At 42.2% G+C, this 251,249-nt stretch overlaps 1 protein-coding gene across 3 annotated transcripts; it reads right to left on the bottom strand.

Annotated features, from left to right (window-relative positions):
* Positions 1-20,994: 20,994 nt before the first annotated feature.
* On the bottom strand, positions 20,995-196,327 carry RIN2 (Ras and Rab interactor 2). Of its 3 annotated transcripts, none has more exons than XM_073672467.1 (12): positions 196,133-196,327; positions 131,463-131,555; positions 101,159-101,259; positions 74,655-74,841; positions 70,127-70,238; positions 61,715-61,787; positions 50,735-50,826; positions 42,583-43,680; positions 33,411-33,716; positions 32,643-32,774; positions 26,805-26,968; positions 20,995-26,607 (listed from the first exon to the last, which is right to left on the bottom strand). In XM_073672467.1, the coding sequence occupies exons 2-12, from the start codon at positions 131,508-131,510 to the stop codon at positions 26,275-26,277; spliced, it is 2,646 nt and encodes an 881-aa protein (XP_073528568.1). In that variant the 5' UTR covers positions 131,511-131,555; positions 196,133-196,327; the 3' UTR covers positions 20,995-26,274. The 3 variants fall into 3 exon arrangements, with proteins under 3 accessions (XP_073528568.1, XP_073528567.1, XP_073528569.1); XM_073672466.1 differs by lacking the exon at positions 196,133-196,327 and adding an exon at positions 194,033-194,065; XM_073672468.1 differs by lacking the exon at positions 131,463-131,555.
* Between the last annotated feature and the right edge of the window lie 54,922 nt (positions 196,328-251,249).

The following is a 251,249-nucleotide window of genomic DNA, read 5'->3' on the forward strand; positions in this document are numbered from 1 at the left end:
GCTAGCTGTTGTGGAAAATATTGACCCAACCTCGGAGGCCCCCCGAAAAGAATCTCATATGGTGTAAGTTTAGTGAGACCTCTCGGAGTGTTTCTGACTGAATATAAAGCAATGGGCAAAATGTCTGTCCAAGGAAGTCTGACCTCCTGACTGGCTTTCAGTATTTTTTTTTCAAGGTGCCGTTTAGCCTTTCTACTTTACCACTGCTCTGGGGGTGATATGGAGTATGTAAACCTAAATTGGCCCCTACTAATGTCCATAGTTCCTTAGTCAGTGCTGCAATGAATGCGGGTCCTTGGTCACTCTCAATCACCTCTGGGATTCCATATCTGCACACTACCTCAGTCATCAGTCTCTTAACAGTTACTCTGGCAGTCATGTTGGTTACTGGATAGGCTTCAGGCCATCCCGAGAACATGTCAGTCACTACCAGTACATACTCGTACTTCCCTACTTTTGGCATTTGAATATGATCGATTTGAATTCTTTGAAATGGATAGAGTGGTTTAGCCAAATGTTTATGAGTAACTTTCTGAGGCGGTGCTGGATTGCAAGTTGCACACACAAAGCAGGACTTGCAATATTTTTGGGTGACAGTAGAAATTGCAGGTGCCATATAGGTCTTCCAAATCAAGTCATTCATCTGATTCTTGCCTCTATGGGTGATACCGTGTGCCCATTCTGTCACCGAGGGGTACAGATTACGAGGTAGACAGATCTTTTTGTTCTTCCTCCAGACTCCATCTTCATCCTTTTTAGCTCCTGCTTCTTGCCATGACTTCTATTCATCATCCGGTGTCTTGTCTTGATGTAAATGGATAAATTTCATAAGAGGGCTTTGAGGTCCTCCTTCAGTGTCTTGAGACCTGTACACCACTGCTTTCTCTTTCCTAAATGAATCCACAGCATAAGTTTTTGCTGTTTTGTCAGCAAAGAAGTTCCCTCTTGCTTCTAGAGAATCCAATCTCCCGTGAGCTTTGATCTTGATCACCGCAACCTCTGAAGGTAGATCTAGAGCGCCCACAAGTTCTTGTATAGCAGCAGCATGCTTTACAGGAGTTCCACTGGATGTGAGGTATCCTCTGGCTGCCCAGATAACGCTGAAGTCATGAGCAACTCCGAAAGCATATCTTGAATCCGTGTAGATGTTGACCACCTTCTCAGCCGCTTCCTGACAGGCCAGTGTCAAAGCCTTAAGTTCCGCTTCTTGTGCAGACATGTGTGCTGGTAGTGATCCGGCTGAGACGACCTGGTCATGTGTAACCATGGCATATCCCGTATGGAATCTTCCTGTTGCATCTGCAAATCTGGAATCATCGGTGAAGAAAGTCAGGTCAGCATGCGGGAGTGGGTCTTCAGACACATTTCTCTTGGAGGCAGCTTCCTGCATCTGTTCGAGACAATCATGATCCCCTGAGTGTGTAAGGGCATCTTCATTTAGAGCATCAGTATCATCATTCACATCCCCCCTGGAAAGAGGAAGTAGCGTGGACGGGTTGAGGATGGTGCAGCGGACAAGAGTGACATTATCCGGAATCAAGAGGGAACATTGGAGTCTCATATGACGCTGCAGCGACAGATGTTTAGGTTGAGTTTGGTCAAGAGTAGCTTTTATGTCATGTGGAGCCATTAAGAGAACCGGATGTCCTAAAATGATATCAGAAGTTTTGTCCAGAAGCACACGTGCAGCATGAACAGCTCTGAGGCAAGTCGGGGAAGCTTGAGACACCGAGTCCAGGTGGGCAGAGTAATAGCTGATGGGTTTTGTTCTTCCCCCATGTTTCTGTGCTAGGACTCCGGAAGCATGTCCTGCTACTTCACTGACAAACAAGTAAAAAGGTAGTTGATAATTTGGGATTCCAAGAGCTGGTGCAGACTGTATGGCCTGCTTAAGAGCGTAGAAGGCTTCCACGGATTTGGGACGTAGTGGAAAAGCTGACTTCTTGAGGTCATCGTACAATGGTTGCATCAGCTTTGAGGCATCTGGAATCCATTGGCGACAATATGTGATAAGTCCTAAGAAAGCTTGTAATTGCTTAGGTCCTTTTGGTAGAGGAACGGTCTCAATAGCAATTTTCCTTTCACCTGTTAGATGTTTCAGGTATGGAGAGAGACAGTGGCCTAAAAACACAACTTTGGGCTGACACCACTGTATTTTGTTGATGGACACCTTGCAGTTTTGTTGTGCAAGATGAAGGAGAAGACTGAGGCTCGACTCTTCAGCTGTCACCTGATCCGGACAACATAGTAGGAGGTCATCCACATACTGAAGAAGGACAACTTAATGGTTAGTCTCTCTCCACGGCTGTAAGCAAGAGGCAAGGGCCTGAGAGAAATGACTTGGTGAGTTCTGTGCTCCTTGTGGTAAGACCGTCCAGGTGTATTGTGATCCTCTGTAAGTGAAGGCAAACAGATACCAATCTTCTGGATGTAGTGGTACGCTGAAGAAAGCATTGGCCAGATCGATGACAGTGAAACGTTTTGCATCTGATGGTATTTCTGACAACAATGTATGTGGATTGGGCACAATGGGACTTTCTAGTACAGTTGCAGCGTTAACAGCTCGGAGATCTTGAACCATACGGTACTTCGGGGCTTCTCCCTTTAATGTCCTTTTCTTTACTGGAAACAAGGGCGTGTTGCAGGGAGAGTTACATTTGACTAGTGCCCCATTTTCCAGGAGAGCCTTGATTTGAGTGCCTAAAGACTCTTCCTGGGCAGATTTGAGTGGGTATTGGGGCACCCTAGGGAGTTAAGCTCCAGGTTTAAGAATGACCCGTACTGGAGGTACAGCAAGACGTCCAATATCTTCAGGGCCAGTAGACTATAGAGTAGATGGGACATGTGACATCACTTCTGGCGGAACACTTGAGGTGGTGTTAGCAGCTTCGTCCATCATCATGAGCAGAGGTGCGGCTTGAAGTTGACACTCTTCACTCGGATCGAGCGGGTCAGTGATGGTGATGGTGAGACCATCTGATGAATAGGCGATGGTCGCTCTTAACTTTTGAAGAACGTCTGCTCCCAGAAGGTTAGTAGGACAAGTGGGGGGACACCACAAGACGCATAAACACATCTTCGTATGGTCCAACCTGTATTTTGCGGGTGAGCTTGTTAGAAGTAGGCTTGCCATCTACTCCCACGCATGTCACGGCTTCAGAGGATATCAGGTCGGGAAAAGGCAGGTCCTGTAATCTGATAACACTTCTGGCTGCACCGGTGTCCACAAGGAACGGTAAGGGTTTGTCTTGAACGTTGATAGTTACTTTGGCTATTGGACCAGATATAAAAGCCAAAGTAGTGGACACGGGCTTGCCCTTGTCCTATTGGATATTTAGATCCATCAGAGCAGCGGTGTGATTGGTATCTGGATGTATCCGAGCTTGTGGTGGTCGTTCGTAGCATTGGTCATTGCGTTGAGGATAGTTGAATCTGCGATTATCCTCATTGCGGTTTCTGAATCTGCGTCCTTGAAGAGGGGCCCTACAATCCCAACTTTGGTGACCCGGATTACCACAATTGAAACAAACATCTTTGGTACGAGATAATTGAGGTTTCTGGGTTTGGTGTTGCACATCAGTCCATAGAATATGGGTCTTTCTGTTTGAGGTTGTCATAGATTTCTCGAATCCCTTAGCTATCGTTAAGACATCCTTAGGATCCAATGTAGCATATTCAGGTCTAATTGCTTGAAATTGCTTCCTCGGAGCTTCCCGAAGGCCCTCAACAAAAGAGGAACCGAGCAGTGTCCGTTGAACTTTTATTTGGTTACTGAAGCCAAGGTCATTAAACATTTGCGTTAGACGAGCATGAGATCTCTCCACCGATTCCCCTGGTTCTTGCGTGACGTCCTTGAAAGATGTTGACTGATCAGCCAATTTATCCGAGGCCCATGTCTTAAGTTGTTGGCAGAACTGAACACCAGAGTCCCATGTAGTGTCACTGACAAATGAGGCATCATTAAATGCAGTGTCCATAACAGGCCAATATGCATCGCCTACTTTAAGATTTGCCAGGGAAATGAGATCTTGCCATGTGGCTGAGTAATTCCTTTGGATTTGAAGCATGCTTCTATAGAAAGGCATCGGCTGTTTTTCTGGATCTGGGAGTTGGTTCAGCAGAGTAGCAGCTTGCTGGGGTGTAAACTTGACATAAAGGGTGGGCTCCTCAGACGTGGGCGTTGGCACGGTTGGTGGTGGCACCTGAGGCGGGAGTAGAGATGGCACCGGAAGTACAGGTGTAATTACTTGTGTATGAGGAGCAGGAGGAGGTGGTAACAGTCCTGAAATGAGGGGCTCTATTTGGGCAGCTCCTATATCATGGGGTGGAGTCCAGGTGATGCAGGCAGTCTTAAAAGCTTTAACAGTCCTGTCCTCATTACTAATTAACCTGATTTCAGAGAGGCAGAAAATGCTTGGGGGCTACACTTGTTCTTTATAATTCCAACAATCTCCCTTGCACACGCATGAACAGGGAACCCGAAGATGCCAACACCAATGGCAGGAATTGTCAAGGTCTCAATCTGTTCACTAATATTTGCATACTCTAAGATACGAGTTATTGCCGCGCGTAGTTGTCGAGCACTGACATCTGGATGAAGTAGGGATTACAGCGTGTATGATCATTCTGCAAGGAAGATTGCCAGATTTAGTCACCGTTATGTCCCCAACAGCTATCTGACCACGCGACTCAACAATGATTCGACTGTCAGTTTGAATAGTCGCCCCTCCTGCCTCCACTATAGCTCTAGCCACACCTCCGTTGTGCTCTAACCGAGGGTTGGCAGCATTAACAATAGCGTCCGTTTCCATTGTCGTTATGTCACCCTTACCCACCACTAACAAGGGTCCCTCAAGAAGTTCCTTTTCAAAAATGGGTTGCCAACATTCCCTCCCCTTCGTGCTTCCTGTGATGGTGGTGTCCCCTCCCCAGATTGAGCCCCTCCTTGGTTCAGTGGCCACCGTTCCATACAGGTGTGCCCTCGGCTGCGAGAGGGGCTGTGAGGTACTGGGAATAGAGTTAAGTAGACTGCCTGAGAGTGCTGTTGTAGCGGAAGTGTTGGGAGGAGAAGTCGCTGCTTGAAGTAACTCGTGTGGACGTGTGGCTGAGTTGCCAGTGGAAGTGACAGTGGAAAGGGTCGGTGCTGGGGATGATCCAGGTGGGAGAATAGCTGGGCTCACGATGGGAGTGTTAGGTGAAAGGGTCGGTGGCCCACTGGACACCGTTGTGACAGGGAACATGGGTAAAGCCTGTTCACTTCCTGAAGGAGTATAGTACTGGCCATTAGTGGTCATTACTGGGTAAAAAGGATATGGTCTTGTGATGTGTAGCATTTGCCTAGTATGTTCACCACCGAAAGTCGTATGTATATTCCTGGATTGTGCCTCACTCGACTTAGCCAGATCTATGTGAGTTACATGGTGATATGGCTCAGTTTGTATGATCTGAGGCAACGTTCCAAGATGGCCGCCATCGGAGGCAGCACATTTGCCATCCACAAAATGGCCAACGCCAGAAACAGCACATTTGCCATCCACAAAATGGCTGCCACCAGAAACAGCACATTTGCCATCCACAAAATGGCTGCCACCAGAAACAGCACATTTGCCATCCACAAAATGGCTGCCGCCAGAAACGGCACATTTGCCATCCACAAAATGGCTGCCGCCAGAAACAGCACATTTGCCATCCACAAAATGGCTGCCGCCAGAAACAGCACATTTGCCATCCACAAAATGGCTGCCGCCAGAAACAGCACATGTGCCATCCAGAAAATGGCCACCACCAGAAACTGCACATGGCAATGTGCCACCATCACCACCATTATACGGCGGTGGCCGCTCACAGGATACATTTTTGTAATACACATAACTCAAAACTCTGTCCTTTTTCCTTTCCTCTTCTACCCAATTTTCTCTATACAAACTTTCAGAGACTCTTTCCCATGCTCTAGCAGAAGACAACAATCCATTATCTTCTAAAGTACCTTTTCTTTGTTTTAAGACCGTCTTCTACTCCAGGGGCTGTAACCTCCCCCCTTCTGGCATTCCACACAATTTCATAAGCTTTTTACATTGTTTAACGTGACTTTTCCCTTCACGAGTCGCGACTAATGCACACGGGTCTAACTTGCCATCTGAATTTGGCTTAGTGCCAATACGACAAAACTTCATTAATTTCTCCATCTTTCTCTATATAGACCAAGATAAACACAAAACAAACAATAAGACGGGGGAGGATGACTCAAACCTGAGATTCTAATGGAAAACTGAGTCTGCAGCACACACTTTCTATCTGTCTCCCTCCTGCCACGTGGTCCCTGTCTGATTTCCGTATAAATAAATAAAACACCTCGTATTAATCCAATTAACAGGCCCCGCACCGAGTCACTCACTCTAGGCTACGTGCCGAAACTCAATTTACTAGGCTCCGGGCCGAGTCCCTCATTCCAGGCTCCGTGCCGGTACCAATTGCAAAAAGAACTTCGGCACTCCATACATGAAAATATAAGAAATATTGTATCTAGACTAATGTCACTTTGAAAAATGAAGTTTTTTTGCGCATAATTTGGCCAATTTATGTGTGCCCATCAACCACGACAAGGTCACCTTCGTATGATGGGAAACTACGCTACGCTACCACTGGATATGCCACTCTTGGGCTGTAAGCCTGTATGGACAATATGTCTCTGCTTGGGCTTTTAACCTACAATGTATGGGCTGGTAGAGCTAGTTAAAACCACCTGTGACTGAATGGGAGGGACACATGGTCAGAAAAAAGGCTGTCAAACTTCTAATAGTGTGAACACGTACCTGCTGCAATGCTGCAGGAGCGGGATCCCAAAAATGATTAATAGAAAAAAGAGAGGGGTCGCTCACTGGTCTATTCGGGTGCTCTGAAGAAAAAAGTAATCTCAATTGCAAAAAGAACTTCGGCACTCCATACATGAAAATATAAGAAATATTGTATCTAGACTAATGTCACTTTGAAAAATGAAGGTTTTTTGCGCATAATTTGGCCAATTTATGTGTGCCCATCAACCACGACAAGGTCACCTTCGTATGATGGGAAACTACGCTACGCTACCACTGGATATGCCACTCTTGGGCTGTAAGCCTGTATGGACAATATGTCTCTGCTTGGGCTTTTAACCTACAATGTATGGGCTGGTAGAGCTAGTTAAAACCACCTGTGACTGAATGGGAGGGACACATGGTCAGAAAAAAGGCTGTCAAACTTCTAATAGTGTGAACACGTACCTGCTGCAATACTCCAGGAGCGGGATCCCAAAAATGATAATAGAAAAAAGAGAGGGGTCGCTCACTGGTCTATTCGGGTGCTCTGAAGAAAAAAGTAATCTCAATTACAAAAAGAACTTCGGCACTCCATACATGAAAATATAAGAAATATTGTATCTAGACTAATGTCACTTTGAAAAATGAAGGTTTTTTGCGCATAATTTGGCCAATTTATGTGTGCCCATCAACCACGACAAGGTCACCTTCGTATGATGGGAAACTACGCTACGCTACCACTGGATATGCCACTCTTGTGCCAGTACCAGGCCGAGTCAAATCACTCTAGGCCACGCCGAGTCCATCACTCCAGGCTAAGTACCCCTACTTTCTCCACCAGAACGGAAATCGTATCACAGGCGACAAACGTGAACTATACCACAGACAATATCATTTTATTTCTCCAGATACCGCTCAAAAACCCACTTGCTCCCTTTAAATACCAGTCAAACTCCTCTCAACACGACACATAACAGGCAGCAGGCAACTGAGCATGTGACGGTTCTTCCGCAATTAAAATGGCCAGCAGCGGAGAGACCCTTCTGCCGTCTTACAGATACCTATAAAACCGGACACAGTCAGGCAATCTGCACAGGATACCCCGAGGAACACAGGAAAAGACTACAGATTATAAAAATCAGCAGACTTACCGTGTTTGGTTATGGAGGTGATCAGTCTCCTGGCTCGGAGTATTCAGTGCGTCCTGCCGTTCCACTCGCCGGTCCTATAGGTGTAGGGCTCTCCCTCTGCTGGCCCCACGTTGGGAGCCAAAAATATTAGGGTGAACACTTTAATATGTTCACTAGTTGCCTGCTCCTGGCCTAATGGATATGATCAAGTGCATGCAAGAAAGAATAACATCAGACACACACACAGTCGGATGTAAGCTCTCCTTGATCAGCTATGGCACAGCTCCAAGTCTCTTTATTCAACCTGAACATAGACTTATATAAACACTGTATGTGGGCTCAGTTAGCCCAGAATGCGAATAACCAGATGTATTGATTGGTTAGTCCATGTGGGCGTGGCGTGGTCCATGAGGTCATCAGGGGGCGTGATCCATGAGGTCATCAGGGGCATAGTCCATGAGGTCATCAAGGGGCGTGATCCCTGAGGTCATCAGGGGGGCGTAGTCCATGAGGTCATCAGGGGCGTGATCCATGAGGTCATCAGGGGGCGTAGTCCATGAGGTCATCAGGGGGCGTAGTCCATGAGGTCATCAGGGGGCGTAGTCCATGAGGTCATCAGGGGGCGTAGTCCATGAGGTCATCAAGGTGGGTTAGTCTTTCTATAGAATGCAGCTTCCTCCCAGAACAGAGCATGGTGTGATGAAACAGGAAATGGCAGCCATCTTTTGATCTAAACAACCTTATGTATGGTGAAATAATACACATATTACATACATATATAGTGTCAGTGTACAGGTAATACAGGGATCACCAGTGAAATTATACAAATGAGCTCTGTATATAGTGTCAGTGTACAGGTAATACAGTGATCACCAGTCACATTACACACAGGAGCTCTGTATGTAGTGTATAGTGTACAGGTAATACAGTGACTCACCAGTGACATTATACACAGGAGCTCTGTATATAGTGTCCAGGTAATACGGTGACTCACCAGTGACATTATACACAGGAGCTCTGTATATACTGTCAGTGTACAGGTAATACAGGGATCACCAGTGAAATTATACAAAAGAGCTTTGTATATACTGTCAGTGTACAGGTAATACAGTGATCACCAGTGACATTATACACAGGAGCTCTGTATATAGTGTCAGTGTACAGGTAATACAGTGATCACCAGTGACATTATACACAGGAGATCTGTATATAGTGTCAGTGTACAGGTAGTACAGGGATCACCAGTACCATTATACACAGAAGCTCTGTATGTAGTGTCAGTTTACAGCTAATACATTGATCACCAGTGACATGATACACAGGTTTTCAGTATATAGTGTCAGTGTACAGGTAATACAGGGAACAGCAGTGACATTATACACAGGAGCTTTGTATATACTGTATAGTGCTCAGGTAATACAGTGACTCACCAGTGCCATTATACACAGGAGCTCTGTATATAGGGTCAGTGTACAGTGGAATTGTACAGGTAACACACAGACTCACCAGTAATGTCTCTAGTTGAAGATATTCATTTTCGCTTTTCTTCTTCATCCAGCACAGACCGCCATCACTTCTTCCAGCCAGGACTCGTCTTTGCAGAAAATAACACAAGGTTATCTAGAGCATATTCCCCAATTTTTCCCTAACATCTGCATTGTACCAGATGAAGAAAAATGTGAAATAGTGTTGCCCTGCACAGTAACAGGACCTCACCCCCACTGAAAACAGTATCCTCAAAAATAAAATACATCACAGCAGTAATAATATCCCTTAATTAGCCCCTACAGTAATAACACCCCCCACCCTGGCCCCCAGGTGTCATCCATCTTGCCCCAGTGTCATCCATCCTGCCCCAGGTGTCATCCATCCTGCCACATGTGTCACCCATCCTGCCCCATGTGTCATCCATACTGCCCCTGCCCCATGTTGTCATCAATCCTGCCCATGTTATCATCCATCCTGCCCCATGTTGTCATCCATCCTGCCCCATATGTCACCCATCCTGCCCCATGTTGTCATCCATCCTGCCCCATGTGTCATCCATCCTGCACCATGTGTTATCCATCCTGTCCCACGTGTCATCCATCCTGCCCCATGTGTCACCCATCCTGCCCCAGGTGTCATCCATCTGCCACATGTGTTATCCATCCTGCTACATGTGTCTCCCACCCTGCCCCATGTGTCTCCCATCCTAGCCCTATAAGTCAGCTTTAAGTAGTGGATGAGGAAGTGGTCCAGCTGCATCTTCTTCCTCGTCCATTTGAGGCGTGGACACACAACGCATGACAGTGATGTCATACACCGACGACGTGCGCGCCAACATCACCTGCCGGCTTCTGATTGACTGACGGCTGTAAACTGTTGCCGTGCAGTGCAAGAAGCCGGTGGCTTACTGGACAGCAATAGATTTGAAATGAGTGTGCATCTGAGAACACATGCTCATTCTGGGGCCCGGTGAGCAGAAGAGGGGAAACCCAGGCAGAGCCCCCCTCCCTTGCTTCTGTTCACCGGGCCCCATACGCCAGTAAGGGCAGTAATGCTCTGATGGTGGCCTTGACTGCGCCACACCTGTCATCTGACCCAGCGTCTCCCTCAAATTGTTCCCTCCAGGGAACACTCTCGCCATCCTAGCAGGTGCTGTACGATGTTGACTGAATGCATTTTCTATTCCCAATCCCTTACTAGTTGACGGAAAAGAAGAAAAAAAGCCAATTTAAAATCAGGCTGTCATGTACAAGGACAATTGTTTAATCAGGAATAGCTGGGTTACAGTTCAGGAGATCAATCAAAATAAAAAGTAAATCAGGAGAATGGTCCGTAGGTTGGCCAGGTCAGAACAAAGAATACCAATCCAAGAGCACAACAGGGTAGTATCCAAAAACTATACAATAAGTGGCACAGGTGAGAGGATGGAGGGGATTTACATAGAGAGCCTGACTGGTGGGGTCTCAGTAGAAATAGAAAAGCTGGACTACTGTAATGTATAGTTAATTGACTTTCTGTCACCTCCTTGTCAACTTTACCAGTCTGACCATTCTCCTCTTACCTTAATACCATCTTGGCCCAAAAAACTAACGTTGACTTCCCGTTGCATGTAAATTCTAGAGACTTTTGTGTGTGAAATTCCTGCAATACCCGTCTGTCACCAGCAATCACGGTCCATAATCTCAGATCACATCTCTTCCTCATTCTCGCTTGGTCAGCACAACTGATCCTCTTGATTCTTCTGGAAAGGCGTTCTTCTACCTCACGATTATGTGCTTACATGTTTCAGTTACTATGCAGGTTATACGGGTACAGGCAAGTACCAAATGAAATGGTCACTAAATGGCTTTTATAGTATAGCAGGCTCCTAGCCATGAGGTCCTTTCATTAGCTATAAAAGTGGAAGTTGTCTTTTCCAAACAGTGGACAATATAAGGGCCCTCAGATACAGGTCGTGATTCTGCTTCCGTTTTGGAGAGGTATTCCTGATTTCAAGTTCATTCTCAACCATATTGTCCTGATGATATGGAACAGCTCGTTCAGAACACTGAAGGGTTTCTTAAGATCTCATTCACTGTAAGACGCTACTGTTACAAGTGTGGCCACCTCACATTGTCTTTCCAAAGGTTGACACAGAGTCCACCAGTAACGCAGGCAAAACATTGTATGAGATTTCATTCTATCCTACACTAATCCCTCCGAGGTAGAAAAAATAATAATGATGGGATGGGTGGGGTAGGATTTCTCAAACCAGAAAAAAAAGTTCAAAATTACACTAGAAGGTGCTATGGAGGCAGATGCCATCAATTGATAGTTTTAGGGACCTTGTTTTGGTTAGGTTATTTCTAGAAACTTTTTGGAAATATTTGTATATTTTTTAGTTTTAATCCCCAATTTACAATGAAATACATACCAAAACTTTTTTACTGACTTCCTCTAATGTAGATTGCAATAGTTTGTTTTAGGCCATGTTCGTATTTGTTCAGTATTTTACATTACTATTTTTCAATAACAGCCAGGAGTGTGTGAAAAATACAGAAGTGGTGACGTGTTTCTATTATACTTTTCCTCTGATTGTTCCTCTCCTGATTTTGGCTTACAAATACTGATGTAAAATACTGACCAAATACTGAACGTGTGAACATGGCCTTACACTACATATTGCTGCCAACTATAAATCTACAAAATATTCTTACACTTTAGTCACAGCATGACTATGAGTACAAGTAGTCTACAGAGTGAAAACAACAGTGCACTTATAATACTAGCAAACACCATCCAAATAAAAATGTAATTCAATCCAAGTAGATTAGTTAGTAAATAAATTTGCCATGCAGTGCACAAATAAAAGGGCCACACTGTCTTAAAAATTTGTCAATAAAGAATGGACAAAATAGCAACGTACTTTTACAGTAATGAAGCAATAGTATCTTAAAAGTAGTTCCATACGAAGCCCAAAGAATAGAAGTGTTACGCTCGCACCCGGACTGACTGAAATGAGCATGATTAGTGATCCCACTGTACCATGAACCGAGGAGTGCCTGGAGGGGCATAACTAAGTATCAACCCGATCCGACCAAGGTCGCACGGCGGCTCAGTCGACTCCGTGGACCAAGGAGGAACCGAGTAGAGGGACCAGGTGCGACTCCAGGTCAGACCCCGGTCACAGTTGTTGACCCACACCGGGGAATGCAGGAACAGGCAGGTTAGACTGGCATACAGGCAGGTGGGTATTGGCAAGTACGACTGGTATGCAGACTGGTGGGCACTGGCAAGTACGGCTGGTATGCAGACAGGTGGGCACTGGCAAGCACGGCTGGTATGCAGACAGGTGGGCACTGGCAAGCACGGCTGGTATGCAGACAGGTGGGCACTGGCAAGCACGGCTGGTATGCAGACAGGTGGGCACTGGCAAGCACGGCTGGAGTGCAGACCAGGAGGTACTAGCAGGTTGGAGCACAGGCTGGATAGGGTCCAGTACAGACTGGGAGACAGGTACAGAGCCGCAGATGCGGTAGACAAGCAAAGCGAAACCGCCGGAGCGGAGGACAAGGCAGAGCAGAGAGGAACTGCTGGTGCGGTGAGCAAGCAGAGCGGAGCAAAAACCGCAGGTGTGGTGGGCAAGGCAGAGCAGAGCAGAACCGCCGGAGCGGTGGACAAGGCAGAGCAGAGCGGAACCGCCGGAGCAGTGGGCAAGGCAGAGCAGAGAGAAGCCACCGGAGCGGTGGGCAAGGCAGAGCAGAGAGAAGCCGCCGGAGCGGTGGGCAAGGCAGAGCAGAGAGAAACTGCCGATTCGGTGAGCAAGGCAGAGCAGAGTGAAGCTGCCGCAGCGGTGGGTAAGGCAGAGCAGAGGGAAGCCGCCGGAGCAGTGGGCAAGTCAGAGCAGAGAGAAACCGCCGGAGCGGTGGGTAAGGCAGAGCAGAGAGAAACCGCTGGAGCGGTGGGCAAGACAGAGCGGAGCGAAACCACAGGTGCAGTGGACAAGGCAGAGAGGACAGAGCTCTGTTCACATGGAACAGACTGGAAAATACAGGAAGATACGGAGGAAGGGAAAAGCGACAAGCAGAACCAGATACACACAAGGTACTTCCTATGAAGTAGCGAGTGGACACAAAACTCACAAACAGAAGTACAGAGACAACGAGTTGGAGTTAGGTGCAGGTTCAGATACTGCAGGAAAAGGGAAGGCACGGACATAGAGACAAACAGGTAACAGGCTAGGATACAGTTCAGACAGGAACTGCTACTACAATGAGATACAAGAACGAGCCTGGGTATAAAGCCCCCAGAGATGGCGGAAATTGACAGAAGTCAAAGATAACAGGTATGGGTATGCAGCCCCCAGAGATGGCGGAAACAGACAGAAGTCACAGATAACAGGTCTGGGTATGCAGCCCCCAGAGATGGCAGAAACAGACAAGAAGCAGAGATAACAGGACAGGACCTGGCAATACAGCTGCAAAGACAAACTGAGTGAAGGTGTTGCTCAGGCCCCTCCTTCTGGGTGGAGGGGGTTTAAATATCCAGTGACTCACAGCAATAGGCTGGAGATGCATTAGGGGTGCGCCCACAGCAGCTATAAGAATCAGGAAGTAACTGGGCCGCCGCCCTAAGCAGTCAGTCAAGAGACATGCACACAGCATGAACTGGAGCAAGGTTTGCTGGCTGGACTGACAGGTAAGATTGCGGTCTTGCATAGTGGGAGGTGGTGCACTATGCAAGCACGCCTCCAGGGATGTTAAAAGAAGCATACAGCCATCCTTTCCCCAAATAATTACATAATAAGGTGTGCAAATAAAAGTACTTTACTGAGATCAAAGTGGTATTTAACCGCTTCCCGACCGCCCATGGTAGATAAACGTCGGCGCTGCCTGGGCTCTGTGCAGCGCCGACGTTTAAAAACGGTGGGTAGTCCAGCAGCGCTCAGGACCCCGAGGGTCCTGCAAGGGCTGCGGGTGCGGTGCAGAGCGATAGCTCTGACAGGGAACATCATCGGGACCTGATTGGATCAGGTCCCAGTGATGTTAACCCTTTGCTATTTTCTATATGCCGCGATCTATAGTGATCGCGGCATATAGAAGATAGCAAGAGGAGAGGGGGTCGTCTACTTACCTCTCCAACGACCCCTGATACCTTCCAGGACCTGGCGTTGTTATGGCAGCTGGAGGTCACATGACCGCCTCCAGATCTGCCATATATGGTGTCCTGCTAGGCTCAGCCTGCAAGCTGAGTCCAGCAGGAGACACAGTGTGAAACTGTCAGCACTGGTCTCATACAATGTAATATATGTCTATTACATTGGAAGAGATCAGTGATCAGAAAAATAAAAATTAATGTCCCATACAGGGACTAAATAAAACTGTAAAAAAAAAAGTCAAAAAAATGTTTTCAAATTGTTAAAAAAAAAAAATCACAAAATAAATAAAAATAAATAAAATATTAAACCGATAAATCCGTATATTTATGCAAAAACAAAAAAAGTACACATATTTGGTATCGCCGTGTCCAAAACAACCCGAGCTATAAAACTGTCACACTAATTAACTCCTTCTGTGCACACCGTAATAAAAATAAATAAAAAACGGAGCAAAAACTATGCTTTTTCCTCATATCGCCAAACAAAAAGTGGAAAAAATTGCGATCAAAAAGCAAAATGGAAATAGAAATGGTACCTCTGAAAACGTCATCTTGTTCCGCAAAAAAAAGCGGCCATACAGCTTCATCAGCCGAAAAATAAAAAAGTTATAGCGCTCAGAATAAAGTGATGCAAAAAAAATATTTTTTCTATAAAATTGTTTTATTGTGTAAAAGTGCCAAAACATAAAAAAATATACAGTAAGTGTAGTATCCCTGTAAACGTACTGACCCGAAGAATAACGCTGCCTTATCACTTTTACCACATGCAGAACGGCATAAAAAAACCCCTCAAGAAACAATTCCTGAATTGTTGGTTTTTGTTAATTTTACCTCTCAAAAAACGGAATAGAAAGCGATCAAAAAATGTCACATACCCAAAAATGGTACCAATAAAAATGTCAACTCGTCCCGCAAAAAACAAGCCGTCACATGACTTTGTCGGCCGAAATATGGAAAAATTATAGCTCTCAAAATATGGCGATGCAAAAACTAGATTTTGCAAAAAAAAGCGTCTCTTAGTGTGTGACAGCTGTCAATCATAAAAACCCGATATAAATCTGGTATCTCTGTAATCGCACCGACCCGAAGAATAAAGTAATCTCATCACTTATACCGCACGAGGAACGGCGTAAAAAATAAATAAAACCAATTCTTCACCTGCTACTGATTTGTTTATTATGTCTTCCAATGTGCTCACCACACATCTAGATAAGTTCCCTAAGGGGTCTAGTTTACAAAATGATGTCACTTGTGGGGGGTTTCCACTGTTTATGCACATTAGGGGCTCCCCAAATGCGACATGGCGTCCGTTAATTATTCAAACAAATTTTACATTCAAAAAGTCAAATGGCGCTCCTTCCCTTCTGAACCCTGCAGTGTACCCAAATAGTGGTTTTCCTCCACATATGGGGTATCGGTATACTCAAGAGAAATTGCACAGCAAATTTCATGGTGCAATTTCTCCTGTTAACCTTATGATAATGCAAAATTAGGGGATGAAAAACATTTTTTGTGGGAAAAATGTGAAAATTTTATTTTTACGGCTCAATATTATAAACTTCTGTGAAGCACCTGGGGGTGCAAGGTGCTCACCACACATCTAGATAAGTTCCCTAAGGGGTCTAGTTTCCAAAATGGTGTCACTTGTGGGGGGTTTCCACTGTTTAGGCACATCAGGGGCTCCCCAAATGCAACATGGTGTCTGCTAATTATTCAAACAAATTTTACATTCAAAAAGTCTAATGGCGCTCCTTCCCTTCCGAACCCTGCAGTGCGCCCAAACAGTGGTTTTCCCTCACATATGGGGTATCAGCGTGCTCAAGAGAAATTGCACAAAAAAATTTGGGGTCCATTTTTTCCTGTTACCCCTGCGAAAATAAAAAAAATTGGGTCTAAAGTAACATTTTTTCAAAAAAAGTTAAATGTTAATTTTTTTCTTCCACATTCCAAAAATTCCTGTGAAGCACCTGAAGGGTTAATAAAGTTATTGAATGTGGTTTTGAGCACCTTGAGGGGTGCAGTTTTTAGAATGGTGTCACTTTTGGGTATTTTCTGTCATAAAGACCCCTCAAAGTGACTTCAAATATGATGTGGTCCCTAAAAAAATGTTTTTGTAAATTCTGTTGGAAAAATGAGAAATCGCTGGTCAACTTTGAACCCTTATAGCTCCCTAAGAAAAAAAAATTTTGGTTCCAAAATTGTGCTGATGTAAAGTAGAAATGTGGGAAATGTTATTTATTAACTATTTTGTGTGACATATCTCTCTGATTTAAGGGCATGAAAATTCAAAGTTTGAAAATTGCAAAATTTTCAAAATTTTCACCAAATTTCTGATTTTTTCACAAATAAACGCAAGTGATATCAAAGAAATTTTACCACAATCATGAAGTACAATATGTCACGAAAAAACATTCTCAGAATCAGGGGAATCCGTTGAAGCGTTCCAGAGTAATTACTTCATAAAGTGACTGTGGTCAGAATTGAAAAAATTGGCCCGGTCACGAAGGCAAAAACAGGCTCTGGCGCGAAGTGGTTAAAGAAGACCTGTCACCAGGTTGCCCATTTTTACATTATTTTATTTCTGCTGTTTCCGTTTATTGGTTTTTTTTTGGTTTATTTTTTTAAATCTGCCATACAGCTCCAGAGATATGGGCCTTTTAATTCAGTGCTAATATTTATGAGCATGTCTCATGGCAGAAAAGTTTGGCAAAGCAACCTGAAGACACGTCTCCAGAGAATCCTGTGAGCAATGCCATCCTGGTAAAGACAATAAAAATTAACCCTGAATATAAAGGCCCATATCTCTGGAACTGTATGGCGGTATAAAAAAATGGAATACTCAGGGGAGCAGCGGGAATAAAATAAGATGAAAGACTGGCAATGTTTGTCCTGGTGAGAGGTCTTCTTTAATAGATGTAGGACTGATAGCAAGTTTGGCAATAGGCCAGTGCCCCAAGTTTCCAGGGGCTCCCAAATATAGAAGTGCAAACTAGAGCCGCAAAGTATTATTTAGTGGTGTATGGGGGGTATAAGTTGAGAGTTGAATTGTGAAATATGTGGTGTTATCCTATGGGCTCTTAAGTATTATTTTAATCCTGCATATTTATTTGAGCACAATACAGAAATATTTAGTAGGCTTTCTATGGCAATAAAATATTGGCACTATATGGCGATATTATCTGGGATATAAATTACAATAAAAACTATCTGAAATGGCAAACAGAGGGCTTTTACATTACTTGTTGCCTAGAGCCCATTTTTTTATAAAATCCATTTTGCATGTATTTTATAATATAATAGTTTCATGATATCGGTCCAATGAAACGATTACTCTGTGTCTATATTTTTCATGTTGCCATCTTAGAGCAAGACAATCATTTTTTACTTTTAGTAGAATGGAAAGTGTATATAATTCAGTTAGCACTTCTAAAATATGCAAGAAGTTTGTTTTTCCACTGCTGCATTACACTTGCCAACATAAACTATACTAGTGATAAATATTCATTCACCCGTGATAGAGATTTCTAAGAATTCTGGCATAACAGGCGTACAAATACTTGGAGAAACAACATCTGACCTGAATTAGAGTATTGGTAACAGACAAATATATCGGAGAATAGTCACGGCTATAAAGAGCTGGTCTTACTGCAATACTAGATCAGCTGATGGATTAAATGTCCCATGAAAGAAATACCTCATATTTAAAGCAGTTCTGTCAACATATTTCACAATACTAAATGTGTACATTATTTAATAGATCTTTTAGACCAGATGAGACTGGTTTATTTACTTTAAAACATCAATGACAGAATAGCTGGACGATCCTGATATTAAGATTAACATTTTATGAGTTCAGCTAAGGAATGAGAGCGCTCATGAGTCGGTGTATGCAGTCTCCACCCAGCCTGAATGACAGCTGCAGCTTGTACTGAGCAGTGTGAGCACTCAGCAGCAGGGAGGGACACTGAAAAGATGTCAATCAAGGTAAGTGGGCGGAGGCTGAGTTAAACTTTTATAAAGATTACCATTCTGTATGCAGTTTATATTGTGAAATCTGGTGACAAAGTTGCTTTAACAGTTAAAGGGTTATAAAAAAAAAACCCACATTTTCCTCCACCTGCTCGTGATCTCAAGTCTGGGACTCTGGCTCAGTCCCATTCTGAATGAAGCGTAGGTACACAACATGCCCAGCTACTGTGGTTGGCTTCCTTCAGCAGTCCCATAGGCAATCAATGTAACGGAGGTCAACCTTGCGCATCTCCGCTTCATTCTATGGATAGGAGATTGCCGCTGAGCTCAGTGATTGGCTGCAGCAGTGATGTGAGCTGTCGACGTGATGTCACTGCTGCAGCCAAAACACAGTGACCAGAGCAGCTATACTATATTTCTTTGTTATTTGACATTATAGGAATCACTTAGGGTCCACTTTTCTAAAAGTGCTTTTAGATTTTGAGTGGATTTAAATGACTATATTAACGGTCTGTGTGATATCTGTATATATTTTTTTTAAAAAACTAAAACAGAACTAAAGTCAAATCGATCCAATTTTCCAATGGTCTTTCCACTTTTAATAGAGAAGTGTGTTGTGTCTCTGTGGCTATTTCACAATCACTTGTATGTTAATATTGCATCAGGGATCATGTGCTGGTGTGTGGTCACAGAAAAAGGGAATGTTGCCAACCTAAGCGGACACCCCTCTGGTTGTCACAGGATACTAAGAGGAGGTTTTTTATTTTTCATCAAAGCCAATTATTAACTTGTCACAAACCTTTCTCCAAATTAGCCTCAAACTGTAAAAGGTGTGATATACAGTCATGACCGAAAGTGCTGGCACCCTTGAAATTATTGCAGAAAATGAAGTATTTCTCCCAGACAATTATTGCAATTATATATGTTTTGTTAAACACATGTTTATTTCCTTTGTGTGCATTGGAACAACATAAAAAAACTGAGAAAAAAGGCAAATTGGACATAATTTCACACAAAACCCCAAAAATGGGCTGGACAAAATTGTTGACACCTTTCCAAAATTGTGGGTAAACAATTTTATTTCAAGCATGTGATGCTTGTTCAAACTCGCCTGTGGAAGATAACAGGTGTGGGCAATATGAAAATCACACCTGAAACCAGATAAAAAAGGAAGTTGACTCAATCTCTGCATTGAGTGTCTGTGTGTGCCACACTAAGCATGGAGAACAGTAAGAGGATAAGAGAACTGTCTGAGGCCTTGAGAACCAAAATTGTTGAACAATATCAACAATCTCAAGGTTACAAGTCCATCTCCAGAGATCTTGATGTTCCTTTGTCCACGGTGCGCAAGAAGTTTACAACCCATGGCACTGAAGCTAATCTCCTTGGATGTGGACGGCAGAGAAAAATTGATGAAAGGTTGCAACACATGAAAGTCCGGATGGTGGATAAGCAGCCCCAATCAATTTTCAAAGAAATTCAAGTTGTCCTGCAGGCTCAGGGTGCATCAGTGTCAGTGCGAATTATCTGTTGACATTTGAATGAAATTAAATGCTATGACAGAAGACCCGGGAGGACCCCACTGCTGACACAGAGACATAAAAACCTAGACTGCAGTTTGCCAAAATGTACGTGAGTAAGCCAAAATCCTTCTGGGAAAGCATCTTGTGGACAGCAATGAGTACGGATCTAAATCCCATTTAACACCTGTGGAGAGATCTTAAAATTGCTGTTGGGAGAAGGCGCCTTCAAATATAAGTGACCTGGAGTAGTTTGCAAAAGAAGAGTGGTCAAAATTCCAGTTGAGAGGTGTAATTTGCAATTGCAAAAATTAGTTTGGTTGAAAATCTCCATTTTCTGGAACAATTTCAAGGGTGGCAACACTGTACAAGTGGCTGTTCATTGACAAAAAAAGTTATTTTGCAAATAGGATTTCATAAAATTTCCCAGTCAAGTGTAATTATGAAATCTGTTCTGTTCTCATGACATCAGCGCCAGTGCCAAAATCTCTACATCCACATTGTTTTTGATGCACAAGAAGGCATCCCCATACCCAATGACCTGATGAAGGGGGCTGTCTGCCTCATTTCAATATCTATGGCTGCCCACTTCTTTGTAACAGCATAAACAGAGAAAGGAGCTGGTTTAGCTATTAAATGGAGCCAAACTGCTGACACAGAGGGGGAAAACACTCTCCTCAACAACGGAACCAACACTGATGTTATGTAGATGTTGTAGCTGAGGCTCCCATTCATGTCAATGTTTTGGGGGGCCTAGTAATGTGTTAAAAGGGTATTAAACTGTTATACTAAATAAAACTCTATGTATAAATAATGTATTGCAGATATATAGATAGTGATGACATATTGTGGTGCATAATGTGATTGACAGGTACTTGGCCCATCTTTCAATGAAGCCACTCCACCTCTGTGTTTCTAAAGACGCATCCACACAAATGTAAAACATAAGTCCACACATATTATCAAACCACATAACCATTTATTATGTGCAAAATACATACATTTCACAATACAAATAAATCCAGAGAAGACTAATGTACTAAGATGAGCATAAAAGATCACATCGTCTTGTTCCGGAATACAAAATGAAAAAAACGTTTCTTGTATTTTTTTTTTCATTTTAATACACTCTTTGTTCCTTAATTTTTTTTAACCTTTTATTTATTTTAAAAGCAACCTACATAAAATGAAATAACTTTAAATAATTAGTGTTTACTTTCATGAAGTCATATATATAAGTATCTTGTACAACCTAACAGAATCACGGGGTTTGTACCTGCAAACCCTTTTCAAGATTTCTCTCCATAACTCTGCCATTGTCTGGGCCAGCAGACTAGTACAGTACTGTTACATCACAATATTATATCTATCAATGCCATTCACTACATTCTAGTGCTCGTCTCTACTCTCATCTGTCCAGTACATCCGAAAACCTTGTCACTGCTGCCAATAAAGGACTTTGGTTGGGGAGTTAAAGCAGATATATTCAGATTTCTTTCCTCCAAATTTCATTGCTACCGACTATTTGCTGGTGCTGCTTCACTTGAAGAAGTTTCCTAGTTATGGGTGAGGAATATCTTATTTATTATAAAATAAAAATAAAAGCCAATTTCTGAAACACTTTGTGCTTCAATGCCTCCATCTTCAAGATCTATGCTTGCTGTTAGAGAACATAATCATTCTTGTTACAGAAAGCTGCCTCTGATACAATTAACAGTATGTTTTCATTCTTTGACATCAAGCAGCAATCTTGAAAACTATATACTATATACTCAAAGTATACTAGACTGATTTTACTACACAATTACACAAAGCTGGATAACCTCCTATATCTTTAATCCAGTGGTAGATATTCATTTTAGTCTTTTTTTTAGTTCCTAAAACAGCAAGGTATATCTCTATCTATCTATCTATCTATATATATATATATTCCCTTATATATACACATACATATATATATATATATATATATATATATGTATATATATATATAATCTGGGTTTACTCATCTATGGAAATGTTATAATGATGGTTCACATTCTTATTAAACTGTATTAAGTTTTCTGGCTGAAATATCACTTTTTAATACTGAGCCTCCTAATATTACCCTAAAATCAATACAGTATTTATAACTAATGGTGGCTTGTTTCCAGTGGTCAGAGACGGGCCTAGGACTATATCGTTCCATATATTATCACTTTATCTACAATTAAGAGTTAGCCAGACTCGAAAAGCGTCAGATATTTTTTGTGCCCATGCTACTATTTTAATAAAGTTACAATAAAGACATTTTTCCTTTTAATTTGCTTTGTTAGATTGGAAAACTTTTTTTCATCACTTCGAACATATACTATCATACTTGGTTTGGCAGCCTGATATGTCCCATAATCCCAAAAAGTGGAAATTTTTCATAAAGGCAACATAAGTAATGTAGGGTTGTAGCTAGGCAAACTATTATTTCATTTTAGATGGTGTTACTACTTATACAGGACCAGTCACTTGCCATAAATCTGTATTTTTTTTACCTGGGGGTAAATGCTGTTGTTTCCCTGAATCTGGCATTGGTATCTGTTCCTGTGTCTCTGTATTTCTGTGGTATGGCTCCCCCTTCTCTGTAAGTAAATCTAGTCTTATTAACCAGATTAATAACCCTCAAATCTTCTCTATAGGAGTCTTCTTGAGAATCACACCCACCTGGCTAAAAGAAGGGGCCATATCTCAGTAACAGAAAGGCACAGGAAAATACTGCCAGGTTGAGGAGAACAGTGGCATTTATACCAAGTAAAACAATTACATATTTATGCCAAGTGACGAGTCCTCTTCACATGCAGGTTCACCCATTAGTCCAGTCAGCCATACATTACAACTATTGATTGGAATATCTACCCACTTTATGGGGGTGCAGAGGGTTACTAAAGAGGGTCATGGCTTTCTAGAAACAGCATCACTTCATGGACACTGTGTAGTATTGCAGCTCAGCGACACTGACTTATATAATGGCTAGCTGTTATACCAGACAAGCCCCACGGATGAGAATAAAGGCCGCCATACACATTAGACTAATGTTGGCAGAACCTCCTAATATCGACGGTTCAGTGTCTGGAGGCGCCGGATAAATGATTGTCGGGGAAGATGTTGATCGAGCATGTCCAATTTCAGACTGCTGATCGCTTTGTTCACCCGGGATTAAGCCACAATGACTGCCGGTGGCTTTCTCAAAAAGAACACAGGCTGAATGAGCGCTCCTGTGTATGGGACAGACGGCCAAGATGACTGTTGGCCGAATGATCGTCTGAAGCATCGTTGAGTCAATAGCCATCTAATGTGCATGGCTGGCTTAAGGCTAACCTTTTTTTTACAATCTCATAAAACCGAGGGTTTGAAGATCTGGAGCTTTGGAGATAAACTGAGGAAATGCAATTTAGTTTGGGAGCACCTGATGGCATCCATTGGCATGAAAACCAACTCTGCACCTGGCAACTTTACTTATGTTTGTAGGCGCCGTTAATGGCCTTTGATGAAAAAGTGAATGGTTTGGAACAGAATAGCTTATTGTGGGAAGGACAAAGCATGGTATCACTGGGAAGGCAGCAATAATACATATTCAGTTCATAGCTGAGATGATTTACTGTCTTAAAACCGGATTGTCAGCGTTCACCTGCTCAACACCCCATAAGTAAATGAGAAATATGGCATTAACACTTATTTTAGTAAGTTAGTCTTCTTCTAAATGAGCTAATGGAGCAATAGCTCTGACTTCAGCCAAATCAGCTCATATACAACCATCTCTTCATTTACCAGTCGTATTTCACTTGCACGTTACCCCTCTATAAGATCTTCCCGGCAGAAGACGGGCTGCACTCTGTAACAGACTCCTGGCAGCCGAGACACAAGGAAGACACATAACTCACGTACATGAAACCCTTCATACACCTTAATAAAGGGACGCTGCCTGTGACAACTCGTTTATACACCCATTACAACATATAGAAGTGATGCTCTAGAGCCAGCAAGAGATAACATGTTCTTATATATTAAATGTTAACTACACATGCACATTGATCACTTATACCTAAAATACACAGCTTTCCTGAAACTGTCATGAATTTCTAAGAAATATATCTAAATGAAAAACTATAGCACTTTTTTATGATTTTTTTTTATATTAACCTTGTAATCATACTGTGATGCACTGCATCTAACAGTGTAGTCAATCATCGCTGGACAATGAGATACTTCCAGCGATGCTTTAGGCATTTTAGTGTCTACTGTATAAATCTCACTCCACATTAGGTTTCTGCTCATTGGAGTCGTGTTGGGATGTTGCACAATATTACAGTTTTTTTATGCCAGTATCTTAATAGAACACTATAAGTAAAACACATATCCATTCTGTCAGCCTCGTGCAGGGCCTGAGGGTTTCGCAGGGCGTACTTCTGCTTCCTCAGGGGATGCACTGTCCATAACACAGTGTATCAGTGACTGTTACACCTAACGTGACACTGACATCATATGATACCCAGTGATTATAAGTGATGGCAAGGAAACTGATTGTTCTTAAGAATATAATATCTATATAATCTAGTACCAGGGGAAGGGATTCCAGAAGCCCATCTGTTTTAGTAGATGTGACACCTACTTGCGAACTTTACGCTAATGCCAATGGCACTTAAAAATTCATGAAATGTAAAAAGGTTTCCTTCCATGAGTGGTCACAACTCAATAAGGGGAAGATGTCTTCAGGACAGGTTCCTTTAAGATTAAAATATCTGTATAATAGTCTTAAAACCACAGCCACTATTGGGTCTGGAGGATTCTTGTTTCTAGGAACCGGTAACTGCAGGAAGGTTTTTTTTATGGACTAAACAGAAGCCATATGGACACTTTTGGCGGCCTTCATCAGGTAGGCAGACACCTATAGATACAATGGACACATGAACAAGTAGCTTTCCTAGCACATTAAGAACAGCCCAAGACGTTTTTTTGAGCCCTCTTAACTCTGCAGAGTGCCTACGTGGGTTCACGGAGGATGAGGCATATATGGCACAAGCTTTACCAGGCTTTTTAGAAGCATTTAAAGAGTTCAAGGAGTGGGCCCAATGAAACTCACTATTTCTGTGTTTTTAGGGCACCTGTAATACTACCTAATATGAAGGGGCCGGTCCCGAGAACTTGATCCCTCTAAATTAGAGCTTACAACCCTAAACAACCTACCTCACCATTTTCCTATATGCATCATATTCACCATTTATTGAAATATGACACTTAAAAGTATGTGCGATGTGTCAGATTACAATATTAAAATATTTCAGATTTTAATGACGTGAAATAAATGTCTACATACTAACATTAGGATTGCTGCCATGTAATAGTGGTGTGAGATATCCTCTTTGGAAGCCAGAGAAGTGCTTTGAATAATGTGCCATTGGTACTAAAGTGGATGACGCTGAGCGTTTCACCATCCTATCGCCCAGTCGGAGCTGTAACCAGAGCGGCATACATTGGATTGGAAGTCTCGGTATAAACCTTAATAACTAGTACTGCCTAGTGACATCACCAGTGATGCACGGGATCCAATTTACTAGTTCTTATTGACGTCTACATTGGAAAATAGAAGTTAAAATAAGTCACACAGACTATAATAGCTGCTTATAAAACAGGGAGTCACTGTCATAAAAAAATACATAATATATACATCATACAAAAGACTCCACTGCCAGAGTATATTACAAAATAACAGTACAGCTGAGGACACGGCCTTCTTCCTCGGGACATTTACGTGTATGAGAGGAGTTGTTTTGTGTATTTAACGGACAAACCCAAATTCAGTGCCAACTAATTCTTTGAACAAGATCATCCTCTCTCTATTCACCTTTCTCCAAGACTATAAAAAACCCGTTTAATAAAAATGGTAATATATACAGGCACAATGCTTCCGTCATTCCATAGACTATGGCAACATCACATAGAGGAGCCAGTCACTACAGTCTTGAATATTGTCTGGCGCTCAACAAGTCCAACGCTCCAAACTTTTGTCAAAGCCCAATGACATACCCGATCCAGGATACTTGAATATTGAAAATCTACTTCCATCGTGATCTTCACGTGACCACATATTGACTACTAGTATACACTGCCTAAGTGTTCAGTAGCAGACAATGCCCAACGGAGCTAGAGCCCACCTCAATAGGCCTACTCGAGTGCAAATCTAACCGTCGTGGAGCTATCATACAGCTTCTAAAAATCGGCATCATCGTCATCGTCTTCATCATTGTCATAGCTGATGATCCCTTGGAGATCGTTATTGATGCGCTTGTACACAAAATGAAAGACTTGGAGGTTGGGTCGACTGTGCAGCTCGGCTTTGATTTTCTGCGGGTAGGTGTCCTCGCTCAGCTGCTGCCAGGTCTCGTCAATGTAAAGGAAGAGGCCGTAATTTTCTGGATCCTTTACGTTAAACCTCAGGGCACACATCTGGCATAGGTCATCTGTGGTGGTATAGGGCTTAACTATAAGCGTCTTCCCTGTACATCCGCTGTCCACCTCCTGCAGGGCCACCCTCAGGTAGTTCTGTAAAACAGCACATGGATAATGACAATTACAAGAAATAACACTCATAATAAATTAATAATTTGGAATCATTCTTTCTAAAGGCTGATTGGCTTTTATGACTTGGTGGTGGATATGTCAGCATGCTCTGAAACTCTACAAATTATCATTGGTTTACTCTTAAGATACATAGAGGACATGGTCTGCCAGGGTCATACCTGAAAGTCGTCAATGGATGGAATGGTCCTATTTGCAGTCCTCCTCTTGTGCCATTGTTTTAATGTATCTCTGGTCTCAGAATTTAGTAATCGTGCGGCCTGTTCCTCCTGGAAATTCTTTATCAGGGATAGAGCTCCATACGCACTTGTCAGGTAGTAGCCTCCTAGAAGTGAATTGATACAGAAGTCACATTAGAGATGTAAATTCAGTGCCACATTGTCAGGTTGTAAAAAAAAGTCACACTATGTATGTTACAAACTCATAATTAGCTCTTATTTACATGAACCTTTTTAGATAACACTTTACAACTTTTTCTGTTCCCCCGTTTCTAAAGGTTTCCTTCTCCCAACTTGTAATAAAAGTCCCTTGATAAAATCTGGTGAGATCCCCAGTGATCTGCTGTAATCAGTGGGAAAACCTGGCAGCAAATTTTCAATTTCACTGCAGCACCACCACAAGGACAAGCATTGAACATATTCAAATAAAGGGGTTGAATGAGTAATACAAGGCAAGGATGGTCCTCCAGAGTAAGGGCTCATTCAGATGTCAGGGAGTTTTCAAAAAAACAATCCGAGTTTCATCAGTGTTTTTGACCAGAGTGTCAGCAGAGTTTGGTCGGTGTGTCGGATTTTACCATCAGAGTTTGGTCGGTGTGTCGGATTTTACCATCAGAGTTTGGTCGGTGTGTCGGATTTTACCAGCAGAGTTTGGGCGGTGTGTCAGATTTTACCAGCAGAGTTTGGTCGGTGTGTCGGATTTTACCAGCAGAGTTTGGTCGGTGTGTCGGATTTTACCAGCAGAGTTTGGTCAGTGTGTCGGATTTTACCAGCAGAGTTTGGGCGGTGTGTCAGATTTTACCATCAGAGTTTGGGCGGTGTGTCGGATTTTACCAGCAGAGTTTGGTCGGTGTGTCGGATTTTACCATCAGAGTTTGGTCGGTGTGTCGGATTTTACCATCAGAGTTTGGTCGGTGTGTCGGATTTTACCATCAGAGTTTGGTCGGTGTGTCGGATTTTACCATCAGAGTTTGGACGGTGTGTTGGATATTACCATCAGAGTTTGGTCGGTGTGTCGGATTTTACCATCAGAGTTTGCTCGGTGTGTCTGATTTTACCATCAGAGTTTGCTCGGTGTGTCTGATTTTACCATCAGAGTTTGCTCGGAGTGTCTGATTTTACCATCAGAGTTTGGGCGGTGTGTCGGATTTTACCATCAGAGTTTGGCCTGTGTGTTGGATTTTACCATCAGAGTTTGGGTGGTGTGTCGGATTTTACCATCAGAGTTTGCTCGGTGTGTCGGATTTTACCATGAGAGTTTGCTCGGTGTGTCGGATTTTACCATCAGAGTTTGGGCGGTGTGTTGGATTTTACCATCAGAGTTTGGACGGTGTGTTGGATTTTACCATCAGAGTTTGGACGGTGTGTTGGATTTTACCATCAGATTGTGGTCGGTGTGTCGGATTTTACCATCAGAGTTTGGACGGTGTGTCAGATTTTACCATCAGAGTTTGGGCGGTGTGTCGGATTTTACCATCAGAGTTTGGGCGGTGTGTCAGATTTTACCATCAGAGTTTGGTTGGTGTGTCTGATTTTACCATCAGAGTTTGGGTAGAGTTCATCAGTTTTACTCATATGAAAAAAAAAATTGATGGAGGGTTCACAAGATTCTCATATCAGACAGCCTGTGAAAACCAGACTGCACATGAATGGCATCCGAGTGCTCTTGGGATATTTTCATGGATCCATGAACTTGCATTAGGGAGTTTGCCTCAACACTCAGATTAATATTAGACAAGTCTCCGTGATTTTGTGTGGCCGCTTGAACTGATGAAAAAGCCAGACCTGTGTACTACGCCATAGACTATCATAGGTAGGAGTGCTGTCCATGAAAACACATGGATAGTGCTGATACAAGAAAAACTGATACGTGAATGAGCCCTAAAAGACACTCGTGGTAATCACTCTCTACTTCAACCTAGAAAAAAATGCAGATCCTCCTACTTGAACTCCCTGACAAGAGCACTTGAAAATGGGTTTCCTAAACTGGACATCCCCTTTCTTTTCTGAAGTGCAGAGCAGTATGGGATGAAACCATCCAGACCTGTTGTAGTCAAAGCATGTGAAAACATAATAATAATAATAATGATGTAATGTGGAAATAATTTCACCTTTAATATTCCATGATATCATAGGTGGGGCCAGCAAAACTGGTCCTACTAATAAGCTGCACTGCCTACTTTCTACATTGCTGCTGCATTATTGTCACCGAGCTTGTAGGTGTGGAAATCACCATATTGTCATCACCATATTGTCGTCACCAAGTCACATCACCATATTGTCATCACCATATTGTCATCACCATATTGTCGTCACCATGTCACATCACCATATTGTCATCATTATATTGTCATCACCATATTGTCGTCACCATGTCACATCACCATATTGTCATCACCATGTCACCTCACCATATTGTCATCAGCATGTCACCTCACCATATTATCATCACCATGTCCCATCACCATATTGTCATCAGCATGTCACCTCAACATATTGTCATCACCATGTCACCTTACCATACTGTCATCACCATGTCACCTCACCATATTGTCATCACCATGTCCCATCACCATATTGTGATCACCATGTCCCATCACCATATTGTCATCACCATGTCCCATCACTATATTGTAATCACCATGTCACATCACCATATTGTCATCATCATATTGTCGTCACCATGTCACATCACCATGTCCCATTACCATGTTGTCATCAGCATGTCACCTCACCATATTGTCATCACCATGTCCCATCACCATATTGTCATCACCATGTCCCATCACCATACTGTCATCACCATATTGTCGTCACCATGTCACATCACCATGTCCCATTACCATGTTGTCATCAGCATGTCACCTCACCATATTGTCATCACCATGTCCCATCACCATATTGTCATCACCATGTCCCATCACCATACTGTCATCACCATATTGTCGTCACCATGTCACCTCACCATATTATCATCACCATATTGTCATCAGCATGTCACCTCAACATATTGTCATCACCATGTCACCTTACCATACTGTCATCACCATGTCACCTCACCATATTGTCATCACCATGTCCCATCACCATATTGTGATCACCATGTCACATCAACATATTGTCATCACCATATTGTCATCAATATATTATCATCACCATATTGTCGTCACCATGTTACATCACCATGTCCCATCACTATATTGTCATCAGCATGTCACCTCAACATATTGTCATCACCATATTGTCATCACCATGTCACCTCACCATATTGTCATCACCATATTGTCATCACCATGTCCCATCACCATATTGTCATCACCATGTCCCATCACCATATTGTGATCACCATGTCACATCACCATATTGTCATCACCATATTGTCATCAATATATTGTCATCACCATATTGTCGTCACCATGTTACATCACCATGTCCCATCACTATATTGTCATCAGCATGTCACCTCAACATATTGTCATCACCATATTGTCATCACCATGTCACCTCACCATATTGTCATCACCATATTGTCATCACCATGTCCCATCACCATATTGTCATCACCATGTCCCATCACCATATTGTGATCACCATGTCACATCAACATATTGTCATCACCATATTGTCATCAATATATTGTCATCACCATATTGTCGTCACCATGTTACATCACCATGTCCCATCACTATATTGTCATCAGCATGTCACCTCAACATATTGTCATCACCATATTGTCATCAATATATTGTCATCACCATATTGTCGTCACCATGTTACATCACCATGTCCCATAACTATATTGTCATCAGCATGTCCCATCACCATATTGTCATCACCATATTGTCATCACCATGTCCCATCACCATACTGTCATCACCATGTCACCTCACCATATTGTCATCACCATATTGTCATCACCATGTCCCATCACCATATTGTCATCACCATGTCACCTCACCATATTGTCATCACCATATTGTCATCACCATGCCCCATCACCATACTGTCATCACCATATTGTCATCACCATGTCACCTCACCATATTGTCATCACCATATTGTCATCACCACGTCCCATCACCATACTGTCATCACCATGTCCCATCACCATACTGTCATCACCATATTGTCATCACCATGTCACCTCACCATACTGTCATCACCATATTGTCATCACCATGTCACCTCACCATATTGTCATCACCATATTGTCATCACCATGTCCCATCACCATACTGTCATCACCATATTGTCATCACCATGTCCCATCACCATAATGTCATCACCATGTCACCTCACCATATTGTCATCACCATGTCACCTTACCATATTGTCACCACCATATCACCTTACCATAGTCATCACCATGTCCCATCACTATATTGTCTCAGTCTAAGTACTAGGATAGACCATAAATGGTAAAATTCTGAGAAATCATTTCTAAATCTAGTAGGAGATGATACAGCACAGGCATCTTGGGACACATTAATAAAGAAGCTGTTGTCAACAGTTTATCATCGGTGGTAAGGACACATTTTTTTATCACATGTGCCGTATTCATAAGAAAAGTGGTCGTTGTTTTATTCCATATCTTGCTTATTCTGACGTGCTAGATGTTTCCAGATCTGTACATGGGTGTAATGTCACTTTGTTATCTGTAAGTGGCAGGCTATTTTCGCTATGGCTTTGATTAGACGTGTCCAGGAAGCAGGAGGAGGCTCCTCGGTTATCTCAGACATACAGTACAACTCCCTCCGCAGCATGGAACAAGTTACTAGAACCTGACCATAATAACATAGGAATTCTGCAATGGAAAAATCATGTTGTACAAAAATATCACTGGGCAGCGGAAAAACTTGTGCAGCATATTATTCCTCTTCAGAAAACTGGTGAAGACCAATAGTAGTATTATATATTATTATGGCTATTACTAAACCATGTTCTTACATTTCATTTACACATTACACGGCATTTAGAGGTAAAGTGACTTCACTCTTTATAAAGTGCCAGATATAACAGAGACTTCTGCAGAAATGACCGCACGAGAAATACATGTATGCCTTTTAAAGGGGATAAAGAAACTATATTATTATTTTTTTAATAATTAAAATGAGGTACTGATCAATTATATTAATATTTTCTTTTTCACTTTCTAATTTTTCTCTGTATACGCTTATGGGGTGACTGTCATGCCTGAACCACTGTTAACAGCATTTAATGATAAAGTTTACAGCAGCCACATGGACATAGGAAACAATAGACAGGAGATGTTCATTGACTCCTATGGGGGGGTTAGAGAGTAAGTACACCCCTAAGGTGGCGCCCCCTATAGAAAGAATCCAAGTACATAAAGAAAGGAGTATGGATATTGGGCTCTAGTGGGCAGCACGGTGTTCTCCCCGTGTTTGTGTGGGTTTCCTCTGGGTTCTCCAGTTTCCTCCCACACTGCAAAGACATCCTGATAGGGAATTTAGTACGCTGAAAAAAGAGAATGGACAGCACCTCCAAAAACATAGGGAATTTAGATTGTGAGCTCCAGTGAGGATAGTGCTGATAATTTCTTGTGGTGTAATATAATGGCACTATATAAGGAAGCATAATAAATAAATAATCCGACCAGGAATAATAACCAAATGGATTGAATTGGAAACAATTATATAAAAAATAAGTTTAGTTAATCTTTAAGCAGTAGGACATTTTCTGATAACACATTCTCTTTTAAAATATATTGTTCTTAATATTACAGTCATCGTGATTATTCTTTTTCCACCCATACTTTACCTTCTCCATGTAGCAGAGTTGGGTCCAGCAGTTCCATCATATATTCAATTTCAGTGTCAATTTCCAGCATGTCGCACTGAGCGATGACATAAGTCAGAACTGGCAAAAAGTCATCTGCGCCATACATCCTCCCTGCCAGGGACATAGGAACCAACAATTACTACTGATATAAGTGAATACAATGGCAAAAGAGTCGGATCTACAGTTTTACCAAATTATATATATAATATTTAGATTTATTAGTGCCTTCTAACTAGTCCTTCCTGAAAATGTTACTACTAGCCACCTCTATTATAGCAATGTGATCTAGTCCTGTGAAGTTAATTCAACCCTTTCTGACTTCATATTGGACCCTGAGCCTCACCCACACGTCCTTATTATGGCTGCTTTACCACCTCCAAGTTCTGGGCAGCCATATGACAGTACCCATAGAAGTGATGGGGCCGAACTGTACACCTGTTTGCGTCAGATTTCATACATGGTGTGCCCTATAGGATATAGTATCATTAAGGCTCAGTAGAGTCTCTCTGTGGTGACATAGAGTCTCTGCCGAACGCATCATCCTCAGTGCACAAAAACCTTTCTAATAAAACATGCTGCCCTCAGCAACTTAGCTGATGAAACCTGACTGCGGACGACCCGATCAGACCATCAGCCATAAAAAAGGGAAGCAAGGAAATACTAATGTCTGAGGAATTTCCTTCTTGCGCCTGTTTTACTTATCAACCCTACTAACGGGAAATAGGATGCAGTGCGGAAGATCTGTACCTGAGTTATTCTCCATACACGTATAAATGAGCTTGCAGATTCTCAGTAACAGCATCACTTTCTTCTCTGGAGAATACATTTTCTGCATGGTGGACAACTTGAATCGGATCTTTTCCACATCTACCGCCTCTGGCGTAGGGGTCAGAACCCCAAGTTCCTGAGGAGTCCTCCTCCTAACAAGCAAAAGGTTTTCCTTCAGCTGGCTCCAGGATCCGTCTACTGTGCGGAAGTTCTTCAGCATGTTCTCTATGTGACCTTTAAGGGGCTTTAAGATACATTTGTGCATGGCTTTCTCCAGGACGGCATCTGAAAAAGTAATTGGAGCAGGTCAGTGAAAATGACAGAAACAGAGGCAAAACCAACACTGAATATACAGAATCAAGGGAGCCTATGGGAATTACCAAGCAATCATTCAAGATATTGGTGACATCATCTATGTATCTCACTTTTTCGAGATACAATGTCAAAACCATTTGTCTTCCACCTTTATACATGTCCAGCAGCCTAACCAGCTCTGTTATAGCACGATACTCTACTCTCCACAGAAAGTGTCCTAAGTAGCAAAACCTGGTAACGCACCCTCCCTTACATCATCTAACACCATGGCACACCTCCAATATTAACACTCCAGGAGGAATGCTAGGACAGCTGTCATATCGGCCATTGGCAGAGATACCGGCCAGCCTTCTTGTGTATTATTTTTACTTATGGACACAAGCCAGCTTTTGAGTGGAACCCTTTTATTTGCTCTAATATACCGTATACAGACGAGGACTTTTCTAATTGTTATTAAATGGTGTGCTACAAGGCAACAGTGCTAACCACTTAGCCGCCACTATCAACATTTAACCATTGAGCAGCGACTGTCAACCGTTAACCACTGAGCCACCATTGTCAACATTTAACCACTGAAGCACCATTGTCTCAACATTACAGGTGACTCATCTGTGGCTTTAGACAGTGATTACATAAATGCATGATAACAAGGTGTAATGTGACTTCTTCTATTTCACAGAATATTTATGTATCATAGAAGCATTGTTAATAGTCTTGACCCATGGTGCATTGAGTTGACCCCCAGATCGGCACTATGTATAGGTCCAGAGCAATGCTCTGTGCAGTAACAGATCAGCAATACTGAATGATAGTGGCTATGAAAGGCTCAATGCTCTGCATTCCTGGTGAAGCGTGCACTAGTTATCTATGGATATTCCTAAAATAAACCCAGTATTACAATGTGGACAGTTCTGATTTCCCAAGAACTGCTGGTGATAAGTGACCGCATCCAATCCATCAGTTCTACTAATGAGTCAGCCTAAGAAATGCGAGTCCGATTTACACACTGTGGTTTCGCATGTAATTGGTTGTTCAGCTAAATGCGAGATTCATCACTTTGAATGATTTCAATTGGTTGCGGCTCAATGTCTTAGCGCCCACTATGAAGGAAATAGTGTGAATATCTACTGGATGGACTATTTACCTTTTCTTCAAATGATTGCACTGAAATAACAGACAATGAAGCTGATAAAGCACAAAGGTGTAAGTAAGTAATAGGGAGTTGGGTCCAACAATGGATCACTTGAGTATTTTTACAGCTCTATTAACACGATATCTCCATGTTTACATATTACTATGTGGCATTTTTCAACATGTCCGATCCTATTGTTCTCAGGAGATCAGTGGCCACCAGAGATGTCTGGCAGCAGCCGATTCCATCTTCCATATTCAGAAGACATGCATGCTTGGCCGGACCGCTCTTGCATGTGTAGGTGGTAAGGAATGCAGCGGACATCTTTATAAAGTGTATGGCCGGCTTAGTAGACAAATGGAGTCTGAATATTAGATTTAATTAATAGTTACGTTCCTGTCCTTTCAGAAGAAGACATGTATATTTATCACGCCCAGTGACATTCAGGCCCAGTGCCTACTCCCTCTCTGTATATTATACACGAGGAGGAATTACAATATATTGCACAGCAACTGAATAACAATGATGTCACCGAACACTGAGATCCTTCATGGAGCAGCATTAGCATTAAATACACTGTGCAGAAATCCTCTGTCTTTTCACTTTTGTTCTATAACTTCATAAATAATGCTGGCCATTGTGATTTATTTATTCCAACCCGGAATCAGGGATTACAATGCACAAGACAAGGCGAACCACAAAGATCCTGTCCATGCTCTTTCCATCAAGGCTTCTGGTACTGATGAAGGCAAGAATAGGTGAATGTGCGACTGTATTCCTGCTCACAAATGTACCCAAACCAGGATGGAAACCTGACAGACTCCATCATTAGTCAATGGGATCCTTTGCGATTTGTTTGGATCTGTTTGAAAATTGATCTATTCTAGATATCATGGTTCCGATATGTAGGTAAATCTTACATTAGTGTGAAAAGATTATCAGGGACATAGGTCTAAAAGCTGAATTTAGCTAAAGTAAATTTAATTTATCTTGCAGCTGGCCTCCAAAATGAGGGTTAAGTTTTGTGTACAGGCGAAGTTTAGGCCCTGATATACATTAGATATAAGTCGGCCAATCTGCCAATTTAGGTAGCCGATCAGCTGATGTCTATGGGGCCTCCTGACTTCTCTCTGACAGATGATGTTGGGAGAGAGAAGGATCCAGCATGTTGGAACATCAACTGCAAGATGTTCCAAGCGTTCTTGTTTATGGGGTAGAAGCGGTCTGCGAAACAAGCATTTGGCCAACAGCTAACTCATGTGTATGGCCACCTCAACCTCTGTAAAGCTTGATTATATCGATAGCTATATATTTGGCCAACAGCTAACTCATGTGTATGGACACCTCAACCTCCGTAGAGCTTGATTATATCGATAGCCATATAGTTGGCCAACAGCTAACTCATGTGTATGGCCACCTCAACCCCCGTAGAGCTTGATTACATATTTGGCCATATACAATGTAATCAGATACATGTAACTGCAGCACTGAAAATCTTTGATACCGCAGTTTTCACGTAACCCTAACCACACAAGAACGTTCCTGGAAGCTGAATTAGAGGATTACCTCACCTGCAATACCTTAGGAGGACAACGTCAGGGTCTCATGTTATAAATAGTAACTGCAAGGTATTGTGTAGTCGCCTCCAGCTTCTGAAATGCTGACTAGCACAATGGCTTCCTATTAAGCTATTCTCATGCCAAAACCACATGGAGTTTCAAGCATTAGTCACAAGTTTCTGTCTGGATGATTGAGCAATGCCGCTTTGTAATGCCGATACACAGATGATGCGCAGCAGGTTTTAGCAGAAAAGCAAACATTGGATTTGACTCCTGGCTACAGTTAATATTGGATTATATGATCCGATGGGAAGTAACGCAACATATGAACTAATAGGACTGTATACTCTGTTACAGGGGATTCTTTATTTACCACAGTGATATATAACAGATAGCACTGGGCCATACATACTGATAGTGTCCTAATACAACTTCCTGGCTGCAGTGCTAAGTGCCCATTATATAATCCTGGGCCAGTGCCAGATCCACATAGTAACACCAGTGGTCAGACTGGCCACATTCATAACATATCAATTGGCCAAACACTCATTGTCTAGTAGTTTTCTTCCCCGAGCTCCCCCTACACATGCATGCTCGGCTCTCAGTGGGAAGAGGGGAGTATACTGCTGCCAAGCATCTCTGGCGGCAACTGATCAGTAGAATAGTGGATCGGACATGTTAAAATCCAACTGCCCGGTTCTTCTCTACTCCAAAATCTTCTATGGGGGTTTGAAGTCCCCTGTACATATTAGATTGTTGGCTGGTAGTGGCAAAATCAGCAGGTTCGGGCCTTTTATTGATTTGATGTGTATGACCAGCTTTAGTAGTACTGGGACATCCATAGTATCTGCAGCTGCCAATGAGGAGGGTACCACACACGTGGCATCTGCGTGATATATGCGGCATCCATACATTGTATATCATGTTGCTTTATATAGTATTCTATACTATACTGTAGATGCTTATACACCAAAAATATATCATGAAGAAGAGTCAGCAGCGAATCTTAGTAAATCAAAAGGAAACAATATTGTATAAAAAACAGTAGTCACAATACAATCCCTACATGATAGAAAATGTTATGTAAGTCCTATAGTAGGGTGACTTATATACCACAATGGAGGACGTCCCATGCTTAGCGTGCTATGGCCCCAGGACGTAAAAAACCTGTCTGGTTTCTAGGACTCGTGGGTGGATGAATTAGGCAACAATTCAGATAAGAGGCTGACGTGATAAATATGTTTTGTTGACAATGGTTAGGAAAGCATTGACTTTCACAGGAAAAGGTTCTGACACTAAGTAAACACGGTTGGTAATTTTAGCAATGCCCATGGGACACAGACTCACTACAGAGAGCTCCATCTCTATGCAAACACAATATGTATGTGGTGCAATGTAATAATCTCTGGTATCATCACTCAAACAGAATACAGACTACCGTAAATAGTGCAAGTATCCTGGTGACAGAATTTACAATTTCCTGCAGCCTTAAAGGGGGTTGTCTCAAGTGGGTAAAATTACAAAGTTCTTGTAAAAACAAGCAACTTTGCAAATTTACCCCATTCTAGAAATCCTCTCCGTACTCAAAAATGGAAGGATTTCTAATTTTATAGTGTACAGATTGTTGCTTAGGTTATAATGTACAAATTGTTCCTTAGGTTACCGGCCACCTCTGCAGCCCCAGTCTGGCTGGTTACCTAGGCAAGGAGCATGCTCTAGGCCAGGGGTCTCAAACTCGGCTGGGTATATGGGCCGCAAATGGAAAAAATTTTAATTTGGGGGGCCGCATTTTTTGTTCAATGTGACATTTTTAGTGATACCATTTTTTTTTGTATACACCTTTTGAACATTTTTGCCGTGTTTATTTTTTTATAGCTTGGGTCCTTATGGATGTGGCGATAATAAACGTGTACTTTTTTGTGTTTACTTTAGTTTACATATAAAACAGCATTTTTAGTGCCCAATATTTTTTCATGCTTTATTTTTATTTTTTTGATTTTTACAATTTTGTTTCCCCCAATTGGCCACATACAGTAAAATTGTCTTACAATTAGCATCATATAGTAATAATGGCAAACATCTTGTAGTAATGTCCCCATCTTGTACTAATGTGCCCCAACCAGGTCCCCATCCTGTGGCTATGTGCCCCATCCAGGTCCCCATCCTGTGGCAATGTTCCCGATCCAGGTCCCCATCCTGTGGCAATGTTCCCGATCCAGGTCCCCATCCTGTGGCAATGTTCCCGATCCAGGTCCCCATCTTGTGGCAATGTTCCCCATCCTTGCCCCCATCTTGTACTAATGTGCCTCATCCAGGTCCCCATCCTGTGGCTATGTGCCCCATCCAGGTCCCCATCCTGTGGCAATGTTCCCGATCCAGGTCCCCATCTTGTGGCTATGTGCCCCATCCAGGTCCCCATCTTGTAGCTATGTGCCCCATCCAGGTCCCCATCTTGTGGCTATGTGCCCCCATCCAGGTCTCCATCTTGTGGCTATGTGCCCCATCCAGGTCCCCATCTTGTGGCTATGTGCCCCATCCAGGTCCCCATCTTGTGGCTATGTGCCCCATCCAGGTCCCCATCTTGTGGCTATGTGCCCCATCCAGGACCCCATCCTGTGGCTATGTGCCCCATCCAGGTCCCCATTTTGTGGCTATGTGCCCCATCCAGGTCCTCATCTTGTGGCTATGTGCCCCCATCCAGGTCTCCATCTTGTGGCTATGTGCCCCATCCAGGACCCCATCCTGTGGCTATGTTCCCCATCCAGGTCCCCATCCTGTGGCTATGTGCCCCATCCAGGTCCCCATCTTGTGGCTATGTGCCCCATCCAGGACCCCATCCTGTGGCTATGTGCACCATCCAGGTCCCCATCTTGTGGCTATGTGCCCCATCCAGGTCCCCATCTTGAGGCTCTGTGCCCCATCCAGGTCCCCATCTTGTGGCTATGTGCCCCATCCAGGTCCCCATCCTGTGGCTATGTTCCCCATCCAGGTCCCCATCTTGTGGCTATGTGCCCCATCCAGGTCCCCATCTTTTGGCTATGTGCCCCATCCAGGTCCCCATCTTTTGGCTATGTGCCCCATCCAGGTCCCCATCTTTTGGCTATGTGCCCCATCCAGGTCCCCTCTTGTGGCTATGTGCCCCATCCAGGTCCCCTCTTGTGGCTATGTGCCCCATCCAGGTCCCCTCTTGTGGCTATGTGCCCCATCCAGGTCCCCTCTTGTGGCCATGTGCCCCATCCAGGTCCCCTCTTGTGGCTATGTGCCCCATCCAGGTCCCCTCTTGTGGCTATGTGCCCCATCCAGGTCCCCTCTTGTGGCCATGTGCCCCATCCAGGTCCCCTCTTGTGGCTATGTGCCCCCTGTGCTGTTCTTCACACACATAAAAAAAAAAAAGATGATTCTCACCTGTCCTCCGTTCCCTCGGCGGCCTTCCTGCAGATGTGGCCGCAGGCACCACAAAGTCAGACCCCTTGACGATCCCGACCTGGTCCAGGAGGAGCCGCCGACAGCAGCGCTGAATTGACACACAGAGACTGTCTCCTAGCACAGCATTTTCAATGTCAGCCGCCGGCCAATCAGAGGCCAGCAGCTGACATCAGCGTACGGCAATGACGTCATACTCACTGCGCCGACACGCAGATATCAGCTGCTGGCCTCTGATTGGCCAGCGGCTGTCATTGGAAATGCTGTGCTGGGAAACAGTCTCTGTGTGTCAATTCAGCGCTGCTGTCGGCGGCTCCTCCTGGACCAGGTCGGGATCGTCAAGGGGTCTGTGCCTGCGGGCCGCGTGTTTGAGACCCCTGCTCTAGGCTCTACATCCTGCTCGCACCGCTCTGAAGCTGGCCAGATCGCTGGATCTGAACAGATTCAGTCCTCTGGTGCTTCTCCCATGCTGCAGAGGAAAAGTTTCCTGGACAAGTTCGAACCAGCGGCGCTCCCATGACACTAGTCTGAACTGTCTTCAGGAGCACAAAGCAGGAAGCCGGGGGCGGTGCGCTCCTGAAGACTCATCTTGAGAAAACCCCTTAAAAGTTTGTATCTGAGCACTCCTACAGGAAAAGGGTGAGAGGGCAATAATAGCAATAATAATGTACTAAGATTCTTATTTCGTAATCTTCCACTAACTAATATAATTCAAAAGGTGGAGCACTAATTTTAATTTAAGACACATATCTATTTATGACTTGGAACGCTCCCATTACAAGTACAATCACATGTAGAAGATCTGGTACGGGGACGGTCCTAAGCACTTAAACAGGGCTTGGCGAAATTCCTGTGCTTGGTACCTTGAGGAGTGGTGGATACAGTGGAACAGGTCGCTATGTTTTTTTTCTTACAAATTCTGTATACAATGGGTGGCACGTGGAGGTACAGTACGGGCCTATACCAAGCAATGGGCAGTGCCTTATAGAACCATAAGACTACGACCAGCAGAGTACATAAGGTGTTAGGCTGAGGTATCATGAGAGTCACTACCCAAATTTCAGAGTCACGCAAGCAGCATTGGCATTTGTAAAATTGTCCATCTAAACAAGTAGGATCTTTGGCTGGCACACTGTCATCTAAAGCCGAATCTTACAAAAAGTCTACGATTTCCTATGAAAATCCCTCTGCCACCAACAAAAATTACAGAAGTACACAACAACAAAATGTACCATCACACATCATAGACAAAAACTCGGATTTCCAGAAAAAAAAAAAGATTTGATCCTGAAACTTTGCTACAAAGCTTGTGATGCATAAATTTCTATAACTTCAAGGCCAATCCCATCATTCCTTTCCGCTCATGCTCAATGGGATTTTGGCTCATGCTTAGCAATATATCCATATTTATTAGCACATTTCATTTTGTGATTCCTTCCTTATGATCAGTGGAGTAACCTGAAGCTTGTGGGCCCCAATGCAAAATCTCCAATACGCCCCAAACCAACGCAGGTCTTTTACTAATAATAGTCTTTTCATACGGGGTAAAAGGACCTTTTGAGACCCCTATTCTCCAGGGCCTGGGTGCCATGGCAAATCCTGCACCTAATATAGTTCCATCCCTGCTTATTATATACAATGATACCGGCAATGTAAATGAAGACACGTCAACTACTCCATATAAAAGCTACAATAACACACTAGATCGGGAGGCACCAATGGTATCCACCTGTTTATTCCAATCTCACAAGCTTGGGGGGGGGGGGGGGGAGTTCCTTGGCACGTTATATGTATGTAGCATGGCACACAATCCTTCTGGCGTAGGGAGTGTTTTGCAGAAGCACTAAATCTGGCATAAAAGGGGTTAAGTCACATACAGACAAGCGGAAACCAGCAAAAAATAATTTAATTAGTATTGCTGGTGCCAAGCCTGGGAAGGTTTTTTTCTCAGTTTTCATTTCCACTTGAATATGTGAATTGAAAGCAGTGAGTAAATTGGCAAGATACCTCCTGGCAGCATCCAAGGAAAAAGGGGACGAGCTAAGCAGGAGGAATTCCTAAGAGTAGCCAAGGGGTGCTGGTCCTGGCAGACATTAACCTCTTCATTGCAGATCTCTATTGCTTTAGGATTTATATATATATATATATAGATAGATAGATAGATAGATAGATATATCCTAATGCAATAGAGATCTGTAATTAAGAGATTAATGTTTGCCAGGACTACTCTTAGGAATTTCTTCTGCTTAGCCCGTCCCCATATATATGCTCCCATATTAAACCGTCATCATGTTGTAGGTGCAAGATCTTGAATATCTGTGAGATATATCACTTGTGACTGACACAAGTAAGCTATTGATTAAACTCCCAAGACAGATGCATTAGACACGCCGCAAGTGGTTTTTGTTACCGAATCCCTTTCATGTCCCCCCCACCCTCGGCCCCGCGTCCATATTACTTATGCCGTGCCTTTAATGGATAAACAAAAACATGTGAAGAAATATTTCCTAGCATGCATGTAGAATTTGGGTATAATCTGGGCTACATGTTGTGTGACACATTGATTGAATTCACCATATCTGATATGGATCCGTGAGCCTCAGTCCTAAGATGTATGAAGGAATATCAGGAGAGAGTAATTGGTGCCAGAACATGGCCACATTATAGCTTCTTATGCAATACGGACATTGTGTTATATCATGAAATAACTTGTGCTTCTTACCGATTTGATCTTCTGGGATCAGGGATTCAATTGGGGGGTCCAGTTCTGAGCTCTGGGCCAAGTAATTCTTAACTTGTGTCATAAATTGTCGGATGGTGTGCAGCATATCTGTGCTGGAGACGTGGCAGTCCTTATTCTCCTGCAGAAAACTGATGTAATCCTGTACGAGACACCCAAAATACGTACACTTGTCCCGAGACATGGCAACTATTTTCTTAATCATCTTCTTCTCTGGTGTCACCAAGGAACTGAACACTCCGCTCATTTTGCGCAGGTGAGTTTTCACAATTTTGGAGAGTCCCAGAGACGTACCCCTTTTATTTTTGGACTTTACTGGTGGTGCAATGCTCTCCTGATCACTTTCTTCTTCGCAATCCTCCAAGCTGTCACCTTCGTAAAATGCGGGCACTATGCGGTCATACTCATAAGAGTCCGAGGATGACGTTGAGATGCTCATATCACTCAGGCGCTGTATGCGTAAGGTGCCCTGCACAGGTGAATTGCTGATCTGGTTCACATTCATGTTCTGCATTGGTTTCTGGGGTGGAGATTCTTCAGGTTGAGAGTCAAAAGAGGATGTACAGGAGCTGTTAAGTGATGGGATCTGGTCGTTGTTTTGCCACCTGTTAATGGTAGCCTGTTTCTTCAAGCGAGGAGGGGGGATAGGAGCAGAAATCTTAGGAGAGTCCAAGTTCCCGTGCCTTGTATTAATAAGTGTTTCTGGCATGCTTGGCTCTGACTGTACAGCTCTGGACAGCTGAAAGTTTGTGCGACGACTGTTAATGGAAGGGGGTGGGGGCCTGGGAGGTGGTGATCTCGTCCTCTCTAGGCCATTTGCTTCTAGGGTTCTTGTGCTGTCCCTCTTCAAGCTTCCCCCGGAGTCTTGGCTGTGCAATTTTAAGAAGAGAGGATTAATAAAACACAGAGCTCCGTTGGTCTGGCTACATTCCAGTTCTGAGGGCGTTCTGGTGCGGAGAGAATGCACTCCATTTATAAGAGGTAGATGATGTGACTGCCTCTTGACACTGCCTTGAGGGAGAGGCTTCGGAGAAGGTGGAGGATATTTTGGTCTGATGTTTGCAGAAGATTTCCAAAAGTCTTAAAAGAAAAAAAAAACACAAAACAACAATCATTGTGTGAAAGGAACATGTGCAGAAATATGTATCTGGCATTACTTTAGTAGAATCGATAATTTTCACAAGTTTACAAGAAGGTTAATCTAATCTATTACAGACGACACACGATCATCTGGGGGGCACCACAACATCAGCAAGTCAGTCAGTGAGGATTATTCATTATGGCATTTACTTAACACTACAAACTACAGAGAAGAGCTGACATTGATACTGTATAGTATCAGGAGCTGTCACTGGATCATATCATGTAGTATCAGGACTTGTAGGTGGGTCACATTGTGTAGCTTCAGGACCTGTAGAGTATCAGGACCTGTGGTTGGGTCATATTGTGTAGTATCAGTATCTGTTGTTGGGAGTAGGGGCGGACATACCATTGGTGCAACCTTTGCAGCCGCACAGGGGCCCAAGAGGTAACGGGGCCCATTTCCCCATCCAAAGCAGGTGGACTGCAGTTATTGGACTGCAGAAAGCCCATAAATTGTTCTTGCACAGAGGTCCTCTTCTGTCTGTGTCCACCAGTGCTTGGGAAAAATTGTGTAGTATTAGAACCTGTAGTTGGGTCATATTGTGTAGCTTTAGGACCTGTTTTGGGGTCATAATGTGTAGTATCAGAACCTGTTGTTGGGTCACACTGTGTAGTGTCAGGACCTGTTATTGGGTCATATTGTGCAGTATCAGGACCTGTTGTTGGGTCACATTGAGGGGTCCAGCGACCCACTTCAGCCACCGTGACATCATTATCTGCTGGCAGTGAGACTACACACCCCAGCTGGCCCTTCTGCAACATCTGGCGCCTCCCCAGGGGCCCACCACAGGGTTACATTCTGTAGTATCAGGACCTGTGTTAGGTCACATTGTGCAGTATCAGGACCTGTGTTAGGTCACATTGTGCAGTATCAGGACCTGTGTTAGGTCACATTGTGTAGTATCAGGATCTGTTGTTGGGTCACATTGTGTAGTATCAGGATCTGTTGTTGGGTCACATTGTGCAGTAACAGGACCTGTTGTTGGGTCACATTGTGCAGTAACAGGACCTGTTGTTGGGTCACATTGTGCAGTATCAGGACCTGTGTTAGGTCACATTCTGTAGTATCAGGACCTGTGTTAGGTCACATTGTGTAGTATCAGGATCTGTTGTTGGGTCACATTGTGCAGTATCAGGACCTGTGTTAGGTCACATTGTGCAGTATCAGGATCTGTGTTAGGTCACATTGTGTAGTATCAGGACCTGTGTTAGGTCACATTGTGTAGTATCAGGATCTGTTGTTGGGTCACATTGTGTAGTATCAGGATCTGTTGTTGGGTCACATTCTGCAGTATCAGGACCTGTTGTTGGGTCACATTGTGTAGTATCAGGACCTGTGTTAGGTCATATTGTGCAGTATCAGGATCTGTTGTTGGGTCACATTGTGTAGTATCAGGATCTGTTGTTGGGTCACATTCTGCAGTATCAGGACCTGTTGTTGGGTCACATTGTGTAGTATCAGGACCTGTGTTAGGTCACATTGTGTAGTATCAGGATCTGTTGTTGGGTCACATTGTGTAGTATCAGGATCTGTTGTTGGGTCACATTCTGCAGTATCAGGACCTGTTGTTGGGTCACATTGTGTAGTATCAGGACCTGTGTTAGGTCATATTGTGCAGTATCAGGACCTGTTGTTGGGTCACATTGAGGGGTCCAGCGACCCACTTCAGCTACCGTGACATCATTATCTGCTGGCAGTGAGACTACACACCCCAGCTGGCCCTTCTGCAACATCTGGCGCCTCCCCAGGGGCCCACCACAGGGTTACATTCTGTAGTATCAGGACCTGTGTTAGGTCACATTGTGCAGTATCAGGACCTGTTGTTGGGTCACATTGTGCAGTAACAGGACCTGTTGTTGGGTCACATTGTGCAGTATCAGGACCTGTGTTAGGTCACATTGTGCAGTATCAGGACCTGTGTTAGGTCACATTGTGTAGTATCAGGACCTGTTGTTGGGTCACATTGTGTAGTATCAGGACCTGTGTTAGGTCACATTGTGCAGTAACAGGACCTGTTGTTGGGTCACATTGTGCAGTAACAGGACCTGTTGTTGGGTCACATTGTGCAGTATCAGGACCTGTGTTAGGTCACATTGTGTAGTATCAGGACCTGTGTTAGGTCATATTGTGCAGTATCAGGACCTGTTGTTGGGTCACATTGTGCAGTATCAGGACCTGTGTTAGGTCACATTGTGCAGTATCAGGACCTGTGTTAGGTCACATTGTGTAGTATCAGGATCTGTTGTTGGGTCACATTGTGTAGTATCGGGACCTGTGTTAGGTCACATTGTGTAGTATCAGGATCTGTTGTTGGGTCACATTGTGTAGTATCAGGATCTGTTGTTGGGTCACATTGTGCAGTATCAGGACCTGTGTTAGGTCACATTGTGTAGTATCAGGATCTGTTGTTGGGTCACATTGTGTAGTATCAGGATCTGTTGTTGGGTCACATTGTGCAGTATCAGGACCTGTTGTTGGGTCACATTGTGTAGTATCAGATGGACCTGTCATTGGGTCAGTCATGAATATTAAAGAAACAATCCATAATACACGTGATCCTGGTATAGTAGACATACCATTGTGGAGATTCCTATATATTTTACATTTAATAACATTTTTATTTCATCATTTTAATACTTGTGTAGTCATGCAGCTAAGAGCACAGATTTGTGATCGATATTGCTGCAGATTACCTGCAGGACCGCAGGCAAATCCATAATTTCAGATAAGTTTAAAATAAAAAACAAAACACTAAACTTACCTGTTCTGAAACTCTTATATCAAAGCATCCATGGTCCCCACCGGTCTCTGCACCTTCCATGTGACCAGTGCGGTCAATCATAGGCAGCATTGATCACATGTGATGCCCACCATAGCTGGAGGCGGGCATACCGAGATCATCGAGGGACCAGGGAAGAGTAAAATACTTTTTTATTCCAGCAGTGCAACTATTTTAAGCAGTCAAATACGGAAAATAAATCTGCCTCAAACTTTGCACACAATTTGGTGTGTATTACAAGTATGATTTCTCCAGATGTGCTGCAGAATTTTTCTTTTCTTGAACTCCAACATATGTGAATGTACCTAAAGGCAATGGGCCCATATATGACGACAGTATGGCCACGGTGAGATGTTGATGAAGATAAACCTAACAGCTCACATCTGCTGTTCCCAAGAAGGTAAAAAGCAAACAATGTGCAGACAATGGCAATGATGTGAAACCTCATGTCATCTCATAATTAATCCGCATTGCATATGCGCTGCAAACATCTTAGGCAATGTTCACATGCAGCGTTTTTGATGGGTAAAACTAACTTTATTAAACATGTACCGTATACAAAACATACATGTAATCTGCATACAACAAATGCTGCAAAAATGCTGCAAAATGGGCGTTTTGAAGGCAGCGTTTTTACTGTCAGGTTCTGGCTGCAGAAAAAAAACGCAGTAAAAATTTAATTTTCTTTATATTTCACGATGCTGTAGTCCGGAGTCCAGTCCGGTCCTCCATGTTAGCCGGGCAAGGGCAAGCTTGACTTCTGCAACCCACATCCACTGCCCAATAAAATGAGGGCTAGAAAGGTCGAGAGTCTGGTACAGCACGGCATTCTGGAGATATTCTCTAGAATCAATGGTTCTATTAGAGCATACCTCTGTAATGAGGAGTCTGATAAAGCATGGCACATCTGCACTTCTATATGCCTGCAGGTACTATGGGTGCTGGATTATGCCTGCAGGTACTATAGGTGCTGGATTATGCCTGCAGGTACTATGGGTGCTGGATTATGCCTGCAGGTACTATGGGTGCTGGATTATGCCTGCAGGTACTATGGGTGCTGGATTATGCCTGCAGGTACTATGGGTGCTGGATTATGCCTGCAGATACTATGGGTGCTGGATTATGCCTGCAGATACTATGGGTGCTGGATTATGCCTGCAGATACTATGGGTGCTGGACTATGCCTCTGTACATCCAGGAGTTTGTAGAGAGTGCTAATACACTAGTGAGCATAAAACCTTTGATTGCATGTACATCACATTAGCACAATCTACAAATTGCGTATGCCAGGAACTATTGCTGTAGAGTGAATGCATACATACCTGGCCAAGAACAGCTTTTATTAGGACTCGCTCACCCTGGTGTATAATACGGAGGACAATGTGAGAAAATCTCGTGTAGCAATGTTATTCAGTGAGGCAGAGCAGATCTGCAAATCTTTTCTGATGCCGATTCGGCATGAGAAAAAAAAAAAATCGCTGCGTGCTGCAATTGGCACAGTATCTTGCACAGCACACACCATTTCAAGTCAATGAGTGCATGCAAAACATCGGACTGCACTCGGATGTCATCCGATTGCAGTCCAATATACGCTGCGACAGGCAATGGAGAAGATGGAGAGATTAATCTCTCCTTCTTCTCATCGGTGATCTGATTCTTGTGAGAGGATTGGAGCACAGAGCACTGACACTCGACTCACGCTCGCAGCAGAGTTTGAGCCGAATGTCATTAGCATATCGCATCTGATGCTATAAACTAATGTGACCCCGACCTATATAGCATTTCAGGACATTCGTATTGTCCTGGCAGGGAACAGAGAAAAGTATTTTGCAGGGCAAGCAAGGCAAAAGAAAGCTGAAAGCTCCTTTTTTTCCAGCCTCAGCCCAGATCATCAGCTGCTCGGCTCTTCCCCCCTCTCTGTGCCTGTAAACACACAGCTGCATGCGTGTGGATTGCGAGACTAGGAATTTAGCATAGTGCGTGGTCAGAAAGAAAAAAAGACATGCTGTGTGCTTTCATAGATTATAACCATGAGTAACAGGAAACTCTGCGAAGAAATCAAACATATGTCTGGCCTACTTGTAGGAGGCCCAAGACTGATGTAGAAAGGAGGAAAGACGAGAGCACTCTAATGTTTATCACATGCAGGCCAAGTAGGTTGTCAGAAAATCTGCTTTTTGTAAGTTTCTAAAGTTTGCTTCAGTATGGATATATTTCCAGTTACAGAAAAGAAACTAAAAATTATTTGTGCAGGAAGAAAAACAGCATCCCTCGCCATGCTACAATGCTTCTGGAACCCCCCGATTACTTCTAGGGGAGGTATGGACCACTGTTGGCTGCCACATAAGTAGGCATTTTCATCCAGCTATAAATGAGATGGAAATAACCTTTTAAGATCAAATCAAATTAAAGTGTACCAGAAGAATAGAAGGAACAAGGTGAAGAGGAAGACCAGCAACCTGATGGCTTCATACTATCAAGATAATGACGGAGAAGACTGTGGTGGACCTATCTAAGCCTGTGCAAGATCGATCTTCCTACAGATCGTTAATCCATCAAATCTCCATGACTCGAGATCGAGCTGAAGGTCGTTAATAATAAATAATATAATTTTTTTTATTTCAATGTTCTGCCCTATTACAAATTTTGCAGATCGGTGGGGTTCTATGTCCTGAGACTCCCACCGATCACTGATGGGTGTTGTTCAGCACCGCCTATTCAACTGAATGGCTTGGTGCAATAAAACTGATTCCTAGAAGCATACAAGAAAAACAGATGACACGCAGATGGAAAAAATGGACACAAGGACCAAAGATGAATGAAAAATGAATGCACCACACTGATCTAAAATGTTCAGTTTAGAGTTTGTAAAAAAAAAAAAAAGTGTGAATTTGGTTTAACTTGTCTTTTTAAGTGAGCTGCACTACCAGGTACACGACAATGTGTGGCGCTGTGCCTGTGTAAACTTCATACTTGGCATTAATTGAAAAGGCTAAAATACAGTTAGAGGTAGTCTCTGAAAGAAAATGCCATAAAGGTCTGGTGCATTTGGGTTGTCCTGACCCAAGTTCTGCTGGATGAGGTAGCTGACTGAATGGAGATCTGAGAGCAGCTACCTCCATATATAATGAACAAATCAGGATCTGTCTTTCCCACACATAAGCAGACGGAGGTCTCTTAGAGAGGTATTCACATTGGTAGGTCCTGACATCGAGAAACGCCTTACCGCGGCTGTCAGGTACACATGAATTGGCCAATTTATGCGCTAAGATTTCTCATTTATTTACAGCAGTAATGCTATTCATTTTCCATACTTCATATTTACATGCGCTAAAAAAAATTTAAAAAAAAAATTATTTTTCATGTATTTCTATTTTTTACAGCAGTTATGCTCTTCATATTTCATATCTATATACTCAGTGTTACAGTGTGCTACTTTATTTGTTCATTATGAATGGAGATCTGGTCACGTATGTCCTGGACTCTCTACATTCACGTCTAGAAGAGTTACAGAAAGTACCGTTAGATCTAAATATCTTAGTTTTTATGTTTCAGATCTGTTCATTGCATAGGACCCATTAAAGGGGCTCTCCAGGTAAATAAGTTATATCACCTACTCACAGTATGGATGATAACTGGTTTATCGGTGGGGGTCCAACCACCGCGACCCACACTAATCGGCAGAGCAGAATACTTTTATCTCTGTTACAATAGAGCTGCAGTGAACATGCCCGACCATACGAGAATGAATGGGCGTCTGACCTGCCGCTCCATTTTGTAACAGGTATAAAAGTGCCCTGTTGGGGATAAAAAATATCCACATTCTGCCGATCTGTTAGGGTCCCAGCAGGCAGATACCCACTGATTAACAAGTTATCCCACGGATATGTGCTGCTTACAACGGTGATTGTAAAGCAGCTTTAAAAGTAATTTCACTTGGCAGAAAAGTTTTTGCCTGTTCGCTGAGCGATTGGCGGCCTGTAACACACTGTGCGATTATCGGAAAACTCATTCACAGAAATCACGCCCTAAGCTTAGGCATCAAACACATAGCATAGGTACTGTGCAGCGGAGCTAAGGAGTTGTCAAGAACGCCTTGTGTCTCCGTCATGTCCTGTTCGGATAGAGCTATTCTCTCCTATAGCAATGCCTTGACTCGCGCACCACATGGGACCTTACAATGGGGAATAATGATTAATAAATACACTCACCGATCCCCAGTTGAGAAATATCTTCAAGTTCAGCATCTGACTTGGCTTTGGCAATGGCATGAGGCAACTTCAAAGTAAAGGGAAGGACATCCCTGTTGGTAAAGATAAATTAAATGGAGCATTATTACAGATATTTTGCTTTTTTTTTTCAACAGCCACATTACTGATCACGTGTTTATACAGAGTTTACACATGTGAATAGGCATTTAGTAGATGCGCCCAATAGTTGGGCATGAATCTCGTTCACACTAGTGCAGTTTTTTAATGTTTTTGAGAAAGAAAAGAGGAACAGCAGTGTGCAATGTACATACAATGCTGTTCAGTGTTTCTTAAATTGGTTAAGGGCTCTAATTTCTCACAAAAGAAATCCCATACAATACTGTGATAAGCCAGCTAAAGCCTCAACAGGCTGCAAAACACATGACAACTTTTGGGTGGCCACAAATAGACATTTCATGACAGAGTATCGCAAAAAAACATTTTACTTTTCTTTTTTAAGCTGGTTATCTTATGCCACATGCAGAACAAATAAAGAAGGACACATCTGTATAACATGCAGAATATACACAGAAAACCTATTTCATGCACATACTGCCATGCATTATGGTGTAGTACACAGCCACACTACCAGGTAAAGTCATACAATTGTAACGTAGAGCCAACTAGCACCTACATAAGGCTCATAAGGCTATAATTGTGTCCACATATAGATAACGCCTGACTCCTTGACTAAATATCACCGAAGCGCATGCAAATGCTGCACCATAATTGTGCATTGTGTGAACATGGCCAAAACTGTACATAGGTGTCAATGCTCTTTCGATACAGATCTGGATAGAGCGTTATTATGGCTATGGTAATTTAATTTTAAATACTTGTTATTTAGGAAACTTTCATATTTCCAGAGGAAAAAATGAAGTAATAGACTGAATACACTGCAGCAACAAATGAGGAGCAAACAGCGCACCATAACCAAACTGCAAAATCGACTGCAAAATCCGCATGGAAATACCAGCATTTTCAGTGAATTGTTGGGCTTCTTATACAGAATCTGATTTCCCTAGAAAAATAATCCGACATCACGATACAGCGGACTTCAATGCTCCAGTGTCCACATTCAATTAAGAGAGAAATCCATAGCAAAGCCGCAATAAATCCGTGACTAACGCGACACACAGCAGTTTAATTAAAACTTCCACTGAAATACTTCTGGTAACACTTTCCAAGAATGGCTTCTTTATTAAAACCATGATGATCGCTTTAAAACGGAGAAAAGTAAAGATTTATGAGCGTGGAGATTTTGCGCCCATAGAGTGAACGTAGCCTCTTAGCGATCTTTGTAAATGGACAGTAAAGTACATTGCACAGGGTTATGCCAGGCTACACACAGGAGATAGTATAAAAATATAAGATATATCAACATGTGGAATTTAGTAGTTCAATATACTAAATAATGATGTGCGATAAGAAGTTTATCCCTCAGTTATTGGCACGCATTTCGGTAAAGCTTTCATGGCTGCGTTATGTCATTTCTCTATAAACAGTGAGGTCAAGTAAGACAGAGCAAGCGCTGCGTGCTTCCAAAATGCTTTTTATACCTACGGTATCAAGTCCTGCTTATACACAGCATGAAAAGAAAGGTTTATTTGAGGTTACTTAGGATGTGCCGTCCAAAAACAGCATTGTATAGAGCCGCCTGGAAACAGTCCAACAGCTTGAAACAAATGAGCATGAATGAAGAGCTTCTGAGGTCACACTTTACTGTCAGGGAACCTGGTCACAAAGAGGAGCTGTGTTGTTCATACTACTGGGAATATTTAGGATAATGCACTAGATTAAAATGATCTGATCCTGATATCTGTGCATAAGTTATATTTTAGTAGAGAGATATCAGCCTCTATTGCATGTTACACACAAAGGACACGAGACTCACGTCACCTGTAGTATCTAAGCACCCTCCTACCACCAACCTGCCTCCATTCTAGGACATGAAAGTGGTAATTACTAAATTAAAATAAACAAACAGAAAAACTATTTTTAAAGGAATCTAGCCATCTTATACAATTCTTTCACATTACCAAATTTTTCACATTGAACTTGATACGATGTATTACTGGCTGCAGAGCAAAAAAGAAAAGTTTTGCTTTGCTTTTTATTTTGCCTCTCTGTTGCAGAGATATTAGCAATCAAAGTATTTGGCACCAAATGAGTTAACTTTTGTTAAGTCCAAGTGGGTGATATCAGATATTTTTCAGTGGTGGCAGGTACTTCTCCCTGTATGAGCTGCCCAATCATAAGCAGGCAGCAACACATCAGAAAAACAACACACCCCCACAATAGCTTAGATTTCTCAGAGTGTGCATGTAAGGATACAGCTCTGATCTGGTCTAACCTCCTTCTTGATTAGGAAGTGCTGGGAGGGTAGAGCACAGATGACTCACACACATGAGATAAAGTCCGTATGAAGAAAGATACAGCACCGTTGAGTTTAGCTGTGTCACATTACAAGCCCTTCTATCAGCTCCTCCTCTCATAGCATTGTCAGCTCTGTTGTACTTACCCTTCACAAACACTGCCGGTCAGGATCTGTGTCAGTAATCACACTTATTTATGTCTGTTATGCTCTAAAGTTGCTTTGCGCACAAGAGACATAAGTGTGACTCATCTCTGGACAGGCAGTGTGAGGTGAGCAGCAGTACAGCAGGGATGACAGTGGTGTGAGAAGAGGAGAGCTGATAGAAGGGTTTGTAATGTGACACATCTAAACTCAGCTATGCTGCCCCTTCCCCCACAGAGACCCTATTTGCAAGGTGTGAATCTTCTGTGTTTTATAATCATGCAGGAGGTTAGACCAGGAGATCAGGGATGTCTGTCATTATACATCTTACACAATGAGAAACCTAAACTATTGTGGGGGCGTGTTATTTTTCTGCTGTGTTGATGCCTTCTTATGACTGGTTAGAGTCATATAGGGAAAAGAAGTACAAGCCCCAAGTAAAAACTATTTGACAACACCGACTTACCAAAAATTAACTCATTAAGGGCCAAATACTTTGAAAGCTAATATCTCTGCAAAAGATAGGCAAAATAAAAAAAGATGTTTTATTCCACTCTGTAGCCACTATTATATTGTATGTTCAATTCAACGTAAAAAATTTGGTGAAAAGTCTTCTTTAAGAAGGTTTTTCTAATTGTCTAATATCTGAAGCTGGAGGCACTACTTCCCCAAAACACGATCGCGAAGCGTCAATGGGTATGTCAAAACGCCTGGAACTCCCTGATGGTACTCACAGCTGCCATCTTTGTGCTCCTGCCACAGACTTGAGGTCAGCAATATTGGCGCTAGGTCTTCCTTGCCACTGGGTCTTCCAGGGCTTGTGTGACATTGCCCAATCAGTGGCCTCTGATCGGCTGCTGCACTCTTACTTTCCTCAAATGAATGCCAGACAAGCGGAAGAAGTGAGAGTGGAGCAGTCCAATAGCGGTCGCTGATTAGCTGCAAGGCTCACGTGGCATAACAATGCCATGCAAACACCAGCAGACACGATGCCGACATTGCTGAAATTAATCCAGTGCAGGAGGGGAGTATATTTTTTCTTTTACAAGTAGGATTGTTTCATGTAAAAAGAGTTTGTCTAGGTAGTGGACAACCCCATTAGGTATAGCAGTACATAGTTCAAGTGATCAAACAAACCCTAGGAAAAGTAAAAGATAAAGTGAACTTAAGTGAAAATGAAGATAAAGTGAAAATCTGAGAGTAGCATGATGTAGGGTCAGAGGCCTTGATTCCAGTGATGTGTCACTTACTGGGATGCTTACTGCAGATTTGATTAAATCACTGTTTTCTCTGCAGTATATCTAGCAGTTCTCTGAATGCTGAGCTCTGTATAACGCCCACATCACTGATTGGCAGCTTTCTGCCTAAGCACAGTGTACACAGAAAGCTGTCAACCAATGGTGGGAGCATAGGTCAGGAATATATAGGACTGCCTACAGATTTACTAGTCTTCTAGTGATAATCTGCTTATATAACAGTGATTTTATCAAAACTATAGTAACCAGTCCACTAAGTAACACATCGCTGGAATCAGGGGCTCTCCAGCCATTAAGTAAAATAGGTTACATGCATTTTTTGAAAATACGGCAAGTAAAAAACTCACCAAAAACTCATGGTGGGAATGTAACCTTAAGGTTAATGCATTAAAACAAATAAATAAAATAATTATTGCGATAGTGGACTTAGGCATTTTAGATTTCCTATACTTCTGGTTGTATTTACAACTTCCTCTAAGGAACAAATGAAAAAAAAGGTTTGTAATACAAGGTGCAGTGGGTTTACAGTGTGATTCATTGTTCCGTCGGAAGGCTACGCGCCATGACCCGGCTTCCTGGGTGCAGGAAAAGTCCCTTGTGAAGTGGAAACTTGGATCACATATTCACATTTCCACCTCTGATGGCACAAAGGCGTCATTAGCCATCTCTGCCTAATGAACACAAGGGAGCATTGGGTGCAGATGACCCCATGTCACTTCCTTTCATAGGAGCTGATATTGTTACATCCTTCCTTGGTCTACAGCCCAGAGCAGCATTATCCTCATTCAGCTGACCACATGTGCTTGTCACAGCCATTCCTAAACAGCAGATTCCAGTCCAAACTCATAATAAAGCTTTTACTTTACAGTATAAGCCTCAGATTTTTAGCACAGCACATAAAATTAGTAAGAATGAACAATAACAGGAACAGCAGATATTAAATGGAGCATCAGGCAAACATCACAATAAACAGCCAATTCATCAAAATAAGCTCTAACGAGCCATTAACTACTGCGGCCTTTATGTTCCTATTACATGATCTCTCACACTAGATAACACATGGTTCACTAGCACTTTACTGCATTTATCTTTTTGTCTCTTTGAGGTTACATCATAGCTAGGAAACCATTCATAAACATAGATTCCTTCCCATTTCTGTTGACTGCCATTGGAAACACAAAGCACAAATACCCACACTGGACCCCTGCAGCATTCAACTACTTAAAAAGGACCGTTCACAAAATGTTTGATGTTGAATCGGGCACATGGTGTAATAGACGCTGCAGAGCAGAATAATATTATTTTTTTTTATTTCGCCTCTCCATTGTGTAGATATTAGCAATTAACGTATCTGGCACTTTAACAGTTAATATTTTTTAAGACCAAGTGGGTATTACCAGAGAGATTTCACTGGGGGCCTGTACTTCTTCCTCTTTCTGACGCTGACCAATCTTACGCCCCCCACAATAGCTCAGAACAGGCCGCAGACATTGACAACCAGTCAGCTCTCCCCACTGCAGTGTGATGACAGGTGCTGAAGCACAGCAGACCTGAGTGTGATTAACTGAAAGCTTTCAGCTCTCATCTCTGGCAATCAGTTTGGGCAAAGGGGAAGAACAGGAGCCTTCAGTCTCATTACAAACACTTTAGAAAAGGTTTTCTTTTAAAAATAGCACAACATAATAAATATATTGTATTTAATAGGCTACCGAGCATTAAATTAAGGTCTGAGGTGTGAAATGGTGCAAACGCTTGGCTTAGGCAGGTCATACACTTTAGCTAACTTGTTTGACCAACAGCTATTCCACCCACCCCTTTTCTTTCCTTCACACACTCAGTCTCTCAGGTCTTACGGTTTATCTCCTCCGGACGGCTGGTCTTGTTATAGATCCTATATCTTAGTGACTTTTTTGACCACCAGAGGAAGGACTATCTTTTCCTGAAACTGAGGTGTCACACACCACTATGGCCCATGCTACATCTTTTTTTTTTTGAATAATTATAATGCAGCCTATCAAGGTATGCTTTAAAGAGAAGTTATCATCAGAAAATAAACTATTGTTTAAATCAGGTCCTTGTGTCAAATATATTTTTTCAAATACTTTTGGCAATTTTTTTCCATATCACAATCTGTATTAAAAATAAAAAATGAGAAATCTTCCAATTTTCACACTGGCCACTGGGTTATTTTAGACTCTAATTTCCTGCAGTTTCAGGAAAATCACATGTACATTAGCCACAATGATCGGACTCTGACCCTATATTTTGTATTGAAGCATCTAATTAGCATTTGCAAAGGTCATTTTGAGCTGTGAAATTGCACACTGGGATTGGTGGATCCTCTGATGATAAAACTAAATAAGAAATCTATTGCTATGTATTAATATATAGAACATGCACAAAACACTCCTAAAGGGGCTGTCTAATGAGAGGCTACACCTTCAAAAAGAAGCCTCTAGGGCAGGGATGTCAAACTCAAACACACAAAGGGCCAAAATGAAAAACTTGGACAAAGTCCGGGCCAACCAGTATACAGTATAATGGGCCCCACATAGTCCTCCATACAGAATAATGGGCCCCACATAGTCTTCCATACAGAATAATGGGCCCCACTAAGTCCTCCATACAGAATAATGGGCCCCACTAAGTCCTCCATACAGAATAATGACACCACATAGTCCTCCAAACAGAATAATGGGCCCCACATAGTCCTCCATACAGTATAATGGGCCCCACATAGTCCTCCATACAGTATAATGGGCCCCACATAGTCCTCCATACAGAATAATGGGCCCACATAGTCCTCCATACAGTATAATGGCACAACATAGTCCTCCATACAGAATAATGGGTCCACATAGTCCTCTATATAGTATAATGGCACCACATAGTCCTCCATACAGAATAATGACACCACATAGTCCTCCAAACAGAATAATGGGCCCCACATAGTCCTCCATACAGTATAATGGGCCCCACATAGTCCTCCATACAGTATAATGGCACCACATAGTCCTCCATACAGAATAATGGGCCCACATAGTCCTCCATACAGTATAATGGCACAACATAGTCCTCCATACAGAATAATGGGTCCACAAAGTCCTCCATACAGTATAATGGCACCACATAGTCCTCCATACAGAGAAATGGCCACCACATAGTCCGCCATACAGAATAATGGCCACCATGTAGTCCTCCATACAGAATAATGGCCACCACATAGTCCTCCATACAGAATAATGGCACAACATAGTCCTCCATACAGAATAATGGGTCCATAAAGTCCTCCATACAGTATAATGGCACCACATAGTCCTCCATACAGAGAAATGGCCACCACATAGTCCTCCATACAGAATAATGGCCACCATGTAGTCCTCCATACAGAATAATGGCCACCACATAGTCCTCCATACAGAATAATAGCCCCACATAGAGGTGGCTGTTCTGGTGTTGCGTGCCAAATATAACCACCCTGCGGGCCAGATTTGGCCCATGGGCAGAGTTTGACATATATGGTCTAGGAGAATCAGGTGATTGCCCCAAGCTTGTTAACAACGGATGATTTCAATGGAGGAAGCTGCAGCCAGCCACACATTTCCCCTGAAGTGCCTCTAGAGGGGATCTGTGGTATTACATGGTGGCCATTTAGATGCATGACCATCACTGTCCTACAAGAATGGGTCAAGTCCTCCATAACTTGTCTTACAGAGCAGTTCTTCTTGCCACCCTTTTAAATTAGAAATACTACATGTACCATCTTCAAAATGAAAAATAGTTGTCTTCTATACTATTTCCTATAATAAGTAAATGAGAAAAAAAATATTTGTTTGCCATGTACAGTACAGACCAAAAGTTTGGACACACCTTCTCATTTAAAGATTTTTCTGTATTTTTATGACTATGAAAATTGTACATTCACACTGAAGGCATCAAAACTATGAATTAACACATGTGGAATTATGTACTTAACAAAAAAGAGTGAAACAACTGAAAATATGTCTTATATTCTAGGTTCTTCAAAGTAGCCACCTTTTGCTTTGATGACTGCTTTGCACACTCTTGGCATTCTCTTGATGAGCTTCAAGAGGTAGTCACCGGAAATGGTCTTACAACAATCTTGAAGGAGTTCCCAGAGATGCTTAGCACTTGTTGGCCCTTTTGCCTTCACTCTGCGGTCCAGCTCACCCCAAACCATCTCGATTGGGTTCAGGTCTGGTGACTGTGGAGGCCAGGTCATCTGGCGTAGCACCCCATGACTCTCCTTCTTGGTCAAATAGCCCTTACACAGCCTGGAGGTGTGTTTGGGGTCATTGTCCTGTTGAAAAATAAATGATGGTCCAACTAAACGCAAACTGGATGGAATAACATGCTGCTGCAAGATGCTGTGGTAGCCATGCTGGTTCAGTATGCCTTCAATTTTTAATAAATCCCCATCAGTGTCACCAGCAAAGCACCCCCACACCATCACACCTCCTCCTCCATGCTTCACGGTGGGAACCAGGCATGTAGAGTCCATCCGTTCACCTTTTCTGCGTCACACAAAGACACGGTGGTTGGAACCAAAGATCTCAAATTTGGACTCATCAGACCAAAGCACAGATTTCCACTAGTCTAATGTCTATTCCTTGTGTTCTTTAGCCCAAACAAGTCTCTTCTGCTTGTTGCCTGTCCTTAGCAGTGGTTTCCTAGCAGCTATTTTACCATGAAGGCCTGCTGCACAAAGTCTCCTCTTAACAGTTGTTGTAGAGATGTGTCTGCTGCTAAAACTCAGTGTGGCATTGACCTGGTCTCTAATCTGAGCTGCTGTTAACCTGCGATTTCTAAGGCTGGTGACTCGGATAAATTTATCCTCAGAAGCAGAGGTGACTCTTGGTCTTCCTTTCCTGGGGCGGTCCTCATGTGAGCCAGTTTCTTTGTAGCGCTTGATGGTTTTTGCAACTGCACTTGGGGACACTTTCAAAGTTTGCCCAATTTTTCGGACTGACTGACCTTCATTTGTTAAAGTAATGATGGCCACTCGTTTTTCTTTACTTAGAATTTGTATTATGGCAAGAAAAAAGCAGCTAAAAGTCTATTCAGTAGGACTATCAGCTGTGTATCCACCTGACTTCTGCACAACACAACTGATGGTCCCAACTCCATTTATAAGGCAAGAAATCCCACTTATTAAACCTGACAGGGCACACCTGTGAAGTGAAAACCATTTCCGGTGACTACCTCTTGAAGCTCATCAAGAGAATGCCAAGAGTGTGCAAAGCAGTCATCAAAGCAAAAGGTGGCTACTTTGAAGAACCTAGAATATAAGACATATTTTCAGTTGTTTCACAGTTTTTTGTTAAGTATATACAGTTATATGAAAAAGTTTGGGCACCCCTATTCATCTTAAGCTTAATGTTTTATAAAAATTGGTGTTTTTGCAACAGCTATTTCAGTTTGATATATGTAATAACTGTTGGACACAGTAATGTTTCTGTCTTGAAATGAGGTTTATTGTACTAACAGAAAATGTGCAATCTGCATTCAAACAAAATTTGACACCGGCATAAGTATGGGCACCTCACCAGAAAAGTGACATTAATATTTAGTAGATCCTCCTTTTGCAAAAATAACAGCCTCTAGTCGCTTCCTGTAGCTTTTAATGAGTTCCTGGATCCTGGATGAAGGTATTTTTGACCATTCCTCTTTACAAAACAATTCCAGTTCAGTTAAGTTTGATGGTCGCCGAGCATGGACAGCCCTCTTCAAATGATCCCACAGATGTTCAATGATATTCAGGTCTGGGGACTGGGATGGCCATTCCAGAACATTGTAATTGTTCCTCTGTATGAATGCCTGAGTAGATTTGGAGCGGTGTTTTGGATCATTGTCTTGCTGAAAGATCCAGCCCCTGCATAACTTCAACTTTGTCACTGATTCTTGAACATTATTGTCAAGAATCTGCTGATACTGAGAGGAATCCATGCGCCCCTCAACTATAACAAGATTCCCGGTGCCGGCATTGGCCACACAGCCCCAAAGCATGATGGAACCTCCACCAAATTTTACTGTGGGTAGCAAGTGTTTTTCTTGGAATGCTGTGTTTTTTTGCCGCCATGCATAACGCCTTTTTGTATGACCAAACAACTCAATCTTGGTTTCATCAGTCCACAGGACCTTCTTCCAAAAAGAAATTAGCTTCTCCAAATGTGCTTTTGCATACCTCAGCCGACTCTGTTTGTGGCGTGCTTGCAGAAACAGCTTCTTTCGCATCACTCTCCCATACAGCTTCTCCTTGTGCAAAGTGCTTGGATAGTTGACCGATGCACAGTGACACCATCTGCAGCAAGTTGATGCTGCAGCTCTCTGGAGGTGGTCTGAGGATTGTCCTTGACTGATCTCACCATTCTTCTTCTCTGCCTTTCTGATGTTTTTCTTGGCCTGCCACTTCTGGCCTTAACAAGAACTGTCCCTGTGTTCTTCCATTTCCTTACTATGTTCCTCACAGTGGAAACTGACAGGTTAAATCTCTGAGACAGCTTTTTGTATCCTTCCCCTGAACAACTATGTTGAATAATCTTTGTTTTCAGATCATTTGACAGTTGTTTTGAGGAGCCCATGATACCACTCTTCAGATGAGATTCAAACAGGAGAACAACTTGCAGGTGGCCACTGTAAGTAGCTTTTCTCATGATTGCATACACCTGGCTATGAAGTTCAAAGCTCAGTGAGGTTACAAAACAAAAAAAGTGCTTTAGTAAGTCAGTAAAAAGTAGGTAGGAGTATTTAAAACAAGAAAATGATAAGGGTGCCCATATTTATGCACCTGACAAATTTTGTTTGAATGCAGATTGCACATTTTCTGTTAGTACAATAAACCTCATTTCAAGGCAGAAACATTACTGTGTCCAACAGTTATTACATATATCAAACTGAAATAGCTGTTGCAAAAACATCAATTTTTATAAAACATTAAGCTTAAGATTAATAGGGGTGCCCAAACTTTTTCATGTAACTGTAATTCCACATGTGTTAACTCATAGTTTTGATGCCTTCAGTGTGAATGTACAATTTTCATAGTCATGAAAATACAGAAAAATCTTTAAATTAGGTGTGTCCAAACTTTTGGTCTGTACTGTATGTGGGTGTCTTAATATACCATAGGTAGATTCAAATGTATCTTACCTGCTGATGCAGTAAAAAGCGACAAGCCTAAAGACATCCGCAAAGCTGATTCCAGATCCTTCCAAGGAAAAAGCTGGGGAGACAAAAGATAATGGACACCATATAAGACCACAAACAACACGAGGTTAAATCAGATCCTGGTGTTTTTCTGCACAGAGTAAGCAGTAATGTTTTGCAACTATCAAACAAAGCAGTGTTCTTCTAATTGAAAACAACTGTGCCGCGCACATTTCTTTGCCAGCAGAGTAATTCAGCTAAATATAAGGAGCCGGGAATTTATGTCCTTTTTCCTCATTCCTGGAACATTCACTCATCCTTGAAAAATGGGTCAAAACAAATCCGAGTTGCACAATGAAGAAGTTAGAAAACAAAACCAAGGACTCACATGATCCTCAGCTCAGTCTGACTTTGTCCATACTAATGTGGTGCTGGCAGTATTCTGGAGTAGTATTGGGGCCACTTGACACAGGATGTTTACTGGTTTGATCACGGCAGCCAGATGCGCCATACTAGCAAATGGGAGGTTAGGAAATTTGCATTTACACGTCTAAATTTATTCCGCTCTCTTGTGTGGAGACAACTCTATGCTCACATTTCCTCACTTCAATGGCAAAAAAACTTAATCAAAATTATAACAAAAATAGATGCAAAAAGGAAAAATATACAAATATATTCATAAGAATGCTCGTTCCCTGCTCTTTCATCTCAATCGGGTCTGACGGATTTTAGCATACAACATCATCCCCTAATTAGAGATGAACATAAAAGTTCAGGGTTTGAACCGGACAGTTAGTGTCCAGAGCTAAATGCCGAACATGGAGTTTTTGCAGGAAGTGCGCTGCAAAGTTCGGAGTTCTTGGGGAAGTCTGTTGCAAGAAGGGAAACAGAGAGACTTTTTTTTCCAGATCCAAAGTTCGGGTCCCCATTGTTTTCAATGGGGTTCGGGTTCTAGGTCAAGTTCGGGCACATCTTTGATACTCAAACCGAACTTTGGACTAAAGTTCAGGTTGGGTACCAGAACCTGGACATCCATGGGTCCCCTAATCCCTACCCCTAACAAATAGTATTGCTTCTAAAGGCCATACAAAGGGTTTAATTTCAACCATCTATAAATGCCTATTGTCATCCCAACTGGATAGTCACCCTCTTAAAGTTAAAGCTAAATGGGAGGCGGATGCAGGCTCTATATCGGTGGAGCAATGGAGAGAGATTCTAGAACTGTTCCCAAATTGTCTCCCTATAAGGCCCAATGGCTCTCTCAACTATATTTAATCAGAGTGTACAAAACTCCAAGCTTTTTACACAAGGTAGGGTATCACCATGATGCAAAATGCCCTAGATGTGGGATTGATGAGGCACATCCGATGCATATGATGTGAAAATGTAGACAGATAGGCCATTGATAGAAAGGGTGTATGGAGTGAAATTGTTAACAGATCCCCGAATATGCATATTGGGATTATTTGAAGATGAAGTGGATCCCAACTTGCCCCTATTCATAGGTATCTCTTGTATCTTATTTCAAGCACGTAAACTTCTTAACTTCTTGCATTTCACTGGTTAGAAACACAACCTCCAACTATTGGAGAGCTAAAGCGAAAGATAAACAATATAATCTGGTATGAATGGGGAGTCTATCATAAACGTAACTCTATTCGCTAATTTGAAAAGTAATGGAGCAGCACGGTGGCTCAGTGGTTAGCATTGCAGCGCTTGGGTCCTGGGTTCAAATCGCACCAAGGACAACATCTACAAGGAGTTTATATGTTCTCCCTGTGTTTGCGTGGGCTTCCTCTGGGTTCTCCAGGTTTCCTCCCACACTCCAAAGACATACCGATGGAGAATCTAGATTGTGAGCCCCAATGGGGACAGTGCCCATAATGTCTGTAAAGGGCTGTGGAATTAATGGCGCTATATAAGGGAGTAAAATAAATAAATATGGAGTCCTTGGTTGGATACTCAAGGGCGGCCCACAAATCTTCCAATTAGAGACAGAATATTTCTGCTGCTATCCCTTAATTGTTAGTCCTCCTTCTCCCCACTTCGACAAATTTTATACTCCGTTATTCTGGAACTGCTCTGAAAATAAAAATAATCCTCTCTGGAATATTGGAATTTGGGTTTAGGGTGGGTTAGAGATCTGAAGTTGTGATACTTTGTGTATGTGTTATACTATGGAATTATTATGTCATTCATGTTATTTGAAAGATGGAAAATCTGTATTTGGAGTTTTTCAATAAAAATGATTTGATTTTGTAAGCATGCCATCATGCTCGTCTGTTAGTTGAATAGTTTCTACAAATCGTTGTTGATGGCAGCACATCACTATGTGCTAGCAGGGATTGCCTGGTGACTAGTGTTGAGCGAGTATGTTCTGTCCGAGTATGCTCGGGCCGAGCTCCGAGTATTTATAGCTGCTCGGTGATATGGTTGAATCACTCCCGTGTGCATGATTTGCGACTGTTTGACAGCTTTATTACTTGTGAGGAATGTCTATTTCTTACACATTCCTCACATGTAATAAAGCTGTCAAACAGTTGCAAATCATGCACATGGGAGCGATTCAACCATATCACCGAGCAGCTGTAAATACTCGGAGCTCGGCCCGAGCATACTCGGAACAGAACATACTCGCTCAACACTACTGGTGACAATACGCACGCTGTATGGGGACAGAATTAGTAGCCACTGATTGGCTGCAGCAATGACATTGAAAGTGATCTGGAAGAGACAGTCTTCTAGGTCTATTTCTGGAACAATACTGCTGTAGCCATTTGTGGCTGCAGATTGGCTGCAATGCTCACGTTACGTTCCCCAGCTGGAGGGCACGATTCCTGTATATACCCGGGTTTATTTCATTTTAGACCACTATGGGCACATTTTACAAATAAAAGTCAAGTAGCAATCCCTTTTAACAATCGATTTGTCTCTTTATAATTTCTGTCATCCTGTGTGAAAGGGCCTTCATAAAGTTGTGGCCCAAATTTTGGTTTTTACAAAATTTGTTGCTCAAGTTTTTGTAGGCAAATTACATTAAAGAAGCACTCTCATTAACTTTTTTCCCTAAAAATGTGTATGTAATGTGAGTGTGTTAATATAATCGCCTACTCACCGTCTTCTCCGGTATCCAGCGCCGTTCTGCTCCTCTTCTGAGTGATGTCACCACTCTTCAGACTCTTAGTCACACTGCGCTTTGTGCGACTTAGAAGTGACCTTTACATTGTAAGCCTATGAAGTGACAGAACGAGGCTCCATAGCCTCAGACTGTAAAAGAGACTTCTGACTTACCCATAGCGTGAGCTGGATAGTCTGAAAAGCGGTGACGCCACTGAGAAGAGAAGAGGAACGGTGCCGGACACCAAAGAAGTGGTAGGTGAGTATATTAACAAACTGACACTACATTACAGCTACATACACATGTTTAGGGAATAGTGCATCGCAGGGCATCTTTAACTTAAGATTGTTATGAAGAGTGATCAGATGATATGCAAAAAATTGCAGTCATTCCTTGCTATTAAATTAATCACACAAATCTCGTTTACATTGATTTTCAGCCCTGCCAAAAAGTTACCTGCTTATATAATTTCAATGATCTTCTTGTTAGTTCAGGAGAAAGTGTTAACAAATACAAGGCAGAAGATCTCACTCTGCCATGCTGATTGAATTATAAGAGAAGGCTGGTTGCTTTACAAGGGGGGCTGGTGCTAGAAATCATTATCTTCTTTGTTAACCAAGTTAACTCCAAGGAAACACATGCAGTCATCATTGCTTTGCATCAAAAGGGCTTTACAGGAGAGGACATTGCTGCTTGTAAGATTACCCTTAAATCAACAAATTATCAGATCATCAAGAATTTAAAAGAGAGAGGTTCAGTTGCTGTGAAGAAGGCTTCAAAGTGTGAAGAAAATCCAGCAAGTGCAAGAACCGATTACTAATGAGGATTTAGCAACTGTGCAGAGATTGCTCAGGAATGGCAGCAGGCAGGTGTCAGTGCAACTGCATGCAAAGTAAGGCAAAGGCTTTTAGAGATTGCCTTGTGTAAAGAAGGGTGACAAACAAGCCACTTATCTCCACGAAAACATCAAGGACAATCTGAAATTCTGCAGAAGCAAATGGATTTCACTGCAGTAGATTGGAGTAAAGTTATTTTCTATGATAATTGTCTGGAGAAGAACAGGTGAGTGCTACTATGAGTGCTGTGTTAGGCTGTGTGCCCACTATGCGTTTTTCAAGCGTTTTTGATGCAGAATTTCCGCAGCGTAAACGCTTGCAAAACGCTTGGTAATCCGTGCCCCATGATCCCCAATGAAAATCTGCACGTTCTGTGCCCGTGCTGCGGAATTTTCCGCAGCAGATTTTCCTTGCGGAAAAATCTGCAGCATGTCCATTATTTGTGCATTTCTGCATGTGGATTTGAGGTCCCAATGCATTTGAAAAACGCAAGTCAAATCCGCATGTAAAAACGCGTCAAAAACGCATGTAAAATCTGCAAGCGTTTTTGACTGCCAAGAACATGCATAAACGCTGCAGAAATTTTCCGCTTCATTTCTGCATCGTGGGCACATACCCTTAGGCTGTGTGCCCACGTAGCGTTTTTCAAGCGTATATGCTGCGGAATTTCCGCAGCGTAAACGCTTGAAAAACGCATGTATATCCGCACCCCATGGTCCCCAATGGCATTCCGCAATGTCAATGCCCATGCTGCGGATTTTTCCGCAGCGTATATGCTGCGGTCAAAAATCCGCAGCATGTTCATTAATTTTGCGGAAGCGCAGCGGAATCAATGTGCGGATGGTACCCAAGTCTGGATGAGAGGAGACTCTCATCCAGACCTGGGTACCAAAGAACCTGTAAAAAAAAAGAATAAAATAAAGTTTATACTTATCTTCTGATGTTTTCCCTCCGTCGCGCTGTTGTCTGAAGGACCTGCCACGTCATTGAGTCATGTGACCCATCACATGACTCAATGATGTCACCGCAGGTCCTGCACACAACAGCGTGAGCCGCTCAAGACTCCGGACGGGGCAGAGAATGCATCAGAAGGTGAGTATAAAGTTTATTTTTTTATTTTTTACCATTCTGAACAAGTTGTCAAGCACTTTTCCAAGTGATGCTTGGAGAAGTGCTTGATAACCCGCATGCGGAAATGCATGCAAAGACGCCTCACAAACGCTTCTACCTGGCGGGAAAACCGCATGTAATATCCGCATGTGATTTTCCCGCCAGGGAGAAGCGTAAAAAATATGCTTCAGGTCCGCAACGTGGGCACATAGCCTTATACAAGAGTAAAGCATCTGGAGTCCATTTATGTGTTTGGTTGCTTTTCTTTCAGGGGAGTGGGCTCACACATGTCACACATTGCATCTTCATACAGTTATGGAGACAATTTCAAATGCTAGGTATTACAAAGTGCTACCAGATAGTAGTCCAAGGCTTCTCCACCTATTACTTAAGCTGATAAATATTACATATCGTTTCCATAGTCCGTGGGTTGTGCAAAAGTATTGAAGCTGCTTTATGTTGATGGAAAACAAAACCTTATATGATCTCACAAAGTCAGTCTGATAGTTAGAATGCAAACAACAGTAAATCAGTGTGTAGGCGCCATTGTTATTTTACACTATCCATTCATTAGTCAAGCTGGGGCACATAGACCCAAGAATCATAGGTTTACTATGCCAGGTTTAGATATTCGCTAATGACTGTTCAACATTTAGTTGTGTTTGGACAAAACCTAAAAGAGACATCACAGAAAATCTTGTCTGAGGCATGTTCATAGGCGGAAGAACTGTACACAGCATAAAGCGTCTCTGCTAACATCATTTGGTTCAGAGCCAAAAATATGCCAGCCAGTGAAAACTGCACCCAACCTGTAGTAAGTGACACATCGCGGGAATCATAGGTTCAGTCCCTACATTATGCTGCTCTCATATGGGGTAGCAAAAACCTGGCTACAAATTCCCTTTAACCCCATTACGTTCAATGACGGGGATAGCCCGTCAGGGCTGGGTGTCAGTTCCCGAACCAGGACAGGTTATCCCCATCATGCATTTAAACTGTCACTGAGTGTAAACACGCAGTGACCGTTCCGTGCCGACAGCTGTCACAGACAGCTGAGCGGCACGAGAAGGGGTGCAGGGACCCATGCCGGCGGTCCCCGCACCCAGATCGTTGTGATCGGTCAGTCAATCTGACTGACCGATCACAGCATGATCGCGCAGGAAATGCTGAATTATCAGTTTCTCCTGCCCGATCAGAGCAGGAGCTCAGCGCTGCCGGTGGCTGAGCTCCTGCACTAAAAGGCAGGAGCAGTGTCAGTGCCGTCCCTGGCTGTTAACTACCTAAATGCTGCAATTGCTCGCGATCGCAGCATTCAGGAGGCAGGCAGAGGGACGGGAACTCCTTCAGCCTTCAGATCGGTGCCCCCGACCGTTACCGTGGTGACCCGGGGTCGTCATGATGACCCCCGGGTCATCAAGCTACGGAAAGCTTCTGAGACCATCAATCACGTCATTTGGAGATCTAGATGCAAATTGTCTCTTCAGAGAGGAAGAGGACTAGAACTCTAGTGCCACCTACAGGAAGTAGCAATCCTAAGGCTTAGTGCCCACGATGCAGAAATGAAGCAGAAATTTTCCTGAGCATTTCTGCATCTCCTTGGCAGAAAAACGCATGCGTTTTTTACGCGTATTTGCATGTGTATTTGCCATGCGTTTTTCCAATGCATTGTATAGGTAAATACACATGCAGAAACGCACAAGAATTGGTCGAGTAAAATCTGCGCAGAAAAAATACGGACCATGTGCACAGAACTTGTAGAATGTCATAGGAAGTCATGGGATAAGGTATGCAATGCGTTTCTGGAGCGTTTATGCGCTGCAAATACGCACCAAAATACGCACCAAAAACGCATCGTGGGCACACAGCCTAAACGTCAATATTGACCCTTTAACGAGCCTTGTCACATGACTTAGGATATAAGCCAGAACCAAAAAGTCAATTTGCAGACACTGTTTTTCGGGGTACTGCCCCTCGTCAGTGCACAGTGTGCGTTCTGGTTTGGCTGGGTGAGAAGCATCAGACCGGTATCTAAGGGGTAACATTTCCAATGCCAAATGCCATAATTTTCAATGCCTAATCTGCGGTACGGCACAGATCAACCTTTGCCCCTATGTCATCAAGCCTCTCCTCCTGAATCATTCCCCAGCAAAAAATGGAACAGATCATAAGGAAATATTTTCTGCTGGATTTCTACAAATCTGTTTTTTATCTGCAAACTAACACACATTGTGAACAACTCCTTTTTATCATTTCTTGTGTGTATTACCTAGTTTTGCACTTTCAACTGCCTCAGCCATAGTGCAAAAATCTACCATGGCCTTATTTTATGCCTTAGAACTTGCCATGTACAATTCTCCAGCATTTTAAGAGAACCTCTTGGATCATTTTGCCCCACTAAACTGCACCCATTGCTGAATAGGTCATGTAATGTTCATCCCCAACATATTTGTGTAATGCTAAATGTCCAAGTATAACAGTAAAAAACACTTTTAACCTTTAGCCCCTTATTATGTACATCCCTGGCCTCTAGTGATATAGCGCTGTATATTGGCTCAGTCATGCTCCTCTGCCCAGTACTCACAGCCAGCACAGTTTGATTGATGGACTCACGCCACTCTTTGAGGTAATCCCTTGTGCGCTAACAGCCTGCTCCCCATGAGCATTGAAGCTGTGTGTACGGCTTCCAGAACACGTGAAGATCGTAAATAAAGATGGATGTAAGGTGCACATGCCCATAGGGCTAGCTGTCATCACGCAGCCAATGGAAGTCCTCTAAGAGTGGCATAACATCATGGCAATCCAGGTCATCAATAACATTGTGGTGGGAGTAACTACTAGGCGGAGAAGTGTTCCTGAGACAATATCCAACACCACCCACATTACTAAAAGTCAGGGATTTACAGAGAAGGTGACTAAAGATTAAAAGTGTTGTAGTATTTATATATACTCGAGCATATAGCTTTACAGAAATATATTAGGAATGCACATTACATGACTTATACGGCAATGGGGGCAGATTAGTGGGGCAAAATGATGTGACAGGTTCCCTTTAAATGCTGCATTTGTAATACTGAAAGTTTTTCGAAAATCAACCGGTTTTTTATTTCATGATATAGATTAAGTGATATCTTATAACAAGCATTTGGGGTAGATGCTGCTGCAAGTATCTGACCAGCAATATAATACGGCACCAATTTTATATTTCATAGGTTTATATGCTTTTTTTCAGTGTCCTAATTTGTAAAAACTGATGACCCGTAAAAACAAATAAAGAAACGTTCGGATTTAAAAAAAACAACAAAAATCATTAGTAATTGATATTTAGGAGGATAAGGGAAATGTTTCACTTACTGTATGAACTTTCCCTAATCACAAATTCTTGGAACCAAGATCCAAACTCTTCTGGAACCCGAAGTGAAATGACTTTCTTCTGGAGAGCTGAAGACTTACGCACCAAAAAGGTCTGTTAGGGAGCAAATTCAACAAAATAGCGATTTAGGTACGATTACTAATGAACAGATGTCAAACATCTAATATTCTGTATAAGTCTTTAAACTAGTATTGAGAGACCACTACTTCCTTTCTCTGTGATTAATACAGCTCTGGTTCTCCCCATAGTTAAGCGTCCAAGAGGTGGAAAAGATTCAGATAACTATGACATCTTGGAATATGTCGGGTTTAAAGAAGATTTAAAGAGAATCTGTCAGCAGGTTTTTGCTAGGTGTTGCAGACAGCATGAGGAAGGGGTTAAAACACAGATTTCAGTGATGCCTCTCTTATCAAGCTCAGTGGTTTTGTTTGCCTGCAATGCTAATTTTAGCACCAGGAGCTCTTGGATCCAACTCCGCCCCCTCCTTTGATAGGCAGCTCACTGTCTATGGACATTGCATATACAGAGCTTGGTGTGGGCGGGGTTAGTTTTCTCAGCTCTGCTTCATTGCTAAATCTAAATGATCTGATTTTGTGAAAACAACTGCACCCAGTAATCTAAGTGATACATCATTGGATTCAGTTTCTCTTTCCCTACATTATACTGCTCTCAGATGAGGTAGCAAAAACCTGCTGACAGATTCCCTCTAAGGAATGACACATCTGGTGCATGACATAATATTACCAATATGACTGTCAACATACATATTATAAGTTTATACTAAAAATAGCTCACTTTAACATAAGAAATTAATCATCCTAAATTTTGCATCCTCGATATCGGAAATATCACAAACAAATGTCGGGAACACTATGTGGTTCACAACCCCTACTGTGAGGCTAATCATAGAAGCCATGAGCTTTTACCATATGTACTGTACATACTTACCCTTAGGTAACTGAAAAATAAAATATCATTATTTCCTCCATATATAATATTGTAATATTAGTGACTTCAGAGTGGCTTCCGACTGTCACGTAAAGTTGAATGTGGCTCACAAGTTCTAAATATACGGGCATCTCTACTATATCTCATATTCAAAGTTTGGATTCTTCTTTGTACAAGAGTCATCATATTAATATATCAATGCAGAAATACCAGGAAAACACCTACTGATAAAGTTGCTTTTTCCATACAGTCATGTACACTTGTGACTGTTGAGGCTGGAGGAAAGCCAGTCAGCTAACTTGTGTATGCAAGATAAAACATTGTATATACTGCAGTGACTCACCGCTGCCAACATGTCTATTCACTATTGCAATAATTGGCATGGTTTCTCTGTGCCAAGTTATAGCTTAAAACGGATCTCTCTCCAGGTTTTACAGTACAAACTGCATTTACCTCATGAGGCTGATGTATTTACCCTGAAAATCCATGTCAGAATAGTTCTGAAAGTTTAACTCAATCTCTGCTCACCTATATAATAATAATAATCTTTTTATTTATATAGAGCGAACATATTCCGCAACGCTTTACAATTCAGACACTTTTACAGACATTATTGGCACCTAGCCTGATTGACAGATCTACAGTGTCCCTCCTGCTGCTGAGACCTCACACTGCTCAGTACAAGCTGCAGTTGTCAGTCAGGCTGGGCGAGCAGAGACTTGCAGTTATGAGCTATTTAATTCTATAGCTGGAGTCATCCTAATATCAGGATTATATTACCATTCTGATACGGATTTCCACAGTAATTACACCAGCTTCCTCAGGTCTACCAGATCTGTGTAATAATGTGTAGAGCTTGCATTGTGAAATCTGGTGACAGATCGGCTTTAAACCTAAATAAAATCTTCCATCCAAGGATGCTCAGTGTTATGTTGGATAAAGTTACTGTATGTGACATTCAGAGGATCAGGTCCTAAGGTCCTAGTCTTGTAATCATCATAGAGATGAATGGCTTGGATGATTTTTTTTGTCCGGTTTACAGAAAAACAGAGAAATAAAACATTAAAAAAAAAGATTGTTTTATACCTAACCCTTAGGGCGCAGTCAGACAGCTGTATAAATTGGACCGAGGTTGGACTGCAAAGCGCGGACTGGCCGGCAGCTGTCCTGACCAGAGTGTGACAGCTTCATATATTTCTATACAGCTGTCACACTCGGGTTCGGCCAGTCCGAGCACTGCGGTCCGATTTATACGGCCGTCTGACTGCGTCCTTACAGATAAAAGATTTTTCCGTAAGATATATTTTAAGATTTACTTGTGGGAACGGGAACAACTCTGTATATTCTAGATTGTATGAATAATAATGGAGCAAAATTTCTATCAAGAGGGTGGAAATTTCCTTGAGAGAAGAAATGAATGGCAAGAGTCCAGCCCAATCCAGAACGCTCCAAGAGTAACGAGAGCCAAGCTCAATTCTACCCTCGACAGCTCAGCACAATTTCAGCCCACAACATCCAGTAGCCTCAAAGGTTCGACTGAAGTTCACAAACAGAATCACCTATTCTGCAGAGGTCATCAGGACTCTGGGCACATTGGGAAGGTGCAGAGAGCTCCAGGGGGACATTTGCTTTTCTTAAAAATAGTGCAGCCAGCTGATATTGTGTGTGCAGTGCTATAGCTGCAGCTGTCCAGGGCCGGAAATGTCATAAAGTCCATCCAGAGGGAATTCTCACTTTTAATAATGCTCCATTGTATTCCCAAAATTGTTAACATTTGCAAGTAGCAGGTGCTACACAACAGAACTTGGCTATAGGAGGCGACATATATGCTATGCACATGGCGTGTCTGTACAGAAATGGGACATGCGTCAACTGGAACGTACTCCGAAAACTCTCCGGATTCTAGGAGCAGAACACCCCTCTATCCACACTAGATTTTCTGTGCGATTTCAGTTCCATCAGATTCTATATAAAATGGCTATCTTCTCTAATTCTTAAAGAGAACCTTTCACCAAATTTTTCTTGTTGTACTGGACACATGATGTAATAGTGACTGCAAAGAAGAATAAAATATTTTTAGTTTTTCTTTTTAAATTTGCCTGTCCACTATGGAGATATTAGCAATCAAATTATGAGTTAACTAATGAGTTAACTTTTTTAAAAGTACAACTGGGTGTCATCAAATAGTTTTCACTGGGGGCTTGTGCTTCATATCCCTGTAAGATGGTGAGCAATCATAAGCAGGCAGGAACACTTAAAGGAAAGAAGAACACGCTCGCACATAGCTTAAAGCAGGGTTCTCAGTGTGCGAGACAGAATTGTGATTACTGACAGACTCCGTACTCAGGAGAGCTGATGGAAGGGTTTGTAATGTGACACAGCTAAACTCAGCCGTACTGCCCCTCCCCACACAGGAGGTTAGACCATGAGATCAGGGCTGTATCATTAAATCTCACACACTGAGAAACCTGCACTATGCTACGGTGGGGCGTGTTCTTCTTTCCTTTCGAGTGTTGCTGCCTGCTTATGATTGGTCAACATCATACACAGAGAAAAAACACACCCCAGTGAAAACTATCAGATAACACCAGCTTGGACTTATGGAAAATTAACTCATTAAGGGCAAAACACTTTGATTGCTAATATCTCTGCAACGAAGAAGCAAAATAACAAAAAAAAATAATTTTGTTCTGCTCTGCAGCCACTATTACATCCTGTGTCCAGTTCAACACTAAACATTTAGTAAAAGGTCCTCTTTAAGCCCTTAAATGCTTTAGACCAGTCTTGCTCTATTCCTAGCATGTTATCAATACATAAACTAGACTTCTTGTTCCCACTATGAACAAGCTACATTCTGCAGCTCAGACTGGGTTGCCATGCAGCTGCTTGGTATTCCTAGGGGAAGAAGGCCTACACTACACTTACACAGCTTGCTAATACACACTCAAAACCTTCTTCTGCTTTTGCCCCTAGGGGGCCCTATAAGCTCTTTACAGGTCCTTCTGAAGTTAATACTAGTTGTATAAATCCACATGCTGTTTGCACCCCCTAGTGGTGACAGCATGCTTCCAAGAAGTCTATATGTCACTCATACACTTGTCTAGGAAAGCAAGAGAAGTTTGCAATTGATCTCTTTATCAGGCAAATAAAGCTCTTTACAGATATATTATAAGGTTAATCAACTCCCTATTTAATAAAGCAGTACTCTGACGTCCTGAAGTCTATCTAGTCATCAGTCATATGTCACCTTTCTTGGCTGGCAGAGGTGATCAATTTGGTTCTCAGGAGGAAATAGGTCCCATTTTATTTTTTTGCTATGGCCCCTTATGATTTGTAAATAGTTTCCATGCCTTAAATAGACATCATTCTGATATTTCATATACAGTGTTCCAATCATGGGTCTGAATATAGCACAAGATAAGCCATTCCCAGATGAATAAGAAGCCATTTGCAATAATAAATGTGATGATAAATCTCCTCATTGCGTCTCTAATCCAATAAAAGAACAAGAGGTCAATACTATCAGGATGATCAGTAGAATGACCATGAACCTGCACATACCCCCGGAGGCTGATCTTGGAGGACGTCTTGGACCTTGTCATCACTCAGACCAAGCTGAAGCCACACGGGATGAGTATGGAGAAGTTTATCCAAGATGCTGGGCTTGTAGGCCACGCTTTCATACCCTGAGTCGCGAAGAAAAGCTTTCTTTTCGACCAATATGTTCTTCTCCATCTCCTTTTCAATGCTGTGGAAATAAATAGCAACATTCAAGTTTGTCTCTGGGGTTCTTAAAATGACTATTACACCCAGTTTCGTATCACTGACTCCCCATCTAATCTAATCAGGGTGGAGTTTCTATTATACTGTATTTCTGCAGCTCCGGTGGCAGACAGAAAAATGACTTGGCATTGGAGCACATTATGGGGTTTTCTAGACTTGATCCGATGTCAGTTGGTGTTCTAACTTTTTGCCGATGGAGTGCATGCTTTATTCCATCACTTTAGCTGAGTCTTTGACATTAATGTGCACTAATGTGTTGCTGGTTTGTAATGCAGGAGTCGGTGTCTGATTCATCCTGCTGGTGGTTCCGGCAGCACGGTTCATGTCACAGGTTCGTTGTTGTCTGAACAAGTGCACATTCCTAGGCACTGCCAAGATGTGATACGAGTCAGGACCATAAATCGTGGGCGAGTATCCTTAATATAGGGAAAACAATAGGGAGAATTCAGACAAAATGCATATTCAGTCTTGTACCCAAGTTCCCAACCCCTGTGCATAGAGCTTCCTCACAGCTTTGCTTGCAGTAACGTCTCCTGCTGTCTTTCTCCATCTAGTGGACACACAGATCATCTCCCTTGTGGAAATGGGATCATTTTAACTTTGTGTTTTTGCAAGATTTAAACTTTTGCACATTATCCATTTTTACAAGATCACGGTATTTTTGGGCAACTTAACCCATTCATGACACGGCGATTTTCCATTTTTGTGTTTTCGTTTATTGTTCCCCTTCTTCCAGAAGCCATAACTTGTTTTATGTTTTCTTGTTTTAGGGGGGCCAAGTTGCTGTTTTGAATGACATTGTTCACTTTACAGTGAACTGAAAAACAGGAAAACAGTCCAAGTGGGGGTAAAATAGTGAAGAAAAAGCAATTCCACCATTGTTTTTTGGGTGTTTTGACAGCATTTATTATATGGTAAAATGACCTGGCAATATGATTCTTCAGGTCAGTATGGCTATGGTGATACCAAACTTATAAGGTTATTTTTTTTTTATTTAGTGGTAAAAAAAATATGGAAGAACTTTGCAAAAAAAAATGCGGGCTTGTGTCACCATTTTCTAAGACCCATAAATTTCTTTATTTTTAAATAAATGGAGCGGCGTGTGGGATTATTTTGTACACGCAAAGCTGACAATTTTATCAATGCCATTTTGGGGTACATATGTTTTGATCACTTTTTATTGCATTTTTAGTGGAAGTGTGGCAACCAAAACAATTCTGGGGTTTTAATTTTTATTTATTTTTGGCGTATAATTTTATATTTTGATAACTTGGACTTTTATGGACATGACAAATAATACTAAATATGCTGTTTACTATTTTCAACTGACAAAAGGGAGGTGATTTAAATTGTTATTTTTTTTTCAAAACATTTTTATTTTTTAAAACTTTTTTTTATGTATTTATTGTTAAATTCCTTGTAGGGGACTTGAGCCTATGATTATACTACTGTATCTACTGCATTACTGCAGCATATGGTCAAATTGAGGTTGAGCCTCAAAGGAGGATGAACAAAGCAGCAGAGATGGACAGATCGATTTGCAGGACTCCAGTCCATCAGCCACATCAGTAGTCTCTGACCACTAGACAAGAGGCTCACAAATCTCTTATCATCCGAAATCACTGGTGCGACTTTTTATTAGCCGAGCTGGTGCAACATCATCATTGAGGCGCACAGATGAAATCATGCCGGCCGACTAATCAAAAGTCGTTGGGGATCCCGGAAGGTAAGAGATTCCTGAGCCTCCCCTCTAGAGGGCAAGTGATCTGCCCATTTACACATGGTAGCCAGAGTAACCCATCGGCACCCTGCAATTGTGTAGTGGGGAGGCCAATGGGAACCGATGCACTTACGCACCAGCAATCTCCCTCTTTAAATACTTGACTGTAATTGACATGCATTTAAATGGTTACAGAGCACCGATCAAAGGTCCCTCAGACGCTGGCTTTGTAACACAGCTGGCATCTGCCAGATATGGTGCAGGCTCTGTAACTGAGCCTGCTCTATACAAGCCCTATGCCAAGATGTAAATTTATGTTATATGGTTGAAAAGTGATTAATCTGATTTGATAGATTATCTGATAAATAGGCAATCTGCAAATCACTTTCAAACTACCACAACTTAAAAATGATGCTGTTTTTACCCTAAAAAAAAATCACTCTAAAGTAGCAGCTGCTAAAGTTGTGTGCACACGACATCTTTTAGATTTTTCAAGCAAAAGACTCTCCAGGAAACGGTAGAGTCTTTTCGGTTGTCTTTTCGCAATGTCTTTGCTGTCGGCATTTTATTTTTACTTGTACAATATAAAGTTGTGAAGTCTAAGCCGCCTGAAGAAGGGCCAGGTCACTTTTTTATCCGCTTTGCCTCTTTGAAAACGTGAGGCAGTTAAGAGAAACTGCTCCAAAGACAGAACATGTACACAGCAAAATGTTTTTACATTTCAGTATTTATTTAGCTCTTTTTCAGGCGGGTTATGGAATGGACCTGCTTGAAAAAGGAGTAGTTTGCACATATCCCAATGTCTTTTTTTCTGCTCTCCTCTCAAACTCCATACAGGTATAATATAGAGGCAGGCTTTCAGTTTACGGCAGAAACCACTGGCCACTGGCTCGAGCTAGAAATGAAAGAAAAGTAAGGTCCAGCACCTATGGTGCTTGCAGAATGCTGAGTAACCAACCATTCAAAAACAATGGATGACAACTTACAGAACATCAGAACTGGAAGGACAATATTCAGAATGATAAATATGAACTGTATGACTATGTAACAAATATTTAAATCCCTAATAAATATCTAACCTACACTTCAACTTGGTGACACTATGAAAATAAAGCCTGAGGCTGCACTAATGAGATAGTGATGACAGCCTAAGGGCTCGCTCACATGAGCGTATAACACGGCCGAGTGCCATGCGATAAAACATCACATAACACTCGGACCAGTGTTATTCTATGGGGCAGGTCAGATCTGCAATTATTTTCTCATGGCGATTTGGCATAAAAAAACAATTGATTGCATCCGAGAATGGGCTCATACTCACCCATACAAGTCTATGGGTGTAAGTGGAACATCGGATTGCACTCGAATGTCACCCGAGTGCAGTGCGATTCCCGCAGATGTCGGCAATGGAAGCGATGGAGAAATGACTTTCTCCGTCTCCTCCGCAGCTGTGCTGTGATTCTCTGATGTGAGAGGATCGCAGCACAGAGCACTGACACTCTGATCACACTCACAGCAGAGCAGGAGCCGAGTGTCATTAGCATATCGCATCCAATGCTATACACTACTGTGACCCCGGCTTCAGGGTGTCAGCAGCTTTGCCCTCCCCTGATCACTACTGTATAGAGGGTAGTGAGGCGCTGCTGAACATATCCATATGTATTAGCAGTAGTTTTTTAGATAAACAGCTTTTAATAGCTCTAACTGACCTCTAGGCCTTTCTTAAGCAGGCAAGTGTCTGGTGTCTTCCAATCCTATCTCTTTGCATGGGACAGTGGATCATTCAAGAGCCATCAGAAATGTCAATGAAGCCTAGTTTATCAGGGCTGGCCACCAAGACCGGACTAAAGAAATGCCCAGCAGACATTTCTTGGAAATTAATTTTCATGCTGAATGGGAGTTGTTATCTTTCTAAGGTAGGCTGTACTGCCAGCACTCATGGATATGTTCAGAATGTCTCTCTAGTCCCTATACATTGATATGATAGCAGTTTAGGGGGGTCAAAACCGCTTTTAAATGGTCACTGTTAGCGAAAAAAGTTAACAATACAGGCGGACTGTATGAAACCTTGTATTATATCTTGCCAGATAAATATACTTCTTTCTCCACTTACGAGCCACTTCTCTATCCTCTGCATCCTGAATTCCTATTTATTCACTGTGAATAACTGCCATCCGGGAGTAACAGCTCACTAAGGAATCACATTTCAGCTGCCTATTAAACTCAATGAAGAGGAGAGGGGGAGGAACAGAGTTAGGGCTCGCTCACACAAGCGTATACATCGGAGCGTATACAATGTTCTATTGGATAGCACTCGGACCAATGTTATACTACGGGGCAGTGCAGATCTGCTATTTCTTTTCCTCATGCCGATTCAGCATGAATGAATGAAAAAAAAATAGAGTGCTTCGCAAATTGGAGCACGCACACCTTTTCAAGTCTATGCGTTTGTGGAAAACTGCACTCGGATGTCATTAGAGTACAGTCCGATTTATGCGGACACAGACAATGGAGAAGATGGAGAAATTAAGTTCTCCATCTTCTCCATACCTGTGATACGGTTCTCTCATGTGACAGAATCGGATCACAGTAAACTGGCATTCGGCTCAAACTCTGACAGAATTTGAGCAGAGTGTCATTTATATAATCAAACCGATTCTTTCACATAAGAGAATTATCACTCATGTGACCCTGGCCTACGGCGTAGAGAAAAACAGAGAGGCACAGGCACACAGCCCTGTGTTCCTGCATTGTAACAGTGTTTTATATCATCAGAGCTGGATTCTCAGCTACACAGCACAGTACTGATACAGGGAAGGATGCATGTCTGTGCGCTATATATGAGAGACAGAATTAGCAGCTAGTTTCCACCAGTTGCTCTGAAACAACTACAAATTTAGAGATAGAGCATGTAGAGGGGAAAAATAATGAAAAGTGCAGGCTGCAAGTTATATAATTGTCAAAAATTGGGCTAATTTTCATGCAGACACCTTAAATAACAGGGATGCTTTAGGGATGACTTCAATTTACTGTAGTAATAGCTTTTTTGCTACATTGCCATTTTATAAAAATGTGTCCCCTACATATAATCCGTGTGTAAGCAAGATGAAGAAGACGGATAAAATAGCATTTGACTGTATAATCAGTCTGGCCAGGGTTTGTTTCTTCTCTGTTACCATAAAGACACATAGGCCTGCTTAGAAGTTGTAGGAACAAATTGCTAGGAGCACCTGTCTCCTCCTCCATAGAATCTTAAGAGCACCAACTGCCATCTCCTATCTCAGTAATGGGAAAATCTGTATTCACTGAAGATAGATTGTACCCATGAATTCAGAATTTGGAGAATGAATGATCAGTCCGAGAGGAGAAAGAAGCAGATTTCTCTAATAAGATAGGATTACAAAGTTTCTTAATTTCTCATGTACTATTAAAAAATGTAACCATGGTTGCTCTTTAAATTTTAGTATGTTGAAGCTCAGAATCTCTTCTTTTAGATGACGGAAAGCTCTAGGTAGAGTATTTGTGGTGAAGCACCTGTCTAAAGTCAGGGAGCAAGATGGAAACCAAAAGTAAATGGACGAACCTGCTGATATCCTCGGGATCGGCCAACAGCCTAATATTTTGGGGGTTACCCGGCTGTTGCCCGACAGATAACGACTCCTGATTTTCAGGATCTATTTGTTCTATGTCTCTCATAGATAACAAGGGAGCACTCGACCAGGCCGAGCGTTCATGTGCATGGGGGAGAGATAGTGGATCTTTCATCTGACAGCTATCTGATATGTATGGAGGCCAAGAACAAAGGAAACAGTGCATTGGTTTTCTTTTCCCCTCTAACGCCTTTCGGTGACCCCAGGCGTATGACACAATGACTTTTCTTCATGTTATCACCCTCCCACCACAGCCATACCAATAAGTGAGGATATGTGCTCTCTGCAGTCACATTCATAGGAAGAGGTTTCTTTTTTCCTGAATATATCAGAGGTATTGAATGCATTCCCATGTGTGCAAAACATCACAAAATTACTAAAACCAAACTTCCTCATCCCTAATTTGAAGTTTGGATTCAATTCCGTTAGCAGCAGAAAGGATCCGAAAATAGAGCCGGCCATGGCGCCTGCGGCACTGCGAACTCGCGGCGGATTCCCTGTAAGCAGGATATATGTGTTTAGTTTCTTCCACTTCTGTTTCCCATTTGCAGAGTATAGGATATCATAAAAGGTGCACTGCAGTGCCCCGATGGATGTGCAGGAAGATTATATTGACTTTGTCTATAGTATGTAAGCTTTCACTATTAAACATTGAAAAGCAGCCACACCAAGGTACTGTGCAGGAAGGAAACCGGAATATCTGCCATGAAATATTCCAGTTACTCTATTCCCCATCCAGCGCTTTGGAAAAAACCCTTAAATTCAGTACTTAGGCAGACTCCGAAGGTTTATGAAGGCACTTTAAAGATACCAATTAGGAAAGTCCCGCTATTCTGTACTGGCGTGTCCTCATTTACTGACATAGACATTTATATAAGGACTTGTATATAATGACATGTCCTGTACACTGCGTTCTTTGGTGCAGAGCGTCACCATTGTGTGATTAGGATGCTTCCTTTATCCCACAGACCGGCACATCCTGTATAACTTCACATTGCTGCGGACAATTAGAAATATGCAGCTTTGGCGACACAACTTCTGGGGAAAGAATTAGAACATCAGTGAGAATCTGGTAAACACATTAGAATGGAAAGCTCCGCTCTCATGTCATCGCCAGCTGGAGCGACCACACTGAAATGTACGACGACGGCATGCCAGCTTCAAGCTATTGGTGGTTGGCGCTATACGACTGATTTTTCTTAAAGTGGAAGGAGCCCAGCAGCAGTTTAAATATACCTATTATCTGACCTCCATGGAGTATGAAAGACAGAAAGGGTTACTAATGTTTTCCATTACCAGTGTCATTCACTGTAATGCTATACCTGTAGGCAGAGCCAAAACAGAGGTACATGGGGTCCCTACCCTGCCTCCGTCTGCTGTCATTTCATCCTGAGTTGTGCGAAGACTTTTTAGTCCCCTTTAGAAAAATCTCTAAATATATATATATATATATATATATATATATATATATACAGTACAGACCAAAAGTTTGGACACACCTTCTCATTTAAAGATTTTTCTGTATTTTCATGACTATGAAAATTGTACATTCACACTGAAGGCATCAAAACTATGAATTAACACATGTGGAATTATATACTTAACAAAAAAGTGTGAAACAACTGAAAATATGTCTTATATTCTAGGTTCTTCAAAGTAGCCACCTTTTGCTTTGATGACTGCTTTGCACACTCTTGGCATTCTCTTGATGAGCTTCAAGAGGTAGTCACCGGAAATGGTTTTCACTTCACAGGTGTGCCCTGTCAGGTTTAATAAGTGGGGTTTCTTGCCTTATAAATGGGGTTGGGACCATCAGTTGTGTTGTGCAGAAGTCTGGTGGATACACAGCTGATAGTCCTACTGAATAGACTGTTAGAATTTGTATTATGGCAAGAAAAAAGCAGCTAAGTAAAGAAAAACGAGTGGCCATCATTACTTTAAGAAATGACGGTCAGTTAGTCCGAAAAACTGGGCAAACTTTGAAAGTGTCCCCAAGTGCAGTTGCAAAAACCATCAAACGCTACAAAGAAACTTGCCCACATGAGGACCGCCCCAGGAAAGGAAGACCAAGAGTCACCTCTGCTTCTGAGGAAAAGTTTATCCGAGTCACCAGCCTCAGAAATCGCAGGTTAACAGCAGCACAGATTAGAGACCAGGTCAATGCCACACAGAGTTCTAGCAGCAGACACATCTCTTCAACAACTGTTAAGAGGAGACTTTGTGCAGCAGGCCTTCATGGTAAAATAGCTGCTAGGAAACCACTGGTAAGGACAGGCAACAAGCAGAAGAGACTTGTTTGGGCTAAAGAACAGAAGGAATGGACATTAGACCAATGGAAATCTGTGCTTTGGTCTGATGAGTCCAAATTTGAGATCTTTGGTTCCAACCACCGTGTCTTTGTGCGACGCAGAAAAGGTGAACGGATGGACTGTGCATGCCTGGTTCCCACCGTGAAGCCTGGAGGAGGAGGTGTGATGGTGTGGGGGGGGGCTTTGCTGGTGACACTGTTGGGGATTTATTCAAAATTGAAGGCATACTGAACCAGCATGGCTACCACAGCATCTTGCAGCGGCATGCTATTCCATCCGGTTTGCGTTTAGCTGGACCATCATTTATTTTTCAACAGGACAATGACCCCAAACACACCTCCAGGCTGTGTAAGGGCTATTTGACCAAGAAGGAGAGTGATGGGGTGCTACGCCAGATGACCTGGCCTCCACAGTCACCAGACCTGAACCCAATCGAGATGGCTTGGGGTGAGCTGGACCGCAGAGTGAAGGCAAAAGGGCCAACAAGTGCTAAGCATCTCTGGGAACTCCTTCAAGATTGTTGGAAAACCATTTCCAGTGACTACCTCTTGAAGCTCATCAAGAGAATGCCAAGAGTGTGCAAAGCAGTCATCAAAGCAAAAGGTGGCTACTTTGAAGAACCTAGAATATAAGACATATTTTCAGTTGTTTCACTCTTTTTTGTTAAGTATATAATTCCACATGTGTTAATTCATAGTTTTGATGCCTTCAGTGTGAATGTACAATTTTCATAGTCAAGAAAATACAGAAAAATCTTTAAATGAGAAGGTGTGTCCAAACTTTTGGTCTGTACTGTATATATATATCGAAGAATGGGGTTCCCTGACTTCTGGACCAACTGGTGAGAATGAATGGATAGGTTGTCACACTTGTGCTCACCTCCCGCTACTCAAGTTATTAAAGAGGTTGTCCACTACTTTTAGATTGATGCCCTATCCTTAGGATAGGGCATCGATGTCTGATCAGCCAGGGTCCGACACCTGGCACCCCCACCAATCAGCTGTTATCGGTGGAAGTGGCGGCTAGTAGTATTTACTTGCGGAGCTTGGCCGTCTACTTGTAGTGGCCACCGCAGGGTACTGCACATTCATCTCCTATTCAAAGCAATAGGAGGCGGAAGTGCAGTACCCTGCGGCGGCCACTACAAGTAGACGGCCAAGCTCTGGAAGTAAGTACTTCCGGCCGGCAGCCGCGGCCACCGATAACAGCTGATCGGCGGGAGTGCCGGGTGTAGGACCCTGGCTGATCAGACATTGATGCCCTATCCTAAGGATAGGGCATCAATGTAAAAGTAGTAGGCAACCTCTTTAAGAGTTACAGAAACATCAACCCCTCTATGCCTCCTTAAAAGGCAGAGAGAAAAATGAGCCATGTTCTGATATGCAGAAGACCTAGAGAACGCACCACTAGCTATCAAACATTTTTGTGAAAATTTTGCTCATTTCCCTTAATATATAGGGCTGGAAAGGATTATTCCCATTGAACAGGATATCCCACAGGATATGCCAGTCCCACCTTATCAATTTTGGAACTCCTAGACAAGTAAATGGAGAGATCCATTCATGTGCAGCCAACCCTCAATTCCTAGTGGTGAAAAATGGGGCCCTGAGATAGATGCTGTCTCTAGGCCTTGGACCTATCAATCATTTGTGGCATATCCTTTGGACAGTCCATAAAAATCCCGGATGCTTCACTGGTCCATTAGAAATTATGGATGGTTACTTTAATCCTGGGAATAACATGCATCTGTTTCTAAATTAAACAAATATAAAGTTGTTCCCCACAATAACCATATAATATATATGTTATACTAATATATACAGTGATGTCCAAAAATATTTAGATAGTGACACAAGTTTTGGCATTTTAGCTGTTTACCAAAACATATTCAAGATACAGTTATATAATCACTATGGGCTTATACTGCAGACTCCCAGCTTTGAGAGTATTCACATCCTAATTGGAGTCGGGGTTTAGGAATTACAGCTCTTTAATATGCAGCTGCCTCTTTTTCAAGGGACCAAAAGTAATTGGACAATTATATCAAAAGCTCTTTAATGGACTGAATGGGCTATTCCCTCGTTAATACATCATTAATTAAGCAGGTAAAAGGTCTGGAGCAGATTCCAGATGTGGCATTTGCATTTGGAAGTTGTTGCAAACATTCAGGCAAAGGAGCTCTCAATGGAAGAGAAAGAGACCATCATTAGGCTGAAAAAGAAGAAGAAATCTACCATATAGATAGCAGAAGTGTTAGGAGTGGCAAATCAACAGTTTGGTACATTCTGCAAAAAAAAAAAGAGTGCACTGGTGAGCTTAGGAACTTAAAAAGGCCTGGGCGTCCACGGAAGACAACAATGGTGGATGATTGCATAATCCTTCCCATGGTGAAGAAAAACCCCTTCACAACCCTTGCCCACCACATCCGCTGTAAAACATGGTGGAGGCAGTGTGATGGCGTGGGCATTCATGGCTTCCAATGGCGGTGGGTCACTAGTGTTTATTGATGATGTGACTGAAGACAGAAGCAGCCGGATAAATTCTGAAGTATACAGGATGATGCATTTTGTTAAATCTGAGCAAAAAGTAACAAGGCTGATTAGACAACTCTTCACAGTACAGATGGACAATGACCCAAAACATACTGCAAAAGCAACCCAGGAGTTTTTTAAGGCAAAGAAGTGGAATATTCTGCCATCCACCAGATCTCAACCCCATGAAGCATGCCTTTTACATGCTGAAGACAAAACTTAAGGCAGAAAGACCCACAAACAAGCAACAACTGAAGTCAGCTGTAGTAGAAGCCTGGCAAAGCATCACAAAGGAGGAAACCCAGCGTTTGGTGATGTCCATGGTCCCAGACTTCAGCCAGTCATTGCCTGCAAAGGATTCTCTGCAAAGTATTAAAAATGAACATTTTATTTATGATAAAGTTAGTTTATCCAATTACTTTTGAGCCCCTGAAATGAGGAGGCTTTGTAGAAAGATGGCTGCAATTCCTAAACGTTTCACAGGATATTTTTGCTCAACCCCTTTAATTAAACCTGAAAGTCTACACTGCAATTGCATCTCAGATATTACATTTTAAATCCAAAATAGTGACATGCGGAGCTGAAATCACAAATATTCAGTCACTGTCCAAATATTTCTGGACCTAACTGTTTACACCATCATTTAGGCAAGGGACCTGTGATCTACTAGAAACTCTTGTGTCAGCCCCTTCAAAGGCCTCCGATTGTCCTGGGAATACAATGGAAATATGATTAATACATGGTGCTCTGTAATGCTGAACAGTTGCTGCAGAAGCTCTTTTGAGGTCACTAACTGAGAAGAAGTTGCCTGCTCTTTATAAAGAGGTTCTGCAGAAAATGTGTGTGTATTGACACACATGGACTGTATGCTGTATATTACAGTAGATCTAAGCAGGCATTAAAGATAAGAAATGAATACGTAAATGCTTCTCTATTTTATGGCCTTTTAACCCTAACATATCATCAGATTAAAGTGATACAACTAGTGACAGTCTGTCATGAAGCGATCTTCTTTCTGCCTAGACCACACATGTCAAACTCTGGTCCGAGGGCCAAATCTGGCCCGCAGGGTGGTTTTATTTGCCCCGTGACACCAGAACTACCATCCCTATGTGGGTCTATTATTCTGTATGGAGGACAATGTGGGGCCCATTATTCTGTAAGGAGGACTATGTGGGGCCCATTATTCTGTATGGAGCATTATATGGGGTCCATTATTTGGTATGGAGCATTATGTGAGGTCCTTTATACTGTATGAAGGACTATGTGAGGCCATTATTCCGTGTGGATGACTATGTGGGGCCCATAATACTGTATGGAGGACTATGTGGGGCCCATTATTCGGTATGGAGGACTATGTGGGGCCTTTATTCTGTATGGAAGAATATGTGGGGCCCATTTTATACTGGTTAGCCCATGACTTCATCCCAGCTTTTCATTTCGGCCCTCTATGTTTCAGTTTGACATCCTTGGCCTAGACTGAGATAGTTACAGCTACTATAAACTACACGTGTCCTTTTCCCATGTCTGTCTCATCAGCTTCCTATTCCCATTATTTACATATGCAACCACCTAAGTTGCACTTTGTTCTCTTATGTCATAGGAAATCAATAACTAAATTTTTTCCACTTTACACACAGGAAGATGACCCAACAGGCTAAACAAGGCTAAAAAGTGACTGACATTCAGATTTTGAAGTTACTTTAAGATTCCACTTAGAGGCTCCTACATAAATTAGACTAAAGGGCACCCCAGAAAAAGCAGTTGCGAAACGTGTGTGTTTGGTAAATATATGATTCTTTAGCATTTATTTCTTCCATTCTTTGCAGGGCATTACAGCTTCCATCTTGCCACTTTTTTGACATTCAACTTCAGACCACTTTTCTGTTACCTTTCACTTTGATACTTAATCTGTACTTTTTGTGCGGTTTATCTGCATTTTTGAGATTTGAGCCATATACCCATTTTGTATGGGATTCCCTGTTGGCTTTCTCACTAACCAGAGTTTTATGTGTCTATTGTGCTGGATATTTACACATCTCTTAAAGGGAACTTGATTCATGGTGCCCAAACAACAGGCAGCATGAATCTGAGCCTGGCTGCATGACTGCAGTCAGGTATATCTTTCTCTGTAATGCTGTGACATTTCAGAGAAAACATAGTTTGAAGAACACTATAGGGAGAGACCTGACAATTCTGGCGCCACCTCTGGCCGGCTTCTCCATACACTGCTCTAGTTGACTGACAGGTGCCTTCATATGTATATAACGGAGAGCTGGCAATCAACTATAGCAATGCGGGAAGAAGCTGGCTGGGGGCGGCTCTGGACTAGTCCGACTATAGTCCCCAGCTGACTTCTCAACATACCGCTCTAGTTGATTGACAGGTCTTTTCCACGTCTATACATAGAGAGACCCTTGTCAATTAATTCAAGGGGAGTACGAAGCCGCAGCGTTCCAGAGAAAGACATACCTGGCTGCAATCGTGCAGCCTGACTGATTCATGCAGCCTGTGGTTTGGGTGACATGAATCAAGTGACAGGTTCCCTTTAACTTATATTTAATCAAAGTTATAATCTTTTTTTGTTATTTTGGTCCTGCACGTTGCTGATCTGTTCTTGTAGATTTGGATTCCTTATTTTGTCAAAGGTCACTGTCTTTTCTTTTATGTGATCAGTTAGAAGGAAACTAAAAAAATGAAAATATCATCCGATGGTTTATTGTTTTGATATTCTGTTTTTGATTAATCATGGTCTACCAGATGCTGGATTGCCAATGGTGACAACAACGCATAGCAGCCATTAAAATTCCTCTAAATTTTGTCACCCAACTCTGCACAATTGCATTGCTATGTTACATCACCCTGGCTCCCTGCCTCTACTTAGTTCTATGTAATAATATTCAGAGAATTCTGCTTAGCAATTTTCATTGAAGTAGCGTAGAATTTAAAATGTAATGCAATCTGTGCAGTACCAAATGCAACCTTGTGACAGGTGAGGCGCTGTTTTTCTAATTCTAATACAAAGTGGTTAGAAAGTCCAAGGGTCAATAAAGTAAGGCACGGATTCCTAATCTGGGGCTTGGGAGACATGTGGTTTGTGGGTCTGTGGTATGTGGCTTTACACCAGGTCTATGAAGAGCAGGTCTCCAGATGGTGACTTTGGTGACTTTTTGAGTAGCCCCACACAGAAGAGCAGATCAGGATGTACATACTGTATACTGGAAGGGGGGAGATAGGCTGATACCGCCAGTCAGAAGGGTGCGATAGTGTGTTGGGAGTGATTGATGCAAGAAAACCAAATAGGGGAAATGTGGGATCCCTTGAATGTAAGTGTAGTACCTATAAGGGAGGGCTATTAGGGAGGCCTATTAGGGAGTCCTATTAGGGAGTCCTATAAGGGAGTCCTATAAGGGAGTCCTATAAGGGAGGCCTATTAGGGAAGCCCATAAGGGAGGCAGTGTGATTTCTGTGGGTAAGGTTTGGCCATCGTTATACCGGTAGTGGTGGGAACTGGGGATCACTACTATGGGATGGAGGTCTTGATGTGGCCTGTGATCATCTCTCAGCCCTGAATGTGGCTCTGAAAGGTAAGAAAGGCTGGGGACCACTTCAGTATGGCATTCAAGGGCTAAACAGGTGTCATGGGTGTGTCAGAGGTGACAGACAGTCCCTGGCCTGCGTGTATAAATACCTGGTGTGTCTGAGAGGGAGGTGCCGGCGATATTTATTACTACTTGTGAGGCTTTAGCAAGAGCAGTAATTCGTCCTCTCTGGAGCTTGAGGACATGTACGCATTTGTCTGGAGTAGTCTAAAGCTAAACAATTCCCCCCTGTTTGTCTACCCTTGTTGTCTATAGAGTTTAGTGGAGATTGACTAGTGCTCATCTCGCCTCTTCCCTAGCCTTAGCTATATGCCAGGGAAAGACAGGGTGAGGCACGCGTGCAGCAATTGGTGAAGAGCCAATACAAGGATGGTAGTTGACACAGGGTGATGCTAGACCAGACTAGGAGGTCTCCACTTCTCTCTTTCCCTAGAGTCTGGGCTCCTTTTCACTCTTCCCTCTGTGTTGCACTAAGTCTTTCCCACACCTGGCGTGACAACAGAGCAACATACAAGAAGTCAATCCAATATTTCGTACCAGAGTAGTAAGTATACTGTATACAACGTGTGATGGTAGCGCTGGCCGGGTGGCGTGCAGACTACCCATTAACAGCCAGCTGCCGGTGGTGTCTGCTAGAAGAGACTAGCGCAGAAGAAGGGACATATAACAAACCTCTGAGGTTGTATATCCTCTGCATTTGTGTCTGCTCCTGATACATTTACAGGGAGGATATACAAATGTACAATCACATTGGTATACTATGCAGCAAAATACATACATATATATATATATATATATATATATATATATATATATATATATATATATACACAATGCTACATACATCATGGGGCTGCCATGTACTGACAGTCCAACCTATTGTGTAGCAGAAGATAACATGTGTCCCTAAAACATTTAGGCCCCTACTCCTCATTTGTGTGTGTGTGTGTGGGGGGGGGGTTTAAGTCATTTTCCTTTTCTACCTTGTGGTATTAGTTGCCATTTCTGGCACCATTCATCAAAATGGCGCACGTGATTCATAAATTTGTCTCAAAGTCAAAAATCGTTTTTTTTTCTTGTCTTGAGCTGCTTTTGGGACTTTTGCACTCTGAAATACACCAAGGAGGGACTGGCGTAAAACTGCACCAAAATTTGCGACTTTTTGAAAAGTTACAATTGTTGAATCAAGGGAAAACACCTGTAATTGCTAAACTCTGCCACAAAGCGGGGAAAACAAACAAGCGAGCAAATATAAAATAGACTTAAAATAAGGTGCAAAAAAAATAATGAATTGGGTCCAAAAAAAAAAGGCACAAAATTAGACAAAAAACAAATGCAAAGGCAATGATGAATAGGGGCCATAGATTGTGAAGGAGTAAAATATGGAGTACAACAAAGATATTTTGATTTTCAGGTTTGGTTTTCATTGTGTTCGTATCTCAGCTGTTCTTATCATTAGGTCAAGAATTAAAATATTCTGCAGTATTACATAATTGAAAATGAAACCATACTTAAAAGCAAATATCTAAGGCTCCAGGCCCTCCGCACCCTTCCTGTCTCCTCTCTCCTGCTGCTCAGTGTTATAGCAAAGCGGCCAAATCCAGGAAAACAGAACAGTGAATACAATAGGTGTTCATTAATGTGTTATCCCATATCTACTGAATAAAGGCCACATTTCTGAAGTCTGGCCATTTTTGCACCTATATTTTCCAATTTTACAGTCAAGGTTCCCGTGATATTAGTCAGTTAAATGGGCATATTAGGCTTTTCATACAGCAAAAGAAAAGTAGCCTAATGTTAATACCAATTGTTCTCATATTACCGTACATGTACCAACTGCATTACAAGCGGCACGTGAGCCCTAGACAAAGCTCTAGTGAAACATTAGATGGTACCCACTGATATTAGTGAGGGGGCATATACTGTACCGGTGTGCCCGAAGGAACTTCTCACTATACTGTATTATCCAATTCAGCAGGTTTCTTCAGACCGTGCAGCTGGCGTCTTGTGGTCTGTGCTGCAGACTCCGCACAAACTGTAGAAATCTGCTAGAGTAATTGTTTCTTTGGCTCCCAAATTTAGTAAATCTGTACAGTAATGTGAGTGCAGCTCAGTTACCTGTACTAAATATGGAAGCTTGGAAGAAGAATCATCCTCCATCCAGATTTCTACAGTTTGTGCCCAGCACGCAGAATTCACTGGGATAGTGCAGAGGAGATTTCTACCTAGTTGTATATAATATTTATTTTTTACTACAATTTACACTTTAAAATATGTACATTAGGCTTCATGCACACTACCCTCTGTACAGGCATTCATAGAAGCAAGTCTAATCTGTATAGGCATTCAGAGCCATGAGGCTACTCTGTGCAGACATTGATAGCCACATGGCTACTATGTACAGGCATCCAGAACCGCGGGTCTACTCTGTACAGACATTGATAGCCACAGGTCTACTCTGTACAGACATTCAGAGCCGAGGGCTACTCTGTACAGACATTGATAGCCACATGGCTACTATGTACAGGCATCCAGAACCGCGGGTCTACTCTGTACAGACATTGATAGCCACATGGCTACTATGTACAGGCATCCAGAACCGCGGGTCTACTCTGTACAGACATTGATAGCCACATGGCTACTATGTACAGGCATCCAGAACCGCGGGTCTACTCTGTACAGACATTGATAGCCACAGGTCTACTCTGTACAGACATTCAGAGCCGAGGGCTACTCTGTACAGACATTGATAGCCACATGGCTACTATGTACAGGCATCCAGAACCGCGGGTCTACTCTGTACAGACATTGATAGCCACATGGCTACTATGTACAGGCATCCAGAACAGCGGGTCTACTCTGTACAGACATTGATAGCCACAGGTCTACTCTGTACAGACATTCAGAGCCGAGGTCTACTCTGTACAGACATTCAGAGCCGAGGTCTACTCTGTACAGACATTCAGAGCCGAGGTCTACTCTGTACAGACATTCAGAGCCGAGGGCTACTCTGTACAGACATTCAGAGCCGAGGGCTACTCTGTACAGACATTGATAGCCACATAGCTACTATGTACAGCCATTCAGACCCACAGACTACTCTTTACAGCCATTCAGTGCCACGGGGCTACTCTGAACAGGCATTGAAGCCCAATCAGAGCCGGGAGTCTACTCTGTATAGGGATTTAAAGCCACGGGGCTTCTCTGTACATACAGCCCTGGCATATACACGTAGCATTACTGTAAATGTAACATTTTTGAGCAGCGTTTAGCAAACCTCAAACAATAAAAGTTTAATTTATGACCCAAAAGTGAGGTGTGATAAAGAGTAACATGACATATAAAAAAGGTAAGATCTGTGCTTGTGCTTTCCTACATAACAGAAGGTACTTCCGATAGGTAAAGGTCTGGAGGGTGGAACTTCACCTATCACATATCTTGCAGATTTGCCTTAATTGCTTGAGATAAGAGTACCCAGTTCAAATTATATATTGGGACCACATAGATAACAAGCCTATAAACCTGTACTGGTACATAAGTAATTATTTTTTTTACATTTTGGGCAAACCATTTTCTGCTTTGAAATCATTTTGTTTTGCGCTTTGCTGTGAAAAGCTGGAATAACGTTTTCCCTTTAAGGCTCTTTGCACACATTTCTCATACGTGCTCTATGACGGATGCATCACGTACCCATTATTATACATAAGGCCCCTTTTTTGCGGAATGAACGTATGCAAAAAAATAAAACAAAAACGGACACGTCTGTTTTTGATCTATGAGCCATGAAAAACATGGCCAGCTCACTGATGGCATCCTAGTTGCATCCCAGCGCTGTCTGTTTCTCACTGCTAAGAGAAGCTTGGCAAAGATCAGATTTTACTGTATATGAGAAAATTGGATAGTAAAACTGACCAAACACTGATGAAAATCTGATTTGAAAAATTATTCAGTTTTTCACATATAAAAAATAAAACAGATGTGTGAAACCGACTTAAGAGATAAATGGTCTGAAGACTTATCCCCTGAAGTAAACAGGCTAAAATCATATTATCTTCCTTTTCCCCATTCTTCCCTTTTTTTGCTCGAAAACAAATTTGATACCTGATCTAAGGTTAACAAGTGTTTTGGAGTTTTCTAATGTCTAATAAAAAACCCTCTAAAGATATATGATCAGGACAGCTCCCTGTGATGGGAACTCATGTATTTCTTGTAGGACAGTATCACAGTATAAGCTATTCTCTGGTTGGTTAGAGGAGCCGTCCCCCACTTAAAACTTTTTAGAACCTGCTATAAAATAACATTAATTCTGACCTTAGTATCCCCTTAGGGTCTCTAGTTTCCAGCTCTAGTAATGCTGTGTTGACAACATGTGAACACTGCAGCCAATCACTGCAGCAGCTGTACTACATAGGCCACCCCAGTAGCCAGTGATTGGCTGCAGCCGTCACATGTTGTGTTCAGATGACACGTCATGGCTGACACAGAAAGAAAAGAGACTGACAGGAACCAGTGTCAACATGGGAGGTGGGGGACCGCTAAGGTATTTTCTTTATGTGTTATTTATTAGTATATTTAAAAGCTATTATTTGGCATGTATGGCTATATTCACATGTCGCGGAAAATATCCGCTGCAGATCTGGTTAATAAATCCATATTAAATTTGCAATATACATATTACAATGGTAAACTCCTACAAATACCGCACACCATAAAATACTACACTTAATTATCCCAATACACATAAAAACAGCATAATATAGCGGGAACATCAACATAGAAAATTCAGTTACAAACCACATGGATAATTAGTAATGCTCAATGAATAAATGGTTAATCTACACCAGCACAAGTAAGCTATGGAAGGGCAATGTAAAGGAAGAGAAGAATCAAGACAATAAGCAGGGAGTGTAAAAACATCCAAAATACACATTGAAGAGCCAGTAAGCAGAAAAAACAATACAAACTACCAGATCCAATACAACTCCATCAAACAACATGGATAAATGCTGCCACTTGTACACTAAGGTGTGTAGCCTTGCCCAATGTACAAACTGAATACCCAGCAAGCAAAGAAAGCTGCGCACAAAGGTAAATACAGACCACGAGAAGCAGAACAACCCTGGAGTACGTTTCACCTATAGCTTCACCAGGAGGATGCTTAAGGCGAAACGTATGTCAGGGTTGTGCTGCATTTGTAGCTTGTATTTAATTTGAGCACGGCTTTCTATGCTTACTGCCCATTTAATGAATACTGTGGACATTGCTACACTCCCTGCAGTCTGCTGGGTTTTACTTCAAACTGTCCTGACATGCTTTACCTGTGTTAGTGTAGATTAATTAGAAATTCACTGAGTATTACTACTTATCCATGTAGTTTGTAGGTCATGTTTTTTTGTGGATTTGCCCTCCATATTATTATTCACATTTGTTTTTTTATATATGTATTAAGATAATAAAGTATCTATTTTATATTTACTATTGCACGGTGTGCACTATAGGTTGGTGTTTATCACATTAAGTAATAATAATAATATTAAAGGGAATCTGTCAGTAGGATCACCTCTCCCAAGCTGTCTATCTGAAAATGTAGGTCATAGGAAGCTGAATATAATGCTACTTTCATATCTGTGATCAGATGTCTTATTCCAGAGAAATCAACATTTTTCTTATATGTAAATGAGCTGTTCAGATCTATGGGCCGGACATAGATCTCCCTGAGAATCTACCTCCAGAGATTATTGTAAATGAGAGGGGAGTTACCAGTGTGAGACATGTAATGACTGACAGTCTGCTCACACTGGTAACGGTTAAAATAATCCCTGGATGCAGATTCTCAGGGAGATCTCTATCCAGCCCATAGATCTTAACAGCTCATTTACATATTAAGAAAAATGTGGATTTCTCTGGAATAACACATCCGATTGTAGATATCAAGGAATTATTTTATTCAACTTTCTATAAAGTGCGCCCATATAGATGGTTTGGGAGGAGGGTTGATCCCACTGACAGATTCCCTTCAATTAATAATAATAGGTCCAATTTGTTTTAAAATGTGTTACATTTTCTGCCAGTGACAGTGGAGGTGACAATAGTAAGATGAAGGAAAAGGTGCCTTCTTATTGTTGTGCTGACGACTTCTCTGTGTTTGCACATAATATGAAACTCCTGTCATGTTGAAGGGAGTCTGTGAGTCCTAATAGCTGTGCCAGTAACTAGTATGTGTGCCCAGCTAGATCCTGGTACTAGGTAAATAATAATCATTAACAATTAGTCATCAGCGCATTTTCCATGTGCTCAGCTGCCTTTAGTAAATACTCATATTCCCCAAGAGATAACAATTCTGAAGCATTGGTAGAGGAGCTGTGCCATGTGTCGTTCCTCTGTTATCCCTCCTGGAAATATATTAATAAACTGACACTGTGTATTTCCATGGTCAGAATGGTGTATCCCTGCACCATCTTACACTGTCAGCATGGATTCAACATTATCAGATTATCAGATTGTGCAGGGACTCACCACCAACTGATGACACCCAATTAATTAGCAATAAGAAATTAATCAGAATATTAGAGGAAAAGTACAGCGTTATATGTTAATTAAATCAGACATGGATTGGATGGCGACCAGGAACTAAAAAAGGTAATACCCCAATGAGTTGGACGCAGGTACCCACTATAATACTTGCTGGTGCTACTTTGGCGTGACACAGGTTACGAGGCCGGAGATCGTTCCTGTGATACCACGGCATAATGCAGGTACATGGGGTCTTATTGTGATCCCTTTGAGACCTCCAGGTCACAAAATATCTGATGGTTCCATCTTTTTACAACCTGCTTGTCAAAGTCGCGGTACCCAAAGGACACAATAAGACCCCACTCTCCTGCAGTATAGTAGCAGAATAGAGCGATATTTGGCAGTGTGACCCCTGAAGTCACCATGTAGCCCCATCCTAAAAACAAAAATAATTATATAAAAAAAAAATAGGTGGTAAAAACTTTTTTTGTTCGTTTGATTAATTCTACCCACTAGATCAACTTTGATAAGATGTATAGTAACCCTAAAAAATAAGTATGCCCCGCTGGTAATGTTATATAACAGTTTTAGGACAATAGGATTTCTTTTTTACTTTTAGAAAGCAATGACGTCATCTCCTAAAAAAATCAGTGACTGTCGCGTTTCCTACACATTTCTGAAAAAGTAGGACACTATAGTAAGAGGTACGTGATGGGTACGATACAGATAATTTACTCTACTCCTGTCACAACCATAGAGACTACATTCAATCTAGAGAAAAAAAATACAGACAATAATGGCTCCTAAAACTACAGCAGTGATAGAATAATATTTGCCATAATAACATTGCAGGCAGTTATATTAGTGGTGACAGGTCAGTCCTCGCTACTAGGGTACACAGGGTCCATTCCGCCTTCTGATTTTCTCATCTAAAATTAGGAATGGATCTCAGTAGGAACAAAGACAATATTTCCAAACTTTCCAATTGGGAAGATTTTCCTTGCTCTCGTTTCTGGGAACCATTTTTTGGTTGAAGAAACAGGAAAGAGGAATGAATTCCTGTGACGTTAATGAAAAATGGACCTTGGATAAGAATTAGTGACTTCACTAAACATCCGGATGTGATGATAAGGTCATATATGTCATTATATGATGGTGTCTGCTACTGATACTTCTGCTGCGATATAATCGTTTTAAGACATAAATGTAAAGCATTCTTTACCTGACTCATCCATTAACCAAGCTCGGCTGTAATTTAACAAGCTACTAAATTGATCCTGGTAGATGTCATAGGGCCCCCATACACATTAGACTAAAGTCATCTGAACCTGCCGATACTGATGGGTTTGGCAGACGGTCCAATGTGTATGGGGGCACCGGCCAACTGATGGTTGGATGAAGTGTCGGACTGGGGTGCCAAGGGCCCACCAGTAACCATCTCCAGGGCCCCACGTTTCAGCTACATGCAAATGTGACATTATCCTCAATCACAAATTCATATAACAACGAACTGGGTAGATTGTAAATGAATAAGATGCTGCCTTTGTCTACACATAGTGATTCAAGTATATTGTGCCAAGTACTGCTCATATAAGAAGGTGGTGGTCTACTCCTGCACAGGGGCCCACCGGAGGATTCTCCTGTGGGCCAGTCCAAGCCTGGTCGGGAAAGATGTCGATCGCACATGTCCAATTTTGGACTGCATACAGCATTGTTCTCCCAGAGAAAAGCCGCTAGCCGACATGTAAGTCAGTGGATTATCTCCAGGAGAGCACAAGAGCAATCGCTTGGCCAAACGAGCGCGCCTGTGTATGGGAAAGATGTCTGTTGGCAGAATGCTCGGCCAAAGCATTGTTCATTTGACAGCCAACAATCGTTTTTGGCCATCCTAAAGGCCCCCATACATATTAGATAAAAATTGGCTAATCATTTAATGTGTATGGGGACCTCCCAACTATCGGGGAAGATAAGAGATCGCCCAATCCCTTGGTACTGCAGGAAGATAAGCTGCTGTCAGATGAGTCTGGCACAATCTTAAGGTGCCCATACACCTTAGATAATTGTTGAGTGAACGTGCCCATTCAGCCTACACCTATCTTTCCTGGCTCCCTCAAACACATCAATGCTCAGTTCGGCCTAGCGTTCATGTGTTCTCTATCGGGAAAGTGAAGTAAAGGCCCCCATAGACATTAGCTAAAACTTCAGAGAGATCAGCCTGTATGTGGGGTCCTCACATTTTATGGGACAGTCCCAACTCATATGTCGTGGGACACCCCCATACACATTAAGATCTACTATAACCCCTTTCTGCTGTATCCAATCTTCATTTTTGCACTTTAGTATGTCTCTAAGCTTTTTCCAAGATCCATAATGTTTTTACTGCTCAGTCGACATGGCCATATCATACCAGAGCTTGTTTCTTGTGGGACAAGTTGCAGTTTTGAACGATACCGTTCATTGTACAATACAATATAGTGGAAAGCAGGAGAAAGCTCTAAATGCAGTAAAATCGCAAAAATAAAATAAATGGCAATTCGGCCACTGCTTTTATGGCGTTCATTGTGTGGTAAAAACGATCCGACAACAGGTCCCTACGATTACTGAGTTACAAAACTTATATATTTTTTAATTTTAGTGATGGAAAAAAATTTGATCAGAAATATTAAGAAAAACTAAATAAATTTGGTTTGTGTGGCCATTTCCTGAGACCTGTAACTTTATATTTTTCTGACTGGCGATACACGAGAATAGCATTATATGGGTAGAAATGCAGCAGCTGTCGGCTGTACACTATGGCTGACACCCTGCTGAATGAGCCACCATCAGCGTTGGCACCAACCATGGCCATTTAACCCCTTAGATGCTGCTGTCAATAGTGACAACAGCATATAAATGGCTGAGAGGCAGACATATGGGAAATGTTATTTTTCAACTATTTTGTGTGGTATGACGATCTGGATTAAAGGTATAAAAATTCAATGTTTGAAAAATTTTTGTAACATTTTTGTCAAATGTCTGATATTTTGATAAATAAACGCAAAACATATTGACCTAAATTTACTACCAACATAAAATACAACGTGTCATGAAAAAAAAACTATTTCAAAATCACTGGGAAATGTTGAAACATTCCCAAGTTATTGAAACGTAAAGTGACACATGCTAGATTTGAAAAATTTGGCGTGGTCACTAAGGCATTACACCCTCTTCTGGGTGTTGCGAATCGTTAGGTTTTTAAAAGAAATGTTTAAATATTTTTTAAATGTATTTCTTTTTACATTTTACTTTTTTTTTTATACCTGCAGGTATCTGATGTTCTGTATACTCTATGTACACTGCAATACAACTGTACTGCAGTATATACGGTAGCTAAAATCATGGTCTCATATGAAGGCCCCCATCTGTCATCGCAACCCATCAGAACACCGCCATTTCTGTATGCAAAGGAATGGGAGGGTGATGGCGCCCAGGAATGAGATGCCTCTGGGACTACGCCCTTTACATGCCACTGTCAGAGACTGACAGTTGCATTTTAGGGATTACAAGCTGCAAGTGAAGCTCACCTCCACCTGCTGCTGTTACAGGCAGATGCCAGCTGTATAGCACAGCAGGCATCTCCTGGGTATGGTGGGGATTCAGCTCCTGAGCTCGCTTCATATACTTAAACCCAATATGCACTGTATATGAACAGTGGATTTCGTGAAGGGGTTAATCTAACATGTATGGGAACCTTTAAATGACAACTTGATCTTAAATGATAGAGAATGTGATAAATAGGCGACCTGAAAATCCATTTTTAAAAATGATGTTGTCTTACCCCTGAAAAATCACTCCAAAGTGTCAACCAGTAGGTGCTTCCCTGTCTGTTGCCAAGTGTGTTTATTTCTCTATTTCCACTGCTTTCCTGACAAACTCCATACAGGAACAAGATAAAGGCTTTCAGTTCACACCACGTGCATCTTTGCACAACAGTAGGCCCATAGCATGCTGGGAAGTGAGGAAAGGAAGTTCCAGTACCTATAGTGCAGGTAAATACTGATGAAGAGGAACTATTGACTCAAAAAGACTGCATGTCACGCTACAGTGCATTTTGAATGGGGACAGTTCCAGTATATTTTACATTGGTATGTGCACAGATTGGATGAGAGCAGTAAGACTCTGCTTTTCTACCGGTTTGTATATATTTGGAAGTAACTTTTTTATGTATATAAATTGATCATTACTGATCTTTCCACCACAAGATATATTGTATGGTATATTAACAGTATTTAATATTATAAAATAAAGTAAGACCACACATAGGGGAGCAATTCACAAATTACCATAATTTCTAAAACTGCCGTAGATATGAGATTAACTTCAGGCAAAATGTGCTATATTCAACCAGCTGAAATCTCCTATCTATGACCTGCGTCAGGTCAATAACCAACACTGCAGGTCAGTGAGTATACAGTCATAAGGAGACAGTTACACATCCATTAGTTAACGGGTAATGTCTTGTGTAATACAATAAATTCTGTCAAGTCAAACGTTTCTGAAACTGAAATGTTACGAAATAGCAGCACACAACTGGGGAGTGGAATCTGTAAACTCACTTCATTTTATTCACATTTTTCACTTTTTGAACATATATTGGTAGAATTATTATAAGATAAGGGAATATGATGTGGTGATACTATGGACTCCGGTGTAACCCTGTACAGGTGTCAGAGATGCTAAAAGTGCATTATACATAGGCATTGGGAAATCAGCTCAAAAGGAAGAAAGTTCTCATCTTAAGATATCATACACACATCTACAAAAGGAAAAAAAACTAACCAAAGAGAAAAAAAATTGAATATTTGACTAAATCAGTAAACTATATATATTTAAATATATATATATGTATCTAGACGTACAGTATCTAGATGTATATACTATATATAGTTTATAGATTTAGTAAAATATTATATATATATATATATACACACACACACTAACATATATATATGTGATGTATTATCAGCCTTACCGCTTGGTCATAAAGCATATTTTATATATATATATATATATATATATATATATATATATATATATATATATATATATATATATATATATATAAATATATATATATCTATATAGATAGATAGATATCTGTCTATCTATATAGATATATAAATCTATAAAAAATATGCCTTGCCTTTCCACCTGTTTTATGTCCTCACATGATTTCACTCCAGTCCTCTCCTGGTGTATTTCTGAGTATGCCAAAAATTTTGGTGCTTCTTTGTGACTATTGGCGCCAAAAGTTACAAAACAAAAGTTACAAAAACATGACAGAAAAAAAGGCCATTTTTGACTTTGCGACAAATTCATGAATCAATGTGTATCATTTTGATGAATTTGGTGCCAAAAACACACAAGACAAAAAAGGAAAGTGACTTGAAACAAAAATGCAAATGTCGAATCGAGAGCCATAATCTTTATCAGTAGAGAGGTAGCTATATAGTTTGTGTGTGTGTATATAAAATAAATATATTGTATATATGCCCACTGACTAAGTAGGAAACACGTCGTTATATATATATTGTGCTGTGTGTGTGTGTGTATATATATATATATATATATATATATACATACACATACAAACATACACATATACATATATATATATATATAAAATGATTTTCTACTTAGTCGTACGGCATATCTATAGGGGAACACGTGCATATACACATATATACTTGATGTCTATGTATCAGTGTGTATCTGTTATTCCCACTGGGGTCAGGTTCTAATAGGAATGGGCATGTGTGCTGCGTACAACACTATGGTATATGTTGGGGTGATAGAAAGCTATTGGTAGATATTACAGTGTAGCTCGCTTCTCAGCAGAGATCACTGACCACTAACACCAGTCAAGTGTAAAAGCAAATGACAAATCCTCGGACTGGCGCAGTCCTGTACATCCTCACCTCAAGCACTCGATCAGCTCCTCTTCATGACGGACGCTGAATTCAGTCTGAACCATCTCCTGTTTCAATTCCCCGATCTCTGTGGCAATGGTGTCAATGAGCTGAGGAAGGACAAAACACTGACGTGAGTAGGTTGGAGAGGCGTGCACTCGCACTCAGGCAGGTTTGGTCACTTCATTGTGGAGAGGCAGTCGTGATTGTATCCCGCACGCCCTGAACTTCCCCAAATACACCAGAAGCTGAATCAGAGGACAGGAGCTACTCCATAGCATACGGCATACACGCTGCCTCTCCCCTCAGCTAACAGCTAAATATATGACCAGTACTGTAATGAAACACAGTACAAAGGCAGAAATGTCCGCTCAGCAGGAAATGACCAGACCTGCCAACACCACGGCATTATTGTGCATTATTATTATTGAAGGCATATAGACACTAAGAACAAATGAGGACAACAAATGATCAAAGTAATTCGCTTGCAAAAATTTTTGTTCACAATTTAGAAAATTTGAGGAAATTGTCAGATTCTTCCAATATTTTATTACCAAGGACTGGGAAATTGGTCTTGTATGACCTCTGGCCAAATAAAAAAAAAAAACAACAACTCACTTAAACCAGATTCACAAGTGTGTTTTAAGCTATGTCCCCACAATGAGCTTTTGGTGAGTTCTTGATGTTGCAGATTTTCTGCACCCATTAAGGTTACTTGCAGTTTTTTGCAATTATGCAGCGTAAAAAAAACTCACCAAACGCATAGTGGGAACATAGCCTTACAGTCTGAGTACAGACCGTAATGTACGGACTCACTGCGGGTCTCCTGACACTGTGTTCTGAACTCACACCATCAAACCGGGATGTGTGAAACCAGCCTTAAAGGGGTTTTCCCACGAACAAAGTGCAATGCCTAAGAAATAGACATTCCTCACATGTATTAAAGCTGTCAAACAGTTGCAAATCATGAGCACGGAGCGACTCAAACATAACACCTGAGCACGCTGAAGATCCTGGGAAAACACCCGAACATGAGCGTAGATCTCGAGTAACGAGCATGCTCGCTCATCACTACTGCTAATTTGTCTTAGATGTGGTCTGTGTGTGGAGGGTGAAAGACCTTGATTATGTGACTCAGTCTTTGCAGTCTTTGGGTTCTTAAGAGATATTAAAAAAAAAACGTGTTTTTTTCCTGCTTTTTTTTTTTTAGAAATAGCAATATACTTGTTTACAGTCCATTTCTGGTATAGCAGCTTAGTCAGTATAAAGTAGACGTCAGAGACTGGAGAAAATTTGGATAAAGGTAAAGATGTAAAATAACCAAATAAGGAAATCCACAGTCATGGCCTGCAGCCCAAAAAATAAAGACTGTCGGGGAGCAGCGGAGAGATGATACTGGAGTATTTTCTACCTTTACCTTAATTTTGTCTGCTCTCAAACAGCCCCTTTAAGTGAATGAGGCACAGCTGTAGTAGCAGATACAGTCCAAGGACAAGTGTGGAGCTGTTTTTAGAAAAAACAGCAGACCTGGCAAACAAACCCCTTACCCAATGATAAGCAATATCAAGTACCCCGATTTCTGCAATACTTATTATTATTTATTATTATAGCGTTATTTATTCCATGGCACTTTACATGTGAAAAAGGGGTATACATACATGAACTATTACAAAGATCTTTAACAAAGCGTGATGACGACTGGTACAGGAGGAGCGAGGACCCTGCCCGCGAGGGCTCACAATCTACAAGGGATGGGTGAAGATACAGTAGGTAAGGGTAGTGCTGGTCGTGCTTCGGTATGGTGGACTGAGGGTTACTATAGGTTGTAGGCTTGTCGGAAGAGGTGGGTCTTCAGGTTCTTTTTGAAAGTTTCCATGGTAGGAGAGAATCTGATGTGTTGGGGCAGAGAGTTCCAGAGTAGAGGGGATGCACTGGACAAATCTTGTATGCGATTGTGGGAAGAGGAGATAAGAGGGGAGTAGAGTAGGAGGTATTGTGAGGATCGGAGGTTGCGTGCAGGTAAGTACCGGGAGACTAGGTCACAGATGTATGGAGGAGACAGGTTGTGGTTAGCTTTGTATGCCATGGTTAGGGTTTTGAACTGATGTCTCTGGGCGATGGGGAGTCAGTGAAGGGATTGACAGAGAGGAGAGGCCAGGGAATAGCGGTGGGACAGGTGGATTAGTCGGGCAGCAGAGTTTAGGATAGATTGGAGGGGTGCGAGAGTGTTAGAAGGGAGGCCACAGAGCAGGAGGTTGCAGTAGTCGAGGCGGGAGATGATGAGGGCGTGCACTAGTGTTTTTGCAGATTCGTGGTTGATGAATATGCGGATCCAGGAGATATTTTTGAGTTGGAGTCGGCAGGACGTGGAAAGGGCTTGGATATGTGGTTTGAAGGAGAGATTAGAGTCCAGGGTTACTTAGTAAACCAACAGTTTTTCTATTTTTGTCATCATGCTAAGAAACGGCCAGACCAACAAGAATTATTCCGGAGTTATTATAATGATCTTGAGAAATAGCAAAATACCATTTCAAGGTCAAATAGACCGTAGCAATGTAATTATTAACCTGTACCATAAACAGTGACTACAGCGCATACACACAGCTGCATCATCTACGCTAGAGCATGAGCATCACAGAGTGAGCGTCTGTGCTATTCCATGTACAGGCTTTATTATACCGGTTACACAAGGCACCTCGAGCTACTGCAAATAGAAAGTAAACAAGAAGCAACACAAGAAAGTAATAAGTAACAATTGTATCTAATAAACTGAAGCTCGTAACATAATGTAACAATCGTCCAATACAGAAAACAATAATAATTCAATGAACAATAACTTTGAAGCCCAAGAATAAACTAATAAAACTAAGTTTCTACCTGTTTGCCCATTGGGAAAAATGACTACTATTTTTAACATTTTACGACTTAGGAAGTTGCAATAATGATTTAAAAATGTAGCTTTTTTTCCTATCCAGAAAGAGTGTCACTCCTGTTCATAGATTGTTAGGTTTTACATGGCAGCCACTTTCACCTAAATAGGGATGGGCTGCAATACAAAATGCCACCTGTAAAGAAGAGGGTCGCTGTTGAAAACTGCAATGAACTAACTCACAAGTTTCATTTGTTATGTGCAGTAATATTTCATCTGTAGCAGATAGACACTTCTTACCCTTATGTTTATATATAACATGAACCATGAACTGATGAACACAGATTAGAGCTTCCTGAATTTTGGTAATGTTTTCTCGTTCCCTTTTCCAAGGTAATTTCCTGATGAGATATCTAGAAAGTATGAATGAGTTCACAGGAAAACATTTACAACCCCTCTTTCACCTCTTTCACAGAGAAAAGTCCTATAAATGTGTTACATAAGTGAACCGGTCATAGTATTTCTAGTCGTAGTAAAGGTAACTGTTCTAATGCTGCTCACAGCGCCACCCCCAGGCTATTACTAGGTACTGCTTCATGATAACTGTCTAGGTGGCACAGGATGATTGTAACAGGATCATACAGGATTCTCTAAGCTTGACGCTGGTTAGACTGGTATGCAGAGAGTCCTGAAGCAGGATTTTCAGGTTGTGCCCCCCCAGAATAGTCATGGTTCGGTGGCAGTAGCATTGATGGAGCAGTGTTGTGGGCAGGAATGGAGCCAAGGGTCATCATCAGGAGATCAGTCAGGATGCGACAAGCCTGAGAACAACACGACAGCTTTAGCGAGTGTTAGAGCCAGAGAAAGAACCAGTTAGACATCCAAGAGATAAAGCAGAAGGTCAAGCTCAAGGCCAAAGCTAGGATCAGGATCAACACTTCAGCACAGGACCTTCAGGCATAAGAGGATGAACCTCGAACATAAGGCAAAGCATGGCAGATCAATGCACCTACGATCTAAGATGCCAGGACGATTCGCCTATAAAATGGCAGAGAAATTCACCTTTAAGTAAGCTATCAGACGTAACATTATCTTTGGACTCCAGATGTCTTAACAATTAGACATTACAGAGAATGCACAGCCGCTGGTCTACTAGCATGGCCATAGGAAAAGCAGAAACTGGAAGAGGAGATGCCACCAGAAGCCACGGCCACTGGCCTGAACGTGGCACAAAACTAGGAAAAATGAATAACAAGGTTGAAGGCTGTTTTGGGTAATTTTGTGAACGATTTGAAAATCTGTCCGGATATCTTGCAAGAAATGTTATTACCCGTAATGAATGCTAGATTAGTGATGACGGGTTGTTGAAATAAGGAATCTTCTCATTGCTAGATTTGGCACAAACAAGTAACTTATGAATCTCAGTGTCTCTTTTTCTGTCTCTGGAGCAACGTAACAGGATAATGGGATAAACTAGATAAATTTGCAGCCTTATTAACTATGTAAATCACTGGAGAAAGTCTGTGTAATTCTGCAAACAATGATGGATGATTTCAGCTCTGAAGCCTTCAGAATTTTAAATGTTGCTTTCTATAGTGCAAGCTCAGAATTAATACAAAATACTTAAAGAAACCCTCCCACAAAGGTTTCTTTTTCTCTAAACCCATGTGTACCGTATGTACAGTAGTGCACTCTCAGTGTGTTAATGTTACTCAGCTACCGCCAGCCGTCTTCTCCGGTATCCAGAGCCGTTCTGCTCCTCTTCTCAGTGATGTCACCACTCTTCAGACTTTCCGAGTCACACTGCGCTTTGTGTGACCCAGAAGTGACTTTTACAATGTAAGTCTATGGAGCGTCAGAACGAGCAAGGATAGAATTAGATGGAGAGTCTGAAGAGCGGTGACGTCACTCAGAAGAGGAGTGAAATGTCGCTGGACTCCGGAGAAGTCGGCGGTAGGGGAGTATATTAACACACACTATTAAACATACACAGATTTAAAGAAAAAAAAAGTTCTTCGGAGGGCTTTTTTAAAACAATGTATTTGTAAAGTTACTCAACTTTTAATATTTGCTAAAAAGTATTGATCTGCTTCAAAAGAAAGTGGGATGGTTTCCCAAGAAACACTCCCATGAAGTTAGACTTACGGTATCTGGCTGAGCACAGCATTTATCTTTTGTGCCATATTTTTTTGTCACTTAGGATTTTCCATGATGTGATGCTCCCTATTTTTATGTCACGAGTGTCTTTCCCATGGAGTGTGATTTGCTGTGTGGCCTTCATCATTCTTCAACCAAAACTCCTACTTCTAAGAGAAGTCCAATCTTCCACTACAGCCTTATATGATCACTTTCTTGCTACTCTTATAAACCATTCTGAGACATGGCGGAGTTCTGCTTTACATCCTTCCTGCTGCTTCCTGCTACTGTACAGATAAGTCTTTGGAAACAATCCAAATGACAAAAAAAAGAACATAATAAAAGTGGAGGACTCAGCTCTGCTGCGTTCTTAAAATAATGAACGGATACAAAAACAAAAGTTGCCAAAATAAATTCTAAAGGAAACAGATTTCAAAATGTACTTGTCAAGAAGAAGAAAAGCTACTTCCATATTTAGCCTCTGGCCGAATGACACCAATATTAAGGAAGAAATGCTATAATATAAAGTACATAATAGAATGGATTGAACACTTTAGGGCTTGTGCAAACGATCGTATAAACTGGATGAGTGCTATCAGTCATTCTGATGGACAGGACTCGTCCACATGTTATTCAATGAAGCCGTGCACATGTACAATCCAATTTTTTCTTCAGACTGAGTGGCCAGAGGAAAAAAAATCACAGCATGCATGATTTGTCTCTGATAATCGGATTGTACTTAGCCATTCAAGTCTATGGGTCTGTGGAAAACATCAGACAGCACTGGGATGACATCTGAGTATGGACCGATTTTCATAGACAGACTGATTAGAGAAGATGGAGAAACTTTTTTTTTTAATCCTTCACATCCCAGAAAATGGGGTCCCATTCTGATCAAACTTTGACCAAAGTGTGACTATACGTAATCGGACCGATTTTCTTGGATAAGAGAAAAATGGAAGTGTGACCCTAGCCTTAGACTAAGGCATATTTAACATTTGGAACTAACAAGAAATATATAATCCCACATATCTATTACCTTTTTTCTCTCATATATTAAAGGGAACCTTCCACGAGAGGAAGTGAGTTCTCCTTCAATGGAAGTCTTCAAACAGAGGCTGGACAGACATCTATCTGAGATGGTTTAGTGAGTTCTGCATTGAGCAGGGGGTTGGACACGATGACCCTGGAGGCACCTTACACCTCTAACATTCCATCCTTCTAACAGGTCTTTTGACTCCAAAGTAACTTCATCACAGTAAAGTACCTGTAATGATGATTACCTCCAAATTGTTATATTATATGTCTGTGTCTTCATTATCTCGCAATCCATATGCAAATTCTTATGCAAATGAGCTTGCAAGTGCAGGGGCTCGACCTGCACTTACAGCTCTCTGTCCTCCCTCTCTCTTTCTCCTCCTGGCACCGGCCTCCTGCCAGTGATTGACAGGTCATTTTTTTCCATGACCTGCTCCCACGGCCAACATCTCACATAGGCACTGTCATTTCTAGAAGGTAGTGTATGCGCATTAATGTCCTAATGACATTGTAAAAGCCGTGCTATCCATCTACAGATGTGCTACCCCTAGAAATGAGTGTGCCTGCACATGATATTAGGTGGGGAAGCAGGTCACAGAGAAGAGTAACTTGTCAGTCACTGCCAGAAGGCCGACGCTGGGAGGAGAAAGAGGGAGAGAGCCATAGAGCGGTTAGTGCAGGCCAAGCCCTCGCGAGTTCATTTGCATTAGAATTCGCCAATGGATTACGTGTTAACAGAGACACGGACTTACAATATAAAAGTATGGAGGTAATCTTCATTACAGATACTTTACTGTGATGACGTCACTTTGGGGTCTAAAATCCTGCTGACAGGTTCCCTTTAAATTGTGGAAAGGGGGTCAGGAGATTCCCATATGTATAAGATCATAATCCAATCTTATGGGATAGACTGACCTTTATCTAACCCATATGGCCAGCTTTATAATTAATATTATGAACGTGTAGCAAAGACCAGCTCACCACTAGTATATTGTAGACTTTCAGGTTGCTCGGACATCTGCCTAAGGCTACAGACTTTCCTATCCCAAACATAGAAAAAGTCCATGTAAAACTGTTTGATCGCACATTCACAAGAATTTTGCAGTGTAAATGGACGCAAGTGCTCCCTTTCCATTTATAAAAGTAGTTCATGCTGGATAATAAATCTGGTTCATCTGAATAATGTCTAAGTTTGCACTCGTATTGGCTTACTTTGCGTCAAAAATTTCTGACAACAAGCTTTTTTTTTATTAGTTAATTGGCTTCCCATGAAAGTGACTGCAATGTGTTTATATATAGGAGTGTAAATCCCCACAGACAGGGTCACGTGTGATTGCAATCTGTGTGGAATATGTCGGAAATAGATAAAAACAGGAAATAGATACTTAAATGAACAAGTAGCGTCCAGCTTCATGTTTCTGGGGACAGATCACATGCTCACATTATTCACTGCAGCACTCTAACATCTCGGTTTCTGATACATACAATCAGGGCTGTGGAGTCGGTAAGCCAAACCTCCGACTCCGACTCCAACTCCGACTCCTCAATTTCCATGACACTGACTCCAACTCCACGACTCCGACTCGTCAATTTCCATGACACTGACTCCAACTCCACGACTCCGACTCCCTCATATATTGCTCATGTTTAAGTGATAAATTTACTGTAGCACAGATTCATCTCAGCTAAAAGTCTAGACCCTTAGATCAGGAATAGGACAGACATTTATAAGACATTTCATAACTTTCCTAAATTCTTATGAAAAATATATTCCCCACAAACTGCATTGAACAACTGTACCCAATTTATTATATATTTTAGGAGTTGGAGTCGGTCCATTTTATACAGACTCCGATTCCACCAAAATGGGCTCCGACTCCGACTCCACGACTCAGACTCCACAGCCCTGCATACAATGGAAAAAGTTTGGCAGCCTGCACTTATCACCTATAAGGCGTATTCTTATTGGACTACGATGTTTAGACTTTATAGCCTCTAGTATCCTGTTTGCCAACGGCAGTGGTCCCCAACCTTTCTAAACCCAAAGAGGAACATTCAGCTGTGACAGATAGTTGCGAGCCCCATCATGAGCCCTCTGGGTAGTGACATCCACTTCTCCCACCCTCCCCTAGTAGTTGCACCCAGAGCCCCTCATTACCAGGATAGTAATAGCCAAAGCTTTCCCCCAGAAAGCACACTAAGACCCTGTACCGTTCTGCCTTATAAGCAGGATACATACACCCAGGTGTTCCCACCTCACTCCCATTCGGTATTTTCACATCAAGAACTCCCACTACATTATTGCATCCAGCTTCAAGCACTCGACTAACCAGCACTACTATCTCTCCACCCCTATGGCCAGTGTATGGGCATCCAGATCTGGATTTCAGTAGGGGCTACTCAAAGAGTCACCATCTGAATCCTGTTCTCGGGATTGTTGGCGGTTCCAGCACAGATCAGCTAGTTATCACCTACCTATGACTAGATGATAACTTCTAAGGATGGGAATAACCATTTAATACAATAAATTGCTTTATTTTTTTGGGAGGCAATGTGACTTTTATTCAAAATTACCCCGTTTTGAATATTGCACTTTTTGAGGTCAAGTGAAGATGTAAATCACCCTTTAATATATCATCAATGTTAAAGGGCAATTCCCATCTCCAAGATCCTATCCCAATATGTAGTAGGTGTAATAATAATAATTAATAATATTAGCAAATACCTCCAATTAGAAATGTAGTATAAATGCTCTGATTCGCTATGTCGCTTACCCCAAGTTCAGGGCATTGCAGTAGCTTAGGTATCCATGGTTACAACCACTAACAGCTAACTAACTGTCACTATATGAGTGGTCGTAACCATGGATATTTAACCTACTGCAATGCCTGCACAGGGGGTAAGTGACATAGTGAATCAGAAGAACTATACTACATTTCTAATTGGAGGAAATATTATTTTTTATTACACCTACTACATATTGGGATAGGATCTTGGAGATAGGAATACCCCTTTAACGTAGTTGTCTCGGGTGGACAATAATTCCCTATGTTAAAGGTCCCCTGGTAACATGCTTGATAATAGGAAAGAGAAAGGGCGGTGATGGGTGTTCATTAAACTGTGGCAATTGAAATCAATAGGTCATCCACATAATGCAGAGCTTAGTCTGGACCACCATAGGAAGAGATGATCTATTTAGTGGCGCTCTGTTATAGTAAAATAAAAGGGGCCTCAACAGGATAAATGAACACAGGTTATCAAAAGCACCCAGCCCTTTAAAATCAATGGTAACTGAAGTCAGTCTTCATATAGGTCAATTTTTTAGGAAGTGTAACAAATCTGAATTTAGACACTGAATTACACAACCGGCTGTATCTCCTGGCAGTCTGAAGTTCATGCTGCATTGATGTCCGCGATATATTCTCTTTGCTTTATCCTCGATAATGTTCTTGGTTTAATTAAATATAAAGGGGTTGTCACACAATAAAAATTCTCATTTCTATGTTAAACTATGAAAAAACATTAACCTTTAAAGTAGAAATAGTACAAAATGCACCTGTGTCTAGATAATGCTGTTACATACTGGGCATAGGGTCTCCCAGTGTTCTTGTGCTTGCCTCTCAGTCCATTTCATGGGTCCAATGCCGATGAGAAGAAGCTGCTTTTAGTTTAATTAATGACTTTTACTATCTGGTTGCACCATAACAGGAATAGTGCACCAGAAGGTACAACAACTCTTTCACCAAATTTTTTCATGTTGAACTGGACTTATGATGTAATAGTGGTTGCAGAGCAGAATACAACTTTTTTTTTACTTTGCATTTCCACTGCAGAAGTATTAGCAATCAAATACTTGGCACCTAATGAGTTAACTTTAGTTAAGTCCAAGTGGGTGTTATTAGATAGTTTTCACCGGGGGCGTGTACTTCTGCCTCCTGTATAATGCTGACCAGTCATAAGCAGGCAGCAACATAGACGTGTAGAAGGACCTATGATAATGTCATCAAGGTCACAAGATCTGATTGGGTCCTGCCAGCTCTAGTGCACAGCCTAAATAAGCATGAAAGAAATATTACACAGCACAGAAGTGTGGAAATATTGGAAATAGTAACTGGAGTTATAAGCTCCACACTTCTTTGCTTCAGTGCATATTTAGGCTGCACACTCCATCTGGCAGAACCTGTGGACTCATGTCATGTGACCCTGATGACATCATCACATGTACTTCTGCACTTCTATGTTGCTGACTGCCTATGATTGGTCAGCATCATACAGAGAGAAGAAGCACACGCCCCCAATGAGAACTCTGATAGCTTCAGTTAAGTCCAAATGGGTGTTAACTCATTAGGTGCCAAATATTTGATTGCTAATATCTTCACAACGGAGAGGCAAAATAAAAAAAATAAAGTTTTATTCTGTTCTGCAACCACTATTATATTGTGTGTTCTTTTCAACATTAACAATTTGGTCCTCTTTTAGTCATTGTTCTGAAAAAGAACCACAAGAACACCAGGTGGCACTATTTCAAGTATGTAACAGAAGTATCGAAACACAATGACATTTTTAATGATTGCAATTAAAAAAAAAATGTGTGATGAAACGGAAATATCAAATTAAATAACAGAACTGGGCCAATAAAAATAATAATACAGATAAATTATTAAATAACTAATTGCTTCCTGGAAATTTCCCTGAAATACCCACTGTTGATACAAGAAGCCAAGTTTACACAAGTGAACAGAATGAAAGTCTTTGTGCGATGTTGAGTCTGGCATGTTGTTTGTCTTGTTTTGCTACCTTTATATCCTCCTTGTAATGCATAAATGAAAAGTAAATTACATCATGTTATGTAACTGTGTGCCTGATGCACTTTCTTTGCTAAATACAGATACCAAATTTCCAAGGGAAAATTTTCAGCAGTGGGCAATTCCCTGATCTCGCGATGCAAGAAAATTGAGAAGACTGTTCCCTAAGCTTTAGACATTCTCTTTCCTCATGCCCAAGGTTCTGTGTGCTTAATGTTTATGGCCTTTGTTTAACATATAAACCTAGAATAAATTATGTCCCCAATAGGGATTATTAGGACCTTCATCTACCGTATTTTTCGGACTATAAGACGCACCAGACCATAAGACGCACCTAGGTTTTAGAGGAGGAAAATAAAAAAAAATGTAAGCAAAAAATGTGGTCATGATGCACTTTTAAGGGGGAGGGGGTCTTCTGCTGACACTGGTATAGGGGTAATGTCCCCCAATTCTGACAATATCCCCCATCCTGGTATATATGCCCCTTCCTTCCTTTTATACGTGGTCCCCATCCCCATCCTGGTATGCCTGGCATCCCTCCATCCTGGTATGCATGGAACCCCTCCATCCTGGTATGCATGGCACCCCTCATCCCTATCCTGGTATGCATGGCACCCCTCATCCCTATCCTCGTATTCATGGCACCCCTCATCCCTGTCCTGGTATGCATGGCACCCCTCATCCCTATCCTGCTATGCATGGCACAGCAATCCCCATCCTGGTATGCATGGCACAGCAATCCCCATCCTGGTATGCATGGCACCCCTCATCCCTATCCTGATATGCATGGCACCCCTCATCCCTGTCCTGGTATGCATGGCACCCCTCATCCCTGTCCTGGGATGCATGGCACCCCTCATCCCTGTCCTGGTATGCATGGCACCCCTTATCCCTGTCCTGGTATGCATGGCACCCCTAATCCCTATCCTGGTATGCATGGTACCCCTCATCCTTATCCTGGTATGCATGGTCCCCCTAATCCCTATCCTGGTATGCATGGTCCCCCTAATCCCCATCATGCTGCACATAAATAAAAAATAAACACTCCTACTCACCTCTCTTCTCTCTCCTCCAGCACTGCATCCTGTCTGCCCACACTGATCTCTACATGTGAGCCACGTATGACGTCACTGCCATGCGCGGCTCACAAGGAGAGATCAGCTGCCGGAAATCACTGCTCCCCACGCCGGGACTGTGTGCGCGGGGAGCAGTGACTTCACTCTCCTTCATAGTCGGCACACAGCGTAGCCGCGCTGCGGCTTCTGCTGCTGCCGGCTATCTCGTGTGCCCGCTTATTAAAGGGCATGAATATTCACCCCCTCCCCACACCCATGGGCGTGGAGAGAGGTTGAATATTCATGCCCTTTAACAGTGGGCACAGGCGATTCCGGCAGCAGCAGGAGCGGCAGCGCGGCTACACTGTGTGCCGCTATTAAGGAGCATGAATATTCAGTGCTCCCCACGCCCCATGGGCATGGGAAGCAGTGAATATTCATTTTCTTTAGCAGCGGGGACAGTGTAGGCTGCAGCGGGCGGCTGCTGCCTCCTGTGCCCCGCTCCTCCACCGCTACCGCTCCCCCCACACTCCACATATATACACCCTCCCCCAACATTCGGACTATAAGACGCACCCCCCATTTTCCTCCAAAATTTTGGAGGAAAAAAGTGCGTCTTATAGTCCGAAAAATATGGTATATGTCAGAGATAAAATCTGCAATACTGTGCTCCACCACTGGGAGCACTAACATATCTGCGCCTTACAAGTCTAATTCCACAAAAGTTGGCATGCTGTGTAAAAAGTAAAGAAAACGAAACAAGAATGCAATAATTTGGCAATCTCTTATTGCCATATTTTATTCACAACAAAATATAGAACACAGATCAGAAGTGGAAAGTCAGACATTTTTCCATTTCATTTGAAGAAATAAACTCATTTAGAAATTAATGGCAGACACACATCTAAAAAAATGTTGCAGCTGAGCCATGTCTACCATTGTGTTGCATCCCCGCTTCTTTTTACAACAGTCTGTAAATGTGTGGGAAATGAGGATACCAATAACTCGAGTCTTGGGAAATGACTGTTGTCCCATTCTTGTCTGATGTAGGATTCTAGCTCCTCAACAATCCTGGGACTTTATCAGATTTTTTGTTTTTTATTGGTGAAAGTTCTGGACTGCAGGCAACCAGTTCATAACCTGAACTCTTCTCCTGTGAAGCCATGCTGTTGTGATGGATGTAGTATGTGGTTTAGCATTGTCTTGCTGAAATATGCAATGTATTCCCAGAAATAGATGTCTGGATGGGAGCATATGATGTTCTAAAAACTTTATATAATGTTCAGCATTGACAATGCTTTTCAAGACGTGTAATCTGCCCATGCCATAGGCACTAATGCAGCCCCATACTATCGGAGATGCAGATTTTTGAATTGTGCGCTGATAACAAGCTGGATGGTCCTCTCCTCTTGAGTCTGCAGTACACGAAGTTTGTGATTTCCATAAAGAATTTCAAATTTTGATTCATCTGATCAGAACAGCTTTCCATTTTATCCAGATAAGACTGAGATTTGGCCCAGAGAGAACAGAAGAGTTTCTGGATTGTGAGGATATATGGCTTATTCTTTACATGATAGAGCTTTAAAGGAGGTGTCCACTGCTTGGACAACCCCTTCTTGATCAAAATGTTTTGACCCGATAATATAAAGAAGCTTATAATCACCTTCCATGCCGGCGCCGTTCCCACGGTGTCAGCACTCGTGGTCCCGGGGCTCCAGTTGTGATACGTGACGCCGGCGCCCAATCAGCGCTGGCGTCACTGTCTCCGCCTTCAGACAATTCAAACATGAAGAGGAAGTCCTGGCTGCAGCTGCTCTCGGACTTCCTGTTCATTCTCAATTCGAGAGGAGGAGGGGACAGTGCTGATTGGGCGCTGGTGTTACATGTCACAAGAACCGCACGGGAGCCCCGGGGAGAACAAGTGCGACACCGCGGGAACGGCGCCAGCATGGGAGGTGAGTATGTGCTTCATTATTTTATGGGGGCCAAGCGAGGGGTATGAACAGGGGTTGTCCAAGTAGTGCACAACTTCTTTAACTTGCATTTGTGGATTGCATGGCGAATTGTGTTCACAGATAATAATTTCTGGAAGCTTTCCTGAGCCATGCTTGTTTTTAGTGCAGTGCGGCTTGAGGACCCTTAGATCACGAGCATCTAATATTGAGTATGATCCTTGTTCTTTGTGCACATGAATTTATCCAGAATCTCTGTATCTTTTGATGAGATGTATTTTAAATGATGAGACATTAAAAATCTTTGCAATTATATGCAGCGGAAAATTTTACTGATATTATTACACAATTTGAAGACGCAGTTATTCACAGATTGGTGAATCTCTGACCATCTTTGCTTCTGAGAGACTCTGCCTCTCTAAACATGCTCTTTTTATACAGTCATGTGGCTTAATTGAAAACTGACTCTGGCTGTTTTTCATTAGTACCACTTACTTTTCCAACCTGACTTGACTTTTTTTTTTTTTTAGATATGTTGCGGCCACCAATTTATAAACAAATAATTTTTTTCAAATGAAATGGAAAAATGTCTTCTGATCTGTGTTCTGGCTATGACTATAAGAGATTTCCAAATCGTCACATTCTTGTTTTCTTTACATTTTACACAGCATCCCAAGTTTTTTATACAGGGGCTTCTGTCTGATTGCTGTGATGCCATTTTCCTGGTGATTTTAGTAAACCAGAAGCAAATGGTTGTCAGCTATAAGGATGAAAATTGTGTTTGACATTGTTTTATCCCTTGGTGTGTTAGTTTTCAACATTGCTGGACCAAATGCTTTGCATATTTTGTCATGGATTAGCCTAAATTTTTTTATTTTTTTGTGTTTTTAGGTTAAAACATTAAAACATGGCAAGGACATAGCCAAATTTATCACCAGATGTCAGGAATCTTATTATTCGGAGAGTGAAGTCAGGTAAAAGCGAAAAGGAGGTAGCTAGGGAATTCACCTGTTCTCAGAGTCAAGTGTCACGTATATTAAAGAAAGAAAAAGAAGGTTATGGAACAGCTGACAAACCTAGAAGTGGACGACCATGGAAAACTTCCTCCAGAGTTGATCACTTTATTAAGAAAAAGTCAGTATCTAATGTCCATAAAAGCCCTGTACAGATTTTGCACGAAATGAACAAAGAATATGGGGTCAAAGTGAGTCGTCAAACTGTGGTGCGACGACCAAGAGCAGAAGGGTTGAATGCACGAGTTCCAGTCAAGAAGCCTTTCATCTCTGCAAAGAACCGGAAGGTCCGACTTCAGTTTGCCAAAGAACACAGCAATGGAAAGAGACAGATTGGTCTAAGGTGTTGTGGTAGGAAGAATTCAAGTTCAATCTGTTTGGTAGTGATGGCAAACACTATATACACTGTGTGCAGAATTATTAGGCAAGTTGTATTTTAGAGGATTATTTTTATTATTGATCAACAACTATGTTCTCAATCAACCCAAAAGACTCATAAATATCCAAGCTTAATATTTTTGGAACTTGGAGTGGTTTTTTTTTAGATTTGGCTATCTTAGGAGGATATCTGTTTGTGCAGGTAACTATTACTGTGCAGAATTATTAGGCAACTTAATAAAAACCAAATATAATCCCATCTCACTTGTTTATTTTCACCAGGTAAACCAATATCAGTGCACAAAATTTAGAAATAAACATTTGTGACATGCAAAAACAAAGACCAAAAAAATTAGTGATCAGTATAGCCACCTTTCTATATGATGACACATAACAGCCTTCCATCCATAGATTCTGTCAGTTGCTTGATCTGTTTTCGATCAACATTGTGTGCAGCAGCCACCACAGCCTCCCAGACACTGTTCCCAGAGGTGTACTGTTTTCCCTCCCTGTAGATCTCACATTTTATGATGGACCACAGGTTCTCTATGGGGTTCAGATCAGGTGAACAAGGAGGCCATGTCATTATTTTTTCTTCTTTTAGACCTTTACTGGCCAGCCACGCTGTGGAGTAGTTGGATGCATGTGATGGAGCATTGTCCTGCATGAAAATCATGTTTTCCTTGAAAGATACCGACTTCTTCCTGTACCACTGCTTGAAGAAGTTGTCTTCCAGAAACTGGCAGTAGGTCTGGGAGTTGAGCTTCACTCCATCCTCAACCCGAAAAAGGTCCCACAAGTTCATCTTTGATGATACCAGCCCATACCAGTACCCCACCTCCACCTTGCTGGCGTCTGAATCGGAGTGGAGCTCTCTGCCCTTTACTGATCCAGCCTCTGGCCCATCCATCTGGCCCATCAAGAGTCACTCTCATTTCATCAGTCTATAAAACCTTTGAAAAATCAGTCTCAAGATATTTCTTGGCCCATTCTTGACGTTTTATCTTATGTTTCTTGTTCAAAGGGGGTCGTTTTTCAGCCTTCCTTACCTTAGCCATGTCCCTGAGTATCGCACACCTTGTGCTTTTTGATACTCCAGTAACGTTGCAGCTCTGAAATATGGCAAAACTGGTGGCGAATGGCATCTTGGCAGCTTCACGCTGGATTTCCCTCAATTCATGGGCAGTTATTTTGCGCCTTTTTTGGCCAACACGCTTCTTGCGACCCTGTTGGCTATTTGCCATGAAACGCTTGATTGTTCGGTGATCACGCTTCAAAAGTTTGGAAATTTCAAGACTGCTGCATCCTTCTGCAAGACATCTCACAATTTTGGACTTTTCAGAGCCCGTCAAATCTCTCTTCTGACCCATTTTGCCAAAGGAAAGAAAGTTGCCTAATAATTAAGCACACCTTATATAGGGTGTTGATGTCATTAGTCAACACCCCTCCTCATTACAGAGATGCACATCACCAGATTTACTTAATTGGTAGTTAGCTCTCAAGACTATGCAGCTTGGAGTAGGACAACATGTATAAAAAGTATCAAAGTGATCAAAATACGCATTTGCCTAATAATTCTGCACACAGTGTATACTGCCCAATTGGAAAACGTAATGATGTAAGGTATCAAACACCTACAGTGAAACATGGTGGTGGTAATGACATGGTTTGGGGCTTCTTTTCTGCATCTGCCATTGGCCTTCTGCATAGAATTGATGGAAATATGAATGCTACCATGCACAAGGATATACTGGAGAATGTAATGCTGCCACATGGTAAAACCAAAGTAGGCAGGGGATGGAAATTCCAGCAAGACAATGATCCTAAGCACACATCCAATTTAGTCAAAAATTGGTTAGCAAAGAAAAATGTTCGCCTGTTGCAATGGCCAAGCCAATCACCTGATTTACACCCTATAGAGCACCTTTGGGATGAGTTAGGGCGATAAGTTGGGGCCCGTACCCATAACAATAAAGATGAATTGTTTGCAGATTTGCAAATGGAATGGAGCAAGATCCCTCAAGATGTCTTGAATACCTTAGTGGCTTCAATGCCCCGTCAGTGTGGTGCAGTAATTAGAGCAAGAGATTATGCTACAAAATACTAAGTTATGGCATTGTAACCAATGAATTACTCTCTATGTTGTGATCAATAAATAGTATATGCAAAACTTCTGGCAGACAGTTTTCTTTAATTAAGTGGCCATACCTATATTCAAAAGCATGTTGGTTAAAATTCAAGACAACCTGTCTACTCCAGAAACACTGCTTACATGCAAATATAGTGGTAATCTGCAGATAAATAAAATTTAAATCCTGTTTATCTGGCTAACTAGAGTAGCAGCTACAAGGAGAAAATGAAGTTTTTTTCTCCCTGCAGCCGCTAACTTCCAGTCATCGGGGCGGTGCAGGGAGCTGTAACTGTCACACAATGAGCACTGTTATCACTCCCCCTGAAGCTTGATTATCCTCCTTTTCAGCAGGGTATGTGAGCAGAGGAGTTCACCTTTATAAAAATGTAAACATTTTTTAGGATCATAACATATAATAATAGCTAGTAGAAGAAACTTTTCCTGCATTTCACTACAATATAAATCTGCACTTCTTCCAGACCTCCAGAGTTTGCCATCCCGTTTTACCCAGTTAGTTTTCCTTTAATAAGAGATAATTACCAGTCTGGGCACAGGATGGATTAGAAGAGTCTCTGATCTTGATATGAGCAGGCAACACATGGAGAGCCGAACATAAGCACCCCCTGTGCACAGCGCTGTCCTTAGATGATCTGATGGACTTCGAGGCAACGCCTGAAGTATTTCTCTTCATCTCCCTAACACTGAAACTGAGAAACCTTCAAGAAAAATGCTTGTGAATTGAAATGTTGTAAGTAATCCTACAGGAGTTGATTAGATAAAATCTGGTTTTAGTCAAGGAAATAGGCCTGAGCTGCAATACCAGACATGGCCTATGGGTCACAGTGGCATTGATTCTGGAAAAAAAAAATTAAGAAATTGTGACTATCTCCATTTCACATGAATCTTTATAGAAGTAGAGCCCAGCAAAAAGCTGCCCAGACTTGGAGCTTCAAAATAAGACGCCAGTGGTAGGTGGCACGTGTAGGACATTACCCAGAGAATCTCATTATCTCTACCTGCGTGTCTTCATCCCATAGCGATTCCTCGTACCATATGTTCCCTACGCACTGTGTATCCTGATACCCATCATAGCGCCCAGGACCACGCGATTACGCTCGCCTACTCCATATCACTATCACCCAACTGAGGACACTTCCACGTTACTGAACAATCTGTGTTTTGATGAAGGCCCATGCCTTGGGACCGAAACATCACTGAATTGTTGTTTAGATTGCCTAATAAAAATTCTGCTATACATTTTGGAGTGTCAAGTATCTCCTGTTTTACCCATCTATCATAGCCAGCAGTAATATTTTCACATTTCGGATACAGTACCCCTACTGTTGGATCAGACCTGATTGACTCACTTCTCAGGCACATCAGCTTTTGGCACTCATGATCCTGTCGCCAGTTCACCAGTTCTCCTTCTTTGGACAGTTTTGGTAGGTATTAATCCCTGCATATGAGGAACATCCCAAAAGACTTATCATTATGGAGATGCTCTGACACAGTTCTCCAGCCATCAAACTTTGGTCCTTGGGCAAAGTGGCTCAGATCCTCATGCAATGATATTTTTTCAGCTTCAGACACATCAATTTCAAGAACTGACTGTTCACTTGTTGCCCATTCACAGGTGCCATTGTAACTTGATGTGACATGCAGAAGTAGTGCTTTTGCAGAGTGTGACATGCAGAAGTAGTGCTGGTGCTTTAAAAGCATCCAGCAACTAGAGGGGTTAACACAGTCACAGGAGAAGGGGAGTGTTTTATTAGAGCCCCAGGGAGATTGTGGGGAAGTTGTTTACTGTCTGGCTGGAGCTGAAGAGAAAGGTGGTGTGTGGATTCTGTATCTCACAGAAGCGTCCCTGCAAGTGAAAAGGATTCAAGTCAGGAGTGAAGCTAACCACAGGTCAAGTAGAGTTCCTGAACTAGCGGTGCAGAGTATTGTCAGGCAGAAAGATAAGGACTGGAAGAAATGGTGTCACAGGGATCATCTCCCTCAGCAAAGCCCCCCCCTCGCCTCCATCTCACTGTGCTGTAAAGAATGCTGTGGTCATTAATGTGCCTTTGCATTAGAACTGTGCTGTCCTATACTACTGGGAAGACTGTGAACTGCTGTGCTGCTAAGGAAACTGTACTGTTTGTCACTGGAGACTGTTGCGCATAAGATTTAACTTACACTGACTGTGCGGCTTCTTATTAAATGCTACTGTTCTACCGTTTATGAGGACTCTTGTCAAGTGTGTCTGGTCAGCAAGTGAAACAACCTATGTGTGTGCCTGAGGGTCAATACCCCTGTGAGCCTGAGAGAAGCTGCAGCACATAGTCTATGGTCGCCCTTAGTAACGGTACCCCTTGGATTCCAAAGAATTCATGTAACCTGTCTCGCCCCTATCTGAACCTAGCGGCGTGCGTGTAACATTGATTATAAATATTATTTACTTTACCTGTCAGTGGTGACAATATTAGGGCAGATTAAGATTGATTATATATAATGATACATAGGTGCTTTTTACTTAAATGATTATACTGATTAGATGATAATATATATTTATATCCGAAATACTTCCAATCTGTGCCTGATACCATCATCATTCAATACCTAAATAATAACAATCACCTTCTACACATGATGGCATCTTGTAGAACTTGTTAGCCTTTCAGGAACGGCACATTGTCATCTACATTCTAAGTTTCTTCTCTCTGAACTCTGGGGATCTCTGTCTCTACATACCAGCAGACGCTCACTAAGTGGATGTCCTCTTCCTCTACTAAAAATGACATCAGCTCTACAGTCAGAATGAAAAAGCTCGGAGACATAAGAATTTCCCAGTTGGAAGTAACTTTGCATAATGGATGTGGTTATGTGGTTGCTACAAATAATATATGGGTAATTAGCACTGGAAACGTGATTAAAATCTGTGGTCAAATAAACAGGGAGCAAAATCATTTTTGAGTTATGATTGTTTTGCTAAATTATATATAAAAGTTACAAAAGGATTATAATCTGATGACAAGGGGGAATAGTAACTCTGTCCCATTTATTATTTATGCCATATTTATTATATATTATTAGGTGTTAAGCTCGCGCCCGGACTGAATGGCGTGAGCGTACTTAGTGATCCCACTGGACCATGAACCGAGGAGTGCCTGGAGGGGCGTAACTAAGTATCAACCCGATCCGACCAAGGTCGCACGGCGGCTTAGTCGACTCCGTGGACCAAGGAGGAACCGAGCAGAGGGACCAGGTGCGACTCCAGGTCAGACCCCGGTCACAGTTGTTGACCCACACCAGGGAATGCAGGAACAGGCAGGTTAGACTGGCATACAGGCAGGTGGGTATTGGCAAGTACGGCTGGTATGCAGACAGGTGAGTACTGGCAAGTACGGCTGGTATGCAGACAGTTGGGCACTGGCAAGCACGGCTGGTATGCAGACAGGTGGGCACTGGCAAGCACAGCTGGTATGCAGACAGGTGGGCACTGGCAAGCACGGCTGGTATGCAGACAGGTGGGCACTGGCAAGCACGGCTGGAGTGCAGACCGGGAGGTACTAGCAGGTTGGAGCGCAGGCTGGATAGGGTCCAGTACAGACTGGGAGACAGGTACAGAGCCGCAGATGCGGTAGACAAGCACAGTAAAGCAAAACCGCCGGAGCGGAGGACAAGGCAGAGCAGAGAGGAACTGCTGGTGCGGTGAGCAAGCAGACCGAAGTGAAAACTGCAGGTGCGGTGGGCAAGGCAGAGCAGAGCGGAACCGCCAGAGCGGTGGACAAGGCAGAGCAGAGCGGAACCGCCGGAGCGGTGGGCAAGCAGAGCAGAGAGAAGCCGCCGGAGAGGTGGGCAAGGCAGAGCAGAGAGAAGCCGCCGGAGCGGTGGGCAAGGCAGAGCAGAGAGAAACCGCCGGAGCGGTGAGCAAGGCAGAGCAGAGAGAAGCCGCTGGAGCGGTGGGCAAGGCAGAGCAGAGAGAAGCCGCCGGAGCGGTGGGCAAGGCAGAGCAGAGAGAAACCGCTGGTGCAGTGAGCAAGGCAGAGTAGAGAGAAGCTGCCGGAGCGGTGGGCAAGATAGAGCGGAGCGAAACCGCAGGTGCGGTGGACAAGGCAGAGAGGACAGGGCGCTGTTCACATGGAACAGACTGGAAAATACAGGAAGATACAGAGGAAGGGAAAAGGGACAAGCAGAACCAGATGCACACAAGGTACTTCCTATGGAGTAGCGAGTGGACACAAAACTCACAAACAGAAGTACAGAGACAACGAGTTGGAGTTAGGTGGAGGTTCAGATACTGCAGGAAAAGGGAAGGTACAGACATAGAGACAAACAGGTAACAGGCTAGGATACAGTTCAGACAGGAACTACTACTGCAAGAGATACAAGAACGAGCCTGGGAATACAGTCCCCAGAGAGGCGGAAAGAGACTAGAAGTCAGAGATAACAGGTCTGGGAATGCAGCCCCCAGAGTGGCGGAAACAGACTAGAAGTCAGAGATAACAGGACAGAACCTGGCAATACAGTTGCAAAGACAAACTGAGTGAAGGTGTTTCTCAGGCACCTCCTACTGGGTGGAGGGGGTTAAAATATCCAGTGACTCACAGCAATAGGCTGGACATGCATTAGGGGTGCGCCCACAGCAGCTATAAGAATCAGGAAGTAACTGGGCTGCCGCCCTAAGCAGTCAGTCAAGAGAAATGCACATAGCATGAACTGGAGCAGGGATTGCAGACTGGACTGACAGGTAAGATTGCGGTCTTGCATAGTGGGAGGTGGTGAACTATGCAAGCACGCCGCCAGGGATGTAACATTAGGGTCCTGGCTTTATGAGTCAGCACGTAGAAACACTGTGTGCTTTGGAGGATTCAACCCATTTGTATTCCTTGAATGGCCGCCATGTAATACTACATATCCCCTGCAGAAGCCATGGCAGGAGAAACATCTAGCTGTTTCCAGCTTTCACTAGCTCTCTGCAGAGGGTGAAAGTAGCAGACACGGGGAATTAGATGATCAGCCAAATTTTGACAAGGGTTGTCCAACACTCTTTTTTTTTCATCTAAAACCATTGAGGGCTAAAAAATAATTGGCTGCAGCAGGCACAGCCCTCTGCGCTAAAAGAAGAAGCGGTCTACTTGGGCAGGGTCCTAAACCCCGCCCATGTATACCGCTTCCTCTTTTAGCGCAGAGGGCTGTGACTGCTGCAGCCAATCATTTTTTAGCCCACAATGGGTTTAGATGTAAGAGCAGTTGGGAAAAAAGTAGATAAGTATATACTTTTTATAAATTTTTAGACAATCTTGGATCCAGTTTTAAAAAAAAATGTAGAAATGTACTTGGGGCATACATATTAAGTCACCGGATATCACAGTAAAAACTGAATACATTATAAAATAGATTGGTTGGGCCTGATGAGGCTTGTGGACTTCCTTTGAAAATCCACGTAGAATCTACTGTATGATGCTTTCTATAAGTTTTCTTGTTTGATATTGAATGAGAAATGTATGGGTGCAGCTTTAGCTGGACACTTAAAATGCTCATTTTAATAGCAAGATTATAAAGCCATCTCACAAGGATTTACAAAGTAAGTACGCTAGCCCCATCAGGGACGAGAGAACTATTTAGCAAGATGGGCCGTTCTGTACTGCTGTACTGTGTAACCTGGAGACAGATTTTTTTTAAATATATTTTAGTAATATTCCTTCCACTCAACTCAAAAATCATCCCTAAGCCTCCTGCATTCGCTTCACTTTGTCCCCCTTGTTTTACACTTTTGCTTGTTCATTTGGCTTTGTGTAATCACTAGCGTTGAGCGAGTATGTTCTGTTCCGAGTATGCTCGGCCGAGCTCCGAGTATTTATACAGTGCCTACAAGTAGTATTCAACCCCCTGCAGATTTAGCTGGTTGACACATGCGGAATTAACTTGGCATTGTGACATTTGTACTGTAGATCAGCCTGGAAGTGGGAAATGCACTGCAGCAAATTTTTTTATTTATTTTTTTTTAAACGTTAAAAGTTAATTCAGAGTGTCATTTATTATTCAACCCCTTAAACCACAAGAATTCTGTTTGGTCCCCCAAAAGTATTAAGAAGTAGTTCAGGCACCAAGAATAATGAGCTTCACATGTGTGGATTAAAGATCTCTTTTGCCAGCCTTTTCTGACTATTTAAGACCCTCCCCAAACTTGTGAACAGCACTCAGACATGGTCAACATGGGAAAGACAAGGGAGCATTGCAAGGCCATCAGAGACAAGATCGTGGAGGGTCACAAGGCTGGCAAGGTGTACAAAACCCTTTCCAAGGAGTTGGGCCTACCTGTCTCCACTGTTGGGAGCATCATCCGTAAGTGGAAGGCTTATGGAACTACTGTTAGCCTTCCACGGCCAGGACAGCCTTTGAAAGTGTCCTCTCGTGCCGAGGCCAGGCTTGTTCGAAGAGTCAAGGCTAACCCAAGGACAACAAGGAAGGAGCTCCGGGAAGATCTCATGGCAGTGGGGACATTGGTTTCAGTCAATACCATAAGTAACGTACTCCACCGCAATGGTCTCCGTTCCAGACGAGCCCGTAAGGTACCTTTACTTTCAAAGCGTCATGTCAAGGCTCGTCTACAGTTTGCTCATGATCACTTGGAGGACTCTGAGACAGACTGGTTCAAGGTTCTATGGTCTGATGAGACCAAGATCGAGATCTTTGGTGCCAACCACACACGTGACGTTTGGAGACTGGATGGCACTGCATACGACCCCAAGAATACCATCCCTACAGTCAAGCATGGTGGTGGCAGCATCATGCTGTGGGGCTGTTTCTCTGCCAAGGGGCCTGGCCATCTGGTCCGCATCCATGGGAAGATGGATAGCACGGCCTACCTGGAGATTTTGGCCAAGAACCTCCGCTCCTCCATCAAGGATCTTAAGATGGGTCGTAATTTCATCTTCCAACAAGACAATGACCCAAAGCACACAGCCAAGAAAACCAAGGCCTGGTTCAAGAGGGAAAAAGTCAAGGTGTTGGAGTGGCCTAGTCAGTCTCCTGACCTTAACCCAATTGAAAACTTGTGGAAGGAGCTCAAGAATAACGTCCACATGAGACACCCAAAGAACCTAGATAACTTGGAGAAGATCTGCATGGAGGAGTGGGCCAAGATAACTCCACAGACCTGTGCTGGCCTGATCAGGTCTTATAAAAGACGATTATTAGCTGTAATTGCAAACAAGGGTTATTCCACAAAATATTAAACATAGGGGTTGTATAATAATTGACCCACACTTTTATGTTTAAAATTTAATAAAATTCAACTGAGCAACATAACTTTTTGGTTTGTAAGATTTATGCTTCTGTTCATAAAACCTACTCTCGTTTGCAGTTTGAAGGCTCTAACTTATTTACATCTTATCAAACCAGCTAAATCTGCAGGGGGTTGAATACTACTTGTAGGCACTGTAGCTGCTCGGTGATATGGTTGAATCGCTCCCGTGTGCATGATTTGCAACTGTTTAACAGCTTTATTACATGTGAGGAATGTGTAAGAAATAGACATTCCTCCCATGTAATAAAGCTGTCAAACAGTCGCAAATCATGCACACGGGAGCGATTCAACCACATCACCGAGCAGCTGTAAATACTTGGAGCTCGGCCCGAGCATACTCGGCGAAGGGTTAATAGAACATACTCGCTCAACACTAGTAATCACCCAACCTATATTAGTATTTTAAGAACATAAATACAAAAAGCCATATACACAATAAGACCAAAAAATTCTTATTCACGAATTGTGCAAAACTCAGAGGATTGATAAAAATATCTTTTTAGCCATGTAAAATTAAAAGAAATTGATAATCATAAAAGGTCAGACACATAAAAGATCATTGCAGTAAATGGGTGAGCAAAAGGACCACACTAAATATTGATATACATGATATTAAATGATAGCTCAATTGAGGTACAAACCAGATAGCCCAAAATTATCAATGCATAGGGAAAGCAATGAAATACAGATAGGTCCAACATATTGAAATACAGTACATACCCAGAGGTATTGATAATGGTTCCTCTGATGAAGCTAGATGCGAAACGCATGTTGGGTGCGTTTGTATAGGTAAGCCATAATCAATACCACTGGGTACGTACTGTACTTCAATATGTTGGCCCCTTTCTGTTTTTCATTACTTCTTTGAAAACATTGATTATTTTGGGCAATCTGGTTTTTACCTCTTGTGAGTATCTGTCTTCACTGCTGTGATAGAAATTGAATTAACATATCATATGTATCAATAATAGTGTGATTCATTTGCTCACCCATTTACCACTCGTGTAGTAACAGTTAGTAAGTTGGCTGTTAGTGGTCGTAACCATGGATACCTAAGCTCTGCAATACCCTGCACATGAGGTACCCGACATAGCGAATCAGAAGAACTATACTAAATTTCTAATTGGAGGTATTTGCTAACATTATTATTATTACACCTACTACATATTGGGATAGGATACTGGAGATGGAAATACCCCTTTAATGCAGTGTACGGTGGGTACTGATTTTCCTTCTGGAGATGTAATAGATATAGGGAATCTTACAAGAGATTTGTCTCCACCCTGAGGCTTAATCTATGGAAGACTCATCTATGGCTGATTTCTACCACCGGCAGCATTACTAAAAACTGATCGACAATATGTGCGATAAATACCTAATCAATTATGGGGCATAACATTAGTAAGAAGCTTTTCATATAGAAAAAAAGGGTGCAAAGCATTGCACAGACTTCATACACATACCTGCATTGTCGCCACATTTCGGCTTTCTTCATACAGACAGGCATGCTAGTGAAAGCTGGATCACACGATACCCCCATCATCCCCACCAGTAACACACCCTACTTCTATATGAATATTTACAGAATTTCCACATTCTCTAAACTGGCACAGCATAAATTGCAGGGTTTGTAGAAAAATGTAAAATTGGCAATGGTTTACACAATTCAAAATTCATTTAGTAAGGGAGCGCTCCACCAGAGAGCCGGCTCCCCGGCCTGGCTCACAAGTCCGCATGTGGTTCTGCTTAGCAGAAGGAAAAGCTCAGGAGCTTCCAAGCTTCACTTGGAAAGTCGATGGGAAAATGAAACAAGTATCTGACCGAAATAGCAGGTGCTTCTAGAAAGCGGCACTCAGGAATGGTAAAATACTGATCCTTGTCCCCTAATAATCCTAGCAGACCGGGAATACGGCTTATATATGGTTATAAAATGGCGTATTTCCTCCACCCACAATGATAAAATAGCTATAATCATGGTAGCAGAAGTTCTCTGTTCCTATGTCAGTAAATCCAACTGAGGATTAGTTCAGGCAGTACAAAAATGGCTGATAACAATTCACCAGCACATCATCCTCAGTGCATGATGGAATTTAGGGTCCTGTTAATACTCTCGTCATTATTACACATCCTATTTTGCTTTTAATGCACATATTCAAAATTTTCCAAAGCTAAAATATATTAACTTAATAGCATAGGAAATGTTATCACTTTATGATGTGTGAAATGAAAAATCCCCTTAAGGCCTCATTCAGACTTCTATTTTCTTTTGAATACAAGAAAAAAACGTGTTTCCTGGATCTGATATCACCCATTTTTCATCCACGTGTCCATTTGTACCATCAGTCTTGTATACAACAAAATAAAAATTCCAAGCTTCTATTGCCCATTAGGCCATGTTCACACGAGGCGATTTTTCAGCGTTTTTTGCTGCAATTTTTTTTTGCTGCGTTTTACAGTACCAGTAAAGTCTATGAGATTTCGGAAATCTCGTGCACGCACATTGTTTTTTGTGTCATCACGATTTTGTGCTTTGTATGGTTTTTTGCACAATAGAGCATGTCACTTCTTTCAGGGTTTTTGCAGCATTTTTCACCCATTGAAAGTAATGGGTGGTGACAAAAATGCTGAAAAAACACAAGTTGAATAGGTAATTTTTTTTGTCACTGAACTTTATCAACGTGCAAAGAGATAAATGCACAGTGAAAAAAAAAACGCAGCAAAAAAATAAGCAAAAACCAAGTAAAACCTGCTTTTTGGAGGCAGAAACTTTACTGCCAAGAGATCAGGTTTTCCTGCAGAAAAAACCCCACTAAAAAGCGCTTATTAAGAACATAGCCTTAAAGTTCACACAGAGTTTTTGGAAATGTTTTTTTGGTGCGGATTCTGAGCCAAACTCAACATTAAAAAATGCTTTAAATCCGCTTGCAACAAGGTTCCCCTTCATTTGAATGAGAAAATGCGCCTGCAGTGCACGTTTTTTCCCCTGTGTTTTTAGTGCTTGTTCGAAAATAACAATGTCAATTCTTTAGCGCATTCTCCTTGAGTAAACTGTGGAAAAATACACATTTTTTCAGTGTTTTTTATGCATTTTTTGGGGCGAGAGTTTTGCAGAGGAAATGTGCCAAAAAACACAATTTTTGCTACACTTTATAATCAAAAGCGCAATGAAAAGCAGCTGAAAAAATATAAAAACAGTAAAAAATAAGGTGTGTTCTCACAAAACTGCGCAAAAAAACATGCGTTGTAATATTTTTTTATGTCGATTTTCCAGCCAGAAAATAATCCTCATCATAAAACTTAGTGTGAACATACCCTAAAAAATGAAAAGCTCTCGGATAAAAAAAACAATGTCACCCATGGACATGTGTACAGCCCCATAGATTATAATGGATGCGCATTCTATCTGTGAAAACACTGAGGGAACACGTTACACATGGATGCCTGAATGTGGCCTAATCCTCAGGTTCGATCGGGGGCACATAGGTAAAACCCCCCAATCATAAATTGATAGCACGTCAAGATGATATCTCATAAGATTTTGTATTGAGATGGGAAAGCTCCAAGTCATTTGAGATCCCGGCTGCTACGTGGGCACTGCCCCGCGGCTACAGCATTGTACATGGGCTCCTAGCTACGCTTTGTCCAGGACCATTTAAAGAGATATTTCAGTCTTATTATTATTATTTATTATTCATACATTTTCACACAGATTTTTAGATCGGAGTGTGTCCACACCAATCGCCGGAGCAAGGCTTCTCCCCTGGCCACAAGAACGTGGCACGGAGCAGATGAGTATGGCGGCGGCAATGCAATTAGATAGCAGAGTGCAGCTCTGAGCAGCTGCTCAATTCTACTGCTCCTGGCTGCAGTTCCAGGGGAAACACAGGGCTGGTGACTGTGGTGCCCCCAGCGCTGGGACCCACTCCAATTAAACAATTAGAACCTATCCAGTGGAGAAATGATCATTTTTGTACCCCAGCCGAGCGTAAGCGTCCACATTACAATACCGTCTCGATTTTAGATCTGATATTCTACATTGATTCCTTTCTTAATCTATCATGACGGCAGTCTGATACAGAGCTCCAAATCCCATGCATAGACATAGATGTAAGAGGTGACATCCAGGCTGCCTGCAGCCACCACTAGGGGGCGCTTACTGCATACTATTTTTTATCATTGAGATCAACGATGCAGTATTCTGCGGACAGCCGAAGAGTTATGTTTTACCTCTACGTCTATGCACAGGGGTTGTATGTAGAGCAGGAAGTACAGAATTTTCAATATTTTGAGCCAAAACAATGATATTCAAGGGCAGTCATTCACTGTAAGGATTAGGAGGCTTGACCAGCCTTTAACCACATTCATCTAACCTTAGTTCTTAATTTTATCTCCATATTACTCAGATGTTTCAAGATGAGGGATCCATTTTCAAAAGGATCCAAATGAATTGCACTGACTTAGAGACCACCAAGTTCTGATGACTTTAAATGGAATCTATCACCAGGTTTTTGCGATGGAATCTGATAGCAGCATGATGTAGGGGCAGAGCACCTGATTTCAGTGATGTGTCACTTACTGGGCTGCTTGGTGCAGGTGGATAGAATCCCTGTTTTCTCTGCTGTAGATGGAGCAGAGCTCAGAATGCTGAGCCGTGTATAACCCTGCCCCCACCACTGATCGGCAGCTTCCTGTGTACACTGCACATTGTCAGCAAGCTGCCAAACAGTGGAGGAGGCGACATTACACAGATTAGCTGGACTGCTGTGCACGTGACACCTAGTCCTGCACTGATAATCTCCTGCTGATAAATCACTGATTGTATTGAAACTACAGTGCACAGCCTAAAAAGTGACACATCCCTGGAATCAGGGTCTCTCCCTCTACATTATGCTGCTCTCAGATTAAATAGCAAAAACCTACTGACAGATTCCCTTTAAGAAGAGCGCTGCTCTTGGTGTCAAAACAGAGCGCAGTATCTCATCAGTGTGAAGAAAGATTTATTACATCTTAAGCACATAATATCAATTTGCTTTCCAGTCTTTAGTAACATTTTCAGGAGCTTCTCAACAAAAAACAAAGCTATTGCAGTGATTCCATGTAGCAGAGCTGAATGAGATAATTAACTCTTTGGAGCAGAAATGTGTCTCATATTAGCAATCTGAGCTCATATAATAAGTGTGCCCTGATTGCAGTCCTATGCAAACGAAAACAACATACCGATGTGTACCTCCTCAGCTTTCTTCTTGGCTTCAGATGTCCCGAGGTGAGTGGAGCATCTCAGCATATCGTGAGCCAATAGGAAAGGTAAGAACGGAGACATCTGTACATCTGTCCATTGTATGACGTCTGTTCCAGATTATACACATCCTGACATACACACGTCCACAGAAGTAATTACATTACAGCGCAGATGTAGCAGAGCTGAGTTTACCAGACACATAGGGCTGCAGGTGTCTCTCTCAGAGAGGTGTGACGGTGTAGGAAACAGCTCTGCTACATCTGCACGCAAACAGTTCTCCCTTTTATTTCTTCAGCCACAGAAACTTAGAAAATGAAATAGATCCCGATCCACTCTCAGGATTACATAAAATTCTCTAAAAACATCTGATCCTTGAAATATAAAAACATAAAAGTTTTTTTACCTTAAAGTAGCTCTGTCTGTCTTGCGGCCGACGCACTGCCATTATCATCTGGGAAGACTTCTGCTGGACGGCCGCTGTGTTTTCCCAGCTTCTCTGAGAGGAAGGACATGGTAATGGTTAGGGCAGTCTGTAGGAAATTCCTATGCAAGCCACAGAATCAGTCACAACAAGCAGTCTGCCAGTGCCCGACTACTCCATCCGCAGCCCAGAGGCTCAGCCTCATCCTACAAGGAGACAAGGAGGTGGGATGTGATGATCCCACAGTGGTCAGAGACTGGAGTAGGAAGACTGCTTATTTTCTACTATGTATTCCTCAATTACAGCCACGCTCATCGCATGGGTGGAAAAAGATTCCAGTAAGGGAAAGAAGAGGTTAATGTAGACAGTATGCCTGGATTTCACAACACCACTAAGGTGGAAAAGCCACATGTATCTCTGCCACATGGACCTGCCATTACTGAGAGTGGAGAAAGTGCTGCAGCTATTAACAGTGCAAGGACTTACTCCGGAGGTCACTATAAGACAGCACCACCATGCAACCCATCAGTGTGGTCTGAAGAAGAAAAACCTGCTCCTTGGTGTGTTCTCCAGGGGCTGGGTATGACAACACCAGATAAGGGATGAGATACAACATACAGCCTGCAATACACAAGCCAGGGACTAAGGAGTCAGACACAATGCACTGAGGATCCCTGGAGTCTGCAGATCCACCTCTTAGGGCAGAGTCAGACGGCCGTATATTCTCTCCTCCCAGAGAATCGGGTCGATTATGATAATAATGACACTCAGACCAAAGTGTGATCCGAGTGTCAACATAGTGTGATCCCATTCTGTTGGAGATCAACATTTCTCCATCTTCCCCATTGTGTGAGTGCACGGAAATCAGACTGCACTCAGATGTCATCTGAGTGCGGTCCGATGTTTTCACTGCACCCATACACTTAAATGGATGAGTGGCATCTGATTTCTGAGTGAAATTGTAGCATGCTGTGATTTTTTTCACTGTCAGTGAAAAAAATTGGTCATCAGTACTGCCCCATTGGATAACATTGATTCAAGTGCTATCCAATAAAAAAATCAGATAGCATTCGTCTGATGTATACAGCAATGTGAGCGAGCCCTTAAAGAGAATCTGTTATCTTTAGTTTCTATTTCAGCAAACACATCTATTCTTTGTGAAACAACAAGTATTACAATTCTGCATTGTGCCGTTCTTCCATTATTCCTCCTAGGTGTTACCAGTTGGGGGGGTGTCTCTCTGCTGACCAATCAGTGCTGATGGTTGCAGACACACCCCATTTTGACCTAGGGAATGTTAACACCCAGTTAATAATTTATTCATACTTTTCCAGAAGGAATCAAAGTCAAGAGAGAACTGGAAAGACACAAAGCGCAAAAATAGGGTCAATATTGAGAAAGTAACTTGTTAGTGTTCACCTGGTCGGGCTGTGTGCACACAACCACTAATAACGCTTAGGCTGCTGCAGACCCACGAGGAGATGAAAATGCCGGTAATGGAGAAACAAATGGGTTAACTCTGCACTGCCATGTAGGAAGGATGAGGGATGCCAATCGGAGTGTAACTGGTTTATTTAGTCAATGCGTTTCGAAGTATACATACTTCTTCCTCAGGATAATGATGATCGAAGAGCGCCTACATGGCGCAGAATTAACCCATTTGTTTCTCCATTACCGGCATTTCCAGGAGGAATAACAGAGGAGCAGACCAATGGAGATCTCTAGGAAAAGTATCTCTTTAAAAAAAAATGTATGAGAAGAATTTACAAAAAGAGACATTTAAAACTATGTTCACATGTCCAGTAATCATCCGTGAGAACAGATCCAGCAGCAATCTGTTGACAAAAAAAGTTCTGCAGACAGAACTTTTTTGTCCAGTTAAAAAAATGGATTTCAACTGGATCCGTTTTTTTAACATTGAAGTCTATGGAAAACAGATCCGTTAAATAGCCATCTGTTTTCTTCATTAGAAACTGATCCAGTAAGCAAAAAACGGATCCTTTTCAAATGAAAGAAAAATGGATGGCTGTTTAACGGATATAATTTCCATAGACTTCAATGTTAAAAAAACGGATCCAGTCTAAATCTATTTTTTTTTAACTGGACAAAAAAGTTCTGTCTGCACAACTTTTTTGTCAATGAACTGCTGTGTTCTAACGGACGATTACTGGACATGTGAACATAGCCTAAGAAAGGTAAAAGGTCCTTTTTAACCACTTCATGACGTGTGTACATGTACATCATGTGTCGGGTGCGTTATAAGGAGTGAGCTCAAGAGTTGAGCCCACTGTATACAGGGTGGGTGCCAACTGTCTTACACAGCTGGCATCTGTCTCTAACTGCAGCGACTAGAGCTAGCTCTGATTGCTGTTTTTAAACTGGTCAATAAAGGGTTAATACATTGAAATATCTGCAGGTATGAACCTAGTGTGGGTATTTTTTAATAACTCCTAATTACACTATATTTGGGAGTTTCTATTTAGCTGGCTGCAGCACAGATGTCCGATTTATGATATGGGAAGGAAAGACATGACACGTGCAATCTGTGCAGCTGCAGAGGGACTCGATAGGTTAGGGGGACCACCACATTTTGGCATATAAGAAAATCACCGATGAAACATGGATGGTAAAAACTGACCAAAATCTAATCCAAAATGCTGATTAAAGTCGGTCAGTGCTTTTATGTACAAGATAAATCACTGACATCATAGCGCCCGATATCTGATGGATTGTTGGGGATATTTAAAGGGGTGCTCTATAATTATTTTTTGTTCTCTAGATTTGGGCAGTCAACAGTTTTCCTATTGATCTAGGGAAATGCACTTTGGATTAGAGGACTAGCAGTTTCCTTCCAGCTTTTGAAAGTGCATTGTAGGAGGGCAGGGCTGGCTGTTAAACTGGCCTCGTTATTACTCTGAAGCACAGCGGTGCGCACAACCCTGCCCTGTGTGCATTAGACAATGGAACACGCCTAGACCTCAGTTCTCCCTTTTGTATAAAACACCCGCTAATGTAAACTGCGGCCAAGGCTTTGTTTGACTCTGCAGAATGTTAAGAATTCCCCCCCTAAAGTCACTCTGACCTGGGCAAGATCTCATTTCAAGTCTCTTGCATTAGTTACAGAACACAATGCACCTGGAAGAACCGGAGGAGCAATGAAAGTGCACAAAGGCAGTAGAGGATACACCTAGCTGAGGTGCACACCTCCCGCGGTCTAAACTGGAGAGGGAAGATTAGCAAAAAGTTACACAAGTTCACAAATGAACTAATTCAGGAAGAGAGCCAAGATATTCTGGTGGAGCAGAGTCATATGTTCTTATCCATGTAGTTATGTAATCAACTTGAAAATTCCAACCATAGTATTAATCTTCTGGAAAGTGCAAGTTCCAGTGAAGTGTAACATGAGCCGGTCTGTTCTGTGTCTACTGTTACCAACAAGTATGTAGAATAGAAGGAAATAAAGAAGCCAGAAGGGAAAGGTGAGGTCGGCACACTACAGTGCCCATTGAGACCATTTCCGGTGACTTCCTCTTGAAGCTCATCAAGAGAATGCCAAGAGTGTGCAAAGCAGTCATCAAAGCAAAAGGTGGCTACTTTGAAGAACCTAGAATATAAGACATATTTTCAGTTGTTTCACACTTTTTTGTTAAGTATATAATTCCACATGTGTTAATTCATAGCTTTGATGCCTTCAGTGTGAATGTACAATTTTCATAGTCATGAAAATACAGAAAAATCTTTAAATTAGAAGGTGTGTCCAAACTTTTGGTCTGTACTATAAATAAATATATATATATATATATATATATATATATATATATATATATGTTTGTTGCCTAAAATACAAAGGACATGTGTCATCTTTAACTTTAGGCCTTTTAGAGATCAATTCATCTTCATCTAATTTTGACCAGGGGTGCCCAAACTACATGTCACTGTACATCCAGGCAGTACATATATATAAAGACTTTAAAGAAGACCTTTCACCAAATGTTTCATGTTGAACTTAAGACAGAATGTATAAGTAGCTGTAGAGCGGAATAAAACTTTTTTTTATTTTTTAATTTCTCTTCTGTTGCAGAAGTATTAGCAATAGTGATGAGCGAACGTGCTCGGATAAAAGGTTAACTAAGCATGTTCGGATGTTATCCGAGTATCTTCGGCGTGCTCGTATATTGTGCTCGTATATTATGCTCGAGTCTCTGCTGCACGATTTGCAGCTGTTAGACAGCCTCAACACATGCAGGGATTGCCTGTTTGTTAGGGAATCCTCACATGTGTTGAGGCTAACAGCTGTAAATCATGCAGATGCAGCGACTCAAACATAATATACCAGCTTGCCGAAGACACTCGGATGACACCCGAGTTAACCCTTTATCCGAGCACGTTTGCTCATTACTAATTAGCAATCAAAGTATTCGCCAATTAATAAGTCATGTTTTGTTAAGTCCAAGTGTGTATTATCAGATATTTTTCACTGAGGGCGTGTTCTTCTTCTCTCTCTATGATGCTGACCAATCATAAGCAGGCAGCAACACAGCAAAAAAAGAACACACCGCCACAATAAATTAGAGCAGGTTTCACGGTGTGTGACATGTATGACAGACCACCCTGATCTCCTGGTCTAACCTCCTGCATGATTAGAAAGTACAGATGACTAACATCTTTCAGATAAGGTCCTTGTGGGGGGAGGGGCAGTGTAGCTGTGTTTAGCTATGTCACATTACAAACCTTTCTATCAGCTCTACTCTCTCATATTACGATTACCTTTGCTGTACTAACCCTCTCCCCACACTGCCAGTAAGGAGATGTATCAGTAATCACCCTTATATGTGCTGTGTTCAGGGCAACATGTAATAGCTCTGCAGTGAGATCAGATCAAGCTATGATTATATCTCACACAAGAGCAGCCCAGAATAGACTGCTCCTGTGTGAGATGTAATGACAGTCCTAATTTCCCTCCAGAGCGATTACAAGTTGCTTCAGCACAGCAGATATAAGTGTGATCACATCTCACACACTGAGAGACCTGCTGTAAGCTACTGTGGGGTGTGTTCTTTTTCACCTGAGTGTTGCTGCCTGCTTATGATTGGTCAGCATCACACAGGGAGAAGAAATAAGAGCCCCAGTGAAAACTGACTGATAACTTTTGTTAAGTCCAAGTGGGTGTTAACTCACTAGGTGCCAAATACTTTGATTGCTAATAAGTATGCAATGAAAAGCCAAAATAAAAACAAAACACATTGTAGCCACTATTGCATCCTGTGTTCAGTGCAACATAAAAAATTTGGTGAAAGATTCTCTTTAATTATGTGATATTCTGGCCCAGGGACTGGGTGCAAAGGATTTCTGAGATATAGGAGCACGGGATGCCACCAGTCTAAAACATTTTCCAAGATGAGATCCTAGACACAAGGTAAGATTTGAGCTCTGGCTATCCTAAATATGTGACTCCATTATGAGAATTCTTACATAACCTTTACCTCATTTCCTTCTCAGCTTATAACTCAAGCCTATTCTTTGAAGTGGCAAGTATATACTACCCAAAATTACCACACAAGTAATGCCACCACTCTTGCATTTAACTTTAAAACTATGATCTTTTAGGTCCAAGAAGATAGTCAGCTTTACACACTAGAAAAAGAACAGGAAAGGGGCTGTTAGTCCGAGAGCTGTCTCTCAAGACATACATAATTCAGTTGGTCATGCATTAATTTTCGATGGTGAAAGTGAAATAAGCCCTTGAAAAACTTCTCTGGTTTCAGCTTATCTCACCGGTGAACAAAAGGATAGGCTGCTCAAATTCAACATGCCCGATCCTTTTTCCCATCAACATCACCTGTCAGGGGAGAGAAAGGAAGACGCCATAGATTTTGGATGTTCAGCCAGCCGGTCCAAAATTGACAAGTTTACTTAAAATAGATCTACTGTGTATGGCAGCTTCAGGGCTTTCAATGTCTTAGATACAAAGTCATCCCTGATCTAAGGAGACACTGTAATTCAATAATAGTTCACGTTTGTGTAATTTGGCAAGGGTTTTAAAGGGTTATAGGATTATGTCATTCTAATTACCATGGAAAATGAAGTTGCTGGAACTTGTTTACTTTCTGTCCAATTATGAAAATACGAGTTAATGGTATTAAATAACATTTTGATTAAAGAATAACATTGTGATCTCTTGCGGTGAGAGGGTTAATACGATTCCTATACACTACACCCCTCCTGCGCTCCTACTTCCTGCATAGACCAGGAGACTAGACGTTTTCTCATCCAATACATTGAATTAATGAGGGCAGTGATGAAAGGCAATAACAGAACCATATTACCTCAAGCAACACAAATCGCCACAAAACCAAAAATGACAAATCCTGCTGCCCAAAGACATTACTGATGACATTAATGGATAATTGCATCTAATGCTACAGTGAACAAAACTTGATACTTCAGGGGAAAATCTCTGTACTTATTATATCTCATATAGGCCAGCAAGTTGAATACATTACATTTCTTCAATAAAACACTAATATAGAAAATTTCCAGCAATTCTTTATTAACCTTATAATCTCCATTGATCCTATGTGTGTCACATTGTAATTAAAGGGTTATTCCCATGTTCCTTTTGGGTACATTTGCAAAGTGTTTGTGAAAACAAGTAATTGTACAATATACATGTCATTAAAAATCCTCTCTGTTCTCAAGAACAGACCGTTTTTTATTGTATTACCAGTCACATGAACATGCCCAGTGCTTACAAACGCTTTCCAATAGAGCTTGTAAATGCTGCTCTGAATCTGGCTATGACCACTGGAGTGTACTGTTAGCTCCAGATCCTGGCCAGGTTTTGTGTGCTCCTCCAATATTGTACAGGTAGAGCTGTCTGATATAGCAGCAATGGAGAGTGCACAGTTATGGGCAGCAGCTCCGAATTGTCAGGTCTAGCTGGAGCATCACTCCTGGGCAAGCGGGAAGGGGAGCATTGCTGGAGAGCAATGTGCTCCTTGCCGAAGATAATGAGACAATCGCTTTCTAAATGAGCAGCATACGGGATCTTCTATGTGTCCCAGGAGATCAGAAATACCCCTACTCTCACTGGCCATCTTTTGCCAGGCTGTAATACAAATGGCAGCAGAAGAAGCCACCCCCCATTGCTCTGTCTCCAGTAGGACACACACAAAAACTGTTAGACCCCACCCCATTGGTCAAGTTCTGTTCCTTAACTATCTACTAGGTGAAAACAGAAGAGAGAGCAGGATATTAACCCCTGTGTTCTTGCTAGGAACTTACAGATCAGCCTACGTGCGCAAGTTTAGAGTACCTTTAAAGACTTGAAAAATCAACTCATTTCCTCTTTTTCCTATATGTAATATAGTTTTTACAATATAAAGGATGAAAAAAAAGCCTTGTCTTGTCCCCTTTTTCTCCACTTTAACACCTGTAAAGTTAAAATAGCCTTACAGTTGGTGGTTGGGTTTAAGGCCTTCATACATTATAGATAAAGTCAACTGAACCTGCTGATTTTGGTGGGATTGGCTGACCGACCGATGCATAGGGGTGCCTATCAACTCTCCCCCAACAGATGTCAGAAAGACAAGGATCTGAAAAGCTGAATGCCAATGGCGGATCCTTTGGTTCTCTGGCAGCGGCTCTCTCTCAGAGAATACAGGAACACACTGCCGGGGGAGTGCTCCAGCGTATGGCGTAGTCGAGAGACAACTGTTTGGCCGATATCTATCTAATGTGTATGGCTGGCTTCAGATGACCCTGAATGTTCTGTCTGTAATGGAGGCCATGGAGGGTAAAGCCCATTCCCATTGCTAAATTTGTCACATCTTCTAGTTTCACTAAAAATATTTCCGAAGCTTTTGTAGGAATTACATGCCCTCCTTCCCTTTTCTTTTTACTCTAGGTAATCCAGTCTCGCTTGCCTCATATCTCTAACACAGAACAGAGGCAAAGAAAGTGCAGACACATCCATATTCCACAACTATAGAAAACAGAGGAGTGGTCAACATACACAGCTCATGGCACAGACATACGGACATAGGAGAGGGTATGAAAAGTAATCTATATATGGATTTGTTATGAGCCATATGATCAGGTTCCAGACAGTTTTCCATGGTTCATATGGTTATTAAATCACAGCCTACATCACACAAGAAAGTAATATTACAGGTCCACTCTCAGTATGAATCCTCTCACTAATAAAAAAGGCAAAGAAATGACGAGAGACTAAAGAAGTAGAAGTGGGAATGATTCCGGATGTGAGGGGTTGTCCCGTTTCCTTGTGGGTACAGCTGCACTAACACAAAGCTGCGCTTCAGCTGCTGCTTTTATCAAATGTTGGCACCGACTCACAGTTTTTAATGTTTTTGACTGGGGGCCTTCAGAAAAGAAAAGAAGTTCATAAAAAATGTTCTTCAAAGCGCCTCTGTGTTCAATTTTCCCAATTTTGGACTCACACAAGACTTTCTATACAGCGGGGTGGTGTTTGCCAAGTAGCAGCCTTGGTAGTGAGAGAAGGTTAACATGTGGAAGAGCGCGCATGGATCACTTTATTCTATAAGAGCATCAGTGGTAAGAATTATATCGAGAATGTAGTATTCCCTAGATGGGAAAATGAGGGGGTGTAATAACAGGAGGTGCGGAGGTTACAGATGCTCATCTGTAAATATACTATACACACATGGTCAAAATTGTTGGTACCCCTCATTTAATGAAAGAAAACCCCAAATTGGTCACAGAAATAACTGAATGAATGAATTAATCTGACAAAAGTAATAATAAATTTAAAATCTATGAAAATTAACAAATGAAAGTCAGACATTGCTTTTTAACCCTGCTTCTACAGATTTTTTACAAAAATTAAACTCATGAAATAGGCCTGGACAGAAATGATGGTACCACAGAAAATAATGTGACAAAAGGGACATGTTAAATCAAGTTGTGTCCACTAATTAGCATCATAGGTGTCTACAGTCTTGTATTCAGTCAGTGGGCCTGTATATAGGGCTACAGATACTCACTGTGCTGTTTGGTGACATGGTGTGTACCACACTCAACATGGACCAGAGGAAGCAAAGGAAAGAGTTGTCTCAGGAGATTAGAAAGAAAATTATAGACAAGTATGTTAAAGGTAAAGGTTATAAGATCATCTCCAAGCAGCTTGATGTTCCTGTGACTACAGTTGCACATATTATTCAAAAATTTAAGATCCATGGGACTGTAGCCAACCTTCCTGGACTCCTGGCTGCGACGGATAATACGAATGGTAACAAAAAGCCTAGGAAAACTTCTAAAGAGATTAAAGGTGAACTTGAAGCTCAAGGAACATCAGTGTCAGATCGCACCATCCATCGTTGTTTGATCCAAAGTGGACTTCATGGGAGACTACCAAGGAGAACACCATTGTTGAAAAAAAAATCATAAAAAAGCCAGACTGGAATTTGCCAAACTACATGTTGACAAGCCAAAAAGCTTCTGGGAGAATGTCCTATGGACAGATGAGACAAAAATTGAAGTTTTTGGCAAGGCACATCAGCTCTATGTTCACAGATGGAAAAATGAAGCATATCAAGAAAAGAACACTGTCCCTACTGTGAAACATGGAGGAGGCTCTGTTATGTTCTGGGGCTGCTTTGCTGCATCTGGGACAGGGTGTCTTGAATCTGTGCAGGGTACAATGAAATCTCAAGACTATCAAGGGATTCTAGAGAGAAATGTGCTGTCCAATGTCAGAAAGCTTGGTCTCAGTCGCAGGTCAGGGGTCTTGCAACAGGATAATGACCCAAAACACACAGCTAAAAACACCCAAGAATGGCCAAGAGGAAAACAATGGACTACACTGTGTTCCAAATTATTATGCAAAAAGTGTTTAGGAGTGATAAGGTAAGAATTTTTTTGTTTGTCAGTTAAACTCATAGATGGTGATGTGTGTCAGGGCTCTTTATATCACTGTAAGCAATTGCAGACACCTGTGCTAATTAGGTTGGCAGGTGTGTCCAATGAAAGGCAAGACTACTTAAGAAGGCTGTCCCAAATTTTTTAAGCTGCCTAAATTTTCTGCCAAAATGGGAAAGAAAAAGGATGTGTCGGCTGCTGAGAAGCAACAAATTGTGGAGTGTTTAGGTCAAGGCATGACTACAATCAACATTGCCAAGACACTTCATCGTGATCATCGCACAATCAAGAAGTATGTAGCTGATTCACAGTACACACGTGTGCGTGCTGATAATGGAAAATTGAGGACTCTTTCCTACAGGCAATTACGTCAGGTTAAAAAGCAGCGGCAAAAAAGCCTTGTCATAGCAGCAGACAAGTTTTTGAAGCTGCAGGTGCCTCCAACATCCCGCGAACAACAAGATGCAGGGTCCTTCAGAGGTTTGCAGCTGTGCGTAAGCCATCCTGTCGACCTCCTCTATCCACTGCACACAAGCAGAAACGGCTCCAGTGGGCCAAACAATACATGTAGACTGACTTCAAAACTGTTTTGTTCACCGATGAGTGCCGTGCAACGCTCGATGGTCCAGATGGATGGAGTGGAGGATGGCTGGTTGATGGACACCCCATGCAAACACGGCTACGGCGCCAACAAGGAGGAGGTGGAGTAATGTTTTGGGCTGGAATCATGGGGAGAGAGATTGTCGGCCCCTTTAGGATCCCTGAAGGGGTAAAGATGAACTCCATAATGTATGTTGAGTTTCTCAAACAGTACTTCCTGCCATGGTTCAAGAAGAAGAACCGTGCATTCCGCAGCAAGATCATTTTCATGCATGATAATGCACCGTCTCATGCATTAAAAAAAAAAGTGTGAAACAATTGAAAATATGTCTTATATTCTCGGTTCTTGAAAGTAGCCACCTTTTGCTTTGATGACTGCTTTGCACACTCTTGGCATTCTCTTGATGAGCTTCAAGAGGTAGTCACCGGAAATGGTTTTCACTTCACAGGTGTGTCCTGTCAAGTTTAATAAGTGGGATTTCTTGTCTTATAAATGGGGTTGGAACCATCAGTTATGTTGTGCAGAAGTCTGGTGGATACACAGCTTATAGTCCTATTGAAAAGACTTTTAGAATTTGTATTATGGCAAGAAAAAAGCAGCTAAGTAAAGAAAAACGAGTGGCCATCATTACTTTAAGAAATGAAGGTCAGTCAGTCCGAAAAATTGGGCAAACGTTGAATATGTCCCCAAGTGCAGTTGCAAAAAACATCAAGCGCTACAAAGAAACTGGCTTACATGAGGATCTCCCCAGGAAAGGAAGACCAAGAGTCACCTCTGCTTCTGAGGATAAGTTTATCCGAGTCACCAGCCTCAGAAATTGCAGGTTAACAGCAGCTCAGATTAGAGACCAGGTCAATGCTACACAGAGTTCTAGCAGCAGACACATCTCTACAACAACTGTTAAGAGGAGACTTTGTGCAGCAGGCCTTCATGGTAAAATAGCTGCTAGGAAACCACTGCTAAGGACAGGCAACAAGCAGAAGAGACTTGTTTGGGCTAAAGAACACAAGGAATGGACATTAGACCAGTGGAAATCTGTGCTTTAGTCTGATGAGTCCAAATTTGAGATCTTTGGTTCCAACCACCGTGTCTTTGTGCGACGCAGAAAAGGTGAATGGATGGACTCTACATGCCTGGTTCCCACCGTGAAGCATGGAGGAGGAGGTGTGATGGTGTGGGGGTGCTTTGCTGGTGACACTGTTGGGGATTTATTCAAAATTGAAAGCATACTGAACCAGCATGGCTACCACAGCATCTTGCAGCGGCATGCTATTCCATCCGGTTTGCGTTTAGTTGGACCATCATTTATTTTTCAACAGGACAATGACCCCAAACACACCTCCTGTGTAAGGGCTATTTGACCAAGAAGGAGAGTGATGGGGTGCTACACCAGATGACCTTGCCTCCACAGTCACCAGACCTGAACCCAATTGAGATGGTTTGGGGTGAGCTGGACCGCAGAGTGAAGGCAAAAGGGCCAACAAGTGCTAAGCATCTCTGGGAACTCCTTCAAGATTGTTGGAAGACCATTTCCGGTGACTACCTCTTGAAGCTCATCAAGAGAATGCCAAGAGTGTGCAAAGCTGTCATCAAAGCAAAAGGTGACTACTTTGAAGAACCTAGAATATAAGACATATTTTACACATACTCTAAGAAGGTAGCTGGACAAGTCCTGGATGGCGGTAATGTGTTACCGAGATGAAAAAAATTGGGAGGATGGGAAGGGAGAGGAAAACCGGCTCACCAAGTGCGGAAAAAATGTTACCTCGATCAGTAGAGCGGTGAGCGGCTCCAGACTAGCTCCTGGGCAGAGAACAACACGATGCAAGAAAATCCAGCATCCGCAGCAATTAAGAAAGTTTTTAAAACATGACTTTTAATAGCGACATATTTTAAAATCTAAGATTAAAAAGACAGATAAGTTCAGGACTAAGGGCTTCTGAGCCCAAAACACGTATGTTTTTTGATCTTAGATTTTTAAATATGTTGCTAATAAAAGTCATGTTTTAAAACGTTTCTGTATTGCTGCAGATACTGGATTTTCTTGCTTCATGTGTTACCGAGATGCCTGGCCTCGGTGATGTAAGTCACGGAAGAGAGTGCTCCAATAACAATAAGTCACTGAGAGGATTTTTAATGGGCTCAGATTTTTGGGTCCGGGATTTAGGAGCGGCCAGAAGAGTTGGGTCGGACTAGCCAGTGACCGAAACGTCTTGATTTGGGCTTTGTATGGTACTATTTTTGATTTAAGATGAAACAACGGAGATGTAATTGAAGTGTAGATTTTCAGGTTTAATTACAGGAGTTGGAACACAAATATCCTGTGAAATGTTTAGGAATTGCCACCATTTTTCTACAAATCTTTCTTTTTTCAGAGGCTCAAAAGAAATTGGACAAATTAACTTTAGCATAAATAAAATGTTAATTTTTAATACTTTGTAAAGAATCATGTGTAGGCAATGACTGCCTGAAGTCTGGAAGCCATGGAGGTCACCAAACAGTAGCGTAGCTATCGGGGAAACAGAGGATCCGGTTGCCCAGGCCAGCATTCTGAGGTACCCACCAGGAACTATGCTACTTTTAACTGCGCACGCCAATACAGTTAAACTCTCCGGCAGAGCAGGGAGAAATGATCTCCCTGCAGTGCCATTCGGACACTATGGGGCCCGTGAGCAGGGTAAGGGGGCCCATAGTGCCTCCCCGCAAGTTAAACTGTATCGGCATCCCGGATGTTGAAAGCAATGATTAGAGAGGGAGCATCAGCTGATGCTCCCTCTCCCATTATTCCCCCTCTGCGTGTGATGTGTCAGCACAACGGGTGTGAAGATGTCACTACATGGCATCCGCTGTGCTGAGATGTCGCTGCAGACTGGAGCAGTGGGGGAATGAGGAGAGTTATCTGTTATTTTTTTATGCGGAGTGCATTATACTATGTTGAAGACTAAAGAGTTGCATTATACTATACAGAGGCCTATGGGGTGTGCCTTATACTATATGGAGGCCTATGGTGAGTGCATTATACTATATAAAAGCCCATGGGGAGTGCATTATACTATATGGAGGCCTGTGGAGAGTGTATTACACTATATTGAGGACTATGGGGTGCATTATACTATATGGAGGACTATGGGGTGCATTACACTATATTGAGGACTATGACTATTGAGGACTATTGAGCTCACCAGTGCGCTCTTTATTTTTTGCAGAATATACCAAGCTGTTGATTTGGCCACTCCTAACATTTCTGCTATCTGATGGATTTATTCTTTTTTTCAGCTTAACGATTGTCTGTTTCTCTTCCGTTAAGAGCTTCTTTGACAGCATTGTGTGGGTTCACAGCAACAGCTTTGCAAATTCCACACCTGGAATCAGTTTGAGACCTTTCACCTGCTTAATTGACTATGAATTAACTAGGGAATAGTACATACATGCAACCCGTTAAAGAGTTTTTTAGATATCTGTCCAATTACTTTTGGTCCCTGTAAAAAGAAGCTACATATTAAAGAGATGTGATTCCTACCTCTTACTCCAATTAGGACGTGGATACACCCAAATTAAAGCGCACCTGTCAGCAGGATTGTGCTCAGTAAACTACATACACTGTCAGGTGGGCGACATTACACTGAGTAAAATGATACCTTGGTTGATTAAATCTGTCCTGCGGTTCTTGTGTAACTTTACTTTCAGTTTGGAGATAATGATATGCTCGTGCTTCAGGGCGGGACTGTGGGCGGGGGGGGCTCTATCTGGTGTTCTTCTTACATATTCATCTGTATGCTCTTATGACAGGTCACTGATCGTTCAGTGACCTGCCTCCTATTTTACATAATGCATCTAGTAGTGCGGGGCTAGGTAAAATAGGAGGCAGGTCAGTGAAGGCAGAGTGAGCTGTCATAAGCGCATACAGATGAATAAGTAAGTAGAGCACCAGATAAAGTGCCCCCCACAGGCCTCACCGAAGAACGAGCATATCATTATCTCCAAACTGAAAGTAAGGTTCCACAAGAACCACAGGACGGATTTAATCAACCAAGGTATTATTTTATCATTTTAATCAGTGTAATGTCGCCCATCTGACAGTGTATGTAGTTTACTGAGCACAATCCTGCTGACAGGTGCGCTTTAAAGCTGAGCGTCTGCACTGTAAACCCATATTGATTATATAACTGTATCTTGAATATGTTTTAATAAACAGCTAAAATGCCAAAACTTGTGTCACTGTTCCAACATTTTTGGACCTAACAGTATATGTATGTGTGTATGTGTGTGTATGTGTATATGTATGTGTTCATGTGTGTGTGTAAATATATACTGTATATATATATATATATATATATATATATATATATAGTCTTGTGAAAAAGTCTTTGCCCCCTTCCTGATTTCTTATTCTTTTGCATGTTTGTCACACTTAAATGTTTCAGATCACAAAACAAATTTAAATATTAGACAAAGATAACACAAGTAAACAAAAAATGCATTTTTTAAATGAAGGTCTTTATTTTTAAGAGAAAAAGAAATCCAAACAAACAGGGCCCTGTGTGAAAAAGTGATTGCCCCCCTGACAAAACATAAATTAACTGTGGTTTATCACATCTTTAGGAAGCCGAGTTCAATTTCCCTAGCCACACACAGGCCTGATTACTGCCACACCTGTTCTCAATCAAGAAATCACTTAAACAGGACCTGCCTGACAAAGTGAAGTAGACCAAAAGATCCTCAAAAGCTTGACATCATGCTACAGTCCAAAGAAGTTCAGGAACAAATGAGAAACAAAGTAATTGAGGTCTATCAGTCTGAGAAAGGTTATAAAGCCAATTCTAAAGCATTAAGACTCTAGCGAACCACAGTGAGAGCCATTATCCATACATGGTGAAAACATGGAACAGTGGTGCCCTTCCCAGGAGTGGCCGGCCCATCAAAATAATCCCAAGAGAGCAGCAATGACTCATCCAAGAGGTCACAAAAGATCCCACAACAACATCCAAACCACTGCAGACCTCACTTGCCTCAGTTAAGGTCAGTGTTCATGGCTCCACCATAAGAAAGAGACTGGGCAAAAATGGCATGCATGGCAGAGATCCAAGACAAAACCCACTGCTAAGCAAAAAGAACATAAAGGCTCGTCTCAGTTTTGCCAGAAAATATCTTGATGATCGCAAAGACTTTTGGGAGAAAACTCTCTGGACTGAAGAGACAAAAGTTGAACTTTTTGGAAGGTGTATGTCCCATTACATCTGGCATAGAAGAAACACAACATTACAGAAAAGGAACATCATACCAATAGTAAAATATGATGGTGGAAGTGTGATGGTCTGGGGCTGTTCTGCTGCTTCAGGACCTGGGAGACTTTCTGTGGTAAATGGAAGCATGAATTCTGGTGTCTACCAAAAAATCCTGAAGGAGAATGTCCTGGCATCTGTTCATGACCTCAATCTGAAGTGCACTTGGGTTATGCAGCAGGACAATGATCCAAAACACACCAGCAAATCCATCTCTGAATGGCTTAAGAAAAACAAAATTAAGACTTTGGAGTGGCCTAGTCAAAGTCCTGACCTTAATCCGATGGAGATGCTGTGGCATGACCTTAAAAAGGCAGTTCATGCTTGCAAACCCTCCAATTTGGCTGAATTACAATAATTTTGCAAAGATGAGTGGGCCAAAATGCCTCCAGAGCAATCTAAAAGACTCATTGCCAGTTATCGCAAACGTTTGATTGCAGTTGTTGCTGCTAAGTGTGGCACAACAAGTTATTAGGTTTAGCGGGCAATGACTTTTTTACTCAGAGTCCTGTAGGTTTGGATTTATTTTTCCCTTAATAATAAAAGCCTTCATTCAAAAACTGCATTTTGTGTTTGTGTTATCTTTGTCAAATATTTAAATTTGTTTTCTTATCTGAAACATTTAAGTGTGACAAACATACAAAAGAATAAGAAATCAGGAAGGGGGCAACCACTTTCTCACAGCACTGTATATATATAAATATATCTATAGAGATAATTTTATTTTAATTTAATAACAAAAAATGGAACTTTGATGAAACCAAGATTTGTGGGTAAAAACATAAGTACATACACAGCTGAAAATTAGGAAGATTTCAAGATATAGGAAAACCCCAGAGAAATCCTTCAGACTTCTGAATAAATGTGTCAGTTTCCTCCATCTGCTATAAGTAGCAGGCTGAATATGTTTCTTGCAACAACCCATAAAGATTGCAAGATCCTCCAGCTGCTCATCTGGTCAAGTGGCACAGGGGAGGCAATGTGGCCACTGTTTCCCAGTGTAGGAATCCGGAAAACAAGAGATTGGAAAGTTTTTACTTCATTTTTAACTTTTACTTGCATTATTTTTCAGACTTTGAGGGACCTGGAGGAGATCCATGAAGACATTATGTCCTCAATGTAGTTTCACAGAAAATGTCAAAAGGATCTTATGTTCTTGTGAGGGCAAGAAAGCTCTGACCCCTAGAAGAACATTTGGGTATGTTCACGTAAAGTTTACTAACATGGATTAATCAGGATGAAATATCCATGTTGAAAAGTGGTGTTGTTTTTACACAGTTTTCGTGTATGGGGCATTTTTTCCAATTCATCTTAATACAAAATTTGAAGCATTTTCTGTGCAGAAAACATGTAATTTATATTTATATTGAACCACTAATGATACTGCTAAGAGAAAATCACTTCAGTGACAAGTATACAATAAAGCGAGTTTCTCTAAATAAATCTGATGTCCATAGAAATGTTAGACACTTTCTGATTCTGTTTAGCGCTAAAGTCATGGCGCTCTGCTGGATCTGTTGTACAAATGATATAAATGGTGCCCGACGGACCACAAAGTGTTACAATGGAACCTGTCCTTCCGATACGAAAAAGAAAGCTGCATACCACACTATTCTTGCTGTCAAATCTGTCAAAATTAACAATGGAGCCTTCAACGTAAATGTGATCACAGTTTGAACATGAGCAAATAAGTGACCATGGCAGCTAACCACCCACCACTCAGAAGATCACGTCTCATCATCAAGCCAATTTTTATACAGAGAACAATAGATTGGTTAGAAGAGTATATGAAGAAGTCAACATGTTTTTAAATATGGAGCAAGTAGTAGTATTGCTGTATAGGGATTTGTCCCCCAATATACAGTGGCTTGCAAAAGCATTCACCCCCTTGGCTCTTTATCTATTTTGTTACATTCCAACCTGTGTTTAAATATTCTTGTAATCCGATTTGTGTGTGATGCATCAGCACTAAATAGTCTAAGTTGGTGAAGTGAGAAAACTATAGGCATAAATTATCATGAATTTATGGGATCAAATAGCTAAAAATTGACATGTGCATATGTTTTCACTCCTTTTGCTATGAAGACTAAAAATTTCTGGTGCAAGCAATTACCTTAAGTCACATGCTTAGTGAAAGGAAGTCCACCTGTGTGCCATGTAAGTGTCACATGGTCTTTCAGTATATACACACACCTTTTCTGAAAGGCCACACAGGCTGCAACACCATTAAGCAAGAGGCACCAATAACCAAACAACACCATGAAGACCAAGGAGATCTCCAAACAAGTCAGGAACAAAGTTGTTGAGAAGTACAAGTCAGGGTTGGGTTATAAAAAAATATCCCAATCTCTGATGATCCCCATGGAGCACCATCAAATCCATTATCACCAAATGGAAAGAACATTGAAGCACAACAAATCTGCCAAGAGAGGGTCGCCCACCAAAATTTTCAGCCCGGGCAAGGATGGCATTAATCAGAGAGGCAGCACAGAGACCAAAGGTAACCCTGAAGGAGCTGCAGAGTTCCCAAGCAGAGACTGGAGTATCTGTCCATACAACCACAATAAGCTGTACACTCCATAGAGGTGGCCTTTATGGAAGAGTGGGCACAATAAAAAGAAAACCAAATGTTCACAGTTGTAGACATGTTCTTTACATGAACTGACGCAAACCCTCAAAATAAAAATGTAAGTGCCTATACAGCCATACCACTACTTTCCAGTGTAAACACGTGCCGATGGGTTCCCTTTAGACCTTCATAAAAAAAACAGGAAAATATTTTTACTATTTGAAACATCATAAATGACTCTCAGCAAAAGACTGAAGGCGCTTTTATTCCAATACAAAACCTAAGTATTCTGACCCTTGGAAGACACACAGCCGTCTTGGAGCCACATAATAGTTGGTATTCTCACTATTACTACAATTGTTTAAAGAAATACACAGGAAAATGCAAAATTAAAAACTGAGACATTAAAAACTGTTACAACTGTCCAATAGGGATGAAGTCATATGATATTCCATAATACTACTATATACAAAGCTATAGAATGCACAGGCCTATTCTGCTAGAAGGCAGAGTTTCAAAGCGTTACATAAGCAGGAAAATGCTGATCAAGGAAATTAACAGAATTTTTGGTTTTGGCATTTTTGTGGGATTTTTTAAAAATGCAACATGCGTTTGCGGGGGAGGGCTACCACATGAGAGGCTTGTGGTTCCCTCTGTTGCATGACTTTTCCCACACGATGTGTAGTCATGATCCCCCAGAGGAAAAGCAATAGGCCAAGAGCTGCAGGAACTTTTAACCCCTCTGGGTCATCTCCCTCCTGCCCCCTGGGCTGGACCTAAATCTCCAACCCTGGCCTCAAGCAGCTAGAAACTCCAGAAACTTAGATGGGTCATAACTCCTTAATGGTCAGACCTAGGTAGATGGTTCTGATTTTATAGGATCCAACCAGGCCCCTGCTACATATGGAAACTAAACACAGCGGACCTACGAATTTCCGAATGGCTGTGCTGTGTATCTCCCTATCCCTATGTGCTAGACTGGGTCAAGACCCAGACGAACTTTCACCATGTCCTCGGGATTTCAGAAATCTATTCGATATATATGGCTAGGACGTATATTATTTCCATCATTATGGAATTACTATCTGTCTAACTAAAGGAAACCCACATGGCTTGGAACCACATGGCAGAAGGCTATTTGTCCTGAGTTGAGCTGACTAGAGGTGTGATATTTTGTCAATCACAGTCTCTTAACCCCCCCTCCTGCAGCTGCTATGTGTGGTGTTACAACTGCACACTGAAGGGGGCTTTATAATCCTTTGCCAAATAGGATACAATGATTGACGTGGAATTATATCCCACAGCTTACAAATACTAATGTAAAATACTGCACAAATACTGAACGTGTGAACATGACCTAAAGGATGCAGACGTTCCCAGACTTTTCATGCTTGCAGGCCACTTTTAAATATGACACGACAGTGAAGAATACTAGGTATTTAACAAAAGGAAAGTTTTTGAGAAACACAGTGGGTACGGAAAGTATTCAGACACCTTTAAATTTTTCACTCATTATTTCATTGCAGCCATTTGGTAAATTCTAAAAAGTTCATTTTTTTCTCATTAAAGTACACTCTGCACCCCATCTTGACTGAAAAAAACAGAAATGTAGACATTTTTGCAAATTCATTAAAAAAGAAAAACTGAAATATCACATGGTTATAAGTATTCAGACCCTTTGCTCAGACACTCATATTTAAGTCACATGCTGTCCATTTCCTTGTGATCCTCCTTGAGATGGTTCTACGCCTTCATTGGAGTCCAGCTGTGTTTAATTAAACTGATAGGACTTGATTTGGAAAGGCACACACCTGTCTATATAAGACCTCACAGCTCACAGTGCATGTCAGACCAGATGAGAATCATGAGCTCAAAGGAACTGCCCAAGGAGCTCAGAGACAGTATTGTGGTAAGGCACAGATCTGGCCAAGGTTACAAAAGAATTTCTGCATTACTCAAGGTTCCTAAGAGCACAGTGGCCTCCATAATCCTTAAATGGAAGAAGTTTGGGACCACCAGAAGTCTTCCTAGACCTGACCATCCAGCCAAACTGAGCAATCGTGGGAGAAGAGAAGAGCCTTGGTGAGAGAGGTAAAGAAGAACCCCAAGATCACTGTGGCTGAGCTTCAGAGATGCAGTAGGAAGATGGGAGAAAGTTCAACAAAGTCAACTATCACTGCAGCCCTCCACCAGTTGGGCTTTTATGGCAGAGTGGCCCGACGGAATCCTCTCCTCAGTGAAAGACATATGAAAACCTATGAAGGACTCCCAAACTATGAGAAATACGATTCTCTGGTCTGATGAGATGAAGATAGAACATTTTGGTGATAATTCTAAGCGGTATATGTGCAGAAAACCAGGCACTGCTCATCACCTGCCCAATACAATCCCAACAGTGAAACATGGTGGTGGCACCATCATGCTATGGGGTTTTTTTTCAGCTGCAGGAACAGGACGACTGGTTGCAATTGAAGGAAACATGAATGCGGCCAAGTACAGAGATATCCTGGATGAAAACCTCTTCCAGAGTGCTCTGGACCTCAGACTTGGCCGAAGGTTCACCTTCCAACAAGACAATGACCCTTAGCACAATTCTAAAATAACAAAGGAGTGGCTTCAGAACAACTCTGTGACCATTCTTGACTGGCCCAGCCAGAGCCCTGACCTAAACCCAATTGAGCATCTCTGGTGAGACCTGAAAATGGCTGTCCACCAACGTTCACCATGAAACCTGACGGAACTGGAGAGGATCTGCAAGGAAGAATGGCAGAGGATCCCCAAATCCAGGTGTGAAAAACTTGTTGCATCATTCCCAAGAAGACTCATGGCTGTACTAGCTCAAAAGGTGCTTCTACTCAATACTGAGCAAAGGGTCTGAATACTTATGACCATGCGATATTTCAGTTTTTCTTTTTTAATACATTTGCAAAAATTTCTACATTTCTGTTTTTTTTAGTCAAGATGGGGTGCAGAGTGTATTTTAATGAGGAAAAAAATTAACTTTTTAGAATTTACCAAATGGCTGCAATGAAACAAAGAGTGAAAAATTTAAAGGGGTCTGAATACTTTCCGCACCCACTGTATATATTACATGGTGTATATGGAGCTTATCCAAGCATTTAAGTGATTCTGCCACCAACACAAAATGTATAATTATTAAACAGATTGCTTATACCTGATGTGACTGGTGTACTTCCTTTGAAAATCATCTTACCTTTATAAAATGAACATTTTATGCTAGAGATAGACTCATAAAATGATTATTTTAGCAATTAGGGGGAAAACTTTCAAAAAAGGATTATACAACAGCTCTGACATGGATTTTCAAAGTTGGTACACTAGCCTCATTAGTTCTAAGAGATCTAACTAATAATGTATGCAATTTGTAATGTGAAATCTGGTGACAGATCCCCTTTAAGTCACAAATATATGGTTTTCACCTTGGAACCTAGTTTCAGGAAAACTATGATATTTCTTGGGTCAATAGTATTATCTAGACATCTGTGATAGGAATAATCATTTTAGGAAACACATATATATACTGCCATAATTGTTCAACTACTCTCCATAATTATATTAGTGATAGTATTATTATTTATATGGATGGATTTATATGGATAGATAGATAACATTGTCATTGATAGAGAGATAACATTGTCATCATTCACTGTCCCCATTGGGGCACACAATCTAATTTCCCTATCACTATGTCTTTGGAGTTAATATTGAATGTGTGCACAAACCCTTAGGACTCGTGAGCAGGAGAGCATTACAGCTCTGGGATTTGTCCCATCAGATGCCATAATATCACACTGCTTCTGTTGGAGAACAAATCTGTAATTTGCCATCCTAAAACATGTCGCAACACCACAGCGCCTCAGTTTAGCCTCCGCACACAGCTTTGCCATAGAAGGAGAGTTAACACTTCAGCAGCCTGTTGGCCTTTGAACCCTACTACGTCCTAATTATGGAAAAACTATCCAACTGTTTATATAACCGATCAGCCATAATGCTAAAATCACCTGTTTAGTGTTGCAGAAGTCCCTCTTGTGCCGCCCAAAAAGCTCTGAAACTCTGCGTTATTTACCACCAAAACTTTAGCCGCAGATTCTTTAAAGATCAGAACATTTGTAATACTTTTGACATGGCATAGTGACATATCAGAAGCTTTGATAGGTGAAGAGTCGGGTGCCGAGACCCCCACTGGACCTAGGTGAGGTGAGCGCAGCCAAATAAATCATCTCCCCCTCCCCCCCGAAAAAATAAGCCCTCTGTGATCTCCATCGACTGACAAAATAAAAACATTACCGGTCTTGGAAAATGGCGACACAATAAAAAATATATATATATTTTTTTTTTTACAAATTTCCAATTTTTTTTCTACTGTACTGTCGAGGTGAATCATGATGTCAGGTCATTTTTACCACACAGTGTAAGCCATAAAAATAATTAATAAAAAAAAATGTTAGAATTGCAGTTTTTTTTCCCCAATTTTCACAGCTTTTGGTATTTTTTTTTCCAGTAATATATCTGGTAAAATTAATTTCATCATTCAAAATTACAACTCGTTGCGCAAAAAAAACAAGCCCTCACGTTTATGTGGACAGAAAAATAAAATAGTTATGGCTCTTTGAAGAAGGGGGTGGAAAAATGGAAACGCAAAAAGGAAAATTGGCCATGTCGGGAAGGGGTTAAGAATGGTTCTGTGCGCAGAGGAACAGGCCACTAAATGACTGCCAATTGGGGTGCATGTATACGATCAACGGTCGTTTAGCAGCAGCGGTCAACAAGTGTAAAACCAAAAATACTTGAAATCACTCCGAAACCTGATATACAGCAGATAAGAGAAAACGTACCAGCTCAACAGGAAATCTGGAAGAAAAACACAACTGCTGCATGCAACTTAAAGGGGCTTTCCAAAATCATAAGAAATGTGGCAAAATGAAGGCAATAAGAAAAAATGACGAAGAACCCACTCATTCCCACTCACCCACAGCAGCCCTAGCAGCCCTCCGATGCTCTCAGCAGTATTTGGCTATTGGTTCCAGGTATGACATGCCGTCTATGCACATGACCACTGCAGCAAATCATTGGCTCTAGTGGTCTCATGATCTACAACTTCATTATCTTCATGAATCCTTCAACAATATTCTCTGTTTCTTAGCACATTGAGTGACATTAATTCCGTCCTTCATTGTACAGAGAAGTAAAAAAACCTCATCAAAAAGGAAATTATGTTCTAAAGCTCAAAACAACCTTAGTGGAAGCAGCTACATACATCAGCCATGACACGATGGTATGTGTAGACATAAACAGAGACTGGGAATTTTGCTATTCAACAATTTCCATTATTTCTATTCACATCCGTGTCATTACTGTTCACAAAATGTAGGAGCCTATGCTTGCCCTGTATAGCCATAAAATGCCCAGGGTACATGTGTAAAACATATCCATAGGTTGCTTCCCCCTTTTGGAGGGCAAAAAATTGTCCTTTTAGAATCCATCAGACTGGTATATGTCGGTGTATATATTTTAATGCAGAGACATCCCGCAAAAAAGACATACATCCGGCAATATATATCTGACAAAAGGCTTTCATGCAATGTGAACTGAGCCTCAGTTTATGCTATTGTAAGGGGGTGGATAGGCAATTATGTCCTTCTCACGAAGAGGTCATTGAAGTGAATGATAAAATATGTTTTATGTTCTTAATTATTATAAGAAAGTATTTATCCCTATGGCCGTGGTCTGTGTCAGGTTCCTGGAGGGTTAGCTGCAAGGCCGGCCCCTGGAGGGAGGCGGATTCCTAGAGGTAGGACAGTGGGGACGTTTTTAAGGATATAGGGGGTAAATGAGTTAGTGTGTTGGAGAGGAGGTGGAAAGGAGAGCACAGGTGGACCAGGGGCAGAATATATAAGGCTCAGCATGAAGAGGGACTAGTTACAGAGGCGGCAGGACATCACAGGGAAGTGGGGACCCCTGCAACAAAAAGGCTTACATGTCCGGGAATCGTACTGTCCAGCGAGAAGAAGCCCCTAGGAAAAGGTAGCGCCGTGCTGTGGGAACTGAGACGGGGAGCAACGACTCTACGAGGGGCCCCTGAGACTAATCTAAGAAAGGAAACAGGGTAATAGGGTTATAGCAATACCCTTAGACCCGTTTGACCCTACACCTAGGAAAATGCAGGCATTCTAAACCTCTCCCCATTCTTTTGCCGGAAACAAAATGCTAACTGTAACTGTGGGGAAGGAGCCGGTGTATTGTATGAAGGGCGATGAAGAATGCATAACCTGTTTATCTCTGTTTACAAATATGGCTGTGCATAAAAAGGACATTGTTTGGAAGAACTAAACCTGGCTTCTTGATTGAAACGGTTAAAGGGAGAGTACTGAACCGAGTATATCAGAATGGACGGTGGTGGCAGCAAATTCAGGAGTAATGTTGTACATGCACACCCACAACACTCAATTTTCTGTAACTGGCGTGGAAAAGGAGGTCCACTCACATGACTACCGCCGTTGGCCCTGTTACACTATCTTCACCCATGGTCATGGTGTTTATGATGCACATTTGCTACATTTTGCCATGAAGAAAATGGGCACAGCAGGGATGTAAGGTGTTAATCTGTGGTGCGATAAGCGCTAGAGGACAGAGAGCTATCAGCCTATTATCATATATATTATTATCATATGCACTATTATTGTGGTGTATTTTAGATGATTTTTTGTAGCAGCAGTGTGTAGATGAGAAGATGTCTTGGAGATAGTAATTTGCGAGTGGCGCATGCAATGTGTTCAGGTTAAAGACCCCAGGAGTGGTATGTTATAAAGGTATGATATTTCAGATTTTGCGGAACCCTTGCTCCAACTTAATCGAATGTGCATGTTCACGGTAAAGTCGGGGGAAGTAGTAGTAGTCTGAATGAGAGTTCAGATGAAAGTTAACCGAAGTGTTTGAGCAGTTTAAAGGGGTCGTCCAGGACTTAGTCATTGATGACCTATAAAAAAAATGAATAGTTGTTATTGGGGTACAATTACACTGTGTTCCAAATTATTATGCAAATAATATTTTCTCAGATTTTCCCAAATTACCTATATGAATTGCAGTCATTGTAATTTTCCAGTCAAATAACTATTAGAGTACAATTGAAAGGTTTTTGTACAAACTGCCTATGATAACAGTATATTTTTAAAAAAATAAAAAACTCAAACTGCCCTCAAAATGCATGTCCCAAATTATTATGCACAGCAGAGTTTTCAACCTTTTCATTTTAATAAATAACAAAAAAATGGTCATTTTTTTAAAATTATAAGCATTAGCAGGTTATTACAAACTGAAATCAAACAGTTTTCAACTCAAAACTTTATTCTAGGTGATGTAACATTTGCACATAGGACCCCTTGTTCGAAAGGAGCTTCTGAACTCTCTCATCCATTGAATTTGTCAGGTTTTGGATGGTTTCTGCTTCAATTGTTTTGCATGAGGACAGAATACCCTCCCAGAGCTGTTGCTTAGATATGAACTGCCTCCCGCCATCATAGACACTCCTTTTGATGATGCTCCAGAGGTTCTCAATGGGGTTGAGGTCAGGGGAGCATGGGTGCCACACCATAAGTTTGTCCCCTTTTAAGCCCACAGCAGCCAGAGATGCAGATGTGTTATGTGCAGCATGAGACGGGGCATTATCATGCATGAAATGAACTCGATGGGCCAGATGGATGGAGTGGAGGATGGCTGGTTGATGGACACCCCATGCAAACACGGCTACGGCGCCAACAAGGAGGAGGTGGAGTAATGTTTTGGGCAGGAATCATGGGGAGAGAGATTGTCGGCCCTTTTAGGATCCCTGAAGGGGTAAAGATGAACTCCATAATGTATGTTGAGTTTCTCAAACAGCACTTCCTGCCATGGTTTAAGAAGAAGAACCGTGCATTCCGCAGCAAGATCATTTTCATGCATGATAATGCCCCGTCTCATGCTGCACATAACACATCTGCATCTCTGGCTGCTGTGGGCATAAAAGGGGACAAACTTATGGTGTGGCCCCCATGCTCCCCTGACCTCAACCCCATTGAGAACCTCTGGAGCATCATCAAAAGGAGTGTCTATGATGGCGGAAGGCAGTTCACATCTAAGCAACAGCTCTGGGAGGGTATTCTGTCCTCATGCAAAACAATTGAAGCAGAAACCATTCAAAACCTGACAAATTCAATGGACGAGAGAGTTCAGAAGCTCCTTTCGAACAAGGGGTCCTATGTGCAAATGTAACATCAACTAGAATAAAGTTTTGAGTAGAAAATTGTTTGATTTCAGTTTGTAATAACCTGCTAATGCTTATCATTTCAAAAATGACCATTTTTTTGTTCTTTATTAAAATGAAAAGGTTGAAAACTCTGCTGTGCATGATAATTTGGAACATGCATTTTGAGTGCAGTTTGAGTGTTTTATTTTTAAAAAAAATATACTGTTATCATAGGCAGTTTGTACAAAAACCTTTCAATTGTACTCTAATAGTTATTTGACTGGAAAATTACAATGACTGCAATTCATATAGGTAATTTGGGAAAATCTGAGAAAATATTATTTGCATAATAATTTGGAACACAGTGTATTAACACTGTCATTTGATGGACTAGTATGGAAGTCTGAAAAAATGTCACCTGTTAAAGGGGCGGTCTATGGCGGTCTGATATTGATCACCTACCTGCCCACTATTAGATTTATGGAGTTCCGACACCCAACACCCCTAACGATCAGCTAAATTGTGATTTCTGCTGCAATTTCTATTTCATTATTTTAGATATATATAAATAGGAACTTCAAAGCCTTTATTTTACCTCTCATACATGCATTCATTTATTTGTTTTTATTGAAATACAGTATATCACGGCAATGTCTACAAACCAGCAAAAAAAATGACGCATGTTTTACCTCTAAAATTTTGGAGGAAAGTGGGGGGTGTGACTTATAGTCCGGATGTACCTGCTGTGGCTGTGGATGGGGTAGGAGGGGGGGCAGCGGCGGAGGAGCGGGGCACATAGGCAGTAGCTGACTTTTGCAGCTATAACCTGTGCCTGCTGTTAAATAAAATGAATAAGGGCACACGTGGGCACACGTGATTGCTGAGCAGCTGCAGGTGCTGTTGCTGCGGCTAACAGTGTGCCCGCTATTAAAGAGAATGAATATTCACTGCTCCCCACACCCATAGTCCCGGCATGGGGAGCAGTAAACATTCTGGCAGCAGACCTCAGCGGGTGGGAGCACATGGCAGTGACGTCATGCTGAGATCAGCTGTTGGCATCAGAACAGGACACCGTGCTGCAAGGGAGCGGAAGGAAGGTAAGTTGATTCTTTTTTTTTATGTGTGCAGCGTGTTGGGGGCCATATATATCATGATGGGGGCCATATATATCATGATGGGGATGAGGGGGCCATATATACGAGGATGGGGATGAGGGGGCTATATATACCAGGATGGGGATGTGGGGGCTATATATACCAGGATGGGGATGAGGGGGCCATGTACACTAGTATGGACATGAGGGGGCCATGTACACCAGAATGGGGATGAGGGGGCTATATATACCAGGATGAGGGGGCCATGTATATCAGGATGGAGATGAGGGGGCCATGTATACCAGGATGGGGATGAGGGGACCATGTATGCCAGGATGGGGATCAGGGGACCATGTATACCAGGATGGGGATGAGGGAGCCATGTATACCAGGATGGGGGTGGGGGGGCCATGTATACCTGGATGAGGGCCATGTATACCTGGCTGGGGGACTATGTATACCTGATGGGGTGCCAAGTATACCTGGATTGGGGGGACATATATACCATGACGGGGATCATATATACCTGGATGGGGACATATATATATCAGGATGGGGGGGCATATATCCCAGGATGGGGACATATATATACCAGGATGGGGAATATTAGTACAGAATTGCGGTACATTACCCCTATAACAGTATTAGCAACAGATCCCCCCATAACAGTGAGTCATGACCATATTTTTTGCTTCAATTTTTTTTTCTATTTTCCTCCTCTAAAACCTAGGTGCGTCTTATAGTCTGAAAAATACGGTAGCATATTGCTAGGTATCAGGAATACTTGACATTTATCTGTTTCTCACCAAAGATTATTTATTTTATATAACTATTTTTAGAAACCTTAATTTTTCAAAGTGACATTAGTCTAGATACAATATTTCTTATATTTTCATGTATGGAGTGCCGAAGTTCTTTTTGCAATTGAGATTACTCTTTTCTTCAGAGCACCCGAATAGACCAGTGAGCGACCCCTCTCTTTTTTCTATTAATCATTTTTGGGATCCCGCTCCTGGAGTATTGCAGCAGGTACGTGTTCACACTATTAGAAGTTTGATAGCCTTTTTTCTGACCATGTGTCCCTCCCATTCAGTCACAGGTGGTTTTATCTAGCTCTACCAGCCCATACATTGTAGGTTAAAAGCCCAAGCATAGACATATTGTCCATACAGGCTTACAGCCCAAGAGTGGCATATCTAGTGGTAGCGTAGCGTAGTTTCCCATCATACGAAGGTGACCTTGTCGTGGTTGATGGGCACACATAAATTGGCCAAATTATGCGCAAAAAACCTTAATTTTTCAAAGTGACATTAGTCTAGATACAATATTTCTTATATTTTCATGTATGGAGTGCCGAAGTTCTTTTTGCAATTGAGATTACTCTTTTCTTCAGAGCACCCGAATAGACCAGTGAGCGACCCCTCTCTTTTTTCTATTAATCATTTTTGGGATCCCGCTCCTGGAGTATTGCAGCAGGTACGTGTTCACACTATTAGAAGTTTGATAGCCTTTTTTCTGACCATGTGTCCCTCCCATTCAGTCACAGGTGGTTTTATCTAGCTCTACCAGCCCATACATTGTAGGTTAAAAGCCCAAGCATAGACATATTGTCCATACAGGCTTACAGCCCAAGAGTGGCATATCTAGTGGTAGCGTAGCGTAGTTTCCCATCATACGAAGGTGACCTTGTCGTGGTTGATGGGCACACATAAATTGGCCAAATTATGCGCAAAAAACCTTAATTTTTCAAAGTGACATTAGTCTAGATACAATATTTCTTATATTTTCATGTATGGAGTGCCGAAGTTCTTTTTGCAATTGAGATTACTCTTTTCTTCAGAGCACCCGAATAGACCAGTGAGCGACCCCTCTCTTTTTTCTATTAATCATTTTTGGGATCCCGCTCCTGGAGTATTGCAGCAGGTACGTGTTCACACTATTAGAAGTTTGATAGCCTTTTTTCTGACCATGTGTCCCTCCCATTCAGTCACAGGTGGTTTTATCTAGCTCTACCAGCCCATACATTGTAGGTTAAAAGCCCAAGCATAGACATATTGTCCATACAGGCTTACAGCCCAAGAGTGGCATATCTAGTGGTAGCGTAGCGTAGTTTCCCATCATACGAAGGTGACCTTGTCGTGGTTGATGGGCACACATAAATTGGCCAAATTATGCGCAAAAAACCTTAATTTTTCAAAGTGACATTAGTCTAGATACAATATTTCTTATATTTTCATGTATGGAGTGCCGAAGTTCTTTTTGCAATTGAGATTACTCTTTTCTTCAGAGCACCCGAATAGACCAGTGAGCGACCCCTCTCTTTTTTCTATTAATCATTTTTGGGATCCCGCTCCTGGAGTATTGCAGCAGGTACGTGTTCACACTATTAGAAGTTTGATAGCCTTTTTTCTGACCATGTGTCCCTCCCATTCAGTCACAGGTGGTTTTATCTAGCTCTACCAGCCCATACATTGTAGGTTAAAAGCCCAAGCATAGACATATTGTCCATACAGGCTTACAGCCCAAGAGTGGCATATCTAGTGGTAGCGTAGCGTAGTTTCCCATCATACGAAGGTGACCTTGTCGTGGTTGATGGGCACACATAAATTGGCCAAATTATGCGCAAAAAACCTTAATTTTTCAAAGTGACATTAGTCTAGATACAATATTTCTTATATTTTCATGTATGGAGTGCCGAAGTTCTTTTTGCAATTGAGATTACTCTTTTCTTCAGAGCACCCGAATAGACCAGTGAGCGACCCCTCTCTTTTTTCTATTAATCATTTTTGGGATCCCGCTCCTGGAGTATTGCAGCAGGTACGTGTTCACACTATTAGAAGTTTGATAGCCTTTTTTCTGACCATGTGTCCCTCCCATTCAGTCACAGGTGGTTTTATCTAGCTCTACCAGCCCATACATTGTAGGTTAAAAGCCCAAGCATAGACATATTGTCCATACAGGCTTACAGCCCAAGAGTGGCATATCTAGTGGTAGCGTAGCGTAGTTTCCCATCATACGAAGGTGACCTTGTCGTGGTTGATGGGCACACATAAATTGGCCAAATTATGCGCAAAAAACCTTAATTTTTCAAAGTGACATTAGTCTAGATACAATATTTCTTATATTTTCATGTATGGAGTGCCGAAGTTCTTTTTGCAATTGAGATTACTCTTTTCTTCAGAGCACCCGAATAGACCAGTGAGCGACCCCTCTCTTTTTTCTATTAATCATTTTTGGGATCCCGCTCCTGGAGTATTGCAGCAGGTACGTGTTCACACTATTAGAAGTTTGATAGCCTTTTTTCTGACCATGTGTCCCTCCCATTCAGTCACAGGTGGTTTTATCTAGCTCTACCAGCCCATACATTGTAGGTTAAAAGCCCAAGCATAGACATATTGTCCATACAGGCTTACAGCCCAAGAGTGGCATATCTAGTGGTAGCGTAGCGTAGTTTCCCATCATACGAAGGTGACCTTGTCGTGGTTGATGGGCACACATAAATTGGCCAAATTATGCGCAAAAAACCTTAATTTTTCAAAGTGACATTAGTCTAGATACAATATTTCTTATATTTTCATGTATGGAGTGCCGAAGTTCTTTTTGCAATTGAGATTACTCTTTTCTTCAGAGCACCCGAATAGACCAGTGAGCGACCCCTCTCTTTTTTCTATTAATCATTTTTGGGATCCCGCTCCTGGAGTATTGCAGCAGGTACGTGTTCACACTATTAGAAGTTTGATAGCCTTTTTTCTGACCATGTGTCCCTCCCATTCAGTCACAGGTGGTTTTATCTAGCTCTACCAGCCCATACATTGTAGGTTAAAAGCCCAAGCATAGACATATTGTCCATACAGGCTTACAGCCCAAGAGTGGCATATCTAGTGGTAGCGTAGCGTAGTTTCCCATCATACGAAGGTGACCTTGTCGTGGTTGATGGGCACACATAAATTGGCCAAATTATGCGCAAAAAACCTTAATTTTTCAAAGTGACATTAGTCTAGATACAATATTTCTTATATTTTCATGTATGGAGTGCCGAAGTTCTTTTTGCAATTGAGATTACTCTTTTCTTCAGAGCACCCGAATAGACCAGTGAGCGACCCCTCTCTTTTTTCTATTAATCATTTTTGGGATCCCGCTCCTGGAGTATTGCAGCAGGTACGTGTTCACACTATTAGAAGTTTGATAGCCTTTTTTCTGACCATGTGTCCCTCCCATTCAGTCACAGGTGGTTTTATCTAGCTCTACCAGCCCATACATTGTAGGTTAAAAGCCCAAGCATAGACATATTGTCCATACAGGCTTACAGCCCAAGAGTGGCATATCTAGTGGTAGCGTAGCGTAGTTTCCCATCATACGAAGGTGACCTTGTCGTGGTTGATGGGCACACATAAATTGGCCAAATTATGCGCAAAAAACCTTAATTTTTCAAAGTGACATTAGTCTAGATACAATATTTCTTATATTTTCATGTATGGAGTGCCGAAGTTCTTTTTGCAATTGAGATTACTCTTTTCTTCAGAGCACCCGAATAGACCAGTGAGCGACCCCTCTCTTTTTTCTATTAATCATTTTTGGGATCCCGCTCCTGGAGTATTGCAGCAGGTACGTGTTCACACTATTAGAAGTTTGATAGCCTTTTTTCTGACCATGTGTCCCTCCCATTCAGTCACAGGTGGTTTTATCTAGCTCTACCAGCCCATACATTGTAGGTTAAAAGCCCAAGCATAGACATATTGTCCATACAGGCTTACAGCCCAAGAGTGGCATATCTAGTGGTAGCGTAGCGTAGTTTCCCATCATACGAAGGTGACCTTGTCGTGGTTGATGGGCACACATAAATTGGCCAAATTATGCGCAAAAAACCTTAATTTTTCAAAGTGACATTAGTCTAGATACAATATTTCTTATATTTTCATGTATGGAGTGCCGAAGTTCTTTTTGCAATTGAGATTACTCTTTTCTTCAGAGCACCCGAATAGACCAGTGAGCGACCCCTCTCTTTTTTCTATTAATCATTTTTGGGATCCCGCTCCTGGAGTATTGCAGCAGGTACGTGTTCACACTATTAGAAGTTTGATAGCCTTTTTTCTGACCATGTGTCCCTCCCATTCAGTCACAGGTGGTTTTATCTAGCTCTACCAGCCCATACATTGTAGGTTAAAAGCCCAAGCATAGACATATTGTCCATACAGGCTTACAGCCCAAGAGTGGCATATCTAGTGGTAGCGTAGCGTAGTTTCCCATCATACGAAGGTGACCTTGTCGTGGTTGATGGGCACACATAAATTGGCCAAATTATGCGCAAAAAACCTTAATTTTTCAAAGTGACATTAGTCTAGATACAATATTTCTTATATTTTCATGTATGGAGTGCCGAAGTTCTTTTTGCAATTGAGATTACTCTTTTCTTCAGAGCACCCGAATAGACCAGTGAGCGACCCCTCTCTTTTTTCTATTAATCATTTTTGGGATCCCGCTCCTGGAGTATTGCAGCAGGTACGTGTTCACACTATTAGAAGTTTGATAGCCTTTTTTCTGACCATGTGTCCCTCCCATTCAGTCACAGGTGGTTTTATCTAGCTCTACCAGCCCATACATTGTAGGTTAAAAGCCCAAGCATAGACATATTGTCCATACAGGCTTACAGCCCAAGAGTGGCATATCTAGTGGTAGCGTAGCGTAGTTTCCCATCATACGAAGGTGACCTTGTCGTGGTTGATGGGCACACATAAATTGGCCAAATTATGCGCAAAAAACCTTAATTTTTCAAAGTGACATTAGTCTAGATACAATATTTCTTATATTTTCATGTATGGAGTGCCGAAGTTCTTTTTGCAATTGAGATTACTCTTTTCTTCAGAGCACCCGAATAGACCAGTGAGCGACCCCTCTCTTTTTTCTATTAATCATTTTTGGGATCCCGCTCCTGGAGTATTGCAGCAGGTACGTGTTCACACTATTAGAAGTTTGATAGCCTTTTTTCTGACCATGTGTCCCTCCCATTCAGTCACAGGTGGTTTTATCTAGCTCTACCAGCCCATACATTGTAGGTTAAAAGCCCAAGCATAGACATATTGTCCATACAGGCTTACAGCCCAAGAGTGGCATATCTAGTGGTAGCGTAGCGTAGTTTCCCATCATACGAAGGTGACCTTGTCGTGGTTGATGGGCACACATAAATTGGCCAAATTATGCGCAAAAAACCTTAATTTTTCAAAGTGACATTAGTCTAGATACAATATTTCTTATATTTTCATGTATGGAGTGCCGAAGTTCTTTTTGCAATTGAGATTACTCTTTTCTTCAGAGCACCCGAATAGACCAGTGAGCGACCCCTCTCTTTTTTCTATTTTAGAGAGGGAACCTGTCATGTAAAAAACACTATTAACCTGCAACCCTGAAACTATGGGATTAATCTACAGGTTTACAGTGTTTGGAAGCAGTGCGGCCGCATGGAGAGCCCCGCTGCCGGAAGGAAATTAACTTTATTCACCCTGGTAGCCTCAGTCTTTCAATCATAGGGGTGGGGTGGCGCAGCTTCAGTCACCGCTCAGTACATAGTGAGCAGCAGCTGTGACCGCGCCCCTGACACTGACTGACAGCCTGTTACAGCCGCCGCTCACTATGCACTGATCGGAGACTGAAGCCGCACTGGCCCACCCCTATGACTTGAAATGCCCAACCAGCAGGGGCAAATAAAGTTAATTTCTTTCCGGCAGCGGGGCTTTCAGTGTGGGTGCCGGGCAGCTTCAGAACACTATTAACCTGCATATTAATCTCATATCTGCAGATTAATAGCGTTTTTTTACATGACAGGTTCCCTTTAAATTCTACTTGTCAAGCCCTAACCTCTGTTTCAAGCACCTATTCTGTTTCTGGTGGCAAAGCGGCATTTAAACCCTAGAACGTTGACCATTCTGCAAGTGTCTAGAACCTGATGAGGATCCTGGTACAGGATATAAAACGCGTTAGTTCCTAAAGCCTGTTTTAACCAATGTTGATTTTATTAATCCGTTAATAAAGAAGTGACTCTCACCAACTGCCAAGTTTATCGTGGCTTTTATGATAACGCCTATCAACGCTCCATTGCTTCTTCAGTTTCTATACCGATCAGCTGTTGGCAGCTCCCACAGCGGTGTAGATAGAGTGCAGAGGCAGGACACTACAGCTCTATACACTGTGTCGTTGTCATATTGCAGCTAAGTTCATATTGAAGAGAATGGGATCTGAGCTGCCCCTATACAGAGAAAAACAGCCACAACACAGTTTATGGAGTGTGCTGTTCTGGCTTTGAACACAGCGTACATCCGTCTGCCGCAGAGTGGGGGTGATGGGTGTCAGACCATCACAGATCCGATATTGATGATAGATTTTTTTTTAGTTTATCATTATAGTCTATTGTAAGTTTAGTCTTCACCCAATGTTTGATTCCAATGTAGCACTTTTGCAAAAGCAATATACAAGAAAGTAACAAATTCTAATTGAGCCAGGAAATAATGAAATAAAATTGGGTCCCATCATGTTAATGGTTTCCATTTAAAGTATACACCTAGAAGTCGCCAGAGGATACTATTGTAGCAAACTGACATACACTGGCCACAGACGCACTTTTTTGGCCTCCGTCTGGCTAGTGTAACCCTATGGACATGTGTCAAGTGACAGCGGGTGATAGCCGTGGACGAGCTGCTGCTCCATACATAACGCCCTGGCATTTTACAGGAAAGTGTCCTAGTCCCAATGTGCTACCAGGTGCGGGGTGCATCACACTCACTTGTAGGCCGCAGGCCTCCATCTTCAGGGGCCACCGCACATAATCTAGCGGATACGCAGTTCGTTTCAACAAGCAACAGTTTACTAGACAGTTCAAGTACATCAGATTGTAACACTCAGTATCGGGCCCAACACTTCTTATTGCTTGTTTCCTTAATACAGTGCATCTTCAGCAGGGGCGGACACAGACTGTAGTGGGCCCCTGTGCAAGAAATTTTTGCCCCCCCCCCCCTGCCCTTCATAAGGCAACAAAGTTATGTAAACATAACCCCCCCATGTGCATCTCTCATCCCCCCCATGTGCATCTCTCACCCCCCATGTGCATCTCTCACCCCCCCCATGTGCATCTCTCATCCCCCCCATGTGCATCTCTCATCCCCCCTCCATGTGCATCTCTCATCCCCCCTCCATGTGCATCTCTCATCCCCCCTCCATGTGCATCTCTCATCCCCCCTCCATGTGCATCTCTCATCCCCCCCATGTGCATCTCTCATCCCCCCGTGCATCTCATCCCCCCGTGCATCTCTGATTCCCCCCACTCCTAGTTAATTAATTGTATTTAAAAAAAATAAAACTTGTTATACTTACCCCCATGCCATCCCTGCAGAATCCTGGCGCTCGTCCACGTCGCTGCCACCAGGTTCTCCTGACGTTCGGCCATGTGACGGCGCCACACACATAGCCAGCAGCTTTTGTTTTGGCCAAAAGATTTTTAAAGCCGCCACCACGATAAGGTAGACTCTTCTGGCCGGGCCCTACTCTAACCTATTAAAATTTTCTTAAAATATCCAATACTCTTTTTAGATATATTTTTATTTCGTTTTCTTTAAGGGAATGTGTCATATACATTTTTTTTTAAATGACCAATAATACCACATACAGGGAATACCGCCACACCATGACCAGACCACATATTACCACATCATAGTGACCGAATAATACCACACAGAAGGAAGAAAAACTGCCACACCATGACCAGACCACATATTACCACCACATTACTAATATTACCATAAGTGTCATTATACACGGGAGCTCTATACATGGTATGTATAATTTAAGTGTCCAGGTAATCTAGTGATCACCAGTGACATTATACACAGGAGCTCTGTATATAGTGTCAGTGTACAGGTAATACAGTGATCACCAGTGACATTATACACAGGAGCTCTGTATATAGTGTCAGTGTACAGGTAATACAGTGATCACCAGTGACATTATACACAGGAGCCCGGTACATAGTATATAGTGTAAGTGTACATGTAATACACTGACTCACTGGTGACGTCTCTAGGTGAAGTCCTTCAGCTACGCTTTTCTTCATCCAGCACAGACTGCCATCACGTCTTCCAGCCAGGACTCGTCTCTGCATAAAATAACAGTTATCTAGAGCACATTCCCCAACTTCTACATTACGCAGCTGAATACAGACGTGCACCCACCATTAATATATAGTTATTATGAAACCCACCATTCCAAATATAAATTGTAATCCACCACGGTGCCCCCATTAACTGTAAATAGGCACTTAATATATAATTTAATTAGAACCTCTACTCTTTCCACCAATTTGTTACCAGTTACACTCCTGCATCCGCAACGCCCCCTACTCTATACTTCCTGCTCCCCGCATTCATTATTTACATGCACCCCCTGCCCCAATTCATTATATCATGTCCGTGCTCTCCCCCGCCCCATCATCATTTATCATTTACTGTCCCCCACCCCACATTCATTATGTGCAGCTCATTATCCCCGTACTCCCAATTCCCCCATGTGCAGCTCATTTTCTCCCAATTCCCCCATGTGCAGCTCTCATCCCCCCCATGTGCACATCTCTCATCCCCCTCCCCCACATGTGCCCCTCTCTCATCCCACCCCATGTGCATCTCTCATCCCCCCACATGTGCAGCTCTCACCACCCCCCCATGTGCACCTCTCTCATCCCCCCCATGTGCACCTCTCTCATCCCCCTCCCCCACATGTGCACCTCTCTCATCCCCCTCCCCCACATGTGCACCTCTCTCATCCCCCTCCCCCACATGTGCACCTCTCTCATCCCCCTCCCCCACATGTGCAACTCTCTCATCCCCCTCCCCCCCATGTGCATCTCCCATTCCCCCCCCATGTGCACCTCTCTCATCCCCCTCCCCCCATGTGCATCTCCCATTCCCCCCCATGTGCATCCCCCATTTCCCCCCCATGTGCATCTCCCATTCCCCCCATGTGCATCTCCCATTCCCCTCCCCCCCATGTGCATCTCCCATTCCCCCCCATGTGCATCTCCCATTCCCCCCCCATGTGCATCTCCCATTCCCCTCCCCCCCATGTGCATCTCCCATTCCCCCCATGTGCATCTCCCATTCCCCCCCCATGTGCATCTCCCATTCCCCTCCCCCCCATGTGCATCTCCCATTCCCCCCCCCCATGTGCATCTCCCATTTCCCCCCCCCATGTGCATCTCCCATTTCCCCCCCACTCCTAGTTAATTGTATTAAAAAAAAAAAAAAAAACTTGTTATACTTACCCCCATGCGATCCCTGCAGAATCCTGGCGCTCGTCCAAATCGCTGACACCAGGTTCTCCTGACTTCCGGTCATGTGACGGCGCGGTCACATGACCCGAAGTCAGGGGAATCATAAAGGCGCTGCCGCAGCAGAGCAGCGCAGCGCTGAGATGTCCCGGACCCGGCGCTTAGCATGGGGCTGGGGGCCCCATGAGGAGAGAGACGCACAAGAGGGGGGGGCTCCGAGGAGGCCCCTACCGGCCGGGCCCCATATTGGAGTCAGGGCAGTCATGCCCTGATGGCGGCCCTGCTGGAGGCTGGAGGGGCCCGCTCTCCCTCGGGGCCCCCGTTCAATGAACCGGCTGCACGGGCGGTAGTTTCGCCCCTGATCTTCAGTATTAGGGTATGTGCACACGATCCTTTCTGGCAGCGCTTTGAACGCAGTATACTTTATGCTGAATCCAAAGCACTGCACGCAGGTGAATCCGTATTTGTTCATTGAGACTAGTGACTCCGCAAGAGAAATTGACATACTGTGGGTCTGTGAAGAAGCGCCACATGTCCGTCTCCGCGGTTGAGCCGCAGGAGCACAGAGACCCATAGTGGGCATGGGATTTCTTGAAATCCCATCCACTATGCTCTAACACCTGGCTGCTGCTGATTGCACTCAGCGCAAGTGCGCTGCGTCCAATCCGCAGGCATTCCTGACCGTGTGCACATACCCTTACTATCCGTTCCTCCTGGACTATCCCTATATTTACTGCTCCTGTCAGCCCCAGTGATTTCCCATCTAGTCCCGCAGTGCACCCGGGATCCTTACCTTCCCTTCATGCGGTTCCTCGTCCATTGTCCCCTGTAAGCCAGAAGATAAGGCACTCCTCCTAGTACCTGTACCGAGCCTTGAACTCTGGACGTTGCAGGAATGTCTGCAAGGGATTAAGGCTTCCTACTGCCCCGAACGATAGATACTTGCCCTTGAACTTGACTTGGTTACTGTACTTCCCTATCTGATCTGCTATCAGGAAGCATTCCCTTTTTACTGGGCCTTTCCCCTCCCACTATGGGCTAGTCCTGAACCTTAACTATGTCTGTCCCTATGTCCGTAGCTGACAGATATACTTTTACAAACACTTCACATTGCATTTGCATATATTAAACATATTACATTCATACTGTTTACCAAAGTCTATCTTATCCTTTGGTCCTAAAACCTAAGCTATGTATTATATCACTTGTCTTATACTTTGTACTTCCTGTATTCGTACTGCACCCCATGCCTATTATACTAACAATACTTGTTCACCACGATACATTAACCAGGTTACACCTGTAATACTTATCATATCATATTCATTATACATTACAGAATATATCTACAACCTAATGACACCATTCACAATGTAATACACAGAACAGCACGATTGGTGTCTTCAGGGGTAGGGACACAACAGTACAGTCCACCACTCTTACACATGGTTAGCACAAACATTGGCAACTTTACCAGTGTACACGTTATACCTAATCACAAACATGATATATTATAGTATAAGCCCAAGACCTGAGTAGACGTTTGTGCTTTCTTCTGGCAGGTTTCTTTTGCTTCTTTTCAACCCAGATTGTCAGATATTCCAGCACTTACCGGGTCCCGTTGCTGCAATTTTATGGAATTGCATTGTCAATTTGTACACTAATCACACTGCCATACACCAAGCCATGTGCACGCTGTCAGGGATTTTCATACAAGTGATCAGATGACCATAGACTCTTTCACCTGTTCTTCCCACCATATGGTTAAGTAATGACAACTGTTTCTGCACAGAAGGAGCAGATGAGAAAACAAGTGCATCCCAAGAGGGGCCTCACTACCGACAAGACAGCAAGTTCTGAGAGATTTATCAATGCCAATGGTCCATGCTATGCTTTACCATGGGTGTAAAACCGACAAATATGTAAACGCTAAAGGCTCTCGACGAAGGTATCTTATTGATTAAGGCCTAATTCAGGCATCGGCTTTTTTCATGGTTTCTCCGCCTTCTCCATTCTGACAGTCCATGAACATCGGACTGCACTTGGATGTTGACCAAGTGTGATCCGATTTTTTTGATGGATCCATAGACTTGCATTGCCAATATTGATCCAACCCTTGGGTCAAAATTGGACGTGTCTCTGAGATTCTCAACGGACCACTTGGACATGTGAATGGGTTCTTAGACTATCACAGGTACGGATAGCACTTGCACGAGAGTTTCGGACGTCTGAATGAGGCCTCAATAAACCTCCATGGAGCATAAAAAAACAAGACTTTTTAGTTAGAGACAAAAATTTGCGCTGCGATCCTCAGTTGACATCATAGTCTAGTTGGAATTTTTCATTGTTGAGCTCTATAATAGAGCTCCATGCAATCATTTCAGCTGTTATGCTCTGAATTTGTCTGCTCTTTGCAAAATAAGGGTGGAAAGTTCCAAAATTGGAGATTCATTTCTTAGGTTGTGGGGGTACATCATCAACAGAGCTAGGAAGAACTGGGTTTAAATTAATAAAGGGTTGCATGGGATTTTTTTAGCTCAAACCAGAGTTGAGTCAAAAATAAACCCAGAAAACTGCACTAAAATGGTGCTATGTTACAGGAAGCGAGGATTGGTTCATACACTTCGGGTTTGATGCAGATTATGGATGTTTTCATTACAAAAGTCTTTCTTTCATAATTTTTCTCTCTTTAATTCTCTCCTGACAGCTGTACGACTTTGGAAGTGTCTCTAGATTTGCTATAGTGGAGTGAAGAAAAGTGAAGTGATAATCCGTGTGTGAAAAGTAGTAGAAGCTATAGTAGTTTTCACACAAAATGATCCTCCACGGATATAAAACCCCCCAAAGGCACAGATCTAAAATATACCATTCTCGCCCCGGGAACCGACAGAAGAGAAAGAAACTGAAATGCTTCAAACTGCATTGTCTACATAACTGACGAAAAAAAGCCAACCACTATGCCCTGCTTTTGACGCGCCCCCTGGGCAGTGGGGATACCCGGAGCCAGGCCTTGTAAATGCTGGGGGTTGTAGTCTCCGTGGCGGCGACCCGGTCCCGTGGCTCAGGGTGGTCAAACCAGTGGAGGATCTGTTTACTTGGTTTTTAGTGTTGAAATGTCCGACTACGCCACCCGTGGATTACGGTCACTGAGAACCGCCGCTGCGGGGCAGAAAGCTGAGGCTGATGTTGTGTGCGCAGCAGAGGGTAGTATAACTCCCCACAGGAGGAGTATAGCCTCAGGACAGTGAGTGCAGATGGTGAGGGTGATAGTGCGCGGGAGCAACAGTAATGACTCAGAGTCCAGTGATGCAGTCCAGGGTCTTTACTCACAGTTTTACACTCCAAGCCACTTCTGCAGGTAATGGCTGCCCACGTCGTACTGTGCTCACCAGGTGAGGGGCTCAGCCAACTCCCAGGTACCTTTGGAATGCTTTTCAGGACCCCCTTCGTATGTCCTTTCTCTGGCCCGTCGTACCCCACAATTGACCAAGTTTCTGTCCAGCTGCCTCGGGCCTTGGCAGGCAAACGTATGTTCCGTTTCCCTGGGCCCTATATGGTGCCTTCCTAACAGGTGTAGTGAGGGGCCATAACACGTGCAATGCCACGGCCTCCGGTTACTAGCTGAGGGTAGTTGCTCTGCTCCACTAGATGAGGGATCCGGTTCCCTTTCTTGGCCTGACCCCCCTACTCTGGTAGCGGCAGGTGTATGGTGGCGACTGGCCGGTCCGCACCCCTGGGGTCCCTTCACTCCACTCCTGGAGCCTCCTCCGTTTCTCTCCTCTCTGACTGAACTCAGCAGCTCTTCTCTTCTCTAGGCTCAAGCCTAGAGACTTGGCCTCCCTGCGGAGCAGAGCCCGTACAGAGCCCCTGCTCCCAGCCTCCTTCTCTCTCTGCTCTCTTCTCCTCTTTTCAGTGCACCCAGAATCTACTCTCCCCACCCACACACTACCAGGTTCCCCCTTTCTAGGTGTTCCCTCCCCCCACTCTAGCCAGGGACAGGGGCAGTTGTGCTCACTCTTGGGAGCATTGTCGCCCTGCCCCCCGGAAATGTGGTGTAGTGCATGTGGGTGTTAGGGTCCTGAGCCACACTCCATCCTTACCTGGAAGTGAGATATCACACATCTGGGTGAGATGCAATACCTCTATAGCGACCGAACCCTCGGGGCGCTACATTTTCTGTGCACCACTGCTCCTTTCAAACGGACCATTTCAGAGACCCGTTTCAGGATCAATCGGGGTCTCAGCAGTTAGACCCACTCCAACCGCAACTTATCACTTATACTTTATATTATAACTAATGGGCTAAGAACACTAAAGCCCCCCATACACATTAGATGGCTATCGGCTCAGCACTACTGTGTTCTTCATGAGTGTGCTCATCTACAAACAAAACCATAAGAAGTTCAACTTCCAATAGCCGACTCCTTTTCTCCCCCAACATCATATATAAAAGGTAGACCCCGGAAGCCTCCACACACATTACACATTAGACCAGCGGCCAATCACGCCAATATTGACAGGTTCGGCCAATTTTTATCAGTGTGTATGGAGGCCTTTATCAGTTCAATCCTTGGCGCTCCGGTATCGACACACCAGTCATCCCCACTAGTCTTTGTTTATTTTTCTCTAGCGATGACGTGCCATATATCCATATGACCCCTGCAGCCAATCAGTGGCCTCAAAAATGCGGGCATATGTGGCGGTCCTAGAGTGTCAGAGGGGAATAACAGGCATTGTTTTTAATATTTTAACAGCTTTTCAAATTATTTTTAAAATTTCTCAAACAAACTTTTTAATAACAAGGCAGACTATATATAGTGTGGGATGCTTACTCCATTACATTGGTCTAGGATATGGAATACTGAATCCCCTCTCAACAGAATTATTTCAATGTAATATTAATTGAGAGGTACAGACTGTAAAATAACACGACCATGCTGACATGCCGGATGTAGGGTCTCACCAGGAACTCTGTGGTTGCTGCATAACAAATGAACCTGGACTTTCATTACAAGCCAAGGCAAATAAGCCCTCCAACTTCAAAACTCAAGTATTCATGTACAGAAAATCTGTATGCGGCAGGTTCAATCATTTAAATACCATTTAAAACTAAAAGACAAACATAAGAATAATAATGACCATCAGTTTCCAATTGGTCAGAGCAGTGGTTAATAATTTTGGAAATTTCTCTATCTATTAGCAAAGCAGAATTTCCCTCCCCATGTTCGTATGCAGAACAAAGTGACCACATAAAGGAAATAAACATGTGTATAACAAAATGTGTGTAATTGCAATATTTTCTGGGAAAAATACAATTTAGGCAGAGAGCTGTTACTCAATGGTGAGAGTGGGGTTAAAGCCTCCATATACATTACACTAATGTTGGCTGAACCTGCTCATATCTATGGGTTTGACCAACTGTCTAATGTGTATGGGGAGCGCTGGCCGACTGATGGTCAGTAGAAATGTTAATGGCGCATGTACTGTTTGGACTGCCAATTGCATTGTTCTCCCTAAGACAAACCATTGACCGATGTGTCAGCGGCTTTCTTATAGAGAGCACACGAGCACTTGGCCAAGTGAGCACTCCCATGTATGGCAGAGTCAGCTGAATGATCGGATGAAGCATTGTTCAGCCATCAAATATGTATGGCCAGTTGTAGACAGAGTTCATCAGTGAGAAGACTAACAGAGCTGCAGCAGATAAAACTGTGAAATTAACAAAATTACAGCAAGCCCAGTATGTAGTTCTTCTTTCTGACTGACAGATTTCCTAGGGGTTTTGGACTTTTCAATATGGAGAGAGACCCCTTGGCTTAGCAAAGACTCTAGCTGCTGGTCTACCAGGTAAGGCTATGTTCACATGTCCAGTGATGATCCGTTAGAAAGGATCCAGCAGCAAATACGTTGGCAAAAAAATTGTACAGGCACAAATTTTTACTCCGATTTTCAAAAACTGATCTCTACTGGTTCCGTTTTTTTAACATTGAAGTCTATAGACAACGGATGTGTTAATTAGGCATCTGTTGTCTTCCATTTCTAATGGATCCAGCAAGCAAAAAAGGGATCTATTAGAAATGGTTGAACAACGGATGGCTGACTACCATATTTGTTGTCCATAAAATTCAATGATAAAAAAACAGATCTAGAAGAGATCAGTTTTTGAAAAACAGACAAATGTTGTGTCTGCACAACTTTTTTGACAACGGATTTCAGCTGGATCCATTCTAACCGATCTGGACATGTGAAAATAGCCTAACTGCTACAAAAGCAAACTAACCTGATTATAGTGGTATTCTGGAGGTACAATCTAAATTATGCAGACTAAACCTAATCCCTGGGACTTTCACTTCTAAGGGTCTGTTTACACAGATGGACTGGTGGCACGAAAAGACCACGTATCAGTAAACTTTTTACCCAGGCAACCTAAAGTATACTAGATGGCTCAGGTCATATAGGCTGCCATTGTTCTTGTCAGTGCGATTTCTGTTTGAGAACAATAATCTTTTAGACTGCATAAAAGATTAATTCACCTGACGAACAAGCGTTTTGCTGTTTACATGGCAAGATAATCATAAAACGATCATTTTTAATGATTATCTTGCAGTAAATACCCCTTCAGTCCGCGTTTACAGTGGAGTCCCGTTACACTCCAGTTATTGCATGAAATCAGCAATGGACCTGATATCAGGTGCTTTATTTCCCTGAATCATAATCACAGGGAATATGGAACAATACAAGTCGGTGTAATGCAACTTATTTTCATATTTCGAACAGTGTCTTCTAAACTAGACCTCCCCTTTAAGAGTCCATCTAGTTTCTAAAATTATGGAAACACTTCTTCACTAATGCTACAATCTGCCCTATTATTCTGTATTGTGCAGAAGAACTTTTGATGTGTTCTCCTTTGTCTCAGCGGGTTGTATTTCCTCGGGAAGTCATCCTTGGTCCTCCAGCAAACACAAATGACACCAGTGTGACAGCTTTTTGCATCTTTTCAGCACACAGACTGTGAGTGTGTGAACTCGGCCTGACTGGGAAGATCACAGGGCTCGTCAAGAAGATAACCTTATCCCTTTCATCTTTAATCGGTTTAGTGTTTTGCTGATTATTTCCGACAGTTTTGCCTCTCATCACTAAAGTTTGCTTTCCTGCCAAACGCAATAAAAGGAATTATTGATCAAACAACGTCTTGCCTCGGTCGTGTAGAGTTTGTCAGAAACAAAGGTTTTTTACATCTCACAGATCATTCCACCTTAAATATTTATATTGTGGTTATTGATGCAGTTTAGCTAAAGTTATTGAAGCAATTCATTTAAGTAATTGCAAATCCAATTCCTTAAAGGGATTGTCTCATTATATGTTTTCAGGAGCGCGCTGCTCCTCTGCCTCCTGAGGGGTGGTGGGGTGGTGAGGGGTGGTGTGCTCCTGAAGACTGCAGCTTCCTGCTTGAGGGGCGGTGTGCTCCTGAAGACTGCGGCTTCATGCTTGAGGGGCGGTGTGCTCCTGAAGACTGCAACTTCCAGCTTGAGGGGTGATGTGCTCCAGAAGACTGCAGCTTCCTGCTTGAGGGGTGGTGTGCTCCTGAAGACTGCAGCATTCTGCTTGAGGGGTGGTGTGCTCCTGAAGACTGCGGCTTCCTGCTTGAGGGGTGGTGTGCTCCTGAAGACTGCGGCATTCTGCTTGAGGGGTGGTGTGCTCCTGAAGACTGCGGCTTCATGCTTGAGGGGTGGTGTGCTCCTGAAGACTGTGGCTTCCAGCTTGATGGCTGGTGTGCTCTTGAAGACTGCGGAATCCAGCTTGAGGGGTGGTGTGCTCCTGAAGACTGCAGCTTCTTGCTTGAGGGGTGGTGTGCTCCTGAAGACTGCGGCATTCTGCTTGAGGGGTGGTGTGCTCCTGAAGACTGCGGCTTCATGCTTGAGGGGCGGTGTGCTCCTGAAGACTGCGGCTTCCAGCTTGATGGCTGGTGTGCTCTTGAAGACTGCGGAATCCAGCTTGAGGGGTGGTGTGCTCCTGAAGACTGCGGCTTCTTGCTTGAGGGGTGGTGTGCTCCTGAAGATTGCGGCTTCCTGCTTGAGGGGCGGTGTGCTCCTGAAGACTGCGGCTTCATGCTTGAGGGGCGGTGTGCTCCTGAAGACTGCAACTTCCAGCTTGAGGGGTGATGTGCTCCAGAAGACTGCAGCTTCCTGCTTGAGGGGTGGTGTGCTCCTGAAGACTGCAGCATTCTGCTTGAGGGGTGGTGTGCTCCTGAAGACTGCAGGTTCCTGCTTGAGGGGTGGTGTGCTCCTGAAGACTGCGGCATTCTGCTTGAGGGGTGGTGTGCTCCTGAAGACTGCGGCTTCATGCTTGAGGGGCGGTGTGCTCCTGAAGACTGCAACTTCCAGCTTGAGGGGTGGTGTGCTCCAGAAGACTGCAGCTTCCTGCTTGAGGGGTGGTGTGCTCCTGAAGACTGCGGCTTCCTGCTTGAGGGGTGGTGTGCTCCTGAAGACTGCGGCATTCTGCTTGACGGGTGGTGTGCTTCTGAAGACTGTGGCATTCTGCTTGAGGGGTGGTGTGCTCCTGGAGACTGCGGCTTCCAGCTTGATGGCTGGTGTGCTCTTGAAGACTGCGGAATCCAGCTTGAGGGGTGGTGTGCTCCTGAAGACTGCGGCATCTTGCTTGAGGGGTGGTGTGCTCCTGAAGATTGTGGCTTCCTGCATGAGGGGTGGTGTGCTCCTGAAGACTGCGGCTTCCTGCTTGAGGGGTGGTGTGCTCCTGAAGACTGCGGCAACCTGCTTGAGGGGTGGTGTGCTCCTGAAGACTGCGGCTTCCTGCTTGAGGGGTGGTGTGCTCCTGAAGACTGCGGCAACCTGCTTGAGGGGTGGTGTGCTCCTGAAGATTGTGGCTTCCTGCTTGAGGGGTGGTGTGCTCTGACAGTTCGGAACAAACTGCATGATGCCAATTCTGGTCTGAGCTGTGTCTTCTCCTAGGCTGTAAGTAAAGGCAGGTTCACATCTGTGGCATCGGAGGGGAGCAGGGGTACAGAGGCTGACCAGATCCAGTGATTGCACAAAATGATGAGTAATTAATCATTAGGTTGTCATTTCTCTCAGGAGCACATCCTGTTTCCACAGGACGATGTGCTGCCTAGAATCATGATTTTTAAACAATCTTAAAAATCATTTCACCTGATGAACAAGAGGTTTGCTCATTCGTCAGGTGATTGCCAACCTGTTTACACTGACTGATTATAGGGAAACAAGACTTCCTAGGAACACATGATCACGACAAGTGGCCAGGGTAAATGTACCTTAAAAGTGCGACTTTTATAGGGGCTATGTCCCCTTCGAGGCTATAGTTTGAGCTGACAGGCTTGCTTTAATATAGAGCCAACTGAATATACTTCTGACTATGATATATTAGAGACTCCTCTTCAATGAGAAGCAGAGGAACGTGGTGATCTAAGATTTTTCTTTTATTACACATTTAATTACAAGCATGGAGACTTATAAGGGGACGGGTTCAGCTAAATTTAGCTGAGATATAAGAAGAGTACAAATTCTGAGCTGCAAATAGACTGCAGGAATAGAAGGAGAGAAGCAATCGTGGGAATCAAAGACTCATTTATGTGTAAAATACCAATAACTGAAACCGCCTTAGGGGCTTGTGTGAAAACAATCAGCGGCTGTGCCATAAGTAAGATACCTGAGGCTCAAAGCAGCAATTTCCTAACGCCAGAGAATCTGCTATGGTGCCGGCCTTCTCTGCACATTCTAATTTGACATTTTTCTTTTATTCGTCAAGTGCCAAAAATATGCAACGTAATTGCAATTTTCACTTCAATGGACATAGAAATAAGGGTTACCAAGGTGACTGCTTTTGTCGGCATAACATTAGCACCATGCAGCTGTCAAAAAATAAATTGGTCTAAAAAAAATGCATTCACTTAAAGTGCATCACCACTCAACCAGTATGTATGTATAGATCTATGTAATAATATACCAGGACAGCGGTAAGCAACTGACAGACTCTGTGCCACACGTGGCTCTCAAAGGAAATGTATCACCTACATGTTATTTTTGTCTACTTTGTTTCTTATTGTCGATTTTTTTAATTCTATTTTCTGTACATGTTTATCAAGACGGCCATCTAGATTGACAGCATTCAGGGATATGCTTAATGGCAGCTATATGAACTGTGGTAGTAGGTCGACTCACTCGGATTCTTAAAGAGGTAGACACAGGATCCGTTTCTATTTAAAGCCCGGCTGGTTTATTGCAATCCTCATAAACCACTTAATCAGAAAACTTAAATACAGCCTTTGGCCGGCACAAGGTAAAACACAAAATAAAAAGTCCATACAATAGTGCTGGTTAGCCCACCTGGGTTAGAGTCCAGCTTTTATGTCCTTTAGCAAAGGCACTCAATCCAGGAGATCTACAGCCTCCATACATCCAACCTGTGTGAGACAAACAGCTCTCAATTTACCCAGTGGGACTCACTCACCCAGGGGTGGCGATATGGTGAGCAGCCATTCAGCTACTCCTAATCAACCTGTCATAGCCAATTAACCCCTTTTAGTCCTATATCCATTAAAGGATTACTTCAAGTTTAACAGTCACCTTATAGAACATTAGGAAACAATAGACTGGAGATGTTCAATGACTTCTGTGCTGTGGGCATACTCCGTGCATAGGTCATTGTGATTTGTCTTATTAGGAGATAATGATGTCATAGGGGGGGAAGGCCCAGCTCAGAATCTAAGTGGAGAGGCGCCATGTAATACCAACTTTTCCAAAACAAAAATTTATTTGATGAGGTCTTTAATGTAAACAGCATCCTCAATCGGAAAAAAAAGTTTAATTTGAAGGAAATATTCTTCTGTAAAAGCCCCAAGCACATTGCTGAAGAGACCAAGGCTTGCCTATCAATCACAGAAGTTGATGGTGATCACAGAACATTGGACCTCAGGACACACACCCCACCATTACCTATATCATAAGAAGGAGAAACTTCTAATACTTGTGTCTGGAATAATTCCTGCAGATTTAATTGTAAAAATGAAAGCAACTTTCTCTGATTCATAAATCGTATCCTAAGGACACTTCCTAAAAGGTGCTTTCAGGGATTCATTTTTTTTTCTACTATGGGGCTAAGAACTAACAGCCAGGTAGATGCTAACTACCTGCCAATTCTACCCAGCGCAGGCTCTGGTCAGCAATTCTGCTGCTCAACGTCAACAATGTGGTTCTTCCTCTTCCGGTCTGCTCTGTCCACAGAGCATGACTGCCGGCGTTATGCTGATTGACACCGGCGTTATGCTGATTGACAGCCAGCCTCCCGCAGTTAGGCAGCGGCGAGTTGGCTGTCAATCAGCTTGACATAGGCAGTCATGCCCCATCACAGAGCAGAGCAGAAGAGAAGCAACTTCTCTGCAGACGTGACGTCAGCAGAAGCCACAGAATCGTCGGCAGGAATAGTCTGTGACCGCTCTGAGCCAGAAGAGATCAGCACCAAGCACAACAGGAAGGTAGTGACCAGCCTGTTAGTTCTTAGGCCCATAGTAAAAATAATAAATTAGTCCCGGAAAACCCACTTTAAAGGAGTTTAGGAAACTCACGTCATATATCCTATTAAAAAAATTCTGAATTAATAGATTATAATTCCCTCTTCGGGATCCTCATCTCTCAAACTGCTTTCACCCTATGTTCAGGCACCCGTTCAATGGCTCACGTCGGGGATTATGTCTGAACCTCCCAGAAAACGGGATTCGAGCGTATGCGCCGACAGGTCCATAGACTATAAAGGTACCGACAGAGCGAACGTGCACTCTGACGTGCATCACTTTCGGGTGTGTACGCCTACTGGAGGCGTACACTCTCTGATGTAGTAGACTGTGCCTGGGTGTCCATCTCCAGTAGGCATACACGCCCAAAAATGCTGCATGACATGACCAAGGTGACTGCTTTTGTCAGAATAACATTAGCACAACGCTGCTGTCAAAAAAGAAACTGGTCTAAAAAAAACTGCATTCACTTAAAGTGCATCACCACTCAACCAGTATGTATGTATAGATCTATGGAATAATATACCAGGGCAACAGTAAGCAACTGACAGACTCTGTGCCACACATGGCTCTTAAAGGAAATGTATATACCTACATGTTATTTTTGTCTACTTTTTTCTTATTGTAGATTTTTTCTATTCTATTTTATGTACATGATTATCGACATGGCCATCTTGATTGACAGCATTCAGGGATATGCGTTCAATCTGTCGGCACCATTATAGTCTACGGCTCTGTTGGCATATATGCCCGAATCCCGTATTGCGGGGTGGGGTTCGGACATATAAGCCCCGATGGAGCCACTGAATGGGTGCCTGAATGCAGTGTGGAAGCACCCTCAGAGTGGGGAGACCTTACATTGAGTGTTTCTCTCTCTGGAGTTACCTGTTCTGTCCTGCATTACACAGTCAAGTCATTATTTGAATAACTACTGTGTAATTAATAAGGGAAACTTACTACCAGGCTTCCCCATATAGATAGCTGGAGTCCCGACACTTTATAACCAGCTTTATTGTCAAATAACCCTTCTTCAGGTTAGAATTGTCCAAAGATACGTTCATTCATTGGGAGTAATGATCTTTAGTGCAGCACAAAAGATTATCCATCGTTCTTGGCAGTGCATTGTCCTGTGTAAACTTTAGTATTTTAAAAGAGCAGGTAATATCAGAACCCCACAAGTGAAGCAATGTACTGGAGACATACACAATAAACTGGAGTTACAATAGGGACAGCCAGTTTTTTGGACTTCATGTCAAAAATCCCACTATAGTCGGTCTCTTGGCGGCCTGAAACGGCAGCACATGAGAAACACCAGATTGTATTTCACTGCACAGGAAACGCAGGAAGGTTTATTGTCCCATTAAAGGAGACGTCTGAACGGCTTTTATGCTTACTTTTATGTATTGTTGGTCAGTATAACACATTGTGTTATTGCTGCACTTCACAAACAGATCACGGCTTTCTAAGGGCTTTGATCTGTCGAACATTACATGAATCTGTCATATTATTGTAATTGGTGCCTCTCCTAACTTCCTAAAGAAATCACTGCATATGTCCGGGCATGAGGACTAGAAAAAGTAATCCCAAGATTACGGCTCATCATTATCACTATATTAGGAGACTAGTAATTTTCGAAACCTTCCTCGCTAGCAGTTCATATTCGGCAAAGAAAACACCTTCTCTCTGCACTCTTAACAGAGTAACCATCGTGTTAATTTTTATTGCATAAATCAATAGTACACATGAAAATAAGCAACTCTTATCAGAGCAATCTGCTTCTCTCTTCCCCAGGATTGATCTTTTACTCTTAGTTCTTGGGTACAATCCGTATTCAGTGAAGACAGATTTTCCTATTACTGAGATTGAAGATGACAGTTGGTGCTTTTAAAATTCTATGGGGAGGGGAAGAGGAGCAGCTGGAGGCAGACACAGGCATTCTGTTGCAAGTTCTCCTGAAATGACAGTTACAGTTCTCCGTAGAATTTTATAAGCACCAACTGCCATCTCCTATCTCAGTAATGTAATAATCTGTCTTCACTGAATGCAGATTTTTGAGAATGAATGATCAGACCAGGAAGAGAAAGAAGCTGGTAATTTTCACGTGTACTATTGATTAAAGAGGTTGTCCACTTTTATCTAAAATGCCCCCAATGTATTTCAATTGTGGAGAGAAGTCTTTTTGTAATTACCTTGCTTTTTCTTTATGGCCTGTGAGCGGCGCTATCGCTGACCACTTACAGACATCACGTGACCCCTGGCTGCAGCCTTAACTGATGTCACGTCAAGTGAGGCGTGACCCAGTGACGCACACGTCACAGCCCTCCATCCACCGTGCGCTTTCCCAATGAATGTAGGAGGGTAAAAGTGCGCGGTGGATGCTGGGCTGTGACTCTCGGGGAAACCCAGCCCACAGCCCATCAATCAGGGGGAGCGCGTCACTGGGTCATGCCAAACTGCAGCTGGAACTTGACGTGACATCAGAGGTCAGCGATAGCGCCGCTCACAGGCAATAAAGAACACACAAGGTAATTACAGAAAGACTTCTCTCCACAGTTTAAATACATTGGGGGCATTTTAGATAGTAGTGGACAACTTCTTTAATGGGAAAAAAATGAAACTGATGGCGGCGACACTTTAATTTTCAGCTGACAAGGGTTAAAGGGCAAAGTATATCTAAAAGACACTGGCTTGGTTGTCCTGGATTGCTTTGACAGAGAGCAGAGCAAAAAGGTTTCTAATACAGACGGCTGCTTCCTAGACCCCAAGGCCTGTCCTGTCCCAATCTTACTATTTTACATGTTGTATGCATTGGGGGTGAAGGATGGGGGAAAAAATGGATGAATCCTGGAGTACGTTAACACAAATGTATTCTCACTTCAACTGTTGTCCTAGTGGAAAACTGCACACGGGCAGCACATGGACCAATGTTAATCAATGTGTTAGATCACATGAGCATTTTTCCACACGGATCAACAGTCTGTATGAAAAAAATCACAACATGCCCTAGTCTCATCCATTCACTGGATGAGTCACCTACACATGCAAAGAATACATTACTGACACCAGCAGAATCATTTTGGACAACCCCTTCTCATTACTCATGTTAAAATAAAAATCTTATACTCACCTCCGGTGCCGGCTCCTTTCCAGCGGTGTCTGCACTCGTGTTTCCAGGGCTCCCGTGAGGCTGTCATGACATGTGAGCCCGGCGCCCAATCAAGGTCACTGTCCCCGCGCCTTCGGACAAATCAAACATCAAGGGGAAGTCAGAGCGCAGCCACAGCCATGGCTTCCTGTTGATGGTTAATAAGTCCGAAGGCGGGGACAGTGACGCCAGCGCTGATCCGGCGCAGCGCTCATGTGTGCACATGAGCCCCAGGACCGTGAGTGCTGAGACCACTGGAATGGCGCCAGCACCGGAGGCCTTGTATAACTGTGTGTGTAGAAGGAGAGACCTGTCACTCAAGGGGAGCTGGGCGGGGAGAAGCCCCTGGGAAATTTATCTTGGACTAGTCACCCGAGGGGCCTGAAATGATGGAGTGCCGTTCAGGCTTCCCAATAGTCAACCTTTCTTTTGCATGAGAAAACCAGTCTTTGGCTGTACAAGATTTTTTCTTGAACCCATAGACAATGAATGGGTGACTTTGACCTGTGAAAAATCATAAACGGATATGTCTCCTCTCTTTTTTTAGTGGACTATCAGTCTGCAAGTAAATGAACATGTGATCCGCTTCATAGGATATAATAGGTACTTGTCTTATCAATCGTAAAAGACACTGCTAGAACAAGAAACACAGATGTCTGAATGAGGCCTAAATATACAGTGCCTACAAGTAGTATTCAACCCCCTGCAGATTTAGCTGGTTTGATAAGATGCAAATAAGTTAGAGCCTTCAAACTGCAAACGAGAGTAGGTTTTATGAACAGAAGTATAAATCTTACAAACCAAAAAGTTATGTTGCTCAGTTGAATTTTATTAAATTTTAAACATAAAAGTGTGGGTCAATTATTATTCAACCCCTATGTTTAATATTTTGTGGAATAACCCTTGTTTGCAATTACAGCTAATAATCGTCTTTTATAAGACCTGATCAGGCCGGCACAGATCTGTGGAGTTATCTTGGCCCACTCCTCCATGCAGATCTTCTCCAAGTTATCTAGGTTCTTTGGGTGTCTCATGTGGACTTTATTCTTGAGCTCCTTCCACAAGTTTTCAATTGGGTTAAGGTTAGGAGACTGACTAGGCCACTCCAACACCTTGACTTTTTCCCTCTTGAACCAGGCCTTGGTTTTCTTGGCTGTGTGCTTTGGGTCATTGTCTTGTTGGAAGATGAAATTACGACCCATCTTAAGATCCTTGATGGAGGAGCGGAGGTTCTTGGCCAAAATCTCCAGGTAGGCCGTGCTATCCATCTTCCCATGGATGCGGACCAGATGGCCAGGCCCCTTGGCTGAGAAACAGCCCCACAGCATGATGCTGCCACCACCATGCTTGACTGTAGGGATGGTATTCTTGGGGTCGTATGCAGTGCCATCCAGTCTCCAAACGTCACGTGTGTGGTTGGCACCAAAGATCTCGATCTTGGTCTCATCAGACCATAGAACCTTGAACCAGTCTGTCTCAGAGTCCTCCAAGTGATCATGAGCAAACTGTAGACGAGCCTTGACATGACGCTTTGAAAGTAAAGGTACCTTACGGGCTCGTCTGGAATGGAGACCATTGCGGTGGAGTACTTTACTTATGGTATTGACTGAAACCAATGTCCCCACTGCCATGAGATCTTCCCGGAGCTCCTTCCTTGTTGTCCTTGGGTTAGCCTTAACTCTTCGGACAAGCCTGGCCTCGGCACGGGAGGACACTTTCAAAGGCTGTCCAGGCCGTGGAAGGCTAACAGTAGTTCCATAAGCCTTCCACTTACGGATGATGCTCCCAACAGTGGAGACAGGTAGGCCCAACTCCTTGGAAAGGGTTTTGTACCACTTGCCAGCCTTGTGACCCTCCACGATCTTCTCTCTGATGGCCTTGGAATGCTCCTTTGTCTTTCCCATGTTGACCATGTCTGAGTGCTGTTCACAAGTTTGGGGAGGGTCTTAAATAGTCAGAAAAGGCTGGCAAAAGAGATCTTTAATCCACACATGTGAAGCTCATTATTCTTGGTGCCTGAACTACTTCTTAATACTTTAGGGGGACCAAACAGAATTCTTGTGGTTTGAGGGGTTGAATAATAAATGACACTCTGAATTAACTTTTAACGTTTTAAAAAAAAAAAAAAAAAAAAAATTTGCTGCAGTGCATTTCCCACTTCCAGGCTGATCTACAGTACAAATGTCACAATGCCAAGTTAATTCCGCATGTGTCAACCAGCTAAATCTGCAGGGGGTTGAATACTACTTGTAGGCACTGTAAGTAAAAAAAATCATATGTATACACTCTGTTTTCAATTTCTAAACAGTCCCTTTTTGTTAGAAGGATTCCCTGATGATGGGTAAAAGTCTGTCCCTCTGCTGGGTCACTTCATCACCTGTATAGAGGATTGCGCTTAGTAAGTATCCAGTTTCCCTAGAGCGCCCCCACAGGAGAAATTAAACATTACTTACTGTGAGGAGCTACCCACTTACTAAAACCTGCCTAGGTGATTATTAAGAACCCACAAACTCAGATCCTTACACTTACTTTCATTAAATCAGTAGGTTGTCCATGTAATGCACAGACATGACCGGTCCCCCAGAGCAAGAGAAGAGCCCTTCTTTGTAGTGGCTTGTGGCTTTGAATAGATCGAGGCAGCGTTTAGTTTATAAGAATGCCTCTCGCCAATCAGTAATGTCAACCCTACAGTGATCTGAGATAAAACCAGAGAACAGCTGATCCACTGCTGCATGTGAAGTGAGAACAATGAGTGGAGACCCCCTGTCAATCTAAATGACCCTTGCCAATAGAAAAGTCCCCTAATGCTTATCTAATGGGGGTTGGTATCCTATTCCATCAGGAACCCATCCCCCATACCCCTCCTTTAGGCTGATGACACACAATTCTTATTTCAGATTTCTTTACAGATGACCTAATATTATTATTATAATTGCAAATTATTATAAAGAGAACTAATAGGAAATGCTGAACTAAAGACCAGGAAATACACCTTTTGTCAATGAAACCATTAATCCATCTTTTATAAATGCGATTATCAGCAAGTTCTCCAAATAATTCCAAAATGTCAGTTCTGTGCAGGAGTTCTGCATGCAATGAATATGTTATGGTTCAGTGTATTGTGTGGTGTTGGTAGACACTTGGTAGTATGCGAACAATGATCATTACATTAATTATGGTCACTATATTATCCTAGAGGTCTTCTATGTAGACACTCTTATAGGAGATTGACCAGAACGGACAAAATTCTTGGGTCAACGCCTAATTTCTGAAGTTAAAGCAATTTTCCAGGACTAACAAAAGGTCATCAACATCAGATCGGCACTCCCCGCCGAACAGCTGTTATCTTCTTTGGTGGCAGCCAGGTATTGCAGATCACCTCCTATTCAAGTGAACGGGAGCTCATAGGCAGTATCCAGAAGCAGCCACAAAAGAGTACAGAGCTGTGCTGTCCTGCTCCATACACTGCCACCGGAGAAGATAACAGCTGATCACTGTGGGTGCTGGATCCCACCAATCTGACAATGAGAACCCATCCTATGGAACCTTACTCCTGGATAACTAAGTACCAGACAGACTGTATACTTCTCAGATAAAAGGTGTGAATTTCCACATAACTCCAGATAATATCTGATGTAATAAAGCGCAGGTTATATTAGGTCATAAAAAAGAAAGTCAGTTTCAGAATTCATAGATATTGGAAGATATGACTGAAGACAACTTTTAACGTTTTTGTAAAGTCTTTTTTTTTTTTTTTTTTTACTATCATTTTCCAGTCATTTTTTCCAGCATTTTATTAAGCAAAAACTATGGCAAAACAGTCCATAAAACGCCCGGACGTCTTCTGAGCCTCCTCAGTGACTTGTATTGTAAAGTACAGAGCGCCTTCCGAGTGGAAAACGAAGGAAGAATGGACATGTCATCTCTTTTAACTGCTTGGTGGTTTCAGAAATCTGAAATGGTTAAAAGACATTCAAACCCTGAACATATGATAAGCAAGTTGTTTTTATATAGAATTGCTTAGGTTCATTCTTTGGAGCATTTTCTAAAAGGTTTTTCAGCTGTCATGTGCACTTACCCATAAAGGGTTTTTTCATGAGCTTTTTTTTATCTCCTGAAGAAATTTTGAAGAACACTTGGTGAAAAAAAAGTGGACACTTCCTTGATGCAAATCCTGAAAAAAACCTTTCCAATCTAGGCAGTACCCAAACAAAAGACTTCAAAAACACACAAAAAACTCTTCCAAAACTCTTCAAAATCTCTTTAGAAATACGCTTCAGGAAAAGAGAAAAAAAAATCCCCCCAAAAGAAGGAGCGTTTCCTGAAATAGAATCTCCTTGAAATACTCATGATCTTTTAATGCCTCAGAAAACTCTGTGTGAATATCGTTTTAACATTTAAATCCCGGCTGATAGAAACAGAGTTTCCTTTTAGGCTAGGTTCAGACGAGCATATGAAAAAATAATCCTATTTTCATCCAGAAAAAAGCGGATGATTTTCATTCATATTGTCGTCTGTGTGTCCATTTTTTTCATCCTTGTGAAATCCGTAATTAATATCCATGTGTGATTTGTTTTTTGTACATCAACAGTTTCAAATGTATGTGCGCAAATACAGTATTCCTAGGTTAATTATGGCAATGTATCCATAAAAATTGGATGCAAAACGGATGATCCGAGTGGGATCTGATTTTGTTTTTTGTGCACCCATAGACTTGAAGGGGCGATTCACATCCGATATATGGAAGAGAATAGTTGATGCTGCGAAACTGTCATCTGGTCAGCCCTATTTAACAACATTGCTCAGTGTGCTGTCCGTGTGCGGTCTGATTTTAATCTGGGATCGAAGGGTAACATTTCTCCTTTTGGAGACTGACAAGCCAGGCCTGGCATGTCAGAGTGAGGAGATTTAAACGCCTTGCATGCTCCTCTGGGAAATTAAATATGTAAATTGTCTCTTCAGAGATGAAGAGGACTAGAACTCTAGCGCCACCTATTGAAAGTAGCAATCCTTAAAGTCAATATCGACCCTTTAAACAGCCTTGCCACATGACTTAGGATAAAAGTCAAACCAAAATCGCAATTTGCAGACACAGTGTTTAGGGGTTTTGCCCCTCGTCAGTGCAAAGTATGAGATCTAATTTGGCTAGGTGAGAGGCTTAAGACTGGGATCTAAGGGGTAATATTCCTTCTTGTGGAGAGTCACAAGCCAGGCCTGTCTGATTTTAGCACACACATATATTAGGCTGTGTGCCCACGATGCTTTTTTAAAGCGTTTCTGCAGCGGCAATTCCGCTGCAGAAACACTTAAAAAAACGCATGGTAGAAGGTCTGCCATGTTCCCCAACGATAATCCACATGTGCACATGCTGCGGAAATTTCCGCTGCGGATTATCATTGTTGAAAAAATGCAGCACTACCAATTGTTTTGCGGAAGCTCTGCGTTTTCGCTGCCATTGACTTGCATTGGAACGCATGGAATCCGCATCACTGCATCTGTACATGCGGATTACATGCGTTTCAATGTGTGGATGGTACCCGGGTCTGAAGGACAGGAGACTCTCCTCCGGACCCGGGTACCATAGAACCTGTAAAAAAAAGAATAAAATAAAAAATAAACATTATACTTACCTTCTGATGGCCCCCGATGTCTTTGTTTCAGCTTGCTGACAGATCGCGGTGGACTCAAGGACCTGCCATGATGTCATTTAGTCATGTGATGGGTCACGCGACATCTGACGTCGGCAGGTCCTTTCAGTGTACCGTGAGCTGCCGGCAAGCCGAGACGCATCGAATAAAGACACCGGGGGCCATCAGAAGGTAAGTATATATTTATTTTTTAACATTCTTTCGGACACACTATATAAATCCATGCCGGTTGCATGGATTTATATAGTGTGACCAAGTTGTCAAGCACTTTCCAAGTGATGCTAAAATCGCTTGGAAAGCTCTTGACAACCCGCATGTGGAAATGCATGTGAAGAACGCTTCACATCCACATATCCCTGGCGGGAAAAACCCATGTACAATCCGCATGTACAATCCGCATGTACAATCCGCATGTACAATCCGCATGCGTTTTTTCTGCCAGGGAGATGCAGAAACGCTCAGGAAAAAATTCGGAGCATTTCTGCATCGTGGGCACATAGCCTTATACTGGTCTGAATGAGCCTTTAATACATAGTTCTCATTCACTACAGTACACAGTGAAGAGATCACACCATCACATTTCGGGCAGATGATTTCCATAGTCGTTCCTTAGATATTGCTGCGGGCCAATGCGAGTAATAATGTTCTACACATAAGTTATGTAAAAGAATGTACAAACTCATTCATGCGTCACCAAACCCTTCCCTCACGCCGTGCAAAGTATTCATACTAACAATGTTCAGCTCCAAATTAATTTATGAATATCCGGATAAAATTGGGGTTGGCAAATTTCAAGTTATCCATATTTCCATATTCACAGGAAATTGGTTTTAATGTTGCATACTTTGTAAAATTAATATGTAATTACCTGAAATTAACATTCCTTAAGGGGTGAACTGCTAGAAAGGTGCATCAATTAAATGAAAGCTAGAAAAAAATCCCCCAAGCCCGAGGCACCAAGGAATCCACTGTTGTCTATGAAGCTTTTACTGTTGGAACACTAAAATGCTAACAATGACTCTCGATTCTTTCAATTGTCAAAAAACATAAGTGAAATGTTGGCCGAAATGACTATGATCAACTATTTTGGCTGAACATCAATCGAAAAATCATACACAATGTCAAACGGCGGACAGTAATTTACCAAAAGTGACATCCGCTAAGCCGGCCATTCATAGTACATAGCTGCCGGTCGAGCAACGTACAAGCCATCTCTCACGACACAGAGGAACACTCGGCTCTGACATGTATTTCTCGTTCTTCACTAGAGAGCCTGTCTCTGTGCCGAAAAAAAATATCGGCTGCTGAACATCCAGCAGTCAGATCTACTGACATCGCCAGTGAGCGAAGGCGGCAGGCCCCCATAAGGGTCGCCAACCGTCCAGAGATTCCAGGACAGCCTGTAAAATAGGTAACATTTCTGCCCTGTCCGTAAGAAACATTTAAGGGGTCCGTTTTGAAGTTGCTTTGCTGTTTTGAAACTTATACAGATTATTTTGATTACAATTATCAGCATTTTATAGTTTACAGTGAATTCATCTGATGTCTCAGATCAGAATTCTAGGGTGTAGACATGTATCACTTGTAACCATAATGATTTATTATGGATTTCCCATGTGCCCTTAAAAAATATTGTCTGTCTGTGATTTTTTGATAAACTGTCCAGAAAAAATTAAATAGTGAAGCTGGTAACCCTGGCCCAATACAAACTAGATGGTCAGTCGATCCCACCGAAATCAAATCTAAACTTAAAGAGGTTTCCACTACTTTTACACTGATGGCCAATCCTTAGGATAGGTCATCAATACCTGATCAGTCGGGGTCCAACACCCGGCACCCCTGCCAATCAGCTGTTATCGGTGGTGGCGACCGGAAGTACTCACTTGCGGGTCTGCTCCGTCTTCTGATAGTGGCCGAGGCTTGGTACTACACATCTGCCTCCTATTCAAATCAATAGGATATGTAGTACCCTACAGTGGCCACTATCAGAAGACGGCCAGCTCCGCAAGTGACTACTTCCAACGGCCGCCACCGATAACAGCAGGTTTGGCATGGGTGCCAGATGTTAGACCCCAACCGATCAGACATTGATGACATATCCAGGTAAAGTAGTGGACAACCTCTTTAATCTTATGAGTCCGGGTGCTTTTTGGTTAGAGATTTTCATCTGTGCTCAGCCAAAAAATATTTATTAGCCACTTAGCACAATCCTTCATTTTTTAACTGACCCTCAGCCAGTTTAGTTTTGCATGTTGCTGGTGGAATTGCTCGTATTAGGCCCCTAAACATCTTTCTATACTATGAAACCTAGTTGTGATGCTTTATATATTAGTGAGAAGATGAGGCAGGACTGCCGGCGGGATAATTTTTGTGCTGCAGCTAAATAAATGTCTGTGCTTGAATTTATCCTGCAGCTAGACGGTGACTTCAGCTTTTGGAGCCCAGACATATCATGACCTGATATCACACAATGCCAATTATTCTTGTAGGCCATGATGTAACCATGCAGTTGTGCAGAGAGACATATGGCCAAATGAATGACTACCTTCAGTAAAAAGCTCCTGTCTTTCTGATAAAGAAATACATCCAACTGACCACCAAGGAAATGTGGATTATGCTTCATACCAGTGCTACATATTAGCTCTATGTTTCAGTATTACTGAATTAGGCCACGTTCACACATTCAGTATGTGGTCAGTAGTTTACATCAGTAAGCCAAAACCAAGAGTAGAACAATCAGAGGAAAAGTATAATAGAAACAAGTCACCACTTCTGTATTTATCACCCACTCCTGGTTTTAGCTTACAAATACTGATGTAAAATACTGACCAAATACTGATCGTGTGAACGTAGCCTTACAAATCAGAACCAGAACCTCAAGTCTGTGAAAGACTTTAGGACAAAAATCAGGTAGAGACCTCCCTAAACTGTTGTTAGAGTGACAGAAACATAGAATAGGTGAGAAAATAGAGCATAAATAAAACAGCCATGCAGTGATCAAATGGTAGCGCCATACAGTGTTCGTACAAAACTACAATATTTCACAATCCTTGCCCATTTCCATACATCTATGACTTTCCTGGACCAATATGATATTGTTTTAATCCTGTGTCCTTATGACAGTTTCTTGGTTAATAATCCTTGCTCATGATGCAAAGTTCGTTAAATGGTCATGTATACTGTAGAATTATAGGGTAGCAATTTCTAATAGGTGGCACTGGAAAGAAATGTTTTTTTCCCCATGGAGCATAAATGGTTTCCTAAAAAGTTGATCTCAAACTTTCTTTTAAGGCGCACTCTGTTGCCAAGCCTTCTGGCTTCCTGCTCGCCGGGGGCGGTGCTACAGCTTGATTGACAGTTCAAACCAGTGTTATAATTGCACCGCTGGCCTATACTGTGCACTCTCTGATGCTGGTATAAGAGGCTGTCTCTGCAACATCGGAGGAACACAGTGAAACTGAAACTGGAAGAAATTGGGAGCTAAGAGTGATTGCAGCCTGCTTCAGGGCAGTGCTTACAAGCTCAATAGAAAAGATATTGTAACTACTAAGCATGTTCTTAAAGCAGGTTTTTGATTCCTCACCTGAGAGCAGCCTGATGTAGGCAAAGAGAAGCTGAATCCAATGATGTATCACTTAGATTACTGGGTGCAGCCGTTCTGACACCATCAGAGTTTTTATATATGAGCAATAAAGCAGAGCTGAGGAAGCTAACCCCCACACCGGGCTCTGTATATACAATGTCCACAGACAGTGAGCTGCCTATCACAGGAGGGGTGTGTCGGACTAGCATACATGTGCTGCTGTGTCCAGCAATGATAAGTTACTGGTGCTAAAACAATCAGTGCAAGCAAACAAAACCATTGAGATTGACAAGAGAGGTATCGCTGAAATCTGTGTTTTAACCCCTTCCTCATGCTGTCTTCAGATCACATAGCAAAAACCTGCTGACAGATTCCCTTTAAGCAACAAGCTGTAAACAATAAAAAAAATAAAAGTGCTATTATCAGGGGAACGGTGCTTAAAGTGACCAAGAAGTAAATTGGGAATTTTATAAGTACTTTACAATTGTATCCTTCTTTGAAAATGGGAATAGCTCCTTAAAGAGAGTCAGACCCCGCAACCAGAAAAAAATCATAAAGAACACGAGCAGCTAGATATTTGGAACAAGGATACCAGTTGTTTCCTGTCCCTATTCCAACACTTCCATAAAGCTCAATTTACCTTAAGACAGTTCTTCATTTCAAACACAATTTTTGCCTTAGTGCCAAAAAACTGACGTCCATTATAAACAGGATATACGAAGCCAGGTGTCACCTTCTGAATACTGCCTGTCCTGTTCTGTCGGCTGAATCCCCAGTGCAGATCAGCAATGAATTACGCATGAATCAGGCTATTATCTGACACCACCACTGCATGAAACGACATGATCAGGCACGATCGCTTCCTCAGATGGGAACGTCGACTTTGCCAGAGAGCTGCATGGCTTTCATCTCAAGGTCTCATAGCAATTCCACCTGTGACACACATCCAGAGGGCGACTCGGAAATCATTGCAGGGCCGACAGCAGATTACACTGCAGGAGCCCGATGGATTATGGATCGAAGCCATTCTTCTCTATGTCCCTGATGATTTTAACCCTTACTAATCTAAATAAAATCAGAACAGTTTTGCCTATTAATACGAAAAAGTTTTATTATGCTGATGCAGATAATCATTGCTGTCATTATACCAGCCTCGTGGGTGCACCATACAGAGACACTAGGTGCCCATAAGAACCCTATGTGGTGCCATACAGCGTCCTGACATTTCCGCGTACACAAGTGCTTGTATTGGAAGGGGTTTTTTTTAGATTTCCCCTCTTTCTTGTTCTACAAGTTTTTAACTAGTTTCCTGCTCCTCTTGTCCTAATCCTAACTTATTAGTGTGAGATGGCACCATGTACTGAAAACTGTCATGATCACTAGATCTGATACAGATTTCTCAGCCACAGGTACAAAGCGACTGTGCCGTAAAGGGAGAATTGTTCTCTCCGCACGAAATTGTGCAGCATACTATGAGAACCGGTAAAACTCAAGACATTGTGGGGCTGAATCACCAAAACTTGGGTCTTGTACACCGGTCTTGATGTTGAGTAAGCCAGACTAAGATGCTGTCCATGCGCCAGAAATGTGCTCCAGTCCGGGACGATCTTCCAAGAGTCACAACTTTTTCATTTTATTCCATAGATATAGCCGTCATGTCTGCCATAATTTACACCACCTTTTTGGCGTAATTCTAATGATTTTGTTGGTTGGCGCTAGGTGAAGCCCTCTGCTGCTAAACTTAGCTAACTTTTCAAAAACTGCCGTAAAAACACCGAAAGTTGCCAAGCTGTGCTCAAATACGAGCTGAATCTCCAACTAGTGATAAATCTGGACCCTTTGGGAGAAACCATTATAGTCAGAGGAGCCCATCAGGCTTCAGTGGTGCCCGGCATGTAAAGGGGCTGCTGATTTTGTTTTCCTTCTCTTAAGGTTTTTTTTTTTCGCAAAAAACGTTGAACCGAAATGTTAGTCGAAAGACAATAAAGGGATATAAAACACACTTCGCTCGTGCAGTTTTTCTTCACATTTAGTACATTGTTTTTTAGATTCAGTGTCATCAGTGTCATTCTTGCAAACATTTAAATGCTCCCTAGGTGTGGGGTCTGTTTTATCAAGCGTTTTCCCATAACTTTCTCTATAGGAAAAATATCTGTCCCCCCTAAAAAAATGTAACTTAAATACTGGATTAAAAAATGGTTACAAAAAAACCTAATCACTACATATGAAGAAACCCGGAGCATTATTACTCCCTATACCAGACTAATGTAGGGTAATATATGTAGCATAAATGGGCAGATCTGCCAATCAGGAGCTCGGGCAGATGGGCGACCACCACGGTGTAAATGGCACCAGTGATATCGATGGCTGCCCAGCTTTCCCAGGAGTGGTCAGAGGGAACAGAGGACATTATAGGACTGGCTGATCACCATTAGTCTGTGGGCTCACACTTGAGCTGGGCAAAGCCTGGCAGAAGACATTGCAAATCTGACATGCCAAGCAGGTGGCATCATGTAACTGCTATTGCATTTGGCGCAGACGCTCTGATCGGCTATGGTGAGACACAAGTTGGCATGTGCCATAGGGCATCAATGTTATGGATACTGCATTAGTGTTAAAAAGTTACAGGACAGAAAGAAACAAGATGAAGCACAGGCTGAGGAATTGGGCAGAGAAGTGCACACTCTGCTGCCATCCTGCAGTCTCTGCCCACCATTGTGTGCCCAGCACACCTTCCTACCTGCCAGGGTGCCTCCAGTATCCGTGGTGCCCTGCCCGGGGGTGGCGACTCCTTCCCTGTGCCCAGCGCCCTCTGTGCTCTCTGCAGCCGGCAGAATGAAGGGTCCTCTCCCCCTGAGACATTCACAAGACGCGAGTCTCAAGTAGCGATGCCAAGGCGCATGCGCGACTCTGCCGACCCTCCCCCTGCCTCTGTACTTACACTCTGCCCTCACACCGGGCAAGACAATGCCAGGAGCAAGGAGGAGGCAGGGTACAGGCAAACTTTGCTCTGTCCCAGTGTCCCCGTCACATGGTGGGGGTTGTAGTCTTTCTAGAAGCACCGGAGGCGTTCTCCTGCAATCTGTGGCCGCTAGATTATACCAGAGGGCGAGCAGCTATTGAGGGATAATGCAGAAGTGTTGTACACAAAGCCTAACCCCTCAGCCCACAGCGGCCGGCATGGGGTGTGCTCAGGGTCAGGGGGACCTCAGCTGCTTTATCCGCAGGGTCTTCCTTATCAGCAGGTCCCTCGTATTCTGTGAAGCCCCTGTGAGCTGCCTCAGAGGAGCGTGCAAGAAACAAAGTGACCAGGACCACAAAATAACATAAAACAATAATATATATTAGAACTTATAAAAAAATTACAAAACCTAAAATATGAGGTGTAATCAGGCGGAAAAGAAGCATGAGGGAGGATTATCAATAAATAGTATCACCCGGGAACCCTGGCCATTGTACATATTCCAAATAAACTATGAAGGGTGCACTCTACAAAGTGTCAGATGGTTAAAAGGGTTTTCCCTCAAACATAAGTTCATTCTCTTATAAATGTGCCCCTGCTGTGTCCTGTGTAATGGCTGTGTCTGACCGTGTGGGAACATGGTCTGATCATACCACATCTCCTGGGCAGGGGAGGAAGCAAAAGAGTATACAGACATTACAGCAGGGATCACAGCTGATTCTTTTTGTGAGGTAAAACATTTCCCTGCCTTCTTTTAAACCAGGGGTCTCAAACTCGGCTGGGTATATGGGCCGCACATGGAAAAAATTTGAATTTGGGGGGCCGCATTCTTTGTTCAATGTGACATTTTTAGTGATACCATTTTTTTTGTATACACCTTTTGAACATTTTTTCCGTGTTTATTTTTTTATGGCTTGGGTCGTTATGGATGTGGCGATAATAAACGTGCACTTTTTTGTGTTTACTTTAGTTTACATATAAAACAGCATTTTTAGCGCCCAATATTTTTTCATGCTTTATTTTTATTTTTTTGATTTTTACAATTTTGTTTCCCCCAATTGGCCACATACAGTAATATTGTCTTACAATTAGCATCATATAGTAATAATGGCAAACATCTTGTAGTAATGTTCCCCATCCAAGTCCCCATCCTGTGGCTATGTGCCTCATCCAGGTCCCCATCTTGTGGCTATGTGCCCCATCCAGGTCCCCATCCTGTGGCTATGTGCCCCATCCAGATCCCCATCTTGTGGCTATGTGCCCCATCCAGGTCCCCATCTTGTGGCTATGTGCCCCATCCAGGTCCCCATCCTGTGGCTATGTGTCCCATCCAGGTCCCCATCTTGTGGCTATGTGCCCCATCCAGGTCCCCATCTTGTGGCTATGTGCCTCATCCAGGTCCCCATCCTGTGGCTATGTGCCCCATCTCCCCATCTTGTGGCTATGTGCCCCATCCAGGTCCCCATCTTGTGGCTATGTGCCCCATCCAGGTCCCCATCTTGTGGCTATGTGCCCCATCCAGGTCCCCATCTTGTGGCTATGTGCCCCATCCAGGTCCCCATCCTGTGGCTATGTGCCCCATCCAGGTCCCCATCCTGTGGCTATGTGCCCCATCCAGGTCCCCATCCTGTGGCTATGTGCCCCATCCAGGTCCCCATCTTGTGGCTATGTGCCCCATCCAGATCCCCATCTTGTGGCTATGTGCCCCATCCAGATCCCCATCTTGTGGCTATGTGCCCCATCCAGGTCCCCATCTTGTGGCTATGTGCCCCATCCAGGTCCCCATCTTGTGGCTATGTGCCCCATCCAGGTCCCCATCTTGTGGCTATGTGCCCCATCCAGGTCCCCTCTTGTGGCTATGTGCCCCATCCAGGTCCCCATCTTGAGGCTATGTGCCCCATCCAGGTCCCCTCTTGTGGCTATGTGCCCCATCCAGGTCCCCATCCTGTGGCTATGTACCCCATCCAGGTCCCCATCCTGTGGCTATGTACCCCATCCAGGTCCCCTCTTGTGGCTCTGTGCCCCATCCAGGTCCCCTCTTGTGGCTATGTGCCCCATCCAGGTCCCCTCTTGTGGCTATGTGCCCCATCCAGGTCCCCATCCTGTGGCTATGTACCCCATCTAGGTCCCCTCTTGTGGCTATGTACCCCATCCAGGTCCCCTCTTGTGGCTATGTACCCCATCCAGGTCCCCATCTTGTGGCTATGTGCCCCATCCAGGTCCCCATCTTGTGGCTATGTGCCCCATCCAGGTCCCCTCTTGTGGCTATGTGCTCCATCCAGGTCCCCATCCTGTGGCTATGTGCCCCATCCAGGTCCCCTCTTGTGGCTATGTGCTCCATCCAGGTCCCCTCTTGTGGCTATGTGCTCCATCCAGGTCCCCTCTTGTGGCTATGTGCCCCATCCAGGTCCCCTCTTGTGGCTCTGTGCCCCATCCAGGTCCCCATCCTGTGGCTATGTTTTCCCTGTGCTGTTCTTCACACACATAAAAAAAAAAAAGATGATTCTCACCTGTCCTCCGTTCCCTCGGCGTCCTTCCTGCAGATGTGGCCCGCAGGCACCACAGAGTCCGACCCCTTGACGATCCCGACCTGGTCCAGGAGGAGCCGCCGACAGCAGCGCTGCATTGCCGCACAGAGACTGTCTCCCAGCACAGCATTTTCAATGTCAGCCGCCGGCCAATCAGAAGCCAGCAGCGGACATCTGCATATGGCAATGACGTCATACTCGCTGCGCCGACACGCAGATATCAGCTGCTGGCCTCTGATTGGCCGGCGGCTGGCATTGGAAATGCAGTGCTGGGAAACAGTCTCTGTGCGGCAATGCAGCGCTGCTGTCGGCGGCTCCTCCTGGACCAGGTCGGGATCGTCAAGGGGTCTGTGCCTGCGGGCCGCATAAAGCAGCCTCAGGGGCCGCATGCGGCCCGCGGGCCGCGTGTTTGAGACCCCTGTTTTAAACAATGTTTTACCTCACAGAAAGAATCAGCTGTGATCTCCTGCTGTAATGTCTGTATTGTCTTTTGCTTCCTCCCCTGCCCAGATGTGGTAGATCAGACACAGCCATTACACAGTCAGACACAGCCATTACACAGTACACAGCAGGGGCACATTTATAAGAAAATGAACGTGGGAAAACCCCTTTAACACATATACACTGTGTTCCAAATTATTATGCAAATAATATTTTCTCAGATTTTCCCAAATTACCTATATGAATTGCAGTCATTTTAATTTTCCAGTCAAATGACTATTAGAGTACAATTGAAAGGTTTTTGTACAAACTGCCTATGATAACAGTATATTTTAAAAAAAATAAAAAACTCAAACTGCACTCAAAATGCGTGTTCCAAATTATTATGCACAGCAGAGTTTTCAACCTTTTCATTTTAATAAAGAAAAAAAAAAATGCCCCGTCTCATGCTGCACATAACACATCTGCATCTCTGGCTGCTATGGGCATAAAAGGGGACAAACTTATGGTGTGGCACCCATGCTCCCCTGACCTCAACCCCATTGAGAACCTCAGGAGCATCATCAAAAGGAGTGTCTATGATGGCGGGAGGCAGTTCACATCTAAGCAACAGCTCTGGGAGGGTATTCTCTCCTCATGCAAAACAATTGAAGCAGAAACCATCCAAAACCTGACAAATTCAATGGACGAGAGAGTTCAGAAGCTCCTTTCGAACAAGGGGTCCTATGTGCAAATGTAACATCACCTAGAATAAAGTTTTGAGTTGAAAACTGTTTGATTTCAGTTTGTAATAACCTGCTAATGCTTATAATTTCAAAAATGACCATTTTTTTGTTCTTTATTAAAATGAAAAGGTTGAAAACTCTGATGCGCATAATAATTTGGAACATGCATTTTGAGTGCAGTTTGAGTGTTTTATTTTTTAAAAAATATACTGTTATCATGGGCAGTTTGTACAAAAACCTTTCAATTGTACTCTAATAGTTATTTGACTGGAAAATTACAATGACTGCAATTCATATAGGTAATTTGGGAAAATCTGAGAAAATATTATTTGCATAATAATTTGGAACACAGTGTAATTCCAATAACATCAGAATATACCTTTAGTTATACATATCAAACAGGGACTATAATAGTCATAAATAAGCACAATGCATTGTTTATCCATGGTGTGTATGATAGTAAGTCTCCACACTGCCCCAATGTGCGTTTTGCCTTATTGCGTTCTCAAGGGGAGGTGATAGTTTGTGTTGCTCTGTCACTATATATACACCCCAAAATATGTGACCAATTAGGTGGCACATGATTAGTACAGCCCGCGCCATAGTTGTATATCTGCCGTACGCCATCATTGTGTCGTGCATGTCAGGTTAATTATGATCCCGTGAAATCAATGATACGTGTGTGACGCATCATAGATGGCGGGTGCAAAATACATTGGTATTAGGACGTACCGCGCATGCGACCATTGGCTGCCATTTTTATGGAGCCCAGACGGGCACAGCCATATTCACAGAGTCAGGCAGATGGATAAGAGCCATATTCACAGAGTCAGGCAGATGGATAAGAGAGAAGCAGAAAATCCTTTCAAGACAATAGTCCTTATAATATTCCTAATTTAGGCATTGAGGGTATGTGCCCATGGTCGGGAGCCACCTGCAGTCCTAGCGCTGCGAGACAGCTGCGTGGCTTCCGCCCTCATTATGCAAATTTATTTTATTTTTTTACACATGTGGACTTTCCTCATAGATGTTAATCTATGGGCAAAGTCCACATGCGTACTCGCGAGAGAAATTGACATGCTGCGAGTCTGAAAGATGCACTGCATGTCATTGTCCGTGAGTGATCCAGGGGTGCACAGGGATGCACAGTGGACATGGGATTTCTAGAAATCCATCCACTATGCTGTAACATCTGGACGCTGCGGGTTTGATGCTGCATAGACACACAGCGTCAAACCCTGACGGTAGGCACATAGTCTTAAGGCACAGCCACACTTGCCAAATGGAGAGATCAATGACAAGAGCATCCCACCTCTCCACTAACAGTGGCTCCATCAACAGGCGGGATGAGAGATGCTGTTTTCAGAATAAGGGCTCGCTCACACAAGTGTATAACTTGGAAGAGTGCAATCCTATGAGAATAGGGACCAATGTTATTCAATGAGGCAGTTCAGATCTGCATATTTTCTCTCACCTGTATTCGGCATGAGAAAAAAAATTGCAGCATGCATGCAATTTCACTCCGAAATCGGATGGCTGCAAGAAAAAAATCAGATGCCCTACGAACCATCATTTTAGCATCCGATTTTTACGGATACATTGCAATTCTGTAACATAGGAAACTAAATGGTCCTGTAAATGATTAATAACTGCTGAATAAAAAAAAAAACAGATTGCTATGGATGACAAGTGAGAAAAATCATCCCACTTTCCTGGAAGCAAATCAAACCGATTTTTTATATCCCCGTGTGACCCCGGCTTTAGAGTGGGTCCATTCCATATTTAAAACTTCAGCAAAAGCAAAGGATTACAATATCTTTAAAAAAAAATGTATGTAGCGTATATCTTAGAAAAAAAATACATTAAAATCCGTTTGCATCAATATTACTACAGATCCGTTTTTGTGGTTTACAGTATAAAACATTTGGCTTTCAAAAGTTACAAAAATGTGATGTGAAACAAGACTAAGGGCTCATGCAGACGTCAGTTTTTCACGTACAGTACAGACCAAAAGTTTGGACACACCTCATTTAAAGATTTTTCTGTATTTTCATGACTATGAAAATTGTACATTCACACTGAAGGCATGAAAACTATGAATTAACACAGGTGGAATTATATACTTAACAAAAAAGTGTGAAGCAGCTGAAAATATGTCTTATATTCTAGGTTCTTGAAAGTAGCCACCTTTTGCTTTGATGATTGCTTTGCACACTCTTGGCATTCTCTTGATGAGCTTCAAGAGGAAGTCACCGGAAATGGTCTTCCAACAATCTTGAAGGAGTTCCCAGAGATGCTTAGCACTTGTTGGCCCTTTTTCCTTTACTCTGCGGTCCAGCTCGCCCCAAACCATCTCGATTGGGTTCAGGTCTGGTGACTGTGGAGGGCAGGTCATCTGGCATAGCACCTCATCACTCTCCTTCTTGGTCAAATAGCCCTTACACAGCCTGGAGGTGTGTTTGGGGTCATTTGTCCTGTTGAAAAATAAATGATGGTCCAACTAAACGCAAACCGGATGGAATAGCATGCCCCTGCAAGATGCTGTGGTAGCCATGCTGGTTCAGTATGCCTTCAATTTTGAATAAATCCCCAACAATGTCACCAGCAAAGCACCCCCACACCATCACACTTCCTTCTCCATGCTTCACGGTGGAAACCAGGCATGTAGAGTCCATCCGTTCACCTTTTCTGCGTCGCACAAAGACACAGTGGTTGGAACCAAAGATCTCAAATTTGGACTCATCAGACCAAAGCACAGATTTCCACTGGTCTAATGTCCATTCCTTGTGTTCTTTAGCCCAAACAAGTCTCTTCTGCATGTTGCCTGTCCTTAGCAGTGGTTTCCTAGCAGCTATTTTACCATGAAGGCCTGCTGCACAAAGTCTCCTCTTAACAGTTGTTGTAGAGATGTGTCTGCTGCTAGAACTCTGTGTGGCATTGACCTGGTCTCTAATCTGAGCTGCTATTAACCTGCGATTTCTGAGGCTGGTGACTCGGATAAACTTATCCTCAGAAGCAGAGGTGACTCTTGGTCTTCCTTTGCTGGGGCGGTCCTCATGTGAGCCAGTTTCTTTGAGCGCTTGATGGTTTTTCCAACTGCACTCGGGGACACATTCAAAGTTTGCCCAATTTTTTGGACTGACTGACCTTAATTTCTTAAAGCAATGATGGCCACTCGTTTTTCTTTACTTAGCTACTTTTTTCTTGCCATAATACAAATTCTAACAGTCTATTCAGTAGGACTATCAGCTGTGTATCCACCTGACTTCTGCACAACACAACTGATGGTCCCAACCCCATTTATAAGGCAAGAAATCCCACTTATTAAACCTGACAGGGCACACCTGTGAAGTGAAAACCATTTCCGGTGACTACCTCTTGAAGCTCATCAAGAGAATGCCAAGAGTGTGCAAAGCAGTCATCAAAGCAAAAGGTGGCTACTTTGAAGAACCTAGAATATAAGACATATTTTCAGTTGTTTCACACTTTTTTGTTAAGTATATAATTCCACATGTGTTAATTCATAGTTTTGATGCCTTCAGTGTGAATGTACAATTTTCATAGTCATGAAAATGCAGAAAAATCTTTAAATGAGAAGGTGTGTCCAAACTTTTGGTCTGTACTGTATGAGTTCTGTTTTTTACGTTTAGAACTTGTACCCAGTATAATCTACGGGACTGTTCATACCTCTGATTTTTTTTGCTAAACGAGCTGTCCATTCAAAATTATGGAGACACATCCAATATTGATCCGAGTTTCAGATTAAAATTGTCAGTGCAAATCTATGGGCTGCTGAAAAAAATCAGTGCTATCCACTTTTCACGGTCTGCTAGATAGGACAAAGTAGAGAAACTTTTTTTGTTCTTGAAACTCGGATGAAACTCAGATTACACTGTGCTAGAAATTTGAAGAAACTCTACACCAAATCACTGATGAATGAAGGACCGTTTTTCTCATACGTGGAAAGATGGAAGTATGAATGAGCCCTATGTCTCTTCCCTATCCCGATCTTTATGAGATACAGTATGTTTCTGAAATAAGTATATATATTTTTTAATTATATATTATTCATGTATCGTCAACTCCTCTATGTATGTAGCCTGTATTCCTTCATTTCTTCTTTTAAATCATGCCCTTTTAAATTGATCATGCTTTTATCGTTTATTCTTATCAGTAGTGTTACACCTTGTTCATATATGTATATATATATATATATATATATATATATATATATATATATATATACAGGGTGATCCAAAAGTAGGTGGCCAGGAAATAATAACATTTCTATTGATTTATATATAAAATGATATTTACTAACACAAGCATAACATTGACAATTAAATTTTATTTTGGACAATAATACAAAAGCCCTTAAATTTTATCAATGCAGGTGCTCAAACTGTTTCCATTACAATTTGCACAGCTTTGAAGTCAGCCTCTTACGCTTCGACAGACTTTTTTGCACAAGTCTCTTTGGGTATTAATTTCTTGAAATGCATCTCTTATGTAATTTTTCAAATCACTGACACTTTTTGGTTTTCGACTATAAACTTTGTCCTTGACTACTCCCCAAAAGAAAAAATCCACTGGGGTCAAGTCTGGTGAACGTGCCGGACAATCAAGTGGGCCTCTTCGGCCAATCCATTTATTAGGAAATGTTTCATCAAGATACTCGCGGACTACTCTTGAATAATGTGGAGGGGCCCCATCTTGTTGGAAATAAAGGTCATTTGAATTAGGCTGTTGCTGTAACTGGGGAACAACTTGATTCATTACAATTTCGAGATACTTATCTCCTGTGACTGTCCCATCAAAAAATATTGGTCCCAAAACACCAAAACTTGAAATACCACCCCAAACATTGACACCAGGCTCATTTAGTTGTTGCTCTAATGTTAAATGCATGTTCTCATTATACCAGTAAATACAATTATGTCTGTTAATATCGCCGGATAATTTGAAAGAAGCTTCATCACTCCACATAATGTTATCTAAAATTACTGGATTTTCTTCAAGTTCGTTAAGCATAATCTCACTAAATTGCAGCCGCCTGTCTGGATCATCCTCCAATAAACCATGAATAAGACGTGAACGATAAGCTTTCCACCCAACAGATTTCAGGATTCGCATGATAGAAGCTCGTGAAATTCCCAATTCCAAAGAGGCTCTTCTGGTGGACTTGTGAGGAATGAAAAGTGGAATCTGATTGGTTGCTAAGGGCAACTGAGCCAGTTTCACTTTACACCATGTTTGATAAATCTCCCCCTTCATAACCTTATTACACTTTCTGTCCACCTACTTTTGGACCCCCCTGTATATATATGTATATACAGTATATATATTTCTTTTAATGAAAAGTCGAACAATCTTGCAGAGATTATTTGATTAGGCTGGCATTTTGCTCGGCAGTGTTTCTCAAGTTAAAGGGTCTGCCATCATGACAAGGGGCGACTTTCACAAGGACGAGGTAGAGCCACACCAGTTCACCATGTCCAGATGCAGTAATGCTCATCAGGTCCTTTTTATCGTTATGTCTGTTGAGAATATAACCCACAATTGTAATTATTTTACAAAATCTAAGACAGAAACAAAATGAACAAGTAAATAAGTAAAAGCAATAGTGCATATAAATAACATGGGGTACTAAGTAAACTCCATTTTTGATTTAAAAAAAAGCGTAAAGGCCATTCCACCAGCGTCGAGGTGAACCCAAATCAGGATGGTCCTAACCTCTAGTATTAAAACCTTACCATGTGTCAAGGTGACGTCAATGTGAATAAGGGCCGAGCAGAACCGGGGCCCTACTATGGATACCCAGAAAATGGGAAGCTATATATACTGTATGTCCAGCTCAAAGAAAGGGAAACCACACCGTTACCGCCACTAAATGCAGAAACCTAAAACTTAACTGAAAAAATGTCTGTTGAGAACATAGCCCACAATTGTAATTATTGTAGTAGATATATGAAATTCTATTTCTATCTTTGGTTTCCATATCTAAAGTGACATTACATAGTGGATGTTTCTAGATAAAAAAAAGTGTAAGCAATATGAGACTAATATCCAAACGACTAATATGTAAAATGTATATCTTTCTAACAGGCTTCTTTTTCTATAGTCCTGAAGGTTTAAATCCTGTGCATCATTTCTAAATTAAGTCACAAAATGCGGCAGTGATCTCATAATCATACAGTTAAGGACGACCATACATAGTTTAATGTCGGCAAAGCCTGACGATTTGGGTAGGAGAAGCTGACCATCTGTTATGTATGGGGGCCACAATATTATCTCCCCTAACAGATTATGTAAGGAGAATGAAGGACATATTAAATGTCAACACCTGATCCTTTTGTTCCTGCTGGAGATAGCTGCAGGTATTAGGGTGAGGGAGATAGGTGATGAAAAGGAAATAGATAAATGTAATTTACAGAACATAAAATAGCTTGTGGGAATCTCATATTCTCTCAGATCTGAGGGGAAGAGTAGAGTTGCTTGTAGTGTTAAAATGATGGACACCACAATGGGGACCCCAATGAACCCGATTATGGGGTGCATTGATAGTCAGCGATATCTGTCACATATGACAGATCTGGCACTGCACTGAGGACTTCATTATGCCATGAGGCAGCTGTCAACTGCTTGCAGTTAGTTACATTTATATCCTTGCAGTAATGAAAACCAGCACTCCATGTGTTAGCTTCTTCTGAATGATATGAGATGCATTATAAAGGATGGCACAGAAACAACGCACTACCCTGCATCTGTAAGGAGATGTAATAGCAATAATCAGGCTAAGCGGCCATAATAGCAATTAAATAACAGGGAAGAATTACCTATAGGTAGGGAATCATACATCTGGACTTATGCTTCAGTGGAAAAAAATAGTATTTGAGTTATAGCACCATCACCAGTATAAGATAATATAATTTCAAAACAGAGCAATGCATTTGATTTTAAATTCTTCTATAGTCTAATTGTGAATAGTCTCCAGTATTTCAGTGGTTAAATATAACGTAACAGCTTGATTTATATTCTAGATCTGTAAACTAACAAATCTAGTTTAGCTGTAGGATAGACAAATCTTAACAACTGTAGAGCGAGGCAGCATCTTGTGTTTATTTGCTTTTCTATAAAAATGTGGGCAATGTATTCAAGAATTAATGGAACCTGTCACCATGAAAATGCAGCCAATCTGCAGGCAGGATGCTATAGAGCCGGGGGAGCTGAGGAGATTGATATATAATTGGGGGAAAAGATTCAGTATAACTTGGGTTTTAAATGAAACCTGTGCTCTTTCTGTGATATCTGGTCCCGTGGCCGGTCCTATAAGTGACTGACAGCTGTCTCTGTACACACACTTATACAAAGAAACATACCGCAGCTGAACACAGTACAGTTTAAATACTCAGGAGTGTGGACCTTAAAAAGTCTAGGGAAATGATGTCACTGAGACACGCCGGGCATGTATTTATATAAATATATATAACAAGGTAACTCTTTATTTTTAAAATTTCATCTCGAATTTCAGCAAAAAGTACAAAATAACTATATGGTCAAGGGGCAAACTATAATCACATCTGTATTTTCTTAAAATGCAATACATGTACTTGGGTGATATGGGGTTCAATACTAGACTGATGCAAATGACTTAGGAAGTACACGAGTTAAGAGGCAAAAAATACTTGCTGGCGACCAACACTACATCGCTGCACCCCTTTGTAGGGTATCTCTGCTTTTTAAATTAATCTGTGAGAATGTATTACACAAGGCGCCGTCCTCTTTGTATTGTTTTATTTTATTTACTTTATGAGACTGTTTCTGTTATTGTGTGATTGCCAAGCTCAGTCCCTCAGATCTGAAGTGCTACCAGAACAATCAATATGGCTGAGTAAATGCTACGCCGTTATGAAACTGTAACTGTATCACTTGTCTACCTCATTTCGAGTAAACATGATTGAGTTCAACACTTCTGTCTATGTATCAGTCACTGTGTCATCCCCGGGAGCCATGTCTGGGGATCTAGAGACACGCATAAGTTCTGCCCGTTGTACAAGTTTACAGCAGACGTCGTGCAAAGATTACAGTAGCCTTTGACAGCTGCTGATTCTATTGTGCAGGAAGACTACAGGGATGACATAATACTACTGAAATGTAACACTAGAGTTAGAAACTAGCAGGTGACACTATGGTAAGACCTAAATCACTGAGACTTCACTGCTGGGTCAGGATCATATAACAGACACTTGGCACTTCAGCAGTGTCAATCTGGAATTTATTTCTGTTTAGTAACTTCAGTGATTCTTAGTAACTGTTTTTTTGCTGTCTACAAAAATAGTTTAACATCCATTTGATTTTTGGCTACATGCTGTAGACTTAAAAGATTTTGCCCCAAGCAATAAATTATCCCCTGTCCGCTGCATAGGGACTAATTTTCTGATTCCTGGGTTTGTGACTTCTGGAACCCCAAGTAATCCAGAAAAAAACTGTTCTGGAACCCCGAGAATTGGCCACTACTGAGCCTCATCTTAAATGGAGCTGAGGTGCGAATGCTTAACCTCCGCTCAATTACTTGTCTATGGGACGGCTGGAGAAATAGCAATGGAGGCTGGAATGGAGGTCTATCTTCTTCAGCGATGAATCCCGCTTTTGTCTTGGACGCAATGATAGCTGGAGACTGGCAACACCATGAAGAGGCCTTCACGAGGGGGCATCACACCAGTCCTACTCCCGGGATTATGATGTGTGGTGGCATAATGTACAGTAAATGGACCCCTCTAGTCTTCATTCCGGTATAGCCTTATTGATATCAGCCCAGGTGTACAGTATAAGTGCATGTGTTTCTGCACGTGGTGCTCATACTCAATACGCCGGAGTGCTCTGCAGCTGAAGGTCCCTGATAGACCCACACCTGTAGAGTAAGGGCGGGACAGGGAGCCAGCCTGGAGTAGGAAGAACATTTCAGAGCATTCGGCATTGGAGCGGGCACAAGTGACAATTTTTTTTTTTAATAATTGTGAACCACTCTGATGGCCATAAAGGGGAGGCAATACTATATAAGGCCAGAATTAGAGGGCATTATTAATATATGGGGCCACAAAGTGGAATATTACTACCATATTGGGGACACAAATAGGGACGCTACACCTGAAAGCTATGTGTATAGTACAACTGTATCAGGGCCACGATGGTGGAAATTCTGCTATATTTGGACACAAGGGGGGCATAAACAATACCAATGTATGGGGGACACAGGGAAGCATCACTACTGTAATATCGTATATTTTATTTTTTGGGGATATTGTTATTGTGGGACAAAAGGGAAGTTCTGTTACTGTAGAAGGTGGGGAAATGAGAGGAGTTATCAGCCATACATGTCTGTGTGTTATATTCTGCAGAGACAAGTCCTGGATGGAAGAAGTCATAGCGGTCTGCACCAGATGAAAAGTAAATGTGAAAATGAATGACTTTAATTGGAGACGTCACTGGCCCCTGTAAAGTATCTGATGTTATCTTTACGGTATATAGTGATACCTTTGATACCTTACCCAGACGATAATTGTCTGGGGGTAATATTAGTGTCAGTACTGTTTTATTAATAATCAGTATGGTAGTATTATTCAGTTACTATGTGCTGGTAGTATGTGGTATATATCCCTTGTATGTGGAATTATTGGTGGATTGTTCTTGGTACAGTGGGCTTTATTCAGTAACATGATGGTGGTTATATTTTGACACTATGTTGTAGTACTATATGGTCATGAGTTGGCAGTGTTTGTGTCATATATGGTATTATTGGTTTTATTGGTACAGTGGACTTTGTTCAGTAATAATATGGGACTAATATTTGCTATTTGGTAACTATATGACTGTATTATTTAAAAGTATTATTTAGAAAATTATCTTATTGCTGTGTTTTTCCTGTCAGATTTATAAATTGCATTTATTTTATTCTTTTATCGGGGGTTAATACAGACCCACCCTACTAGGGCTCCCGCATCTGAGCAACATGCTAATGGGGTAGGCGAGGGCCTGGTCCAAAGTTTGCCCAGTGGCCCATAGAACTCTAGTTATGCCACTATGTGTGTGACATTGCGGAATTAGATTGAAGTCACATTGGGTACAGTGTCTGATGTGATTAATGGCAATGTTTGCACAAAGTTACAGAATAAAATATAGCTATAGAAGCATCAGGAAATAAAAGATAAATAAATCAGTCCTCATGCATTAACTGCACACTGCACACTGATGGTGTTGGGATTATGGGCGCTAACCAGGTCCCTAGAACTAGGGGCACCCTAGCAGGGCCGGCGTCAGCACCCGGCGCACCCGGGCAAATGCCGGGGCCCTGAGCAGGCAGAGGGGCCCACTGGCGGTCGCGCACCCCGCTGGGCTATGGGCGGAGGAGAGCGGTGTCAGCGCCCGCCCTTCTCCGCCGCTTGCTCAGGGCCCCGGCAGCCTGATACTTACCTCTCCCCGTGCCTCCGCAGATCAGCTGTCTTCCTGCTCTACGCTCCCTGTGACGTCTCAGGTCAGAGGGCGCGGTGACGTCTTTACACCGCGCCCTCCCCTGAGCCGTCACAGGGAGCGCTGAGCGGGAAGACGCCGACAACGCTGGAGTTCGGAGCCGAGCAGCGAGCGGCGGGCAGCAGGCAGCGGGCAGCAGGTAGCAGGTGAGGAGAAGGGAGGTGAGTATTTGATTTTTTTTTTTAATGTATGGAGGCATGGGGCATTATAAAGAGGGGAGGGGACATCCTGCATGGGGCAGTATAAAGAGAGGGGGGGACATCCTGCATGGGGCATTATAAAGAGAAGGGGTGACAGCCTGCATGGGGCATTATAAAGAGAGGGGGGGACATCCTGCATGGGGCATTATAAAGAGAGGGGGGGACATCCTGCATGGGGCATTATAAAGAGAGGGGGGGACATCCTGCATGGGGCATTATAAAGAGAGGGGGGGACATCCTGCATGGGGCATTATAAAGAGAGGGGGGGACATCCTGCATGGGGCATTATAAAGAGGAGGGGTGACAGCCTGCATGGGGCATTATAAAGAGGAGGGGTGACAGCCTGCATGGGGCATTATAAAGAGAGGGGGGGACATCCTGCATGGGGCATTATAAAGAGAGGGGGGGACATCCTGCATGGGGCATTATAAAGAGGAGGGGTGACAGCCTGCATGGGGCATTATAAGGTGGGGAACAGCCTGCATGGGGCATTATAAAGAGGGGGGGATTCCTGCTTGGGGCATTATAATGAGGAGGGGTGACAGCCTACATGGGGCATTATAAGGTGGGGACCAGCCTGCATGGGGCATTATAAGGTGGGGAACAGCCTGCACGGGGCATTATAAAGAGAGGGGGGGCATCCTGCATGGGGCATTATAAAGAGGAGGGGTGACAGCCTGCATGGGGCATTATAAGGTGGGGAACAGCCTGCATGGGGCATTATAAAGAGGGGGGGATTCCTGCTTGGGGCATTATAATGAGGAGGGGTGACAGCCTGCATGGGGCATTATAAGGTGGGGACCAGCCTGCATGGGGCATTATAAGGTGGGGAACAGCCTGCATGGGGCATTATAAGGTGGGGACCAGCCTGCACGGGGCATTATAAAGAGAGGGGGGGACATCCTGCATGGGGCATTATAAAGAGGAGGGGTGACAGCCTGCATGGGGCAGTATAAAGAGGAGGGGTGACAGCCTGCATGGAGCATTATAAAGAGGAGGGGTGACAGCCTGCATGGGGCATTATAAAGAGGGGGGCAGCCTGTATGGGGCATTATGTGGGGGGTAACAGCCTGCATGGGGCATTATAAAGAGGGGGGCAGCCTGTATGGGGCATTATGTGGGGGGTAACAGCCTGCATGGAGCATTAAAAGGGGGGGGCCTGTATGGGGCATTATGTGGGGGGGAACAGCCTGCATGGAGCATTATAAGGGGGGGGGGGCAGCCTGTATGGGGCATTATGTGGGGGGTAACAGCCTGCATGGAGCATTAAAAGGGGGGGCCTGTATGGGGCATTATGTGGGGGGGAACAGCCTGCATGGAGCATTATAAGGGGGGGACAGCCTGTATGGGGCATTATGTGGGGGGTAACAGCCTGCATGCAGCATTATATGGGGACCGGTATCCTGTATGGAGCGTTATATGGGGGCCAGTATCCTGTATGGAGCGTTATATGGGGGCCAGTATTCTGTATGGAGCCTTATATGGGGGCCAGTATTCCATATGGGGGCCAGTATTCCGTATGGAGCCTTATATGGGGGCCAGTATTCCGTATGGAGCCTTATATGGGGGCCAGTATTCCTTATGGAGCCTTATATGGGGGCCAGTATTCCATATGGAGCCTTATATAGGGGCCAGTATTCCATATGGGGCCTTATATGGGGGCCAGTATTCCGTATGGAGCCTTATATGGGGGCCAGTATTCCGTATGGAGCCTTATATGGGGGCCAGTATTCCGCATGGAGCCTTATATGGGGGTCAGTATTCCGCATGGAGCCTTATATGGGGGTCAGTATTCCGCATGGAGCCTTATATGGTGGTCAGTATTCCGCATGGAGCCTTATATGGGGGTCAGTATTCCGCATGGAGCCTTATATGGGGGTCAGTATTCCGCATGGGGCCTTATATGGGGGCCAGTATTCCGTATGGGCTCTTATATGGGGGCCAGTATTCCGTATGGGGTCTTATATGGGGGCCAGTATTCCGTATGGGGTCTTATATGGGGGCCAGTATTCCGTATGGGGCCTTATATGGGGGCCAGTATTCCGTATGGGGCCTTATATGGGGGCCAGTATTCCGTATGGGGTCTTATATGGGGGCCAGTATTCCGTATGGGGTCTTATATGGGGGCCAGTATTCCGTATGGGGCCTTATATGGGGGCAAGTATTCCGTATGGGGCCTTATATGGGGGCAAGTATTCCGTATGGGGCCTTATATGGGGGCCAGTATTCCGTATGAAGCGTTATATGGGGGCCAGTATTCCATATGGGCGTTATATGGGGACCAGTATTCCGTATGGAGCCTTATATGGGGGCCACTATTCTGTGTGGAGCGATTCACCGGTTTCTGAGCTATTGTGGAATTTACAATAGATATCACTCATGAAGTGAAATCTTTGCATTGTACTATATATATATATTTCTCCGCCGTATCTCTGCATCATGAATCGTGGTATGTGTTAAAGGGGCCCACTGAGACTCTTTCGCCCGGGGCCCAGAAAAACCTGGAGCCGGCCCTGCACCCTAGTCTATCCCTGTTCCCCGGATTACTTCTGAAGGTGGAGATGCCGGGTTCTCGTGCCTTGCTATGCTCCTATATCAACACTTATCTGTCCCCTCCCCCACCCAGGGCAGTGGGAAGCTGAAGTGTATAGGAACACACTAACTAGACAAACAAGGGAAGACAGACAAGGATAAATGAAATTACCAACCATACAAAATTCACACACCAAACAGAGTGGGACACAGGGGAGTTAAAGGAAAGAGAAACCAAATAGGAGAGGCTGAGGATGTGCACACAGACAAAACTCCAAGCAACAATCTCCTTACAAATCTCCAAACGCCAACTCTAACCACAAACTACACCTCCAACTCCAGAACCAGGCAGTAAGAACTAACACTGGTAATCCCTAAGTGCCAGAGGCAAGCATATATAGCAGAGGGGAGTGGCCAACACTGAACAGCTGAGTTAATCCAGCTGGAAAGCTCCAGGAGCTTCAACTGAACAGACTAACCCTTGCACTGCTAGCAAGGAAAAAACCTGCACTGTTTAATAAGATGGTGAAGTACTTCTAACCAGTGCATTAGTTAGTGAAACCGGACACCGCGGTCTTCTGGTCCCTCTCTGTGACGGTATCCCCGTGACATTAACCCTGACTATTATTACCCTCCGGTGACAAATGAGTTGCCTGTCTAAATCCAGAGCCTGGGAGAGTAGTGAATAAGACGTACCAAGGGGAAGAGAATACAGACAGACGATGATGTGACCAACCTGAGATACGCGCATAGAAGCAGCAGAGCTAATAAAGGTATGGAGCAGTTATGACACCTGGTTTCTGGTCTAAACGTACTGTACAACCCCCTTTAATCATTTCTTCAGGCATCAGAGGTGTTTGTTAGCTCCTAATACTTATCTACCTACTTGAAACAACAGGACAGGTCAGCAAATTATAATCAACTCCCAGGTACTGGGATGCCAGGAAAGATATATTTTGGCCGAATAAGCTATAATATATATGTGGTCAGCAATAAAATGTTTCCACTCTACCCAAACATAGGGTATATGAGACTGCACCTAGTATGTTGGAGTCTAAAAATCACCTCCTTCAGTGTCAGCTCACTATCAGTGGAGCACTTACAGTAGGTACCTGATTTTCCATTAGTAAATTCCACAGCAATTGCTCCCACTAAGAATAATATATTGAAGAAACATAAGAAAGCTGTAGAGAATAAAATCCATTCTTCAAAGAGGCATTCTTTCTTCTTCTGTTTATTGACCTTGGAAGTGGTTGCTCTGTTCACTACTAGTGTTGAGAACATCACACATCTTCTGAAGTGTGCAATGTACATAACGACGCACGCCACAAGAGCAGAGCACATACTTAATGTTTGCCAATGAAAGTGAAAATGTTTGTATATTCATGTTTAATTATAAACATAAATTCTTTGTGTTTCTTTGTGAGATTGTTTTTCTGTGGGATATTAATCTGTGGTCTCTTCTTTCAAGAAAACATGGTAATTTATTACTATTCATCACCTTTATTTTAGCACCTAATGGAACAGTTAGATTTTAGGCAAAGATAAACATTTAAAGGGATATTCTAAGGATTAAAATGTATTCCCTAACTCAGAATTACTGGTTGGAGATCTGTCTGAATGGATCAGAGATCAGCATTTATGGAGCAAATCTCAGCTCCATAAATGGAGTGGAGATCGAGCATGCGCACCTCTGCTCCACTCAAGATGCTCATTCTTGGGATCCAGATCCTTGTTCTTGGGAGCACGGTTATTTCCCATTTAATGGATAAGGGATAAATTTAAATTCTGGGAACACATCTTTAACACCTGATCCTCTACTATACAAAGTATCTCCCACATCATAAATCTTCGGCCTACAGCTACATCTCTCTCACTCCTCTTATACACAGTTATCTACCCCAACTCCATAATACAATCAGTCAGGGTTCGACTACATGGACAGACCAGCAGCACTAAACTATCGCTGATTGGTAAACCTTTGCTGTTTAATAGCTTGTTTACATGGGCAGACCACAGTAAACGATACGTACTATAATAGATCACTGCCATTGTTCTCAGCAGTTCGAGTCCTATTTGCACATGACGATACATTGCCGAGAACGATGATCTTCTGCATGGTGCAAAACATTATGTCATCTGATTCACAAGCTTTTTACTCATTCATAGGGTGATTGTCAGCCTGTTCCTAAGAATGCTCATTCATGATAATATTTCAGTGTAAATGTATATTAACAGTAAGGCTATGTGGGCACGATGTAGAAATGCTCAGGATTTTTTCCTGAGCGTTTCTGCATCTCCCTGGCAGAAAAAAACGCATGCGGATTGTACATGCGTTTTCCTGCCAGGGACATGCGGAAATGAAGCGGTCCCACTGACATTTCCGCATGCAGATTGACAAGCGCTTCCCAAGCGATTAGCATCACTTGGAAAGTGGTTGTGACAACTAGGTCACACTATATAAATCCATGCAAACTGCATGGATTTATATAGTGTGACCCGAGAGAGAGGTTAAAAATAAAAAAATAAATATATACTTACCCTCCGATGGCCCCCGGTGTCCCGCTCACTCCGTTCTCCCGGCTGCCGGCAACAGTGAATTGAAAGACCTGCCGACGTCAGCGTCACGTGACCCGTCACATGACTCTGACGTCAGTGCAGGTCCTTCAACTCACTGCAAAGTGCCGGGAACCAAGCAGGAGCGGTGCGCGGGCCGACAGATGGTAAGTATACATTTATTTTTTATTTTATTCTTGTTTTTACAGCTTTTTTATGGTACCTGGGTGTGGAGGAGAGTCTCATCTTCTCCACACTCGGGTACCATCCGCACATTAGAACGCGCCAATTACGCAAGTACAAATGCTGTCTTGCGGTATTGGCGCGTTCTAATGCAAGTCAATGGCGGCGAAAACGCCGCGTTTCCGCAAAATTAATGGACATGCTGCGGATTTTTGAGCGCAGCATAAACGCTGCGGAAAAATCCGCAGCATGGGCACAGCACATGCGGATTTCCATTGGGGAACATTGCTTCCCATCTACCATGCGTTTTTAATGCGTTTACGCAGCTGCAAAAATGCCGCGGAAACGCATTAAAAACGCATCGTGTGCACACAGCCTAAAGGGGTTTTCCAAATAATGGAAAAAATGAAAATGAGGCCAGTACTGTAGTTAGTTGGTCAAAGGGAAACTATAATTACTTCAGTATTTTATTAAATAATGCATGTGCTTGGGGAATAAGGGGTTAAATAATGGACTGCTGGAATATACCCAAGAAGTATAATGGTTCATAGGTTAAGGGGCAAAAAATGCTATACTTTATTTTACATTCTGTCAGCAGGTTTTTGTTATGTAATCTGAAAACACCATAAGGTAGGGTCTGAGACAAGATGTCAGTGATGTGTCACTTACTAGGCTATGTGCTGTAGGTTCAATACAATGAGCACTTTATCACCCTGAGATTATCACTGCTGGACTAGCTTCCATGTGCCTCCTGGTCCAACCTCGCTCCCAGCACTAATTAGCAACTTACTGTCAATATACATAGAAAGCTTCTAATCAATGGTGTGGGCAGTGCCAACTTTCTGAGCTCTGCTACATCTACATCGAAGAAAACTCTGATTGTATCACAACTGCTGCACCCAGAAAAGTAAGTGATACATCTCTGCAATCAGGGTCTCTTCCCCTACATTATGCTGCTTTCAGATGAGGTACCAAAAGCCTGGTGACAGATTCCCTTTAAGAGATTGTTTTTGTTATTGTGTAACTAACAAGCTCAGTTTCTCAGGTCTGAAGTGCATCCATCGCAATCTGTGCCACAACATTGTTGTGTATCTGCTACATGGATATGAGACTGTATCTGTATCATTTGCCTACTCATTTCAATCAGCCTGATCGGCAGCCTGTTTATACTGAAAAATTATCATGAAACGAGCATTCTTAAGAACACTCATTCACAATGAACTTTCAGTTTAATTGAAGCTTTAAGCATCCATATGATGTCAATGGGGAGAGAAGAGAAGTATCTGGCGGTGGCTGTTCTTCCAAAAAAACAAAAAAATTACTTCACCAGCCCCAATCCTTCTTTCACTAACATCATCTGGTGCGGAAAAGTATGGAGGTCCCAATCCAATATACATTAGATAGTTGACCGGTCTCAGTGTGTTCAACTGACTTGTGTTTTTTAGGAGAGCCTAAGTAAAGGAGGCTGTTAAAGTGATTAATGGTCAATTAGTGAAATTTTGCAGGCCTCCTAACAAATTTGATGCATTTTTAATAGACTAAAATTAAGGAATGAAATCCACTTCTACTATGAGAAATAGGTGCAGTATTTATCGAGTCTATAAACAACAATTTTGATCTGCTCCTGAAATAAATGGCATACTTTTCTGGTGGTGTGTTTATGTTTCTGTACCCCACGGGATATATCTAAATATTGCAGTCAGCTATTTTTATGGAAACGTAAAACAGCTGTTGTAAGGAATCCTGTATATAGCAGATTACAAGATAATGTGACAACTGGGAATGTGTGGAGTAGTCCATTATTATTGTATGAAATATAGGCTGCTACCCTTCAACATCAGACCTTCTATCTGTATGGAATATGTTGAGTGTCTAGACTGAAGCCCTACGGTGGAGTAGGCAACCTATTCCTAGCGAATAGATCCACCGACGTTTCCTAGACTAAACTCAAAAGAAGACCTAAAGGAAGAGGGGAAGGAAACTCTGAAAGAACTAAGGACTGGGAAAAAACAAACAGGTGACCTCCTAGCAGGAAATTAGAGGAAGCTGCAGGAACGAAAAAAGGGAATAAAGGAATCTCAGCAGGCAGAACTAGAGGATCCAAGAACTGCACAAAACTAAGCACAGAAAGTACTACTACCAAACCTCCTAGCCAGAACTCTCGGGAATTAACACTGCTGTCTGGCAAGGACTAGGAGGCAGGTGCTGGGTAATAAAGGGTGATACAATCACCTGACCTTAGTCAAAACCAACACCAGGGAAAAAAGACCAACAGCCAGAAAGCCACAACAAAATGGCGGATGGTCCCAAAGAAACAGATTCTAACATTGAAGACCAAATAGCACATAGGACATATCATTAATGAGATCTAATAAGTCATTTGTGAATCACCTGGCATCCAGCATTTGTCAATATTAGCTTGGGTTGTATTCTGTTGAAACATTTGGGGTCTTGTTATAATAGGGGTGGTCTTCAGCGTGCAAGAGCTTGTGGGCCAGTCTGACCCTCTAACCGTTACTGCTGCTATCATCAATACAACTGTCTGACGATTATGGCTACATGTGCACTAACAGGAGCCAATGATTAAACAAAGAGCGTCTGTAAATGTTCTTCCAAAATAGAATCAGACCATGCAATAAATATTAACGTGATGGCATTTATTGGTGGAATCTGTACTCTAGACCCCAAAAAGCACAATATTGTGCCCTAATAGTACCTGAGAACCAGTTCAGACAGATCCTTTACTTTTGCTTTATTATCCTGATTTTCCGCACATATTAGTTTTCTGGGAACTCTGTAGGGTTATTGGAAATGCTTCTAGGTATTGGTGGTCCTATCTAATAAACCTGTCCTAGAGGTCACCACAGATGACATCTATGCTAGCTAGCAATGTAATTAACACTGCAGACACCCAATGGGCTAATAAATGCCCTATAATGGAAAGCCTCTCCTGAACCATTGGTGAGCTACTATGCTTTTACATTTACACTCTGCTGTGTAATTATGTTGAGAAATATTTGAGGAGGACCTCTGCATACCTAAGTGGTATAACATTACAGTGCTACTGGTAAGGTAAATACAATAAACTGCATTGATGAGCACTATAAACTCTTCAATGTTTTTTTTTACAGTGAACTCAAAAAGTTACATAAAATTTGATAAAAAAGTGTCTTTCCTTCAGGCTCAATATTTCCTTTACCCATTTTGAGACAAACTGCCTTCCTAGGTACAGTGGCATGTAAAAGTTTGGGCACCCCTGGTCAAAATTACTGATATGTTATTGTGAACAGTTACAAAAATTGATGATGAAATTATCTTTAAAAGGCCTAAAGTTAAAGATGACACATTTCCTTAGTATTTTAGGCAAAAATATATATATATATTTTTTCATCTTTTACATTTTAAAAATTACAAAAAGGAAAATGGGCCCATGCAAAAGTTTGGGCACCCTGTATGATTAGTACCTAGTAGCACCCCCTTTTGAAAGTGTCACAGCTTGTAAATGCTTTTTGTAGCGAGACAAAAGTATTTCAATTCTTGTTTGAGGGATTTTCATCCATTCTTCCTTGGAAAATTCTATTCTTCGCGTTCTGTGAGATTCCTGGGTTGTCTGGCATGCACTGCTATTTTGAGGTCTAGCCACAGATTTTCAATGATGTTCAGATCAGGGGACTGTGAGGGCCATTGTAAAACCTTCAGCCTGCGCCTTTTGAGGTGGTCTATTGTGGATTTTGACGTGTGTTTAGGATTATTATCCATTTATAGAAGCCATCCTCTATTCAACTTCAGCTTTTTTACAGATGTTGTTATGTTTGCATCAAGAATTTGTTGAAATTTCATTGAATCCATTCTTCCTTCTACCCATGAAATGTTCCACGTGCCATTGGCTGCAACACAATCCCAAAGCATGATTGATCCACCCCCATGCTTAATGATTGTCGAGATGTTCTATTCCTGAAATTCTGTGCCCTTTTTTCTCTATACATACCTTTGATCATTGTGGCCAAAGAGTTCTATTTTAACCTCATCAGTCCACAGGACTTGTTTCCATAATGCATCAAGCTTGCTTAGATGTTCTTTTGCATACTTCTGACTCTGAATTTTATGGTGAGGACACAGGAGAGGTTTTCTTCTGATGACTCTTCCATGAAGGCCATATTTGTGCAGGTGTCTGTGAACAGTAGAACAATGTACCACAACTCCAGAGTCTGCTAAATCTTTCTGAAGGTTTTTGCAGTCAAGTGGGGGTTCTGATTAGCAATCCTATGAGCAGCTCTCACTGAAATTTTGCTTAGTCTTCCAGAATTTATCTTGACCTCCACTGTTCCTGTTAACTGCCATTTCTTAATTACATTTCGAACTTAGGAAAAGGCAACTTGAAAATGCTTTGCTATCTTCCTATAGCCTTCTTTTTTTAGGGACCTCCACCACTTTCATTTTCAGAGAGTTAGGCAGCTGCTTAGAAGAACCCATGGCTGCTGTTTTTGGCACAAGGTTAGAGGAGGCTGGGCTTTTATAAAGCCGGGAAATTTGCATAACCTGGCCCTTCCTAACGATGATAGTGAACAAGCCATAACCCTAACAGGCTAATTAAAGTATGAAACCTTGGTCAAAGTTATCTGAGCATACAAATCTCCAAGGGTGCCCAAACTTTTGCATTTTTCTTTTTGAAAATTTTAAAATGTAAAAGATGAAAATTATATATACAGTACAGACCAAAAGTTTGGACACACCTTCTCATTTAAAGATTTTTCTGTATTTTCATGACTATGAAAATTGTACATTCACACTGAAGGCATCAAAACTATGAATTAACACATGTGGAATTATATACTTAACAAAAAAGTGTGAAACAACTGAAAATATGTCTTATATTCTAGGTTCTTCAAAGTAGCCACCTTTTGCTTTGATGACTGCTTTGCACACTCTTGGCATACACTCCCTCATCCTGGTATATATGTCCCTTAGCCTGGGCCCCATCCTGATATATATCCCCCATCCTGGTATATGTCCCTTATCCTGGGCACCATCCTGGTATATAAATCCGCAATTCTGGTATATGTCCCCTGTTCTGCCGCTGTTCTCTAATGTATATAAACAAATAAACCATTATACTCACCAGTGGCATACATAGAAGTAATGGGGCCCCATAGCGGAAGTATAATGCACTTCCCATAGTCCTCCATCTAGTATAATGCACAACTCGTAGTTGTTTCTATAGTATAATGCATCCCCCATAGTCCTCCATATAGTATAATGCACCCCACAGTCCTTCATGTAATATAATACACTCTCCATAGTCCTCCATATAATATAATGCACAGCCTATAGTCCTCCATACTAGTATAATACACAGCCCATAGTCATCCATATAATATAATGCACAGCCCATAGTCATCCATGTAGTATAATGCACCACATAGTCCTTCATGCAGTATAATGCGCCCCATAGTCATCCATGTAGTATAATGCACAGCCCATAGTCATCCATGTAGTATAATGCACAGCCTATAGTCCTCCATATTAGTATACTAAACAGCCCATATCCTTCATATAATATAATGCACAGCCCATAGTCATCCATGTAGTATAATGCACAGCCCATTATCATCAGTGTAGTATAATGCACAACCTGTAGTTGTATCTATAGTATAATGTACCCCCCATAGTCCTCCATATAATATAATGCACTCTCCATAGTCCTCCATATAATATAATTCACAGCCCATAGTCCTCCATATAATATAATGCATAGTCCATAGTCATCCATGTAGTATAATGCACAGCCCATTATCATCAGTGTAGGATAATGCACAACCTGTAGTTGTCTCTATAGCATAAATCACTCCCCATAGTCCTCCATATAATATAATGCACTCTCCATAGTCCTCCATATAATATAGTGCACAGCCCATAGTCCTCCATACTAGTATAATACACAGCCCATATCATTCATATAATATAATGCACAGCCTATAGTAATCCATGTAGTATAATGCACAGCCCATAGTCATCCATGTAGTATAATGCACCACATAGTCATCCATGCAGTATAATGCACCCCATAGTCATCCATGCAGTATAATGCACCACATAGTCCTCCATGCAGTATAATGCACCCCATAGTTATCCATGTAGTATAATGCACAGCCCATAGTCATCCATGTAGTATAATGCACAGCCTATAGTCCTCCATACTAGTATAATACACAGCCCATAGTCATCCATATAATATAATGCACAGCCCATAGTCATCCATGTAGTATAATGCACCACATAGTCCTCCATGCAGTATAATGCACCCCGTAGTCATCCATGTAGTATAATGCACAGCCCATAGTCATCCATGTAGTATAATGCACAGCCCATAGTCCTCCATACTAGTATAATACACAGCCCATATCATTCATATAATATAATGCACAGCCCATAGTCATCCATGTAGTATAATGCACAGCCCATAGTCATCCATGTAGTATAATGCACCACATAGTCATCCATGCAGTATAATGCACCCCATAGTCATCCATGCAGTATAATGCACCCCATAGTCATCCATGCAGTATAATACACAGACCATAGTCATCCATGTAATATAATGCATAGCCCATAGTCATCCATGTACTATAATGCACAGCCTATGGTCATCCATGTAGTATAATGCACAGCCCATAGTCATCCATGTAGTATAATGCACAGCCCATAGTCATCCATATAATGCACTCTCCATAGTCCGCCATATAATATAATGCACAGCCCATAGTCTTCCATACCAGTATAATACACAGCCCATATCCTTTATATAATATAATGCGCAGCCCATAGTTATCCATGTAGTATAATGCACCCCATAGTCATCCATGCAGTATAATACACCCCATAGTCATCCATGCAGTATAATGCACCCCATAGTCATCCATGCAGTATAATGCACAGCCCATAGTCATCCATGTAGTATAATGCACAGTCTATAGTCATTCATGTAGTATAATGCACAGCCCATAGTTATCCATGTAGTATAATACACATCCCATAGTCATCCATGTAGTATAATGCACAGCCTATAGTTAACTATGTAGTATAATGCACCTCATAGTCATCCATGCAGTATAATGCACCCCATAGTCATCCATGTAGTATAATGCACAGCCCATAGTCATCCATGTAGTATAATGCACAGCCTATAGTCCTCCATATTAGTATACTAAACAGCCCATATCCTTCATATAATATAATGCACAGCCCATAGTCATCCATGTAGTATAATGCACAGCCCATTATCATCAGTGTAGTATAATGCACAACCTGTAGTTGTATCTATAGTATAATGTACCCCCCATAGTCCTCCATATAATATAATGCACTCTCCATAGTCCTCCATATAATATAATTCACAGCCCATAGTCCTCCATATAATATAATGCATAGTCCATAGTCATCCATGTAGTATAATGCACAGCCCATTATCATCAGTGTAGGATAATGCACAACCTGTAGTTGTCTCTATAGCATAAATCACTCCCCATAGTCCTCCATATAATATAATGCACTCTCCATAGTCCTCCATATAATATAGTGCACAGCCCATAGTCCTCCATACTAGTATAATACACAGCCCATATCATTCATATAATATAATGCACAGCCCATAGTCATCCATGTAGTATAATGCACAGCCCATAGTCATCCATGTAGTATAATGCACCACATAGTCATCCATGCAGTATAATGCACCCCATAGTCATCCATGCAGTATAATACACAGACCATAGTCATCCATGTAATATAATGCATAGCCCATAGTCATCCATGTACTATAATGCACAGCCTATGGTCATCCATGTAGTATAATGCACAGCCCATAGTCATCCATATAATGCACTCTCCATAGTCCGCCATATAATATAATGCACAGCCCATAGTCTTCCATACCAGTATAATACACAGCCCATATCCTTTATATAATATAATGCGCAGCCCATAGTTATCCATGTAGTATAATGCACCCCATAGTCATCCATGCAGTATAATACACCCCATAGTCATCCATGCAGTATAATGCACCCCATAGTCATCCATGCAGTATAATGCACAGCCCATAGTCATCCATGTAGTATAATGCACAGTCTATAGTCATTCATGTAGTATAATGCACAGCCCATAGTTATCCATGTAGTATAATACACATCCCATAGTCATCCATGTAGTATAATGCACAGCCTATAGTTAACTATGTAGTATAATGCACCTCATAGTCATCCATGCAGTATAATGCACCCCATAGTCATCCATGTAGTATAATGCACAGCCCATAGTCATCCATGTAGTATAATGCACAGCCTATAGTCCTCCATATTAGTATACTAAACAGCCCATATCCTTCATATAATATAATGCACAGCCCATAGTCATCCAAGTAGTATAATGCACAGCCCATTATCATCAGTGTAGTATAATGCACAACCTGTAGTTGTATCTATAGTATAATGTACCCCCCATAGTCCTCCATATAATATAATGCACTCTCCATAGTCCTCCATATAATATAATTCACAGCCCATAGTCCTCCATATAATATAATGCATAGTCCATAGTCATCCATGTAGTATAATGCACAGCCCATTATCATCAGTGTAGTATAATGCACAACCTGTAGTTGTATCTATAGTATAATGTACCCCCCATAGTCCTCCATATAATATAATGCACTCTCCATAGTCCTCCATATAATATAATTCACAGCCCATAGTCCTCCATATAATATAATGCATAGTCCATAGTCATCCATGTAGTATAATGCACAGCCCATTATCATCAGTGTAGGATAATGCACAACCTGTAGTTGTCTCTATAGCATAAATCACTCCCCATAGTCCTCCATATAATATAATGCACTCTCCATAGTCCTCCATATAATATAATGCACAGCCCATAGTCCTCCATACTAGTATAATACACAGCCCATATCATTCATATAATATAATGCACAGCCCATAGTCATCCATGTAGTATAATGCACAGCCCATAGTCATCCATGTAGTATAATGCACCACATAGTCATCCATGCAGTATAATGCACCCCATAGTCATCCATGCAGTATAATACACAGACCATAGTCATCCATGTAATATAATGCATAGCCCATAGTCATCCATGTACTATAATGCACAGCCTATGGTCATCCATGTAGTATAATGCACAGCCCATAGTCATCCATATAATGCACTCTCCATAGTCCGCCATATAATATAATGCACAGCCCATAGTCTTCCATACCAGTATAATACACAGCCCATATCCTTTATATAATATAATGCGCAGCCCATAGTTATCCATGTAGTATAATGCACCCCATAGTCATCCATGCAGTATAATACACCCCATAGTCATCCATGCAGTATAATGCACCCCATAGTCATCCATGCAGTATAATGCACAGCCCATAGTCATCCATGTAGTATAATGCACAGCCTATAGTCAACCATGTAGTATAATGCACCTCATAGTCATCCATGCAGTATAATGCACCCCATAGTCATCCATGTAGTATAATGCACAGCCTATATTCATCCATGTAGTATAATGCACAGCCAGCCTATAGGCATCCATGTAATATATTGCACAGTCTATAGTTATCCATGTAGTATAATACACAGCCCATAGTCATCCATGTAGTATAATGCACAGCCAATAGTCAACCATGTAGTATAATGCACAGCCCATATCCTTCATATAATATAATGCACAGCCCATCGTCATGCATGTAGTAGTATGGCCGCCGTGTACTCACTGATTTAAAAAAAAAAAAAAAAAAAATACTCACGTTCCCTCCACTCCCCCGCCACGCGGCGTCCTCTTCTGCAGTCAATAGCTGACCTCAGCCTGCAAGCGACAGGAGCGCATGATGTCCCAGTCACGTGCACTCCGATGTCAGCTGCTGGCCTCTGATTGGCCAACAGCGCGTATAGCCGCAGTCGCAGTGACGTCCGCTGTACTTACGCCCCTGTGTGCAGTACATTGCTTCTTTTGAGATTAAAAAAAATCAAAAACCTAGATCACATAGCAGAAAAGTATGCCCATGTGTCTGCATAATTAATAGCAACCTATAATGTGACACATAAGCAGAAGGTATAAAAAATCTAATTTTTATTGTATTAATATTTTAAAACAGTATTTTGTAATCATTCTCTTATCTTGTTTACATATTATCACTTTGCACTTTAAGTTATATTTATATGATTAATTGTGGTATAGTTCCCCTACACATGATTCAATTTTTGGTGGAGACTTTATTATGTACTATAGCTGTCTACCCAGGTGACCTTTTCTTTGTCGTTCCCTTCCCCTCATTTTATGTATTCTATACTGTTTTAAAATATTAATACAATAAAAATTAGATTTTTTATACCTTCTGCTTATGTGTCACATTATAGGCTTCTTTTGAGATTACTTTAAGTGGCAGAACTTCAGAGAAATCTGAGGCACCATAAAGTAATTGCCATAATCCCGCTACTCGCTGTGTCCTAGGGATGCTGTGAGTGATAGCTCAGCCGCCCTATGGATAGCAGGGGCATATCGGGCTGTCAGTGTTGGGTTTGGATTTCCTCCAGGTGTTTTCCTTTTTGGATAATTGCAAGATTTTTTAACTGGTTGGCAATGGTAAGTCATTGCCGATTGTAGCGTCATCTCAGTGGTGTGTTTACTCTGTATTCTGTATTTTGACATTCTGATCTTTTTTTGTAGGATTTGCCTTTTGACTACCAGTTTGAATAACCCCTTTTGCCTTTGATGTATTCTGACTTTAGTTACCAGACCCTGGACTTTGCCCCTGACTATTCGTTTGTCTTATCCCTTTGTCTTTGACGTACTTTCCTGGCTTTTGACCTTGGACCTTTTGACCACTCTGCCTCACGGCTAGTCCATAAGTAGTGGCTAGTGTCACATTTAGTCTTACATTTGTCTTTTACGCCAGTATAGATCCTGTTCATACGCTCTGTGATCAGGTGGCGAATCTGTCGCAAATGATCTGACTAAGGAATACCACCGCCTGGAATCGGCACAATCTCAGTTGCAGGTTCAGATAGCTAGTTTGGTGAGGATTCCCTATAGCTCTCCGCTGTCGGCGGTGGCTGCGATGTCTATACATCCTGACATGTAGTTAGTCCCTCCTGTACCTGTAGTGACCCTTCCTGAGAAATTTTCAAGAGAGAAAAAAAGTTTAAGGTGTTTAGAGAGAGCTGTAAATTATTTTTTACCTGACAACCCCAGTATTTAGGCGATGAGTCCCAGTGGGTGGGAATAATCATGTCCCTACTACGAGGGGCCCCTCAGACTTAGGCATTCTCCTTGTCCTCGCAAGCCCCAGAACAGTCTTCTGTTGATGCCTTCTTTGACGCCTTAGGGTTGATAAATGACGAACCTGACAGGATCCAGGTCGCAGTGGCAAAGATCATGAAACTGACACGGGGGGCGCACCGCTGAGTACTATAGTTCTTAGTTCTGGCAATGGTCCACTGAAGTCATCTGAAATCATGCAGCTCTCAAGTGCCAGTTCCACAGAGACCTGTCTGATACTCTTAAGGACGCTCTTCCTTTGCATACTTCACCTTGCTCCTTGGGGGAGGCCATAACCCAGGCCATTCGGATGTAACACAGGATTTGGGAGCGACGGGAACAGCAACAGCAGATTTCGGTCATTCTCTCCGAATTGGTCAACTTCCCGAAAGCAGAACCGATGGAGGTTGGAGCTGTCAGCTCTCGGACCAGTGAGAGGAGATGGCAACGTGATTCTGCTTCTACTGCAGTGGCGCTGTACATTTCCTTAAGGACTGCTCGATACACCCTCAAGCGGACAAGCTGTCGGGAAAATGCCTAAGTCTGGGTGATTGTCGAGTAGGTCACCTAGACTTCCAGGTACACTTTTACTCCTCAGATAAGAAACTGCTATTTGTGGAACTACTTTGTGAGAACCAGTTGGTATGTATGTTAGCTTTCATTGACTGTGGGTCTGCCGCCAACTACATGGATTCAGGACTGGTTTAGAAATTAGGATTAAAGGGGTTGTCCAGTACTATTGATAATTGGCCAATGTATTTTTATGTTGAAAAGTTTCTTTGTAAATACCTTGCGCAGCTGTTACTGCCTGTGAGTGGTGCTATCACTGGTCGCTCACAGGCATCACGTGACCCCCGGCTGCAGCCGGCTCTGACATCCGCTGATGTCATGTCAAGTTCCGGCTGTAGCGTGGCTTGACTCAATTCTGCGTTCCACGGTGGATGCTGGGCTGTGGGCGGGGTTACCCTGCGCGTCACACCCAGCATCCACCGCGTGCTCTCCCTCTCCCCATTCATTGGGAAAGCGTGCGGTGGATGCTGGGTGTGACGCGTGGGGGAACCCCGCCCACAGCCCAGCATCCACCGTGGGGACCACATCACTGATGTCATGCCTCACTTGATGTGACATCAGCGGGGGATCACGTGATGCCTGTGAGCGGCCAGTGACAGCGCCACTCACAGGCAGAAACAGCAGCGCAAGGTATTTACAAAGAAACTTCTTTTCAACATAAAAATACATTGGCCAATTATCAATAATACTGGACAACCCCTTTAAGGATAGTTAGGTTGGACAGACCCATTCAAATTTTTGTCATTCATAGGACACCGTTACTCCAGAACCTTGTCCAGTTGGTAACGCTGGAGTTCACACCTACAGTGGGAACTCTTCATTCTGAGTCCATCTTCTGCTTTGTGTTGGGTAATTTGCCTGCTGGCTGTGTGTGCATAATCCTATTATCGATTGGTGTCGGAAGGATATTGTTAAGTGACCCCAAATTGTCATTAAACATATCTTAGTTTGGAGGGTCTGCTGGGGTACCTGAAAGACTACTGAAATTTGTTCTCGCGGAAAGAGGCAGAGAAATTACCTCCCCATCATCCTTATGATTGTGCTTTAAATCTTGTTCCTAATGCCAAATTACCGAAAGCCTGTACAATTTGCAGGGACCTAAACGTACTGCCATGAAAGACTATGTAAATGAAAGTTTATGGAAGGGTCATATTCGTTCTTTCTCACCTGTAGGTGCTGTGTTTTTCTTTAAAAAGAAAGATGATGGTCTCCGTCCTTGCCTCGATTTCCATGAATTAAACAAAATTAAGGTTAAGAATACATATTCACTTCCACTCATCCCCGACCTACAGTCATGGCCGAAAGTGTTGGCATCCTTGAAATTGTTCCAGAAAATGACACATTTCTCCCAGGAAGTTATTGCAATTACACATGTTTTGTTATACACACATTTATTTCCTTTGTGTGTATTGGAACAACACAAAAAAACAGAGAAACAATGGCAAATTAGACATAATTTCACACCAACCCCAAAAATGGGCCGGACAAAATTGTTGGCACCTTTCCAACATTTAGGGAAAAAAACTTTGTTTCAAGCATGTGATGCTCATTCAAACTCACTTGTGGCAAATAACAGGTATGGGCAGGCCCATATTTGCCACTAGGCACTGGACGTCAGGAGACAGGTTGTGGGGGCGGCACCTCAGCAAGGAAATTTTTTTAAAAAATTTTATTACGCACCTCTGTCTTGCCGTCTTGTAAGTGCGGGGAGGAAGGTGGGAGGACTCACGTGGCGGAGGACGCTGCACAGTCTGGCTGCAGCCATGAGATAAGAAGAGCAAAAGAGGAGCTTTGCTCTGATTGGTGGACATGCAATCAGTGTGCTGCTGCTCCACCAATCAGAGCAAAGAATATTGACACATTGACACCAGCACCGGATGAGGAGAAAGAAGACAGCGACTTGCGGTTGCCGTGCTTCATGGTACTTGCGCTGGCCAGGCTTCACTGTGAACATTTATGGGTCGATGAGTACCGGAAGAGCAGGTGAAAGGGAGGTAACGACTGGCGAGTAGATCGTACATTGAGATGACTGGAGGTGGGGTAGGGCAGATTTGACGGCCCCGCTTTGTTGTGATGTGTGGGGACGCAATTTCCTGCACTACATGGTGAGAAGAGCCTGATCGGTGTAGAGAGAGCTCTCCTTGGCTTTCCCACAGTGCTCCTGATGGGAGCAGCTTCCAGCACTGCTCTGTGAGGGGGGAGAGCCTCGGTGGGTTGGGGTACTACACTCAGGAGGAGCCTGCCTGCAATGTGAGAGCTGGGGGGGACACTCAGGTGCTGCACAGTGAGGAGGGAGAGCCCGTCAGGAGCACTACTTTGATTGGTGGACCTGCAGTCAGTGTGCTACTGATCCACCGATGAGGAAATAGAATACTACACTGACACGCCACAGAACACTGCTGAGGAGTGAACAAATAACGTTGTCCTTCTAGTGCGCCTGCATCACTTCTCTGCCTCCCCTTTGAAGATTTTGTATAAGTGCACCTTAAGCACTATATACTGTATAATGCTTGGGAATACAATATATTCCCAAGTATTATATAAACAATTGTGTGATTTGTGGTTCAGGTTCACAAGGCTGGGGAAAGGAAGGGGGGTGAAAAATAAATTAAATGAAAAATACAAATGTACAACTTAGTTGAACAAAGTTTAAAAATTCTAAAAATAAATACGTTTTTGGTATTACCATATTTGTACCGCCCTTAATTTGAAGTTGTTTGGGAAAAATAAATCATTGCCTGGGGAACAAAATTTTGTAAAAAACGTATCAATACTTTTGTATTGTGTATCGTCAAGTCCATATAAGTCAGATCTATTAATATCTATCATTAAATCCATATGGTACAAGCCATAAAAAAAACAAAACTAAAACTGAACTGCTACTTCTGAGTTATTACACCTCCCATATTTACCATATTTTGAGGACTATAAGACGCACCCCAAATTTTGAGGAGGAGAATAATTTTTTTTAATGCTTCAAATAGGAGTCCGTCTTATAGTCCGAATTTAGCTTACCGAGGGGGGCGGCGGTGGTGGAGCGGGGTCACAGAAGACAGGGTTGCCGCTGCAAGAAGTCGGTGGCGGCAGGAGTGGGGCGATGCTGCAGGCCCTGGGGGCAGGAAGGGGTTAAATTGTGTCTTGCATGAACACAAAGTATGGAACATAATGATGTGATCTCTTACCAGGTGCTACCCTCCTGAGCTGGTATATTAATGCGCTCATATTTTAAATATATAGTTCATCTTTGTAGTTAGATTTTATAAAATCAGTGCATGTCAGACTTTGAGACTCTTCACACTTACTTTTCTAAGAACATAAAGTAACTGGAAATTTCTTGTTAGTATTAGTATTTGATCTTCACAAAGTTCATGTTGGTTTTCAAGTCCTCAGACAGTTCTCTTTTCCTCTTTCTGTTCTCCATGCTTAGTGTCGTGCACACAGACACACAATGCAAAGATTGAGTCTACTTCTCCCCTTTTTATCTGGTTTCATGTGGGATTTTCATATTGCCCACACCTAGGGCCATGTTTATAGTTTATACTGCCCTAGGCACTTTTAGTGCTGCCTCCCCCTATTGGTGAATATTGCTAATGCCAGACACTGTTATTAGCGACTTATTAACCCTCTCCATTAGCTGACAGATATTTAAAGTGAACCTGTCAGTCGATTTATACCACCAAAACCAAGGGCAGCATCAATCAGACTGCAGACAGGTATGTTTATCTCTGAAATGCTCTGACGTTTCAGAAAGATCAATTTGAAGAGCTGGACAGGTACTACAGGGAGAGAGCTGACTAATCTGGTACCACCCTCTGCGGGCTTCTCCCTGCATGTCTCCAGGTGATTGATAGGTATCTCCCAAGTGTGTTCATAGGGAAAGACCTGTCAATCACTAAGGCAGTGTGGGGAGAAGCTGTCTGAGGGCTGCACTGGACTAGTCACATCTCTCCCTCTGGTCCCTGGCTGGCTTTTCAAACTATGCTTCAATCATGCAGCCAGGCTCGGTGATTCAAGCTGCCCATGGCTGCACGATTAAAGCATAATTTGAAAAGGCGGCCAGGGACCATAGGGAGAGATGTGACTGCAGACTTATAAATTTCCCCAGCGCACACACTTTGCTCTGTAGGGATTTGCTGGTTTCCATACACTTGCATGGAGCGAGGCTGCGCCCCATCTAGGGATGCGGCTGACCAGTGGGTGTGGATGACTAGAGGGCACAGCCTCACTTTATACAAATGTATTGGAGCGAGGCCGCGCTCACTGGCCGGGTGTATATATAACTCATACATACCCCGGGTCCCGAAACTGGCGAATCCCCGCAACACAGAGTGACTGCAGACTTATTGATTTGGACCAGACAACCCCTTTAAAGTACATCAGTATTGTGTAGTACAGAATATATATCCAGTTGAGCACTGACAGGGGATGCAGTTATCAACAAGGAACATAGGACTTGCCATTTTCTTCTGTCAAAAATATTCTTCTCAGCATAGACCTCAACTTTTGGATCAGGGCCGAGAGATGCTCGGTAAGATCACGTCCCTTTTTGGTGAACTCGAGCTTAAAAGCCTCCTGCAGGGGAATGTTTGGCCACACAAGGCTTCCCAGACAACTTAAGCAGTCCGTACAAAATGGGTTGTCTGTGTTTAGATAGCGCCTTTCATATGGTCTCAAACAGCAGTAGTTAAACTACCCCTTTAAGTAAGGGTGAGAAATTGTCCATGAGAGAAGCTGTAGCAAGGGACGACATTAGGTAACTGCCAATGATTGTCCATGTGATACTTTTGGTTTAGAGTTGTGAGTTGTAAGATGAGGGAGAGTGATACATTCTGATGTGACTGATTTGTGCACATGTGAGTTAATCTCTGCCCCATCTATAAGAAGCTCATAAAGCAATGTTCCTAGGACAGATGAAGCAGCTTTATAGTATAAGGACCTGACAAAGAACTTTATATTTTTACCTCTAAAATGTTTCTATTTTACACATGCTTTAATTATTGTTAAACATTTAGCAATGGTAAAATATTCATTCAGTGCTGTAAAAATCCAAGGGGCGGATTCATCAAACTGTTGGGGTTAAAATGAGGTGTTGTTAATTTTTTGAGGAGTTGTATATTTTTGAAAAATGGGTGGGGTTTTGTGGAGGGGGTGTAGCCGAGTATCTTATTCCACTGCTCCCTGGATCAAAATTTGTGTGCAAAACTCAACTTGATGACTCAGTCCCTATGTTTTGCACTATTTCTGTAGCTGATACAGGTGTCCATCATAGCAGCAAATCTTAAAGTTCCTGTCCACTACTGAACCCTAGGGTCATTTCAGGACCCTAATTAGAATACAAACACTGTATAATCACCTCCCACAGCGGTGGCGTCCCAGCAATGTCGGTGCCGTTGTTCCCAGAGAGTGACGTGATGTCTGCAGACCATGAGCGTCTGCCCATCAGCTGCAGCCTTTACTATTTTGCCAGCACGGATGTCCGGAATAATGATGACCAGCAGATGACAAGTGGCCGCTCATTGGCTGCATGTGAGCAACAAGTCACGTCACTCAACATCACAGGAATGACGCTACTGGAGGAGGTGAGTATTCAATGTTTTTGTGTTAAAGAAGTGGTCCACTACATTGTATAATTCACCCATCGATTTACGCCTTTTAAGTAAGTACAGTGGTGGTCAAAAGTATTGGCATCCCTGCAATTCTGTCAGATAATACTGAGTTTCTTCCTGAAAATGATTGCAATCACAAATTCTTTGGTATTATTATCTTCATTTAATTTGTCTTCAATGAAAAAACACAAAAAGAATCGTCCTAAAGCCGAATTGGATATAATTCCACACCAAACCTAAAAAAGGGGGTGGACAAAAGTATTGGCACTGTTTGAAAAATCATGTGATGCTTCTCTAATTCGTGTAATTAACAGCACCTGTAACTTACCTGTGGCACCTAACAGGTGTTGGCAATAACTAAATCACACTTGCAGCCAGTTAACATGGATTAAAGTTGACTCAACCTCTGTCCTGTGTCCTTGTGTGTACCACATTGAGCATGGAGAAAAGAAAGAAGACCAAAGAACTGTCTGAGGACTTGAGAAACCAAATTGTGAGGAAGCATGAGCAATCTCAAGGCTACAAGTCCATCTCCAAAGACCTGAATGTTCCTGTGTCTTCCGTGCGCAGTGTCATCAAGAAGTTTAAAGCCCATGGCACTGTGGCTAACCTCCCTAGATGTGGACGGAAAAGAAAGATTGACGAGAGATTTCAACGCAAGATTGTGCGGATGGTGGATAAAGAACCTCGACTAACATCCAAACAAGTTCAAGCTGCCCTGCAGTCCGAGGGTACAACAGTGTCAACCCGTACTATCCATCGGCGTCTGAATGAAAAGGGACTGTATGGTAGGATACCCAGGAAGACCCCACTTCTTACCCCGAGACATAAAAAAGCCAGGCTGGAGTTTGCCAAAACTTACCTGAGAAAGCCTAAAACGTTTTGGAAGAATGTTCTCTGGTCAGATGAGACAAAAGTAGAGCTTTTTGGGAAAAAGCATCAACATAGAGTCTACAGGAACAAAAAAGAGGTATTCAAAGAAAAGAACACGGTCCCTACAGTCAAACATGGCGGAGGTTCCCTGATATTTTGGGGTTGCTTTGCTGCCTCTGGCACTGGACTGCTTGACCGTGTGCATGGCATTATGAAGTCTGAAGACTACCAACAAATTTTGCAGCATAATGTAGGGCCCAGTGTGAGAAAGCTGGGTCTCCCTCAGAGGTCATGGGTCTTCCAGCAGGACAATGACCCAAAACACACTTCCAAAAGCACTATAAAATGGTTTGAGAGAAAGCACTGGAGACTTCTAAGGTGGCCAGCAATGAGTCCAGACCTGAATCCCATAGAACACCTGTGGAGAGATCTCAAAATGGCAGTTTGGAGAAGGCACCCTTCAAATACCAGGGACCTGGAGCAGTTTGCCAAAGAAGAATGGTCTACAATTCCAGCAGAGCATTGTAAGAAACTCATTGATGGTTACCGGAAGCGGTTGTTCGCAGATATTTTGGCTAAAGGTTGTGCAACCAAGTATTAGGCTGAGGGTGCCAATACTTTTGTCTGGCCCATTTTTGGAGTTTTGTGTGAAATGATCAATGATTTGATTTTTGCTTCATTCTCTTTTGTGTTTTTTCCTTGCAAGCAAATTAAATGAAGATAATAATACCAAAGAATTTGTGATTGCAATCATTTTCAGGAAGAAACTGAGTATTATCTGACAGAATTACAGGCGTGCCAATGCTTTTGGCCACCACCGTATATATGCCTATAAGCGGCGCTATCGCTGCTCTCTCAGTCTGCATCACGTTGACCCCGGCTGCAGCTGTCGCTGACATCCGCTGATATCACGTCAAGGTCCGGATTTCGTGGATTCACCGAGGCATGACCCAGTCACACGCACACAGCCCAGTCAGTCAGGGGGGGTGCGTGTGACTGGGTCACGCCTGGGTTTCACCGCATGTCACAGCCCAGTATCCAGCGCGTGCTTTCCCTCTCTCCTCTGCTTTCATTGGCCGCAAGAGCATGCTGGATACTGGGCTGTGACGTGCTGTGAAACACCGCCCACAGACAGTCAGTCGGGGGGTGCTTGCGACTGAGCCACGCCTGGGGGAATCCAGGAAATCCAGAAGTTGATGTGACATCAGCGAATATCAGCGGCAGCTGCAGCCAGGGTCACGTGATGCAGACTGAGCGATCAGCGATAGCGCCGCTCACAGGCACATATGGAAGCAGAAGGTATTTACAAAAAGACTTACTTAAAAGGTGTAAATCGATGGGGACATTATACAATGTAGTGGACCACCTCTTTAATTAGGGTCATGAAATGATTAAGATAGATTTGCCCAGTAGTAGAAAGCCCATTTAAAATATTTGCAGTCTGTGAAAATGTAATGACAACTTTAGGTATTATGTTGGACATGCTTGTCAACTCTCTCCCATAAAAAGGGGACCTCTTGGACTGCTAAGTCCTCTGGTTGCTGCTAAAGCATCTCAAAACCTCTCAGAAAGCTGTGCTTCCAGAAAGGTTGTGTATGATGCTGGGATGCTTTGTCTTCAGAAAAAGCCCTGATGTCCAGACACACATTTAGGGAAGAGTCACACGACAAGGACACTCGGAGAAGGATTGCAACGCAATGCTCAGACTGTCCATCGGCACTCCCCACCCGAACGTGACAGCTACATAGAAATACATGCTGTCATGCTTGGGTCAAGAGGGCCGACAGCCAGTCTGAGCATTGTCTTGCGATCCTCGTCTGAGTTATACAACCGTGTGACTCTTTCCCTATGGGGAAAGGGGAGGAATCAGTGTTGCCTGCAAAAGGCATGTAGTTATGCGAAAAATGCTCTCAGACTGTGCTACAAAGTCTCCTTGATGGCCTATTCAAAAAGCATGATTTTAGGGGTTCTGTCTCTTCTGAGTCTCTTTGAATAGCTGAACCCTTTGTCTAAATGAATATATTATTTCTGGTTCATATAAAAAAGAGCATACAGAGAACACCACACATGATTCAATGCCGGTCTTGATGAGGGAGTGTGTTAAGAGACGTACTCCTCTTAATGAATCAGGCAAATCTGAAAAGTGGTGTGCGCCTCGCCACAAATCTTACTCTAGTCACAGACTGGAGTGAGATTTTTGGCGTACGGTACATGGCAGCTTATCATGAATTAGATGAGCTGTGGTGCCAAGCCCATATTCTGTCCCATTCCGCGCCAACTCCACCCATTTTAGTGAAGTTAGGTGAAACTGGCATGAAAACAAAATTTTTGCATAACTCCATATTGTGAAGAATTTGGCGACTTTTTAAAGTGATTTACCTCAGAATTTTTGCGTAATCGCTTCAATGAATCAGGGCCTATATCCATAAATATGGTATCCGTGATCCTGTTGTTTATAGTGTGGACTGCACCCAGGATAAATAAAGGGGGACTGGTGGCATATTTGGATAGGTCACCAGGTTCATAGGGTATTTAGATCCTGAGAAATGACAACATTTCTGTCTTAACCAGACCAGAGCTTAAGGCCACGGCCCCACTATCAGTATAAGGTCAGTATTTTTTCTCAGGAGTGGGAGCCAAAACCAGGTGAGGAACAATCAGAGAAAAAGTATAATAGAAACAAGTCTCCAATTCTGTATTTATCACCCACTCCTGGTTTTGACTCCCACTCCTGAGAAAAAATACTGACCGAATACTGATAGTGGGGCCGTGGCCTAATGCCGAATTATAGGAGATGTTCTTCTTTATCAAAGTATTTACAGCAACTAAGTTATCTAGTATTTCTGTCACTTTTCAAACAAAAATCAACTTGTTGTTTAAGAGGACAGACTGCCCTTTTATAAGTATGGAAAAGGACTGTATAGGGGGAACTGTTAGACTATTCCATTGTTCCACCAGTATTAATGAATCCCCCCTAGTATTAGAAATTGACAGGTATAACGAAAGACATTTGCTCAACCTTCACCTCCTCCGTGTGTTACTTAAGATGTCATTATTAATGTAATTGTCTGTGAAGGACTTTTTTTTACAAAATGCTCATATGGGTTTGAAAAAGTTAATCATCTCTGCAGTAGTAAGAAGAGACCGTCAGGGAACCAAGCAGCATTGGATTGTAAATTGTGGGGAATCAGTTGGGCAAGGATTACTTCTTTAATTTTTTAAACCTATATGAGCATTTAAAAAAAAAGTTCTCTGCAGACAACCACTTTAAATAGTTACAACATCAAGGATGAACGCCATACATTGATAGCATAGGACACATTCACTGAGTCTCCACTAACAGGATGAATATGTCTCTCTAAAATTTATTGCACTATTTACATACACTGCATATGTATTTATAAATGTATATAATTTTATAGATAGATTTTCTAATAAAAGAAACACATAATATTAGCACACAAGATAACTAGACATTTTGGTTTTCCATTTTACTTTACAACCTATAACAGGTATCAAAATCTATTATTTCTTGTGCATGTTACCACAATGTAAATTCATTACTAATAGTTTACACAGTTTATGATCATTCAGTCCTTAAACCACTTTTATTGTCTTATTGTCAGTCACCTAAAAGCAAGTCTTTAATATAATACAGGCATCATTTTCATTATTGTGTGGCTGAGGAGTAAAGGATGTACAAAATAATCAGTACGAGGGTGTTCTAGTACAAGATGCAGTCCTACCTATACATTATATATGCCACACACACACACGATGCAGCCCTACCTATAAATGATATATACTACACCCACACACACACACACTACAAGTTGCTGCCCTACCTATACATTATATATACCACACACACACACACACACACACTACAAGATGCAGCCTTACCTATACATTATATATACTACACACACACACACTACAAGATGCAGCCCTACCTATACATTATATATAACACACACACACACACACACTACAAGATGCAGCCCTACCTATACATTATATATACCACACACACACACACACACACACACACACACACAGTACAAGATGCAGTCCTACCTATACATTATATATGCCACACACACACACACACGATGCAGCCCTACCTATAAATGATATATACTACACACACACACTACAGGATGCAGCCCTACCTATACATTATATATACCACACACACACACACACACACAGTACAAGATGCAGTCCTACCTATACATTATATATGCCACACACACACACACACACACACAGTACAAGATGCAGTCCTACCTATACATTATATATGCCACACACACACACACACACACACACGATGCAGCCCTACCTATAAATGATATATACTACACACACACACTACAGGATGCAGCCCTACCTATACATTATATATACCACACACACACACACACACACAGTACAAGATGCAGTCCTACCTATACATTATATATGCCACACACACACACACAGTACAAGATGCAGTCCTACCTATACATTATATAACACACACACACGGTGCAGCCCTACCTATAAATTATATATACTACACACACACACACACAGTACAAGATGCAGCCTTACCTATACATTATATATACTACACACACACACAGTACAAGATGCAGTCCTACCCATACATTATATATGCTACACACACACACATACACCTCATGAATAAATGTGGAAGTTTTTTAACCATAGTAACCAATCAGAATCTGTAATATTTTTTTCAGAGAATAAAAAAAGGAATTTGATTGGTCAGATTATTACTGTCATTTTGTCCAGTGATTGTAAGGTTTACATGTAGAACAATCTCATACTATTACTATACCATTAGAAAAAAATGCATAAAAATATAAATTGCTACATGCGTTTTTTGCCATGTCCTTTGGGTTTAATGGGGTGGAAATGCCTTAAAGGAGTTGCTCAGGATTTGTGATAAGATCAGCATTTTTTCTAAAAACAATGTCAACTAAGTCCTCTCTTATTGGAAAAAAAAAGATATCATTTACCATTCAGAAATGTACGGTAGTTCTCACAGAGCAGTAAGATGAAAAAAAAAAAAAAAAATAGGCTTTATATATGCATCAGTGTTAAAGGGAATCTGTCAGCAGGTTTTTGCTACCTCATCTGACAGCAGCCTGATGTAGGTAAAGAGAAGCTGAATACAACAATGTATCACTTAGATTACTAGGTGCAGCCATTCTGACACAATCAGATTTTAGATTTAGCAATGCAGCAGAACTGGGGAGGCTAACCCCGCCTACACCAAGCTCTGTATATATAATGTCTATAGACAGTGAGCTGCTTATCACAGAAGGGGGTGGAGTCCGACTACCAGGCAGGAGCTGCTGTGTCCAGCAATGATAAGCTGCTGGTGCTAAAACAATCATTACAAGTAAACAACAGCATGGAGCTTGATAAGAGAGGCATCATTGAAAATTGTGTTTAACCCCTACACCATGATGTCTTCAGATTACATAGCAAAAATGGCTGACAGATTCCCTTTAAGAACCAATCAGGTTATATTTTCAAAAAAAATGGTAGGTAAATTCTGATTGGTTACTATGAGCATTACTATTCGTACATGAGGACTAGTGTATAGGGGTTGTCTACGATTGGATGACTCCTTACTAATTGTCCCAGTATGCTAAATAAAAAAAAAATGCACTTCCTTCCAGGACTGGCAGCACTCCTCCTCTCAGAGCGCCATTTTCCCCACTGGTCTCCTGCTATAAACAATGTCGTTTGACTTATTTTCCATTTACGTCCAAATGGGAGAACAGTGTCTCTTCCTCTTGGATGTAATTGTAAAGGCTGCAGCCAATCGTTAAGGAAAATGGCAAAAACATACTGAAAACCAATGACTATACAAACATGGCTGCAGCGGTCATGTGACATTATGTCAGGAGGCCAATATGGGACAGAGGGCTCAGAGCACAGGGGCAGGGAGATAAGCATTGATTTTTTTTTTTTTATGCAGCACATTGGGGCAATTAGTAAGGGGTTGTCCAGTAGTGATCAGTCCCCTCAATATGTCAATATGGAAAAGAAGGAACAAAATGACTCTGATTGGTTTCTGTGGTAAAACACTTTTGTAAAAATCTGTTTTAGTATGAAATAAATTTATAAGTAAAGCTAATGCTTATAAATTAAAAAAAGATTTCTGCTTTCATTCTTTTAATGCCCTGTAAAAACTGACACCTGGAATCTGGTTGTTATGGGTAATGCCTCCTCTTTTTCCTTGTAGTAGGTTTGGTAAATCTCACAAATGAAATCAGAACAGTCTTGGAGAAAAGTAGACAATGATAACAACCAATCAGATTACAACTAACATTTATATTAAGAGTCAGAAAATAAGAGAAAGCATCTGATTGGCTGTCAGTGTCAACAAACCTGTTTACACTATTTAATAGTCCCAAATGTCTCTATCAGCTACAAAATGGCTACCTTGGTTCACAACGACAAAATAATTTGTCATTTATTACAACTCTGTGCATAGTGGCATCCTGACCGACATAGGCAGAGATGAACAGACCCCACTGACTTATAATGAGGTCTGTTGGGGTTCAGCAGTCATCTTTTTTAAACTATTTTGCCACCACAAGTAATGTGAACCTGACGAATGTACACAGAGCCATATAGCAAGTACATACTTGCCAACAGTCCTTATTTTGCTGGAACAGTTATGTAAATCCCTCATACTAGTTGGTATTTGATCAGGTTTGCGTTCCAGTGGCTTAAAAGTCAGACTTTTGGCTACTGAAATTGATAGATTGAAATTGGTATGTACATAGCAAACACAAAAGTGGAGCGTTGCCACAAAGCAACTAGGCCAAGGCTCCTATGCTGGTAACTGTTTTGGAAAATGAGAGCAGGATTCCTTTTGGTGCTATGGGCAGCAGCGTCCTTCATGCCTGAGCAAGGAGGCCTTGTGTAGTAGTCGGTCACGTAGCTATACTATGTATTGAGTACTGATTGTATGGAGTACACTTATACTTATCAGCGTGCAAAGCATTGCTTTAGGAATACTCGACAACCAGTACGCCAGCTTTGTTTCTAAATGTACAACCATGACCAATCTTGAATTTTTGAGTTTTCATTAAAAAAAAATGCATTAGTTATTTCATATCCTATGTCCCCTACTTAGCTCCAAATACGTAAATCACAGCACAAATCTTACAAAAAATGAAAAAGAGTGTTTTATTGAAAAGCAAGTATGTCGTTATGTACCATAGTGGGACTGCACCTTTAAGATAAAGGAGGTATTCCGATAATAGATTTTTCTGACATGTTAGTAAGGAACATGAGTCCTAATTTATTAAAGGGGTTTTCCGTTTTCAGTAGACTATTGTTCCATGTGACAAAAACATATCGCACCTTACTTACCCTCTCCAGGCCCAGCACTGTGTCTCCATTGCTTCTCCAGTCCCTGTTGTTTGTTTACAGCGCTGTCACCTCAATAACGCTGCAGCCAACCACTGAGTTCATCAGCTCTGCCAATGTACAGGGCATGGACCAATGATGGACCAATGATCTTAGTGATTGGCTGCAGGGCTGTTAACATTACATCAATGCCAGGGGCTGACATATTATTGATGCAACCACAAAGGGGCCCAAGAGGAAAGGCCCATCTCTACCTTCAAGTCAGCAAGCAGCTTCTATCACGGACACAAAGAGGGGCCCATATCCTGCTTTTGCACACGTGGCCCTCTTCCATCTGTGTCCGCCACTGGTCAGCGCAGCAAACAAAAGAGGCCGTGGAAGTAACGGAGGCACAGTGCTGGGCACAGAGAAGGTAAGTAAAGCACAGTTTGTTTTGTCACACTGAACTGCGTCTGCGTACAATAGTTTACTGAAAACAGAAAACTCCATTAGGTCACGGCCCCACTATCAGTATTTGGTAAAATTCGGTCAGTAATTTTTCTCAGGTGAGGAACAATCAGAGAAAAGGTGTAATAGAAACAAGTCACCAATTCTGCATTTATCACCCACTCCTGAGAAAAAATACTGACCGAATACTGATCAAATACTGATAATAGGACCGTGGCCTTATTGAGATTTCCATTTATGCTTAAGGCTGATTTTATACTAGAGTACACCGATCTGCTGAGGATCTCCTGACCCCAATGGAACAGCCTCACATATGCCTAAAATCCTGTTTAATTCGGGTCAGGAGACATGCGGCCAGTCTGTACATCACAGTCCGCACTTGATCTGTGAAACACGGATGTGTGAAAGTGGCCTTACTCTTCAGTTAGATTAATAGCAGTAAGTCTGATGTGCACTGCTATGTAGCCTCGTTCCAAGTTGTGTACATTCACAATACAGCAGCAATAGATTTCTATCGGATTCATATTGTGTGCAGCTACAATACTGCCCTTTAAAAAGTCTATGGAAAAAAATAAATATGAATATTATTCTATAGAAAGAGACAGCATATGCAGCATACATATTACGGACCTGTAGGGAATACATGTCTTCCTGAACAGGGTCCATGCTTATGCATTGCATACTTGCCAACTTTTGGTGGCAAGCATCAGGAATATGGTGAGGAAATTTTTGGTCCCAACCATGTCCTTTATAGGTTCTACTTTCTCCACTTACATTCACTGTCTCCTCACTGACTTTGGTCCTAGCCTTCCTGAAACACTTAGGCACAAGTAACTTTCTGAATCACTAATTTACTTGATATGCAAATTGCCTCTTCAGAGAGGAAGAGGACTTGAACTCTAGTGCCACGTATAGGAAGTAGCAATCATAAAAGTCAATATCGACCCTTTAACGAGCCTTGCCATATGACTTAGGATAAAAGCCAAACCAGAATTTCAATTTTCAGACACGTGTTTTGGGGTGTTGCTCCTCCTCAGTGCAAAGCATGAGATCTCATTTGGCTCAATGAGAGGCCTCTGACTGTTACTCCTTAGACCTTAATTTACTTGAAGGTTTTGGCAGGGTAGAGGGGGATTGTTAATTTTTCTAGGGTCCAGGAGGTCTCTTCTTTTTCTGGGAGCCTCCCGGATGTTTTGAGAGAGTTGGCATGTATGTGCATACAGGAATGCCCTGTGCATGATCCCATGGAAAAAAATATCTTGTTGGTTTTCTTGCACTGAAGGTTTTAACTGCCACTGGGACCTTCATGTCTAACAATTGGTGGCCTCAGCTGAAGCTCCCCACCTATGTTACCCTTCTGTGATTGACATGCTAGATAGGTCTATCATTGGAATAGCTTCTTAAGTTTTATTTTAAATGCTCAAGTTGATCGATTAAAAATCCTCCTGCTCCATGGAAGCCTATGTTTAAGTTTGTTATTTTCCAACAGCATTCCTCATCCTGCCTGATAATGTTTTATTTCTTTGAAATTATCAGGCAAAGGTAGTGATATTTAAACTCAACAATCTTTACAAAAGATAGTAAACTGCACAGGTTGTAACCACAGAAGGCATTGTTATAATTTATTGTAATTTTAATAAGTGTTTTTCCAACGTTAGGATAGGATAGCTGTCCCCCACTGAAAAATAACCTTTCAGACTCCATTTCTCTGCTGACGGGCTCCATGGATTTCGCTACTGCAGTGTTTCTATTACAAGATAAGTCATTAATAATACCGTCAGAACTGCCAACTACTACCGCCAGGCATTGCCACACCATACCTGTTACAATTACATTTTCAATGGGGGTAGCTTTATCCAGCATTCTTGTTAATGGAAAATCCCTTAATCTAAATGTGCATATCTAATACACAGGGGTGCAGCAGACAAGTTCCTTAATACCTATGAAAATGCAGCCAATCAGTTCAGTGGAGACCGGTGCCTCATGAATATAAGTCATAATGAAATTGCCTAATGTAGGCTCTTTCCAGTGAAACCATAGGCTGCTTTTTAAGGGGTTGTCCAGTCTAAATAAAAATCCCCCACTAGCAGTAAATAAAATAATACATGACTCTATAGTCACCAGGCTGCATTCCAATGGCATTAGCCAAGGTGCTATGGTGTCTTTTTCGACTGGAGCATGGGGATTGGAATGGGACACCATTGGCTATACATCTGATGTCCCGTTCCAGTCACATGACAACTGCAGCCAATCAGAATCCTCAGCAGTCAGATGACTGAAGAAGGCGGCATCATCACTTCCGATCCGGCAGAGGGCACCAAAGCAGCCTGCACTGGAATCACAAGGAATTAACCCGATGAATTAGATCACTTACTGTTTTAACTCATTAACTGCTTGTCATGGAAATTTTATGTAACTTGGACAATCCCTTTAACCTAGGAGCAGCTTTAAAAGGATGCATCATTAGCAATCTATGATTAAATGTTTCCTCATACACCGCATCATCATTCCAATAATAAGATTCTTCCTGCAGATTATTATCAAAATGTTCCAGCAAATGAGTAGTCAAAATTATAAAACATCGCAGTACGAAATTACTTTTTTATGATTTTTTCTAATGCATTCTTTAAAGCAGGACCCAAGGTGTAGTTTTAGAGCGTAACGCTCAATATTCTGGTTCCCGCTACTCCCCACAGCCAAACTTTGTTGACTCTGGGCTGCTCTGTGGAACATCAAGATAATGAGGGTGTCCTTTTAGGATAATATATTTCAATCGCCTGTTAATGATATGGATAAAAATGAAAAATGATTCCCAAAAAGCTATAAACAATTTCACATCACACAGGATAATGAAGACAAATAAAAATAATTCATACTAAAAAAAAATAAAAAAAGATCAAACAAAAATTGTGCAATATCAATAATGAAGGTTTCATTACATCCCTTTTTCCTCCATTTCAGCAATTATTTACATAAGTCTATAACAGTTTAAATTATAATATTGATCCATAAATTAAGTGAATAAACCCATAATAACAATTACAAATCCTAAAAAAAAAAAAAAATCAGTGAAAATGGTTTCAAATATCAGTCTGGCAAAATCCAGTGACACATATACAGAGTTAAAGCAGCTGTATTTGCCCTTAAATGCAAACTGAAGTAGAGTAACACCAATATAATTAATATTTTATGATAACAATCTTTAGAAATTGATAGCTAATTGATTAACCTACTAAAAGGAATCTGTCACCAGGTTTTGCTACCTAATCTGAGAGCTGCATAATGTAGATACCCTGATTCCAGCAGTGTCACTTAATGGGATGTTTAGCACTACTTACTATTGCTCATTTTGCCTTTCTGGTTAATTTTTCTATTTTCTCTGCTCTGTGTAGAAACAGGAAGTCTCTTGTCCCTACAGAAATCATTCCTCTCTTTATCTCCTGTCCCAGTTGCTCCCTCCTCCCCCCGCCATTGACTTTTGCAGTGACCTATCAGTTATACAGGGAAAATTGACCTCCTGTTTCTACATAGAGCTTAGAAGGATTCAGCTAGTCGGTTTTTATTCATGTGATGGCACAGACTTAATGAAAAAGAGAAGAATTAAGCGGGTAGAAAGGCAAAATGAGCAATTGTAAGCACACAATGCTATATAATATAGTGATTGCAATATATGAAGAGGAGAAAAATTTTGATGGGAGGAGTGCTTGTTTAACTTAAAAGTAGCAAAAAAAACCCCAAAAATAAATATTGTGGCCTTGAGTGCCTTTTACAGGAAGAACGTGTATTGTTACTGACTATGTACCAATGATATATTACAACTAACAAAATATATGGTAAATCAACCATACAGTTATATGAAAAAGTTTGGGCACCCCTATTAATCTTAAGCTTAATGTTTTATAAAAATTGGTGTTTTTGCAACAGCTATTTCAGTTTGATATATGTAATAACTGTTGGACACAGTAATGTTTCTGCCTTGAAATGAGGTTTATTGTACTAACAGAAAATGTGCAATCTGCATTCAAACAAAATTTGACAGGTGCATAAGTATGGGCACCTCACCAGAAAAGTGACATTAATATTTAGTAGATCCTCCTTTTGCAAAAATAACAGCCTCTAGTCGCTTCCTGTAGCTTTTAATGAGTTCCTGGATCCTGGATGAAGGTATTTTTGACCATTCCTCTTTACAAAACAATTTCAGTTCAGTTAAGTTTGATGGTCGCCGAGCATGGACAGCCCTCTTCAAATGATCACACAGATGTTCAATGATATTCAGGTCTGGGGACTGGGATGGCCATTCCAGAACATTGTAATTGTTCCTCTGTATGAATGCCTGAGTAGATTTGGAGCGGTGTTTTGGATCATTGTCTTGCTGAAAGATCCATCCCCTGCGTAACTTCAACTTTATCACTGATTCTTGAACATTATTGTCAAGAATCTGCTGATACTGAGTGGAATCCATGCGTCCCTCAACTTTAACAAGATTCCCGGTGCCGGCATTGGCCACACAGCCCCAAAGCATGATGGAACCTCCACCAAATTTTACTGTGGGTAGCAAGCGTTTTTCTTGGAATGCTGCGTTTTTTTGCCGCCATGCATAACGCCTTTTTGTATGACCAAACAACTCAATCTTGGTTTCATCAGTCCACAGGACCTTCTTCCAAAAAGAAATTGGCTTCTCCAAATGTGCTTTTGCATACCTCAGCCGACTCTGTTTGTGGCGTGCTTGCAGAAACGGCTTCTTTCGCATCACTCTCCCATACAGCTTCTCCTTGTGCAAAGTGCATTGTATAGTTGACCGATGTACAGTGACACCATCGGCAGAAAGTTGATGCTGCAGCTCTCTGGAGGTGGTCTGAGGATTGTCCTTGACTGATCTCACCATTCTTCTTCTCTGCCTTTATGATGTTTTTCTTGGTCTGCCACTTCTGGCCTTAACAAGAACTGTCCCTGTGTTCTTCCATTTCCTTACCATGTTCCTCACAGTGGAAACTTACAGGTTAAATCTCTGAGACAGCTTTTTGTATCCTTCCCCTGAACAACTATGTTGAATAATCTTTGTTTTCAGATCATTTGACAGTTGTTTTGAGGAGCCCATGATGCCACTCTTCAGAGGAGATTCAAACAGGAGAACAACTTGCAAGTGGCCACTTTAAGTAGCTTTTCTCATGATTGCATACACCTGGCTATGAAGTTCAAAGCTCAATGAGGTTACAAAACAAAAAAAGTGCTTTAGTAAGTCAGTAAAAAGTAGGTAGGAGTATTTAAAACAAGAAAATGATAAGGGTGCCCATACTTATGCACCTGTCAAATTTGGTTTGAATGCAGATTGCACATTTTCTGTTAGTACAATAAACCTCATTTCAAGGCAGAAACATTACTGTGTCCAACAGTTATTACATATATCAAACTGAAATAGTTGTTGCAAAAACACCAATTTTAAGAAAACATTAAGCTTAAGATTAATAGGGGTGCCCAAACTTTTTCATATAACTGTATAACAATCTACACTAAAAAAGCACCCTATGAAGGTACATTCTAAAAGGTTGGGTATGGTACCGATTATGAGTAACTAAAAAGCTACAGTAAATCGACCTGGGTAAAATCCACATCCAAGTTTACTACGGACTTTACCCTCTGCATTAGAAATGGTAAAATTGGCTGTAAAAATCTGCAGCAATTGAAAAGCTGTGGATGTTAAGTTCACAGCACCACACAATTCTTTTCAGCAACATGTAATTATGATTTTCTAAACTATGCTGGTACTGTAAAATGCATTAGTCTGAAAATCTGTTGTGTATCTGCTATGCAAATGATGAATCAGGTAAAAATATCCTTTACCTCTATGTAATTATTTTTTCACAGTACACTCAGGGCCCGATTCATTAGTGCATTTGTGCCTGTTTTTTTCTTTAGCTTTCAGTGCTTTGTGCTTTTTTTTCTTTACGCCATATTCCATTGGCGTCTATTTTAGATGTGTTCGCCTTTTTATTTCTTAGTTTGCACACTGCGATAGGCATTTAGGGTTTTCAACTGATTTATCATTTGCGAGTTTTCGAAAAGTCTCACATTTATGCTCCAGTCCCCTTCTGAAGTGGTTTTATGTACTCTGGATATTTGGGTGCAATTTCTGCACCATTTGGAAAAATGTGCAACTTTTTTTTGCGCTAAAAAGTCACAAAAAAAGTTACAGATGGAAAAGAATATCATTTTGGACTTTGCTGAAAATTCAAGAACTGCGTTCAACAGTTTGAAGAAATTGGCATAAAAAAGTCAACAAATCTCACAAGACAAAAAAGTGACTTAAAAAAACCCTGAAAATGATGAATCAAACCCTAAATTTTATAAAGATTTTTATAGAAATCTTACTTTTATTATATATGTATATTATACAACAATCTTTTATATTAAATTATATTTTTATACGGCTTAGACATGGAGCCAATATACGTACATTAGCACTCCATTTGCCGCTATGTGGAATACCTCCATATTACGACCTCTGAGTATAAGGTAGACCTGGTACGGAGCCATAATATAGGTGTGTGGATGATTCCTAAATAAACTTGTTTTGCATTTGTTTTCATGATTGTTAAATATTTTACAAAACTTTTTTTTTATCAATAAATTTTAATATGAAAGTTTAATTTAGTTAAAAATATTTTTCTAGAGAGATTTATTGAAAAAGATCAACTATGCTTTTAATAGAATTGGAGCTGCAGAATCCTGACATATCCCAAATAAACATATGTAAAAAACCCCACCCATTTACCAACATCTGCTCATTACATATTATGGTCATGTCGATGTGTATGTCAGGAAATACCAGCAGTAAACTGTGAACCATGAAAATGAATTGTGAAAAATTACTGTGAAATACACAAAAAATTCTAAAACAATTACTAGCCATCCTAATAGATCTTTCACTGACGGTAAATCAACCAATACATTTATTTTTGAAACACTGATCTTTATATGTTACGGTACTAATGAAATAACTCTTTATTGCATCTCTGTAAAAAAAATAAAAGATAAAAACTCCTGAAAATTGAAGGGTATATATTTTTGAATAGTTTAATCATAATTATACTTTTCAATTTCAGAAGTTGCCACTGGAATTGTCTGAGACGAAACACTAAACTTCACACCTAAAACAATTGCATGTTCATTTTTTTTCTCTCAAAATAATGCATTTATAAAAAAATATAATTAAAAAAAAGAAGTAAAAAGTATTGCATATGTATTATTTAATTTACTATTTAAATTATTTGATTAATAAAACCCTTCTTTTTTTAATGTCTCTACCTTGGAGAAATATGGATATGCTTGTGTTTACTCTATGTCAAATACAAGTCTCCAGGATCGTGTGTAAAATGGTACAGTACAATTTATATAATTTAGCTAATGCTTCAATGATATTTCTAATACTGCTGCTTTAACTCATAGTTCCCTAAATGAGAAAAGATGTTAATAAAATAATATATGGAGCCAGACAGACAAGTCTTGGAGTGAAATTAGATTTGCAACATTTTCAATTAATGCCTACCTGCAATAAAGAAAGACTATACCAATGTTTTATGATCCATGGTGGGTTATTGACCATCTGCTTATGCTATTGCTGCAGGCAGTAATTGAGATTAGATGTCACTATCCTATCTTTTTCTTCCTCCGGATTGGTAACACTGTGGCTACTGTGTAAAGGTCCCCTTACACGTGCCGATAACGGCCAAGTGAGTGTTTGTAAGAACGCTCATTCACTATGGTGTAAACATGGCAGCGATCATCCAATGAACATCGATCATCCAATGAAAGACCTCACTGATTGATTTGATGGCCTACAAATAAAGCTCTACTGACAATATCCAAACTGTATAGGGATTGAACGATTGCATTACCAATCGCTAGTCCCCATACTGTTTTCTTTGGCCACTGTAAAAGGGCCTTACAATCGATCGTTGTGGTAAGAACTCTTCCCGTATAAACCTGAGTTTATGCTAGACCAACAGAACCAACTTGGTGGAGAGGAGCCCAATTTAGTACTTTGTTAATGTAAATTTTAGTAACATTGGCTTCCAGGTTCCTGGAGTTTTTCATGCGTAATATGTTAATATGTTTCATGCACAATACAATAAAATGAGGTGAATAACAATAAGCACCTTAACTTATTGACTTCAAATAATGAATGTATTCCACACAAAGCAGCTTTTTTTTAGGTACTATTACCAGTGGAAGAACAATGAGGAAGTTGCAATTCAGTATTTTTAGTTCTTCATAAAGAAAAAATACTACATATAAAACATACAATTTATTAGGTAAGCATTTAAAATCTGCTAAGTAAACCAAAGTATATATAAGATCTGGATATCCGTCCAGGTATGTCCCAAACCACTTTTACAGACAAAATGTATGGAACTATACGACCTACAGTGCCCTAATGGGAAACTGCACTCTGCCTTGCAGTGGAGGTTGGCACCCTAAAAACACAAGTGGTGTACTTGCTCAATGGTGGATGGCCCTAATCTGACCCTAGTAGGCCTTGAAATAAACTACGAACACACCTGGGAGTCTCAAAATAGAGGGGAGGGGAACGAAAGCCAAAAAAAGAAATCATTATGGTCAGAATTCGGTTAGAAACCAGAAAAACCACAGTTAGTATCCAAATAACCTTATATTGCAATATATATTAGAAGGCTGTAATATTACTCAAGATCAATCAACGTTAAATGGTTACATCTCCAGAACCCCACATTCTCTAGTGGGAAAACATAATGTGTGCCAGCCACCGTTGAGTGAGGGCTCCGCTTGCGTTTTAGGGTGCCAACCTCCTCAGCAAGGCAGAGTGCAGTTTCCCATTAGGGCACCATAGGGCACTGTAGGTCTTATATTTTCACATCTTGTATCTCTAAAAGGGGTTTGGGACATACCTGTATGGATATCCAGATCTTATACATACTTTGGTCTACTTAGTAGA

Source organism: Phyllobates terribilis, unplaced genomic scaffold (genome assembly GCF_046119375.1).
Source record: "Phyllobates terribilis strain yellow unplaced genomic scaffold, ASM4611937v1 Scaffold_3__8_contigs__length_932513732, whole genome shotgun sequence".
NCBI lineage: Eukaryota > Metazoa > Chordata > Amphibia > Anura > Dendrobatidae > Phyllobates > Phyllobates terribilis.

What these genes read in the sequence shown, in the direction of transcription:
- RIN2 (XM_073672466.1), bottom strand. An exon ending in ACAGACAGAGCTACTTTAAG is followed by an intron (nt 101,260 to 131,462) that starts GTAAAAAAACTT and finishes GTCCTTCCTCAG; the next exon opens with CTCATTGACACCATTGCCAC. An exon ending in AACTCTGCTACATGGAGAAG is followed by an intron (nt 26,969 to 32,642) that starts GTAAAGTATGGG and finishes ATTCACTTCTAG; the next exon opens with GAGGCTACTACCTGACAAGT.